General features: G+C 37.9%; 2 protein-coding genes, 2 non-coding genes and 3 pseudogenes across 7 annotated transcripts in view; 3 read left to right on the top strand and 4 right to left on the bottom strand.

Annotated features, from left to right (window-relative positions):
- Positions 1-14238: 14238 nt before the first annotated feature.
- LOC141414298 (U6 spliceosomal RNA) lies at positions 14239-14346 on the bottom strand. The gene has a single exon (XR_012439359.1). It is a non-coding gene; the product is annotated as a U6 spliceosomal RNA (small nuclear RNA).
- A 6631-nt stretch (positions 14347-20977) lies between these two features.
- Usp32 (ubiquitin specific peptidase 32) lies at positions 20978-192571 on the top strand. 2 transcript variants are annotated; one of them, XM_074046329.1, is made up of 34 exons: positions 20978-21165; positions 63708-63835; positions 78358-78463; positions 83683-83801; positions 98172-98331; positions 112321-112452; positions 113958-114065; positions 115887-116002; positions 116354-116416; positions 120353-120436; positions 125186-125247; positions 134309-134411; positions 139918-140110; positions 141635-141810; positions 142586-142726; positions 144428-144587; positions 148285-148439; positions 150796-150877; positions 151676-151750; positions 152686-152824; positions 153298-153403; positions 154838-155011; positions 156285-156459; positions 156909-157060; positions 158283-158394; positions 159899-160110; positions 166082-166266; positions 175719-175805; positions 177152-177272; positions 182891-183082; positions 184255-184540; positions 188427-188851; positions 189467-189559; positions 190375-192571. In XM_074046329.1, the coding sequence occupies exons 1-34, from the start codon at positions 21108-21110 to the stop codon at positions 190546-190548; spliced, it is 4854 nt and encodes a 1617-aa protein (XP_073902430.1). In that variant the 5' UTR covers positions 20978-21107; the 3' UTR covers positions 190549-192571. The 2 variants fall into 2 exon arrangements, with proteins under 2 accessions (XP_073902430.1, XP_073902431.1); XM_074046330.1 differs by having other exon boundaries at positions 20979-21165; positions 144428-144545.
- Positions 39634-39768, bottom strand: LOC141414491 (small nucleolar RNA SNORA51). Its single transcript, XR_012439518.1, has one exon. It is a non-coding gene; the product is annotated as a small nucleolar RNA SNORA51 (small nucleolar RNA).
- Positions 69766-69863, bottom strand: LOC141414219 (U2 spliceosomal RNA; annotated as a pseudogene).
- Positions 86753-90075, top strand: LOC141410477 (BRISC complex subunit Abraxas 2 pseudogene; annotated as a pseudogene).
- On the top strand, positions 127746-134289 carry LOC141414006 (heterogeneous nuclear ribonucleoprotein H3 pseudogene; annotated as a pseudogene).
- Positions 192572-209601: 17030 nt separating the features above from the next.
- Positions 209602-211347, bottom strand: part of Ca4 (carbonic anhydrase 4) — an 8608-nt gene continuing 6862 nt past the window's right edge. For all 3 annotated transcript variants that reach the window (XM_020161569.2, XM_020161568.2, XM_020161567.2), the window contains 4 exons: positions 211339-211347; positions 211057-211123; positions 210784-210947; positions 209602-209917 (listed from right to left, as the gene is read on the bottom strand). The exon at positions 211339-211347 is cut by the window's right edge and continues 87 nt beyond it. In XM_020161569.2, the coding sequence (XP_020017158.2) occupies positions 209723-209917; positions 210784-210947; positions 211057-211123; positions 211339-211347 (435 nt within the window). In that variant the 3' untranslated portion in view covers positions 209602-209722. The remainder of the gene's footprint in view (positions 209918-210783; positions 210948-211056; positions 211124-211338) is intronic.

Raw genomic sequence — 211347 nt, 5'->3', positions numbered from 1 at the left:
AGTCAAGGCCGGGGCCACCTCGCCCCCAACGCCGCTCCAGCGCCCCCTGGCGTCCTTCTGCAGCGCGCACGGCGGGTCACGGGCGGCGCTTAGTCCGTTGCGACCACTTTTCTCTGAAGCGCTGGGCTCCATCGCCCGGACCTTCTTCGGGGTCCTCTAGGGCTGGGGAGCACAGTTTCCCCTACCCAGTTTGATCCTGTTCTCCCCCTACCTGGGCAGCCAAATGATCCGTTAGGGACCGACGTCCCAGGCCTCTCTCGCGCCATCTAGCGGCGGTACCGGCACAGGACAGGGACATGGTGGCTAGACAGCAATATGACCCGAGGCCAGAAGGGGGTGTCGGGGCGGGGGGGGGGGGGTGTTGGACGAGTTCCCTTTCTGTCTTTTTTAAAACCTGTTCTCTGTGCTGTCATGCTTAGCAAATGTCTTAAGAGTATTTTTTTTCGGGGGTGGAGCAATCAAAGTTCCCACTTCTCTGTGGTCAAACTGGAAGGTTTGTTCTCTGAGCACATGCAGGATTATTCTAAAGATAATTCTGTAAGCCCTCCTGTACACTTTTATTGGAAGTGATAGTTGGTAAACAATGTTTCAAAACGTTAGACGTGTTTCTCTTTAGTTCACCCATCCTACTTCTAGGAATTAGTCCTAGGGAGAAAAGACCATGATGAGGACTCTTAAAACAGTGACATTTAGGAAACACTGAAATGTCAGCGACAGGATAAATTAAATATGTCATATCTATACAAGTGTTAAAAAATGTCACTCCAGGGCTGGAGGTGAGGTTCAAGTGGTAGAGCACCTGCCTACCAGGCACAGTTCAAACCCCAGTATTAACAAAAAAGAAAAAAAAAAAAGAGAAAAGCTGTTCTATATTTATTGACATGGAAAAACAGGAACTAAATCAGCATGAACCCATTTTTGGATATGCACTGAAAAAAAGACTTGAAAAAAGTACACTTTAAAAGATCAAGATTCTTTTCACTTTCTTGGTATAGTATCTTCATTTAAATATGGCTTATTTTTAGTTATAAAATAATCTGATTGTTGTTTTTGTCTTTGTTTCTTTGAGATAGGGTCTCACTATGTAGCCCAGGCTGACCTTGAACTCAAGATCTCCTGACTCCAATTCCCAAGATTACACCTGAGATTATAGGTGTGTCCCACCATGACAAGCTAAAAGTGTTTTGTTTAACTACTCAGAAGGACTAAATACTAAATAACATCATTCTGTTTTAAAACAGAACACAAAATGACTTGTACATTACAATTCATAAGTGGGCATGAATATGGACCAAGACTGAAAGAAAACAGTTCAAAAAGAAGCAAGGAATTGATAGACACAAACACACACACACACACACACACACACACACACACACACACACAAATATTTGCAGTTCAAAAGAAGGAAATAACTCTTAGAACTTCCAAGCTTAGCCATCCCTGCCTATTTCCTCACCCCATTCTACCCCTCCTTTTCACTCCCAGAGCCTCCAGCAAGCCCTAGGCTCTGAATGGCTGCAAAATTCCCATAACAGTTTTTGGGTTTTTTTTACATAACAGTTTTTGTTATCAACCATGAGGAGTAGTCCTGAAGAGGCAGTTGAACGAACATAACAGCAGCCAGGAATCATGACTTGAACACAACCTTAGCTAAAAACAAACACAAATCTGTTGAATTTGGGAGAAATACTTCAAAATTCAATTGGTCAACATAAGATGACTAAAGCAAGTCAACTCCTTCAACAAAGTTATTCTCTGCAACATTTACTAAAAAACAAAAACAACAAAAAATACATGTGGTGTATGCTAGTCATCCGGGAGGTGAGTGTTGGGGGTAAGAGCTGTTCATCTGTCTGTCTTCCATTATGCAGGCTGGCATCTCCTTGATGGCACAGGTCTTCACAGCCCCCTAGGACCACATGATAGAGGTCCTGAAGTTCCCATATGCTCTGAATTAGGAGGACATGGAAGATGGCTCTCAGCACCTACTGCTTATATTTCTCCTTGCAGAGCTGAAGATCTGGCCCCCATCTCACTCTGGGCTAAACAGTAACACAGAAACTTTATTCTCTCAAAGAACGCTCTTCTATTCCTTTCTTGACAGAAAACTCAAGGGTACCTTAGAATGGTGAAAAGAGGCCTCTTGATCTTGTTGTAAATTATTAAATTATCCAATTAAAATTGTATCAAGAGCCAGGCACAGTAGTTCGTACCTGTAATACCAGCATTTGGGAGGCTGACATAGGAGGGTTACCAGTTTGAGGCCAGCCTGAACTATATATCAATAAAACAAAAAATTGTATCAAGACCTCAGAAAAAGAAGGCGACTCAATGTCCTGTCATTCTTGTATTGCTGGGTCTCCAGAGAATACCAACAGCTCCCAGCTGAGGGCCAAGGCATCTCTGTCCCCAAGCCACCAGGGTCTCTATCACTACTCAAGACAGAGTCCCAGTGGGATTCACTGATGGGCTTGAGGGAGTCAACAAACCTGTGAAATTCTATCCAGCAAATTGTAGGTGAGGCCTCATCAGAGAGGACTGTAGCCCCAAAGATGTGAGGAGATAAGGACTAACAGGTTGTGCACCTTCTCAGTGGTGTTTTGGGGATTAGACTCTGAGTCATGGATACCCTCAAATAGAGGCTCTGAGAAACACTAGCAACAGGATAGTCTTGAGAGGAAAGAGGCAAAAGAAGGCAAGGAGATTGCAGCCTGGCTAACCATATTTCAGGCCCAATCCAATACTTCAGGACTACACAGAAGGCCAAGGGAATCCTTGACCACAGACAATGAAGAACGGCATCCTGGTCAGCAGCCTCCATCCTGCCCTGAGCAGTGACAGGAAGCTCCTCTTGCACTAATCAAGGCACCAGGGTCTGTCAAGACAGGCTGCAAGGCCTTTCCCTCCTGGGCTGGCTGGGCATACACACATCCTGGCTCACAGGCCATAAGCTTCGCTTCATCTCCTGCTACTCTCAAAATAGTTCCCAGAAAATGTTTGGTACATAAACAGAAAAAATCTTATCTGATATTTACTGTAGTTTTCCATTTAATGGAGCCCTGATTTAATTTCCCTTTTTTTTTTTTTTTTGTCACAATGTTTTAATTTGGGCTTCATGTGCTCTAAAAATACCTTGTCAGGGTATCAAAATAACACTGCAAAATGGCAACCTCAGAGCTTCAGAGCATGTCTCTAAATCGTCTAATGATATGCAAGTGTCTGCGATCATGTCAAACTACTGGGCCTAATGATTTCCACTTGGCTCTTTCTAGAAGGTTTTCTTCCCCAAGTGGGATTCAGAGAGATGAAAGAATTTCAGTCAATAAACATTTGAGCTGAGAATGATTTTGGAGAGAAAAAAAATTCACCCCAAATTTTGCAACAATATCTTCCCAAAAGACTCATTCTTGACTCCTGTCTTCCAGGGTACTATATTTTAACTACTTCCTTTCAGGCCCAGATTTGGTAATATTGAAAGTGGAGCTAATATCAGAGTTTTCCAGACTCTGAAAAATCACCTTGCCTCAAATGTCATAATCAGAATCTCCATAGAGAGTGTGGGAATCTGTTTTTTCTTTTTAAAAGATGTTCTAGACAACTTATTATCAGGCAAATTTGGGGAATGCTGGGGTGGTAAATTTGAGTCCCCAATAGTCTCTTGTTTGGATCCAGCTGAGTCAATTATAGATTCTCCAGTATTTTGTAAGAGCTGGTTCTAAAAGATACACCAGAACTGATCATTAAATTTTCTGCAATTTTACCAGATATCTGCCAAATGCAATCATTATTAAATATTAAAATATTGAAAGGCATGGAATATTCTTCAGCCATAAAAAGGAATGGAGGTTTGATCCTCAGCACTGCAAAAACATGGAATGAAATTCCGATATATTCTACAACATGGATGAATCTTAAGTGAAATAAACAAGACACCAAAGAAAAATATTGTATGATTCCACTCACATGAATAGGCAAACTTACAGTAAAATGAAAGTTACCAGGGTCTGTGGAAAGAGAGGAGTGGGTACAAAGTTTTTGGGGTGATGAAAAAAATTCTGGAAACAGGTAGTGATGAGGATTACACAACTTTGTAATGCCACAGAATTAAAAATGGTTACATGGGTAAATTTTTGGTGATGATGGGGTTTGAACTCAGGGCCTGGTGCTTGCTAGGCAGGTGCTCTACCACTTGAGCCACTCTGTCAGCCCTCTTTGTGTTGTTTTTTTCCTAAGATAGGGTCTTGCTTTATCCCCAGTCACACTGGACCACTACCCTCCTATTTACACTTCCAGTGTAGCTAGGATGACAAGCATGTGTCACCAGCTTTTTATAGGTTGAGATGGGGGGGGTCTCACTAACTTTGTCCAGGCTGGCCTTGAACCATGATCTCCCAATCTCTGCCTCTCGAGTAGCTAGTGTTATAGGCTTGAGCCACCATGTCTGGTGTTAAATTTGTTTTGTGTATTTTACCACAATTAGTAAATTGAATTCTATTTTAAAATGAACTATAAACTTACAATTAAATAAAATATATTTAAAACAAAACAAAAAATACTCAAAACTCATCAATTCCTAAATATTTTTTCTCTGTTTCATAATTATCTTTGCTCTTGAGGTTGTGCCTATTGTGTCTCTACTCTCCCCATCTTATCACCTTGGTAGCTGGAGATGGGCTGCTGTGATAGTATTTACACAACAGAAACTCCAAACTCTACAAATCAGGGTCCCTTCCTCCCCATCAAGCTGGTGGTTAAGCATTTAACCTCATACTACTGGCTCTGAGCCACAATTTTTCAATTGTGAAAAGGAAGTAACAAAACCTACCTCACAGAGTTTCTCTAAGGATTAAATAAGGATAATTCAGGTAAAAGGACCCATCAATGTGTTCCCCACATGGTAAGTGTTTGGTTAGCATTTGTTCCCCTTCACTAGCCAAAGTGAAAAAATTAGCAACCTATGTTCCAAGTAACTATTACAGGGCTCAATAAATATTTGTTGAATTGAGTAAGTGATTGAATGGATAGATGTTCCTGGTACCAGTATATAAAAACGTTATTATCTTAACAGCTGGCGCTAGAATTGCTTTTATGAAAGGAAACAACTTCAAAAGCTGCTGGGGCACAAGGTGAGAACTGAGGGCATGGTAGGAGTCTTATCACCAAGGAGAGAGAGCTGAGCTGCTCTGAAAGGGAAAATGAGATTTTGGCCTCTGTTTTTCTTTTTTTCTTTTCTTGGTGGGACTGGGGTTTAACCTCAGGGCTTCATGCCTGGAAAGCAGGCACTCTACTGCTCGAGCCCCACCCCAAGTCCTTTTCACTTTGGTTATTTTGGAGATGGGGGTCTCACAACTATTTGCTGACCTGGCCTCAAACTGCAATCCTCCCGATCTTAGCCTCCAAAGGAGGTAGGTAGGATTACAGGTGTGAGTCACTGGTTCCTGACTTTTTGTTTTTGATCTAGAAAAGGATGCCAGAAAGTAGAGAAGGATAGAGGGGCACTGCAGAGATAGATGCCAACAGGTAGACATGGTGAGAGCTGTAAGTTAGGGGTTGGGTAGGATAGAAACTACACTTTGAACAAAACATTTCTGGGGGCAGGGTGGTCAGAGCGTTAGTCTGAATTAAATTTGTTTGCCTTGCTGTAGGATACAAAATTCAATCATTCATTGTAACACACAAATTGTAACATTCTAGTCTACTGAAGAACCTTGAATATGTATTTTTTTTGGAATGAGATGAATTAAAAATAAGATAGTCTATTGGATTTTGAGCCCAGGCTGCCAGTCAATAGACAGACAGTGACAAGATATGGTGTTACAGAGTAAAAATTGTGGCAGAGGCAGGAAATGTTACCGGAAGGGACCGTCATGATGAGATTAAATCCCTAGAAATCTGGAGATGCACTATGGGCTTCCATGGCCTATGGACTGAGATCTGAATCAGTTTCTCCAGGTTTTAAGGAATTGGAGGATGCCAGATACCAATAGTGACATTTGATCACCTTGAAATTTTTATAGCCATGTAATGTTCCATTGCTTAACCAGTGAGTATTAATAAATTCTGGTTTTTTGGGCTCCAGTGAGACTTAGGAATGTCCTGGGTAAATCCATTAAAAAAAATAATAAGGCCACTATTGTGGCAAATTACCTTGCTCTCTTTTGAAATGGCATTTTGCTGCCCATTGAAATCTGAGCTAATCAGTGGCTAAGAGCATAGCTCGGTAACGGAGCACTTGCCTAGTGTGCGTGAAGCCCTGGGTTTGAGCCCTTAGTACAAAAAGGAAAAAGAACAACAACAAAAACAAAGCTATCCAAAGAACAGAGTAGGAAAACAGAAAGATGGTAATTTTTCAATGGAGGAGCCTGGTAACTACATTAGCCAAGTAATAAAGGTTAATATTTCCAATGATGTCTTGGATATTGTGTATTCTCAGATGCAATGTGACTAGGCAACTTAACCTCTGTAGTAATTCTCTTGGAAAAAAATTACTCCAGTGTTATGAGGAAAACATCAGATATTCCACAGGATATCTGACTGGCACTACATGAAACTGTAAAGGTTATGAAAAATAAGGAATGACCAAAAACTGCCACAAAGGAGAGAAGACTGGGGAGACATAACTAAATTGCAAGGTAATGCCCAGAATTGGATTCTGTGCAGGTGGGATGGCAAGCACATATTACCACCCCTAGCTTTTCATTGATTGAGATGGGGTCCTACGAACTTATTGCCAAGGCAGGCCTCAAACTGTGATCCTCTCAATTTCTGCCTCCTGAGTAGGTAGGATTAAAGGTATGAGCTACTCCATCCAGCTAGTGAGAACTTTTCTCAAAAAAAAAAAAAGAATTATTTCAAAATAAAAAATTTTTGGACTGGGGGTATAGCACAGTGATAGAACTACTTGCCTAGCATAAGGAAGGCCCTGGGCTTAATCCCTAATACCACAAATACTACTACTACTACTAGTATTTATTTAATGGTAATAAATAAATAATTTAAATGAGTTACATGGCCTTTGATCTGATCCAGAGAAACCATAAATCCTTTAGCTCTGAGTTTTTCTGCTTAAGAGAATATAATTATATGATTTGTTTATGTTACCCATAAACAAATCAGCAGGTTTTAAGGAATCCCCATTGGCAAAGAAGCAATAACACCTTGTTTCTAGAATCTTGTAGCCTGCAAAAGAAGAGATGCAGAGTTCAGGTTGCGGTTTAGTAGCAGAATACTTGCCTAGCATGTGTGAGGCCTTGAGTTTGATCCTGAGCACACCCCTGCTCTCCTACCATGCCAAAAAAAAAAAAAAAGAAAGAGAGAGAGGTGCATTTGGGAACTCGGTCCCAGAAAAGACATTCTTATTATTTAAACTCCTCTGTAATGTCAACGCTGGCATTGACATTTCAGTGCACTCTTGGATGAATTACTCAAAGATGTTTCATTTGTGCAACAGTCTCATGTTGAGATTTATTGCAACTCTGCGCAGAACTCTGTCCTGAGTAGTGTAAGAAAGAAAAAGATGCTGGGCACCAGTGGCTCATGCCTATAATCCTAGTTACCCAGGAGGCAGAGATCAGGAGGATCTTGGTTCAAATCCAGCCCTAGGCAAATAGTTCTCAAGACCCTATCTCGAAAATACTTAACACAAAAAAGGGCTGGTGGAATGGCTCAAACCTGCCTAGCAAGTGTAAAACCCTGAGTTCAAATCCTAGTGCCACCCCACCCTGCCAAACAAGAAGGGACAGAGGCAAGGAAGCGGGAAAGTACCATGATCACATGTAAATCTATTATGATGACCCAAGTAAGTGACATCTTCATAAGTGCAAAGTCTCCCTGCTTCAGGTTGACTCCAAAGGGCTGGGAAGCAGAGCAGAGGTTGACAGGTGTTAAGCAGGAATGTAAAACATTTATAGGCCAAATCTGGTGGATCAGCAAGGGGGGATTAGCATTTCTCTTGATGGAATGGATGTCATAGACCAAGGGGAGCTGGTATAGTGAGAAAGAATTGTGGGGGAAAGGGAACTCAATACTCTTCATTAAAGTTAGAGAAGCACACAACTGGCCATATTAACATTAATATTCAGCAAAAACTCAAGACCCTATGCTGATTTTTGGAGCTCTTTATTTGCATACCTTCTTCCTTTTTGGAATTCTGTGTAGCAACTTCCAGCTGCCTTAGGTTCCATGAACTCCACCCTCTGAGTTTTCAAATCAATGGGACTGCTGTGGTTTGATTTTATAATCTGGAATGTACCTGTAGACAGGAATCCAGCCAGTTGTAGAACTCATTACATTTGTTGTCCTTCTCACAATGATGTCAGTTCTGCCCTTCCTATTGCTCCATGTCTAAAAGCAGTTGTTTTGTGTTGTGTATTTTGTCTAGTTTCCTAGTTGTGTATCTCAGGAACATAAATATGGCCTTTTTAATTCCATCATGGTCAGAAACAAAAGGCCTCATTTTATTGGAATTTGATTAGTATAAGCCAGTCTTTGAGAAAGTGAACAATTTGACAAATGGGGTTTGGGAAGCTAAATGTTCCTCAGCTTAAGTGATTACCAGGAATAGTTTTCACTTAAGAGACCTTTGTCGGGCAGCTGACAGGTGTGTTTAGGTTATATCTCACACCCAAATTCCTTACACAAAATATTTACTTAGCAAATGTGTGTGGAGTAAGTGAATTATTAAATGAACTTACTAATTTTAAGCATGGTCTTTTTAAGGCTCAAAAGAAAGGCCTGGCTGATTTGTTTTTCCTAAGAGTTTACCAACTCCTTGATTTGAGTCTAAGAAGTTATCTAATTATCCTCATCATGAGAAATAAGATGAATTTATTAGCGATCCGGTGGTCAAAGTTTGTTAATTTTTCAGTAAGGAAAAATACCTCACAAAGCAGTAACAGGTTCAGTTCACATTTTCTTTCCTAATAGTGTAAGTGGCATCAGAGTTGGGTCACTGCATCTGGAAGCCAGAAAATCCTTGGTCTTGTTGGAGAAAGAGATCAATGACAAACACTGTGTGTGTGTGTGTGTGTGTGTGTGTGTGTGTGTGTGTGTGTGTGTGTGTGTGTGTGTGTGTGTGTGTAGTACTGGAATTTGAACTCAGGGCCTTCACCTTGAGTCACTCCACCAGACTTTTTTTTTTTTTTTGTGAGGGGTTTTTCCGAGATAGGGTCTGGCAGAACTATTTGCCTCAGCTGGCTTCAGTGATCCTTCTGATCTCTTCCTCCTGAATAGCTAGGATTATAGATGTGAGCCACCAGTGCCCGAGGAGCAGGTTTCTTAATGCAAAGCAAAGTAAAAGAGCAAAAGTGCTCAGGTGAGGGAGTGGGAGTGCTGCGGAGGTTCCAAGACCTCAAGCTTTTGTTGGAGTCTGTGAACCTGGGGTAGTCAGTCCTGGAAAACTGGGCTAATTGTCATTGACTTCCAGAGACTGGGTTACGAATCATCAACTCCTTTCACATATTGAGAAGGCAGCTCTTGACCTTGGATGGTCAGACCCAGGCTGTCATTTTTCACAGGCTATAGGGGCTGCAGGTCAGCAAGACCCAGCTGTATGTCACAGTTATTCCATTCACATTAGCAGTCCTTATCAACATCCAAGCCATTGTTCTAAGTCATCAGTTTTCCTAATTCCCTGCCTAACTCCTAGAAGTTCTAAGCATGATTTTAGATACAGATTGCCTGGGTTCAGATGTCAGTTCCATCATTAACTAATTGTATTATTTTAGCAAGTTACTTAAATTTGTTGCATATCACAGGATGCCAGTGGCTCACACCTGTAATCCTAGCTATTCAGGAGGCAGAGACCAGGAGGATCACGGGTGAAAGTCAGCCCCAGGAAATTAGTTCGTGAGACCCTATCTTGAAAAAACCCATCACAGAAAGGGCAGGTAGAGTGGCTCACAGTGTAGGCCCTGAGTTCAAACTCCAGTACCACAAACAGCAACAACAAAAACTTGTTGCATATCAATTTTCTTTCTTTTTTTTTTTTTGGTGGGACTGGGGTTTGAACTCAGGGCTTTTCACTTGCAAAGAAGGCACTATACTGTTTAAGCCACACCTCCAGTCCTGAATTTTCTTTAAAAAAATTTTTTTTGCTTAAAATTTTATGTATGTATGTATGCATTTTGCAATATTGAGGATTGAACTCAGAGCCTTTCACTTGTTAGACAAATGCTCTACCACTTGGGCTATGCCCCTACTCCCTCAATTTTCTTCATTTGTAAAAGAGGGGATAGTAATAATGCATACCTCATAGGGCTGTTGTGAGGACTCGAAAATAGTATAGAAAATTACTAAACCAGTGTTGACATACATAAAAGTTTAATAAGTGCTAGCAATTATTTATTAAATTGAGTATTTGCCTTAAGTATGTATCACTTATAAAATGAACTATTTGTCTTTGGTAGTGCTAATTACTTTTTTAGGTGCTACATTAGACCTCTAATGTAGGTCTAAGGATTTCAGAATAATCAACTTTGAAAGAATAAAATTCTATACATGAATACATTTATTAAATGACTGTTATTTTTGGGGGGGTTGTTTTTGTTTTTGTTTTTGGTGGGACTGGGGTTTGAACTCAGGACTTCAAGCTTGCAAAGCGGGCACTCTTACCATTTGAACCATGCCTGTTACCACAGTCTCCTCCACTTGACTTTCCTGTTCACCTGCACCAGCCTGGCAATTATGTGCTGATCAAAACCTGGAAAGAAAATAAGCTTGAGCCAGCTTGGGAAGGACCCTTCCTGGTCCTGCTGACCACAGAAACAGCCTTCCAGACCACAGAGAGGGGGTGGATTCATCACATATGGGTAAAGAAGGCACCCCACACCTGACCAGAAGGAACAATGGACCATGCTCTCACATCCAGGAGACATCAGAGTAACCTTAAAAAGACTATAGTGAATGAAAGCAAATAAACAGAGTAGTAGCTTCAAATACTCAAAAAAAAAAAAGACTATAGTGAAATTATTCTTTCTCTTTCATCTAGGGAATGGTATGTGTATTGTTAAGGTAACTCAGAGTACTTTTCCCTTAACTGTTGAATTTGATGCATGCCAGATCCTTCCATTTATATGTGTCCCATCCGAGGACTCACAGGGAAGTCTGATATCTGTCCAGAGTGGATGTATGTGGGGTGAAACACTGAGTAAAAGGATACACTTCTCCCTTTTATGACAATCTCAAGGGCTGGACCAGACCCCAAGGCATTGGTGAGACTCCAATTTCTGCCATCCAGAACAATCGACAGTCTTTTAACAGACTACAGTCACAATTACAGCTATTTCAGACACACCCCTCTCCTTCTTGCAAAGATAAACAGTGTGACCCACTTAGATTGGTCTTAGAAAGCTCCTGGAGTATGACATAAGAACCATCCATATTTCGTAGATATGGGTTGGGGGCAGTTGTCTCAGGAACAGACACTTTAGGTGCCTTGAGCTCTATCAAGCTCCCAAACTCTCTCAAGAGACACCCAGTTCTACCTCTGCTTCAACGTTACCTCCATGTTTATATAACAGTTGAACTCAGGTAACTGTAGTAGAAGTCAAGGACCTAAGACAAACTGACTATTGAAATCGGGTACGGGAATACAAATGCTTGGATTGAATGGATAAAATATTCTGTCCCCACGTTAAAATAAGAACGATTGTTACTACTGGGAGGCCAGAGTCTCAGGTGGCTCTTTCAGGATGCCATGGCTTAGGGTAACAAATTCTGCCAGACGCTATCACTACTGTTGCCAGAGGTCAGAGGTCCTGCAGGTCAGCCCCCGAGGACTATTAAACTACCTGCTCCAGATGTCAATTACACCTCGTGTCTCACCAGGCAAGGGGGGATGACTGACAAATGTGGAAAACCTGATGGGATACAGTGAAAGCTGATCCTTCAACAGTCTCACAAACCAATCTACACTCTCTGTGGGCAGAGCCAATGTCTGGTGATACTGTAGAGGACCTTAACTTGAGACTCTCCCAAGTACTGAGCAGGCACCTGTGCTTTGGTGCAATTGGCAAGCCCTTTCACCCTAGCATTTATATCCGCAGCCCATGTCACAACACCTAGGAAAAGGAGAGACACAGGCATAGACGTTGCAGCCAGCCACAGAGGCTCCTTGATCCCCATGCTTACATTGATGCCACTGGGGTTCTTAGAGGGGTGCCAAATGAATTTAAAGCCAGAAATCAAATTGCAGCAGGATTTGAATCAGTACTCTTTTGGTGGTCCACCATAAATAAAAATGTCAATTGGATTAGTTATATTAACTATAACCAACAAAGGTTTGTTAACTATACCTGGGATGCTATCAAAGGAATAGGAGAGCAATTGGGACCAATTAGTCAGATGGCTTGGGAGAACAGGCTAGCATTAGACATGATGTTGGCTGAAAAGGGAGGGGTTTGCATAATGATTGGAGTTTCGTGTTGCAATATATATCAAATAATACAGCCCCTGATGGAACTATTAGTAAGGCCCTTCAGGGATTAACTACACTATCCAATGAGCTAGCTGAAAATTCAGGTATAAATGATCCCTTCACAAACTTAATGGAGAAATTGTTTGGGAGATGGAAGGGCTGGATTACCTCAATCTTAACTCCTTGGTCATAGTGGCCAGAGTTTTAATTTTAGTAGGATGCTACATAATTCCTTGTGTCCGAGGACTAACACAGCTGTTAACTGAGATAGCCCTCACCAAACAATCACCCCCGCCCTACCCAAATAATTTGTTCCTATTAGAAACACAGAAACATGAGAGCCAACGGCTCCTAAATGAGTTTGAAGAAAAGAATTTAAATTGAAAAGGGGGGAAATTGTAAGAGAAACAGTATTTTCTATCAAAGTATATGTTACCCTTAGGTTACTTAAAATTCCTCAGGTCACCATCTTAGGTGACTTGCATTGTTTAAAGTGTTCCTATTTCTTCTTCCACATTCTTGCCCCATTATCACCAGACAGAAGGGCATGGGGGGGAAACATTTCGCACTTAATAAAGGGTGGGAGGGTCCCTTTCACGCTCTGCCAAAGCACAAGGTAGCCTGCTTTTCTCCCCCGGAAGGGATGGCACCCCATTTTAGCCTGTAAAGAGGGGCGAACCCCAGGACAAGGTGGGGAGGGGACGGGGAAGCAGATTTCTCTTCCCTGTAAGGCAGTGAAACCAAACCTCACCACCCCCTAAAAAAATAAGATTGAAGACACTCTCCCATGTCACCTACCTACGAAAATCGAGGACCCCTTTCTCTAAGAAAAAACCTGGGAGTCTTCTCCCCCGCCCCAAAAAAAGACAAGGGGTCTCATCGAAAGTCTTCTTCCACATTCTTGTACAGCTCCATTGCCCACGAAAATTGCCCACCAAATTATGTGCCCTAACCCATCCCCCTAAGCCTTTTAGCCAATCAAGAAAGATTTGACTTGCACAAATTCCAGGTTAGGGGCAGGTATAACTGCGTCAGGGATATAAGGAGAGCCACTGTAGCCATTTTGTGCTCGAGTGTCTGCTCAGCTGGAGTGAATACATACTTGCACCACTTTGATCAAAAGAAATTGCCTTGTCAAGATTTTCTGTCTCTCCTGTGTCTGTTTTTTGGCACCAGCGGGTCTTTAATTCCAACAAGAAGACCATCCTTTTTGTTCTTAGCTCCAATTTTATTGTGATTTTCCTCAAAAATCATACATATTTCAAGCTGGGTGCCTGGCTCACACCTGTAATCCTAACTACTCAGGAGGCAGAGATCAGGAGGATCAAGGTTCCAAGCCACCCCCTGGCAAATAGTTCTCAAGACCCTTTCTCAAAAAAACCCATTACAAAAAGGGTTTTTGGAGTGGCTCAAGTAGTGAGAGCACTTGCTTAGCAAGCGTGAAGCTCTGAGTTTAAACTCCAGTACTGAAAAATTTAAAAATACAGGAATTGAACCTATTGCTGCTTGAGATGGTATTTATTTCAGAATGTAAAAATGTGGGATCTGTCCTGGAATATTCAGACCTGGGATTCAAGGAGTGGACCTCATTTTTTCCCCCCAGTGCTGGGGAACAAACCCAGGGCCTTGCACATGCTAGCCAAGCGTTCTACTACTGAGCTACATCTGAAACCCTTTAGATGGTCCTTTTATTATTATTATTTTTTTTGTGGTACCAGGGCTTGAACTCAGGGCCTGATGCTTGCTAGGTAGGTGCTCTACCACTTGAACCACTCCACCAGCCCTTTGCAACCTTTTAGAGAACCTCTCATTCTTTTTTTTTTTTTATGGAATGCTTCACGAATTTGCATGTCATCCTTGATGCAAGGGCCATGCTAATCATCTCTGAATTGTTTCAATTTTAGTATATGTGCTGCCGAAGCAAGCACAATCTCTCATTCTTTTAGAACAAAATTTAGGGTGCCTATTGACCCCAGAACCCCCTATCAAGTCTTGCTGATTTGCAGCCCAGAGATCACAGCAAAATGGCCCCCCAAAAAAATTCCAAAAAAACAAAACTCCAATGACCCTCTTAAAATCTACCTCAGCGCGCATGCATGCGCCCCCCCCCAAGTATGACATATCTCTTTCCCATTCAAAAATCTACAACAGCATCCTATTTTCCAGAGTAAGAGCCAAAGTCTTTAAGGAGGTTTCTGCAGTCACAACGCTTTGTTGAACTTCACACCGGCAGGAATGAGTTTGCCTCAGTATCTAGAACAATCTTTCCTTGGCTATCCAGGATTGCTCCATAATCTCCCTCATATTTTTGGCTAAATATCACTTTTTTTGCTTCCTTCTGAACAGTGTATTTATTTTTTAAATTTTAGCTTATTTCGAATTGGCATACATTAATAATATAAGGGGAATACAAGGAGATTTTGTTGTGATAATTCCATACATTTTTACCGTGTACCTTGAACATGCTTGCTTTATTAAATTTCACTACCCACTCCCACTTTTTCAAACTGAAAAAGTATTTCATGGGTTTCATTGTGTTCTCTCTGACCATTCTATTTTAAATTGTATCTTTTATCTTAGCACTTCCTGTCTCCCTCCTCTGCAATTTTTCTCCATGAAATTTATGAGCAACTGAATTACCATTATTATTACGGCTTTGTCCCTTTTTCCCGAATGGAGTGTAAAGTCAATCAGAGTGTGTAATTTTTACTTTGCTCAATACTGTACATACTAGCCACTTTGGATCTGATGGCATGAAGGAATGGCTCATGTTTTGTTTAATTCTTGAAGACTCATATCCCCCAGGTTTCCTTCCCTCATCCCACGCCTTCATTTTTAGCTAATATTTCTCTCTACTGTGGGTTCCCATAATGTCCTGTATTTATCTTGGTCATAGCACTTCCTAAGTTTTAAAGTATAACTCTTCTTTGTATTTCCTATAGTTTAGCACATAAAAAGTGCTTTAAAAATATTAACATGAGCTATTTCTAACATTCATACTAAATGTTGGGGCAGTGGGAAAATGTTAGCTAGGCACAAGTGAGGGATATACCAACTTCTTCTTTTTACATGAATTTCCTTCCTCTTTCTAGAAGCCCACATTTGATTTTCTCCCCTCACCCACCAGAGTACTTGATTGAACAGAGTTGACAAAAATGTTGTTCAAATGCTATTTTGTAGCTTTCAAATCCATGTGGATGAAAATACTGGGATTTTCTATGATACCAATTGTTAGCTCACTACTAACAAGCAAAAACTTTCAGGTAGTGCTTGCTTTGGCAGCCATGTACTAGAAAGTTTCATGTACACCTGGAATACAAATCACATGCTGTATATATAGATTCATTTCCTAACTTCTTTAAAAATGCTAATGATTTATCCCCATTCTCATTTCTATTGTAAATCCCTGATTTCAAAGCATGATACGATTACTGGTTATTAAGTCTATATGTACGCAGGTAAGGGCTGTGTCTCAGATTTTTTTTTTTTATCTTGAGGATGAGAATAGTTATTGATAAAAAAGAGAACCAGCGTTTAGAAAGGGAGGACAATTAGAAAAGCAGCAGGGCTGGTGGAGTAGCTCAAGTAGTAAAGTGGCTGCCTAGCAAGTATAAGACCCTGAGTTCAAACTGCCAAAAAAAAATAAAAAAGGAAAAGGAAAACAGCAGAGAGAAGTAGTTCAGTAAAAGGTGGGAAATAGAAATATCATATTAAGCTGCAATGATGGCATACTCCTGTAATCGTAGCACTAGGCACACTGAGGCAGGAGGATCTCAAGTTTGTTGACAGCCTGGATTACACAGAGTTCCAGGCACAGCCTGAACCACATAGTGAAACCCTGTCTCAAAAAAATATATATAGATAGTAATAAACAAGAACAACTGAGCCTGAATTAAAAATAAAAACAGATTTGATATGCCTATAGTCCCAGCTACTGGGGAGGCTGAGGTGGGAGGATCACTTGAGCCTACTCATGAATAGGAGAGCAGCTGGGTGAAACCCCTATCTCAAAAATAAACCAACACGGAGTGGTACAGTGCTTGTTTAGCAATCTTAAGGCCCTGGGTTCAGTCCTCAGCACTGCCAAAAATAAATAAATAAAAATGAAAAAAACCAGATTTGAATAGGCAAGACATTGTATAATTCAAGAAATAACGACAGAATTTAAGAACTGGAAAATACCTGATTGAGTTAAATCTCTTGTCTCTAAGATGAAAAAATCAGTGTCAAAGGTACACAGCTGGAGCTGGCATTTCTCAAATGTCTAAGCATATTAGAAAGGTAAGCTGGACTATAGGTGACTTGACAAAGCTTTGTATGACCTCAAAACCAAAATAAGGTATAGCCTTAGGTATTCAGAACTAGATACCATATTATTTTATGTGTTTTAATTTCTGGTTAGAATGCAATTCATATATTTATTCTTGGCTTTTTGTTTGCATTTTGCTGGAAAAGATTGGTCAAAGAGTACAATCTAGCAGTCACATGGGAAGGAATGAGAGCAGAGGAGAACTAAAAGAAGCTACTTAACTTTTAGGCGCTAACAGAAAAAAGCAGCTACTGATGGTCCTAACCATAAGACCCATTCCTTAACCCTGTAAACTACTAATTTGAAAGAGACAAAAATATAATTTCATTGCATTTGGGGAAGAGAAGGGCAATATAGGAGTATAAAAGAGTAAACATTTACTCACAGATTCAGTGGGCAGTGTAAACTGTTTTCCAAGCATGGAAAAAAAAAAAAAAGAGCCTCTATAGTAGGTGTAAGTTAGAAGTTCTTATTCTGAATATTTACTTCTTTCCCATTCATAGTTTTAGCTTAGTTATCTTAGGGAATAGCCCCTATTGAAATCTTGCTAATTTTAGGTGTTTTTTTTTTTTTTTTTTCAGTACTGGGGCTTGAACTCAGAGCCTACACCTTGAGCCACTTCACCAGCCCTTTTTGGTAAGGGGTTTTTTGAGATACGGTCTTGCTATGTAGCTGAGGCTGGCCTCAAACTTGAAATCCTCTTGCCTCAGACTCCCAAATGCTGGGATTACAGCCATGCACCACTGTACCTGGATTGTGCAGAGTACTTATTAAAGACACTATTTGTTTACAATGCTTATTGCAACAATGCAATACATAAAGACTTGAAACAATCTAATGTTCATCAATAGGTAATTATATAAATACATGCAATCGGCATATTACATATTTGTTAAAATAATAGATCTACCTAAAAACAATCTGAGATACATAGATGAGGAAAATTAAAAACTGCAGTTCAGTATGTATGCTATGAAAAATGTATGAAAAAGGGACAACAGTACACCTGTATATTTTATATGCATGGATATAATTACTTCTAGGGACTGTGTGAAGCAGGAAGTAATTTCTATATTATAGACTTAAGTACTGATGGCAATATTTTTTTAAATGAGCATGTATTATTTGCATAAAATAGCTTAAAGTGCAAATAAAATGATACAAGTGACTCTATCCTCATTTAACAAGTCCATACTAGAAAATCAGTTCTTTTATTGGAGAGCCACACTTCATGGAGCACTGACTGCTTGTTGAGTCAATCATGTTATAGATAGATCAGGTGCTATTCCATCCTGCTTTATTGTACTGGCCTCCCTGTCTGTAGCTTAGCTAAACGACTTTGGCAAGTGCTATAGTGACTCTCTTCTATTCTTATGTCATTTTCTGGGAGTACAAACTCAGGAACACTTCATTTAGATTGCCCAGCTGGAAGTAGAAATTACATACCAACCTACCATGCTTTAAATTTTTGTATTGGACAACTCTCTCACAGGCATGTAATTACAGCAATGGTTTCTTAGGCACAAGCTAATGCTTAAAGTGAGATGGCTGGTGAACTCTTTGATGGACTAAGTGAAACTGAACCAACTAAATGATTAATAGAATTCCCTTTAGCATGACAAGTAGACTTTAGATTTTCTACATCATCAAACTTAAGTACTGTATCAATTTTTAAGTTAAAGAGGGTTGTTTAAAATATGTCTGCCTGGTGATATGTAACACAAACCAAAAGGCAGGATTTGGTCCCAGCTTAACATTTAAAACTCTCATCAGACATAACTTACCACCCTCACTGCCTTCAATATATTTAGTTTAACTTAAAGGAGAAATAGTTTTTGTTTGCTATCTCAACTCACAATTATAAATGTTTAATCTATGATAAACTCTGATGGAGAGAAAATTAGTTCCTGCATGTTAGTACTGCTCTAAATGTTACATTATGGTTTTTATTCTATTCTTTCCCGAAGATTTTGTAATAATTTAAATAAATAATTTACTATCTCATGAAATAAATTCCAGCACTTAGTCCCAACTTTCAAGAGGGGAAAGGTGCCACAGAGAGAAAATAGTTTGCTTCCAACTCCACTATAAATCTGGTCACCACACTCAAGCCTGTATGTGCGGGAAGGTCATTTTAGGTACTGACTAGGACAGTAATAATCTCTGCAGTTTGTTGCAGTGTAACTAAGAGTCGTCCCTCACAGCTGAGCTCTTTCTTTAGATCCACTTCCCATCACGATAATCTAACTCTGAACCCATACTGTGCAGGCTGAATATGACCAAGTTGTTTTGTCTGAAGAAGCTGGCTATTACATAGATTTAATGACCTGGAAATTAAAGGCTTAACATACATTCCCAACCCCCTGATTCAGGCCTTTTAGTAATGCAGTTAATCTGAGGTCTAAAAATTAACTGCTTCACAGTGAACTGGAAAGGGCAACACTGTGACTAATGCCACGCTGCTGATCTGGTCTGCCAGGAAAGGTGAGTAGGAATTTTATCTTCTCTGTTGGCTTTAGGGACTAAAATCCTTTTGCTAGCCCTAAATTACCTAATTGCCACCTTGAGTCTAATCTAATCCAAATGGTTATTTTTCATGTTGTTTTCTTGTCCAGAAGCTTTAATGTTGTTGACTTTCAGGGTGAAGACTTAACAAAAGCAAATGAGTTAAAGTGCAGAGAAAAAAAAAATTCCATTGTATAATTATTTATTTACCCATCCAGGACACTTGACTTTGACATAATGTTGCTATAAATATGGGTGTACAGATAGCTGCTTGCATCCCTTCATTAAACAAAATTTTTTACATTCTCCCTTAAAAAAAAATTCTTTGGGGTATATGCTCAGAAGTGAAATTGATAGATCACAAGGCAGACGTGGGGAAGTCTGACACTGGCTAGAAGACGATGAGCCTGGAAGGCACATGGAGTGAAATAAACTAGTCACACGAGGAGAAATACAGGTCCAGAGGGTCGCCATCAACTGGTGTAGGAGTGCGGTTCTGTAAGATGAAATAGGTTCTGGAGACGAATGGTAATGCTTGTACTCAATGACTCTTAAGTCACTTAAAAATGGTTTAAATGGTATTATTATTATTATGTGTTATACTGGGGTTTGAACACAGGGCCTCACGCTTGCTAGGCAGGTGCTCTTACCATTTGAGGCACTCCTCCAGCCCTTTTCCTGTGTTGGGTATTTTCGAGATACGGTCTATTTTTGCCTGGGCTGGCCTCGAACCGTGATCCTCCCCATCTCTGCCTCCTGGGTGGCGCCTGGTTCTAAAATTGTATATTTTGATACATACATTTTACCACAATTAAATGTTTTTTTTTTTTTAACAACTAAATGTTTTTAAAGGAAATTTCTCCGCCTTGAAACTGCCCAATTTCTTGAAGGCAACTCTTGGGGTCAAACAAGAAAAGCCTTTTGCAGAGCTGTTCCCAAAGAAGACGCTCAAGAAAGAGGCCGAGGACGGCCGGGCCAGCGGAGGCCACTGGAAAGCTAGGGGCGACGGGGGACAGGGATACCACGTTCGACTTTGACACCGGGCTCACTTTCCTTAGGGATCTCCCTGATGAGTAAGAGCTCTTTCATCACAGCAAAGCCTCGAGAGTCCCCTTTCCTTTCACAACCTCCTCGCAGCCCCAAATCCCCTCTACATTAGGAGCTCCCCGCCTGCCCTGCCCGCTCCTTTCTGTCACGAACCGCACTCCTTAGACCCCATTCCTTAACATTCCACTTGTCTTCCAAAGTGGATGCCTTCCGCGGCCCCACCAACGGCTAATGCTCGGGACCCCCCTCCCACCCCAGCCCTGAACCAGCACCAGAAGCCTGAAGCGGGAAGCCCAGTCCTTGAGCGCCCCGGAAGTCACCGCCCTCCTTACCGGCAGAGGCGAAAGGGCGGAGCTCACGGCCTCGGATTGGCAGGAAAGGAGGGATGACGCATGACGTAGGCAACGTGGCCCCTCCCCTGCGATCCTGCGCGCAGCTAGCGTGGGGCGGGGCGGAGTGTGGCCCCGGGCGGCCATTACCCGGAATAGTCCCTGGCCTCGGGTCAGGTGACCCTTGGCGGGGCTGGAGGGAGGGGGCCCGAGGAGAGGAAAGAGGGCGTGAGGAGTGTAGGGAAGGGAGGAGAGAGGAGAAGGGCGGAGTAAGAGGGAGGAGAAGGGGGCGGGGTGGGAGCGGGTCACGTGATTCGGCATGGAGGTGGTGGCGGCCGCCGGGAGGAGCCGCCGGGGCAGAAACCGCACTTGTTAGTGTTGGGGGAGGAGGGGGCCAGGGACGCCGACACCGTCAGCTAGGGACGCCGCGGAGAAGGCGGGAAGGAGGGGGTAGGGGCGAGACCAGGCTCCGACCCCCGGCTGAGGGGATGAGGGGAGTATGGGCGCCAAGGAGTCACGGATCGGATTCCTCAGCTACGAGGAGGCGCTGAGGAGAGGTGAGGGGGAGGGGTCTGGGCGAGCTGCAGGGGAGGCCAGCGACGGGCTGACCGAGGTGGGGGTGGGGGGTGGGTGACCGGGAAGGGAGGGGAGGTTGAGGGCGTGGGTTGCCTGTGGCGGAAGGGAAAGGAGGCCAGCCGTGGGGAGCCTTCTGGGGAGAGAGGTCGGTGGGAAGCAGTGCTTGGGAATTGGGACCGGATGGAAGGGAGCGAAGCTTTTCCAGGCAGAGGGGTGTTCTGGCGCTGACAGGGCAATGCCGGTGCCCTCCGGTGGTGTTGTCCGGGGAAGTCCTTCTCTCCACCTTTTTAGGGTGGCTCCAGCTCTTCTAGCCCCCCTCATCCTTCACTGCCATTTTCCCCTATCACTCCTTCATGAAAACGTCCAGCGATATCTTAAGCTCATCCCTACTAGCCTTGGATGAAAGAGAGCGAGGAGGCGGCCGCAAAGCGCTCGTCCCTCTGCTTTCTGAAACCCAGTCCTATTGGGGAGCCTCCGCTTTTCTGAGGGCCTTCGCTCGCCTCTTGAGAGCTCTAGCCATCCATCCACTCCTGCCACCCCTCACCCTTTGAGCGGCTGACTTTGATCAGAACGACCTGAAATGAAGTTACGTGTTTGAGACTGGACAGCTGGGGTTGCCACCACACCTTGTCTTAGGTTTCACCTCTTCAACGTTCCCTTGATTCCAGTTCTTACTCCGCTCCCTTCATAAAATGGCATTCGGAAATCCAGCATTGTGATACTGTGTTACAGCTCCCTTTAGAGACTGGCCTGCTGCTGCTGTTGGCTTGGATGCACAGAATGTTCACAGCCCTAACCCCCTACCACTCAGCCTGATACTGTTGTCCATGATCACCAGAGCACAGGCTAACTGCAAGTGTCTATTGCACAGTTTATGGCCGGAATGTGACTTAATTTTTCATGACTGGGATTTGAGTGTGTGTATCTGTGTGGTGCTTGTATTTCTTTTCGACATTTAATGGACTTCTTTGGTTAGAAGTGCAAAGCATTAAGCAGATTAGGTGCTAGGCATTACTGTTAACAGGTTTCTAAGTCATACCAGCCATGCTCCAAGCGGTTTTAGTAGCTAAGGATATAAAACGACAATTAGATTTAACGACAGGCATTCAAAATGAGAATTTAAGATCGAACTCTTGTTCATATATAGGAAGAAGAATAAGTTCAGTGTACCATCACCTGATAATGAGATACAGAATTTGGGGTTTTGCTTGTGCACTTACCTGAATAACAAAAATACGCCTTTTATGTTGTATCGTTCCCCCCACCCTTGGTGGGGAGGGGGGAAGCAGCATAATTAATGATTGTTTTTAAGCACAATTTCATCTGAACTTTTTTTTTTCCCCCTGCCTCACTATGAGAAATACTCCAAATTCTTGATGTGTTTCCAGCTCTAGTAGGCTAGTCATTTCCGGGATGCTGTCGAGCCTGACAGGTCTGGCCTCAATTAGGCAATGGCTTACAAGGCGTGAAAAGAGGACATCAGTCAAACTGATTTACAGCTTCAAGTTTCAGAAGTGTTTAAGTATCACTGATGTACATGACATTAAGAAATTCTAAAGTTAAGCTTTTATTCCCACTCGAGCCTGCTTCATTTCATACCAAAGATTGTATTTAAATATAAATGAAGTTGATGTGTTTTACGTTTATCTGATGAAAAGTTTTTGTTTAATTTGTTATGAAATACTGCCTGTTGAATTAAAAAACATGTATTTCAAGAGGTAGCAAAATATTTGTTAAAACCTTAGTAAAGATTATTTGCACTTTTTTTTAAAATCAGTTTTGCTGAAGAAGAAAATTAAAGCAAAAAGAGGAGCAAGCTGATAAAATAGCATTTCTAAATGTAAATCAGGTGCCTTTTAAAAAAAGTGGGTAACTCTTAAACATGATACTGTTTACTCAGGTAAATGTTGAACTTCAGTAAGGCTGTACAGAGTTTCAGTAAGGCTATAGAGAGTTTTTATAGAGCTTCTGCTGGAGCTAAACAAATGGTTTGAGAACCTCTTTTGGGCACTCAAATAATCTACAGAAATACTAACGCCTGCATCAATTAGTTTTATTTACTTATTTAAATTGTAAAAGTGAATGGAGGAGATAGGATTTGACAAACACAGTACTTCAATGTGTGTTATATGAAACTTGATAAAACTACTGAACTATTTGCCCCCTTGGCTTCAATTAAAATTATTGAACACTATCTACTGAATATCTGTAGTTAAGTAGCATTAAAAATAGTACAGTATATTACCACAAACCAACATGAAATTGCAGTTTATCTTGCAAAGTGGTACATAGAAATGAAGTGTTATGTTAATGACAGATAACACCTACTGGACCTGAAATGAAATGGCTTTTTAGTGACTCACATTTTAGAAGTTCTAGAAATTAGGATGATTGGGTTTGCATCTTATTTTGGCTAGACAATGTGTCAGTTATATAAATCTTAACAGTTTTCTAAAAGTGTACCTTTAAACATTTTTATGAGATATGTTAGTAGTAGTTTATCTTAAACATCTTCAGTAGAACATGAGAGAGTTTAACTTGTTATAGAGTGCGTTATCTAGGGAAGTGTACTAATGTAGTTAATGATATAATTTTAGCAGCTGTGTTCTGAATCTCTTTATTTCACCTTATTGCATCTGTTTGTAGCTTGTGTAGTCTTAAAAATATATTCTAAATCCTTAGACCAAGCATTCAGAAAACATTGAAAGATTACTTGGAATTTAACATTTCAGAACTCAAACCTTAAGAGTCTTTTTTTCCCTAATTCTCTCTCCTTCTGTTCGTCTTTCTGGAAATTGAAGATTATAAACCTCTTCCTTCTTCCCTCCCTTTCTTTTGAAAGAATTGGCTGGATTAAAATGCTCTTTTTTTTTTTTTCTTAATGCCCATAATCCCAGTACTCAGGACACTGATGCATTAGAGTCACAAGTTCGAGGCCAGCCTGGGTTACGTAGATCCTCTTTCAAAAAACAAAAAAGAAACAAACTTTTAAAAGAATTATATGTATAGTGGGTGAATTTCTTCTAGTCCCGTACCCCCCTTTTTGTGGTGCTTAGGATCCAACCTAGTAGAGTCTTGTGCATGCTAGGCAAGTATGCCACAACTGAGCTACAGCTTTTGTTTTTTCTAGATATGGTCTCGATAATGTATAGTTCAGGTTGCCCTTGAATTCACTATGTATCCCAGACTGATGTTGAATTTTTGATCCTCCTGCGTCAGCTTCCCAAGTGCTGGGATTATAGGCATGGTTCTTATTTTTGAGTGTTCCTTTGCTCATTCAGTGATTTTTTTTTTTTTTTAAACTAACTCTGGCTTATAAATATGGCACAGAGGAAACAGATAGTCAAGACCTTCTAGGATCATATGGCCTGGGTCACTGCTATCTACTGAAATGTATATACATCAATGTGTATACAAGACTACCTATAAGGAATGGGAATAAAATATTAGAACTTCAATTTATAGTTTTAATTTGATTATAATTTAATAATTACATAATATATTCAAAAGGTAGTATGTATCATTTCTAGATTATTAACCTATAGTATATTAAGTGCTACAGTGCTTTAGAGGGAAGTGCTGTAGGAATGCAGAGTATGTGGGGTGTCTGTGATTGTTTGAAAGCGTCCCAATACTGTATGCATTTTATAGTATGTGCTTAATAGTATGTTAAATAATTTAATTTTCTGCTGGGCGCTGGTGGCTCAGGCCTGTAATCCTTAGGAGGCAGAGATCAGGAGGATTGCAGTTTGAAGCCAGCCCGAGGCAGATAATTTGAGAGACCTTAGTTTGAAAAAACCCATCACAAAAAAGGGCTGGTGGAGTAGCTCAAGAGGCCTTAAGTTCAAGCCCCAGTACTACAAAAATAAATAAATAAAAATAATAATTTTCTAGTCTCTTATAATTGTTATGTTTGCTGGTGGTATAATTGTGAATGAAACAATCAAAATTTCAAGTACTTTTCATTTTACTTATCTACCTATTTAAGATACTCTTTTTTTTTTTTTGTGATACTGGGGTTTGAACACATGGCTTCACACTTGCTAGGCAGGTGCTCTACCACTTGAGCCACTCTGCCAGCCCTTTCTTGTATTGGATATTTTCAAGATAGGGCCCCACAAACTATTTGCCCCAGGGCTGGCTTTGACCCCCAATTCTCTTGATCTCTGTCTTCTGAGCAGCTTCGATTATAGACTTGAGCCACCAGCACCTCGCACTTAAAATACTCTAAAACATTAATCCTCAACCAAGATTTTTGTTCACCAAGTTTCTCAGTATTAACATTATTATTAGTAATTAAGAATTTTATTAGATATGATGTAGATAGTTTAGCATATTATATCATTCTATAAATAAAAACTGAATTTCACAGTTGGTACCTTCTATAAGGCACTGTTTATTCTTATTAAAGCACTTATTTTTCTTCATCTGAGTTTGTTAAATTCAGTAGTAAACTCTCTAGTATTAGTATGGATAGCTAGCCTGGACTAAGTACTTGTAAATGAGAAAAATGGGGCAGTTTTAAATTAGTCTGCTTATATGTAGTACGTAAGTAGTCACAGAGGTGATGTTTCTTTGTAATCTCGGTTTTATATGTTTGGAGTGTTAGTGGCAAACAGGAGATAAATGCACCGATGAATTCTGGATTTGGGAGGATGAGCAGAATGAGGTGACATCACTTTTTGGTTAATAACCAAACTTGCTGGTTAATTTACCAAACTGTACAGTGATTGTTTTTTGTTTTCAATGTGTCTTTGTGCTTAGTGATAGCACTCAGGGTTGTCTTCCAAAAGATGGGCAATTTAGAGTTGAGATTGTGATGCCTAACCAACAACCAGATATTTTCTCAGGAGGAGAAAGGGAAGAATTGTGTCACTTGATTATACACCAGGTTAGAGGAAAACTTAGGGAATTGATTATTATTCTTTCTTTGAGTGCAGAAAAATTTGTTTCTTGAGCAGTACAGAGTAAGGCTGACAGTTTGGATTAGAAGCTTTAATGTTAAATAGTTGTGATGGTGAAGGAATTTTTTTATTTATGAATTAAAAGTTGGTGATTTGGGCTAGAGATGCAGCTCAGTGATAGAGTGCTTGCCTAGCATGCACATGGCCCTGGGTTTGATCCATAGTACTGCCCAAAAAACCCCAAAAAACAACCCCCTCCAAAACCAAAACATTGGTTGGTTGAATAGTAGTATAGTAGTATTGAAAAGACAAAATGGGTCTGATGGTTTTTCATACTATATCATAGGGCTTTAAGGTTTTATTTGTGCTTCTGTTTTTGACTTTTGGGCTTTCTATTTGTGTTTAATGAGCTATTCCACTCTTTTCTGCCTGCCAGTAAGTTTTCTTTTCTTCTCAGTAGTAAGGAACTCTTGGAAGTTAGTGGTAGATAGTTAATTATTGACACAAAAGACTGATAAAACTAGCTTTTTTGAGAATGTAGTATTATAGTTAGAAACCTATCTATTCTAATACCTATCTATTCAAAAATGAGTGTATTCAGGGTCTTCCCTACTACCATTCTTTATTAGGGATTTAATAATTATTAGCATAAGACTTTGGGAATTCTCAAGTTCATCAATATCTTGTGAATGAGATTCAGGAAAGTTGTTACTTTGAAGCTTTACTATAATGTGTTTCTTTGGGTTCTTGATACTAGACTGCATTTAAAGCAAAATTATGCTAAAATGAGGTTTTACAGAAGAAGTTCTCCAGCTTCTGTTCCATGGAGATTGAACCTAGGTCCTTGCACACGGTAGGCAAGTACTCTACCCCTGAGCTACATCCCCTAGCCCTCAGTTTAAAAATTTTTTTTGGCAGTACTGGGATTTGAACTTGGGGCCTCGTGCTTGCTAGGCAGGCACTGTACCACTTGAGTGACTCTGCAAGCCCTTTTTTGTGTTGGGTATTTTCAGATAGGGCCTCCCGTGAATTATTTGCCATTGTTGGCTTCTAACTGAAGTCCTCCTGAGTAGCTAGTATTACAGGAGTGAGGCACCAGTGCCTGCCATAGCCTGTTTTTTTTTTTTGGAACAGGATCTTGTTGTGTATCTCAGGCTGTTCTTGAACTCACAGTGTAGTCCAGACTGGCCACTATCCCAGTTACTTCAGCCAAAAATCTAGAGACATCCTTAGTTCCTCCCTTTCTATCTGACCTATCTCTTTATTTCCAGTTTGAATCTCACCAAATCTTGTTAGTTTTCTGTCAGTCTGTTAGCATCTGCTCATTTTCCCTGCCTTGAATTCTGGTCGCACCATCTCTCTCTCTTTCTCCTTTTTTTTTTTTTTTTTTTTTTTTGTGGTGGGGGGCAGCACTGGGATTTGGATTTAGGGCTTCATGCTTGCTAGGCAGATACTTTTAATGCTTGAGCCGCTCCACCAGTCTCTCTGTCTCTTTTTTCCTGAGACAAGAGCTTGCTTTATAGCCCAGCTAGCCTTGAAATGACTTTGTGCCTTGACTAGCCTTAAACTCATGATCCTCTGCCTCCCAAGTGCTGGGCTAGTTCCATCATCTCTTGCTAACACACTGTGCAATGGGTTCCTAGTTTCACATAGCAGCCGTTGTATCCTAAAAATGCAAGTCAGATTTTGTAATGCCATTCTTTAAAGCTTATTATTACTTCAGGGAAAAGATGTAGTCTTTATAATTGTTTACAGGGTCTTAAATTATTTGGTTTCTGCTTAAAACTCAAACCACAATCATAGTAATTTTCCTCTTGCCTTATATACATTAGCCACACTAGATTTCTTTTTTGTTCTTGGAACATTATTCTGGCTTGCTAGCTTTTCATTTGCTACTCTCAGGGTGGAAAGGCTTATTTACAAATTTTTGCATGTCTAGCTTTAGTCTCATACCTGTTGCCTTAGCTCAAATGCCTCAGGAGGCCTTTCTTTGTCATCTTATTTAAAGTGGTATTCTTCTGTCACTATTGGATTACTCTGTTTATTTATAGCCTTTAACATAATATGTGATTTTTATGTTTATTGTCAAGTGTGTTGCTGAATCTCTAGTGCTAGGTTAGTTGTAGTGCCTGGTGTGTTTTACATGCTCAGTAAATACTGGCTGGCTGTATGAATGTATAAATACAGAGAAATGTGGAGAAGTTGCATGATGTTTGTAAGGTCGGGGGTAAAAATGGAGTACAGGCAAGGGTTTATAGACTAAGTGATGTATCCATATCAAAAAAATTTTTGTTAGCAGAAACTTTGTAAAAGTTTGTTTTTCATATAGAATTTCCTAATAACTTTGCCCAGGGTGTCTCTGGACTGAAGTCCTACTGGCCTGTGCTGTCATACCTGGCTTGATGTTGAGATAGGTTCTCTCTAACTTTTTGCCTGGGCTGGCCATCAGCGTCCAGCCTCTTGTTCTTCCTCCTGAATAGCTGAGATTATAGGCATGTGCCACTGTGCCTAGCTCTATAAATTGTATTTTTTACAGAATAAATTGCTTGTTTCATGACATTTATGCAAATAGTTAAATGTTCAAAGTATATGAACATTTAAGATTTGGGAGGTAAGGACTGGTAGAGTGGCTCAAGTGGTGGAGCTCTTGCCTAGCAAGTATGAAGCAAGTGTGGGGTCCTGAGTTCAAACTCCAGTGCTGCCAAAAAAAAAAAAAAAAAAAAGCCTCTTTGCCAGGCACCAGTATCTCAGACTACTGAGACAGTGTCTGAGCTACTTAGAAGGTAGAGATCAGGAGGATTGCAGTTTAAAGCCAGCCTGGGCAAATAGTTCACTAGACCTTACCTCAAAAAAACCCCATCATGAAACCGGCCTGGTGGAAGCCCTGAGTTCAAACCCCAGACCTACAAAAAAAAAAAAAAAAAAGGTACAAGGCTTTGAATTCAAGTCTTAGTACTGCAACAAACAAACCACCACCAACAAATTGGAGTTTGAATAATGCCTCCTACTTTGAAATTAAAATGATCTGAATCCAAGCCAGGGGCTCATGACTTAGTCTGTAATCCTGGCCACTTGGGAGGCTGAGATCAGGAGGATCTCAGCTCAAGACCAGCCTGGGCAAAATGTTCACAGGATCCCATCTCACCAATAAGCTGTGAACAGTGTCATGTACCCGGAACAAAAAGGACTGGGGTGTGGCTCAAATGGTAGAGTGCCTTCTTAGCAAGGGCAAAGCCTTGAATTCAAACCCTAGTACCACCAAAAAAAAAAAAAAATTCTGGATCCAGGAAGTGCTCAGTAGTAAACATGAAGGAAATAGGAAACACAACTACTGAGCACATTCATAAGCGTGGACTAATAGATTTCTAATTTGTGTTAAAATTAGCACCTTTGAGGGGGGAGAAATGAACCAAGCCTTGTATGCACATATGAATAATAAAAGAAAAATGAAAAAAAAAATTAGCACCTTTGATTAAATTTGGGCACCCACTTTTTGTCAGGCAAGACTTGGTTTTATTGGTTCTTGGACATTTCTCCTAAATAGTGAATATTTAGCAGTGTGAATAGGGGACATGGGAAAGTCATGTCACGATTCCATGCATTTTTGCCGACTTTTCTCCATGTAATTTAACTTGATATATATTCCTACTTAAATTTTTTTTCTTTTTGAGGATGGGGTCTCACTATACTGGCCAGTGTATTAATCGAATTCACAGTCTTGTTTCAGCCTTCTAAGTAGCTGGGAATATAGGCATTTGCCATTGTAGTAGACCCTACTTTAAAAAATTTTAACCTCTATTGTCTGTCTGCCTGCCAGCCTACCTGCCTGCCTTCCTTCCTTCCTTCCGCACTCCCTTCCTCCCTCCTTCCCTCTTTCCCCCTTTCCCTCAGTACTGGGGTTTGAACTTAAAACAAAACACTGTACCTTTTTAAGCATGCATGGGTGTTCAGCATATGCTTGATGATTGAAAGAGCCATACAGTTATAGTCATTGGTGTTCTTATGTAATTGTGATGTTGCATTTAAAAAAAAAATCAGTAATTCTTTCTTTCTTAGTTTTATTTTAAGATACACCTTTTTGGGGTTTGAGGGTGCAGCTCAGTGTTAGAGCAATATACTTAGTGTGTACAAGGCCCCGGGTTCAAGTTCCGGCCTCACACCTCCCCCACCCCTGTCAGAAATGAAAGATACACCTTTTTACTTTCATTTCTATGTCTTCTGAATGTTAAATAACATGTGATTCATATCTTCAGCTTATTTTTTTTTTTTTTTTGCATACTGGGGCTTGAACTCAGGGCCTTTACCGTGAGGCACTCCACTATCCCAATTTTTTGTGATAGGGTTTTTTTTGAGATAGGGTCACGTGAACTATTTGCCTGGGCTGGGATCCTCCTGATCTCTGCCTCCTCAGTAGCTAGGATTACAGGTGTGAGCTACCGGTGCCTGGCCCAAAAGAATTTCTTAGCAGATAGGTCAGGGCAGTGGCTCATGCCTATATTCACAGCTGTTCAGGGGGCAGATTGGAAGGATTGTAGTTTGAGGCCAACCTGGGCAAAAAGGTTATTAAGATCCTAGCTCAACAAATATGTCAGGTGTTGTGCTTCATGTCTCATACCAGCTATGCGAGAAAGCTCAGGTAGGAAGATTGCTGTTGGAGGTCAGCCCAGGCAAAAACATAAGACCCTTTCTAATTAAAGCAAAACAGGGCTGGGGTGTGGTTCAAGTAATAGACTACTTGCCTAGTAAGTGTGAGGCCCTGAGTTCAAACCCTAGCTATGTAAAAAAAAAAATAAATAAATAAATACATAAAGTTTATTAGAAGATAGACAATTGTAGGTTAAACTGGAATTTAGAAGACTTTTGCTTATCTCATGTATTTGAGTTAGTTTGAGTGTTTAAAATTTACCTAAAATGTCTGTTCTTCATCAGTAGCTCTTGTCTTGGGATAAATGAAGCTGAAAAGGGTAGATTTTTCTTGTTTAATATCTTGAGTTCCTGTATTTGTAATATAACAGATATTTATGTATGCCCTATGGAAATGAAAATACCTGTGAGTAGATTTTTAAGCTGTTCAAAGTTTTAGTATTTACTAAGTTCTTCACAGTTATCTCCTAAGAGTTAAAAAAAAGCACCTATTGTTTCCTTCATTTGTGCTGGAGCTGATTTGACATTTGCATTGTTACAAAACTTTCTAAAAGACACACACACACATGTGTGCGCACACACATAAGAACATAGAGTTTTTTCATACATCTCTGAGATGGAAAGCACTATTGTATTTTCAAATATGTCTTTTTTTGAGACTGCTGCCCAGTCTGTTCTCAAACTCCTGCTCTTAAGTGATGCTCCTGCCTAAGCCTCCTGAGTACCTAGGACTGCAGGTATGTACTGTCATGTCTGGCTTAACCATGTCTTTTGAAAAGTGGTTATTATTTTTTTTCATTGTACATATTTAGGGGTATAGTGATAATTACATACTTGTTTACAATGTATAATGGTCAAGTCAGGGTGCTCATAAGTGGAATCATACAATATTTATCCTTTCATGTCTTGCTTGCTAGGCAAGAGCTCTACCACTTGAGCCACCCTGCCATATCCTTTCATGTCTTATTTTACTTAGGTTAATGTTTTCAAGGTTCATACATGATGTAGTGTGCAGGAGAATTTCCTTTTTATGGCTGAATAATATGTATATAGTACATTTTGTTTACCTCTTCATGCATTGATAATGTTTGGGTGGCTTCTGCCTTTTGACTGTTGTGAACATTGCTATGAACATTGGTGTACAAATACTTGTTGAGTCCTTGCTTTCGGTTCTTTTGACATTGGAATTGCTGTGTTATGTGGTAGTTCTATGTTAAACTTTTTGAGGAACTGCTAAATTGGTTTTCACAGTGACTGTACCATTTTACATTACTGCCATCAATGTACAGAGTTCCATTTTCTCCAGATCTTATCCAATGCTTTTTATCATTTATTAAATTAGTAGACATCCTATTGGGTATGAAGTGGTGTTATGGTTTCTGTTTGTAGTTCCCTTAATGGCTTCGTGATGTTGAACATCATTTCATGTGCATATTGTCTTTTTTATGTGTTGACCTTTACTCATTTTTGAATTGGGTTTGCTTTTTTTTTTTTTTTTAAGTAAGCACTTATTATTATTTTTTTTTTGGTGGTGCTGGGGTTTTATTTATTTTTTGGTTTTGGGCCTTACACTTGCTAGGCAGGCACTCTACCACTTGACTCACTCCCATCGGCTGCTTTTTTTTTATTGTTGAGTTTTAGTAGTTCTTTCAAAAGTTTATCCTTTGTTAACCCAGTTGCTGTCCCTACAGCTTAAAGCTTATTTGTTATGTATATTACTGCTTTAGACACAATTTAAGAGAGTAGTAGGGCATGGTGGTGTGTTCCTGTAATCCCAGTACTTGGGAAACTGTGGCAGGAGGATTTTGAGTTTGAGGCCAGTGTGTGCTACATAGTGAGACATTATCTCAAAAACAAGAACAAAATTCCAAATCAAAACAAAACAAACAAACAAAAAAACCAGAGAATTGAGAAGGTACTTAGTGATTGACACTTAGTTTTTCCCTTGTAATGAACTTGTATTTTAAAATTGTTGTTTGGAAGCAGGTTTGCAGAAAATCTATCTTTTTCTTTTGGTGGTGGTTGTATTGGGGTTTGAACTCAGGGCCTCATACTTGTTGGGCAAATGTTCTACCATTTGAGTTCCCACCTTCTGCAAAAAATTTGCTTTTAGTTATTGTTCAGATTGGGTCTTTGCATGTTTTTCACTCGGGTTTGCCTCAAATCATGATCTTTCCTATCCCCAGCCTCCTGAAACTGGGATTATAGGCATGAGTCACCTTGTTCCTCAAGATACGCTATCTTAATGGGTGTGTTTGTGTGTGTGTGTGTGTGTGTGTATATATGTATATATATGTGTGTATATATATATATATATATATACATATATATACATGTGTATATGTGTGTGTGTATAAAAATAGGTGCACTTAAGGGGGGGTGGTAAATACTGACTGTAAGAGGTTTATTTTGGGTATGTAACCTCTCAAATGTAGCCCTTTGTGTATCAAAGTTTTGTCATAGTGATGTTCTTTGTGCATTTTTATTAGAGGTTGTCATCCATTCATGTAACTCTTCCAGAAGTTGGAATCTTGGCAGTGTTGCTTTGCAACTTCAGATATTAGAGACAACTTTTATTCTGATATTGAAGGTGGATATTCCAGTGTGTTAGTATGAAAACATTTTGTCAGAATTTGAACATTGTTTAATTGAATGGTATTATTTGATGATTAAATCTTTTAATACTGTATTAAACAGTACTTTTAATATTGCACTATTGAAATTTAGGACAATTATAGTAAAGTATTCCAAGGAAGAAATTAGTATTTTTTCCTCTTTAGAAAATGTTACTTTTCATAAAATTAAAAAAACAGATATAAGTGACTGGGATGTAGCTCAGTGGTTGAGTGTTTGCCTATCATACATGATGTCCTCAGTTGAATCCTAGTACCACAAAACAAAACAAGATAAAACAAAAAACCCCAGATTTAGTTGCCAAAAAAATTGTGTGTGAGGGAAAATACAGTACATACTCTGATTTACTAGTTTTTGATGACATATATTCAGGTTAGCCGAGAAAGTAAAGATTTTTTTGGAAAAATTTAAATAGGTCAAAATTCATTTTTCTTTTTTTTCTTTTTTTGCACAGTGCCGGTCATTAAACCCAGGGCATTGTGCATTCTAGGCAAGAACTCTACCATTGAGCTACATCCCTAATCCTTGCATTTGCTTTTCTTACTTTTCTGCTGTCATCATTTTATGTTTATAGTTCATACCAGTTCTAATTGATATATCAAATTTAATTCAGATGTCTACCAGATTGCCTCTATCAAAGTTGATGAGGATACAAATAATCATAACTTTAACCTTACCTGTAGAATCTGCTTGGCTTTTCTACATTTAAAATAGGAAAAAGTAAAGCAGTGTGAACCAAAGAGATAATTTTAGTATGTATACTTTTTGAGTGTGCATGTTTGTATTAATCCTATAATACATATTCTAACGTTGTACTGTATAGTTTATGGTGCATTATAGATATTCCTTTAAATGTTCCTTTAAATGTTCAAAATAATAAAAAGATTAAAGTTATTAAGATGGAGAGTAAGTCTCATATAGACAGTTCTTGATTTGCACAGTAGTGTTCAGCTGTATAAAGGACTGTCTGTCTAATCTGAGACTGTTCAAAATGGTTGTAAAAATCAATGGGAAAAGTTCCTGTTAGTCTATGTTGACCTTTAAGAACTTTAGTTGAAACAAAAAATGTTTTTACAGTTGATTATAAGAAAAAAATTAAAAACAATAAAATTGGCTGGGAGCAGTGGCTCAGGCCCGTAGTCCCTGCTACTTCGGAGGTGGAGATTGGGAAAATTGCAGTTTGAGGCCAGCCAGGGCAAATAGTTCAGGAAACCCCATCTCAACAAATAAAACAGGAGGGCATAATGGTGCCCACTCAACATCCCAGGTACTCAGGAAGTGTAAACAGGAGAAGTGTGATCTAGGCTGAATGAGGCAAAAAACTTGAGACCTGTTTGAAAAATAACTAAAAGCAAAAAAGGACTGGGGTCATGGCTCAAATGGTAGAGTACCTGCCTGGCAAGATCAAGGTCCTGAGCTTTTTTTTTTTTTTTTTGCTGTATTACCATGCCCAGCTTTTTTCCATTGAGATGGGGGTCTCATAAACTTTTGCCCTGAGTGGTCTGGAACCAATTGTGACCCTCCCTTTCTGAGCCTCCTGCATAGCTTGGGCTGATAGGCTCACAGACATGGTTGAGATGGGGTCTTGCAGAATTTTTGCTGTGGCTGGTCTTGAACTTATCCATGTAGATAAAATACAAAAGGGTCCTGGAGGAGAGAGTAGTCAGAGGTGAAAGGAAAAAGGAGGTAACATTTAACCAGGATTAATAAAGTATTATGTGTTGTTCAGATTGTCTTGTAAGAAGTAGGGTGGTATCCACAGAGAGGGAAGGAACATTGTAAGGTAAGACAAACAGGAATATGAAGTACCAACCAACAGCACTTGCGTAAAATTTACTTAAAAATTGTTGGGCTGGCAGAGTGGCTCAAGCAGTAAGCACCTGCCTAGTAAGTGTGAGACCCTGAGTTCAAACCCCAGTGCTGCCAAAAAAAAAAAAGTTGTAAGAGTGATATGACAGTACTATCGCGAGACTGGGAAATAATGGAGGAAATTCCATGAAGAATACTATCATCTAACACAGCTGATGATTTAATTTTACTCTTTTCAAGTTATTTCATACTATATTAATCATAATGTACACCTAACTTTGTAGCTTGTTTTTTCTGAGATGTGTATTTTTAATTAGCATTAAGACTTGCATATAAGGTGTTAAGTAGATTGAACAGGATTTGTTAAATGAGAAGCAATCTAATCTTCCTTGGCATTTTCCCCTTCTCCGAGGAGATTATTTAATATTCTTTTAGTTATCTTTGGTGTTTGGTATTGATTTTTCAGGTTTAAGTTATCTGCTGACTTTGCACTTCTGAGCATGAGGATGTAGCTTTTGTTTTTGTCTTTCCCCCTCAACAACTTTCCCTTCCCTGTTACTGCATTATAACAATAGTTGTATGATAATTTTAGTTAAATATTCAGCGTTTACTTTATAGTGACCGTAAGTATATATATGACAGTTGAAGTTATGTATTAATCTGTGATTACTTTTCTAGTACAACTTTTCTTTTCCCTGGTGCTAATAATTGTTGTGTAATTTGTTTTTGCTTAGTATTGTAAATCTGTATCACTAATTCTCGATTATCATTTGTTGGTCATTTCTTCTCTTGTCTTAATGTCACTTTCTCACTGGCTTCAAACTGATTCTGAACCTGGCCCATAATTATGGTCCTGGGACCTTCCTTCTTCACTGTCACTCTGGGGAATTCTCCTGTACTGGATCTTTTTTTTTTTAAACTGTATTCCATTATCTTTTGCTTCCTGGATTTTGTTGTCATTTTGATTGATGACTTCCTCTAGGAACTTTCTGACAAGGAGGTGATTATGAGGTAATTTATTTGAGATTCATAAACTTTAAAATATGTTAAATCTCTCCTCATATTTGACTAAAAGTTTAAGTTAAAGTTAGAGTTTTTTTCAGAATTTTAACTTATTTTTGTGGTACTGGGGATTGAACTCAGATCAGGGCAGAATTTTATTTATTTATTTATTTATTAAAATGTTAATTTTATTATTCAAATGTGCATACAGTGCTTGGGTCATTTCTCCCCCTTGCCCCTACCCTCTCCCTTACCACCCACTCCACCCCCTCCCTCTCCCCCCCACCCCCTTGATAGAGGGCAGAATTTTAAAAAGGTATTGCTTTGTGTTTAGCTTAGCTTCTCATATTGCTGTCGATATACAATGCCATTTTGATTTTTGGACTTTTGTGATTATTTGTTTCTTTCTCCAAAAGTGATGGGGTCTTTATGCACAATTTTCTGAAATTTCAATATTATGCTCTTTAATATGGCTGTTTTCACCTATTTGCTTATAAAAATAGGTTTTTAGACTAGGGGTATGACTCAAGTGGTAGAGTGGTTGCTAAAACCCTTTTTCAATCCCTTGTACACACAAAAACCCCCAAAACACCTAAGAAAAACAAAAACAGAGTCAGTGCCCTTCATTCTAGGAAATTTCATTTAATTATTGCATATATCATTTTTTTTTTCGGAAATTTTTGTAGTTGAATGTGGGAACTCTGGGATGTAATTTTCTTACTTTTCCCCATCTTTGTCATTTTATCACTCTTTGGAAAGTTCTTCAACCTTATCTTCCAGTCTTTCTATTAACCCTTATTTTTCTACTTTCATTTAAAAATTTTTCTGCCAGGCACCGGTGCCTCATGCCTGTACTCCTAGCTACTCAGGAGGATTGTGGTTCGAAGCCAGTCTGGGCAAATAGTTTGTGAGAGGCCCTATCTCGAAAAAAACCCACCACAAAAAGACAAGAGCTGGTGGAGTGGCTCAAGGTGTAGGTCCTGAGTTCAAATTCTAGTACAGTAAAAAAAATTTTTTTTTGGTTGGTGCAAGACATTGAACCCAGGACCTCATGCATGCCTGCATGCTAGGCATGTGCTCTTGCCACTGAGCTCACATGCCCAGCTCTTACAAAAAAAAATTTTTTTTGGCAGTAATGGGGTTTGAACACACTTGAGCCATTCTGCCAGTCCTTTTGTGGTTGGATATTTTTCAAGATAGGATCTCTTGAACTGTTTGTTGGGGCTGGCTTCAAAACTGTGATTCTTTTGATCTCTGTCTCCTGAGTAGCTAGGATTACAGGTGTGAGCCACTGGCACCTGGCCCTAGCCCTTAAAATTTATTTATTTATTGGTGGTACTGCAAGCTCTCTACCACTTGAGCCACTCCGCCAGCCCTAAATTTTTAAAAAAATTAAAAAATACATAATAATTGCTGTTCTGTTTCATAAATCCTTTTTAAATTATTCCTGTATGTATGTATTCTTATCAGAAACTTGTGCATTTTCTCAGAGAAACTATATTACATCATATGAAGTCCAGACTTCCTTATTTTAATTATTTTGTTCTGCTTCGGTTGCTTGTGAAGTATTTGTACACCTGTTTTTATGTAATAAAACTTAAGAATGTTGCCATCTTGAGGTTGTGTGTAGATCCATATATGGTTATGAGGAAATTACAGACAAGTTTGAAGTACTATATGTAGTTAAAAAAGAAAAATCTAGACTTATTATCTTGGCCAGCTTTAATTCTTGGTTTTTAATAGTTTTTAGTTTTTTTCCCTTGTGTGTGGTTGTAGTTTTGTTGTTTGTTTTTTAACTGGGACCTCCGTTTAAAATAACATTTTTCTTGTCAGTGGTTTTTTTTTTTTTCCTTTGGTTGGTGTTTTTGTTTGTCTTCCCCTTAGTAACCTTGTTTTTTATTTGACTCCCAGAACCTTTTGGTGAAGAGATTTTCTTCTAGTAGAAAAATTCATTTAGATTTTTATATCAGGATTTTTTATTAGCTATAAGCAATTGAATTCCCCTCCCCCTTGATGCCTATATAATGAAAAAAATATTTACTCCACATTGGATTAAAAACTAATGTTCATATAACTGTTATTTTAAAATTTTACATAAACAGCATGTGACACACTATCCAGTACTAGAATACAGAGTGAAATGCTTCATTATATTCTAAATACGGTCTTTGTTTTGCAACAGGAAGGATGTAATTTTGTTTTATAAAATATGGTAAAAGGACTGGTTGTAGTGCAGGTGCCTGAGGACTTGAGTTTGATTCCTAGCACCACCAACAGAAAGAAGAAAAGAAAAATAAATAAAAAGGATGGTTAGTGAATTTTCTTTCTCTTTCTTTCTTTCTTTTTTTTTTTTTTTTGCAGGAAGAGGCAGAATTCAGGGCCTCATGATTAATTACATAAGTTAATTTGAAGCTAACACTTTGCAGAATGTTGAAGTCAAGTCCAAACTGTGTTTCATGGCTTTGTTTTAGTTTTTCTGGCATTTTTGGTATTTTCATAAAGTTATGTATAAACTTTTATTTATTAAAACATTTTCTCTGAATGAATCCTTCCAGTAAATACTTTGTTTTCTAAGGACTTCCTAACCATTACCATGAATTCAGTGTAGAGCAATGGAAAAAGTAATGCAATTTTTGTACTCAATTAGGACAAGAAATCCTTGGGGATATAGTCAGAGGATGATTATAAAGAATGTAATTCTTTAATTACAGGTTAATTGCCTTGAAAGTTAAAATTAACTGTAATACAGTTAGTTAAAAAAAATGTATTTTGGTGATACTCAGGCTTGAACTCAGGTCCTGGAGCTCACTAGAAAGCACTCTACCACTTGAGCCACACCTTCTGCCCTAAAACACAGTCATTTTGAAAGAAATAACTCATTTATCAAAATTAAGAGTGCAGAGTTTCTTTTTTCTTTTTTTGGCAGAATCTCTTCATCTTCCTGCCTTAGCCTCTGGAGTGCTAGAATTATAGGCTTGTAAAATTGTACCTGGTTTGGTGCTTAGTTTTTGATAAGGAAAACTGGAAAACAGCAAATATTTTCTTCATTTTAGCAAAGCTTTTATTTGTTCAAGTAACTTTCACTTTTTTTGGATTGTTTGTTTTTGGTATTGGGGTTTGACCTCAGGGCCTATATCTTGAGCTACTCCACCAGCTCTTGTCTTTTTGTGATGGTTTTTTTCGAGATAGGGTCTCATGAACTGTTTGCCCAGGCTGTCTTTGAACTGTGATCCTCTTGATCTCTGCCTCCTGAGTAGCTAGTATTATAGGCATGAGCCAATGGCGCCCTACAATTTTCAGTGTTTGTGCAGCCATAAATAATAATGGTAATACTGTTGTCCCTTTACATGAATTTTGGGCAATACTGGGTTTTGAACGTAGGGTCTCACACTTGCTAGGCTGATGATGTACCACTTGAGCTGCTCCAGCAGCCTTTCTGTATGAATTTTTTTCCCCCCATGTCTCCCCATTCATAATACAGACCAGCACATCGCCTGCACTGAGGTGTATATGGAATAGGTTTACTTTGCCTCCTCTGTCTGCACAGTCAGGGTAAGGTCACACACAGCCTGTGGTAAGCACCAGGAGGCTCTGCATGAATTTTTAATAGTAAAGTATTGCTCTTTCAGTGCTCATGAGTGAACTGTTAATGTGTTGCAATTGATGCCAATAATTTTATAGTCAGTCACTTAAGAATTATGATTGAGAATTTAGGATAGAATGAATATACAGTTATCCCTCTGTATCTCTGGGGTATTGGGTCCCAAACACGCCTGATATACGAAAACCTTAAGTCATTCTCAAGTCCCTTTTATAAAGTGACTTAATATTTGTATATAATATGCACATATCCGCCCATATACTTTAAATCATCTCTAGATTTCTTGTAATACCTAAATATAATGTGAATACTATGTAAATTATTATTCTGACAGGGAGAAATTCATCCATGTTTAGTCCATATCCAGTTTTATTTCTCAAATATTTTCAATATGTGGTTGGTCAAGACTGCTTATGCACAACCCAGATCTAGAGGGTCCATTGTATGTCATTGCTATTAGAAAATATGGGATTGGGAGCTAGGAAGCAGCACTGTCTAAAATAGTCATGAAAAGTAAATGTGTAGGGCACATGAAACTTTTCTATAAAAATTTGAAGCTGTGATTTTATTATAATTTTAATTTAAAACTTTTAAGTTGAGACATTTGTTATCACTAAGGTTGGTGTGAACATTCTAATCTTAAACTGTTGGCTCAACACTCTTGAGAAAATAGAAAGCCAGAACTCAGTTTGATGGTGTATGACTCCCATCCATTTAATTCTTTCAGAATTGCTTTTGGTATGAAAAGGAATAACATGGGTTATTAAATGGTTTGTTACATGTTTTATGTTGATTCTATTAATAGTGGTGAATCAATGTTTTTCCTGTCATTTCTAAGATGCAGTGGTTGCCATCAGTTTCTGTTTGGCAAGGAAAAGTTTAAAAATTCCAGTTATTTCCATTCTGCATAGAACAATTCCAAATTTGTCAGTATGTTTTTTTCTAGTAGATTGGTTTTTGTTTGTTTCTAAATTTTATGGATTTGTTCTCATCTAAGGTGTTTTCATTGTTTTAGTGACTTCCAACAAGTATCTTGGGGTGAATTCTCATAGAGTTACAGGAAAAGTTTCATGGAAAATAGGATAAATTGTGTTGGTGTTTATTACGTTGTAAAAGACTTCTCTTAATAGTAAAATAGAATGGAGGTAATAAATGATTATAAATTCATAGGTATTAAGTGTGGTTGGATTAGCAGAGACAGTGGTCTGAATGTTTGTATCTGCCTTGAAATTCATGTGTTAAAACCTAGTTCCTTGTGTGATGACATTAAGAGGTGTTGTCTTTGGGAGGTAATTAGGTCATGGAGATGGAGCGTTCATGAGTAGCACTAGTGTCCTTATAAAGGAGGTCTGAGGGATATTGCTTTGCTCTTTTTGTTAAGAGAGGACACACAAAAGGTGAAATCTATGAGGGACAGGCTCTCACTAGACACCATATATACTGGCACCTAGATTTTGAACTTTCCAGCTTCCAGAATTATGAGCCATAATTTTTTGTGTTTTATAAATTACCCACTTTAAGGTATTTTGTTATAGCAGCCCAAATGGGCAGTAATCTTTGTGATTGGTAGTGAAAAAGAAAGTAGTTCCTTTCGGGAACCTGAAAACTTGCAACCTTGTATGTGAGGCAGCTTCCCTCCCTTTCCCCTTCTTTCTTGCCCCTTTCCTTTCTTTCCCTTTCCCAAAACAGAAGAACCAACACAGAACTTACAGAACTATGGTAAGAATCTTATTCAGTAGTGTCTGTGAAAATGCTTTTTAAAGACTTAAATGCAAGGTTAGGTGCAAAATTTATTATTAATCATACTTAATAGACTAAAGATGCTGCAGTCAACCTTATAGCTCTAACCAGCATTTTGGTTAGATTTATAAAGGAGTTTGGGCTACTAGATGTCTTATGAATAAGGGTCCCCACCCTTCTGGAATGTGGTTGAACTGATAAATGCCATGTTGCTTATAGCTTCAGAAATTTATGAACCAAGAGAATGATAAATTGTGTTTGATTTTAGAAACTGCTGAAAGCAAATGAATAAACTAGAAAACTTGTCACCTACATATGTTAGTCATTTTGCTATATTACAGGAAATAAAAAGCTAATGACTACTCCTAAGGGCATCTTCTCTGTATTTCTAAGACTCTAGTATTAAAGTATATAATAGATTTCCTCTGATCATAAACTAATTGATGTCTTTTTTGATTTATGCTCTGCTCTTACAGTTTCCAAAGATACATTGCTCCCCAGGAATCATTTGAAATTAACTTTATTGTGGCATATTTGACATGCTTCAGAATGGAAACTGTCACTCTTTGTAGAAGAAAAATTGTACAACTTGGATGTTTTTCCATTTGTGCTATAAAGTTTATAAGTTGGTAGTGGTTCATTCATTGACAAAGTGGCATTGTTATCCAACACAAAGACTTCATTATATATTTTCTAAACATTTGGATGTATGTTAATTAGAACTTTCTCATAGGAAGGAAGGAAACAGAATTAGTCTCTTAGACTAGTCAGTTTTTTATGTAGTACAGTCTAGTTCAGGGATGCTGGGGAACAGAATTAGTGGCAGATGGGTCAACCTGATGCTCTGTAAAGATGGCATGTCTCGTTTTGATTATCGACACTGGCAGTCTGTGAAGTGAAGATATGGAGTCACAATTCATTCTATGGGCTGCATTAACCATGTTGTGTTGTGGTAAAGCCAAGAACAGTTTGGTATGGACATTGTAGAAGAAATGGCTGGAGCCACTTTTAGTTTCCACACAGACCCACACTTAGTAATACTGTCAGCATTGTATCTTCGAGTATTGAGGCCAAATGGTATAGATATTTTGACACTGTTTTCTACTTTGAATTACAGATGATCTGCTGTGAATGTAAAGTAGGATATAACAGCAAAAACTGAAGATTTATTTTCTTTTTTTATTAAAATAACTACACTCAAACTATATGGGATAGATTAAAAAAATTTAGTGGTACTAGGATTTAGACTTAGGGCCTTGTGCTTACTAGGCAGACACTCTACCATTTAAGCCACAACTCCAGCCCTTTTCTGCTTTTAGTTTTTTTCAGGTAGGGTCTTGCTTTTTGCCCATGCCCACCTGTATCTTGATCCTCTTACCTATGGCTTCCCTCATAGCTGGGACCACAGGTGTATGCCACCATGCCCACCTTATTGGTTGAGATGGGATCTCACTAACTTTTTGTCTGGGCTGGCCTCAAAGCTTGAACCTCTGTTCTTTGCCTCCCTAGTAGCTGGGATTACAGATGTGAGCCACTGTGCCACAATGCCAAAATTCTATAATCAACAGTGAATAAAAAGCTATGATAAGCACAATTGTGTGAATATAAATTACCAGACTCACTTAAAAGGAAGTTTGACAGTATTTATTAAACCAGAAAATGTGCCTGACCTTAGTTACTAGAAAAGCATTCTATAAATAGATCCAAAATGGTATGTACTTGATTTTTCATAACAAGTGAAAAATTGGGAAACAGCCTGAATATCTAGTCATGAATAAGTAGATAGTTAATCTGTAATATTGTTCTATAATGGAGTCCTAGGCAGCACATAAAGAAGAGAGCTAGATTTATATATAATAGGAATAAGTTACATTGTAATATGTATGATGTCAGGGAAGAAGCATTTTGTTAATTGTGAGTGCTGGAAATTGAACCTGGGGCCTTATGCACACCAGGCAAGTACTCTGCCACTGAGCTGCATCCCCCAGCCCAATGTATAAAATGTATAATTTGATACCATAGGAAGCCTCTATGAGTAAGTTACATTGTAATATGTATGATGTCAAGGAAGAAGCATTTTGTTTACTTGTGAGTGCTGGGAATTGAACATGGGGCCTTATGCACACCAGGCAAGTACTCTGTCACTGAACTGCATCCCCACCTCAGTGTATAAAATGTATAATTTGATACCATAGGAAGCCTCTATGGGTACATCTTAAAAAGCAGGAAAAAGAGCTCAGTCAAATATTATCTTTTGGAGAAGAGTGAGTAGGGGTTAGGAGGGATTAGGAATGGTGGGAGGAAGTGACTAGGGCTTAGTTTGTGTTAATGTCTTTAGCTTTATTTGTATTTACTTTTTTGAACTTAAAAGAATAATACACAATAAAAAATTAATCACAACTACTGCCCAGTATAAACAACTTTTTCATCCTCTGTGTGTGTGCTTTGTGTAGTTTTAATACTCTTTGGTTATTATCTTACAAATGTGTTTTCTTGTTTCTATGAGATTTTTATTACCACCCTTAATAATACTTTTATTAAATTATTTCCTTAAATTTCCAGGAATTAATCACAAGATCCAAGGCTAGGAACATTTTTGGTTCTTCTTATATATGGCCATATTACTCCAATGTATGTTTCTCCCAGCAGTGATGAAATACAGCAACATCATCACAACCTCACCATAGAAAGCATTAGAAGATTAAGCATAGAAGATTAAGAGTATGAGGTCCAGGAGCCTGAGTGTTTGGGTGCCAATTCTGGTTCTGCCACTTATTAACACTATTGGGCAAATGACTTTTGTTCTTTAGTTTCCTTATCTGTAAAATGGCAGTTATATCAGTTTCTATTCTGTAGGGTAGTTACAAGTATTAAATGAGTTAACATTTGAGGATACATAGAATAGTGCTGACATAGAATAAACATTTGATAGTTTTTTTCATAAAATTTGGAAGAGCTTTGGAACAAAACTGCTCTAATACTGTTTATATCTTATTTGCCTCATTTAATTGATGTGTGATTTTTTTCTGTAAATTTTACCTTTTATCTTTTAAAGTGAAGCCATACTTTATAAATGTATAAATACATGGATTTTGAGGACAAGCTTTTCTGTTTGTTATTAGTGATAAGGAAAGATTCATTTATCAAAGGTGAGAGCTTTTGAGAAAATCATTTATTTTTCTGTGTTTGGGTAGGTAAATGTCTAAATTGCACTTATTAATGCACACACACTTTTTTTTTTTTTTTTTTTTTTGCAGTACTGGAGTTTGAATTCAGGGCCTCACATTTGCTAGGCCTGTGCTCAACCACTTGAGCCACTCTACCAGCCCTTATTTTGCATTGAATATTTTCGAGATAGGGTTTCAAGAACTATTTGCCCAAACTGGCTTTCAACCTTACTCCTCCTGATCTCTGCCTCCTGAATAGCTAGGATTATAGGCATGGGCCACTGCGCCCTGCTAGAACTTTTTTTTATTCTTTGTGTATGTGTTCAGCTCCCTATTTATAGAATTTTTTGAAATGGAGTCTCCCTGTGTAGCTGGCCTTAAACTTGAGATGTTTCTTCCTCTTCTTCCAAGTACTGGCATTATAGATTTGATCACCATGCCTGGCCTCAGCTTTTACAATTAGTATATTTCTCACCTGTGTTTCATTTAGTAGATTACTGAATGAATCAGATTCCAAATTAAGACTCAGGTTCAAGAAGAATGTGAGGGAGAAGATACATTTTAGAGATGACAAATATTAGGAGCAAGGAAATGAGAAACATTTTTATTGAACTCTTATTATGAGTCAGATATTGTAGATGCTAGGGTTCAGTGATAAGTCTGAGGTTGTGAGCAGAGACCATTTAAGAAAATTCTGTCTTTGGACTGGGAGTATAGTTTATTGTAGAGTGCTTACCTAGTACTGGATTCAATTCTCAGCACTGCAGAAAAAAAAAAATCCTATCTTTATCTAAAAATTTATCATCAGTAATATATATATATATATATATATTTTTAATTTATATTGGTAAATCTAAAGCACCTGGTATCCCCAGGTGATCTCCCATCCAAGTACTAACCAGGCCAAATCCTGCTTAGCTTCCAAGATTGGGCACTTTCAGGCTGTTGACTGATACTCTTGAAGTATAGAGAAACATTAGCCTCTATTAAAACTTACCTTTCTTTACTGGAATTCTACTTCTTTGAATGTTACAGTATCCTTTCTAGTATTATTTCTCAGATGTGAGGTCCTTACAACTTTTCTGATTATTTCCTATACTTTTTTTTTTTTGGCAGTGCTGGGGTTTGAACTCAGGGCTTTGTGCTTGCTAGGCAGTTACTCTACTGCTTGAGCCACACCCCCAGCTATTTTTGCTTTAGTTATTCTACAATAGGACATCACATTTTTGCCCAAGCCAGCCTGGACTTTGATCCTTCTATTTAAGCCTCCTGTGCAGTTGGAATTACAGGTTTTCACCACCAAGCCCAGCTTGTTTGTTGAGATGGGGTCTCACTAACTTTTTGCACAGGTTGGCTTTGGATGCTATCCTCCCAGTCTGTACTTCCTGAGTAGCTGTGATAACAGGTGTGAGCCACTGCACCAGGATTAGTATCTATTTATTATTTTTGGTGATACTGGGGTTTGAACTCAGGGCCTTGTGCTTGCTAGGCAGGCTCTCTGCCACTTGAGCCACACCCGCTCAGCCCTTTTTTGCTTTGCTATTTTTTAAAGAGGGTCTAGCATTTATGCCAGGGCTTGCCTGAATGGTGATTCTACTATTTACTTCCCATGTAGTATGAATGATAGACATACGCCATTACACCAGCTTTTATTGGTTGAGATAGGGTCTTGTGAACTTCTTGCCCAGAATGGCCTCGAACCATCCCGATCTTAAGTAACTAGGATTATGAGCATAAGCTACCACACCTGCCTGTTTATTTTTGTGGCACTGGGGATTTGAACCCAAGGCCTTGCATACAGTAGGCGAGTGCTAGACATACTGAGCTATTTCCCCATCTCCCCCCGCCCTTTATTTTGAGACAGGGTCTCACTAAATTGCCCAGGCTTGCCTTGTACTTGAAATCCTCCTGCCTCAGTCTCCTGAGTAGCTGGAGTTATAAGCCTTTACTAGCATGCCTGGTTCCAGCTCTAGTGCTGCCAGTTTAATCATCACTAGTTTAGTTTTTTGCAGTCTTCCCGTTTGTGTCATGTTTGTAGGAATTTCTGTTGTAGTATTTTTTCTATATTTTATTTGTATGTTTAGTTAACTGTTTACATTTTATTCTTTGTGGAGGAATGATTATTTTTGACTTACTTTCAAATTGGTACACTTCTGAAGTTTAGAGTAAAAACAGCATACTCCTTTCTTTTTTCTTCGGTACTGGGGTTTATACTCAGGCCTCATGCTTGCTTGGGAAGCATTCTACTGCTTGAATCATGCCTCCAGCTCTTTCTGCTTTTTAGTTATTTTTAAAATAAGGACTCACACTTTTGTCTTTAGCTGGCAGATGTCTTATCTGTGCCTCCCACAGAGATGGGATTACCACCATACAGTGGGTCACCATGCCATGCATGACTTGTTCTTTGAGGTGAAGGACTCTCTTAACTTTTGCCCTGGCTGGCCTTGAGCCTTGATCCTCCCATCTCTCTCTACCTTCCAAGTAGCTGGGTTTGCAGGTGTGAACCTTGCCAAAACAAAATATTATGAATGTTGAAATGGACTTGTGAAAATGTTTCCTTGGTAGATTTGTACTAGTAACTTAATGAAGTTAGAGAAACATCTAGTTAACTAAACTTGTAACACATTGTCATTTGAGAGTAAGCCTAGTTTCAAAGTGCCCCATAGATTGTGTTCAAAGAGTTATCTAGAATTTAAAACTTATTTCTCTATAGAAAGAAGCAATGCTAAAAATGTTTATTAGGTTCATAGGGTGGTGGCTTACAGAAAATTAAATAATAATTTAGTTGAAATACTGTGTATTTGAAATAAAAAGGCCATAGAAACAATAATGTTGGAGTGTTAGGTAAAGCAGAATAACAATAATAGGAAAAATGGCATTTAAAAATATATCTAAATGGTAATACTTGAAGATAAGGAATACTGGTCCCTGCTAGGTCAGCCAACTCTTTATAGAGATTAATTCAGCTATAGCCTCAGCTTTTATTTGCTGTTATGTACCACTAATCACTTAGAAGGGTAAAGATGGTATTAGAGAATTTTAATACATTTGTTAGGAGCTGGGGAGTTGTCAGTACTTTAGTTGTTTTGTACCCTAGGAGTAGCTAGGATTACAGGCACGAGCCAAGGGTGTCCGGCCATCATTACTCGTGATTTTGTGTCCCAGATCTCTGGAGGCTCTGTTCAATTTCTTCAGTCATTATTCTTTGTTATTGAGAATTCTTAGTTGACCTGTTTTCAAGTTCTGTGATTCTTTCTTAAGTTCATATCTGTGTTGAGCTCTTTGGGGTTGCGAGTGTATGCCACTATACTCTTTTTTTTTCTTTTTTTGCTAGTAGTTGGGGAGCAGTACTGGGGTTTGAAAAAGGGTTTCTTATTTTTGCATGGGGCTGACTTTGAACCACAGTCATCCTACCTGTACTTCCCACGTAGCTGGGGTCATAGGTGTGTACCATCATGCCTGGCTTGTTTGTTGAGGTGAAGTCTCTCTCATTGATTTTGCCCTGGCCTCTGACTGTGATCCTCCTGATTCTGCCTCCTGAGTAGCTGGAGTTATAGGCATAAGCCATTGTACCCAGCCTCTTTCTTTTCTTTTTTTGTGATGCTGGGCATTGAAGGCAGGGCCTTGCATATTCTAGGCAAGCCCTCTACCGTTGAGCTACGTACCCAGCCTATCTTGTTGGTTTCTTTTTGTAAGTTCTGTTTCTCTACTAATATTCTTTATTTGGTGAGGCAGTGATTTCATACTTTCCTTTAATTCTCTTTTGATGTAGTACTGGCCTTTGAACTCCAGACCTTGTGCTTGGTAGGCAAATCTTGTACCTCTTGAGCCATGCTTTCACACGTACCCCTTTTAATTTTTTTGCTTTACTTTGTTTCTCAGATAGGGTCTTACACTTTTGCCTAGACTGGCCTTGGACTGTGATTCTCCTACTTCTGCCTACCAAGTAGCAAGGATTATAGGTGTGTATCACCACATTCAACTTGTTTTTTCATATAGGGTCTCACTAACTTTCTACCTGGGCTGGCTCAAACTGAAATCCCCCTATCTCTACCTCCTTAGTAGCTGGGATTATAGGCATGTACTGCCATGTCCAGTCTATCTAATTTTTCTTGTACTGGATTGGAACTCAACTTTGAGCTTACTAGGCATGTGCTCTACTGCTTGAGCCACTTTGTCAGCCCAACTTTGCTATCTTTTGAATGTGCTTTGCCTTAACTCTTAGTTTACACCTTCATCTCTTGTCTGTACTAGTGCAATAGCCTCTCAAGTGTTCTGGATTATATCAGTTAGGATTGAGTTTGGCTATATATTAAACAAAGTAATAGTTTATTTATTTATATCTTTTTTCATTTTTAGGAGACTTTCTATGTTGTCCAGGCTAACCTTGAACTCCTGGGTTTAAGTGATCCTTCTGTCTCAGTCTCAGCCTCCCAAGTAGCTGAGACTATAGGCATGTACCACTGTGTCCTGCTAAAAAAATATTTTGTATTTTATTACTTTTTTTATGGTGCTAGGGATCAAACCCAGGGATTTGCATAGTCCAGGCACACTTTCTGCCACTGAGCTACATATTCAACCATTTTGAGACAGGGTCTTGCTGTGTAGTTCATGCTGGCCTCAAACTCTTGATCCTCTTGCCTGTGTCCTGAGTGCTGTTATTACAGGTGTGCACCACCATGTTTGGCTTAAAATGTTTAAATAAGACATGGCATTTTTCTCACATATATCTGGGTGTAGGATATACAGGGGTTGTACAGCAGTTCTGTGGTCTTCTAGGTTTTTTTTTTTTTAATGTATTTTCAACATCAACCTTAGTGTATAGCTTATAACTTTGAAGTTTACTTATGGTGTAAAGTGGCTGCTAAATAGACAGTCATTGCTTCTGAGTCTCGGGTGGGAAGAACAGACAAGGGCAAAGTACATCTTACAGTTGCTACTTTTTAAGGAACCTTCTGAGAGACCCCCTTCTAGCAATTTCTTTCTTTCCTTTCTTTTTCCTTTCCTTTCTCCTCTCTTCCTTTCTCCTCCTCACTTCTTTCTTCTTCCCTCCCTTGTTCTCCCCTTCCCTTTCTTGTCCTTTTCCCTTTTTGTTCCTTTCTTTTTCCATGGGTTTGAATGCAGGGCCTTGTGCTTTCCAGGTAGGCACTGAGGTCCCTGAGCCATGCCCCCAGCTCTTTTTGCCTTAGTTAGTTTTCGAATAGGGTCTAGTGTTTATACCCTGGCTAGCCTGGACCACAGTCCTCCTAGTTATGTATGATTCCCTCCTAGCTGGGAATAGGTTCATGCCACCATGCACAGCTTTTTCTTTCTTTCTTTCTTTCTTTTTTTTTTTTTTAATTGGTTGAGATGAGGTTAGTGAAGTTTTTGCAAGGGCTCTCCTCAAACTGTCATCTTCCCATTTTTGCCTCCTAAATAGCTATAGGATTACAGGTACTAGTCCCTCTTAACAATTTCTATTATTTTATTGGACATTTCTAGATGCAAGGGAAACTGAAAAGTATTAGTCTTTTTTGCTGGGAGTGTTGTCCTCTTGAATAAGGTCCATGTTCTATTATGTCTGCCATTATCATTCCAGTCTCATTTCCTCAGTCTCTGATTCTTGTAAGCTGCACTCCATTTATATCATACTAACTGCAATCCCCACATTATCCAGTGCTGCTTCATTCTTTAAGGTGTGTTTTCCTGCGGAGAGTTCCCTTCTGCCTTTTGCCAGATGAATCCTGCTGTTCAAGGATTACTTCCTCTTGGAAGCCTTTGGTGGAATTTATGTCTTCCTATTTTGGGACTTCATTATAATATCTTCACTTTTATATCCTGTCTGATACTGCAGTTGTTTTTGTTACATCTCTTCTTCCTTACTAAATTTTGAAGCATTAGAATAGGGGATCTGTGGTCTTGTCTCAATTTTGCTTGACATACTAGATATTTGGTAATGCTTATTGAAAAAAAATTCAATTGAAAGTACAGTTTAAAAATTGGAGGAAAGTTGGGCATGGTGGTAAACACTTGGGTAGTCCCAACACTGGGAAGACTTAGGCAGGAAGATCGTGAGTTTGAGGCCAGCCTGGGCAATATAGCAAGATTCAAGACAGTCTGAACTACAAAAAAACCAAAATAAATAAAATACAAAAAGGAATGTTAATCTTGTTAGTCTTATGTAATTAGGAATTACCTGTAAGCACTATAGATAGTGAATATATATGGTATGCAGATTACAGCATTAAAATAGTAAAATTAGAGAAAGTTCTCAAATATAAGACTGAATGCTTTGAAGGTATTTTTTGCTTGAAACAAAGTTAGAATTAGTTTTGACAGCTCTGCCTTAGAAATGAATGTTTTCAGATTATGCTTTCTCTTTGTCTTCTAAAAAAACTGTTGCTATACAATTCTAGTTCTGTTTTATCTTTGAGTTTCCTTCCCAGTGGTAGCTTATCTGTTCCATTGCAGAGTTGTGTTTCATTACAGGAGCTAAGTTGACTATGGGAAAAGATACATTTTTAAAAACATTTTTATTAGTATATAATAATTGCACAGGGGGTTTACTTGTGACATTTCTGTATATACATTTCCGTATATGTTGTGCCTCAGTTTGGTTCATCCCCTCCATTATTCTCCCTCTTTCCCCTCCCTCTTCTTAAAAATGACTTTGACAGCTTTCAGTGTTCCATATTCATACATATGTAGAAAATACATCTACCATATTTGACCTTCTTTACCCCCTTCATTTACCCTCCCTTCCCACTATTATCCTCCTCTTAACATAACCTGTTTTACATTCCTGTCCTTCATTAAGTGTCTGTTCATTGCTCTGTGGGGTTTTGCCTTGATATTTTACCTGTAAATATTTTGGTATTTTACCTGTAAATATATTGTACTTTAGTCAGTCTAACCTCCTCTATTACTCTTCTACCTTCTTTCCCACCCCACCACAACCAAGATATACCCTAGAGAATCAAATCAAGGAGCCACTCAAAGCTGGCCTAATTTTTTTTCATTATTTTGCTTGAAGTAACATTTGTCTCCCTATACCCTTTTCCTGTTCTTTTATAAATCTTAGACACTAAGTTCCTTGTGAAGAGCAAACCCCAGCTTTTCCCTTTCTTTCCTCTACGGATAGGTTTGTCCCAGTTTCTGAACTGTACCCTTCGTTGTAGTCCAGATGGGATTTTTGGTCTCTCCTAATGAAACAGTAGTTTGCATAGCTTTGCTCAACATCTCTTCCCAGTTGTTCTGTACCTTTCACTTTTCTAAAAAAATTGAAATTCTTTTTTCTTCGTTTTTGGTGGTACTGGGAGTTGAACTCAGGACTTTGTGCTCACAAAGCAGGTTCTCTGCTACTTAAACCCTGCCTCCAGCCCTTTTTTGCTCTGGTTATTTGGAGCTAGAGTCTCTTATTTTTGTTCAGGCCCACCAATCTTCCTATTTTATACTTCCCATCACAGCTGAGATAACAGGTGCACACCACCGTGCCCAGCTTTTTTCCCTTGAGATGGAGTCTCACAAGCTTTTTTGCCCAGGCTGGCCTGGGAACACAATCCTCCTGAACTCAGCTCCCATGTAACTGGGATGATAGGCACATGCTACTGTGGCCAGCTATTGTTTGAGATGGGGGACTCAAGAACTTTTTGTGTAGGCTGGTCTTGATCTGTGATCCTCCCTATCTCAGCCTTCCTAGTAGCTAGGATTACAGGAGTGAGCCACGGATGCCTGGCTCCTCTGTCTCTTTTGCTTAATATTTTCTAATTTTTATTTTTTAAAGATTCATTAACTTGATTTTTTTTGGTGGTGGTACTGGGATTTGAACTGAGGGCCTCATATTTCCTAGGCAAGTGCTCCCTCCCACCCCATTTTGCTTTAGTTATTTTTCGAGTAAGGTCGTCCATTTTTGCCCTGCCTGCCTACACTGTGATCCTCCTATTAACCCCTCCTGCATAGCTGGGAACTGGGACTCATAGGCATGGACCATCATACTTGGCTTATTGTATGAGATGAGGTCTCACTAGCTTTTTGCCTGGTATGGCCTTCAATTGCCATCCTCCCAGTCTCTACCTCCTGAGTAACTGGGATTATAGGTGTTGGCCACTATTCCCAGCCTTAAAACTTTGCTAACTTTCTTAACTCTGCTTTTCTCAATCCTACTCTCCACTTCTCTTTCTTACATTATTTCTTTCTTTGGTCTGTAGCAGCTGGTAGACTTTTGGTAAAAGAGTTCTCAAACAGAAGCCCCAGTGAACCTTCTTCCTTCTCTTCTTTTATCGGAAAATGAAATAAAATTGGAAGTGGTGGGTTGTGTATCTCTCTAGGTTTTTTAAAAATGTCAGCTTTTTCATTATGGAATATATTGTGTCTCTATGAACACTGAACAACTTTAATAGATCTTTTAAAATCAGATTTAGTTTTCTAGTAGCTCAAAGCTTTGAATCAAGTAAAATTTTTTACATCTTACCACATTTCCTTCATAACAATAATTCTAAGAATATCTCCTTGAAAAATCAAAACTAATCACTAGTATATTTTTCATCCCTTTCAAATATTCCTTCTAAGGATTGGGCACTATGGTTCACTAATCCCAGCTACTTGGGAGGCAGAGATTGACAAGATCATAGTTCAAGTGCCAGCTCTGGCAAAATGTTAGTGTGACCCCATCTCAATTAATGAGCCAGGTGTGGTGGCTCATGTCTGTGATCACAGCTCTCAAGCCATGCAGGAAGTGTAGGTAGGAGTATTCCTGTTTGAGGCCAGCCTTGGGTGAAAATGTAAGACCCTACCTGAAAAAATAAAAGCAAGAAAGGACTGGGGCGTGAGTCAAGTGGTACAATGCCTGCCTAGCAAGCATAAGTGAGGTCCTAAATTCAATCCTCAGTACCACCACCAAAAAAAAAAAGAAAAAAAAAATTCTTTTTCTTCCTGTTTCTAATGTCCCATTGCTTCTTCCTTTCCTCCCACTGAACATGTTCTTCCTGTCCCTCTTGTCTTGATTCCTGACTTTCTAACATAAGAACTGCCACTTTTTGATGAAACTTTTCCTAGATTCCTTCCTCATAATCTGTTCTTCAGTATTTCCATAGCACTTGTTTATACCATTTTCGCTATTTATTATTTGTATTATTACTGTACCAATATGCATTTGAAGCCCTGTGCCCTTCCTCTAGAGATTCTGATGTATTCGTTTGGAGCTGTACCTGGGCATAAGAACTCTAAATGCTCATCAGGTATTTCTATTTGTATAGCAGGATTAAGAGCTATTGGGATACTGAGGATCATCTTACGATATATGCGTACTTCAAAACAAAAAGAGCGACTGGAATAAAGATACATCAAAGTGCCTGGCTTATAATAAACACAAATATTAGTCACAGATTTTCATCTTTGAAAAGCAAGGACCGTGCTTTATTTATCTTTGTATCCTCCATAGCACCCAACATGCTATTACCGGTTATTACACTTGATAAAATGTATTGGTCTGTTCATTTTTTGAGGTGTTTCATGTAGTTGTATGAACTATTGAGAATATGCTTGGATTATTTTTGGATTATTTTTTGGATTACTTTTACTAGACAAAACTGATTTTTTTTTTCCTGCTCTTGTTTGTCTTTTAAGAAGAAACAAAATATTTTCTTGGAAAGTCTTGGGTTTAGTGAACACTGAGCTAGTCTTGTGTAATCAATGGATTAAATATAAGAAGTTCCATTCTTCAATCTTCTATTACAAGATAGTCTTAATAAGACATGTATATATTGAGTTCTAGGTGACTGTAGTCCAACTACGATTAAGTAGAAGCCTTTGTAGATAAGTATAATAAACATAGGAAGTGAGTGTACTTATGCTGTGAGTAAATACTAGATCCAGATCAACCTGTAGCCAGTGAATGCAGCAAAATTACCAGATTGAACCTTTGATCTTTTTTCCTCCCCTGGTGGCTAGAGATTGAACCTGGAGCTGGTGCATAGCACATGCTCTACCATTGAGTTAAACCCTCAGCCAGAACCTTTGATCTCAGACGATCAAGTGATCCCTGGCTGCTTTTATGTAGTGCTGATGGTTGTTGGCAATCCACCCCTCCCCCTCCTTGATGGAGACTGAACCCAGGACCTTGTGTTTGCTAGATAGTCATTCTACTACTGAGCCACACCCTCTAGCCTACAAAATTTATTTTATGAAGGAATGTTTCACTTTATGATTTCATAGAATGTTTTGGGCTTTTAAAGTGTTTGTGAATATTTTAGTAATCTGATTTAACTGTCTTTAAGGCAGAGCTCATGCTCAAATGTAATCCTTGTCTCCCCTTTATTTCAATGTTAAATGGAAGACGATCAGCTGGGTTGGAAATATTAGTCTCTTGGTAAGGAGGAAAGAAGATGAGGACAGAAAAATCACTTGGGTTAGTTTGGTTTGGTTTTCTGTGTACCTTCTTCCTCTAGACTTCATTTCCACAGCTTTCCACCAGAGTTAGAATAAAAAAGACCAGGGTGAACCCTTATTACGGCTGAAAATCCCTTTCGTACACACTATAGTTTATTAGGCATCCATTATTTTTCAGTATTTGTTAAATCCTTTATTATATTTATATTATCTCATTAAATCCTCATAACAGTGCTAGGAAGTAGGTTGTATTTTGTCTGTTCTATGATTTTTTTCAACTTCACAGATGAATAAGGCAAAGCACAGAGATAATTAGTAGCTTACCCATGTTCTCATAGCTAGTAAGTGACAGTGTCTGGATTTGGGTGTATGTATATTTTACTTGTGCCTTTAAACATTTGTCCACTGCTTGCTGTCTGCAGCTGGTATGCCATATTATGACTTCATGTTATTTAAAATTTATAAAACAGTTGCCAACACTTTTAAAAATAAGGAAATTATACAAAAAATTCATATCCCTGATTTCCTCATTCCTTCAATTGCAGCAAATTCTTAGAACTTAGTAGCATCTAAACAGTGTAGAAAGGATACATATTTTTTTAAATTTCCTCTTTTGGGAGGAGGTATTTCTTAAAAGTGGCTTTGAAAGAGCAGAAAAGTTAATTTTGATGAAGTCTACTTTCTGAATTTTTCTTCTATGGTTTATGTTTTTTTGTGACTTAAGAAATGGCAGTTTAACCCAAGGTCACAAAGATTTTATCCAATTGTTTTATTGTAGAAAACAGTTTTGGCTCATGTATTGGTCTGTGATTCATTCTGAAGTAATTTTTTTATTATGTGATGTGAGATTATATTAGGGTTATTGGCATATGGTCATTTATTTTTTCTTTACCATTTATTGAAAAGACTATCTTTTCCCCTACTGAATTATCTTGACATACTTGATTAAGTCAATAACAAATATAACATTTTTCATTCCTAATCATAGAGGTATAATTACTTTTTCATCTTTTTCCTCCCTGGAGGTAATAATTACCTCACTTTTAAAGATTTGCCTAGTTTTCCATATACTCACTAGTAGTATTTTTTAAACTCTTCAATGGAACTGTTAAGTGCTCTTTTTTGTATGTACGAAAATTATGTTGAAATTCGTTTTGTTTTTCAGGTCTGGGGGTTGAATGCAGGGCCCTGCACTTGCTAGGCAGGTGCTCTACCATTTGTATCACACCACCAGCCCTTTTTGCCTTGGTTATTTCTGAGATAGGTTCTTGCTTTATGCCTAGGCTGTCCCAAACAGGAATCCTTCCATTTGTGCTTCTCTGTGTAGCTGAGATGACAGGCATGTATCACTGTGCCTAGCTATTGGTTGAGATGGGATATCATGAACTTTTTGCCCAGGTTGGCCTCTAACCTCAGTCCCCCATCTCTGTCTCCTGAGTAGCTAGGATTACAGGAGTGATCTTCTGCACCTGGCCTTATTTGTTTTTTGATACAGGGTCTCAATATATAGCCCCAGACTAGCCTTGAACACTGACTGTATTGTCCAGTCTGGCCACCAACTTGTGATCCTCATAAGGAGCCTCTGCCTCCAAGTGCTGGGATTATATGTGTATGCCACCATGCCTGGCTGGAATGTAATTTTCTAAAACTGCTTATTGTGGAAAATTTCAGACTTACAGAAAGAACAGTATAATGAGTCTTACATATTTATCTTCTAGTTTCAATAGCTATCAGCTCATTTATTTTACTACCAAATCTGATATATCATTTAATCAGAAATATTTCATTATGTATCTAAATGCTAAGATTCTTTACAAACATAATCACAAATATTATTACTACTGTAAAAAGTTAACATTAATGTAAAATATTATTAAATATGTAGTCAGAGTTCAGATTTCCCCTAGTGTCTTAGAAATACTATTTTCATCTTGATCCCAATTCAAATTTATACAATGTAATTAGTTACCTTTCTTTCTTTCTTTTCTTTTCTTTCTTCTTTTTTTGGTGGTACTGGGGCTTGAACTCAGGGCCCTTCACCTTAAGCCATTCCACCAGCCCTATTTTTGTGAAGGGTTTTTTGAGATAGGGTCTTGCGGAATTGTCCAGGCTGGCTTCAAACTGTGATACTCCGCATCTCTGCCTCCTGAGTAGCTAGGATTATAGGCATGAGCCAGTGGCCCCCAACTTAGTTATGTTTCTTAAATCTTTCCTTCCCTCCCACCTTCTTTCCCTCCCCCCTCTCTCTCTGCCTTCTCTCTTTCTCTCTTGTTAACATAACAAAATACCTGAAATGGGTTACTTTATAAGAAGAAGAGGTTTATTTTGTTTCAAGTTTCTGGAGGTGCACAATTAGGGGGCACATCTGGTGTTGGCCTTATTGCTGGCAGAGTCCCAAGATGGCATGGGGCATCATATATAAAGAGAGTGCACATGTGTTTGTGTGTATCTTCTGATCTTTTTCTCTCACCAATGATTCAGTCATGGAGGCACTACCCTGATTATCTTATCTAATTTTTTTTTTTTTTTTTGTGGTACTGGGGTTTAAATTCTTCCTTGTACTTGCTAGGTGGGTCTGCTACTACTTGAGCCACACCTGCAAATTATTTTATCTAGTTTTAATTACCTCCCAAGGGACCTACCTTTAAATACTATGGTCAGATTAAGTTTCTGCTCACAGTGCCTCACAATGGGGATTACATTTAACACATTAAATTTTAACACACGTACCCTTGGGGACAGACTTAAACCATATCCAGATGATAGCAGCCATCAGCCTAATACCAGTTCTTTCCTTTTGTGTATTATTTTCAAATAAATCCCAGTCATAATTTCATCCATGAGGATTTCAGTATATGTCTCTAAACTATAAAGACTTTTGTTTAATCATTTATACCATTTATTATACCTAAAAATGTACAATAATTCCATAATATTAGTATCCAGTGTTGATTGTGTTTGTCTCATTATGTGCTATGTTTTTAGTTTGTTTTATTCAATATAACTATATTCACAAAATCAATACACATTTTAGGATTGGTTGATGCATATTTTATGTCTCCTAATTTGTGCATTCCTGATCTCTTTTTTTCCCTTGAGATAGATTCCTTCCTTCCTTCCCTCCCTCCCTCCCTCCCTCCCTTCTTCCTTCCTTTTTTTTTTTTTTTTTTGCGGTACTGGCGTTTGAACTCAGGGCCTACACGTTGCCCTTCGACCAGCCCTTTCTTACGGAGGTTTTTCTCAAGATAGTGTCTCGGGAACTAATTGCCCAGGTTGGCTTTGAACTGTGATCCTCCTGATCCCCGCTTCCTGAGTAGCTAGAATTATAGGTGTGAACCACTGGCGCCCTGCTGAGATTTATTTTTTGAAGATGAAATACCTCTTAGAGATTTTCATTGTGTTCAGATGTATCATTGGGTTTACTGATGCACTCTCATTTTTTATTCTGGAGTCTCTCATAATATGGCCTTGTTTTTTAGGCCTACTATCCAGCTGACATCCGGGATATAACATCATAATCATCCTGTGATTTCCCTCCGTTTCTCTCTTGCACTATTTGGTAGATATTCCCTCCACCCTTGGTTTACTCCCCATATTTTCTTGTAGCTTGCTGGGAAATAGCACAAGTGAGATTGTTTTTACTTTCTTAGTGTATTACTTTCATTGCACCCTATTTATTATTTGGGTGTGATTTTTCTAAGAATGTTTTCAGATTTTAATATTTTTTTGTTTGCTTCACTTTGTTTGTTTGTTTTGTGTTAGACAGGAAGTCACTGTGTAGCCCAGACTGACCTCAACCTTTTTTTTTTTAAGTGCTGGGGCTAAGTGCTCTACGACTGAGGTATGTCCCCAGCCTTGATCTTCTTGCCTCAACCTCTGGGTACTAGGATTACAGGTGTTCACTACCATGCTCAACTTTCTTTACTATTTGTGTTTATTACTTCTCTCCATCTCTCCACCATGTGTTCCTTTTGGTACCTTTCTTGTTGGAATCTTTCCTCAACATTTGGTCTTCCTAGACTTTTTTGGTAGCATTGGAGTTTGAACTTAGGACCTCATGCTTACTAGGTAGGTGCTCTACCTCTTGAGCCACTTTGCCAGCTCTCCTAGACTGTTTTTTGAGATAGGGTCTTGCTGTGTTGCTCAGGCTGATCTCAAACTCTTAGACTTAAGTGATCCTCCTGTCTCATCTTCCTGAGTGTTGTGACTACAGGTGTGCTCCACTGTGCCTGGCTTGCTCATTCATTTACAAAGTCTATACTCTATTGATAATAATTTATATGCCATAAAATGTACAGATTTTAATGAATTTGACAAATGTACTCACCTCAACCAAACATATAAAGCATTTCTTTCACTTTACAAAAGTTCCCTCCTGCCTCTTCACAGTCTTTGTTCCATATATTCTCACCGACCCAAATAAACATCATATTAGGGCAGAAGATAAGATGTAAATAGTTCACTTAATCTTCACCCTTTTTCACATACAGCTCCCCATTATCCTGTCAGTAGCTCTCATTTATATCTATGGAGCCTTTCTATCTCAGTTTCTCCAGAGGATGTTTCTCTGACCTTTTGATATTACATCTAAAAGGTTGGTTTGAAAGTGGTGGGGTATGGGTAGGTGGTAGTTTGGTGCCTGATTGTGCCTTCTGCTGCAAGGTACCAGGGTGTCTAACCACTCCTTCATATACTTTAAACTAGTCTTTTTTTCCCCAGCCATATCTATAAGTGGTACAGTTCCTGAGCCTTTTTGGAGTTGTGGACTGGGTAAATTATTTGCTTCTTGTTAGTGCCATTTCTTCAGCTATTAATGTGCACTAGAAGAATTTAACTGTCTCTTAAGTCTTCAGTTTTCTCTTCTGTTCTTTTGAATAAATACCCTTTTACAATTCTCACAATAGTTTTAATGAAGTCCAGAGAGAAATTACATTATTATGCTTTCCTCCTTTAAAAACTTAGCTTGATTCAATCAGATTTTCTGTCTTCCTTAGTAAATTTTATTTAAGTTATACAATGCACTTTTTCTTTTTTTGAGGTGCTGGGGATCCAACCCATAGCCTTGTGAATGCTAGGCAAGGCCGCTACCACTGAGCTGTATTCTGAATTCCTAGCCCTATAATGAATATTTTCATGCGCTCTTTACCTATAGTTTACCCAAAGGTTGTTCTGTTTGTTTTCTATGGCAATATTTTATTGTCAGAATTTTAAAATTTAATTGTTTTTATTAGCATATTATACTTAAGGGTACATTGTATCGTTTACCAGAATTTTTTATATTATTACTTTATTTATTTATCTATTTATTTATTTGTACGGTACTGGGACTTGAACTCAGGGCCTACACCTTGAACCACTCTACCAGCCCTTTTCGTGTTGTTGAGATAGGGTCTCGCAAACTATTTGCCTGGACTGGCTTCCAACCACAATCCTCCTGATCTCTGCCTCCTGAGTAGCTAGGATTAGAGGCGTGAGCAACTGGAGCCCAGCTATTTTTTATTTTTGAGACAGAATCTTGCTATATAGCCCATGCTCGCCTCAAACTCGTGATCCTCTTGACTGACTCCCAAGTACTGCGATTATAGGTGTGTACCACCACGCCTAGCTAGATATTTTGAGTGTGCACAATTACTTATTCTTTCTCTTCTGCTGATGGGTATTGTTTGCTTCTTATAACTGTGATTATAGGTGTGTACCACCATGCCTAGCTAGATATTTTGAGTGTGCACAATTACTTATTCTTTCTCTTCTGCTGATGGGTATTGTTTGCTTCTTATAAATGCTTTAGAAAGTGTCTGTGCTGGGGGCCGGTGGCTCATGCCTGTAATCCTAGCTACTCAGGAGGCAGAGATCACTGTTCAAAGCCAGCCTGGGCAAATAGTTCCATGGGACCGTATCTTGAAAAACCCTTCACAAAAATAGGGCTGGTGGAGTGGGTTAAGGTGAAGGCCCTAAGTTTAAGCCCCAGTACCTAAAAAAAAAAAAAAAGCTTCTGTGTATGTGTATATATATATATTTCCCTCTATTATAAATGAAGACAGTGAAGAAATTTATTGGTCATCACTGTGTTATCACCTCCTCCAACCCCCTCCCATTCCCCACTCCTCTCCACAGAATCTTCAGCATGCTAGGCAACCCCTGTATAATAGAATTACACCCACAGCTCTAATGTGCTAGTTTTCAAAAAAACAAAAAACAAAAAAGTTACAGTGTTTTCAGGTTATGTGTAATCCAACAGTGGAGGAGATTACCGTATTCTAGTGGTTGATTTTTCTGGCTTCCACTAGATCAGAAACAACTTTCTTAGTAAAGGCTGGGTGTCTTAAAGAAATAGATATCCCAATAGTTATAGTTATCTTTCATTATTATAATTTATGAGATAACCTTTGTTCCATTTTTTATTTTCACATTCTGCAAAAGTATCAAATTACTGTGTTGGAGGTGTTAACATCATAGATTCAATTTTAATCAGTTAAGCAACTAATAATTATACTTTTCTCGTTACTTACTAGTTTTTTTGAATCATTACCCTATATATTGTTGAACCATGAACCCTCCCTTCATTTGATACACATTTATTAAATGATAAGTTATGTGGCAGGCACTCTTCAGTCTTTATCTTGCTGGTCCTTTCTGCCTTACTTGAGACTTGATCAGTGCTTTCTTCCTGGCCTTTGGAGATCACAGTTTTTGTTTCTCCTCTGTCCTTCTGACTATCAGTTTTCTGTTTTATTTTTTCCTCTTTATGTTCCGTCTCTTTAGATACTGTGAACAATGGTTTCTCCCAGTTTCATGCTTTTTTTTAAACTCATGATTTTATTTGCCCGTTTATTTTTTTTAGCGCAAATTAACTATAGAAAGGGTTTCATTGTAATATTGCCATACATGTAGACAATATAGTATGATCAAGTGCGACCCCTCTATTACTCTTTCTTAACCCCCCTTCCCTCTTAAAAAATGTCTTTTGGTTTTGTTATATCTATTATGGTTTTAATTGCCACCTATTTACTGATAACTGCCAAACTTTCTAAGCTTTACGCTCAAAAATTTAAAATCCCTATGTATCTCTCCAAGGTTCCTGTATTCAATAGGTCCTTAACAAGAGTTTATTATTTTTTCTTTTGATTTACTTTTTTTGTTGTTTTTGTATTCCCCTGTGTACTTGAAAACACCATCCTTCAAATTTCCCAGGATTGAAACTTGGATATTATTCTAGACTGCTTCTATTTTCAGTCAGGCATCAATTTCCAGAGACTTTTCCTTCTAGATATTTGCCAGATTTAGTTCTTTTTCTTCTTATAGTAGCAGTTTGCCTTTTGCTTCCAGGTTTGTTCTCTTCTCTTTAGGATCAGCTTTCCAATTTTTGTTTAAAAAATGGGTCGGGGGCAGGGGGAGGCTGGATTTTGATAGGGAATGTGTTGAATATGTGGATTCATTTGGAGTATTATCATTTTAACAATTATGTCTTCTGATGGGTGAAATTAGACTTTCTCTTCATTTATGTATGTTTTCAGTTTCTTTCAATGATATTTTATAATTTTCAGTATACAACAAATACCTATCAACCAGACAAAGTGTAGCATGTCTATACAATGGAATACTAAAGAATGAAGTTTTCTAATATTTGTTACCTAGATGAACATTCAGAAAATGCTGAGTCAAACACAAAAGACCAAATATTGTATGATTCCATTTATATGAAGTGGCTAGACCAGCCAAATCAGTAGGGACAGAAAGCAGATTAGCGGCCCTTTTGAATTTTTCGCCTCTTTTTTTTGCTCACTTGTTTGGATGGCAGCTAAATCTTCTGTTGCTTGCTGTTGGGGAGGAAATAAGTGCATGCATTGTCTCACCATGGAGGGATGTTTCTTTATTGGGACCTCAGGCTACTAGTTTGCCCAGTAACTTCAACTCTGATGGGCTCAAGAAATGTTGTGCTGTGATAGTTTATCCAGCTTTTCTTCATCTTAAGTTACCAGTGACATTCTTTCAGGTATGCTTTTATTTTTATTATTTTATTATTTTTTTGTAGTGTTGGAGTTTGAATTCAGGGCCTTGGGCTTGCTAGGCAGGCACTCTACCATTTGAGCCATACTTCAAGTATAGCCCTTTGTACTTTTAGGTTATTTTTCAGTAGGCTTTTACTTTTCCCTGACACCAGTCTCTGACCACTGTCCTCCCAGCTGTGCCAGAGATACACATTTCAGGTGTGTTCCAGCATACCAGCTTGTTGGTTAAGATGTGGTCTCACTAACCTTTTTCCTGGGCTGGCCTCAAACCGTTATCCTTCCAATCTCTACCTCTCAAGCTGGGGTTGTATGCATGAGCCATCACACCCACCTTCTTTGGTTTTCTATATATAAAATGAATTGAAACTGCCTGAGGTACCACTTTCATGTGAATATTTTATAAACTTGTTTTAACCAAACTATTTTCAAGAGTCTTGCAGATACTCCTTTTTTGTTTGTTTGTTTGTTTCTTTTTTTTTTTTTCCTCTACTGGCCTGTAACTTGCATTCTTCTACCTCAGCCTCCTGAGTACTGGGTTTACAGATGTGCCCAACCACACTTCACCATACCTTGCTGTTTAGGAATTGAATTTTGAGAGACTTACTTTCCTTTCTGATTTCTTACTCATCTTCTATTTCTGAATTGTAGTTACAGATGTAGAACTGAAACGACTTAAAGATGCCTTCAAGAGGACCTGTGGACTCTCCTATTACATGGGCCAGAACTGCTTCATCAGGGAAGTACTTGGGGATGGCGTACCCCCAAAAGTTGCTGAGGTAATCTTCATCTCCTGGATTTTCCTTTCAGATAGCTATTCACCAGCCTAAATATATTTTCAAAGTTATTTTTGTTACATTTTAAAATTATTTAAAAGTCTAGTAGAAAAATAAGTTTATAGAAGCTACCAATTAACTACTTTCTTTAACTGGAAACCCTTAAATCTCTATCCCAGAATTTTTAATGACTCTACCCTCCTCCATACAGCTGCTCTGACAATTGTAGTTCAAATTGTTTCTCTGCCATCCCTAAACTCTTAGAGGAATCAAATTGTAAGTCTATAGAATGTAGCAAACAGCTTCGTACATAATGGCTTGTTAACTAATTATTCATGTAATTTTTGTCTGAATAGCTTATGAAGTTTTTTGTAGTAGGGCTTTGAGCATGCTATACTTAAGTGCTCTACCACTTGGGCCATGCCCCTAGCCCTAAATTATAACTGTTTTTGTCAGTACTTGTGTTTGAACTCAGGGCCTTGTGTTTGCTAGGCAAGTGCTCTACCACTTGAGCCATATCTCCAGCCCAAAATTATGATTCTTGATGGATAGACAATATGACTTTTTAAAAATGTCCCAGACTTCTGTGCATGTAGTATGAACTTGCCATGTATTTAGTCTATTAATACTTTCTTTTTAGTGACCCTATTACTGTGTAAAATACTGTTTAAAGAATGATCAGTCACATGTGGTGGTGCATACTTGTAATCCCAGCATGTGGGAGACAGAGGCAGGAGGAGGATCCAGAGTTAGAGGCCAGCTTTGGTGACATAGTGAAACTGTCTCATAAAACCAAGCGGGTGAGGTAGGGCGTATAAGCGCAGTGATGAAGTACTCTGGGTTTGTTCCCCAGGACCTCAAAAAAAAAAAAAAAAAACCTCCAGAACAATGACTAGGAAACCATACTCCTAAAGTTAATTAGCTTGCTAACATTGTAATCTTCAACACTTAACCATTTTCCAAGTTAGAAGAAACAGACATTTTAAGCAAAAGCCATCTTAAGACCAGGTATTTTCAGACATAGTAACCAACACGTGAAAACAAATAGCCAACTAAATAGTTTTCCATTAATGTTGGTGAGTTTATGCTGATGAGTTTATGTTACATGTGCATATTTCTGGGGATTACGGGCTCTATAATAGAATAGTAATTTGTATTCCCTCCCTCCCTCCCTTCCCTTTCTCTTTTTCTTTCTTTTTCCCTCTCTCTTTCTTTCTGTCAATATATATTGTTTAAATCCTTGTATGTTGGACTTAATTGCATTATGGGTTAACACCTTTTTTGACAACTCTACTTATTGTTAGCTCTTGATGCTATTGATCACTGACTGTTATAATTTACTAAAATAACTGACATGTTTGTGTCAACCAGAGGAAGGCAGCTAACATTTTTGTTACAATAAATCCTTTTTTAATTAGTATACATTTCAATGTAATTTTCCATTACAGTACATACATAGACTATACCTTGATCAAATTCTCCCCTCTGCTGTTACTCTTTCTTATCTGATCTTGACATTATAGCTGACAGAACATCTAACAGTTTGTTTGAAATCTTTCTCTGTAACTAGAATCTGTAACATACAGTTCAGTTTTATGTTGATTGCTTCTGATATTGCTCACAGTGTAATATTAATACTAGTCCTTAAAAATATGAACTACTAAAAATTGTTTATTATTGTCTAGGTAATTCTTAACTACCAAGTTTTTTTTTTTTTTTTTGGTGGCACTGAGGTTTGCACTCAGGGCCTTATGCTTGCTAGGTAGGTGCTCAACCACTTGAGTCATACCTCCAGCCTAAGGTTTTAACATAGAGCAAATCTTAAAACAGTTTCTTAAACTGTTGAAAAAGTTTATAGAAGAGCTGACATGTCATTAAATGTCATGGGACTAAGAAATTTGTCCCTATATAAAACATTATACTAAGTAAATTACATGTTTTATGAATGTTCTAATTGGTATACTAAATATCAAGAAAGATATTAACATATTATACTTAAAATTTTGTTTATGTAGATGAACATGTATCAGGCCCCAGTGACTCATGTCTGTTATCTTAGCTACTTGGGAGGCAGAGATCAGGAGGATCTTGGTTTGAAGACAGCCTGGGCAAATAGCTTGTGAGACACTGTCTTGAAAATACCCAATACAAAAAAGGACTGTCAGAGTAGCTCATGTGGTAGAGCACCTGCCTATCAAGCATGAGGCCCTGAGTTCAAACCATAGTACCACCAAAAAAAAAAAAAAAAAAAAAATATATATATATATATATATATATATACACACACACACATATATAATAAATACACACATGTATTATTTAATCATTTATATTGAATCCTTTGTATATTAATTGAGCTACAAACAAAACTGGTGTAGTAGATGCTAAAATATATTTAGAGTTCTGTTCAAGTCAGTCTTTGTGCAATCCTTTTTTATTTTGGTGGTACAGGGGCTTGAACTTAGGGCCTCATGCTTGCTAGGCAGGCACTCTCAAGTCAGTCTTAATGAGACAGTTGTATCCAATAGTATGTTCCACAGTTTGCATTTTAAAGTAAAATAAGATTGATTTAACTCATAAAAGGCATTGTTAACTATGTAACTCGGGCTACATAGTAAGACCTTGTCTCAGAAAACAAAGACAAAGCAAAATAACTTCTTGTAAAGATTTGCTAGTAGGGAACCAAGATAAAGTGCATATAGATTTTAAGTTACACAACATCCATTTTCTTGGTATTAGATATAATTCTCATTAAATTCATACATCTAAGAACACACCTAAGTTTATTATCTCACTTCAGGGAAACAGCATTTTGAATATTAAGATATATTAAACACATCTTGCAAAGCAGTGGATGTGTTTTATACCTAGTAGTCAACATTTTGATTTTTTTCTCTTTCTTATAAAGACTTACATTTAATAGCAGTTTTTTTGTGTTCACTAACTTTATTCAGTAACTCTTGAGTGCCATCTATGGGCACTTTATAAAAAAGAGTTGATTAAAGTGGTAGTAAAGTTTTTTTCTAGTTCATATTGGTAGATCTATGAAGAAAGCCATCTGGTTATAGTAATTAAAACTGATGTGTTAATGATTAGCTGAGTTTATCACAAAGACTGGTCATTATTAAAAGAGGAGTTTGTTTTCCCAGGTTTGCTAATAGTTGATGTAAATCTAAATTGGATTTTGTTATCATATTTTTTTATTGTAAAATTTCCATTTGTTTCTTTTTATCTGTTATTTCTATGGTGAGATTTTCCATCTACTCATTTATTTCAAGGGTATTTGTCTTCATTTCTTTGGGTATTTTTATAATAGAGTCTTTGTGTAATATAAGTACAATATCTGTCTCATCATTTTGTTGTTACCTGTTGATTGTTGTTTCCTAATTGAGTAGAGAGTTTCCTGGTGTTAAATTTGTTAAATATGTTAAATTTTAGATCATATTGTAGGCATTTGGAATACTATGAGATTCTCAGTATTCTTTTAATTTTATGAGGATGTTAATGTATTTATTTTATCAGATCATGATGGTGATGGGCTCATAATACAAATTTCTACTAGTTTTCTGTTTGGTTGGGTTTCCGATGTTAAGTTTCCAAAGCCGCTGTAGTGCTGTTTGATTCTGTCCACACATGTGCACACCATTGGCCAGTCTTGGACCTGGGCAGTAATCTGTTCTGGATTTTAATTTGGACTTTGGTTTAATATGAGTCATATTCATGTGCAGCTAAGAGGCAAATCTAGGAGTTAAAAAATAACTTTCCAGAGCTCATTCCTCAGTATTCATATTATTTTCCCTGAAGCTCCTATCTTCAGTTCTGTCAGGGTGGAGCTTACATCACCTGCTATGCTACACACTTCCTAAGGTTGCCTGTATCCAGAGACAAGGTGTAGGAGAAAGGAGAATTGAGGTGGCGGGGAGGAGAAGCAGTGGGAGTTTGTCCCATCCTCTGGAACCCATAGCTTCTCTAATCGGAGAGTATGCTAGGTTAAATAATGGCCCCCAATTGACCTCCAGGTCCTAATTCCTGGAAACTGCATGTGGCATGTGTCTTAAATTCTAGTAATTGTGCATGTTCGAAAATACCAAGTTTATTACTTATACCCTATGTGAAAATGTTTATTTATTTAGGGGAACACTTCCTTGACTACTAAAAATGGGTTTATATAACTATGTATTCTTGGTCATTAGTTTAAATGTCAGCTGGAAATTTTCATCAGATTATGCTGAAATTTTATTGTGCAGGTGAATTGTTGTAATGCTAATACTGAAAATATTTATTTCTTAACCTCTTGTTTTGTAATGAGTACTGTATTCTAGTTGCCCCTGTGATTTATTCAAATAAAATTCAGATGGTAATGTAGTCTTTAGCAGCACTCTGTCATATAAGTTGTTGAGCTAAGTTTTGATTTTCCTGTTTCTCATATTTCCTTAATAGTTCAGTGATATAGCTGGATGCTGGTGGCTCATGCCTATAATCCTAGCTACCTACTTAAGAGGCTGAGATTGGGAGGATCATGCTGGTTTGAGGCCAGCCTGAGCAGATAATTTTTCTTTAATACCCCCATCTCCAAAAAAGCCACAGCAAAATGGAGGGAGGTGTGGCTCAAGTGGTAGAGCACCTGCTTTGCAAGCACAAAGCCGCAGGTTCAAATCCCAGTCCTACCAAAAAAAAGTAGAACTAGTTTAGTGATACAGTATCAAGGTCATTCTAATCTACTGTAGATTGTAGGTTAGGTCACGAGCTGGCATGCATTTAGGAAGGTCTTGCCATAAGCTAGCCTGATTGTTAGGTTAGAAAGGCAGGTCAAGCTAATGACTATAGTTCACTGTAGTTTACTCATTCCTTGTCTGGATAAGACAGTTTTTGACTGTGAAGAAAGTTCTTAGAAAAACCTTTCTTTCTACAAATTTTACATTTAAGAAAGTAGGTAGCCTGGCATGATGGTTCAGGCTGTAATCTCAGCCAGTGGGGAGGTAGAGATAGGGAGGATGGAGGTTCAAGGCCAGTCCCCATCTTGATCAAAAAAGCTGGGCAGAGTGGTATACGACTATGCGCTAGCTATGTGAGAGGCATAAATAGGAGGATCACCCTTCAGGGTGATCTCGAGACAGTATTTGAAAAATAACAAGCAAAAAGGTGGCTGGAGCATGGCTGAAGTGGTAGAAAACTTACTTAGTAAGTGGGAAGCCTGGAGTTCATACCTCAGTCACACACACACTCTCTTTCTCTCATACACACGAAAGATCATTTAAGTTTTTTCTCTTCCTCACTACTTTTTCCATTAACCTGTTTGATGCCTGGCACATAGATGTGCAATTAATATTTCTTATGTGAAGTATAATTTTTAATTTTTATTTGGTTTTCTGAATAGTTTGTTTTCTTTTTAGTTGGAAGAGTGTGTTAGTTTTTGTTTTGTTCTGTATTGTGGGGACTTGGATGGAACTCCACTTGAGCCGCACTTCCCAGTCCTTTTGCTTTTACTTTGATTTTTCAGATAGGGTTTCACACTTACGCTGGGTCAGCCTTGGATTTTGATCCTACTACCTCCACCTCTTTAGCTGGGATTGCAAGCATGTACTACTGCTACCAGCTTATTTTTAAGATGGAGTCTTGCTGACTTTGCTCAGACAAGCCTTGAACTTCAATCCTCCTATCTTTGCCTCCTGGGTAGCTGGGATTACAGGCATATGCCACCACACCTGGCCCTGTTATTTCTTTTCAAATAAGTTCAAATTCTAGATGTATAGAGCTTTGTGGATTTCCCCCTCACACACTTTGGTCTTTGTACCCTTAGACAAAGCAGCTGTTCAAGCTAGTAATAGGGAGGAAATAATATTTTTAAAACACCTTATATAAATTTAATAATTCCTAAAAATTCTTCTTTATAGTGCATTTACTCAAATATTCTGATAAGCTATTTGCTTTTAATTTGTTTTTTATTGAAATTTTATTAAGGTGTAAGATTCATGCAATTGAAAGAATATAGATACTACACTTGATCTTAGCCAAAAGGCCGAGAAGCGATTGAAAGAATATAGAGAACTCTTTTTTATGCTTTGCCCAGTTTGTCCCTAAGATATCATTTTGCAAATGCCTAACAATATGACCAGGATTTTAGCATTGATAGTCTTCTGATCTCATCAGTTTAATTATACTCATTTGTGTGTTTGTGTATATTTGTGTGTTGTATATGTATATATTACATTTAGTACAGTTTGGAGACTGAGTGGATTTGTATGTCCATCTCCATCGTTTGATAACTTTTGTATTTCCTGATGTTATAGGTCTGTTGGTAGAAGTTACAGAATAGATTCCATGCGCAGTATGGTTTGCTGCTGTTCATTCATCACTTTTTTTCTGGCTCTGATTGGGTTTGGTTTGGAAGTTATGGTACCCTTTTGTTTCTGGGAATTGGAGTCCCTCATCAAGGTATTTGAGGATCCTTTTGCTTATCTAGATAGCCCTGAAAAAGGATCAGCAGCTTAATTGTACTTTTACTTTGAAAACTATGTATTGAAAGTTGTTTTTGTTTTTTCTGGATTGAAAAATAGTCCATAGTACTGATTTTCATTGTCTTTGGTTTTTTCTCTCTCTTTCTCTCTCTCTCTCTGAGAGTGAAGATTATTTTTTGCAGCAGTCCCTTGGAACTATACGAATCCCTTATTAACCTATATATTTGAATGATAATAAGATATTTATATAATATCTTTGAACTCCAAAGACTTACTATCTGAACTGTTTAATTATCATTAGTGTATTTCTCATTAGGTCTTTTGAGCACATCATGCTATGATGGCAAAGGTTGTTAGTTTTATCTTTTTATGGATAATTCCAATCAAACCCCAAATTGGCAATAAAATAGTTAGTAAATGTTATAGGAGGTTCATATAAAAATAGTTTGTTTATCTGAAAATGAATCTTGAGCCCAGCATGGTGGGGCACATCTATAATCCCAATGCCTGGAAGGAAGTAGAAAGATCTTGAATTCAAGGCCAAGTGTAAGCAACATAGCAAGACACTGTCTCAAAACAAAGAAAATAAAGTAAAAGTTGCCACTGTAGGAGTTCTATTACATTTCTAAAGCACCCTTTTTTACCCCTGAATTTCAGTATCTAACTCTGGGGAGTTTCACTTTAAAATGAATGTAATATTGAGTTGGCGTGTAGTTTTTAAATTTGCTTGACAGTAAGATATCCCAGGGGTGCTTTTATTTGCTAAGTGTGTACTTTTGGTTACTTAAGGAAATAATGAAGAGTGTTTTGGCACAAAGTTATCACATCTTTTCAAGATACCATTTTAGAATTCACATCCTTTAACGATGGTCTGCAGGGATGAGGATGTTGCTCAGTGGTAGAGTGCCTAGCATATTCTGTGGAGGCCTTAGGGTAGAGGGACCCAAACAGAAACAAAGCAACACTAAATAAAAAGCCAATTGCAGTGGTACATACCTGTAATTCCAGCACTGGGGAGGCTGAGGCAGGAGGATTTAGAGTTTGATCTGACTCATGTTTTTTTTTATTACCTTTTTACTAGTGTGGATTTTTTTTTGGAAACTGTAAGTTTTGTAAGTAGTAACTGTATTCTTGTGCTTGCCCGCAGACTTATTTAATTAATAATACAGATGACAACAAATACATACATACATGCCCAGTAGTAAACTTTAAAAAAAATTTTCTTATAATTATTTTTGTTTATTACTTAGTTTTTTTGCCATGTTATAATTTAAGTACATTCTTTGGGTTAACCAGGGGAAATCTGATTTTTGATTATGAAAAATGTATTCTGTATTTTAAATAGTCATGACTATTTAGTATATTTGTAAATTGGGCAGTATTCCCTTGTTTCTTAATAACTAGAAAGACTTGTGAGTCATTTTATAGGCTGCTTTTGCGTTAGGGTTTGCTTGATTTTGCTGTGTAATCATTCCAATTATTTGGGTAGTTCCATGAGGCCATAGATCTGGACAGGATAAGTGAGTTCACAGGACAGATCATGCCTTGAGTAATTCACTTTGTTTGCAGAGTCTTACTGGCCTTCAAAGAACAGAGAAATGTATTGTGCATTGCCTCCAATTTTTGTGTTTGAAAACTTAGAAAATGCATTTTTTTCTTTCCTAAGCAAAGTATACACTCAGAAAAATTTGAAATTCATTCCTAAACAGTATTTAATAGACTTAGATATAGAAATTATTGACTAAATTCTTCCCTCCTCCCAAAAGTGATTCAACAAATTAACTACCATATCCATGTAGCCAGTTCTCTGCTATTTGTGTAATTTTTTCTCTATATACAGTTTTAAAGTGTAACTATCAAAATCAGATCAACCATTATGTGCATATTTCTACTTCTCCCTCAAATTAGCACACTGTTCTTCAAGTTTGAACTGTGAAAATATTTTGCTATTAAGTAATGTGGTTGTCATCATGATATAAAAGTATATTATGAGACACTGATTGCCTAAATTATAGCCTCTGTATGTAACCTAGCTTAGTCTGAAAATATTACCTATTCCAATAGCCAATGAAGGGCTGCAGAAGAAGCACTGTCATTTTTTTTTTTATTCATATATGCATATATTGCTTGGGTCATTTCTCCCCCTCCCCCACCCCCTTCCTTACCACCCACTCCACCCCCTCCCTCTACCCCCCACCCCTTCGATACCCGGCAGAAACTATTTTGCCCTTATCTCTAATTTTGTTGAAGAGAGAGTATAAGCAATAATAGGAAGGAACAAGGGTTTTTGCTAGTTGAGATAAGGATAGCTATACAGGGAGTTGACTCACATTAATTTCCTGTGCATGTGCGTTACCTTCTAGGTTAATTCTTCTTGATCTAACCTTTTCTCTAGTTCCTAGTACCCTTCTCCTGTTGGCCTCAGTTGCTTTTAAGGTATCTGCTTTAGTTTCTCTGCATTGAGGGCAACAAATGCTATCTAATTTTTTAGGTGTCTTACCTATCCTCATATCTCCCTTGTGTGCTCTCGCTTTTATCTTGTGATCAAAGTCCAATCACCTTGTTGAAGCACTGTCATTTTGTTTTGAGACAGTCTCTCAATCTTGTCCAGACTGGCAAGTATGTGGTACATACTTGTAACCACATTACTCAGGAGGCTGAGGCAGGAGGATTCCCCATATGCTGGAATTACAGACATGAGCCACCAGGTGTGGCTTCATTTTGTATTTTCTGTTTTTGTTTGTGGTATTTGGGGTTGAACTTAGGGTCCCAGTCTTGCTAGGCAGGTGCTCTACCACTTGAGCTTCTCTGCCAGCCCTTTGTATTGTTTTTGAGATAGAGCCTCACTAATTTTGCCTGGGTTGACCTTGAACTTGAGATCCTCCTGCCTCTGCCTCCCTAGTAGGTAGGATTACAAACATGTGCCACCAAACCCAGTTTTGTTTCATTTTTTAAATTGGATTGTTTATCTCTCCTTGAACATAGACTTCTAGGCTGAGGTCTTTTTTTCTTCTTTTTTCTTTTTACTACTAACTTGAAGAGTATTTCTTCCATTGTCTTTTAGCTTGTTTTCTTTCTAAAAAGAAGTTTTGTTATATAATGTGTCCTTTTTGTCTCAGAGCTTTCAAGATTTTTTTTTAAGGAAATAGATAATGAACTTTCATTTTTTTCTCTTTGTCTTTTTTGAGCTATTTTGAGCATCTTGACCTGTTGTATTAGTGATCACATTTGGTAGTTGTCCCATCTTTATTCCTCAAATATGTTCTGAGTCCCATTCTTCTTTATTTGGCCTCCAAAAATTGTTGATGATTTTCTACTGGTTACTGGGACTGATTGTTTTCTGTTTTTATTTTCTTCCCTTAAACCCCATTTTTTCTTCACTGTGTTTCAGACTGATAATTCCCATATACTCTTCCAGCAAGTTCACTGATCTTTTATTTGCCAGTGTTGAATATTCCTTTAAGGTTTAATTTCAAATATTGAATTTTTTATTCTAACATTCCATTTATTTTTAAAATACAATTTCTATTACCAGGTTTGTAATTTTCAGTTAAATCTTTCAGTTAGGAAAATTTGCTCTTTAGAGAATTATTGCATCCAACGAATAACAGAATAGTAGAATTTTATTTATTTATTTGTTCGTTTGTTTGTTTGTAGGAAGATTGTAGTATAAGGTCAGTCCTGGCAAAAATTTGAGACCCAATCTGAAAAATATCTGAAGCAAAAAGGGGCTGAGGGCATAACCCAAGTAGTAGAGTACCTGACTAGCAGTACAAGGTCCCAAGTTCCAAACTCCCATACTGCCAAAAAAGAAAAAGGAAGAGAAAAAGAAAATTAAGAGACTATCAGACAATAATAATGTATTAGATCTTGATTTGAATATACAAGCCAAAAAAAATGACTGTTGTGGTAACTTGAAAATTAACAAATAAGAGTAAGGAAGTTTTGTTGGGTTTTTGTTTTTTGTTTTTTTTGCAGTACTGGGGATTCAGCCCAGGCCTTGTGCATGCTAGGCAAACACTCAACCACTGAGCTACATCCTCAGCCCAAGTTTTGTTAGTTTTGAGTGTGATGATGATATTATGATTATATTCGCAAAGTAGTGTATAGAGATACATAATAAAATATTTACATGCCAAATTAAGAATAATCTGTATAGTGGACTGGGGCTTGGCCAAGTAGTAAAGCCCTGAGTTCAACACCGCAGTACTGCAAAAAAAAAAAAAATTCTTTTTCTTTTGAGGTAGGGTTTTGCTATGTAGTTCTGACTGGCCTGGAACTTGAGATCTCTTCCTGCTTCAGCCTTCTGAATGTCAGGATTATAAGTGTGGGCCATCAAGCACAGCTGTAAAAGTTTTTTAAAAAGCATAGTGTGGAGCTGGGGATGTGGCTCACGGTGTGGAGTATTGGTGTGGCCCTAAGTTTGATTCTCCAACTGGGAAACAAAACAAAATATAACACAGAATTAAAGTTTATCATTGGCTAGCCATTTACAGAAAAGTAATTTCTTCATTAAGATATTTAGTTCTGCTATGTTTGCTGTGAGAAAAATGGATTTAATAGAATAGTACCTATAAAAGATAGCACAGAAAAATGTATGCATGTACATTCACATTCAGTAAAATTTTAAATGAAAAGGTATTGATCCTCATGAAAACAATAGAAAATAAAAATTTTGAGGCATTTATTTGATCTTGGTAACTATTAATCAGGTAGTATAAGGTATAATAGAGTTTACTCAGGAAAAATGAAGTAAAACTCTTGAGCTCATCAGTACTGAATGAGTTCTTCCTAATAAAGTAGAGACAAGATCTGGCTTCTAAAGAGTAATATAGACAGGGTGAATTTGATTAAAAGTACATTATATGCATGTTGTAAATAACACAATGAGACCTCTTTGTATAATTAATTTATACTAATAAATTTTTTTAAAGGCTGGGCATGGTGGCTCACACCTGTAAACCTAGCTGCTTTGGAGGATCACAGTTCAAGGCCAACCCAGGCAAAAAGTTCAACAGACACTCCCCCATCCCATTTCAATCAATAAATGCTGGGTATGGTGATGGAGGCCTGTCATCCCAGCTATGCAGGTAGCATAAATAGCAGGATCATGGTCCAAGCCCTTTTCAAAGAATACTTGAAGTAAAATGGGCTGGGTGTGTGGCCAGCTTCTGCTGGCTTCCCTAAGGCAGCATTTCCCCTACAGGGGCCACTCTTCAATCTAGATCCTGCAGTGGGAAGACATCACATGTTGCTTCAAGGTAACGTGCCATAAAATGAAACTAAGGCTCAGAAAATTAAGTGATATGCTTAAGACCACATAAGCTGGCATTTTAACAAAGCCTGGCTTCAAATAAGTCTGTCTGACTAAAAAGTATGATATGAAACAGTATGCCTTACTTACTGCTTCTCCCAAAGAATAGTGGAATAACCTTAGTTAGACCCTGTATCCAAAGGGCAGTGGAAGGATAAGAGCCAGCAGCAGTTGAAATATGACAATGCTTTTCTAACTCTGGAGATCTATACATACCTACCTTAAAAAAAATACCTAAACAAAAATAAAACAAAGCAAAACAAACCCTCTTAATTATAAAGTCAGAGGAAAGATTTTGGCATATCATAGGCTAAGTTTTCTCTTTGAGGTATTATTATCATTAATTTATTTTTGCAGGACTGGGATTTAAACTCAGGGCCCTGAGCTTGCTTTGTAGGCATTGTACCTCTTGAGCCATGCTCCTAGCCCTAAGTTTTTCTCTTTGAAAATGTAGACTTATTTCCTTCTCTTCTGAGCTAATCATATTATTTACTGGGATGACATAATTGTCTAAAAGGAAGCTAGTGAGATTATTACCACCAGCATCAATACATCTTACACATTTGTATAAGAGTGTGCCATATCTCCATTTGGATATTCATGGATACCAAATGTTTAAGAAAATAAGCCAGGAATGGTAGGATATGACTGTAATCCCAGCACTCAGGAGAGGAAGTGGAGGCAGAAGGATCATAAATTTGACAGGGACTGGCAAATATAGTAGTGAGACCCTGTCTCAGTCTCTTAAGCAAAAGAAAAATGGAAAAAGAAAAGAAGCCTGGGGGAATAGCTCAAGTGGTAGAACATTTGCTTAGCACGTGTAGGCCCTGGGTTCAGTTCCACACTGGCAAAAATAGATAAATATTTTCTTTCTCTTTTTTTTGGTTGGAGGTGGGGGATGCTTTTTTAGATGGGGTCTTGCACTGTAGCCCTGACTGGCCATCCTCCAGACTCTCCCTCCTGAGTTCTGGGATTGTAGGCATGTACCATTATGCCTGACTATTTTTTCCTTCTTTAATTTTTAATAATTAAACAAAATTATTAGAAGGATTTTTAAACATAACCACTTATATTAATAGTTAGCATTTATTAAGTACTTTAAAAAACAAAAAAGGAATATCAAAATATCCTTGCTAATCTGTGTATGCACCATCTCCTCAATCCTGAAAAAAAAAAAAAACAGTATAGTAATGAACATAGCTCTTAATATCCTTTAAGAGCAACAGCACTGTGAGTTTTAAGGTGAACTTTGATTTTAAGATAGTTTTTTGAGGGAGGGGAAGATATTGTACATTAGATGTATTGGATGCATACTGACTTCTGGAATATTAATAGAAGGAGGAAAATATGTACATCTTACAATTCACCAAATATGGTTATTTTCTTGGGCCTTCGTTCCTCATCTGTCAAATAAACTAGGTAATTTTAGAAGATTATTGCCAGTGTGGCTCAACTTTCTAATCAAATTTATTTCAAACAAAATCTTTTACATTCTATAAGTACTTGCAAAACTGAAAGTCATACCTTACCTAAAATTTCATTTTACCCTCACTTGCTTTACTCTTTGTGTTGCCTAGGACAGTCGAGACTGAGCTAAATAATATTTATTTCTTTACTTGGGAGGCTGAGATTGGGAGGATCATGGTTTGAAGCCAGCATGGGCAAATAATTGTAGTTGAGAGACCCCCATCTCCAAAAGTAGCCGAAGCAAAATGGACTGGAGATGTGGCTCAAGTGGTAGAGCGCTTGCTTTGCAAGCATAAAACCCTGAGTTCAAACTCCAGTCCCACCAATACGGGAAAAAAAAAAAAGAATTTTTCTAATGTTTGCTCTGCGCTTAACTGTTGATCATCTTACTGGTATTGTACCTCTTTTTCCACAATCTTCCCTCTACCACATATATTCTGTAACCCAGGCTGTCTGAATTCTTGATCTTGCTATATTTATAAGGCAAGCATGGTGGTATACAATTGTAATCTCAGTGCTTGGGAAGCTGAGGCCTCATTAGTTTGAGGCCAGCCTGGATTATGTAGCAAGACCCAGTTTGAAACAAACAAAATTTCTGCATGGCAGATACTTGCAGCTCAGCAAAGAATTATTGAATGAGTAAATGAAATTACAGTGATTGCTGATACTCTTTTTTGCATGTAGTTTTTCTTTATATCTGATTGCTTCCATACTCATTCTGAGAATGTAAAAGAAATGTATTTCATGGTTTTATTTCTATTTATGGTGGTTTATTTTTATTTTAATTTTTGGCAATACTGGGGTTTAAACTCAGGGCCTCATGCTTACTGTACCACTTGAGCCACTCCACCAGCCCATGGTTCTATTTCTGAATATTCAATTAAAGAATGTCTTTCTTTCCAATCAAAGTAATATATTTAAGTTTTACCAAGGTTGAAGGAAGTTCTGTAATTGTACAACATCCTTATCACATTACTGCAGCTATTGAAGGAAGACCTTTATCCTTTATTCTTTTGGACCTTTGGATAAGTACCCCAAAGGGGAGAATAAATATTCATTTGTTTCAACTGTATATGTACTGTAGAGTAGTAATGTATGTATCATAGAGTAGATGAGTATATTCATGGCCAAGTGCATCCACAAGGTGCAAAAGAGGAGGAAGATACAGAAACACAACATTATTTTACTAAAATTGTCTGGTGATGGAGACAAGATTTGTTAAAGGTGATAACCATCTCAAACTCAACTGAAACATCACTTAAGATTCACTTTATCATTTTTTCTAGGTGATTTACTGTTCTTTTGGTGGAACAGCCAAAGGGCTACACTTCAATAACTTAATAGTTGGACTGGTCCTCCTTACAAGAGGCAGAGATGAGGAGAAAGCAAAATGTAAGTATTTTCATTATCTCAAAAAGGTAATAGTATCACATGTGTGTGCAGAAAATTTTACCTCAAAATTCAAATTGGTATTTCTCCAAAGATGTGCAAGTGAAGCGCTGCGCATGGTGGCATATTTCTGTAATTTCTGCAACTCAGGAGGTAGAGATTGGAAGGATCTCAGTTTGAGGCCAGACCAAGAAAAAAATTAGCAAGACTTCATCACAACAAACAATCTGGGTGTGGTGGAGCAGCATGTCTATAGTGCCAGCTACGTGGGAGGCATAGGTAGGAAGATCTCAGTCCCTAGGCAAAAAGTGTGAGACCCTATCTGAAAATTAACTGAAAGCACCAAAGGGCTAGGGGTATGGCCCAAGTGGTAGAGAAAGAAAAGAAGAGGAAGATATACAAGTGTCCAGTAAGCTCTTGAAAAAAGATCAACATGACCAGTCATTAGAGAAATAAACCAAAACTCATGAGATACTACATCATACCCACTATGGTGACTACAATTAAAAAGGTAATAAATATTGACAAACAAGTATAAAAAGAGGGAAAGAGATGACAGAGTGAATAATATCGAAATACATTGCATCTGTGTATGAAGATGGCAAAATGAAACCCACAGAAAGTTGTTGAATATTAGGGAGTAGGGGGAAAAGTACGAGAAAGTAATAGAGGGCATTAATCTGATAAAGTATAATATATTCATGCATGAAATACCATAGTAAAACCCCTTTGAGAAATGAATATGCATTTAAAAAATGAAGGATAGGAATGTGTACCTACTGTATGAAAATAGAAGAAGGAAACCTGTTGAAATTGTTTTAAGTAGCGGGGGAGGAGGATGAAGGAGAATCATCCTTCATGGGGGTGAATCTGAGCAAGGTACATTATAAGCATATACGGAAGTGTCACAATTAAAAGAAAGTTCCATGGATAACTAATATATGCTAATGAAAATGTTTTTAAAAACCACAACCTTCATATGAAAGAATGGGAATTATTAAATCGCAAGAAAAGAGCAGATAAGCAATTATAATTGAGTAGCTTAGAATCATTGTACACAGTCAAACCCTTATAAGTCAAAAACAACAAAATGGCAGGAATCACCACATACCTCTCAATATTAACACTGAATGTTAATGGTCTCATCTACCCCATCAAAAGGTGTAAATTGGCAAGCTGGATTAAAAAGAAAGACCTGACTTTGTTGTTTGCAAGAAGCCCGTCTCATAGACAGAAACAATCATTGGCTTAGGGTGAAAGGGTAGAAAAAGATTTATCATGTAAATGGCCCCCCAAAACAGACAGGAGTAGCTATACTAGATAAAGTAGACTTCAAACCTAAATTAGTCAGAAGAGACAAAGAAGGTCACTTCATAATAATAAAAGGAAATAACAATTGTTAACTTATATGCCCCAATGTTGGTGCACTCAACTTCAATACACTACTGGACTTAAAAACACAGATAGACCCAAAACAGTGATAGTGGGAGACTTCAATAGACAGGTCATCCAGACAAAAAAATCAAAAGAATCCTCAGAGTTGAATAACACCGTAGACCAAATGGACCTGATGGACAAGAGTATTTCATCCAGCAACAGCACACTATACATTTTTCTCAGCAGCCCATGGAACTTCTCCAAAATAGATCATGTTTTAGGACACAAAACAAGTCTTAACAAATATAAAAAACTTGAAATAACCCCCCCACACACTGTTGACCACAAAGGAATAAAACTATAATTCAACAACAAAAGAAACAGTAGAAAATACTCAGACAACCTGCAGACTGATAATACGTTGCTCCATAACCACTGGGTCATTGAAAAAATAAGGGAGGAAATCATAAAGTTCCTGAAATTTAATGAAAATGAAAGCACAACCTCCCAGAACCTATAGGATATAGCAGACACAATGCTAAGGGGAAAATTTGTAGTCATGAATGCATATGTTAAAAATACAGAAAAATCTCAGTCAACCTGCTATCTTTCAAGCTCCTAGAAAAACAAGGAGAAGCTAAATTCAAAACCAGCAGAAGAGAGGTAGTAAAAATAAGGGCTGAAATCAACTCAGTAGTAACAAACAAAGAAACAAACAAAAAATACAAAGAATCAATGAAGCAATAATTTGGTTCTTTGAAAATACAAATAAGATTGATAAACTTTGCAAGCCTGACCAAAATGAAGAGGGAAAAGATAACAAATTAATAAAATTAGAAAAGAAAAGGGAATATCACAACAAACACCAAGGAATTCCAGAGGCTCATTAGGGAATACTTACAAAATCTATATTGAAATAAGTTGAAAAATCTAGAAGAAGTGAATAAATTTATAGAAACACCTGACCAACCAAAATTGAACCACCTAAATAGATTTATAGTAAGTAATGAAATTGAAGCACCAATAAAGATTTTCTCACGAAAGAAAAGTTCAGGATCTGATGGATTGACTCACTGCTGAATTCTACCAGACCTTTAAAAAAAGAACTAATACCAACACTCCTCAAACTTTTCTATGAAATAGAAAGGGAAGGAATGCTGCCACAGTCATTCTGAAGTTACTATTATATTCATTCCAAAACCAGACAAGGATGCAACAAAAAAAGAGAATTATAGGCCAATTTTTTAGAATTTACAGGTAAAAGTTCTCAATAGAATACTGGCAAAACAAATTCAACAACATATCAAAAATCATATATCATGATCAAGTCAGTTTTCATTCTAGGGATGGTTCAACATATGCAGATCATTAAATGTAATACAGCTTATTAACAGAAATAATGAGAAAAACCACATGATCATTGCAATAGATACAGAAAAAGCCTTCTATAAAGTTCAATATCCTTTCATGATAAAAGTTCTAGTAAAACTATGAATAGAAGGAATGTACCTCAACATAATAAAGGCTATATACAATAAACTTATAGCCAACATCATACTAAATGGGAAAAAATTGCAATCATTTCTTCTAAAGTCAGGAACGAGACAAGGTTGTCCACTCTCTCCACTGTTATTCAATGTAATCTTGGAATTCTTAGAGCAATAAGACAGGAAGAAAAAACTGCAAGGAATTCAGATAGGAAAGGAATTTGCAGATGATATGCTCTTGTATCTCAGTGACCCAGAAAACCCCACCAAAAAACTCCTAGAGATCATAAACACCTTAAAAATACCAGATACAAAAATCGATTTACCAAACTTTCTGTATACCAACAGTGCACATATAGAGAAAGAATTTAGGAAAAGAATTCCATTTTCAATAGCCTCAAAAAAAATAGGATTAAATTTAACAAAGGAAGTGAAAGACCTCTACAATGAAAAGTATAAACTATTGAAGAAAGAAATTGAAGACTTCAGATCTCCCATGCTTACGGATTGACAGAGCAATATTGTGAAAACGGCAAAAGCAATCTACATGTTCAGTGCAATTCCCATTAAAATTCCAGCGAAATTCATCACAGAGATTGAAAAATCAACACTAATGTTCATATGGAAGCATAAAAGACTGTAGATAGCCAAAGGAACGCTGAGCAAAAACTAGCACCTGGAGGCATCACAGTATCCAACTTCAAACTATATTACAGAGCCATAGCAATAAAAAAATAGCATGGTAGTGACACAAAAAAAGACATGAAGACGGGACAGAATTAAAAAACCATATATGAATTCATGCAGCTAAACCCATCTGATTTTTGACAAAGGCACCCAAAGCATATGATGGTAAAATGACAGCCTTTTCAACCACTGTTCCTGGGAAAATGATATCTGCATGCAGAAGACTGAAACTAGATCTGTCTTTTTCACCTGTACAAATATCAACTCAAAGTAGATTAAGGAACTTAATTTAAGACCAGAAACTTTTTTGTGTGTGTGGGTGGTACAGGATTTGAACTCAGGGCTTACATCTTGAGCCATTCCACCAGCTCTATTTTTGTAATGGGGTTTTTCAAGATAGGGTGTCGGAAACCATTTGCCTGGGCTGGCTTGGAACCATAATCCTCCTGATCCCTGCCTCCTGAGTAGCTAGGGCATGAGCCATTATGCTCAGACCTGAAACTTTGAAACTAGTGCAGGAAAGAGTAAGGAATACACTGAAACATATAGGCAAAGGCAGTAACATCCTTTTAAATAGCACTCCAATGGCTCAGCAATTAAGAGAAGAATTGACAAGTATAGGACTACATGGATATGAAAAGCTTCTGCACAGCAAAAGAAATGGTCATCAGATTGAAGAGGTAGCCCACAGAAGGGTAGAAAACCTTTGCCAGCTGTACATCTGAGTAGGGATTGATAATCAGAATATATAGAGAGCTCAAAAACTAAACTCCCAAAGAATCAATGATCCAATAAAGAAATGGACAAATGAAATGAAAAGAGCAGAACGTTTTCAAAGTACAAATGGCCAAAAAACACATGAAAAAAATGTTCAATATCCCTGGCTTTAAAGGAAATGCAGATCTAAAGCGTATTAAGATTTTACCTCACCCCTGTCAGAATGGCTATCCTCAAGAAACACAACAACAAATGTTGGCAAGGATGTGCAGAAAAAGGAACCCTCATACACTGTTGGTGAGAATGTAAACCCACCAACCACTATGGCTAATATAACCACTGTGGCCTTGTGCTTGTTTGGCAGGCTATTACTTCAGCTGTGGCGCACTCTTTTTTTCTTGGTTATTTATTTATTTATTTATTATTTTTGGTAGGACTCAGGGCCTTATACTTACAAAGCAAGTGCTTTACTGCTTGAACCACTTTTCCAGTTCCTTTTGCTCATTTTGAGATGGCCAAAACATTTGTCCAAGCTGGCCTCAAAACCTTGATCCTCCAGATCTCAGCCTCCTGTTAGCTAGGGTTACAGATGTTAGCCACTTGTGCCTAACTTGCTTTGGTTATTTTTGAAATAGGGTTTTGCTTTATGCGCAGGCTAGCCTGGACCATGATCCTCCTATTAATGTTTACTGCTATAGTTAGGATGACAGGCGCACACCACAGCACCCAACTTTCTATTGGTTGAGATGGGGTATCACAAACATTTTTCCTGGGCTCCTGATCTCTGCCCCTCCCAATCTCTGCCTCCCAATTAGGTAGAATTATAGATGTGAGCCACTGCACCCAGCCAATTCCTTTATTATTAGTTATTAGTACCTTTCTGTTCTTTCCCTACTTTCACTAAAGTAAATTTGATCTATGTTAAGAGTAATTTATTCTCTTTCTTTCTTTTAGACATTTTTAGTCTTTTTTCAAGTGAATCCGGGAGCTATGTTGTACGGGAAGAAATGGAAAGAATGCTCCATGTTGTGGATGGTAAAGTTCCAGATACACTCAGGAAGTGTTTCTCAGAGGTATATTTAAAGATTTATATTTTATCCCTTCCTGTTGACAAAGTATTAAATGTTTTTTGTTTGTTTGATTTGAAACAGGGTCTCACTTAAGTTACGTATTCTAGGTTGGCCACAAATTCTAAGACCCTTCTTCAGCTTCTTGAGTGCTAGAATTATAGATGTGCACCATCAGACCTGGCTAAAGTATTAACTCTCAGTTGTATAATAAGTTTAGCCATAAGTAAATGTTCATGTGTGTGGAATATTCTTGGCACTTTTTTATTTCATCATTACTGTTTGAACTCTTTATACGCTATGCTCAAAGGTCCATGATACTCATTATTGCTATATTTTTGAATCTCAAAATTCTCAATTCTATTTTAAAGGCAAATGTTTATACTTACATTTTAATGAAACACACTCCTACACTTACACATTGACACACTCACACACATGCAACAAGTGCTTATGTTGTAGTGCCATTGCTTTTATCATGGAATATAGGTATATCACTCATTGGCCTTGAGCCATTTTGTGACCTATTTTAGGAAGGCCTATTTTATTTTACTTATTTGATTTGCATAGTGAAATATTTGAGTTAAATTTGTTTTTTGTGGTTTTTTTTGAATTTTTATTTTATTCATATGTGCATACAATGGGTCATTTCACCCCCCTTCCTCCCACCCCTTCCCCTCACCCCTTCCCCCCTCTTTACCCCCCCTTACCCCTCACTACTAGGCAGAAACTATTCTGCCCTTATCTCTAATTTTGTTGTAGAGAGAGTATAAGCAATAATAGGAAGGACCAAGGGTTTTTGCAAGTTGAGATAAGACTAGCTATACAGGGAGTTGACATGCATTGATTTCCTGTACATGTGTGTTACCTTCTAAGTTAATTCTTCTCGAACCTTTTCTCTAGTTCCTACTCCCCTTCTCCTATTGGCCTCAGTTGCTTTAAAGTATCTGCTTTAGTTTCTCTGCGTTGAGGGCAAAAAATGCTATCTAGTTTTTTGGGTGTCTTACCTATCCTCATACCTCCCTTGTGTGTTCTCTCTTTATCATGTGATCAAAGTCCAATCCCCTTGTTGTGTTTGCCCTTGATCTAATGTCCGAATATGAGGAAGAACATAGGATTTTTGGTCTTTTGGGCCAGGCTAACCTCACTCAGAATGATGTTCTCCAATTCCATCCATTTACCAGCGAACGATAACATATCATTCTTCTTCATGCTGCATAAAATTCCATTGTGTATAGATACCACATTTTCTTGTTCCATTTGTCAGTAGTGGGGCATCTTGGCTGTTTCCATACTTGGCTATTGTGAGTAGTGCTGCAGTAAACATGGGTGTGCAGGTGCCTCTGGAGTAACCTGTGTCACAGTCTTTTGGGTATATCCCCAAGAGTGGTATTGCTGGATCAAATGGTAGATCAATATCTAGCTTTTTAAGTAGCCTTCAAATTTTTTTCCAGAGTGGTTGTACTAGTTTACATTCCCACCAACAGTGTAAGAGGGTTCCTTTTTGCCCGCATCCTCACCAACACCTGTTTTTGGTGGTGTTGCTAATGATGGCTATTCTAACAGGGGTGAGGTGGAATCTTAGTGTGGTTTTAATTTGCATTTCCTTTATTGCTAGAGATGGTGAGCATTTTTTCATGTGTGTTTTGGCCATTTGAATTTCTTCTTTTGAGAAAGTTCTGTTTAGTTCACGTGCCCATTTCTCTATTGGTTCATTAGTTTTGGGAGAATTTAGTATTTTAAGTTCCCTATATATTCTGGTTATCAGTCCTTTGCCTGATGTGTAGCTGGCAAATATTTTCTCCCACTCTGTGGGTGTTCTTTTCAGTTTAGAGACCATTTCTTTTGATGAGCAGAAGCTTTTTAGTTTTATGAAGTCCCATTTATCTATGCTATCTCTTAGTTGCTGTGATGCTGGGGTTCCATTGAGAAAGTTCTTACCTACTAACTCCAGAGTATTTCCTACTCTTTCCTGTACCAACTTTAGCGTTTGTGGTCTGTTACTAAGATCCTTGATCCATTTTGAGTTAATATTGCTATAGGGTGATATACATGGATCTAGTTTCAGTTTTTTGCAGACTGCTAACCAGTTTTCCCAGCAGTTTTTGTTGAAGAGGCTGCTTTTTCTCCATTGTATATTTTTAGCGCCTTTGTCAAAGACAAGTTGGTTATAGTTGTGTGGCTTCATATCTGAGTCCTCTATTCTGTTCCACTGGTCTTCATGTCTGTTTTTGTGCCAATACCATGCTGTTTTTATTGTTAGTGGTTTGTAATATAGTTTGAAGTTGGGTATCGTGATACCTCCAGCGTTGTTCTTTTTACTGAGTATTGCCTTGGTTATTCATGGCCTCTTGTGTTTCCATATAAATTTAACGGTAGATATTTCAGTCTCTTTGATGAATGTCATTGGGATTTTGATGTTAAATTTGTGTTTTGTTCTCAAAAACAATTTGTTTTCATTGTATCTTTAACAATAGGAAACTAAAGAATAGAAACAAAAATAGAATGTGTATCTTTAACAGAGAAGAGTCTTTTATTTTTCTTTTCTGGGGTCTGCTGATAGGTGAAAATCTGTAGAGATTGTAGAATAAGAGTCTATTTGATGTTTCTGATCCTTTCATGGAGCTCTCATTGCTACCTAATTTCTTATGAGTAGACTACTTCCATTTCACTGATATGAGAGTCCTTCACTATTCTTGGTTTTAGTCAAGGAGTTTAGCTTCCCCTTCCTTACTATATAAGCATTAATTGTCCATACTTCAGTCATATGTGTGTATCTGGTTCTAATATCTTGACTCTCTTTTAGCTTCTCACAATTCTGGCTTTCTTTTATGTTGGTAGTACCTGATGATATTTCCCTTCCTTTCTTCTTAGTTTGTGAGTTTTTAGTGGTTGTTACGGTGTTACATGTCATCCAACATTTCTGGGGGTTTTTTTGTTTTGATTTTTTTTGAGACATGGTCTTGCTAGGTATCCCAGATTTGCCTGAAACTTGGTATGTAGCCTGTTGGCTTCAAACTGTCTATTCTCTGCCTCAGCCTCCCAAGTTCTGGAATTGCAGGTATTTGCCAGCTAATAGGTTTGGATTTGTAGATAGAAAGGGCTAAGAAAAGCAGAAACACATTCTCATTGTGGCAACTTCTTTTGGTCTATTACCAACAGTAATGAGGACCATCAGGGTTTTTTTTAACAGGGAAATAAATTGTATACTGTTTCAAGAAAACAGCCTTGTGATATTTCTGCTTCCTGATCTCTCTCACCTTTTTTTTTTTTTTCAGCACTGGGGTTTAAACTCAGGGCCTCACATTTGCTAGGCAGGCACTCTTTCTGCTTGAGCCACTGTGCCTGTCATTTTTTTGTGCTGGGTTTTTTGAGATAGGGTCTCGTGAACTATTTGCCTGGGGCTGGCTTTGAACTGCAATCCTCCTGAGTAGCTAGGATTACATGTGTTAACCACCAGTGCCCAGCTTTCTGAGTTTTTCTGACATTGCTTATGAAACTTAGTAGGATTTAGAAAGGATTTTTCCTTTCTAAAAGGAAACTTAGCATCATTGACTCACACATCAGCAATACAGAATTTCTGCAAGTCATCGAAATTCTTAACCATCATCCTTGTTCCAAAATTTTTTAGTTTTTATGACTATGCAGGCAAAGTTCATGAAGAGGTTTTGGACAGGATTCTTAAAGATTGGAGAAAGGAAGTTATCAGGTGGTACAGACTTGGTGAAACACAGCAGCAGATGTCATACAGAGAGCAGGTTATCTATAAACAACTCACCTCCTGCCTCCTTGGCTTGCTAGAACTCATCTACTTCTCTTCAGTTTCATTTCCACTGCCAACAATTCTACTTATACTTTAGCCCAAGTCATAGACATAGTCAAAGAATATTGTTTGCTATCCCAAATAGGCAATACTTGCCAGCAAAATTACAAAGTATCATGATAAATACTTCTCATAATTATGTTGATGTTATTATAGTATAACTTTCTTTTTTTTTTTTTTTTTTTTTGGTGATACTGGGGTTTGTTCTCAGGGCCTTGTGCGTTCTAGGAAGGTGCTCGATCACTTTAGCTATACCTCCAGCCCTTTTTTGCTTTTAGGTTATTTTTTAGGTAGGGTCTAACATTTCTGCCCTGATTGGTCTCTAACTCTAATCCAATCTCTGCCTCCTTAGTAATTGGGATCATAGATGTGAGCCATCTTGCCTGGCCATAGTGACTTTAAGGACAAGGTAATGAAAGATATTAGGGCAACTTATCAGATCTGTAGTACACTTCAGGAGAAATTGCAGTGTGTACAGACGTAGAAAAGAGTGAACGAGTGTTAAATTTGTCAGGAAGAAGTGACCAAATTAAGATAAATAACTCAAAGGAAAAATGAAAAGGAACAAGCAAGAAGATTGCAACTGGCAATGTTAAGCAGACTAGTACCACCTGAAAGTTTGGAACTAGTGTTGAGTTCTTGGATGCCCTATTGTTGGTTTGCAGCTGAAGGTAGAAGTACACTTGCAGATGCTGAGCCCTTGGATCCTTCTCCCCATTATTCTGATTTTTACCCAATCAAGAAATTGCTCTATGAGACATTCTTGAATGGAACAATGTCTTCATGCCTCTATCTTACACCATGGGCTCTTCCAGTTGCGCTTCCACCAGTGCCAGACTAAAGTATCTTGGAAGTGGAGTAGATCTTCTTCCCAAAGAGCAGGTGGAGCCAGTGGGGAGGAGTCAGATGACTGTGATTATGAAAATTTGACTCCATAGGCCCCTCTAATAGTGTAATACTTACTTTCAAAGGATTCTCATTCCCTGACACACCTCAATGAGGACCCCAGGAACACTCAGATCTCCCAGAATTAACTGAACAAAAGAAGCCCTCCACTGGTTTACCCAGAGAGTTTGTTATAGGACGTAATCTGGAAAAAGAACTGCTTTATCAGCTACCATGGCTCCTGAGAGGAGACTCCTTGTAAACAAAGCTTTGTCATTGGTATTATAATTAAAGTGTCCTAATTCTGGTATGATACATGGATACACTGGTAAATTTGGGCAAAGTAAAAAGAATTAAAAAGCAGAAACAAAGAATAAACAGTAGATTAGTCATTTCAAAGTTGCTTCCCTTGTAAGGCAGGATAGGAATTACTGAACAATAAAAAAAAAAAGTCAGTGAGCATCAGGTTGCTTCAGGTTACCTTTTTGTAAGGATTAAAACAAAAAATTTCACTATCAGTTGAAGCAGACCATTTTGAGACATTTGGTTATATCTTTCCTGATTTCTCTAAAGCTCATATTTTGGTTTAGTGACTTAGACTTTTACTTGGACTTTATAGTGAATGACTCCCTTTTGATAATTAGTCCAAACTGTTGGAGCTTAGTGCAGGAGCTTATTCCAAAACAATGGATCCTTATAATTTTTTATTTAACCCTGGGGTCTTGTTTTAAATGACAAGATCTTTGAAAGAGTAGACTAAAGAATTATAAAGCCACATTTTGGAAGGGTCATGTAAATTGTTATTGGAATTATTAGAATTACTACATACGGTTGGTTAAAAAAGAAATCATAAACCAGTGCTATAATGGGTATGGGTGTAGCTCAGTGGTAGAGTAATTGTCTAGTGTGTATCAAGCCCTGGGTTAAATCCCTACCACCACAGCAAAACGAAATAAAAAATCTAACACTGTAAATGGGCAGATGTTTTACAATTCAATTTTGGTATATTTGCATGCTCTGATTTCTGAGAAATGTGTCTGATAATTGCATCCAGACCCCTGATATGCAAGTTACCGTATTTTAATCAGTTCCTTTATATTAGAATAATTTTATTCATGCCTTCCAAAACAATACTTTGTGTTGTTTTTTTCATTCTTTAATAAACGAAGCCAGGCACCAGTGGCTCATACCTGGAATCCCAGGAGGATCACAGTTCTAAGCTAGTTGGGCAAATAGTTCATGAGACCCTATCTTGAAAAAAATCAATCACATAAAAGGGCAGGTGGGTGGAGTGGCTCAGGTGGTAAGAGTGCCTGCCTAGCAAGTATGAAGCCCTTAGTTCAAACACATTCAAAAAAACAGCTATGTAAGTCTTTACTCCCATTTCCTACATGGGAAGCAGTAAATGTTTCTTCCTTTTTTCCCCTCATTTCTCCCAATTTTTATGCTGTTATGCTAAATTTCTTTCCTAATAAACTTAGCTATTATTTTCACTAAGGGCCTTCACCTTGAGCCACTCCACCAGCCCAATTTTTTTTTTTTTTTTTTTTTTTTTGCAATAGGGTTTTTCAAGATAGGGTTTCACAAACTGTTTGCCTGGGCTGGCTTCAGACTGTAATTCTCCTGATCTCTGCCTCCTGAGTAGCTAGGATTATAGGCATGAGCCAGTGGCACCTGGCTAAAACAGTAAATTTTTAAAAATAGTATGAACTATAAAGAGAAGTGCTTTAGCTAAAAGATAGGGACCTAGCACCTAGACTTCAGTGTCATGGGTCTCAGCTTTTCCTGTATTGTGTTTTACTATTAGCCTTGACAGTTGAAGTATTGATCCAGAAGTTGTATTAAGCTTTTTTCTCACTGAAGTTTTTTTGTTTGCTTTGATTGGTTATTGATTCTTAAAGTGGAAATTTCCTACACTGTACTTCAAAGATGTATTGGTTTCAGTTCTTCTATTTTTATTTGAATTTTTTGTTTTTTTGCAATAGGGTTTTGCTGTGTAGCTCAGGCTCGCCTTGAATTTGAGATCTTCCTGCTTCAGCTGCCCCCAGTGCTGTAATTACAGGCATGTGCCACCAGACCCAACTGAAGTTTTATTTGTATCCACCTTTTCTGATATGGAAATTAATTTTTACCTAGACTGTTATTGCAACAGCTTATAAAAGGAGGCTTTCCTTTTGTTTCCCTTTTAACAAGAGATTAATGACTCAAAATCATAAAAAAAATCAGCAACTAAGGATAGAGCTGAGTGATAGAGCACTTGCCTCGCATTCTTGAGGCCCTGTATTTGATCCTCAGAACTGAAAAAAATCCCCAAAACAGCAACAAGAACAGAAAATGAGTTAGATTTGAAAGATAGAATGTTGGTGCTACTAGTTATATGGAATGATTCCCAATGGGCAAGAGAATGCTTTGAAGGTCAAATTAATGTAAAATATTGAGACTGTGGCTTTGGAAATTATAAACACTCAAAAAGTGGAAGAATTGCCCATTGTATACTGGCAGCTTTATTCTTAGTGTTACATAACAATGCATCTTATAATTGATGACATATTAGATTCACTTTGGAATCTTTTATAACCTTTGGAACTATCATAGTTCATTGAATCAAAGATGCCATTGATTATAAAAAGCACATTTAAACACCGCTCTGAAAGGTAAAAGCAGACTTTTTTTTTTTTTTCCTACTCTACTCTTAACAATACAGATCACTTATGAGACCTCTGGTTACCACAATGTATGGGGTTCCTTATCAGCAACCACTTCTCTGACTGATTATTGTCAGCTGAGTATCTTCAAATTCTATTCAATTCTGACACTATTTTTATTTAATTTAATTTTATTTTATTTTATTTTTTCATTTTTCTTTTATTATTCATATGTATGTGCATACAAGGCTTGGTTCATTTCTCCCCCCTGCCCCCACCCCCTCCCTTACCACCCACTCTGCCCCCTCCCTCTACCCCCCCCCCGCCAAATACCCAGCAAAAACTATTTTGCCCTTATTTCTAATTTTGTTGTAGAGAGAGTATAAGCAATAATAGGAAGGAACAAGGGGTTTTGCTGGTTCAGATAAGGATCGCTATACAGGGCATTGACTCACATTGATTTCCTGTGCGTGGGTGTTACCTTCTAGGTTAATTCTTTTTGATCTAACCTTTTCTCTAGTTCCTGGTCCCCTTTTCCTATTGGCCTCAGTTGTTTTAAGGTATCTGCTTTAGTTTCTCTGCGTTAAGGGCAACAAATGCTAGCTAGTTTTTTAGGTGTCTTACCTATCCTCACCCCTTCCTTGTGTGCTCTCGCTTTTATCATGTGCTCATAGTCCAATCCCCTTGTTGTGTTTGCCCTTGATCTAATGTCCACATATGAGGGAGAACATCCGATTTTTGGTCTTTTGGGCCAGGCTAACCTCACTCAGAATGATCTTCAATTCCATCCATTTACCAGCGAATGATAACATTTCGTTCTTCTTCATGGCTGCCTAGAATTGCATTGTGTGTAGATACCACATTTTCTTAATCCATTCATCAATGGTGGGGCATCTTGGCTGTTTCCATAACTTGGCTATTGTGAATAGTGCCGCAATAAACATGGATGTGTAGGTACCTCTGGAGTAACCTGTGTCACAGTCTTTGGGATATATCCCCAAGAGTGATATTGCTGGATCAAATGGTAGATCGATGTTTAGCTTTTTAAGTAGCCTCCAAATTTTTTTCCAGAGTGGTTGTACTAGTCTACATTCCCACCAACAGTGTAAGAGGGTTCCTTTTTGCCCGCATCCTCACCAACACCTGTTGTTGGTGGTGTTGCTGATGATGGCTATTCTAAGAGGGGTGAGGTGGAATCTTAGTGTGGTTTTAATTTGCATTTCCTTTATTGCTAGAGATGGTGAGCATTTTTTCATGTGTTTTCTGGCCATTTGAATTTCTTCTTTTGAGAATTCTGTTTAGTTCACATGCCCATTTCTTTATTGGTTCATTAGTTTTGGGAGAATTTAGTTTTTTAAGTTCCCTATATATTCTGGTTATCAGTCCTTCGTCTGATGTATAGTTGGCAAATATTTTCTCCCACTCTTTGGGTGTTCTCTTCAGTTTAGAGACCATTTCTTTTGATGAACAGAAGCTTTTTAGTTTTATGAGGTCCCATTTATCTATGCTATCTCTTAGTTGCTGTGCTGCTGGGGTTTCATTGAGAAAGTTCTTACCTATACCTACTAGCTCCAGAGTATTTCCTACTCTTTCTTGTATCAACTTAAGAGTTTGGGGTCTGATATTAAGATCCTTGATCCATTTTGAGTTAATCTTGGTATAGGGTGATATACATGGATCTAGTTTCAGTTTTTTGCAGACTGCTAACCAGTTTTCCCAGCAGTTTTTGTTGAAGAGGCTGCTATTTCTCCATCATATATTTTTAGCTCCTTTGTCAAATATAAGTTGGTTATAGTTGTGTGGCTTCATATCTGGGTCCTCTGTTCTGTTCCACTGGTCTTCATGTCTGTTTTTGTGCCAGTACCATGCTGTTTTTATTGTTATTGCTTTGTAATATAGTTTGAAGTCAGGTATTGTGATACCTCCTGCATTGTTCTTTTGACTGAGTATTGCCTTGGCTATTTGTGGCCTCTTGTGTTTCCATATAAATTTAACGGTAGATTTTTCAATCTCTTTAATGAATGTCATTGGAATTTTGATGGGAATTGAATTAAACATGTAGATTACTTTTGGGAGTATCGACATTTTTACAATGTTGATTCTACCAATCCATGAGCATGGGAGATCTCTCCACTTTCTATAGTCTTCCTCAGTCTCTTTCTTCAGAAGTTTATAGTTTTCCTTGTAGAGGTCTTTCACATCTTTTGTTAGGTGTACACTTAAGTATTTGATTTTTTTTGAGGCTATTGTAAATGGAATTGTTTTCATACATTCTTTTTCCGTTTGCTCATTGTTAGTGTATAGAAATGCTAATGATTTTTCTATGTTGATTTTATATCCTGCTACCTTGCTATAGCTATTGATGATGTCTGGAAGCTTCTGAGTAGAGTTTTTTGGGTCTTTAAGGTATAGGATCATGTCATCTGCAAATAGGGATATTTTGACAGTTTCTTTACCTATTTGTATTCCTTTTATTCCTTCTTCTTGCCTAATTGCTCTGGCTAGGGATTCCAGTACTATGTTGAATAGAAGTGGAGATAGTGGGCATCCTTGTCTGGTTCCTGATTTTAGAGGGAATGGTTTTAGTTTTTCTCCGTTAAGTATAATGCTGGCTGTAGGTTTGTCATATATAGCTTTTATAATGTTAAGGAACTTTCCTTCTATTCCTAGTTTTCTTAGAGCTTTTATCATGAAATGATGTTGGATCTTATCAAAGGCTTTTTCTGCATCTATTGAGATGATCAAGTGGTTTTTGTCTTTGCTTCTGTTAATGTGGTTTATTACGTTTATTGATTTTCATATGTTGAACCACCCTTGCATCCCTGGGATGAAGCCTACTTGGTTGTGGTGAATAATCTTTTTGATGTGTTGCTGAATTCGGTTTGCCATTATTTTGTTGAGGATTTTTGCATCAATGTTCATTAAGGAGATTGGCCTATAGTTCTCCTTCTTGGAGGTGTCTTTGCCTGGTTTTGGGATAAGTGTAATACTGGCTTCATAAAATGTTTTTGGCAGTTTTCCTCCCCTTTCTATTTCGTGGAACAGTTTAAGGAGGGTTGGTATCAGTTCTTCTTTAAAGGTCTGATAGAATTCAGCAGAGAATCCATCAGGTCCTGGACTTTTCTTTTTGGGGAGACTCTTGATTGCTACTTCAATTTCATTTTGTGTTATAGGTCTATTCAGGTGATTAATTTCCTCTTGGTTCAGTTTTGGATGATCATATGTATCTAGAAATCTGTCCATTTCTTTAAGATTTTCAAATTTATTTGAATATAAGTTCTCAAAGTAGTCTCTGATGATTTCCTGCACTTCCATGGTGTTTGTTGTTATCTCCCCTTTTGCATTCCTAATTCTACTAATTTGGGTTTTTTCTTTCCTCATTTTAGTCAGGTTTGCCAGGGGTCTATCAATCTTGTTTATTTTTTCACAGAACCAACTTTTTGTTTCATTAATTCTTTGTATGGTTTTTTTGGTCTCTATTTTGTTGATTTCAGCTCTTATTTTTATTATTTCTCTCTTTCTATTTGTTTTGGGATTTGCTTGTTCTTGTTTTTCTAGGAGTTTGAGATGTATCATTAGGTCATTGATTTGGGATCTTTCAATCTTTTTAATATATGCACTCATGGCTATAAACTTTCCTCTCAGGACTGCCTTAGCTGTGTCCCATAGGTTCCGGTAGGTTGTGTTTTCATTTTCATTGACTTCCAGGAACTTTTTAATTTCCTCTTTTATTGCATCGATGATCCATTCTTCATTAAGTAATGAGTTATTTAGTTTCCAGCTGTTTGCATGTTTTTTGTCTTTACTTTTGTTGTTGAGTTCTACTTTTACTGCATTGTGGTCATATAGTATGCACGGTATTATTTCTATTTTCTTATATTTGCTGAGGCTTGCTTTGTGCCCTAGGATATGATCTGTTTTGGAGAAGGTTCCATGGGCTGCTGAGAAGAATGTATATTGTGTAGGAGTTGGATGAAATGTTCTGTAGACGTCAAGTAGGTCCATTTGACCTATTGTATATTTTAGATCTTGAATTTCTTAGAACAAAACTATACACTCACACACACACTCACACACGCACACACACACAAAAAAAAAAAAAGCCCCACCAAGTGTCCCAAGTTCAAATGCAATACCGTTTCAGTAAGTTTTTCGGCTTGCAGGTGTAATTCGGTTGTTCTCTCATCAAAGATAGGGAGAAAAAGAAAAAAAAGCATCTGGAGACCGTTCTGAGAGTGGTATCTGCAACTGTGGCTTGCCTGCCTGCTGCTCTCAGCCTGTAGCTGGCGGCATTATTTATGCAGATCTCAGGGGTGAGCTTAGCACTCACCTGGTCCCACAGGCTTTGTTTGCTCAGAGTTCTCCTGTGTGGGAGCCTCTGCTACAGGCTTTCCCCTTTCCAAGCACTGGGAAAGGTGACACTGCCCCCGAGTTTTCAGGCCTGTGTGTTTATTTACAGTTCATGTGGGAGGTGGGTCTTCCCCCGTCTCCTGTGCAGTTTTCCTCCCACTGCCACTTTCAGAAGCTTTCCTGCTCCTGCTTACTGGGCGGTGCTGCTGCTCCTGCCGGCTGCCATGTTTGTTTACAGTTCAGCGGGAAGTGGGTCTTCCCTCCTCTCACAAGCGTCCCCGCTCCTGGTTGCTGGCGCGCCCCGCTCCCGCCAGAGGCTCTCCGGCCTGCCCGGCTCGTTTATTTACAGTCCCGGGAAGGATTCCCTTCCCCCAATCTTCAGTGCTCAGGGCGCCCCACCCTTTTTCCAGCGTGTCTTAACTGTTCTTATTGCTTAGTACTCAGTTTCTCTTTCTTTCCCCTGGTGGAGGTCAGTCTGTCCAGGGGGCTATGGTGCTCTGGCCCAGGCTTGTCTGTGGGGGTATCGCGGTACCGCGAAGCTCGCCTGGTCCGTTTCCCAAGCTGTATGGGCCCCGGCCACTGGCAGCCCGGGAGCTCTCCTCCTTTCTCCGTTTAACGTGAGGTGGAGATTCTCTGCACCGGCTAGAGATGTGGAGGGGTCAAAGTTATGCCTTTTTTCAGTGATTATTCCTGCAAAGTGTGTCTCCAGCGTCTCTCCACGATTTCACTATAGGAGGGTCGCTTTCTGCTTACTACCTCTAGCCGCCATCTTGGAATCTTTTCCTGACACTATTTTTAGATAGTACTATAGAATTGCCTTCCCACTTAAGATACCTTTCTCAAGTACTTCTGAAAAATTGACTATAAATTGGAGTTCCCACAACCCTTCCTCAGGTTTGATTAATTTGCTAGCTTACAGAACTCTGGTGAACACTTATATTTCCAGTTTATTATAAAGACAATGTAGGATACAGGTGAATAGTTAAATAGAAGAGATGCATAGCCCCAGATATTTGTAAATGGGCACAAAACTTCTACTCTTTCTCTATATGTGCCACCCTCCAGAAACCTTCATGTCTGTAGCTGTGCTATTTTGTTTTGAGATGGGAGTCTCCCTATGTTTCCCAGGCTAGTCTCCAACTCATAGGCTGAATTAATCTTCCTGATTCAGCCTCCCAAATAACTAGGACCATAGGTATGTGCCATCACACCCACTTACTTTTTGAGTTTTTATGGAAGTTTCATTATGTAGCTATGGTTGATTAAGTGATTTGCCATTGGTAATTAACACAGTCTTCTCCTCCTCATTTGTTGAGGGATAGGGCTGAAAGTCCCAACCTGTAAACTCATTTCTTGCTCTTTGAGGTGACCAATCAGCCACCATCCTGAAGCAACCTAGAAGCTGTCAGCCATTTTCAACTTTTTAGCATATAAAGAGATGTTCATTTTGGAGATTCCAAGGATTTTAGGATTTATATGTCAGAAAAAAGGGAAGATGACCAAATATATAGTCACAAAATCATAACCATTATGAAAAAAGCTAATAATTACAATTGAAGGATGCTGTTAATTTTAAGACTTATCCCAATGACAGAGAGTTAACTTTTTTAAAATGTGCATCAGGTTCTAGGAGTTAGACTTATACTGCTAAGCATGTTTGTAGACAAATACAGGGTAGAGTAAAAATATGGATACAATTCCTGATCTCTAAACATATTGGTAGTATCTTCTTGTATCTGTGCAGCCAATCTGAATACCATCGACTTCCATTTAGAAAAATAAGACTTGGATTGTTTGGATTGCACTTATGGTTAACTATTCTAAAACTGTAGCTAAGCATATTGTTGTAACTTAATAGGATGCTGCTAAACAATGTGGAAGTAGTTTCTTCTGTATCTTATTTAGGTTGTTAGATATTTCTGTCTTTTAATATCAGTACTGAATGTCATTCTTTGTTGCATTTCCATGTGAATTTTTTCCCTTTTCCTCATAGAAATATCTAGTATTCACTAAATGTAAGAGCTCTTGTCCAAGCAAAGGTTTTGACTTGAACAGCTATGTCATGCACTCTTTTTCAGCCTGAATTGATTTTTTTTTTCTCCAGAGATTTAGCAAAACAGATAGTGGAAAGAAATCAAAGAAATGGAAATCAACTTGCTTCTTTTTGTACTCTGACTTCTGGGAATGCATGATTCTGGGATACTGATTGTCCAGTCTAGAAGGACTCCTAGATAGTTGTTTTTAATTTGCATAGGTAACTTAAAAGAATGTTTTAATTTCATTCAGATTTAATTAAAATATGCTAATTTAGATAGATTGCGAAGTGCTAAAGAGGCAGGATAAGATAAGGTAAGTGAAAAATTGGATTTATTAAATACTAAAAGAAATAAAGGAAGTGTAGTCTATTGATTTCAGTCTATATGTTCACAAATAAAATGTAGCTTATTATTGGCAGTGGACTGTTTCAATGAATTGAGGAAATAATTTTCACCTAGCACATAGATTTTATGCAGATGAAAGTTCTGAAGTAAAGTTATTTTTATATACCTTGTAGTTTTAGTTAGATAATCCTTTTTTAGATAGTAGAAAGGTAAATGTCAATATTAAAGTTCAAGTTCCAAATAAGATATCCTAAAATTTGACTAAAATTATATTTTCTTGTTTTAATTTTAGGGTGAAAAGGTAAACTATGAAAAATTTAGAAATTGGCTTCTTCTAAACAAAGATGCCTTTACCTTCTCTCGTTGGCTGTTGTCTGGAGGTGTATATGTTACCCTCACAGATGACAGTGATACTCCTACTTTCTATCAAACTCTGGCTGGAGTCACACATTGTAAGTAATGACATTTCATTATTTTCTGTTTACCTTTTAATATAATTGCTAATAATCTTGTAATATCAGAATATAATTACAAAGATGGAATTTTTTTTAATTTTAATTTTTTTTTATTCATATGTGCATACAATGCTTGGGTCATTTCTTCCCCCTGTCCCTACCCCCTCTCTTACCACCCTCTCAGCCCCCTCCTTCTCCCCCCACCCCCTCGATACCCGGCAGAAACTATTTTGCCCTTATCTCGAATTTTGTTGTAGAGAGAGTATAAGCAATAATAGGTTATTTAGCTGAATGATGTGAGACACAGAAAATTGATGAAGTTAAGGCATATAAAGAATCAGTTTGCTACCAGGCATCAGTGGCTCACACCTTTAATCCTAACTACTCAGCAGGTAGAAATCAGGAGGATCGAAGTTCAAAGCCAGCCCAGATGAATAGTTCGTGAGATCCTATCTCAAAAAACCCTATCACAAAAAATTGGGCTGGTGGAGTAGCTCAAGCTGAAGGCCCTGAGTTCAAACCCCAGTACTGCAATAAGAAAAACAAAGAATCAGTTCATTTTAAATACAAGGGGATTGTCTACCCAAGTTAATGCTTTGATATGGTCATGTAATATTATATTAGCTATGAAAATAAGTCAGTTATATATAATAAAAGCCTGGGAAAATGTTATGCCGTTTTTTAGTTACAACATTTTTATTTTCTGGCATCTTAATTGATACTTATTTAATTAAGTAATTATTTATTTCATTTTAGGCAAGGCATGCACCAGTCTACATCTGCAGCCCTTTACCTGAATTTTTCTTTTCTTTTTTTTTTTTTTTTGAGACAAGATTTTGCTATGTTGCTCAGGCTGGCCTCAAATTTAAGATTTTCTTGTCTCAGCCTCCTGAGTGCTGGGATTACCGGCATGGACCACCACACCCACCTTTAAATAAATTTTTTTAAATCCCCAAATAAAAAGTGAATCAACTAAAACTCTATGATAGTATATTGGTAGTTACCATCCTTGATAGAGCATTGGAATTATTTGGAAAAAAAAGTATTAAAAATGCAGATTACCATCTCTGTCAACAAGGAATTTTATTCACTGGGACATAGGACTCTGTACTGTAAGCTATCCAGAATAATTTTGTTGTAGGTGGACCATGAAGTATATTTTAAGAGGCATTGATAAAAATGCTTAGCAGTTTTTCAGGTTCTGAGTCAGATAGACTGCTTCTGCCACTTAACTGTTGGTGCAGCTGTGGGATATGGAAGGTGGGGATAATGATACAACTTGCTTCATATTGGTATGGTGGAGCATAAATGAAAAAACACCAATTTTAAATTACACAGCCCTCTGCCTGATAGGCTTGCGATTGTCAGAGGGCTGTTATCCCAGTCACAAGAGAATAATTGTTTGGGGTTCAAGCAATTTTCTAACAGAGGGCTTTGATCAGTATAAAAGTTAACTTTCCTAGATTTGTAGAAATAAAGTGTTTTTCTTAACAGTTTCTTGGGTTTTATTCTACTATCTATAAACAAAGAACCACCAATAAACTACTGTAACATAAAACTGAATTGCTCCTACCTTCAGGCAAGTAGCTAAGTTCTTAGTGGGCATTACCTTGAAACCATTATCACAAAGTCAATTACTGTTAAGTTTCTTATGTAAATTCTGACATGGGCAGATTTATATTCCCTATAAATTCTTTGTTTCTGGCTACACAGTTTACTGTTGGTGTCTTTGCAGACTTGTCTACTCAAATAATATTTGATACATTAAGCTTTTCAAATAATGTATTAGAAACGTAGAAACTTGTGATACAAATAAGGACTGTTATATGATTTATAAGTAGACAAAATATTTTTAAAACATTTAGTAACACCATTTAAATTAGTGTAATGAGTTAAAGTATCTAGGAAACAAAGAAGAATTAAAATTTTCACTTGTAAATATCATTCATGTTAGAATGCAGTCACCTTTATAATTACTTCTTCACACACAATTATTATGTAACATTTAAAGTCACAGTAAGTTGAATATACAAATTTTGTTTTCCAGTATGTAAGTCAATGAAACTGGGAGCTGTTTGTATTCAATGCAGAGTTAGAATAACAACTTTGATTTACACAGAAATGTTTTGTTTTCGTGATGGTATGACTATCATAGCCCAGGCTGACCTGGAACTCAGTGTAATCTTGCCTGTGTCTCCCAAGTGTTGAGATTATATGTACACATGTACTGCCTCACCTGGGAGGAATTAATTAATTAGTTTACTTATTTATTTTTGCAGAGCTAGGGATGTAACCCAGGGCTTCAAGCACAGTAGGCAAATGCTCTACCACTGAGCTACATCCCCAGTCCCATACAAAATTACAGATTTTGTCATGGCAAGTACATTTTTCAGAATTGCAAATTCCAAGCTATTGTTATATTACCTTTGTTTAAAATAAAATGAATTAGAACTTAAGCTCAAAGTTCTAGTTTTTTATGGCTTAATCGAAATTAACCAATTTTTTAAAAAATCAGATTATATTTTTCTACCATAATTTCGTATTTAAATACTTAAGATTAGATTTTATTTTTTTTTAAGTTGTCAAAATAATAACAACCAAACAAAAACAGTTTGTTCAGGGGCCAGGTGCCTGTGGTTCATGCCTGTAATCCTAGCTACTTTGGAGGCTGAGATTGTGAAGATTGGTTTGAGGCCAGCCTAGGTAAATAGTTCATGAGACTCCATCTCCAAAATAACCAGAGCAAAATGGACTGAAGGCATGGTTCAAGCAGTAGAGCATTTGCTTTGCAAGCACAAAGCCCTGAGTACAAACACAGCCCCACTACAAAAAAAAGTTTGTTCAGGGCTTGGGATGTACCTCAGTAGTAGAGTACTTGCCTAACATGCTTGAGACCCTGAGTTTAATCCCCAGCACTGCCTCCTCTCTCAAAAAAGTTTTTTGGTCTTGCTTGGTAGTGCACATCTATAATCCCTGCACTCATATGCTGAGGCAGGAGGATTTTGAGTTTGAGCCAGCCTGGGCTACATAGTGAGACCCTGTCTCAAAAACAAAACAAAAAATAAGTTTGTCAAGTAAAAACAGGATTTAAAAAAATTTACCCAGTATCATTATTTTTAAGCACAAACATCATTAGCAACTCCCATACTGCTTGGTTTACTTCTTAGGTTTATACATATTATATGAGAATTCTGGCAAAGTGTAGCACCAGGTGTCAATATGTACATCTAGATTGCCCTTAAAAAGAAAAAATAAATAACAGTGCTATGTTTGCAAATTAGCACCTGGCAGGAGCTTAATTAGGGTTCATGCATTCTTTGCTCTGAGTGATATAGTCACACAAAAACAGAACTGATTCTGGAATTACGGGAGAGGTGAAGGTGATGGGATTTACTGTCATGATCCTGAGGCTTTGAATTCAAACCAAAGTGACAATAATAGAAACCCTGACATCAAAAAAGATGCGTACCTTGTGATGATTTGAGAACTATGCTATGAAGGCGTGCTGCAAAGTATATTTTCCAAGCCTTGCAGAGATTTAGATACCTGGGTCTTCTCACATGCTGCTGAGAAAGAACCCACAATGCTGTGGGGAAGAAGTTGGGAATCTCCTTTGATGGTTTTTTGTTTTTGTTTTTGTTTTTCTGGCAGTACTGGTGTTTGAACTCTGGGCCTCATGCTTGCTAGGCAGGTACTCTGTCACTTGAGCTATGGTCCTATTTTTTTGCTTTAGTTATTTTCACATAGTATCTAGTGTTTTGCCTGGGACCTGTCTCAGACAGTGATCTTTCTACCTATGTTTCCCTCATTGCTGGTATTAAAGGCATATACTCCATGCTTGGTTTATTTGTTGAAATGGAGGTCTTGCTAACTTTTTGCCCCAGCTGGCCTCAAATGGCTGATCCTCCTAATTTCCTCCTCCTGAGTGCTTGGATTGCAGGTGTATGTTACTATTCCCGGCTTAGGCAGGATTCTTAATAACAAGTTAATCTTTAAAGCTATTTGTACCAACGATAATCAGAGTTTGAAATAGGTTAGTAAAAATAGTTTTTCTGTCTCTCCTTTCTTACTTTTTTTTTAGCATTTGAGGAATGATTCTGCTTCCAAAAACCAAATCTTAGTCATTTTTGCTTTTTCTTATATTTAACATTTCCTTATCCATAGTCACTTAGTGCACATTGTTTTAGAGTTTTCACAGACAGACCAAAACTCAAAATGTATGTAGTTTTAATGAACTTTTCACAATTTTAAGTCTGTGTATCCCAACTTCTACTATAGTATATGAATATAGCCCTAGCCAAGCGCTGACTGGAACAGCTGAGTGTTCTTTTCTCAGTCTGAAGGCTCTTGCTAAACCTTTGAAATGTCCATCTTGTGATCGAATTACTCACTAGTTCTATGTTAAACTATCATCTTTAACATAGTTTGTCATTAGAAAGTAAAATTCTTTTCTATTTCTTGCCTGGTATCTTGATTCCATGGCATAAATCTTCTGTAAAGTTAACCTTTTCTTTGTTTCTGAATTAAAAAATAGTATTTTTCTTTCTGTCTACTCACTATCTGTCTTGCTTTCAGATTTTAAGCATCATGATTTATCCTTATGTCACACTCCCTTTCTTTTCCTTGGCTAACCCTTTAGATGTTCTTCATGTACCTCTTTATATGTCAAGACCACCAGGGCCTACTTTTGTTTGTGCTCCCAAAAAACTCTTTTTATTCCTTCATGCACTAGGTTAAAATGACTTAATTTTCACTACTGTTAGGCTCTAAACATATTGTTTATTCACAGCCATGTTTGTAGGTTTTAGTACAATCTCAGCATATGACACTATTTTTGCTAAATGTTTACAAGATATGATATAGTTATTTTACTGTTTAAAATTTATTTTCAGTTTACAGAAAACAATTATGTATATTATATGATTTTTGACAATTGCTTCTATACTTTTTCCCCCCAAATACTGTGATGGTAGAAGGTGCCAATTTACCACAAGTAGATTATGTACTTACTATAGGAAGCACTGTACTGTGTATACATCATCTCATTTAATTCTTACGCCATTCTTGAGGATAATTTATATTTTTTATCCATTGATATCCAAAAGAGGAAACCAAGTTTAAAAGAAGTTAAAGAAATTTTCTCATCATCAAATGGCTAATAAGAAACAAAATTGAAATGTTCAAACCACAAAATGCATACTTATTATATCAAGACTAGAGATAATTTATTGATACAAACTGATTTTATTCTTTAATCTTTTCGTGAGTAGCTTGTAAAAGTCTATAGATAAAAGATAAAAGTCATTGTTGTGTGGTAGTTGTTATTGTGGTAAGCCATCACCTTTGGACTTGCTTCAGACTTCTTGCAGATTTACTTTTCTGATTTCCTTTTTATCTTTTGGGGGACTTACGGATGGTTATTTTTTTCATTTCTTTTCAATAAAGGATTTCATTTGATCCAAGCAAGATAGTTGAATGATTATCCATTTGTCTACAGTAAAATAAGTAATAGAAGGCTTGAAATTTTCATTTTAAGAACTGTTGTTGCTATTTTCCTTAATGCTGAACATACTATTCTATAGAATTAGGTTGTATTTTGAAGAAAATGTGTGCCTAGAGCATCTTTCTTATATATATATTTTCAAATAAATTAAGAGTTTTTGGAGTTTCCCTAAAATGTATAAGAATAAATAAGCCTACCAACTCAGTTATTTCTTTGAGTGATAGAATCTGGATTCGGAAGTAATTAATGTTAAATTTTGAAGACATCATATACTTCATTACAAATATCTTCTAGCACCTTCCTAGCAAGTATGAGGCCCTGAGTTCAATGCCAGTAATGCCCCCCCCAAAAAACAAAAAAGAATGTTTTCTTTTCGTATCTAATTTGAAATTTATATTGTCCCTGTGTATTTTGTCATTTATCTCAACTGAAAATATGTGTATTATTATGTTTCCTTATCACATTTTACTTTATAATATTAAATACCTCTTTCAATAAGGGAAAAATGTGTTTTACAGTAATTCTTAGGGCATAAACTGCCTAGTAAAATTGTGTCTCCCCTGCATTATCCTCTTAAGTGTTAGTTGTGGTGTAAGACTTAATGCCATATTTTTTATTATTCATATGTGCATACAATGCTTGGGTCATTTCTCCCCCCTGCCCCTACCCCCTCCCTTACCACCCTCTCCGCCCCCTCCCTCTCCCCGCTACGCCCTCGATACCCGGCAGAAACTATTTTGCCTTTATCTCTAATTTTGTTGAAGAGAGAGTATAAGCAATAATAGGAAGGAACAAGGGTTTTTGCTGGTTGAGATAAGGATGGCTATACAGGGCATTGACTCACATTGATTTCCTGTGCGTGGGTGTTACCTTCTAGGTTAATTCTTTTTGATCTAACCTTTTCTCTAGTACCTGTTCCCCTTTTCCTATTGGCCTCAGTTGCTTTTAAGGTATCTGCTTTAGTTTCTCTGCGTTGAGGGCAACAAATGCTAGCTAATTTTTTAGGTGTCTTACCTATCCTCATATCTCCCTTGTATGCTCTCGCTTTTATCTTGTGATCAAAGTTTAATCCACTTGTTGTGTTTGCCCTTGACCTAATGTCCGCATATGAGGAAGAACATAGGATTTTTGGTCTTTTGGGCCAGGCTAACCTCACTCAGAATTCCATCCATTTACCAGTGAATGATAACATTTCATTCTTCTTCATGGCTGCATAAAATTCCATTGTGTATAGATACCACATTTTCTTGTTCCATTTGTCAGTAGTAGGGCATCTTGGCTTTTTCCATAACTTGGCTATTGTGAATAGTGCTGCAGTAAACATGGGTGTGCAGGTGCCTCTGGAGTAACCTGTGTCACAGTCCTTTGGGTATATCCCCAAGAGTGGTATTGCTGGATCATATGGTAGATCAATGTTTAGCTTTTTAAGTAGCCTCCAAATTTTTTTCCAGAGTGGTTATACTAGTTTACATTCCCAACAGCAGTGTAAGAGGGTTCCTTACACCACCTGTTTTTGGTGGTGTTGCTAATGATGGCTATTCTAACAGGGGTGAGGTGGAATCTTAGTGTGGTTTTAATTTGCATTTCCTTTATTGCTAGAGATGATGAGCATTTTTTCATGTGTGTTTTGGCCATTTGAATTTCTTCTTTTGAGAAAGTTCTGTTTAGTTCACGTGCCCATTTCTCTATTGGTTCATTAGTTTTGGGAGAATTTAGTATTTTAAGTTCCCTATATATTCTGGTTATCAGTCCTTTGCCTGATGTGTAGCTGGCAAATATTTTCTCCCACTCTGTGGGTGTTCTTTTCAGTTTAGAGACCATTTCTTTTGATGAGCAGAAGCTTTTTAGTTTTATGAAGTCCCATTTATCTATGCTATCTCTTAGTTGCTGTGATGCTGGGGTTCCATTGAGAAAGTTCTTACCTTACTAACTCCAGAGTATTTCCTACTCTTTCCTGTACCAACTTTAGCGTTTGTGGTCTGTTACTAAGATCCTTGATCCATTTTGAGTTAATATTGCTATAGGGTGATATACATGGATCTAGTTTCAGTTTTTTGCAGACTGCTAACCAGTTTTCCCAGCAGTTTTTGTTGAAGAGGCTGCTTTTTCTCCATTGTATATTTTTAGCGCCTTTGTCAAAGACAAGTTGGTTATAGTTGTGTGGCTTCATATCTGAGTCCTCTATTCTGTTCCACTGGTCTTCATGTCTGTTTTTGTGCCAGTACCATGCTGTTTTTATTGTTAGTGGTTTGTAATATAGTTTGAAGTTGGGTATCGTGATACCTCCAGCGTTGTTCTTTTTACTGAGTATTGCCTTGGATATTCATGGCCTCTTGTGTTTCCATATAAATTTAACAGTAGATTTTTCAATCTCTTTGATGAATGTCATTGGGATTTTGATGGGAAATGCACTAAACATGCAGATTACTTTTGGGAGTATAGACATTTTTACTATGTTGATTCTGCCAATCCATGAGCATGGGAGAGCTCTCCACTTTCTATAGTCTTCCTCAGTCTCTTTCTTCAGAAGTTTATAGTTTTCCTTGTAGAGGTCATTCACATCTTTTGTTAGGTTTACACCTAGGTATTTGATTTTTTTTGAGGCTATTGTAAATGGAATTGTTTTCATATATTCTTTTTCAGTTTGTTCATTATTAGTGTATAGAAATGCTAATGATTTTTCTATGTTGATTTTATATCCTGCTACCTTGCTGTAGCTATTGATGATGTCTAGAAGCTTCTGAGTAGAGTTTTTTTGGTCTATGAGGTATAGGATCATGTCGTCTGCAAATAGGGATATTTTGACAGTTTCTTTACCTATTTGTATTCCTTTTATTCCTTCTTCTTGCCTAATTGCTCTGGCTAGGAATTCCAGTACTATGTTGAATAGGAGTGGAGATAGTGGGCATCCTGGTCTAGTTCCTGATTTTAGAGGGAATGGTTTCAGTTTTTCTCCATTAAGTATAATGTTGGCTGTAGGTTTGTCATATATCGCTTTTATAATGTTGAGGAACTTTCCTTCTATTCCTAGTTTTCTTAAGAGCTTTTATCATGAAATGGTGTTGAATATTATCAGAGACTTTTTCTGCATCTATTGAGATGATCAAGTGGTTTTTGTCTTTGCTTCTGTAAATGTGGTTTATTACTACGTTTATTGGTTTTCATGTGTTGAACCACCCCTGCATTCCAGGGATGAAGCCTACTTGGTTGTGGTGAATAATCTTTTTGATGTGTTGTTGAATTCAGTTTGCCTTTTTTTTTATTGAGGATTTTTGCATCAATGTTCATTAAGGAGATTGGCCTATAGTTCTCCTTTTTGGAGGTGTCTTTGCCTGGTTTTGGGATAAGTGTAATACTGGCTTCATAAAATGTTTTTGGCAGTTTTCCTCCCCTTTCTATTTCGTGGAACAGTTTAAGGAGGGTTGGTATCAGTTCTTCTTTAAAGGTCTGATAGAATTCAGCAGAGAATCCATCAGGTCCTGGACTTTTCTTTTCGGGGAGACTCTTGATTGCTGCTTCAATTTCATTTTGTGTTATAGATCTATTCAGGTGACTAATATCCTCTTGGTTCAGTTTTGGATGATCATATGTATCTAGAAATCTGTCCATTTCTTTTAGATTTTCAAATTTATTTGAATACAGTTTCTCAAAGTAGTCTCTGATGATTTCCTGCACTTCCATGGTGTTTGTTGTTATCTCCCCTTTTGCATTCTTGATTCTAATAGTTTGGGTTTTTTCTCTCCTCATCTTAGTCACATTTGCCAGGGGTCTGCCGATCTTTTTTATTTTTTCACAGAACCAACTTTTTGTTTCATTAATTCTTTGTATGGTTTTTTTGGTTTCTATTTCGTTGATTTCAGCTCTTATTTTTATTATTTCTCTCCTTCTATTTGTTTTGGAATTGTTCTTGTTTTTCTAGGAGTTTGAGATGTATCATTAGGTCATTGATTTGGGATCTTTCAGTCTTTTTAATATATGCACTCATGGCTATAAACTTTCCTCTCAGAACTGCCTTTCCTGTGTCCCGTAGGTTCCGGTAGGTTGTATTTTCATTTTCATTGTCTTCCAGGAACTTTTTAATTTCTTCTTTTATTTCATCAATTACCCATTGTTCATTAATCAATGAGTAATTCAGTTTCCAGCTGTTTGCATGTTTTTTGTCTTTACTTTTGATGTTGAGTTCTAGTTTTACTCCATTGTGATCAGATAGAATGCACGGTATAATTTCTGTTTTCTTATATTTGCTGAGGCTTGCTTTGTGCCCTAGGATATGATCTGTGTTGGAGAAGGTTCCATGGGCTGCTGAGAAGAATGTATATTGTGTAGGAGTTGGATGAAATGTTCTGTAGACATCAAGTAGGTCCATTTGACCTATTGTGTATTTTAGGTCTTGAATTTCTTTATAGATTTTTGTTTGGATGACCTATCTATTGATGATAATGGGGTGTTAAAGTCTCCCACAACCACTGTGTTGGAGTTAATATATGCTTTTAGGTCTTTCAGGGTATGTTTGATGAAATTGGGTGCATTGACATTGGGTGCATATAGGTTGATAATTATATTTCCTTTTAGTCTATTTCCCCTTTTATTAATATGGAATGTCCTTCTTTATCTCGTTTGATCAATGTACGTTTGAATTCTACTTTGTCAGAGATAAGCATTGCTACTTCTGCCTGTTTTCAGGCGCCATTGGCATGGTAAATCTTCTTCCAGCCTTTCATCCTATGCCTATGCTTATTTCTGTTGGTGAGATGGGTGTCCTGTAAGCAACAAATTGTTGGATCTTCCTTTTTAATCCATTTCGTCAAGTGGTGCCTTTTGATGGGTGAATTAAGTCCGTTAACATTAAGTGTTAGTACTGATAGGAATGTGGTGATTCCTGTCAATTAGTTGTCTTAGTTGTTTGAAGGTTTGATTGTGTGTACCTAAGTTGAGGTTACTCTCTACTTTCTTGCTTTTTCTTTTCCTGTGGTTTGGTGCTGCCTGTCCTTTCTCGGTTATGTTGGGTTTCACTTTCTGTGTGCAGAATCCCTTGAAGAATCTTTTGTATTGGTGGCTTTGTGTTCATATATTGTTTTAGTTTCTGCTTATCATGGAAGACCTTTATTGCTCTATCTATTTTGAATGATAGTTTTGCTGGTCTTTTGATGGAGTTGGTGAGTTCTTGAATTTTCTTTTCACAGGTCTTGAGTTGTTTAATTAATAGTTCTTCAGTTTTTCCTTTAATTACCATTTCATCTTCGAGTTCTGAGATTCTGTCTTCTTTTTCTCTATTTTGCTGGATTGGCCTTCCGTTTTGTCTTGCAATTCTGTTTCGTTCTTTTTTCTACGGTTTTCCATATCCTGTGTCGTTTCCTCTTTAATGTTGTCTATTATTTTCCTGAGTTCATTTATCTCTTTATTAATCGTGTTCTGTTTCACTTTGGTGTTTATACAGTGCTTCTATGGTTTCCTTTATTTCTTCTTTTGCTTTTTCAAATTCTCTATTTTTGTTGCCTTGGAATTCCTTGAGTGTCTCCTGTACATTTTAATTGCCCATATCCAGTATCATGTCTATAAAATTCTCATTGATTACCTGTAGTATTTCTTCTTTTAGATTATTCTTATGAGCCTCATTGGGTTCTTTGGCATAGTTTATCTTCATTTTGTTGGAGTCTGGATCTGAGTATCTGTTTTCTTCATTTCCCTTTGGTTCCTGTACTAACTTTTTGCTGTGGGGAAACTGGTTTCCCTGTTTTTTCTGTCTTCCCGTCATTGCTCTTGTTGTTATTGTCTCTGGACTGTGTGCAGTTAAGTATTTTCTGGCTTGTAATAATAGCACTAGTGATATTTAGAATGGAAGGGTGAGAGGGGATGGAAAACAAAGAAGTTAAAGGAAAGGGAAAAACAAATAAACAAGTAGAAAAACAAAACAAACAAAAAAGTTTCAAGGGTATAAACAGGGAGAAACAGTGTACTAATCAGTCGTAAACTGAAAAGGCATTAGAGAGGCAGAGGATTGAAAATAAAAAATAAAAAGAATAAAGATAAGAATAAAAATAAAATATAAGTAAATGAAAGAAAAAATATATATATATATAAAATGAAAATTTTATATATTCTGGATATCCTGGATATGGTGCTTCACATGTTGTTCTGTAGGTGTCTTATCAAAGGGGAAAAATAAAATAGAACAGAACTGCACAAAACAAAGCAACAACAACAAAAAAAACCCACAAAGTGTCCCAAGTTCAAATGCAATACAGTTTCAATAAGTTTTTCAGCATGCAGGTGTAGTTCGGTTGTTTTCTCATCAAAAGTAAGGAGAGAGGAAAAAAAAGTGTGGAGACAGGTCTGTGAATGGCTATCTGCAGCTGTGGCTCGCCTGCCTGCTTCTGTCAGCCTGATGTTGCTGGAGGCTTTATTTATGCAGATCTCTGGCCCTGCAGTCTTTATTTACTTAGAGTTCTGTGCGTGAGCGTGAGCCGCTGCTACAAGCTTTCCCCTTTCTAAGCACACTGGGGGAGGTGACACTGCACCCGCTTTCTCCGGCCATGTGTTTATTTACAGGAAAATGGGTGGAACTGGAGATCATCATATTGAGTGAGAATATGCCAAGCTATAAAGCCAAATATCTCCTGTTTTTGCTCATATGCCACAACAATAATAATAATATTGGGACATGAGTATAAAAGGGAGACTGTCTGGGAGTATAGGGTTCTGCGGGTGAAGAGAGTTAAATCTGTCTGTCTATGAAGATAGCATAATGAAACCTACCAAATACTGTTTGAAGAAGGGGGGAGGAGAGCGGAGAATTAAGGGAAGGGAATATAATAGAGGAGGTTAATTTGTTCAAAGTACAATGTATGCGTCTGTGGATTTATCTTGTACTATTAATGTATGCTAATAAAAACAAAGATATTCTCATTCATTCACTCCCTCTCTCCTCTCTTTCTCCTCCTCCCCTTTCCTTCTCTTCTTCCTCTCCCTTGCCTTTCCCTTCACTCCCTCCCCAGTGTTTCCACTCAAACCAGGGCCTTACTCATGCTGGGCAAATAAGTTATCTTTCAGCAACATCCCCAGTCTCTGAGATTTTTTTCTTTATCAGCAACCAGATTATGGTTGGATCTGGGGGATTATTTTTCACCAAATTTCGGACAATTTCTGCTATTATTATTTCAGATATTTTATTTCAAATATTTCACTCTCCATCTTTAGTCATCCCAGTTCATAATTATTTATAGTTGCCATTTCTTTCCTTGATATATTTAATTCTTAAAATATTTGTAACAGATATTTTGAAGTCCTGTCTGCTAATTCCATTATCTGTCATTTCTAAGTCTTTCTCTATTGGTTTTGTGACATATTTTTCTACTTTTATGTTTTCTTTCAATGCTAGACATTATGAAGGTTATATGGGATCTCCCAGCCCTACATGAGCTCTGGGATTTTTCAATATACAGTTCCTCAGTATTTGTTCCTAGCCCAGCATTAATGAGTTTCACTCTGCATATACCGCTTAGTTTTCTGCTAAAACTCAGCAGGACACCCACATAGATTTTTGGAGCTCTTTATTTGCCTAATTCTTTCCTCTCCAATAGTTTCTCTCCAAATTTCACCTCATCCTCTCTATACTAGCCTCTGTTCTTAACTCAGTGAAATTTCTGTAAAGTGAAGTTCCTTATGCCTTGTTAAGGTTTGGAAAGTGAATGCAATCAGAAAGCCAAGAAATGAAAGTGGTCACCTTATTAGTTTCCTTGATCTTGTGAAATCGCAATCCTGCACTGCCTGTTCTGTAATTTCTAGAAATACTTTATGTTTTGTATGTGTCTCTAGTCATTTATGGCACAAGGGCAAATGTGATACTAGTTACACATTATGGCCCGAAGTTCACATTCCCAGATTTACACTTAAAATAGAAGCTCTTTGGTTTCTGTGTCTAGTTGAAAATAAATATCTTGTATATGCTTTTTTATTTTTTTTAAATTCCTTGGAAGGAAAAAACACATTAAATTTAGCCATGATTGAAATTTACCTTAATTTTTGATACACCATTTATTCAATAAGTATTGAACGTGTAAGTCAGCATAATGGCAGAATGTACGAGACCTGGGTCCTGCTATTATGTTTACAGTGTAGCCAGGAGAGAAATTGTACACAGAAAATAAAGGTTAAAAATTTAAAAAATTAAAGCAAATATAAAAGTTATTTGAAAAGACTAAAAGAAATGGATCAGTTGTATATTTTATATGTTGTATTTAAGCAGCCTACTTAATGATAAATTGTAACTTTCTTTTTTCTGATTGCTTTTTTCACTTGTTTTTTGGTATTTTAATTTAATTTTCCTACCATTTAATTATGATATGTTTATCTTTCAGTGTTTTGGTTTGTCATAATTATTTTTAGAAACTTCATTGATAAAATGTATTCATGGAAGGTATAAGGATTAATTAACTGCCCAGAACACTCTGAGGTTTTTTAATCTTACTTGATTTGACTCTTAGTGGAGGAATCAGACATCATTGATCTCGAAAAACGGTATTGGTTGCTGAAGGCTCAATCTCGGACTGGACGATTTGATTTAGAGACCTTTGGCCCTTTGGTTTCACCACCTCTTCGTCCTTCTCTAAGTGAAGGTAAGAATCATTCCATTTTCTACAAATGTTCATTGGTAAATAAATATACCTGAATCCATCTCTTATTTTTAATTCCTTTAACTCTGAAAGACCATAGTTTGCAAGTTTCTTGCCAATGGTGTACTATAGTGTACAAAAACTAAGGTGGAAATTAAGATTGCAGTCTCAAGCTTCATATTCTAACTGTGTGACCTTGCATAAATCAGTTTCACTCTCTGCACCTTAATATTCTCATAGATAAAATGAGTTTGACCAAGTCAGTGGTTATAAAATTGTGTTCTAATAAGACGTGTTAGCAGAAAACACATGGATTGGAGTGGTGGTCACTGAATAGGCAGAGCTCCAAGTTTACTTACATGACTCTACATCTTTCTCAGCTAAAGTGCCTCCACTTTTTTGTTGTTCATATAAGATTTTACTGCTGTATCCCTGTTGCCAACCCCTCCAAAAAAAAAAAGAGAATGCAGACTGCTAGATAAGAACATCTCTGAGGTCCACTATTGCTCCAGACTTATGGTTACTGTCATGTAAAAAAAAAAGAAAGAAAGAACTAAAGATGATACCATAAATACCATATTTGGAATCTGATTACTAGAGTTCTGCTTCTGGTTGTGAAGGTTTTTTGTTTTGGGCATTATATAGTGCTGGCAATCAAACTCAGAGCCTTGTTCATGTTAGGCAAGTAATCTACCAACTGAGCTACACCCTCAGTCTGGTTCTGAAGTTTTTAAACCTACTTCCTGTTGAGCTTTAGTTTTCTAATTTTTAAACTGGGACACTGAATTAGATTCCTGGAATATATGATCTGCATTTTTTTCAGATACTTTTTCAAAAGTACTCATTAAGGAAGCCAGAGCAGATAACACTCTGAGTTTCCACTGCCTTCAACAGTAAAGTTGTATTTTTACCTCTTTAGAACAGGAGACCAATATTTCACTTAAAATAAAAAATACTCCATTTATTTTATAAAAAATAAAAACAGTTTGGAAAACATAGGATTAGGACTGGAGGCGTGGCACACTTTGTAGTAATAAAAGATACTGTAGTAAATAATATCTTCTTATAGTATATTTCCTTTTGCTTCATGAGAGAGTTTTTTTGAATATTTATTTAATAAGCAACTCAACTTTTTGCTGTCCTTTTTCTTCTCAATCTTTGTAAGTTAGGATAATGGTTGTAATTTCTGACCTTTCTTGATCCTTAAGTTTTTACTTGTCAACTAAAAAAGATATCATAGGCATCTTTAATCTATTAGAATTTATATGAGAGTTAGAGACAGACATAATCATATGAAAGGATTATAATATGTTTCTTCTGGGAACATAAGTTTCAGTTACAATTATGCTAAGAGAAAAAGAAATTCCTGAGACATTGGGATCTACTAATAAACTTTTTTTTCAATTCAGACAGTTTATGGGACATAGTCATTCCTCCTTTCATAAGCATGTCAATATTAACATTAGGAAGTTTGTTTATGCTGTCTTTTTTTTTAAATTTTATTAAAGGTTTATTTAATGCTTTTGATGAAAATCGTGACAATCACATAGACTTTAAGGAGATATCCTGTGGGTTATCAGCCTGTTGCAGGGGACCCCTGGCTGAAAGACAAAAATGTAAGTGGGATAAGCAGTGTCCAAAAATTACAAATTATGTACAGAAAACAATTAGCTGCATCCATGTAAGATCATTTGTGATAAGTGTTAATCTCATGTTGGTGTTTTACTGAGGTCATTCTTAAAGTTGTAATCATCTGTTCTTTTTTTACTGGGGAGCAGTTTGGAATACTTGCTGTCAATAATAGGGTTTATTTTCCAGAAAAATCTGTAATTCATAGTAAGTGAAAATTTTAAATATTTAGGAAGTGTTTTCTTTTACTCTGTGGAGAATTTTGTGTTTTGTATAATCTGAAGTATAACTTATTTTCTGTCATTTGTGCACATTTATATTTTATTGACAAAATGAAATTTGTAAGAACATAATTTTATTTAATACTAAGTGGTCTTTATAACCTAGCTAAAGTGATATAGCATGATTTATAAGGATAAATATGTTACATTATTAAATCTTAACCATGCTTGATAAAATGAAACACTTTACATGTAATTGGAATCTAAAGCAAATATGTTCACAAGGGTAATTATTTCTGACTTCCTAAAATAGAGCTTCACAAATGTTACGGTGTTGTGTTTGGTATTTTTATCTTATTTAGTAATGTCGTTCAATGATTCACTCACTTGATTTAATAACATAATCTATGGGAGTGTCTGAATAGATATTTTATCTTAAAAATTCAGGTTGTTTTTTTAAATTCCTTGTGAATATATAATTATCTCAAGCTGGCTTTATGACAAGTGACTTGTTTTAATTAAAATTTAGTGTTAAATAAGGAGACAATGACCTCTGCTTCTCATTTGAGGTTATTTATTGTCTTTAAAAGTTTAAAAATTTTTTCTTTGCTGATGGGTTAGTAGAAGTTAAAAATTAGAGTCATTCTATTGGAGTTAATTAACAAATTGCTGATTTTCTGATTCTTAGTATATTATATGTGAAATTCTTTGAAGAGTTGAAATTGTTCTTGACAAAAAGAAAATGAATGTGTCTTAGTTACTTGAGAGAGGTAAAGTGGAAACAGGCTGTCTTTACATCATCTTGTTACTGATTCTCAATATAGATGTCATATTGTAAGCATATAAGAAACAACTCTGCAATGGTCAGTTTTGAGCATTAGAAATTAAGATATTTGGGCTTGGCATGGCAGTGCCCAGTTTAATTTCAACACTCTGGATGTTGAGGCAGGGGAATTGTGGGTTGAGACCATCCTAGGGTGCATAGTGAGATCCTGTCTGGAAAGGAGTGGTGGGATGTGGGAAAGGAAATTAAGTGGGTTGGAGATTTAGCTCACTAGTAGAGTACTTGCCTGGTATACTGAGAAAAGAAAAAAATGTAAAGAAAGGAAAGAAAGAAATTAACTTATGGACTTGTGTAACCTCTTTAAAATCTGTAAGGTAATAGTTACTGTATTAAAAATAGTATTTAAATAAATACTACTTATTTATAATTATAAGGACTTAGTTCTTTCTGCTTTGTAAAGAGATTAGCTCTGGGCTGGTGGAGTGACTGAAGCAGTAAGAGCGCCTGCCTAGCAAGCATGAGGCCCTGAGTTCAAACCCCAATGCTGCCCAAAATTAAAAAGTTAGCTCTACCTGATAGCCCCCCAATCTGAGTAATGATTTAGACGTAGATTCATGAAGTCTGTTTGGGAACTTCTGTAAGTTCCAAAAAATACAATGATATACTATAGTCTGTTCCCTGATAAGATCTGCCGAATGTACTTGCTTGAAAAACTAATAATAAAAAAGAGCACCTTCTAATAAAATGTGTTATATTTCAGAATCTATAATACATTTCCCTTCTTAAGAGTTTCTTTTTATTAGTTTGCTTCAAGGTGTTTGATGTCGACCGTGATGGTGTTCTCTCCCGGGTTGAACTCAGAGACATGGTGGTTGCACTTTTAGAGGTCTGGAAGGACAACCGCACTGATGATATCCCTGTAAGTCCTGATTATTAAATCTTGTTGCATGTAAACCTTGAATAGGAAAATGGAGTGAATGATTTAAAAGAGAGAGAAAAAAGAATTTATTATTGCCTTTAGTTGCTATATTATGCTACTCAATATTCATAGCTAAAAATGCAAAATTGCAGAGTTTGCATTAGAAAAATTTAATAAACTTATTGTGTAAAGTAAGAATGAAACAATAGGAAAATTATGTTTGAAATAACATCAGAATCTATTTATACTAATCCAAAAATATTTAGCCAACATGCAGTACGGAGTAATAAAATAAAAATTTATATTCACTTAGTGTTTTCTTATTATTCTTTTGGGTTGCTTCTTTTAAAGGAATTGCATATGGATCTCTCTGACATTGTAGAAAGCATATTGAATGCACATGATACCACAAAGGTGAGTCTGGCTATTACTAATTTATCTTTTTCTAAAAATACTGTGTATGCTTAAGTCAAGATGTATAGTTTATACATGTAAGCAAATAACTTCTGCATCATCCCTAGCAAGTCTTTATCTGGCTCTGTGGTTACAGTACCTACACATTATCTCTGAAGATAACCCATTGCATCTTTAAAAAACTCTTATTAAATCTAATATAAGAAGTAAGTAAACACAGCCGTTGACATCTATAGTTTATAATTTGATTTCTTCATTTCAGTATTTTTGGTAAGGCTAACTATGTTGAATAAAAGAATACAAACATAAAACAGTATATATTATATAGCTCCATTTCTGTTAGGGCCTGAACTCAAGGCCTTCATCTTGAGTCACTCCAGCAACCATTTTTTGTGATGGGTTTTTTCGAGATAGAGTCTCTTGAACTAGTTCCCTGGGCTGGCTTTGAACCTCAGTCCTTCTGATCTCTGCCTCCTGAGTAGCTAGGATTACAGGCGTGAGCCAGCAGTGCCAGGCTCCATTTATATTAAGTTTAATAACAGTGCAAATCTAACATTTGATGGAAGTTAGAACAGTGATTTCACGAGTGGGTAGATTAACTGGAAAAGACCCTAAGGATATCTTAGGTAACGGAGATGTTTTCTTATCTTAAATCTGGATGGTACTTCTCCCTCCCCACCAAGTCCCCACCTTTGTTTGAACTCAAGGCCTCGTGCTTGCTAGGCAAGTGCTCCACCACTTAAGCTATGCCCCCAACCCTTTATTCATTTAGTTATTTTTCAGATAGGGTCTGAAGTTTTTGCCTGGCCCTGCCTCAAACCAAGGTCTTCCTACCTATGCCTCCCTCATATCTGGGATTACAGTATACCAAACTTAGTTTATTTGTTGAGATGGGGGTCTCACCAACTTTTTTGCCCAGGCTGGCCTTGAACTGAAGTCTTCCTGATTTCTGCCTCATGAATAGCTGGAATTACAGGCTACCATTTCTGGCCTGGTACCTGTATATGTGTGCATGTGTTTCATTTATTCATTTGTTTATTGTGGTTCTGGGGTATTGTGGTGTTGGGGTTTGAAATAATGGCCCTGCGTGTGCAAGGCAGTTCCTCTACCACTTGAGCAACTCCACCAGACAGCATATATTCTTTAAGAAGACATTTTTTTCAGTTATGGAAGAGCTTCTTTTGAGTTTTCTGACAACAGCTAGAATAACTATTCTGGCAATACAGTCTTCCCCCTTTCTTTCACCTCCCTTTGTCAAAAACTAAAGTATCTACTTTCATTTGATACGTATAAGAACAGAAACCTGAAGTTTTCTGTTAGAAATTGCTTTGTGGGCTGAGCATGGTGGTACATGTCTGTAATCCCAGCACTCTGGGTAGTAAGACAGGAGAGCATCAAGAATTTGAGGCCAACTTGAGCTACATAGCAAGACCCTGTCATTAAAAAAAAAAAAAAAAAAAAAAAAAAGCAAAAGAAGCCAGACACAATGACTCATGCCCATAATCCTAGCTACTCAGGATGTAGAGATCAGGAGGATCATAGTTGAGGCCAGCCTAGGCAAGAAGTTAGCAAGACTCCATCTCAGCTATTAAATACTGGGCATGTTGGCACACACCTGTTACCCCATTTATGGGGAAAGCATAAATAGGAAGATCGAGGTCCAAGCCAGCCCAGCCATACATAAAGCAAAGCCCTATGGGAAAAATACCTAAAGCAAAAAAGACTAGAGGCATAGTTCAAGTATAGAGTGCATGCCTCACAAGCACAAAGCCCCGAATTTGAACCCTAGTACCCAAAAAACTTATTGCTAGAATTGGAGCCATAACTCAAGTGAGGCCCTGGGTTCAAACCCTATTACCACCAAAAAATAAAATCATAAGGCTATAGTTACAAAGTTATTCTCAAAGGCAAGAGGAATTACTAATAATTGGTGACTAGAGGAATAATTTAGAGTTCTGATTGCGTGTACAACAATACATAGGCTTCTCAGTCAAAGATCCCTGAGGGCATTATGTATTATGTAATAGATCCAGATGTTTTCAGCTTCTTGTACTAGATTGGGGGAGTGGAAAACCTAACAAAATTCTTCAAAACACTTCCTCTTTCTTATGCGTAAATAGGATAATTTAAGAAGGTGATCATGATAAGAAAGATTCTGTGATTCAATGCTAGGCATAATCTAGTGGTTTGCCTGCCCCTTTTCAAGCTACCTTTATTTTTATTTGTTTATTTATTTTGGTGGTGCTTGGGTTTGAACTCAGGGCCTCATGGTGGCTAGGCAGGCACTCTGCCATTTAAGCCACTCCTCAAGCCAGTTTACCTTTTAAATTTTTTAATAGGAACTTGTTTTAAAAAAAAAAAGAGTGGAGTAAGGGGTTTGTTTTATTGCTCTTTATTTTTTATTTTTCTGGCTCTTTAGCTGATTTCTCTACCTGAATTTAGAAGCTTTTCTTAACCATTAAAATCCTCACATGTCTGTTGATGTCTGTTGCTTGGTTATAAAAGTTGACATATACCTACACTTCAGTGGTTCCACAAGTCAGCTTTTTTTTTTTTCTGTTAAAAATGATGTGATTCTTGGCAGAATGGCTCAAGTGGTAGAGGCCTGCGAAGTAAGCATGAGGCCTTGAGTTCAAACCACAGTACTGCCAAAAAAAAAAGAAAGAGAGAGATTCAAATCCCAGTACTACCAAAAAAGAAAAGGAAATCATGTGTGTGTTTTCCTTATTAATTGATTGCCACGAGTAAATTTGAGGCAGAAAAGAAAGTGATGGTAAATGTTACTAGAACATCTTTTGTGTATTTAGTTGTCTAAAGTTTTTAAAGAAAATGGGCAGTATTTCCTATTGTATATGTGAAATTCACTAAATTGCTACATCCTCCACCTTACCTAGTTAAGCCTTATATGTTTGCATTACCACAAACTAAAATTTTGTGATTAAATGCACCTTGGCAAACAAACAAAAATGAGTTTACACTAATTTACCCTCTGAATTGTAGAAGACTTAGGAATGTGAAGAGGAAAAACTGCTTTTCTATTTTTAGCCAACATTTAGATTGGTATTGACAAGTTAAATAGAAATTATCTCATGAAAGCCACTAATTATAATAAGGGCAATTGAAAATCTTATGTATCATGATATTATATGATAAAAAGACAATATATCAGTATTATTAAAGAGCAAAAACTAAAAACATTCATCTAGGATTATTAGGCAGTTGTTGAACATGTGAAATAAACATTTGATGATATGATATATTAGCCTCAATATGTATATGTAGTTTTTATATGTATTGACATAACAAAAATGTTCCTTTACTTAAGCCAGGTTCCAGTGGCTAACGCCTGTAATCCTAGCTACTCAGAAGGCAGAGATCAGGAGGATCACAGTTTGAAACCAGCATGGGCAAATAGTTTATGAGACTCTATCTCAAAAAAGACTCTTCACAAAAAAGGGCTGGTGGAGTGTCTCAGGGTGTAGGCCCTGAGTTCAAGCCCCAGTATCATAACAAAAAAATAAAAAGTTGCATTACTTAATTTAGAAAAATAATATTAAATTGTATTTTGGTAAAATGTAATGTACATATTCATTAAAAGGTCTTAAAAATTTTTTGAATGAAAGAGCATAATCCAGAAAGTCTGCTTTTTGATTCCCTTTTGTTCACCTAGAGCCTATTGGGGTTTTTCATAGATAACCCTTGAAATAAAAATATTTTAAGCTATTTCCCAGGTTTTATTGGAGAAAGATTATCAATGATAAGTGTTTTGTTTCTATTCATTGCTTGAGTAAAATTACAAATAGAATTTGCATAGGATTTGTCACTTGTAAGCTTATACTAGTTGACTTATTTTCAGATGAGCACATTACATCTATAGATTAAGGGTTTGCTTTCAGAAGTCTTAACATGAGATCTTTATCAATGTCTCACTTTCAGATTGGACACCTTACTCTGGAGGACTATCAGATCTGGAGTGTGAAAAATGTTCTTGCCAATGAATTTTTGAATCTCCTCTTCCAGGTAAATGACAAATAAAGAAGGTAATAGTACCAGAGGTTCTGCATCTTTTCAATCATATAATAGTTAGAGCTGTCGCCTCTAGGCTTCAAAACCATATATTTTATAAAGACAGAATTACATTATATTGTGTACCTCCAGATGTTGGTAATCTAGAGTGTGAATGCCCACTGAAGCTTCTCAAAATCATGATGTGGGAAATAAGAAAATGAATGGAAATCATTACATTTGTTTTTCTTACTATAACTCATGATAGAGAAGCATGTAGATATATATAAAATCTTCTTAATTGTGAGAGACATCATAATTTGTTATTTTTCTTCATTATTGTCTGCCTCCCCACTCACTCCATCCTGGTACTGGGGATCAAACCCAAGCCCTTGTGCATGTTGTGCAAGTGTTCTACCACTAAGCTACATCCCCCTACCTATTGTTATCTTTTGGGGGTTCTTCCTAATAGGTAAGGCAATGTGATCAGAAAGATGGGAAATAAATAACTAAATTTTTCAAAGAACACATCCCTTCTAGCTGCAAGATGTCAGCTACAAGGTTATTTCCTAAGTTTTATTCTTTAGAAAATCCAAGTAAGAAAAAAAAAGAACAGATAAGATTAAGAGGGAAGGAAGGAAACCTATCAGAAGTGAACATTAAGCCACTGGGCTTGCCAGATTTTGATAACAATTCCAATTAAATTGGTTCTCTCACATTGATTTTTTTTAAAGATAACTCACACTTTCTAATTTTTCATAGTGGTTATTTTGAACTCTTTCTTTTTTTCCCCTTAAAAAGCACCCTTGTGAAGGTTAGCATGGTTTGATATGTTTATATTATATCATGATCTTTCATTTTAAATAAAGAATTACTAGTTTGTAACACAGCTATGTTGGAACAGAGGGAAATTTGTCTCATCTTGACATCTAATGACTCATTGTCATGTATTTAAATAATACATGATCCAATAAACCTATGATACTCATTTATATCAGTCAGTTATAATTTTCAGCTAGGATTCAAGGTGATGCCTTTATTATATTATATGTTATTAGAATATTGTATATTATAGAATATTACATATATTCTATTTATATTTATAAATAATATAGATGACTGCTATAAATAGAACTGACTTGCTTGGTAACTTGAAAATTGGTCAACCATTTTTGCTCTCATTTAAAATAATATCCTTAATAGTAAGCTCTTTTATTATTACTTTTTTTCCCTCCATACTGGAAATTGAACCCACTGCCTCATGCTTCCTAGACAAGCACTCTACTGTGTGAGACATACCCTCAGCCCTTCTGTTTTTATTTTGTTTCTAAGACAGTCTCCTCTGTTACCTTTGCCTGGGCTAATCTAGAACTCATGATTCTCCTAGTTCTTCCTCCCAAGTAGCTGGAATTATGGAAGTGTCCCACTGTGTCTGGATTACTATTGTTACTTTTAAAACCACTTTATCTCATATTTAATATATAAACATTTTGATCACTTAAGTTTATGTCTGAGTCATCATGTAGTTCTCATGTAGTATAACATTTTGACTTTGGGTATTGCCTTCCCTATTTTCCCATTCTTATGAAAGACCTGGAGTGGCACTATTTTTCTATGACTCTCTAACTTATAAACAAACCAGTACTTGAGATTTACTTATATGTGTATGTGTTTCTAATATTTTATTATGAAAAACGAAGATTTTTGTCAAAGAGCAGCCATAATTGATTTACTACCTAAATTTATTATTAAATTTTACTACACTTGATTTGGCCTGTATGCCAATGTTCTTATAAAATTATACATGCAATTAAAATATAAGTAAGCAGGCAGTTATACTAAGTTTTATTTTCTATCTGTATCTTAAAATTGCTAGAATTAGCTGATAAATTTAGTGATACAATATTGAATTAAGGTTTTCTTTTTTTTTTCTTTGACAGGATCACTTTTAACTTGGTGTTTTAGGTTTCTGAAAAATATTTCTTAGATGGTATCTTTATTTTCTTTCTACAGGGAGCATACCAGACATAATCAGGGTCTTTTTTGTACATTTGTCAAAAAAAAATTACATGTTAAAAAGTATGATAGACTTAGGAGCACCCTCTCTTGGAATCCCTCCCAGATCTTGGAGCTATACTTTTGTTTTGGCTACTTTTCTTAATAATCTCTCCTGCTTTAAAAAAAAAAAAAGTATGATAGACTAGCCAGGTGTAGAGGCACACTGTGGTAGTATAAATTGCTTGGGAGATTGAGGCAGGAAGATCACTTGAACCTAGGAGTTAAGGGCCAGCCTAGGTAACACATGGAGACCATGTGTTTGTGTCTCTCTTTTTTTTGTGCACTGGGGCTTGAACTCAGGGTGCTTTTACCTCTTGAGCCACTCCACCAGCCTGAGACCTTGTCTCTTAAAAAAAAAGAGAGAGAGAGATGGTACAATAATGCCTTCTGCCAATATATTTAGGCCCCAGTCCCCAGAAGTTGTGAGTATGTTACCTTACATGTGAAAGTAGACTTTACAGATGTATCAGATTGAAGACTTAGAAATGGGAAGATTAGCTTGGATTTCCAGATGGACCCAAAATGTAATCTCATGTATCTTTATAAGTAGAGAACTTTTCTCATCTGTGGTGAGGACCTTTGGAAGAAGGGTCCTAAAGATGCTGAATATAAAGTTAAAGAAAGGAAACATGAGCAAAAAAGTGTGGGTGGCCCCCAGAAGCTAAAAAAGGCAAGGACACATGTTTATCTTTAGAGTGTACATCTTGATTTTAGCCTCATGAGGCTTGGTGCCTGACTTCTAATATACAGAACTATAAAATAACAAGTGGATGTTGTTTTAAGCTACTAAATTTGTTATAGCAGCAATAGAAAGCAATACAGAGAAGATAATGTTTTCAAATTGAAAGACTGAATATTATAAAAATGGCAATTCCCTTTAAATTGATTATAGATTTGTTACACTCATAGTCATAATCCCAAAAAGGTTATTGTCCTTGTTTTTATGGAACTTGACAAGCTGATGTTAAATATATAGAATCCAGAGGACCAAGAATTACCAAGTTAATATTAAGTGTCAGAGTTAGAGGACTTATATTACCAGGTACTAGGGAGTTTTATAAAAAAACAATATCTAAGAAAATGAGGTATTTACATAAAATTTCACAGATAGATCAGTGGGATAGCCTTGAGTCCTGAAATAGAAAATAGACCTAGCAATCATATGTGGTTACTTGGTTGTGTGGTACTTGATGCTATTCTTATAGCAACATTCCAGTGCAGAAAGAAAGGGATTTTTTTAAGTAAACACGTGGAAAAGTACATCATTATTCTTACCTCAAACCATACATACAAATTAATTTCATGTAGGTTATAAGTCTAAATGTAATTGGCAAAAATAAAGTTTCTTGAAAAAAATGTGTATTTTGGTGATTTGGATGTGGCAAAGAGTTCTTAAACAGGATTAACTAGAAAGGAAAAGGTTTTTAAGTTGAATGTCAATAAAATGAAGAGCTTTTTTATCAAGAGATGCCATTAGGAGAATGAAAGGATAAGCCACAGAGTGATAGAAGATATTTGCAACATGTATAATCTTAAAAAAGGTCTTGTATCAAATCAAAGAACAAAAATCAATAAGAAATTACAGAATCCAAATATAAAAATGTGCAACAAACCTGAACAATTATTACAAAAGAAAATATCCAAGTACCTTATAAATTTATGAAAAGAGACTCTTTAGTTATCATGCAAATGTATGTTAAAATCATACTTGGAATACTATTAAATAGCTAACAGAATGGTTAGTTTTTAAGTGATTTGAAATATTATTGATAACAAGCAGGTAGAATTCTCACACATTACTAATGGCAGTATAAAGTGGTATGATCACTGGAAATTGACAGTATTTGTGAAGCTTAGACATAAGCATTCCCTATAGAAACTTGACGTATGTTTTTATATGCACTCTGTTATTGCCTAAAACAAAAAAATGATTTAAATACTTACAAACAATAATTGGATAAATAAATTGTGACACATTTCACCCAATGAATACTTTGTAACAATGAAAATGTACCTTGTGAAAGCATTGTTAAAATAATAGCATTGCCAAGCTGGGAATAAATTGTTTTTCCATTTGTGAATGAATGAGTGAATTAAAAATACAGTATTAATGAAATAGTCTAGGAAGTATTTCTTTTTTTCTTCTATTCCCCCTCCTTTTTCCTTTTCCCTTTTTCTTCCCTCTCTTCCATTCTTTACCTTTTCTCTCCCTTCGCCTTCCTCTTCCTTTTCCTCTTTCCCTTTCCTTTTCTCTTTTCTTAGAGATTAGGAAGTTAACCTCCATCTTAAAAAAATAAATAGAAGCTGGACACTGCTGACTACTGGCTCACCTTTAATCCTAGCTACTCAGGAGGCAGAGATCAGGAGGATCACAGTTCGAGCCAGCCTGGGCAAATAGTTCAAGAAACCTTATCTCAAAAAAAACCAACACAAAATGGGCTGTTGGAGTGTCTCAAGTGGTAGAGCGCCTGCCTAGCAAGCATGAAGCCCTGCATTCAAACTCCACCAAATTAAATATATACAGATGAAAGCACACCTAAAGTTTTTTGCTCAGATAGATTATTGATCATTTGATAATCACCAGTAAAACTATTGCTGATTCAGATATCTATCTAAAAAGTGGATCTCTTATATTTCATAGTGTGAAATATTCTAGTCATTGGCACCAGTAAATAAAGTTTGATTGATCTTTTTGCTTTTCCCTAGGTGTGTCACATAGTTCTAGGATTAAGACCAGCTACTCCAGAAGAAGAAGGACAAATTATTAGGTAAATGTGTAGCTTCCATGTGTTTATTTTTTTATTATATAGTTGAAATTTCTAACAACTGAAATATATTGGTCACTAAGTAACAATGTGTCCCACTTTAATGTGATCATTACTGTAAAACTCTCAAAATAGTTGCATGTAGAAATATTTTTATTAAAGGACCTTCCTAGCTAAGGACTAGATTAATTTAGAAGTCAAATTCTGTTTAACATTAAAATTGCACTGGGGCTAGAGAGTAGCTCACAGCACTTCCCTAGCAGGCGGGAGACCCTAGGTTCAATTTGAGCACCACAAAAAAGTAAAATAAAAACGTTTACATTAAAATTCCAGAGACTACTAAATTTTTTTAATTAAAAAAGGCATTTTAAAAAGGTAGCCATGGGGAGAGGGGCAAAATGATTTGTGTTTCTTATGGAATAATTAGCAAAAGGAAGCAAAAAAAATGCCCATAACTTCTATATTTACAGATAATTGGTGTTGACATTTTTAATAATTTATATACCTATTTACATGCATGCCTACAGTTATTTGTACAGTTTTCACAAAAAAGGACTGTTTTGAATTACTGTTTTATTTTCTGTTACTATTTAAGCTCAAGATTACATAAAATGATTTCCTTATATATTAGTAAAATCTTTAATGCAGTCTTAAATAATTTCATAGTAGCCCTGTTCATCCTTCATGAGCTCTGTTTTTCTTTAGTATATTGAAATAATTTAGTGATAAAGTTTGCATGCCTTTTCTTAAGGATTTACATAGAATAAATTACAGCAAAATGCCTGGGTTATATTTAAAATGTCTGCACATTTTATTTCTGTGGTTTGGTTTTTAACACCTTGAGTATTTTTCATTGTTTTTCTGGTATTGCCATTATACTACACATTTGAATAGAAAGTTTCAGAAATAGGATGGAATCTATATTAAACTTTGCTTTTAGAATAAACTCAGATATATACATTGTCACTTTGCCTCTTCTTTCTGTTTTTTTTTTTGGTGGGGAGTGTTGTTTTCTTTTGCCAGTGCTAGCATTTGAATACACTGCACATGCCTAGCTCTGCACATGCTAGGCAGGTGCTCTACCACTGACTTATACCCAGCCCACCATTTCTTAAAAGTATTATGCATACAAATGTTTCAGTAGTTTCTTCTGGGGAATTTCTGGAGGTTTACTGAAATAGGATTGCATTTTTTTTGAAATACTTAAGAACAAGTCTATATAGTCATCATTTAAAGAGGCCATGCTATATAAAGTTGAGATTAGTTGAGGTGGTGGGAAGTTTTTAAATGGAGTTATTAACTTGTTACTCTTTTTGTTTGTTTGTTTGGTGGTATGGGGGTTTGAACTCAGGACCTCATGTTTGCTAGGCTTGCTAAGCCTATCTATCACTTGAGCCACTCTGCTAGCCCTAACTTGTTATTCTTAAAGTAGATTAAACAAAAACAAAATCTATTTACTTTTTTGTACTCAGAAGACTCAGCCCTATATAGAGATTTCAGATGTGCTTGACAAAGTTATCTTTATTTTTAACTATCACAAATAAAATGTTTAAACATACTTATGTGTACAAATGAGATATTGTTAGGAAATATTTAAAGGCTTCTGTGTAACTACAGTAACCGTTTTTTTTAACCTGTTAAAATACTATAATACAATTTCATATTATAACAATATATTCTGAAGTCAGTATGACAGCATATAGAGAAAGATTGCTATGGTAGCTTTCATTTATATTTCTTGGCTTATTTGGCAACTACTAATAGTATCCCTATTTTTTTAAATGGTAATAAACTCTTGTATTTTTCTAGAAGTTTGTTCTTTGCCAAATACTTCTACTTATATTATCTTGTGGAGTTCTCAGAATAACTGGATGAAATTATAGTGTTATCTCATTTTGCAAAATAGGAAACCGAGGCTCATGCATGTAATCCTTGCTACTTGGGAGGTGAAGATTGGGGGATTTCCAGCCAGCCAGCCCAGGCAAATTAGTTGAGACCCCCAACTCAACTAATAAAAAGCTGAGCCGTGTGGGTGCATCTGTCATTCCAGATACAGGGGAAGCATAAATAGGAAGATTGTACACCAGGCGCTCCTAGTCATAAACAGAAGACCCTATCTCAAAAATAACTACAGCAACTGTTGAAGTGGCTCAAGCAGTAGAACTCATGCTTAGCAAGCTCAAGGTCCTGAGTTCAAACCCCAGTACAACCAAAGAAAGAAAAAAACTGAGATTCAAAAAAGTTGATGACCTTACCTAAATTATCTGTAAGTGTCAGAATCAAGTCTAGGACCCCTTTCATGAATGCAGTCATAATGTACTGCTTTTCATATTCTTTCCTCCATTTTTTAGTCAATCTGAACTTAAAATCATTAGTTCCAAAAGGATTCATTTCATTTGTGCGATTTTGTGCTTTCTTTTGTTTTGCTTCCATTTTTTACTTATAAAAATTTATTTGACTGTGATGATTTTTTAACAAAGGAGCCAAGTATGTCATATGCAATGAGGTGATACAAATATTTGGCTCTAACTTAAAATACTTTGTTTAAAACTCAATATTATGATTTCTGGAATGGCTGAGAGAAGAGCTCAGCAATTTTTTCCTGAAAAAGCAAAAGTAAAAATACAGCTGAACAAAATTATCAAACAGTGCCACTTATGGTAGTGCACACCTGTAATCTTAGCTATTCAGTAGGTGGAGATATGAGGATCATAAGTTTGAGGCCAGCACTAGCAAAGGTAATGGTGAGACCCTGCCTCAAAAACAAAATGAAATTAAAAAGGTGTGGGGAGAGATCCTGGGAGACTTGCACAGGACCTGGTTCAATCCCCAGTGCCACAATAAATAAATTAAGTAAGTAAGTAAAGTGGGTAACCAGATAGCTATTTTAGATTCTGGAAATTGACCAAAGAAATGCAGCAAATTGAGAAGAATTTAGTCAAGAAAAATTAAACCTTGGTAAGAGCAATGGAATTCTGTGATCCTTAAACCTCAAGCTACTTCAATCAAGCAAGTCTGCATGATAGTTATATGTGGCCAGGCTAGATTTGGAATGGTACACCAATAAATACCTGTGCAAGGTTATCATAAAAGAAAAGAAAATAAGCCAGGTGTGATGGCATACACCTATAATCCCAACTACTCAAGTAGGAAGTTGGAGGATCATAGTGGGAGACCAGTTTATGTAAAAACTAAAAGCAAAAAGAGCTCAGGGTGTGACTCAAGTGGTAAAGGGCTTGCCCAGCAAGTGTGACACCTTGAGTTCAATCCCTAGTACCATCACAAAAAAATGGTGACAGTAAGGAAAGATTTATATCACTAACTTGGGGGTTGAGATAACAGCAAACCAGTGAAGATTTTAACAAAGAGACCCAGAGAACAAGAAAACCATAATGAATCTTAATAAACTCCCCCATATTCCAATGATCTGCAGTGCTGCTTTCATCTTCAAGTTTATATATAAGCTTAAGAGAAACCAAAGAGGACCTTTGCTTCCTAGTTGATTATGAAGCCTTGCAAATGCAGAAAGTAAAAGCCAAGAAAAACTTGTAACCTTCCAGAACTTTGAATGGATTCTCCAAACCACACACAGATCCATTGGACAAAGGGTGCAAGTGGACCTGGTCTAAGGTGTTTCTGTACAACCTTTTGCCAATAATTAGTTGACCAGTACAAAAGGCTTACTCCAAGAAAGCCAGGCTTCAAAGCAGAACAAAAGTTAATTAAAAAAGAAAGCCAGGAAGAAACTGAGCAGGGTCACACTGCTAAACACTGTTGGAAGATACAACTCTAGAGAAAACTCAACAAAACAAATGATTATTAGTACCCACAGTTGCTAAAATATATTGTCAAATGTATCCAGTTTTTAACAGGAAAAAAAAGAGATAAGGAGTAAAACAGGAAATTGTGACTCACATTGGAGATTAAAAAGCAATTAATGGAAATTACGTCAGACCAGGTATCGGTGGTGCATGCCTGTAATCTCAGTACTCAGGAGGTTGAGGCAAGAGGATGTCAAGGTTGAGGCCAGCCTAGCCTACATAGCAAGACCCTGTCTCAGAAAAACAAAAAAATAAAAGAAGAAAAAAAATGATCTCAGAAGTAGTTCTAGATGATGGACTTAACATACAAAGACTTCAGTGTACATAAGAATCTCAGAAGGAGAAGAAAGAAAGGGGCATAATATTTGAAGAAATAAATGTGAAGAACTCCCCAAATTCATTCAAGACATCAACCTCCACATTAAAAAAATCTCATTGAACTTCAAAGATGATAAACTCAAAGAGATCCACACCCACACACATAATAAAATTGTTCAAAAACAGAATTTTGAAAGGAAGATAGAAGCTACTTGTCACCTATGAAAGATTCTTAGATTAAGATTAGTGGCATTTTTATCAAAAAAAAACCCCAAAAAGCATGGAATCTAGAATTGAGAGGAATATTTTTAAAGTGCTGCAAAAATTAAAACAAACTAAGACAAAACAAACCTGTAACAAAGAATCCTGTATCCAGCTAGAGGTGTCGTTCAATTGATAGAGTGCCTGCCTAGCAAGCATGTGGCCCTGAGTTCAAACCAAATGATAATAGTGATGGGATAGTACAGTTTTGTGGATTGCCATTTGGTTATAGTAAAGAAGAAGTAGTTCATTTCTTTTAAGTTATATTGAGAACTTCAAAAATAGCTGGAGTAAAACCAGATTTTATAATCACCAAGAAGATTTCTGGGACAGCAACCAGAACTATATGACAGACTGACAGGAGGGAGAAGAATTTATTTTAGAACTGGATATGGAAGCTGTGGAGATTTTGATGACTATGGTAGCTATAATGATAATAATGACTATGGAAATGAAGGCTTTGGTAACAGAATGAAGATAGAAAAAGTATGGAAGAACATGGGTGTGGTGGAGCTGGGGGTGCAAGTTTAGATTTTGATAGAGGTCATTTTGTACTTATGAGAGGGTTGCATTTTCATGCAATTGAACCTAACATTGCTAATTTCTTCCCACCACTAAATCCAGTATGAGTTCATATTGATATTGGAGCTGATAGCAGAGCAACAGGAGAAGCAGATTCAGTAGCTGTCATGTCTAATGATGAAATTAACATGCAACATCAATATATTGAACTCTTCTTGAATTCTGTTCCTGGAGGCAGCTTTGGAATGGGATGTTCTGGAATGGAGGTTATCACAGAGATGGAATGGATAGTTAGCAGGATATGGATCTATTGAAAGAGTAGAACTGGGGAGCAGTTATTTTAGAGGAAGATATGATATGCCTGATGGCTTGGGTGGTTATGGCTATAGGTGTTGGAGGCAGTGGAGGTTACTGTGGGCAAGGTAGTTAAGAAAAGATGGATTATATAGGATGTACTGAAACCAACACGAGGAACATACAAGCCTGATAACGTTAACAATCAGATGGCTGGGGTCCTTTTGCTCTGCCTGGAATGTAGGCAAGGAGTAGATGTTCTGGGCCGTTGAGTGCCCAAGGCCTAGAGACTAGACTAGCAGACTCAGAAACTTCATAGCTTCAAACCCGGAGAGGTAGGGGTCTAATTGATCTATAACTACCAGTGACTATAGCACTTGTGTAACTTTTTTCTTTAATTTCTCCTGGATAATACTGTAAATATAAAGCCTAAACATAAGTCTGGGTGGCTTCAGGAATATAAACTCAGCTAATTCTGATTATTCTTTTTCATATGTCATTTATCAGGCATAGTTCTGAAATGATAATTTAAGTGATATCTAGAATTCTGAATATTCATAATTCTGTTACCTAGGTATGGAAGTGTTAGAAGTTTAAATTCTAACTTTAAAATTTTAGAATAGAATCCTGTCAGTATCTGTCAAAGTACTAAGACTGTTTTTAAACAGTGAGAATTGTACCTGGCATGGTGGCAGAAACATATAATACCAAGCATGAGAGGCTGAGGTGGGAGGATCCCAAGTTCAAGTCTAGGCTGAACTACACAGTAAGTTCCAGACCAGCCTGAGTTACATGATGAGAACCTATCTCAGCAACAAAAAGTGAAAGCTGTAAGTTACCTCAAAATGTCTTATAGTAGCTTAAGTTTCTTGATGATGACACAAGAATTCAGTGTGAGTATTTAGGTATTTACTGTGGGATATAATTCTCACAGATAAATTTTCAGTTTCTTATCCAAGAGAGCAAATAAATCAATAATTTAAAATTTAATATATTTAAATATATTTATTTATATTTAATTATATTTAAATATAATGTAATTTAAAATGTAAGATAGAGTCATGTGAGAGTCAGTTGAAACAAGAGTCCTGTAGCTGGATTTTGCAGCTGATAGCTTGGAGTTTAGTTAAAATACTATATATAGTAAAGAAAAGTGTTTTTTAATTTTATTCCTTTGATGAATATGGCCTTTTTTTTCCAAATTGGATAAGGGATCAGAGTGAAACCTATCTGTGTGAATTAAGTTGTTGAGCTTGTTACTTGTTTTTGCTACAAATGTTATTCATGTAATAAGTGAAAATATGGGCGATAGCAAAAAATAGAGAACTAAAAATGGACTTGAATTCTCATTTCTCTACAGCATGGTCATCAAGCATGTGAAAGATATATAATTAGTTACTATGGAAATGCAGATTAAAACTGCATTGAAATTCCAATTCTTACCTAGTAGGATAGTTATAATTTTGCAAATAGAAATGTAAAATTGTATAGCCACTGTGGAATACAATTTTGTGGTTCCTCAACATAGACTTTCCATGTAACCCAGCAATTCCATTTCTAGGTATATACCCAATGAAATTGAAAATAATTACTCAAATACTGGCATACAGTGTTCATAGCCACTATTCACAGTTGCCAAAAAAAATGAAATATCTATATGCCCTAGATGAATAGATAAAACAAGAAATAGTAGATGCATACTATGAAATATTTTTTGGGCCATAAGAAGGAATGCAGTATTCATCAGCACTGGTGGCTCACAGTTGTAATCCTAGCCACTTGGGAGGCAGAGATCAGGAAAATCACAGTGTAAGGCCAGCTCCAGGCAAATAATTTGCAAGACCCCCCATCTCTAAAAATGATCACAGCAAAAAGAGGAAGTGCGGCTCAAGCAGTAGAGCACCTGCTTTACAAGTGGGAAGCCTTGATTTCAAACACCTATCCCACCAAATTAAAAAAAGGAACGAAGTACTGATACATGCTACAACATGGATGGATAAACCTCACAAACGTGCTAAATGAAAGAAGACAGATAAAAGAGGCTGTATGTTATTCCATTTGTGTGAAATATCCAAAATAGGTGAATCCATAGGTACAGAAAGTAGACTGATACATGTCAAGGCCTGGGGGAAGTAGGTAATAGGGAATTGTATGACTGTTTGATTGGAGTGCATAAAAATGTTTGGAATTTAGTAAGTGTTATGGTTGTACAACATTTTCATTGTACTAAATACCACTATGTACTTTAAGATATATTTTAAAATAATTTCATGTCATAGGGTTTTCATCTTAAAAACAAATACTACTTTTTTTAAAAAAGCACAATTTGAGCCAGGTGTGGCAGCATACAGCTATAATCTTAGCACTTGGAAGGGGCAGGATGATCAAAAATTCAAAGTCAGCCTGAGCTACAAAACAAGACTGTCTCCAAAATATTGTTTTGGTTTGTTGGGGATGGGGAGGTGCAGTGCTAGGGTGTTTTTCTAATATGGTCTCACATTTTTGCCCAGGGCTGGCCTTGGACTGTGATCCTTCTATCTATGCCTCCTGCATAACTTGGATCACAATTTAATGCCACCATGCCTGGCTTTTTTGTTGAGATGGAGTCTCACATTTTTGCCCAGGCTTGGCTTCAAACCGCTAGCCTCCCAATTTCTGTCTACCAACTAGCTGCGATTACAGGCATGCATCACCTCGTCAGCAGCCAGCCAGAAATCACAGTTTGATACCACTTTGCACCCATTAGAATGATTATAATAGAAAAGACTGTCAGTAACAAATGTTGGCAACAATTTGGAGAAACTAGAATACTCATAACATTGCTGACTTAAATGTCAAATTGGAGTTGGCTTTCCAGTTTCAAATGCTCATCAGCTGTTAGATGTGGTGGTACTTTTGTTTTTTTTTTTCTTCTGAGAGGTAGAATATTGCTGTATTGCCAAGATTGTCTTTGAATTCTTGTGCGCAAATGATCCTCCTGCCTCAGCTGCCCAAGTAGCCAGGACTATAGGTGCATACTACCATACCATCTCTAAATGTGGAGTACAATGGAATACTATTCAGTAATGAAGCACAAACTACTTATGTCTGTTACAGAGTAGATGAACATCAAAAACATGTTAAGGAAAAGGCCAAATGTAAAAGACCATATGTTGTATCATTCCATTTATATGAATAGTTCAAATAGAATATGTCAAATCTATAAATTACAGAAAATAGTGGTTCCTTGGGATTAAGGGTAGTAACAGGAATTAACTAAAAATGGGCATAGGGGATCTTCTGGGGATGACTGAAATGTTCTCAATGTTCTAAAACTGGATTATGGCAATGGCTGCACACATCTATAAACAGATTTACTTATGTCATTGAATTGTATACTTACGACAGGTAAATTTCATATTATGTAAACTATTCCTCAATAATATTTTTAAAATAATTTTTATTAGAATATATTTATTATATATGGGGGATTCATAGTGACAATTCAATTAGATTTATATTGTACATTAGTTGCATCGGCCTTTCGTCTCCCCCCAACCCTTCCCTACCCCACTTAAAGCAATTGCAAGATTTTTTTTTTAAATAATTTTTACATTTGCTTACATGTGTATACATTGTTTGGGCCACCTCTCCTCCCCCCCCCACAAGATTTGTTTTTAACTGGTATTTATTAGTGGCCTATGACTATTAAAGTTGCTTATCAATTGAAACAATTTTGACATTCCCTCCTGAGTATATGTGTTTGTTTCATGATTTTCCTTTTTACAACTTCTAATGATAAGTTGCAGGTGTTGTCCTCAGTTTTACACAGCTTCATTTGATGTATTGAATTTCATTTATATGTACAGAGGATGGTTAGAACGAGAAAGCAGGTATGGTCTGCAGCCAGGACACAATTGGTTTATCATCTCCATGCAATGGTGGCAGCAGTGGAAAGAATATGTCAAATACGTGAGTTTGATTCTTGCTTATCTACATTTTTCATGAGCTTTTTCAACTCCAACAGACTTTGTGTGACTACTAGTCAGTAATAAAATGTGCCAACTTAAAGCTTTGAGGAGAAAGGAAATTAATACTTATATGATACTTGCCCTGGACTAGGCCTGCATACCCTTTCACATAAATTTCTTCCCTTGCAACAACCTGTGAGAAAGGTAATACTGGGCATAGGGAGTGCCTGTATAGATTATGCTCCTCACATCTCATTTAATGCTCACTCCATCCCTGTGAGAAGGGTCATATTACACCCATATTTCCTATGAGGAACTTAGTGTTGATAGAAAAGCAAACCTGAATATCTTGTTCGGAGTAGAAGATTTGAGATCCAACCTAAGGACTAATGTTAAAGTCTGTGTTCTCTCAACTGCATTTACATTGATCTTCATTAGTTTACATTTCCCATTAAAAATCTGAAGACGAGCCAGGCGCCAGTGGCTCACACCTGTAATCCTAGCTATCCAGGAGAGAGAGATCAGGAGGATTGCCGTTTGAAGCCAGCCCAGGCAAATAGTTCCATGAGACCCTATCAAAAAACCCTTCACAAAAAAAATAGGGCTGGTGGAATGGCTCAAGGTGAAGGCCCTGAGTTCAAGCCCCAGTACCACAAAAAAAAAGAAAAAAGAAATCTGAAGACTTATTGGGTAAGAAGTGTCAATTTCTTTCGAAAACATAGAGTAAGAAGGCAAAGCAGGTCTTGTCTGGGGGGCTGATCCAGTGGGTGGGAGGAGGATATAAGGAAAGGGTGTAGGAGGGTCAGTATGGTGGAAATATCATGTACACATGTATGTAAATAGAGAAATGAGACCTTTTGAAACTATTCCAGGAATGGAGGAGGAGGGAAAAGGAGAATGATGGAGGGGGTAAATTCAACTATGATATATCGTAAGAACTTTTGTAAATGTCACAGTACAACAGTACAACAATAATAAAAAATATTTAAAAATTAAAAAAATACATCACAGAAAATAGGCAATAAAAAAAGAAGTGTTAATTTCCCATTCCAAAAAATTTCATTTCAGAAAGAACGTTAAAACTCAGAGTCCTTATAACTGTCACTGCTCCCAATAGTTAAAGAAGAAATTCTCTCATTCCTAACTATTTTAGAGTCCAGTTTGAAACTTTTTTTTGTTTTTTTCAGAATTAGAAAACTGGAAAGAATCAGGACAGAAATCAAAAATGTCTCTATTCATGGAGAGCTAGTTGTATATAGATTTACTTTCATTTACCAAATTATTCCTAATAAAAATTCTAATAATTAATATTTTACCTCTATTCTGTCATTGCTTACTATCAGAATAATGACAAGTAGATAGATTTTTTTTTTTTTACATTATCTACTTTATCTTTCTTCCTCAGTGTGTTCTCAAATGTGTATAGGTTTGTTTGTGGGTTTTTTTTTTTTTTCCTTAGGGGGAAGGGTGTTTTGTTTTGTTTTTGTTTCTGCAAACAAAACTCAGCTGTACCCCTAGTCCATGTGTTTTCAAACGAAAAACATGTTAATTGACAATCATGGAGTTTGGTATCTGAAGGAACAAAAGTAGGCAGATGACTTTGGAGATCTTTTAGGTAGATAATGTTTAGTGTGGTAGAAAATGGGAATGTTGGTAAAGTATGTCTTTATTTTGAAACAGTGTGGACATTATATTCTTAGTATTGCCTTAGAATGGGTGGTTATTAATGACATACCAAGTACAGACTCAAAGAATAATCTGATTTTTTTCTTTGGTTTTTTATTTTCTGTAAGAGCATAATAGAGGTCCTTAGTTGTAGAGCATGTCCTTTATAAACAAATAGAAGTGTCCTAGGGATTCAGGGAGTATAATAAGGGAAAAATTTATCAGGGGGAATCTACATATTCTCAGTTTCCATATATGCATAGTAGAATTAATAATATCTATGTCAATAGGGCCATTCTGACAATTATATGAGTTAGTATATGGAAAGCACCTAGCTTTATGCCTGGCAAATAGAAACCAAAAAAAAAAAAAACAGTAATGATACTGGAAGCAGTGATTAGTTAGTGATTGAATTTCTTAACAGTACATGTTTTTTAAAAAATTAGTGTTTTTAATGTGTTGGATATTTTATTCATAGCTTCATCTGCCTACCTAAGGCATCACTTATCTTTAGTATTTTCACAAAACAACATATTTGCTTATGTGCACTATTAATTGTCTTGTGAGGGTGCTGTACATTTCAGATGCCTAAATACCTAAGTAAAAAAAAATCAGAAACCAAGGGAACAGGAAAGTCAGCCATCCTTTCTTGGATTGGTTTACCCCAAATTTACTATGATTCACTTGAACCCGAATATTTGATTATTTCTTTGCTCATAAGGATCTTTCCAATCTTTTCCCTTCTTATTGAGCCAAACTTTTTTTCTTTTAATGAGGACTCATTTAAATGACAAAGAATGGTGAAATCTTTTTTATTATCATCACATCCTACATGTGTCTTCCTGTTTGAGAACTATAAGGGAACAGCCATTTCTCATGTACAGATTTTACTGTTTAGTTGTCATGTAATGTATCTTTAAAGCTAGAAAGTAGTTTAAAGCACCTCTCTAAGTTTACCAGTGAAGCCTATGAGATTACTTTAGGTTTTATAATTGCCTACAGTTTGTATTAGTCAGTTATATTATTACCCTATCCAGAACTCTGGAGCTAAGAACCAGTACTTGCCTTAGTTCTTATTCCATTACCTCATGTGCCTTCCATTTTTCTAAAATCAGCATTTCAGACTACTGAAATATAAAATCTTACATAGCTGTTGTTTAAGACTTCTTGCATACATGTGAAAGAGTATCATTGATAAAGAAACAGGCAAATCCTGACTTGTATTGTGGAACACATAAATTTATTCATACTACTCAAAGGGAATCATAAATTTCTCAAAGCAGAATTCTCTTATTAAAGTACCCTATAGCCCATTTAAGAATCGATGACTCAGAAAGTAAAGAAAATTTCTCACTATGGGCAAAACTTTAAATGTCTAGAAACCTGTCTTCCTGAAAATGCTGGCTGCTAAGATAGTTAAGGATAGTTCAGGTTCAGATTCAGGTTCAGGTTCAGAAGTCAATAAAAACAAAACAAGAGCTCTTGATGTTCAGGGCAAAAAAAAATTTTCCACAGAAGTCAGAAACAGACAACACAATCAAAAAGAGTCTTCCTCTAAGATTCTGTAGTAACATTGGTTTGCTAAACATATAAAAGGAAAATTGTGCTAAGATTAGTTGAATGAAAAGGTTACCTGTAGTCAGGCATAGTGATGTATGCCTGTAATAGTGCACTTGATAGGCTCAGGCAGAGGGATCATAAGTTCAAGGCCAGCCTGGGCTACATAGTGAGTTTGTCTTAGAAAAGAAAAGGTTAGGTATTTCACTGAAAGTCAAAAAGGTTAGAAGGAGTAATAAAAATTATGGTAGAGGTGAGAGAAGAAGTTTCAAATAGTAGAGGACACTGAGAGTAGGGCTGGAGGCGTGGCTCAAGCGGTAGAGTGCCTACCTAGGACACTGAGAGAAACAGTTTCCTATAATAGAAAAAAGAAACCGAAGATAATGACAAGACAGTTGCTCTAGTTTGAAGCATCAGGAAAGCAGAAGTGCCTATATTGTCCAGGTCTAAAAGGTATTACTCACTGTGCCTTGTTAAAAACTTACTGCATAGTATGTAATCTCTGGAGGCAAAGACTACAGCCTCCAAAAATCTATGACAATCGTTCATCGTTGAATTATTAGATTCAACCTAACACCTAGTTTCCTTTCACATACCAACCAGCTAGCAATTTCTGCTTTTGAAACATTACAATATCCTGATTTGTCTTTGCTTCTTTGATAATGGGTGAAACTTTCCCTATTTAGAAATTCATCTTTCTGAAAACAGACCCAGAAGTCAATAAAAGCAAAACAAGTTCCTCTGATGCTTAACAGAGAAAAAATAAAACTTGAGGAGAAAGAGAGGGGCAGGTGCCATGAGAATATAGATCGTTAGTGTTGTAAAGAAAGAGAAAGACTAAAAAGATTAACCAGTGCAACAGGATCCCACCTGAGATGATGGACAGTTGCATGGGTAAAAGAACTCAGTGGGGTTCAACAAACTCTGACATGAATTGTCATAGATAAAACTGAGCAAATGAATGTGGGTCACAGTTTGCAAAATAACTAACTGAAACCTAAGGAAACATCTAATATCAATAGCCTAGTTAATGCCCTTGTTTCTTTTAGAGCAATTATAACTTCCCTAATGTTAGCCAATATAGACAAACTGATCAACATTTTATTAGCTATTTTCTCCTCTTTGATCTGCAACCCAGATAAATATTATTAATCTGGATCTTTTAGCAATCAATTTTAAAGCAGTTCTAGTGCCTGTTATTAGAAGAGTGCCTTAACTCTTTGTACTACTCTATCTTTTACATATACATGTATTTTTTAAGCCATACGAAATTAAGAGGAGCCAGGCATGCTAGCACTTGCTTATAATTTTAGCTCTTGGGAGGCTGAGGCAGATGGATCGCCAGTTCAAGGCCAGCCTGGACTACATAGCAAGACCCTGTCTCAAAAAATTAAGAGGGCAGAGCCAGGTATGGTGGTATACACCTGTAATCTCAGCGCTTGGGAGGCTGAGGCAGGAGTAGGTTGAGGCTAGCCTAGGCTACATAATGTGACCCTGTCTCAAAATAAAAATGAAAACAGAAATTAAAAGACCATGCATAGTCGCAGATGCATGTAATCCCAGCACTCAGGAAGCTAAGGCAGAAGGATCTTGAGGACAGCCTGGACTACATAGTAAGACCTTGTCTCATAAAAAAAGAAAGACATAACCAGGTACCTGTGACTCATGCCTATAATTCTAGCTACTGAAGAGGCAGAGATCCAGAGGATTGTGGTTCAAAGCCAGTCTGAGCAAATACTGTGCAAGATCCTATCTCTAAAATACCCATCACAAAACAGGACTGGCAGAGTGGCTCAAGTGATAAGAGTGCCTGCCTAGCAAATATAAGGCCCTAAGTTCAAACCCCAGTACTACCAGAAAACAATAACAACAAAAAATTAAGAAAACACATCCAAATATCAACTACAGTTATTGTTAAATGATGAAATCTGAGTACACAGAATATTTGTTTTCTTCATATTTTGTATTTTCATAGTGACCTTTTAATCTTTAATAATAATACTATTCTTCAGTATAAAAAAGTCATCCAACAAAATACAGTCATTAATGAATTATGTGGTAGTCCTTTATAGTCTTTCCCAATCTATTTTACCAAGTTTATATATACACATACTCCTTTTTCCTCCTTAAAGAGATTAAAATTTGGCTACATATTAAAATGTTTCAAAATGACTGTAGCTAGCCCTAGGGAGATGAAATAATAGATCATTGTGATATCCATTTTTTGAAAGCTAATCTTTGTCAGATTATTAAATTTTGCTGCTTATCTGACTTGGTGATTTTAGGATGCCAACCCTGTTGTAATTGAGCCATCATCTGTTTTGAATGGAGGAAAATTTTCATTTGGAACAGCAGTACATCCTATGGAACAGAGTGAAGACAGAATTGGAGGTAACCTCAGTTATGTGAATACCTCAGAAGAGAAATTTTCAGACAACATTTCTACTGCATCAGAAGCCTCAGAGTCCGCAGGCAGCGGTAAATATGACTTAATTCCCATGTTTAGTCATGGTTAGTTCTTAGCTTATTCTGGCAAATAGTGTGGTGTAGGGTATTGGGCATTAGGCTTCCATTCACAAAAATAAGTTTTGAATGAAATGGTTAATTATAAAATTCTTGAATATATTAATGACTTTCCAAATGAAAACTCTTTTCTGTATTATACTTTATTAATCTCTCCTGAAAATATTTTACTGTTTCTATTAATTGAGCCATATATCTCCAAGTCTATTAAATATATTCTGTCAATAAATTTATAGATTTGTAAAGGCAGATTTTAAGAAAATAAAATTTTCCATCTCCAGAACTCTCTTGGATTGAATGAACCCTCATATCTGATTTTGTGGACACATCAGGCCAAAATTTGGGGAATTATTTGTTGATATACTGTAAACTTATATTGCTTTCCATAATTGCATTCAGTCCTTCATACTTACCTAAAACTTAGTGGTTATATACTTCTGAGGAAGATGCTTTGGGATTGCTGTGATTCAACCGAATTGAGGTGATCCCTATTATTCTGCTAATAAAGTAGCAGCACCCTCATTGTTACGTTATTTTCTTTCCACTTGAACATTTCTCTCCTTTTATATGGAGGGTATAGCAAATTGATAGAGGTGTCATTTTCCCTTCGAAGCTTTTTGTAGAATCCACTGTTTCTCTTATTACAAAGATCACTTAGCAGTCCTAGAAGTACTCTGATCAGTTTGACAGCAAGATTCTTTTCTTTAGATGCTGGGAATTAAACGCAGGGTGTCATATATGTGAATTCTACCACTGAGCAGTACCCTTAGCCCCAAACAAGATTATTTCTTAATCCTGTCTAAAATTCTGTTTGGTGTATGCTCTCCATAGAATTCTATTGCCCACAGGCTGAGCAGTACTACAAGTAGAAGATTATGAAGTGATTGATAGCTAGAACATTTACCTGAGATTAATTTATAATCAAAAGAGTTGAAATATTTTTAAATATCATGAGGTTTATAATTTTAAGCCATCATGAATCTTTTTTTCTGTGCATATTTTCCTATTTTCAAGAATCATATTTTCTTTTTAAGTGGATGTATTAAGCAACAGCATTTTTTTGTTAGAATTGTTTTATCTCCTTCCTTTTAGTTTAGTACTTCCTACTGTTATTGTTCACCAACATATTTGGAATATGTTTACAGGTAGAAGAATTTTAGGGAGGCTACGTGAAAGCCCACCTACTTAGCAAAACTTCTTTCTTCCTGTCAGGGAACATGTTAATTCTCATCCTAGGAGTGGCCAAATAATCATTAGGTAAAATTTTGAAAACTATTATTCTACTTAATGCTATCCTACCTATTGTCCAGAGGAGAATATATCTGTCCTTCCTATCTTCTACAGATTTATCAGAACCTAAAACTGTACTGATATGCCAATGACAGCATTAACCCAATACACAGACATTTGAATTTATGTCTTCAAGAATATTTATGTATAATAAAAAAATAAGAGATTCCATCCTCTTCTTCCTTATAGGCTTCCTGTATTCAGCCACACCAGGGGCAGACATGTGCTTTGCTCGACAACATAACAGTTCTGACAATAACAACCAGTGTTTGCTGGGAGCAAATGGGAATATTTTGTTGCACTTTAATCCTCAGAAACCAGGAGCTATTGATAACCAGCCACTAGTAACTCACGAACCAGTAAAGGTAAGTAATTTGACAGCTAACCTTAAATTATTCTCTTTCATGTTGCCAATAAATTTCACCTTAAAGGTTATTAGCACATAGCAAAATGTCTTGGTTCTTTTTTTTTGTGAGGGAATGGGGTTTGAACTCAGGGCTTCACACTTGGAAAGCAGATGGTCCTCCACTTGAGCCACACTTCCAATCCATTTTGCTCAGGTTGTCTTGAGGATGGGGTCTCAAAAATGATTTCCACAGGCTGCCCTTTTACTCTGATTCTCCTATTCTCAGCCTCCCAAGTAGCTAGGATTACAGGCATGAGCCACCCATGCCTGGCTTTTGTGGTTTGTTTAAATTAACCTGTTGTAGATGGAAGTCTCTTTGTGTAGTACGTTTCTGTGAACGTATTATTTCATACTTGTATTTGAAGTAGTATAATGATCCTTGGAAATACTATTCTTAGGACAGCTATTGTGAAATGTTGTTTCACAGGTACATGGAAGTTTTTTTTCCCAGAATCTTGTAGAAAATTCAGTTTTCCCAAGTGCAAGGCCCTGAGTTCAGTCTGCGGTAAAGTAAAAAAATTCAGGCTGAGATGTACTTCAGTGGTAGAGCACAAGACCCTGGATTCAGTCCTCAGCACCACCAAATAAGGAAGGGAGAAAGAAAAGAAAATTCAGTTTTCAGCAACATGCAGCTGTTGGGTAGTGATATATAAGATTATTCTTTTATATCTAGGTTTGTTAGCATACAAGAGATTTTGTAGTATTAAAAATCTATACTTGCATTTCATTCTAAGGCTACATCATTAACATTAGAAGGAGGACGATTAAAACGAACTCCCCAGCTGATCCATGGAAGAGATTATGAAATGGTCCCAGAACCTGTATGGAGAGCACTTTATCATTGGTATGGAGCAAACTTGGCCCTTCCTAGACCTGTAAGTATAGCTTATAGTGCCTTCTATAAGGAACAGTTATAGAAGAGAGTCTTTTGTTACTTCTCTGTATGAATTTCCCTGTCCACAAATTAGTTCTCACCCAATGGTAGCAAAATCTATTCAGAGTAACTAAACAAATAATTACAGGTTTGTTCACATTCGTTCATCTAATATTTATTGCGTACTATATTTGATATATTAATATGCCTAAGGAATTGAGTGGCTTATGTGAAGCAGAAAGAACAGTCATTGGACTAAATTTAAGGAATTAGCTGGGCATGATAGTACACACTTGTAATCCCAGAACTCAGATGGTTAAAGCAAAACTGGGCAATGTGGTTCATGCCTGTAATGCAAGCTACTTGGCAGAGATCTCAATGATCGCAATTCAAGGCCATCCTGAGCAAAAAGTTAGTGAGACCTTATCTCAACAAACAAGTGGTAGTGGTAGTGTATATCTGTAATCGCAGCTACACGAGAGGTGTAGTTTAGGAGGATCACAGTCCAGGCTGACCCAATCCAGGCAAAAAAGGGCTGGGCATGTGGCTCAAGTGGTAAAGCACTTGCCTAACAATTATGAGGCTTTTGAGTTCAAACCCCAGTACTGCAGGAGGTTAAAAAAAGAAGGATAAGGCAGGAGTACCTCAAGTTGGAGGCCAGCCTGGGCTACATAGTGAGACCCTGTCTTGGAGAAAAAAAAGGAAAGAAACATTCTTTTTTAGTATCTAAACTAGAACTTTCTTATACCAGGAAAGTCTACAGATGAGACATGGTAAGTTAACTTCTACAGAGCGTAAAAGTCTGCTATAAAGCTTTTGATTTTGATTTTGAGTTAAAGTCATTATATGTATTTAGTATTTAAATAGGACTTAAGGATTTAAAGTTTCTGCTTGTTGGCCACAAGAGTTTATCACATCAAGAATATCCATGGATGGATGGATATTCTTTTTTACCTCTTTGCAGAGTGACTGTGGAACAGTTCTTGAGTTAGTCACTTAATTTCTAGGACCTTGCTGATCTATTTTAATCTTCCATAACTGCAGAGGAAATAATGTGATATGTTATTTTCTAGATTTCTAAATCTTATTTTTCTCCTTTGTAAAATGGGACTATTTTATCTGCCACATTAGAGTTCTGTTTTGGGTTTTTTTGGTGGTACCAGGAATTGAACTCAGGGCCTTGTGCTTGCTAGACAAGCACTCTACTACTTGAGCCATGCCCCTTTTTGCTTTAGTTTGTTTTGATAGGGTCTCACACTTTTTCCCAGGCCTCACATTAAAATATTCCTTCCTCTTCCTCTGAAGTGGCTGGGATGACACATGCGCACTACCACACCAGGCCTTTATGGGTGGAGATGGGGTCTCATGAACTTTCTCCCTGGGCAAACCTTGAACTTCTATCCTCCCAATCGGTGCCTAGGATCTCTAGGATTAAAGGTGTGAGCTACCGCACCAGGCCTGTTATATGCTTTTAAATAAAAGGGGAGAAAATCTGCTCAAGGAGTTCTAATCTTGGAAGAAGAGTTTAGGATTAGGAACCTGAGAGTCTTCAATCTATGGAATTTAACTTTATCAGTTTCAGTAGTCTGCTGAAATGTAGGTAATGAGTTTGTTGAACATTTTAGTTTAAAAATCTCAGAAATTAAAGCATCAAGACTTGTTTCATCTTTTAGCATGATCATCTTTTTGTCTTTCACAACAGGTTATCAAGAATAGCAAGACAGACATCCCAGAGCTGGAATTATTTCCTCGCTATCTTCTCTTCCTGAGACAGCAGCCTGCCACTCGGACACAACAGTCTAACATCTGGGTGAATATGGGTATGATGAGCCTGAGAATGTTTCCTCAACATTTACCGAGAGGTAACTTAAGAATGCAGCAAGAATACCACACATTTTCTAAAAAATAAAGAAAAAGTGAAAACCATGTTGCTCGAAGTATGGTGCCACTGTACTAACTCACATGCCCATCTGCTTTTGTATAGAATCAATAAATCATTTGTGGGGCTCAGATCTATGGTCATGCGCAAGACCGGATGAGAATAGAGGCAAAAATTCCTGTAGCTAACTGAGAAGAGTTATTTTTCTTTTCTAGTTTGTAAGCTTATGATGAAAACAGTAAATAGAAATAGATTTTCTGTACTTCTTTTCATTGAAGTAAGCTATTGTAAATTGTCCTTAGACCTGAGCTGTGGTCTACTAGTCATTAACTGGTCCTTTCAACTCCACTCAAATTTGTAAAAGTAATCCCTTCAGTGCTGTCTTTTTTTTGGCAAAGCATGACACATTTTTTGTGTTAGCTAAGAATGCTTTATAAGAGACAGATAATGCAGAGAAAATGTATATTTCTCAAAATGAAAGTGATATGTTTACTTTGAAAAATGCTAAGCCCCCACACAAAAATGAACAAAGAAAAACACCAAGCCTATAAAAATGACATATAAGTAAGTTCCCATTTTAATACATACAAAAAGTTTCCCTTTGTTTTCTCACTGGGATTAAATTTTACCAATGAATGATACTTTCTGTATTTTTCCCTTACAAATATTTGAAATTATTCTTCAGCAGTAAATAATAAATTCATCCATTTAAACAAGGTCTCAGACTTTGTGTTAACAATATTGGAATGTTATAACAACTAATATTCCTTAGTGGGAAATAACTACCTTTTAACCCATCAACCCTGTATGAGTACTAGTCCTTCTTTAAACGTAAACAGGGTTAGTTTTATGTCTTTATACTGCGTAATGTATGACGATTTCACATATTGTTTAGAAAGAATTATAGCAAAACAGCGGTCTCTGCCTAACCAAACTTTGTCTTTGGGGATTCATCAAAAATAAGGAACAGTGAAGTACATTCTCTGTGAAACATTCTTGATTTAATTTTCCATTGAATAGAGGTATACAGCCTTGCTTCATGGCACCCATAGCATATTTTTTTATTCTCTTCAAAAGATAACATGAGAGGGAAGATGCATTGTTGCGCTTTTAGTAAGTATTTGTAACTCTTGTGCTGATCCTAGATTTTTTTGCTGCATCTATAAATTCTGTAGATTTGCATGTGTTACTCAAAAGCACAAAATTATGTATAAGTGGCTGCCTGCTTAATGATCTATGCTGTAAAAACCTCCTAGAACTCAAATATTCTTATTATGGCTTAGGACAGATTGATATGGACACTGTACTTGCATATGCTTCTGAATTCTAGAACTGCATAGTTCTGATGCTCCAAATTTGTTCTTAATTTCAAATTTTATACTTATAATTAGTGGTGAAATCAATCATTAATCACTTTGAATTTTATAAAAAATATGCTTTCTTGCTGTAATCTTATGACTAATCCTCTGATGTATAATTGGAGAAATTTGTTCTTTTATTTTCTTTTAGGGATTATCTTTGCTTGCTGATAGTAGAAGATTTGCTTTGCTATGTGTTTAAAATTTGATCATGGTTGAATTTTGTTCTACCATAACATAATGTTAATCTTTCTCAAATACACAATTCATTTCAGCTGTTTAGTAGTCAGTTATTAGGCCTTTTAAAGTAAGAGGTATACCGACCTTGCCACAGTTAACATAACTCCAGTGTTCCTGTAGTTAAGGTTATAGCAGTCATTATTCCTCAGATCTTAAGTGAGTGGATTCTAAAAAAGTAGATGATGCTAATATTTTTCTCAGCTACATTAGTAGGCAAGGACTCACTAAAAACATACTGAAAGGTAGAAAACTACCTGGACTGTACACTTGTTCCCTCAAGTGATTATAATAATGATATGTCAAGTTTGAGGTTGCTCAATAAAATATAACCTCACATAGACATAGGCAAAGATCACTTTTTTTTTATTTTTGCTTTTTAGCCTTTTTTTTTTTGGAATTGGGTCTTGCATTTATAGCTGGATCAACCTAGACCTCAATCCTTCTATTTATGCTTCCAGTGTGCACCAACATACCTAGATTTTTGTTGGTTGAGATGGGCAGGCTCTAGGACTTTCTTTTTTTTTTTTTAAAATCCTTTCTGAAAACTATAGTAGTCGGTATCCTTCTTCTGGGTGCTTTTGTGTGTGTGGGGGGGGGGGTGTATGTGTAGGGTTTTTTCGAGATAGGGTCTCATGAACTATTTGCCCTGGCTGGCTTTGAACTGAGAGCCTCCTGATCTCTGCCTCCTGAGGCACTAGAATTACAGGCATCAGCCACCAGTGCCCGACTACTTTTTATTTTTTTGGCAGTACTGGGATTTGAACTCAGGGCCTCATGCTTGATCCCCATGTCCACCTTTGACATGAACTTTTTGCCTGAGCTGACCTGGAACCTCCTGAGCTCTGCCTCCCAAGTAGATAGGATTGCAGGTGTGAGCCACAGCGCCATAATTTGAATCTTATGTAAAATTTTCTTTTCTATATAATTGCCATGAGGTAACTGGATCACTTGATGACTGAAAGTGATGGAATTAGTAATTCAAAAGAATTTGTTTGTTCTGTTTTGATTTAAACTGAGGGCTTCATGCTTGGTAGGCTGGCACTCTACCACTTGAGCCATACTCCAGCCTTTTTTGGTTGGTTATTTTTGAGATAGGATCCCATGTTTTGCCAGGGCTGGCCTGGACTCTGATCCTCCTACTTAAGCCTCTTGTGTACCTAGGATGGCAGTTGTGTGCCACCACGCCAAGCTTTTTGTTGAGATAGAGTCCTGCTAACTTTTTGCCTGGGCTGACCTTAAACCTCCATCTTACTGATCTCTACCTCCCAAGAATTTAAGATTACAAACGTGAGCCACTTTGTCCAGCCAATTTTTTGTTTGTTTTGATGGGACTGGGGTTTGAACTCAGGATTTCACACTTGCAAAGTAGGCACTCTACCACTTGAGCCACATCTTCAGTCCATTTTTGGTCTGATTATTTTGGAGTTGGGGCAGGGGGGTGGCTCACCATGGTTTGCCTGGGCTGGCCTCAAACTCAATCTCAGTCTCTCAAGTAGCTAATCAGGCATGAGCCACTGGCATCAAGCCAGAATTTAAGAACATAGATTAGAGCCGGGTGTTGGTGGCTCACACCTATAATCATGGTTTGAAGCCAGCCCGGGTAAATAGTATCTGTGAAATTCAAATTCAAATCCAGTCCTATTTTATCTCCCTACTTTTTACCCCCCTCCCCCATATTTGAACTTTAAACTCAGGTCCTTGCATGTGATGGGCAAGCACTCTTATCACTGAGCTGCATTCTTCTCCTTTTTTATACTGAATCTTATTTCACCTTGCTATTGAGTGTGACCCTACTAAGAACAGTTACATATCAATGCCAATTGTTTATCAGCATGTTCCCACTCTTCTTGGGTTACAAATATGGCTATTATTTGAGCCCCTGTGCTTTTGTTGCTCTTCTTTTCAAAATTGAGACTTTAAGACACTTGGGTCTCCTGACTTGCTTTTAAAGGTTTTATAGTACTCTTCATTTATAAAATTATTATGTCTGTAATTCTCATTTCTCATCATTATTCCCTGTTACTAAAAAGGTAATTTTTTAAAATATCTGCTTTTTTCCTTACTGTGATTACTGAACCATAGGAAATGTACCGTCTCCAAATGCGCCTCTGAAGCGGGTGTTAGCCTATACAGGCTGTTTTAGTAGAATGCAGACCATCAAGGAAATTCATGAGTACCTATCTCAAAGACTGCGCATCAAAGAAGAAGATATGCGCCTGTGGCTATACAATAGTGAGGTAAGAGGCATCTCAGTCATGAAGAGTCTGATTAAATGTTAAATCACATTTCACAAGGATGAGATTTTTACCTACATAATTATGCTAAAAACCATATCTAGGATCTCAGTAAAATCTTTTGAGTTTTAAATTATTGTGTGCATACAAGAAGATATTTTGTCACCTGAGATAATAATAACAGTTGATCTTATGAGTAGTGCCATCTTGTGAAGATTACTATTGTATTATAGAGTAAGAGCAAATATAAATATACACAATTTTTTTTTTTTTATGGTGGTACCCAGGGCCTCACACTTGCTAGGCAAGTGTTCTATCTACCTCTTGAGTTACTCCATCAGCCCTGTTTTTGTGTTGGGTATCTTTGAGATAGAGTCTTTCGAACTATTTGCCTGAGCTGGCTTCCAACCTCAATCTTCCTGATACCTGCTTCCTGAATATCTAGGATTATAGGTGTGAGCCACAGGTGCGCAGCCAAATACACTTTTTAACTAAATATATTCTGTATTGGATCCATTTTAAAGTAGCTTAAACACATGTTAAAAAAAATACATAGTGACCCCTATCTTCCACTCTCCTGAGAAGCAATTACTGTTAAATGCTTATATATTCCTCCCAATATATTCAATATAGATTATACTCTGAAATTGGATCATAATAGTGTTCTTAACCGGATGTCTTTTATTATTTTTATTGTTGTGCTGGGTGGGGGTACATTGTAGCATTTATAAAAATTATTACAATGTATCAAATATATCATACTTGAATTCATCCCCTCTACTGCTCTCCTTTATCCTCCTCCCTGCCCCCCATGCATTCTTTTTTTTTTTTCTCTTCAGACTTAATGCTCTTTTTATTTTTTTTTCTTTAGTTTTTTGGGCCTCGTTTTTTAAATTTTTTTTTTTATTCATATGTGCATACAATGTTTGGGTCATTTCTCCCCCCTGCCCCCACCCCCTCCCTCATCCCCCCACAACCTCCCTCTCTCCCCCATCCCCTCACTACCCTGCAGAAACTATTTTGCCCTTATCTCTAATTTTGTTGAAGAGAGAGTATAAGCAATAATAGGAAGGAACAAGGGGTTTTGCTGGTTGAGATAAGGATAGCTATACAGGGCATTGACTCACATTGATTTCCTGTGCGTGGGTGTTACCTTCTAGGTTAATTCTTTTTGATCTAACCTTTTCTCTAGTACCAGTTCCCCTTTTCCTATTGGCCTCTTGCTTTTAAGGTATCTGCTTTAGTTTCTCTGCATTGAAGGCAACAAATGCTAGCTAGTTTTTTAGGTGTCTTACCTATCGTCACCCCTCCCTTGTGTGCTCTCGCTTTTATCATGTGCTCAAAGTCCAATCCCCTTGTTGTGTTTGCCCTTGATCTAATGTCCACATATGAGGGAGAACATCCGATTTTTGGTCTTTTGGGCCAGGCTAACCTCACTCAGAATGATCTTCAATTCCATCCATTTACCAGCGAATGATAACATTTCGTTCTTCTTCATGGCTGCCTAGAATTGCATTGTGTGTAGATACCACATTTTCTTAATCCATTCATCAATGGTGGGGCATCTTGGCTGTTTCCATAACTTGGCTATTGTGAATAGTGCCGCAATAAACATGGATGTGTAGGTACCTCTGGAGTAACCTGTGTCACAGTCTTTGGGATATATCCCCAAGAGTGATATTGCTGGATCAAATGGTAGATCGATGTTTAGCTTTTTAAGTAGCCTCCAAATTTTTTTCCAGAGTGGTTGTACTAGTCTACATTCCCACCAACAGTGTAAGAGGGTTCCTTTTTGCCCGCATCCTCACCAACACCTGTTGTTGTGTAGTGAAGGAGAAGTCACTTAACTGTGCCTCAGATTTTACATCGGTGAAATGAACAAATAATAGTATGTCCTTCGGGGTAGTTGTGAGAATTAATTTTGGAAGCACTTTAAACAGTGTGAGCAGAAACACAAAATGCATGACATTTTGCATCTTGAGTTCTTAATGATCAGGTTCCATTCAATATATTTACTGAGTTTCATACTAGGTGCTAAAGAAATTTTTTTTTCTGAAAACACTTTAGAAAGCCTAAGTCTCAGTAAACTTTTGTTTGATATGTGATGGATGTTCTCCTGGTCCCCCCCAGGTTATATGTACTTTTATTTTAGGGACATAGAGAATGTTTATTAAAAAGACAACATTTTCCCATTTTAATTATGAATATTTCTATAATATTTCAACTATTATATGCCAGACTTCTGTGACATGAATTATGTAAATGCAAGGAAGTTTTTAATTGTCATTCATTTTTATTATTGAATTTGTTTCAAGTTTACTGGCCAAATTAGCCAAAACATTTCCTCCTTATTACACAGAATTACCTTACTCTTCTGGATGATGAGGATCACAGATTGGAATATTTGAAAATCCAGGATGAACAACACCTGGTAATTGAAGGTACAAAATGGATGTGTGTATCTGCATTAGATTTTTAGGAAGAGATTTTAAAGAATTACTAATAATCCATTTTATAATTTTTCTCAAGCCAACTGTTATTTGTTATGTTCTTTTCTGTTACATTCTTTATGATAAAGCAAATACATCGAGCTCTTCTATAATCTACTATGCTATTTTTCTTCTTTTAAAAGATGTAATTGAATAGAAGCAGGTAAATTCAGTTATAAGTTTAAAAAGTTCCTTAAAATTTTCAGGATACCTCCCTGAGTTTAAGTAAGGACACCAGCTTTCTCATACAGTGAGTGGCATAGGTTTTTGTTAGTCATCAATACTGACATCTCATACATTCACACACATATATTCACATTCTGGCAAATACATGTCATTGAAAACTTAGTGTGTTTTTTCCCATGAAGATTCATTAAAACATTGCTGGTTAATAGATGACTCTAACAGTTGTCATAAGTTAAGAAAAATTGTCATATTTCTGATGTTTTAAGGTTAAGAAATTTCACTGTGTCTGATCTTTAATTACTTCTGTAGATAGTTAAGTATAATTTTGCTTCAAATAGGTAATTAAAGTAGTAGTTTATTAATTCCATTAAGTGATTCTAAAGTCCCCAATAAAAAGAGGAGAAATGGTTTCAGAACCAGTTTCTAAAATTTACTTGATTTTTTTTTTAAGTTTTTGACTTAAAAATAAGTCTTCAAAAAAAAAAAGAAAAAGAAAATTCAGGTAATTGAGTAGGTATGAATTGTATGGATAAGAAATTAACACATTCCTATCTGTCTTTTCAGTTCGCAACAAAGATATGAGTTGGCCTGAGGAGATGTCTTTTATAGCAAACAGTAGTAAAATAGATAGACACAAAGGTAATTCTCCAGTATATTATTTTAAAGATGATTTTTTTTTTTTTTCCTTTTTGGAGACAGAGTGTCATTATGTTGTCCAGGCTATCCTTGAACTTGAGATCTTCCTGCCTCAGCCTTGTGAGTGCTGGGATTATAGGCGTATACCACTACACCTGGCTTCTCAGTGCAGTGATTTAATTATCTCTTTTAATCAGCTAAATGACACTAATCTTTCCTCAGTATGTCTTTCAAATGCTAAAGTTAAGAAGGTTTTTTTGTTGTTGTTTTGGGTTTTTGGGCAGTACTAGGGCTTGAATTGAGAAGTGTTTTCATGGAGTATCTTTGGCAATCATGATGATCCATGCTAAATTGTAATCCATAGGTAGCAATTATTCTTCTTAATTGTTTTCAAAGTGTTCAATTATCCCACTGTGTCTTTAAATATATATAAATTATTCACTTACTAGCTGTGTGGAATAAAGAAATGAAAAATATATAAATTATTACAATTTTTATTTTATTTATTTATTTATTTTGAAACTAGGTCCCTCTGTGAGCCGAGGCTGGTCTGGAACTTGCTGTGTAATCCAGGCTGCCTGTAACTCATGATCCTCCTCCCTCTGTGATACCAGTATTATAGATGTGCACTGCCATGCCTGGTATATAAATTATATAAACATATATATAATAGTATAAATTATAAAATAATTTTTCTTATTATTTTAATGTTTTTGACAGTCCTGGAGTTTGAACTAAGATCCTCACACTTGCTAGGCAGATGCTCTACCACTTGAGCCACTCCAGCAGCTCAACAAAATAATTTTTCTAAGCCAGCTTAGACTACATAATTAGACCCTGTCTCAAAAAAAAAAAAAATCACCGTATTGCATACAAGTCAATTTGTTCTACAGCACATTGCTGCAGCTAGGCTTTGGTTTTCATATTGTTTGTTCTAGTACCTACAGAAAAGGGAGCCACGGGTCTGAGTAACCTGGGAAACACGTGCTTCATGAACTCAAGCATCCAGTGTGTTAGTAACACACAGCCACTGACACAGTATTTTATCTCAGGGAGACATCTTTATGAACTCAACAGGTAATCTTTTTTTTGAGCCACTGGCAACTTAACCTTCTATGACGTTGATCTGAATCCAGTATCATCTCAATCTACTCTTCTTTTGCCCTAGGGATGAAAATTTTTCTTTTCCTATTTAATATGAAATAAAGTACAAGGGATCCTTCTCTTGGTTTTGTTTGTTGTTTTTTTCAGGGAATATGGTGCCACAGGGCAATTTTTTTTTTTTTATTCTTTCATTCACATGTGCATGCATTGTTTGGGTCATTTATCTCCCTAGCCCCCTCCCCCACCCGCTCCCAGTTTTTGTGGGACTGGGGTTTGAACTAAGGATATCGTGCTTGCAAGGCAGATGCTCTACCATCCAAGCCATACCTCCAGTCCTTGTTTTGTTTTTAAAGATACTTTTAATGCTATATTTTAGGCATTTCTGTGCCCATGTGGTTGTAACTTTTGAGAATCTTTGGCAACAAATTTTTCTCTTAAATTTCTAGGACAAATCCCATTGGTATGAAGGGGCATATGGCTAAATGCTATGGTGATTTAATGCAGGAGCTTTGGAGTGGAACTCAGAAGAATGTTGCCCCACTAAAGCTTCGGGTAAGCAGGTTAAAATGATATAAAAGTATTTAATTCCTAAGTAGTCACTTAAGCAATCATTTTTTACTCTGTGTTTAGCTTTTTAGTTTTAAGTTTAATCAGTGGTTTTGGATCCTTCACTAGGCATAAACCAAATGTCCAATACTTGTACTTGTTCAAATATATTTAAATTACTGCTATATAGGTAGTGGATAAAAAAAAGACCACAGGTCCAATCAGTTTGGAATGTGGTTTATTTTGCTAATTTATCAGATATCTTACTTGTGTGAAGAGTAAACTTTTTCTGGTAATTCTTCAGTCTTAGCAGTATTCTAACTACAATGGACCTCAGAGATTAATTAATTACATCTACACATTTTTGCCATTATTAAGATTAGTTCTAGCTATAGAATAGTTGCAGGATAAAAGAATATAATTAATGAATACAAGAGGTTTTTTTTGATGGTATTAGGGTTTGAACTCAGGGCCTCATGCTTGATAGTCAGGCACTCTACCACTTGAGCCACTCCTCTAGCCCTTTTTTGTGTTAGGTATTTTCAAGATAATGTCTCCTGAATTTTTTGTCCAGGCTGGTTTTGAACTGTGATCCTCCTGATCTCTGCCTTCTGAGTAACTAGGATTACAGGCGTGAGCCACTAGTGTGCTTGGCTATGAACACAAGTTTTATATTAATAACATGTGGATTTTAATGGTAGAATTATCTTATTTAAAAACAAGACATAGGGCTTTTTAAATTAAAATCAGTAATCATAATAGCTAAAACTTTGTTTATCACTTGTTACACATTATTCTATTTTCTTTGTCTGTATTAAAACATTTATTTCTCCAAATAACCCTGTATTGTAATGAAGTGTTTTTAATCCTCATTTTATGGCCCAGGAAACTAAGGCTCACAGTGATTAGTTTGCCCAAGTTTACAAGTTTGTAAGTTCTCGTAGTTAAACACTACGCTGTTTGCCTCTAACAATAAAAGTTAGAATACAGCAACACCAGAAAAAGTAAGTATGGAAGAAAACATTTACATAGACTAGGAAGTCTTTCAGTGTGAACAAATGCTGTTTTGCTAATTTTTAATCATATTTTTACCGTACCTAGAGTACATTGTGACATTTACAAAAGTTCTTACAATATAGCATAGTTAAATTTACCCCATTTTACTATTTGTCTTAAATAACATTTATATGCCTAAAGAACTTGGTTTGCTTATATGATAGTGAACTAGACACAGTATTAGTCAAAGTTCTTCTCTTTTTTTTTGTCATTTGAGATTAAGATTAGAAAGATTAAATGATTATCCAAAATACATTTGCTGAAATAGAGGCAGACTAAATACTGTGGTATTTATTTTTTTATGGTCTGTAATTGAATTATGGAGCATTTACATTCCAAATTTTATGGTGTAGGAAATAATGACTATTATCCTCATACTTATAGTGGACCATAGCAAAATATGCTCCCAGGTTTAACGGATTCCAACAGCAAGATTCACAGGAACTTCTGGCTTTCCTCTTGGATGGTCTTCATGAAGATCTCAACCGAGTCCATGAGAAGCCATATGTGGAACTGAAGGACAGTGATGGCCGACCAGACTGGGAAGTAGCTGCAGAGGTTTGTCGGTTTTGTGTTTCTGGTATGAGCAATAGATAAAATGCTGTGGTCACAAAGATACGAGGTACAATGTCAATGCAAACTAAACAGTTCTGTGATCAGAATTTTACTGTGAAAGCAAAAGAATTTTTTTTTTTTCTGGTGGTACTGGGGTTTCAACTCAAGGTTTTACACTTGCTAGGTAGGTGCTCTTATCACTTGAACCATGACTCCAGCCTAAGAATTTATATTTCTATGTCTTAATCTTTTTTATTTTCTTTTTGGTGGTACTGGGCTTTGAACTCAAGGCCTTATGCTTGCTAGTCAGGCATTCTACCACTTGAGACATGCCTCCAGCCCTATGTTTAATTCTTATACAGTCATACCAAAGCAAAAGCTCCTTTAGTGAAAATAGAAAATGTTGCATTTTTCACATTATAAGCTTTATGACACAGGATTTAGAAATAATTATCTAGCAGAATTTAAAGAGACTGATGGGCATGATTTATCTGCTTTTTTATGGGCAAAGAACTCTAATTCTTACCACTGCCACCATTGTAAGAACAAATAAAAGATAGAATTTTTCCATCTGAATTTGTTTATTACTTACATATTTTCACTGGAGCTGGTGAGAAACTCAGGAACTCATGTATGCTAGGCAAGTTCACTACCTAGTCCCTGAACCTAATATTTTATAGACTACTCAAAAGAAACACATTCTATTCAATATCTTCTTTTCTACTGTCTTAGTAGGCAGTACATTTTAAATTACACAGGTGGATTATAACCTTTTAGGTGCAAAGTTTTTTGTTTGTTTTTCTTTTTGGGGTTTGAACTTAGGTTTCACGCTTGCTGTGCAAGCACTCTTACCTCTTGAGCCACTCCACCATCCCCTAAGGTTCTTATATTTTAAATGAATATTAAGGATTATATATTCTTGACATGTAAACCTAATATGCTTGACCAACGTTTCTGGATTTGTATAGAAATGCTTATCTTAGCCGGGCATTGGTGGCTCATACCTGTAATCCTAGCTACTCAGGAGGCAGAGATCAGAGCCAGCCTGAGCAAATAATTCGCGAGACCCTATCTTGAAAAACCCATCACAAAAATTGGACTGGTGGAGTGGCTCAAGGTAAAAGCCCTGAGTTCAAGCCCCAGTACTGCAAAAAAAGAAAAAGAAAGAAAGAAATGCTCATCTTTTTGGTGGGGCATGGGAGGTAGGGTGGGAACTAGAGTTTGAACTCTAGGCAGAAATGCTTTTCTTTTTTAAAAGTAATCTTTTCCTTGCTAGGCATGGGACAACCATCTGAGGAGAAATAGATCAATAGTTGTGGATTTGTTCCATGGACAGCTAAGATCCCAAGTCAAGTGCAAGACATGTGGGCATATAAGTGTCCGATTTGACCCTTTCAATTTTCTGTCTTTGCCACTACCAATGGACAGTTACATGCACTTAGAAATAACAGGTGGGTCAGAAAAACTTGAAAAATTATTTTACTCCATTTCTTTTACCTTATTCAGCCCTCCTGAATTTGTAATTCAAATTTGTATCAAATTTGTTATTTGTATACAATAAGCTCTCTTAAAAATTAGTAGTCAGCATGTTAAAATCTAGCAATTCAGGTTTCGGGTTTGAAATATTTGGAATGTTGGACCTATTTTTGTGGTTGTCACTGCTTCTTTTAGTAACAGACATGCTAAACCTTGAAAGGCCACTTACTTCCATATCAGATAATGTGAAAATATCTTGATTTCAGTCAGTTATTATCCCTAAGTTCTGTTTTAACACTTACATGAAAAATAAAATGCTAGGCTGAAATGTTTGCTATTTGAAAGTTAGCTATTTCTGTTTATATGTATAAGACTTTCAGTGAAACCTGCATTTTACTGATAAAAGATGTTTTCTCTTTATTAGTAATTAAATTAGATGGTACTACCCCTGTAAGATACGGACTAAGACTGAATATGGACGAAAAGTACACAGGTTTAAAAAAACAGCTGAGCGATCTCTGTGGACTTAAATCAGAACAAATCCTTCTTGCAGAAGTACATGGTTCCAACATAAAGGTAATAACTGTTTCTAAGAAGCCTTTGAGTCAATTCTCAGTTATTATCAATTAATTTTTAGGGTAAATAACCAAGGAGATAGTAAAACATAACAAAACCCAAACAAATAAGTGTATCATTTTCCAACCCAGAGAATTAAAAGGATTATCTACCAGAATAAAGGAGTAATAATGAAAGTGGCACTTCTATTGAAGAAGGGAAATAATGTAAGGCTGTCCATATGGAATGATCTAGTGTGTCTCTTTAGTATAGGTTTTCCCCAACAACTGTCACTGGAATTCTTCTAGTTAGTTTATGTATTTATGATTATGTGATCATGACCCCTCCATATCAGAGGGTTCTGCATATTCAGATTCAACCAACCACAGGTGGAAAGTATTTTACATAGCATTTACATGATACTATTATAAATAATCTAAAGATGATTTAGAGTATATTGGAAGTTATGCATAGATTATATGCAAGTACTATTCCATTTTATGTGAAAGGCTTGCATCTGCAGATTTTGGTGTGTACAGAGTATCCTAGAACTAATCCTCTGAAGATACTAAGAGATGACTATTTGTTATACCTTTTATGTGCTAAGAAATTAAAGGATAAAGACAAATTGACACAAATTAAGTCTGTCTGCATACCAGTTGGGAAATAATCTAATAAATATATTGCCTACCCTATATTGAGCTTCTACTATAAGTAATATATATTCATTGTTGGGGTTTGTGTTTTGTTTTATCAGGGTTGGTTTTGTTTGGTGTAGGGGGTGTCTCACTGTGTTGACCACACTGGCCATTAACTTGCCATCATCCTACCTCTGCCTCCCAAGTAACTGGCATTTGCAAGTTCACACCATCTTGGGATTTCTGTTTTCTTGTTGTGCTGGATGGACATCAAACCCAATCTTTGGGGTTTCTGACCTCATTGACATTTTCTTACGTAATTTGATCTCTGAGCATTTAGGGTTCAGATGCTTGAAACATGACAGAGCACAAGTGAATCATGCACAACACACTTCTTCCTATGGAAAAGTATTACTGTTTTCTTTGGCAGTGAGGTGAATTTTCAGTTATTTTATCCAGCATTCATCTTTTACTTAGTTAAGGAAAATTATTCATCATTTTACCTGTGAAAGTTCCTAAGACATTCTCTTCAAATACATCAACTAGATAATTTTTCCATTTTAGCTAAAACATTACCCCTTTGCATCTTGCTTTTTTTTCTATAGAACTTCCCTCAGGACAACCAAAAAGTTCGACTCTCTGTGAGTGGATTTTTGTGTGCATTTGAAATTCCTATCCCTGCATCTCCAATTTCAACTTGTAGTCCAATACAGACAGGTATGCTAAAAATGAGAGCTCCTTCTCATAATCTCAGCTTTACTTGCTCATTTATGTATTTATTTACTTATATTGGCAATACTGGGGCTTGAACTCAGGGCCTCACACCTGTTAGGCAGTCCCTGTACTACTAGAGTCTTGCCCCATGAACTCAGTTTTTTTTGTTTTTTTTTGTTTTTTTTTTGTGGTACTAGGGTTTAAACTCAGAATTTTGCACTTGACCTCTGTCCTCCTATTTATGTCTCTCACTTTATCTGAGATGACAGATGTATGCCACCATGCCCAGCTTTTTATTGGTTGAAATTGGGTCTCACTAACTTATTGCTCAGAATGTGATTCTTTTGATCTCTGCCTCCCAAATAGTTGGGATTATAGGCATGAGCCACTATACTGATCTTTGATATTTATTGAGCTGAGGATATTAGAGCAAAAGAATTTTTGAACCCAGAGAAACCTTTAATTTTATTCATAGAGATTTTTACAAGAGTTCTATAATTATTTGGCTCAAATTCTTTCTGAAGATGAGCCTAAAATTCAGCAAACCTAAGTGAGTAAGTAAGTAGGTAGTTATTAGCTCATATACTATTGGTATTCAGATATCTTTTAACTCTTTTTTCTTTTGTTTTGTTTTTTAATACCAGAATTTGGAACTCAGGGCCTCATGCTTTCTATGCAGGTGCTCTCCTACTTGAGCCACTCTGCCAGCCCTAACTTTGTTTTTCTTTCTTGTAATATGGTAACAAGTAGTACATACTACCAGAAAACAAACAATAAATTTAGCTTAATAGGAATGTTTATCCAATTATTGCATATGATTTAATATGGTTACTCAGTGAGTCCTTTTAGCCATTCATACACTTTGTCTTTTCTATCACTGCTTTTAATTGTGTTAATTGTTTAGCTGTAAAGGGTTTCATAGGGAATGAGACTCTTGTCATTAGCATGTAGTAGGTAGTACTAATGGTGAGTTAGTAGGGGATTTAGTGTTGAAATAATGGAAACATTCTATGGTCTTTGCCCCCCATAATACAGTATCCATCAGTCATGTGGGTTGTAAGCACTTGGAATGTTGCTAGTGAGACTACAGATACGCATTTTTATTTAAATTTAAAAGGTAACATCTAGCTGGAGGCTGAAATGAACAGAGCATTTTTAGAGGAATGGAGAATTTTAGAGGAAAGGAAAAGAGAAATTCTGCAAGTAGTAGAACTGTTTGTGTGCTACAACATGATATTCATACAGATTTCTTCAAAAATTCTACATAATAATTTCCAACAGTTCTCTTGTTTTGCCATTTAGTCATAAGTGTGCATTATGAAAGTAAAATATAAATTTTAAATCTCCCAATAAAATCTAGAATCATTATTTGAACTACAAATTTATGCCAGTCCTTTGTTAAAAGAAACTACACTGTCAGTGGTCCAGGTCCTCCAAATACTTAAGAAAAGAACAAAGATGAAGGTATCCCAAGCTTATGATGATGAACATATCTTTGAATTTATAGATTTCTCCTCTTCCCCATCTATAAATGGAATGTTCAGCCTAACTACCAATGGGGACGTGCCTCGACCAATATTCATCCCCAATGGAATGCCAAACACTGTTGTGCCATGTGGAACTGAGAAGAATTTCACAAATGGAATTGTGAACAGTCATATGCCATCTCTTCCTGACAACCCCTTTATAGGATACATCATTGCAGTCCATCGAAAAATGGTTAGTTAAATGTTGAACAACTTACTATTGGTCTTGTCACTGTCATTTGTAAAACAGCCGTTTTCTGTTTTTGCAACGTCTTCATTGAACACATGTTTAGTGTGTTATATGTCCTAATGTAAGTGACCAGAGCCAGGATTTAATATCATATGTTGTGGCCAGTGTTTGGAGTGACATTCCTCACTTGTGTATTAAGAGGCAGCAGGATAGCTGGTGCATCTGAGTACTACTTTGTTTTAAAATTATGTCTCCTACATGTTGATGTGCTCACAGGCCTGTACATCATCATCTTTGCCATACAAATGTGAATGCCTTTGGAAAAGGTTTGATAGCAGTTGTCATTATTTCATGTGTGGTTTTTGGAGGGCACAAGAATGTTTTTTGACAAGTTTTTAATAATTCTTCCCTTGATAAACTGACTTCTTTCATTAAAGACTGACCCTTTAACTTAAAAAAAATATTCAAAAACTGATGAGCTGATAATTGTTAAAGTGATAGTCATAGGGTATAGTGGCAACTCAGTACAGTAGAAAAGACACTGGACTGGAAATTGAGTAACCTGTGTTTTGGTTATAATTCGAAGCTGTTGGGGCTTCAGTATCCTCATTTTATAAAACAAAGGAGTGGGGCTGCTTTCTATCCCCCTACCTCTAGTCAAAAATTCATTCTAGGAGTGTGGGTGTAGCAAGTAGAGTGCTTGCTTTAAAAAAAGTTTTTAAAAAAATCACTCCAGGGCTGGTGGAGTAGCTTAATTGGTAGAATAGAGCACCTGCCTAGCAAGCATCAGGTCCTCAGTTCAAACCCCAGTGCCACTAAAAAATATATAATATAAAAAAAACTTTACTCCAATTTTTATTCCCATCTCACTTATTATATTTATTAGATAAAATGTACTATTCCCTTCCCATTTAAACAGAAAAACAAGGTCAGTGTACAAAAGTCAAGTACAATGTGTGCTTAGCATGCCCTAGATTTGATTCCCTGCACTACCACCAAAAAAAAAAAAAATTAGTTAACATAATAAGAGAAAATGAAATTAGAAAAAGGTTTTGTGTTAATTTCCTATAACAAATCATGACAAATTTGTTGGCTTAATACAACAAATTCTTTCACAGTATAGAGGCCAGAAGTCCAAAATCAAGGTATCAGCAGGGCTGTGCTCCCTCCAAAGGTTATAGGAGAGAATGCTTCCTTGCCTCTTCTACCTACTGACTACAGGGATTCCTTATCTTATATCTGCATAACTACAAAGCCCACCTCTTTGTATAGCCTTTTTCCTTCTCTGCTTTTCTCTTATAACAATACTTGCCATTAGATTTAGGACCTACTCACATAATATGATCTTGTCTTAAGATCCTCAACTTAGTTATATCTATAAACACCCTTTGCCAAATAAGGTTGAATTCTCCATTTTGGGGGTTTAGAACATGAACATATCTTTGGAGGAAGGGAGGACTTTTTACTGTCTGCAGATTTTTGTTGTTGTTAATGAAAGTGATGGTAAAGTTTATTAGGAAAAGAAAATACTTTCAGTAGACTAAAGTGAGTCATCTCTAGGGTGAGAACAATCTCTAGAAATGTACCTAGACATAAACTTTAGAAATGATATACAAGGCATCTATATAGAAAACAATAAAATAGTGATACAAATCAAATTAAAGAACTTAAATGTTTGAAGTAGTAGGCTATGTTCAGGGATTAGAAGATAATACTCTTTTTTTTTTTCTTAATCTATGTTGGAAGACTGTCTAAAGATACCAGTTATTCACAAACTTATCCAGAGATTCAGTACACAATCCCAATAAAATTGCTAACTATATGTTTGTATTCTTGTGTGTGATTGATAAACTGATGCTAATACGTAGAAATACAAAGTACAAAAAAATAACTGAGACAGTCTTATATAAGAGAAAAGCATGGGAAATTGAGCTACCAGATATCAAGACTTATTTTATAAAGCTGATATTTAAAACAATGTGATATTGGAGTGAGAAAAAAAACAAATAATGAAATGGAATAGAGAGCTCAAAAACAGATTCGTGTGTGTATGAAACAAAGATACCATTGCAGAGCAATGAGACAGTTTTCTCAGTAAGTGGTGCTGAAACAATTGGATATCTGTATGAAAGTTAGCCCTCACTTCTCACCACAGTTCTGGTTGGACTACCCAATTAAATCTGAAAGCAAAACAGCACAACAGTCCTTGAAACATGATAAACATCACAAATTTGGTATAAGGAAAAACTGCTAAAATAGGACACAGAAAATAAAGGAAAAGATTCATAAACTGGACTTTGTTAAAGAACTTTAGTTTTATCAAAAGACACCATTAAGAGATTGAAAAAAGCAAGTCTTGAAGTAGAAGATGTTTACAACTCATATAAACCAACAAAGGGCTCAATCTGAAAATATAAAGAACTCTATATAAGTCAATAAGAAAAAAGAAAAGAAAAAGGACCTGCTAGCAAGCACAGGACCCTGAGCTCAAACCCCAGTACCACCAAAAAAGAAAAAGAAATACAATTTGATTTTAAAAAAAAGTTTGCCACTTCACAAAAAAGATATCCAGGTAGTTAATAACTATAGTAATCAAGGAATATAAACTAAAACTATAATATGATATCACCACCTATCCACCAGAATAACTGAAATTAAAGATGGTGTTGGTAAGAAGAATGAGGCAACAGGAACGCTCATACACTGCTGATGAGAAAGTAAATTAATACGGCTACTTTGAAAATAGTTTTGTAGGAGCTCCAGTGGTACAATCGGTTTACACATGATACTTACATGAAAATAGTTTTCTAGTTAAAACTAAGCAGTTCTTCCCATAGGTATCCATCCAATAGATACATATATACCAAGAAATATGTACAAGAATATTCGTAGTAGCACTATCAGCAATGTCCCAAACTGAAAATGGACATTGAATGTCCATTAGTGGTAGAAAGGGTCAGAAAGTTGAGAGATATATATTCATATAATAGGATATTATACAGCAAGGAAAATTAATGAATTTTTAGTTATGTCAACGTAAATGAATCTCAGAAACATAATTTTGATGGAAAGTTAGACAACATAAATTATGATTTTTTTATAAATAAAAATTTTAAAAATAAAATGGTGCTTTCAGTTTGTTTATGCATAGGATATAAGAAACTGAAGATAAGTAAGGACATTATTAGTATAACATTCAGAATAACAGTTACTTTTGTGAGAAAGGGAGAATTTCTAGCTTGGAGAGAGCAAGAGGGAGGCCTTTGGAGTGCTGGCAGTGTTCTGTTTGTTGAGCTCAATGGTAATGGATATAGGTATCTGTTTTGTGATAATTCTTTGAAATGTTCTCCTCCCCCTGCCTCCCTGCTCTGAATTAGTATCCTTGGGTTGAAGTAAGTTTCTGAACATGTGGATGCTCTTCTGTGAACCATGTTCTACATAGGTGTTATGAGTAGACATTCTAGAGAATTGAGGATACACTTGTGACTTAGAGTTGTTAGCACAGCTCTACCTAGTCCCAGCACCTAAAAATTGGGGTTTCTGTGTTTCCCCATCTCTATGTTTTACCAAACATCATTTGATTATATATCTATATATAGATAAAACACTCTGTACTTTTTTTGTCTTTTTTAGAAAATAGCTTCCTTCAATTATGACCATGTATGTGTAATATTAAATAGTATGCTTGATAAGTGCTAAAGCATTATGCACACAATTTTATAATTATTGAATCAGAAACTCATACTGTTGCCTCTAAAAATTTCACATTTTGGCTAATCCCATATTTCCAGTTTCACTCACAATTTAGCCATTTGCTTTTGGGAATGTTAACATTGATTTTACTGTCTGTCCCAAATCATCTTTCTTTCCCATTATTTCTGTTGGAGACTACACCATTCTTTCATTTCAGGTTAAAATCTGAAAGTGTTCTTAGATTATTTTTCCCTTCTAAAAAACTTTATATTCAGTATATCACTGTGCCCTTTAATTTCTTCTTTTAAGATACTGCTTGGATTTGCCATTTCTTCTTTATTTTCATTGCCACCTTTCAAGCCCTTTTGATGTTATGGTGGCATTACTTTGAAAGCCATTTATTTTTCTTGTACTCTTTTTGACGAGGTAGTAACAGAAGAATAGACAAGACAGCATAGGCAAAAATACTGATAGAGGCAAATGGAGAAACAGGAAAACAATATTTTGACACAACTAAATGAGTCATTTTTTTAAGTGGTTGGAGAACTCAGAAAGAATGAAAACTAAAAATAGTTTGGCAGTATAATCAGAGAAATAGGGTAGGAACTTGGCACAGTTTGATTAAGTTGAATTTGATAGGAAAGGACAAAAGAAAATTCCTGTGCAGTAAAACTGAGAGTAGAGCGAGCTTCTGGGAAGAACTGAGAAAATATGATGAGCTCTAGGACAGTGGAAGAAGTTACCTATAAGAAGATGAAAATTGTTTGGGTTTTGAAATTAAAAACTATTTTGTACTGAACTCTGTTTAGGTTGTGGTTTTTTGGGTTTTTTTTTTTTTTTAATTTTTGGTGGTGTTTTTGGTTTTGGGGTTTTTTTTTTTTTTTGGTTTTTTTTGTAGCACCAGGGATGGAATCCAGGGCCTTTTGCATAACAGGCACTTAACCACTGAGCTACATCCCCAGCTGATTCTGTTTAGGTTTTTGAGGGTCTTGTATAATAATACTGACACATGAAGTAAGGTTTTAAGTTCAAATCATGTGCTTGAACTGAGTTTAACTTGATAATGACAAAATAAAATTAGAATATAAAATAAAGAAGGGACTTTTTACTTAAAAGCTGACTAACCCCTAGTGTAATTATAAATGTTGATTTAGCTTTTCTAACTACTACACTAAGGCAAAACTTCTTAGAGAATTAAATATCCAAGTGTTCAGCAGCTTTCTGAATAATCTTGAACTCCCACCAACTATTATGTGATTCTAAACTTTCATTTTATTAAGCACCCATTTTCAATCCTGTTGTGGTGGTTGTTGTTTCATTGAGATAGGGTCACATGGATATGATCTCTTGTTTGTGCTTCCCAATACCTACTACCACTCCCAGTTATTGGTTGAGATAGGGTCTTGTGAACTTTTTGCCCAGGCTGGCCTTGAGCCTCTACTCTATCCAGCTTTCCACTCCGCTTCAGGAATGGCTAGGATTTCAGGCATGAGCCACTGTGTCCAGCTCTACTCTAGTACTTTGTGGTAGGTGTCTCTATATATCAGTTTGAGTATCCCTAATCTGAAGATTTGCTGAATAAGACTGAGTACCCAATAACACTTACGCAAATATTCCAAAGTCTGGAATTTAAAAAAAAAAAGGAAATCTGAAAGATTTATGGTCCCACACATTTTGGATAAGGGATATTCAGTGTGTATATAGGAATATTTCTTTAATCTACAGAAAGCAGATTTTTAAAAATTTGAACATTCTATTTAAAAAACAAAAAAAATTAAAGTCACTTAGTTGTTTTTAGGAAAGTAGATAAGTTGTTGTGAAATTAAATAACTGGGTTTCACAAGTTGCCAAAAATTTGAAGGCACCACACTAACAATCACTTAGAAACTGACTTAGAAAATTGTATTTTGAGGGAATTTTTTTTGCTGGCATGCTTTTAGAGAAAGAATGTGTTTTAATTATTTAAAAATCTTGAACTATGAAACTGTTGTTAGGTTTTACTCACTGTGTATGAGAAGTGTTTGCCAGAGAAAACTATAACTTGTAAATATTAATTACTGAGATCCAAGTTTGATAGGTAACTCTGAAGTTAATACCTAAACCTTTGAATGGCTCCACTTTAAATAGCCATGCTCTTCATGTTAATAAAGATGAGTCCATAAATAAAGAGAAGAGTGTGGTAATAACTAATTTGGAAATCGATGGTTAATGCATGTCATTTGCAGCTTTGGGAGAATCAGAGACCTATCTTTTCAGCTCTCTCTCTTATTTGTACATATAGATGAGGACAGAACTATATTTCCTGTCATCTCAGAAGAATCGACCCAGCCTCTTTGGAATGCCACTAATTGTTCCATGCACTGTGCATACCCGAAAGAAAGATCTATATGATGCAGTTTGGATTCAAGTATCTCGATTAGCCAGCCCACTCCCACCTCAGGAAGCTAGTAATCATGCTCAGGATTGGTAAGTTCATGGGATTTGCCTCAACTTGTGCTTTCCAAACTCTTGAAGAATAATTTATATGATTTACTTATGATATATAGAACCCATTCTATGTCAAGTTAATCACTCTTTTAAAAGAGTCATTCAGCCGGGTGCCGTGGCATGGTCCTGTAATCCTAGGTACTCAGGAGGCAAAGATCAGGAGGATCATGGTTTGAAGTCAGCCCTGGGCAAATAGTTCACAAGACCCTATCTCAAAAAAACCCATCACAAAAAGGGCTGGTGGAGTGACTTACACGGTAAGAGCATGAGACCTTGAGTTCAAAACCCAGTGCTGGGGAAAGAAAAAAAAACATTCAGAGAGAACATATAACTGTTTAGTTTAGTATTTTGAGTAGGAGAGACCATACAGCTACCTTTTCTTCGTCTACATGTCCAGTGTCTGATACTTCTTTCATTCTCTGATCTCTTGCTAACTATGGAAAAGTCTCATGCCTTAACGTATTATTCAGCTGGATTATTTTCATACTGTTATTTCAACATGGAATAATTTCACAAATCTAGGTAAAGATAAACATTTTCTGTTTTCTTTCCTCCTGCCACTATTGGATTAGTAAAGGGATTCACTTTGAATAATCATTGGGATTGTGGTGTCTCATTGATACCTGAATTGAACCAAAAATCATTTTCTTACTATCATGGTATCAGTTCTGCTTCTGTAATAACTGAGTAAAAAGTTATGTTTGTTACAGTTACTGTCTTTTGATGATTAGGATAAGAGCTTGCGGTAAATTAAACTTAAAGAAAAACTGCAGATAAGTGATGAGCAATCTAATTCATGAATGTGTTTTAACAGAAGTGACATTTGGGTAAGATTAAATTTAAGGTAAATTTAAATTAAAAGACTTTTAAGTGAGGACTTCGATGAGTTTTTCTCACAAATTGGATGTGGATTATGAGAGAAAGAGAAGTCCAGGGTAGGTTTTCAGCCTGAGAAGTTGTTTAAGAATTGGGGTACCATTTTATGAAAAGATAAAAATAGGCCAAGCGCTGGCGGCTCGCACCTGTAATTCTGACTACTCAGGAGGCAGAGATCTGGAGGATCTCGGTTCGAGCCAGCCCAGGCAAATAATTCAAGAGACCCTTTCTCGAAAAATACCCAACATAAAAAAAGGGCTGGCGGAGTGGCTTAGATGGTAGAGTGCCTGTGTAGCAAGTGTGAGATCCTGAGTTCAAACCTTGTACCACCAAAAAAAAGCAAATGAAAGAAGGAACAGTCTTGACAACAAAGAACAAAAATGAAGTTAAGTTCAGGATATCTGTTACTACATTTTAGTGGGAAATTCACTTGAATATCCTTTGCTGGAAATATAAATATAGGTGTTACCAACAAATAATTGGTATTTAAAGCCCTGAGATGAGATGGTCTCACTTAAGAGAATGAGAGTTAGATAGAGAAAATGTAAAAGATCTAATTCCTGTTGCATTTCAAACTTTAAAGGTTGAAAAGAGGAAGGAGCAGCCAGTAATGTAAAGGTAATCAGGAATGACTGGTCAACCAAAGGTTAAGTGAAGAAAGTGCTTCTAGGAAGAAGTTGTTTCAAGTCAGAGAAATTGATTGAGAAGAGGAATGAATATTGCCCACTGCCTTTCATAAAATGGAAGTCTTTGATGACATTTGTCATATCTGTTTTAGTGAAGTAGTATAGATGACAACATGGAATTGGAGTGGGTTAAAGAGAGAATGTTTTAATCCTACAGCCATTGAAACTTGATCCAGGCATGATGTTCTCACCTGTAATCCTAGTTACTTAGTAAGCAGAGATTAGGACGATTGTGGTTCGAGGCCAGCCCATGCAAAAAGTCTGCAAGATCCCATCTCAACCAATATAAAAGCTGGGTATGGTGGTATGTGCCTGTCATCCTAGCTACACAGGAAGTATATAGGAGAATTGATATCCAGGCCAGCCTGAGCATAAATACAAGACCCTAGTTGAAAAATAACTAAAACAAAAAGGACTGGGGGGTCCTACATAGCAAGCTTGAAGCCCTGAGTTCAAACCCTAGAACATATAAAAGAGAAGAAAATCCCAAAAATAAAAAGAATGAATGTGTCTTTTAGAAAAACTCACTGAAATATTTGTAGATGAAATAATAAAAATGCCTTTGATTTCCATCATACAAATCTAGTGGTTTCATAGTAGCCAAAAATTAGAAACAATTCAAATGTCTATCAACAGATGAATGTATAAAGAAAATGCAGTATAATAGAACATTATTCAGCCATCAAAAGGAATGAGAGCCCCACTCTAGTGGCTCAGGTCACACCTATAATCCCAGCTACTCAGGAGGAAGAGCTAAGGCTCAGGAAGGAAGTTGATAAGACCCCATCTCAACAAAAATCTTGGTGTGGAAATGTGAGTCTGTAATCACAGCTGTGTGAGAGATATAAGTGTAGGATTGCTATCCAGGTGGACCTGATTTAAAAAAAAAAAAAAAAAAGCAAGACCATATCTGAAAAATAACCAAAAACAAAAAGGGATAGGGACATGACTCAAGTAGTAGAGCACCTGTCCAGCAAGCACAAGGTCCTGAGTTCAAACCACACTATTAAAAAAAAGCGAGGGCAGAAGGGGCAAAGGGCTGATACATTTCACGTGGGTGAAATTTGATTTATCACGTCTGCTAATGAAATAAGTCAAACACAGAGTGACAAATATTGTAAGATTTTACTTTTATGAAGTAGCTATAATAAATTCATAGAAAATAGATCAGAGAGCCAGGGTTCAGGAATTAGAAGGGGGTAGGTCATCTTTCCATTATCATAATCAAAACCTACAAAAACCAAGTTAAAAAAGGCAAGATTTAGCTAGGTGTGGTGACTGTAATTCCAGCACTCAGGAGGCAAAAACAAGAGGATCATTAGTTTTAGGCAAGCCTTCGCTACATAGCAAGACCCTGTCTCAAAAAAAAACAAGGGCTAGACGTATGGCACTTGTGTAGCAGGCACAAGGCCCTGGATTGGCCCTCTAGCACTGAAAAACAAAAGAGGGGATTGTTAAAAAAATTTATTGTGGCTCATAATTCTGGAGGTTTCGATCCATGGTCAGTGGTCTCATTTTGAGGGGCCCATGGTAAAGTGGTATACATCATGGTGAGAAAATGCAGTAAACAAGCTGCTGACCTCATGGTAGTCAGGAAGCAGAGGAAGAAGAAAGGGCCAGGGTCCCAAAATCCGATTCAAGACATGCTCCCAGGGACTTAACTGCTTCTACTATATCCCACCTCTTTTTATTTATTTGTTTATTTATTTATTTATTTATTTTATTCATATGTGGATACAATGTTTGGGTCATTACTCCCCCCTTCCCCCCACCCCCTCGCTTCCAAGCAGAAACTGTTTTGCACTTACCACTAATTTTGTTGAAGAGAGAGTGTAAACATTAATAAGGAAGACCAAGGGTTTTTGCTACTTGAGGTAAGGATAGCTATACAGGGAGATTCCTAGCATTCCTTCCATGTACATGTGTTATATTGTAAATTGATTCTTGTTGAACTAACCTTTTCTCTAGTTCCTGGTCCCCTTCTCCTATTGGCCTCTGTTGCTTTAAAGTATCTGCTTTAGTTTCTCTGTGTTGAGGGCAACAAATGCTATCTAGTTTTTTAGGTGTCTTACCTGTCCTCATATCTCACTTGTGTGTTCTTGCTTTATCATGTGCTCAAAGTCCAATACCCTTGTTGTGTTTGCCCTTGATCTAATGTCCGCATATGAGGGAGAACATAAGATTTTTGGTCTTTTGGGCCAGGCTAACCTCACTCAGGATGATGTTCTCCATTTCCATCCATTTACTTGCAAATGATAAGATTTCGTTCTTCTTCGTGGCTGCATAAAATTCCATTGTGTATAAATACCACATTTTCTTAATCCATTCATCAGTAGTGGGGCATCTTGGCTGTTTCTATAACTTGGCTATTGTGAATAGTGCTGCAATAAACATGGGTGTGCAAGTACCTCTGGAGTAACCTGTGTCACATTCCTTTGGGTATATCCCCAAAAGTGGTATTGCTGGATCATATGGCAGGTCTATGTTTAGATTTTTAAGAAATCTCCAAATTTTTTTCCACAGTAGTTGTACTAGTTTGCGTTCCCACCAGCCATGTATAAGGGTTCCTTTTTCCCCACATCCTCGCCAACACCTGTTGTTGGTGGTGTTTCTAATGATGGCTGTTCTAACAGGGGTGAGGTGGAATCTTAATGTGGTTTTAATTTGCATTTCCTTTATAGCTAGAGATGCTGAGCATTTTTTCATGTGTTTTTTGGCCATTTGAATTTCTTTTGAGAAAGTTCTGTTTAGTTCACTTGCCCATTCTTTATTGGTTCATTAATTTTGGGAGAGTTTAGTTTTTTGAGCTTCCTCTATATTCTGGTTATCAGTCCTTTGTCTGATATGTAGCTGACGAATATTTTCTCCCACTTTGTGGGTGGTCTCTTCAGTTTAGAGACCATTTCTTTTGTTGAGCAGAAGCTTTTTAGTTTTATAAGGTCTCATTTGTCTATACCTTCTCCTGGTTGCTGAACTGCTGGGGTTCCATTGAGGAAGTCCTTGCCTATACCTATTAATTCCAAAGTGTTTCCTTCTCTGTCCTGTACCAACTTTAGAGTTCGGGGTCTGATAGTAAGGTCCTTGATCCATTTTGAGTTAATACTAGTACAAAGTGATAAACATAGATCTAGTTTCGGTTTTTTGCAGACTGCTAACCAGTTTTCCCAGCAGTTTTTGTTGAAAAGGCTGTCTTTTCTCCATCATATATTTTAGCACCTTTGTCAAAAATAAGTTGGGTATAGTTGTGTGGATTTATACCCGGGTCTTCTATTCTGTTCCATTGGTCTTCATGTCTGTTTTTGTGCCAGTACCATGCTGTTTTTATTGCTGTTGCTTTGTAATATAGTTTGAAGTCGGGTATTGTGATACCTCCAGCATTGTTCTTTTTGCTGAGTATTGCCTTGGCTATTCGTGGTCTCTTGTGTTTCCAAATGAATTTTTGGGTAGATTTTTCAATCTCTTTGATGAATGTCATTGGGATTTTGATGGGAATTGCATTAAACATGTAGATTGCTTTTGATAGTATAGCCATTTTTACTATGTTGATTCTACCTATCCATGAACATGGGAGATCTCTCCACTTTCTCTTTCTTCAGAGTTGTATAGTTTTCCTTGTAGAGGTCATTCACATCCTTTGTTAAGTTTACTCCTAGATATTTTATTTTTTTGAGGCTATTGTAAATGGAATTGTTTTCATATATTCTTTCTCAGTTTGTTCATTATTAGTGTATAAAAAAGCTAATGATTTTTCTATGTTGAGTTTATATCCTGCTACCTTGCTATAGCTGTTGATGGTGTCTAGGAGTTTTTGGGTAGAGTTTTTTGGGTCTTTAAAGTATAGGATCATATCATCTGCAGATAGGGATAGTTTGACAGTTTCTTTACCTATTTGTATTCCTTTTATTCCTTCTTCTTGCTTTATTGCTCTGGCTAGGAATTCCAGTACTATGTTGAATAGGAGTGGAAATAGTGGGCATCCTTGTCTTGTTCCTGATTTTAGAGGGAATGGTTTCAGTTTTTCCCCATTAAGTATAATGTTGGCTGTAGGTTTGTCATATATAGCTTTTATAATGTTGAGGTACTTTCCTTCTATTCCTAGTTTTCTTAGAGCTTTTATCATGCAATGGTGTTGGATCTTATCAAAGGCTTTTTCTGCATCTCTTGAGACGGTCAAGTGGTTTTTGTCTTTGCTTCTGTTAATGTGCTGTATTACATTTATTGATTTTCATATGTTGAACCACCCCTGCATTTCTGGGATGAAGCTAACTTGGTTGTGACGAATGATCTTTTTGATGTGTTGTTGAATTCAGTTTGCCATTATTTTATTGAGTATTTTTGCATCAATGTTCATTAAGGAGATTGGCCTATAGTTCTCCTTTTTGAGGGTGTCTTTGCCTGGCTTTCAGATGAGTGTAATACTGGCTTCATAAAATGTATTAGGCAGTGTTCCTTCACTTTCTGTTTTGTGGAACAGTTTAAGGAGGGTTGGTATTAGTTCTTCTTTAAATGTCTGATAGAATTCTGCAGAGAATCCATCAGGTCCTGGACTTTTCTTTTTTGGGAGACGCTTGATTGCTGCTTCAGTTTCATTTTGTGTTATTGATCTATTCAGGTGATTAATGTCCTCTTGGTTCAGTTTTCGATGATCTTAAGTATCTAGAAATCTATCTATTTCTTCAAAATTTTCATATTTATTAGAATATAGCTTCTCAAAGTAGTCTGATGATATCCTGGACTTCCATAGTATTTGTTGTTATCTCCCCTTTTGCATTCCTGATTTTACTGATTTGAGTTTTTTCTCTCCTCATTTTAGTCAGGTTTGCCAGGGGTCTGTCAATCTTGTTTATTTTTTCAAAGAATCAACTTTTTGTTTCATTAATTCTTTGTATTTTTTTTTGTTTCTATTTCATTGATTTCAGCTCTTATTTTTATTATTTCTCTCCTATTTGTTTTGGGATTTGCTTGTTCTTGTTTTTCTAGGAGTTGGAGATATATCATTAGGTCATTGATTAGAGATCTTTCTGTCTTTTTAATATATGCACTCATGGCTATAAACTTTCCTCTCAGGACTGCCTTTGCTGTGTCCCATAGGTTCCAGTAGGTTGTGTTTTCATTTTCATTAACTTCCAGGAACCTTTTAATTTCCTCTTTTATTTCATCGATGACCCATTGGTCACTGAGCAATGTGTTGTTCAGTTTCCAGATGCTTGCATGTTTTTTGTTATTATTTTTGTTGTTGAGTTCTGGTTTTAATGCATTATGATCAGATAGAATGCATGGTATTATTTCTATTTTCTTATATTTGCTGAGGCTTGCTTTGTGCCCTAGAACATGATCAGTTTTGGAGAAGCTTCCATGGGCTGCTGAGAAAAATGTATATTGTGTAGAAGTTGGATGAAATGTTCAGTAGACATCAACTAGTTCCATTTGCTCTATGGTATGTTTTAGATCTTGGATTTCTTTATTGATTTTTTGTTTGGATGGCCTATCTTTTGGTGATAGGGGGGTATTAAAGTCTCCCACTACCACTGTGTTGGAGTTTATATATGTTTGTAGGTCCTTCGGGGTATGTTTGATGAAATTGGGTGCATTGATGTTGGGTGCATATAGGTTGATAATTGTTATTTATTTCCTTTTGGTGTATTTCCCCTTTTATCAGTATGGAATGTCCTTCTTTGTCTCATTTGATCCATGTGAGTTTGAAGTCTACTTCGTCCAAGATAAGTATTGCTACTCCTGCCTGTTTTTGGGGACCAGTGGCTTGGTAAATCTTCCAGCCATTCACCCTTAGCCTGTGCTTATTTCTATCAATGAGATGCGTAAGCAACCGTTTAATCTAGTTTGTGAAACGGTGCCTTTTGGTGGGGGAATTAAGGCCACTAACATTGAGTGTTAGTATTGATAGGTATGTGGTGATTCCCGTCATTTAGATTAACCCACCTCTTAAAGGTTCCTCCAACCCTTTCCTCCCCATAACACCATGGGCTGGGGATCAAGCCTTCAACACATGAGCCTTTGTGGGAGATAGTCAAGATCCCAGCTATAGCAAGGAGTGGAGGGAGTTATTCTTACTTAATGGCTGCACAGCTCCCCGTGATCAAAAGATCATTTTGTCCCCTGATCTTTCTTTTAATTCCTCAGTTACTGTTGACTTGATTTGGACATAATACTGGACAGCAAGGGCTATCACTTATCATTTATTAGAGGAGTCATGCAAAAAGATGGGCATGTCTTACGCCTGAAACAAAACTCACTTTTACTTTTACAGTGAGTCTTTTGTTTGTTTGGGGGGCATTTTTGTTGTTATTGTTGTTGTTTTGAGACAGGATCTTACTATGTATACTAGGCTGACCTCAATCTTATTATCCTCCTGCCTCAGTCTCCTGAGTGCTGGGATTCCAGGTGTTGTACCACCTCACCCAGATTATGAAGTTTTAATTTATGGTGTTTTAACTACTTTTAACAGCAATATGATAGCTACTCCTAATTGCCAAATGAGCTGTAAAGTATACAGCTTTTACATTATATCCCTTGCATTGGTTCTCCCCCACCCCCCAGATTTATAAACTGTGGAAAATAATAATTGGAGGTTGGGCCAGGTACAGTGACTTACGCCTGTAATCCTAACTATTAGGGAGCCAAAGATCAGGAAGATCAGTTTTGAGGCCAGCCTGGTCCAAAAAGTTTTCAAGACCCATCTCAATCAATAAAAGCTGGGTGTGGTGCCACAAGCTTATCATCCTAGCTATGTGGGAAGTATAAATAGGAGGATTGAGGTCTAGGCAAGCCCAGGCATAAATGTGACACCTTACTCAAAAGAAATAGCAAGAGAGAGAGAGAGAGAAAGAGAGAAGAGAGAGAGAGAAAGAAAGACAGGAGGGGAGTAGAATGATGAGGGGGAAGAGAGAGTATGGATGCTAGAGATTGAACCCAGAGTCTTGAACTTGCTAAATATGTACTGTACCACTGAGCTATACTCCTAGCCCAGGAATTGTATATATTTAACTTGTACAACTTGATTATTTGGATATATGATGCATGAATTGTACTGATTCTTGTTGAGGCAAGAATTAACAAATTTTGTTCAAATTTGGAGAACTGTTAAGGCTATGTTGACATAATTGACAGTATTTGAAAGATATGCCAAGGAAAGTGTATACATTATACCTTTGAGTAATTAAAAAAAGGAAAAGTAGGTACCTGACATGTACTACAAAGAGGGAATCTAATCAAAGAAGGCTCTAAATATACAGCCTTATAGTATGTCAGTGTTATTGTCATGGTAAGATCTAGTTATTTTACTATAATGTGAATTAAATTCTCTGATAAAACTAGAGCTGAAAAATAATCAGTGTTTAATTTCATGATTAGTTTATCTTGTAAATTTTTCATGGACTATGTGGACTCTCTTAGAGGCATCTGGCAATCCAGTATATGCAGCCTCCTTTAAGCAGGTTTACAGCCTAATATGGATAGTACTGGACTTCAGCAATGGATTAGAATAAGCAGCACCTGGCTGTCAACATGAGCACACTGTCATGGCATGTGCCTTTTCCTAAGATCACTTTAAGAAAAGATGAAACTGGGCACTGGTGGCTCATGCCTGTAATCCTAGCTACTCACAAGGCAGAGATCATGGTTCAAGGCCAGCCTGGGCAATTAGTTTGCAGGACCCTATCTTGAAGATACTTAATACACATACACACACAAAAGGTCTGGTAGAGTGGTTCAAGCAAGTGGTAGAGTGCCTGCCTAGCAAGTGTGAGGCCCTGAGTTCAAACCCTAAGAAAAAAAAGAGAAAATGAAAGGAGTTGGATCTCATACTAGAAAATGCTTCTTAGACTTGGTTTATGTTTTCTTCTCTTTCAGTGATGACAGTATGGGCTATCAATACCCATTCACTCTACGAGTTGTTCAGAAAGATGGAAACTCCTGTGCTTGGTGCCCATGGTATAGGTAAAGTGACCTGCAAAAAATAAAAATTTTAATAGAATTACTTCGAAAACAATAGAATTTAGTTACTACTTTAAAAATAGAATTTACATGTACCTTTTTCATATGATTTTCAATTTTGAGACATAATAGTGAATAATGAGAAGCTTAAAATAAACTTAGGAATCGTTCATTCATCTCTTCTCTTGAGATCAACAGCTAAATTTTGCTTTTGAGTCTTAGCTGGTTTTACAAACTCAAACTCTACCTGAAATTCATTAACATTTATTATTCTAAACTTTTTTTTTAATTAAGAGGCTTTATTATATCTGATGCCTGGAGAATTCCACCATTGAAAGGTGAAATTGTATAAATATCTAATTTTCTTTTCTTTTTTTTTTTGGTGGTATAACTCATGAGTTTTTGGAGTAAAACTCATGGCCTCACACTTGCTAGGCTAGTGCTCTACCACTTGAACCAAACCTCCAGCCCTAATTTTTTTTTTTTTAAAGATAAAGTCTCACTATATTACCCAGGCTGGTCTCAAACCCCTGAGCTCAAGTGATCCTCTGACCTCAGCCTCTCGAGTGTTGTGACCGTAGGCATTAACTACCATGCCCGGCTATTATTAGTCTAAACTTTCTACTCCTTAAACATAAATCAGTTTGGCAACTTTGAACTAGTAGAACATACTCTACTTATTAGGCCTTATTGGAAGTCTGCTTTTGTTTTCTTTTTTCAAACTGATTCTGAAATAGACATTGAAACCATGACTTTGTCATGTTCTTTCTCCTGAAACTCCAGACATTTATATGTATATTTAGTTAACATACCATTTTACAAACAAGGAGATAGGTGTTGTTATACCAGATAAGTTATCTTAACCTCAGAGCATTATATAACTGAATTTAGAATGTCTTCTGAGCTATATTATCTCAAATAGCCAAGTCTCGTATCATTTATTTCCCATTAAGTTTATATCTTTCGGTATGTTAACAAATGTTTATCAAGTAGTATATAACAAAGACTGAAAAGTGATAAGCATGATTTCTTAAAATCATAATTATTAATAAATATAATCAGCTTGGCATGGTAGTACACATCTATAATCCCAGCACTGGGGAGACTGAAGGAGGAGGACCTTGAGTTCAAGGCCAGCCTGGGCTACATAGAAGAACTTGTTTCAAAAAAGGTAAGGAAAAAATAAATAAATATTACTGCATTTGTCAGAGTCTGAAATGAGAATCCCATCCCAAATTTTGAAACTAAGCAGAAAGTAGAAAAGAAGGAAGAAGAATATTTCTGATTAAGAAAATTTATATTCCTTTATAATTATTTCTTCTTTTGTGGATTTTCCCTCTCCCCTTTAGATTTTGCAGAGGCTGTAAAATTGATTGTGGGGAAGACAGAGCTTTCATTGGAAATGCCTATATTGCTGTTGATTGGGACCCCACAGCTCTTCACCTGCGCTATCAAACATCACAGGAAAGAGTAAGTACTTAGTGCCACCATAAGTGGGGGAGATACGGGGTTTCAGGTTTAGGTTTTTGTTTTTGGGTTTGTTTTTTGTTTTTTTCGCTATTAGGGATTGAACTCAGGGCCTTAAGCTTCCTAGGCAAGCACTCTATAAAATGGCAAGTGTTACATGGGAAAATTTTCCCATTTTAACTGTGTCATGAATATTTAAATACAACCAGGAAAATAATCATTGTATTCTCTATGGTACTCAATCTACTGACATGGTTTCTTGGCCATTTTTTTTTTGTGGTACCGGGGCTTGAACACGGGACCTTCACCTTGAGCCATTCCACCAGCCCTATTTTTATGAAGGTTTTTTCAAGATAGGGTCTCAAGAACTATTTGCCTGGGCTGACTTCAAATTGTGATCCTCCTGATCTCTGCCTCCTGAGTAGAGGCATGAGCCACCAGCACCCAGCTTTTGTTTTGTTTTTGTTTTCTAACTTAAGAAATTAATTATATTGGGGCATTAAATTTGAAAAATATTAACAAATAAATCTTGGAGCAAAGTTGAATGTAAGAAGTTATATTCTTCTGGGTGCCAGTGGTTCACACCTACAATCCTAGCTACTTGGGAGGCTGAGATCTGGAAAATAGAAGTTCAAAGCCAGCCTAGGCAAACAGTTTGCAGGACCTTGTCTCCAAAATAATGACAGCAAAATGGACTGGAAGTGTGGCTCTAGCAGTAGAGCACCTGCTTTGGAAGCACAAAGCCCTGAGTTCAAATCCCAGTTCCACCAAAAAAAAAAGTATTCTCTGGCCGTGACATACCAATGAACACCTCTCTGCCCATTTGTTAAACATCATTGAAGCTATAGCATTTGATAACCAGTTACTTAATGCACATGAATCCCAAGGCTATAACTGCTTCCTTTAATGCATAGTGAATAGAAAAATTAGAAAAGGGCTTGAAATGTTTCAAGTCTGTAATATCCAAACATGTTCATTTCAGTGGCTGTCCTTCACACTGTGCATTCCTCTACTGCCACTCTCTGGCCAGAGCAATTTTTTTTATTTTGAAAAATCTACTGAAGAACATTTAAAAAAAAAAAATAGGACTAGGGGTTAGCTCAGTGGTAGAGTACTTGGCAGGAGGCCATGGGTTGGATTCCCACCAAACAGACTGAGGATTTAGTTCAGTGGTAGAGAGCTTGCCTGGCATGCACAAAGCCTTGAGCTTGATCACCAACATTGCCAAAGGAAAACAGAAGAATCTGATAGAGAAGTAGAAGCAACTGAATCATAGGAGTTTCTTAAATCACATAAAGAATTGTAACGGGTTTTGCATTGATACGGCTCTTGATTATTACAAATTTCTAAAAAAAGAAAAAACATTATTTCTAAAAAACACTTTTTTTTTTTTTGCAGAACTGGGGTTTAAACTCAAGGCCTCACACTTGGTAGGCAGCCACTCTGCCACCTGAGCCACTCAAGTCAGCCCTGAAAAACATTTCCATTTATATAAGTTAATAATCCTAATTGAGTTTCAGTACTGAGGGGTGGTTCAAGTGGTAAAGTGCTTGTCTACCAAGTTCAAGGCATTGAGTTCAAACCCCAGTATGACCAAAACATAATCACTTTATGCTATTGAGGAAGGGAAAGCTACCAGTTCTAGACCTATTTCTCTGTTTGGATCCTTAATTGTGCCCCTGTATACCCTAAGAGTCCTAGCAGCTCATTCTAGCTAAGAATAATCTGTGGATTCTTTCCAAATGAAAGATCACTAGACTAAAAGCCAAAGAAAAACTGAAGAGATACCAATAATCTAGATCATGAAGGCAATTCAGAAACCTCAGAAATGTTTCCCCTGAAGAGGTAAAATTTTGGCAATTGATAGACTCCTAAGTCTTTGTCAGCATAAAATCTGACAGGACATTAGTTTGATAAGACATTCCTATCAAAAAAAATTATTTACTCTGTAAATTTCTTGCCCTTTTTAAAAAGCCCAGTGTGCAATCTGAAAATCTCTGGAGAACATCCCACTTACAGGAAAAAGGACCAATGTGACCTGTTAAATCTAGGATACCATGGAAATTAGGAACTATTGAGATGCCCTGCCTTGCTGGGGCATGATTAATCTGAACTGTTCCTACATGTGGTTTCTGCATGTTCTTAGAGAATCATGTGGACAAAAGAGAAAATAGGGTTCAAAATTGAGATTATTGCCCATATGCTTTATATTTTTTATTTCAGTAATATCCTTCAGAGAAATTTATCCTGGGGAAATAGGACACTCTGTCCATCAGAGTATCCTATTTTGTTTTTAGGAAGGTGCTCTACCACTTAAGTCTCTGCCAGCCTTAGCAGTTTTTTTAAATAGTAAAAAATTAGAAACAATTTGTGTTTGTCCCATATTGGAGGAATAGTTAAATAAATACAATGTGGTATATTCATTAGAAGAAAATCTGTCAGTATTTTAACAGTAGTTGCCTTTGTATTAAGAATATAAAAGGTGGGCTGGCAGAGTTTCTCAGGTAGTACATCGCCTGCCTAGCAAACTTGAGACTTGAATTCAAATCCCAGTACCACCCAAAAAAAAAAAGAGAGAGAGAGAGAATGCTAAAGATTTCCCCGCCTTTTTACAGTTTTGAAGAGGGTATCTATAAGAAATAAATAATTTAGAATAATTGAACAACAGTAGAGGATCTGAGCATGAATCCCAAGAAGTAAGTGAAACCTTTATCATTTAGGAAAATTTTGTTGATAAGTATAAATTATTGTCAGTTTAAAAATATGTTTTTATCAATCTTCCTTTTTCCCGGTCCCCACCTTCCTCTATAACCTATGGTCCAAAGAAAATATAGTCAATAAAAATCAACATTCTTTTACTAGCCTACTGTAATTTGTGGTTGGTGATAAAGCATCTCTGTTAGGGAGAATAGAGATAATATTTAACTGGCTATGAAAGACACTGCTGCATTTGATATACCTGTGTTTCTGCTCATGCTCACAACCCTGATATAGAACGTTTCCTTTTAAGCCTGTCCATTTTTCCCTTAAGTGACCAGCTCAAAAGATACTAAGAGAGCCAGGCATGGTGGCTTACACCTATAATCCCAATACTCAGAGGGCATAGGCAAGGAGGATCATGAGATTGAGGCTAGCCTGGACTACATAGCAATACCCTATCTCAAAAACAAAACAAAAACCAACAACAACAAAAAAAACATACTGAGAGTAAGTGTCTTACTGCTCAGAAGTTAGTGACCCAAGGTCATGCCAGATTTCCTTTTTGAAAAACAGAATTTTCCCCTAAGTTCCTCTTTTTAAGTGAGTTCTTTAGACCAGATGGTGATGCAATTCTAACACCTTAATTGTATAGATTAGTTCTAACTTTGATAGTTTATTGGGGCACTTGACAGCCTTGTGACTCAGCCATCTTCTCCCATATGGAAAAAGTCTCACCTGAAAATCTATTTTAAACAAAATGAACTAGGCTGTGCCAGTTTGTAACCCAAGCAGGCCAATGTTCCCATGAGTTTCAGTAAGAGAAACATACAGGAAATTGCCTCAGGTGAAGATAAGCAGTTCACCACAGAGTCAGCGGCAGGGTGGGGGGGAGGGGAGTGGTGGGGGAGGGGAAGGGGGTAGCGGGGGGAGCAATAAATGGATTGATGGACATATGTGTGACCTTTGCCAGAAAGAGAAGCAGTCATTGTTGGGCTTGGAGTCTAGCCTCTGCCTTGAAGAAAAATATCAGTATCCCTGGGTGAAGTCTCAAGTAACCTTCATATTCCTGATGCTAGGCCTCTCCCACCTCCTCATACATAGTAGAAACAAACAGAGGGATCTCAGTTCCATGATTCTGGATTGCTTATCAGGTGGTAGTAGCCAGGAATGGGAGAGCAGAAAAAAAAATCAGGTTTGTTTGACAGTATTGGGGTTTGAACTCCAGACCTTGTACTTGCTCAGCATGCACTCTACCACTTGAGCCATGCCCCCATCCCTTTTTACTTAGTTATTTTTGGAATAGGGCCTCCTGCAATCCTCCTGTTTATACCTCCTGTGTAGCTGGGATGACAGGCACATACCACACCACTCAGCTTTTTCTTAATTTGAGATGGGGTCTTTAAATTAGGTACTCATGAACTTTAATGCCCAGTCTGTTTTTTTTTCTTTTCTTTGGTTTTTTTTTTTTTTTTTGCAACACTGGGGCTTGAACTCAGGGTCTTCACCTTGAGCCACTCCACCAGCCCTATTTTTGTGAAGGGTTTTTCAAGATAGGGTCTTGAGAACTATTTGTCAAACCACAAACCTGATCTTTGCCTCCTGAGTATCTAGGATTACAGGCATGAGCCACCAGTGCCCAACTCTGTCTGGTCTTGTACCACTAAAAATTATCTCTTACTGTTACATTCTAGGTCTATCCTTGATCTACTCCACCACACCTCACCCCCCTCTACTCCCAATACACCCCCCCTTTCTCCTCTCCTTTTTTGTTGTGTTTTGTTGTTGTTGCTTTTCTTTTATTTGTTTTCCTTGTAGTGCTGGTAATTGAACTCAGGACCTCAGGCGTGTTAGGCAAGTACCCTCCTGTCACTAAGCCAAACCTCCAGTCATGGCTTGCTTGTGTTTTTTTGTGGGACTAGAGTTTGAACTCAGGTCTTTGCACTTGCAAAGCAGGTAGCTGGTGCTCTTACTGCTTGAGCCACACTTCAAGTCCATTTTACTGTGTTTATTTTGGAGATGGGGTCTCAAGACATATTTGCCCAGGCTGGCCTTGAACCTCAATCCTCCCACGTAGTTAGGATTACAGGCATGAGCCACCAGTCCCATGCGCCTGCTCCTTTCTTATAATTACCTCCTTCTTGCTCCAAAGTGTAGCATGCTGATTACCAGAATTCCAAGTTTGGCCATGTATTTGGGGGTCTTCTTTTAAAAGCTTGTTCTTCCTCTTGTTCCATCTTAGAGGTCCCATAGAACTAGAACTGCAGCTCAGTGGTAGAGAGCCTGCCTCGCATGCTTGAGGCCCTGGGTTCAATCCCCAGTATTCACCCCAAAAAGGTACCCCAGAAAGAGGCAGGAGACAGATAATGATACACCCAGTGTTGTGATCAGTCTGTGATATATGTGCCAATATGCAAATGAGTTATATATTAATAGGGTTTAATATCTGGTTATTGTTTTCTCAGTGTGTGCTTTTATGTATCCTTTCTTATTTCATCCAGGTCTGACATCTGTGTTTCAGTGATATTATTTCTCCTAGCCTCTGTAAAAGCCTGCAGCATACTAATAATGCTGTCTTTCTGATTAAAAAAATAGCTTATTCATTCTTAGTGCCCCTAGCTTAAGGGCTAATTCACATATAAACTGTTTTAGGATTCTGAAATTATTAAATAAACAGGCAATTCCTTGATTGCTTTCGTTTTTATCATTTCAAAAGATTCAAAAATATTTTAGGAAGAACTATGGTCACATAAATGGAAATTTTATCCAGGACATAATAGAACTGATAATTGTGAATAAATGATAGGCACTGTCCTTACTAAAAGACTCTAGTTTGGGTCATACTTCTTTTTCCTGTAAGAGTGAGTGAGAAGATAATGCATACCTAGGTGACCATTTTAAATGCCTTCCACATCTCCCTGCAGGTTGTAGACGAGCATGAGAGTGTGGAGCAGAGTCGGCGAGCACAAGCTGAGCCCATCAACCTGGATAGCTGTCTCCGAGCTTTCACCAGTGAGGAGGAGCTAGGGGAAAATGAGATGTACTACTGTTCCAAGTGTAAGATCCACTGCTTGGCAACCAAGAAGCTGGATCTCTGGAGGCTTCCCCCCATCCTGGTATGTTATAGTCCTGCCTCTTAGAAAGCAAGAATGTAGTGTAACTGAAAGAAGCCATAAACAGGAGTTTTTGTTATTTTTGAGAATAAGATGATTTCTATAGTAGTGTTTAAAACACTTTTTTATAAACTGTGCAAGGCTTTTATGTTGGGCACAGAGAGAGATAAATCTAAAAATATTTGGTATTTCCTTTCCTGAAGCGCTTACAGCCTGGAAGGAAAGAGAAGTCATACAGGCCAATAACCCCAATCCATCACAACATGAGAAGTGCCACAAGTGGTATAACCTAGTGAATTTGAACTTCAGAAGAGGATGAAAGCACTTCTGGGTGAAAGGACAGAGGAAGCTTTAGGATAATCCTTATATTATGGGAGAGCAACCGAGCCTGGAGCTTCTCATGCCCATTGAGCATGGTCATATAGCCAGGCACACTGCTGAGATGAGTGTGTATGTACAAGCACACCAATGCACAAGAATTTATATATTCTTTTATTTTAGATTTGGTTTACTTCTTCCTTCATGGATTAGGAGTCTTTCCTGTTGCCTATCAGGAGAGTTTGAAGTGATCATTTCAGAAAGAATTTTCCTTATAGGTGAAATTACCTTTTTTTTGGTGGTGGGGTGTCATACTGGGAATTGAACCCAGGCCCTCATGCAAACACTCTGCTATGGAGCTACATACGCAGCAATACTAGGATATTTTTGTTGTTACTTTTTGGCAGTACTGGGGTTTGAACTCTAGGCCTCGCACTTTCTAAGCAGGCACTCTACCACTTGAGCCATGCTGCCAGCCCTGTACTAGGATATTTTGCTTCCCAAGCATTGTTTTATCTAGCCCCAGAAATGTAAGAAGGGAAAGGGAAGAAGACTGGGGCTGACTTGGGACCATTAGGTCCAGAGACTTTTTAAATTAAGGTATAATTAATATGCAGCTAAATGCATAGATTTTAAATGTCCAGTTTGATGAAATTTGACAATTGTACATTCTTATATAACCATCACATGAATGCATTTATGAAAAACGTATTTTGAAATCTTTAAAGAATAATGGAGGCTAAATGTTATATGTTGTTGACCATTCATATGTATTAGACCTATTTGTTTTTCTTGAGTGGAAATTCTGTATCTTCAGAATCCTTCAATGCAGATGTTTTCTACATTTTCTTCTCCAGATTATTCACCTTAAACGATTTCAGTTTGTAAATGGTCGGTGGATAAAATCACAGAAAATTGTTAAATTTCCTCGTGAAAGTTTTGACCCTAGTGCGTTTTTGGTACCAAGAGACCCAGCTCTCTGCCAGCATAAACCACTCACATCCCAGGGGGATGACCTCTCTGAGCCAAGCGTTCCAGCAGAAGTGAAGAAAGTGGATGCCCAGAACTCAGCAGGAGAAGAGGATATGTTCCTGAGCAAGAGCCCATCTTCTCTCAGTGCAAATATCACCAGTAGCCCAAAAGGTGAGGAGGCCTGGAGACTTGATAGAGAATTTTTTTTAAAAAAAAAAACAAAAAAACTTCTTTTTGATACAGGGTCTCACTGTGTAGTCCAAGCTGGCCTTAAACTCTGCCTCCCTTGTGCTCAGTTTTGCAGGGGTTTTCTTAGGCTCCCTGTGAGCTGCATATTTCCCCTCTGTCTTCTGTTCTGGAACAACAGCTTGGTAAGATACAAGGAAGTTTCCTGGGATCAGACCTATATGTATTTTACATATGTAACTTTTAGCAAGAGATACAAAGCTTCCTTAAATCTAGTGACTTCATCAGTAAAATGGAAATGATACCAAGTTAGAGTCAGGATTTGAAATATGAAGAGTGATACACTTTATATAATGCCTGCCATATGATTAACATGAATGGTAGTTGTCATCCTTGTTCCCTTACAGCATAGGTTATCAAAGTATAGTCTGGGAACCCCTAGGGGTCCCCCTTTCAGGAGGTCTTGAGGATCAAAACTATTTTCATAAAAATACTAAGCTAATACAGTCATTCCTTTGTATCTGAATTATTTTTTAAAAATCAAGACTTGAGGTTGATGTGTTGGTACATGACTGTAGTACCAACATTTGGGAGGCTGAGGCAGGAAGACTGAGAGTTCAAGGCCAACCTTGAGTACATAGTAATTTCCAGGCCAACCAGAAAGACCATGCCCCAAAAAACAAGAGTTGATTTATGCATGGTAGTGCACCCCTATAATTCCAGCACTCAGGTTGAGGCAGAAGAATCATAAGTTATGTCCAGTCTGGACTCCATAGTAATTTCCAGGCCAGCCTAGGTCTCAGAACAAAACAAAAAAACAGGTATGTAACTCCCAGGTAGAACACTTGCCTAGCATGTGCAAGGCCCTAGGTTCAATCCCCAGCACCACCAAAAAAAATTTTTTTTAAATAAAAATAAAGATCTGGAACAGGCCAGGTGCCAGTGGCTCACCCTGTAATCTTAGCCACTCAGGAGGCTCACGGTTCAAAGCCATCCCTGGGCATATACCTCTCGAGACCCTATCTTGAAAATACCAATCATGAAAAAGGGCTGGTGAAGTGGCTCAAGCAGTAAGAGTGCTGCCTAGCAAGCATGAGGTACTGAATTCAAACTTCAGTGCCATCAAAAAAAAAAAAAATCTGAGACAGATACAACACAATGTTAACAATAAAGCTAAGTAGAAGTGTATATTATATGTCATATACATTATTGTTAACCTTATACACTAATGGTGGGATTGTAAATTAGTGGGGCCACTATGGTAATCAGTATAGAAATTCCTCAGAAACTAAAATTAGAACTACCATATGATCCTGAAATATCACTCCTGAGGGAATATAAGTCTGCATGTAATAGGGATATCTGCATACCATGTTTATAGCAGTACTATTCACAATACCTGCACTATGTCAATCAACTGAGGAATAGATAAAGAAAATGTGTTACATATATACAGTAGAGTATTATTTAGCCATGAAGAATAATGAGCTCAGCTGGTAGAGTGGCTCAAGTGAGCCTAGCAATCATGAGGCCCTGGAGTTCATACCCTAGTACAAAAAAAAAAAAAAAACCATAAAGAATGGGCGTTGGTGGCTCATGCCTATAATCCTAGCCACTCAGGAGGCTGATATTGAGAGGATAATTTTTAGACCACATCTCTAAAAATAACCAGAGTAAAATGAACTGAAGGTGTAACTCAAGCAGTAAAATGGCTGCTTTGCAAATGCGAAGCCCTGAGTTCAAACCCCTTTTCTACAAAAAAAAAAAAAGAATAATGAAATTAGGTTGTAGGAAAAAGCATGAGGCTACAAATCATCATGTTAAGTGAAATAAGCCAGACTGAGAAAGACAAGTATTGCATATTCTCTCTCATATACAGTGTCTAGACTTTAAATGAAAAAAAGCGAAAGTATCACTGACATAAAACAGGGGGACTGTTTGGGGGTAGGAATCAATTAGTGAGGGGAGGGGTGAAAGAGGGTAAAGGAGGTGGTAAATATGACTGGAGTATTTCATACACATGTATGAAAATAGAATAATGAAAGCCAGTAAAAAATTGTTTAAAGGGAAGAGGGCAGGGGTTGGAGGCATGGTAGAGTACCTGCCTAGCAAGTACTAAGTCCTGAGTTCAAACTCCAGTACCACCAAAAAAAAAAAAATGTTTAAAGGGGGGTAAAGTGTAATCTTAGCTACTCAGGAGGCAGAGATCAGGAGGCTTGCAGTTCGAAGCCAGCCTGGACAAATAATTCTGTAAGACCTTACCTTGAAAAACCCTTCACAAAAATAGGGCTGGTGGAGTGGCTCAAGGTGAAGGCCCTGAGTTCAAGCCCCAGTACCTCAAAAAAAAGGGCGGGGGGGGGAGGAAGGATGATGACAAAGAGTAATAGTGGAGGTAAATTTAATCTAAGTACATTATATGCATGTATGAAAATACCATATCGAAACCCCTTTGTGCAGTTAATATATGCTAAGAAAAAGAAAAAAATGACAAGATACATTTTTTAAATTTCCAAAATATATGTTGTTGTTTAGGTTGGACTATGTCTTCAAAAAGACATGATAACGTCTTAACCATCACATACAGTCCTCCTTTGGTATCCATGGGGGTTTGGTTCCAGGACCTCCCATGGACACCAAAATTCACAATGCTGAAGTACTTGATATAAAATGGTGCAAAAATATTTACATATAACCTACACACATCCTTTCTTTATATTTTAAATCATCTCTAGGTCTCTTACAGTACCTAAAAGAAATTTTTTTTCAAGTTTTGATCTGTGGTTGAGTCTGTCAATGTGGAATCCGCAAATAAGGAGGGCTGAGTGTATATGACTTTTTTGTGTATATGTGATGGATATCAAATCCAGGGCCTTGTGCATGCTAGGCAAGTACTCTACCAGTCAGCTGCTTCCCCAGCTCTATGACATTTTACTTTCATTCTCTTAAAAATATACAGTGTAGTCAGAGACAACATGTCATACGATTATATTATCACTTTACTATATGCCAGTATCACTTTGGTTTTGGCAGTACTGGGATTTGAACTCAGGGCCTCACACTTGCTATGCAGATGCTATATCACTTGAGCCACTTCACCAGCCCTGTATCATCACTTTAAATGTGAAATGCTCTTCAGTTTTGATTTCTAATATGGGAAATACTGATGTATGAAATGCACATAAACATAAGTTCTAGGGATCCTCAGTAATTTTTTTTGGCAGTACTGGGGCTTGAACTTAAGGCCTTCACCTTGAGCCACTCCACCAGCCTCATTTTTGTGAAGGGTTTTTCGAGATAGAGTCTCACGAACTTTTTTTTTTCCCCGGGCTAGCTTTGAACCACAGTCCTTCTGATCTCTGCCTCCTGAGTAGGATTACAGGCATGAGCCACCAGCGCCCGGCAATGCTCAGTAATTATTAATGGTATAAAATTTTTAATGATTGGAATGGGAGATGATGATCACAAAGTTTACAATCCCCCTTTCATACAGGATTTTTGTGTAAGGTAGAGATAATAATCCATTCCTAATACCATGCTTAGTAATATAAATGGTGGTCTTATTTTTTTGTCCAGTTTTACATAGAAGAATGTGTATGTATAAAACTGCCTAGTCTAATGATTACATTGTTTTGGACTGAATGTGACATAAAGCACTTTCCTGCTACTTCAGAACTTCTACAACATACTTTACATTTTTAGGACATTGCTGCTTAACTTACTGGCTCTATACTAGTAACTAAAGAGGAGCCATTCAAGACTCCCCTATCTTTACCTTTATGTGTACATTTGTGAAGCTAGTGTTAAAGTTATCTTTGGTGTTTCACTTGCGGCATTTGGACTTAACAAATCTTTTCCTGTTTCCCTTTTACAGGCTCACCTTCTTCATCAAGAAAAAGTGGAACCAGCTGTCCCTCTAGCAAAACTAGCAGCCCTACCAGCAGCCCACGAACTTTGGGGAGGAGCAAAGGGAGGCTCCGACTGCCTCAGATTGGCAGCAAAAATAAATTGTCCAATAGTAAGGAGAACTTGGATGCCAGTAAAGAGAATGGGGCTGGGCATATCTGTGAGCTGACTGATACCTTGAGCCAAGGGCACTTGCTAGAAGGTAGCCAACCTGAGTTGGTTACCCCTCAGGACCATGAAGTCACTTTGGCCAATGGGTTCCTTTATGAGCATGAGGCATGTGGCAACAGCTACACCAATGGTCAACTTGGAAATCACAGTGAAGAAGACAGCACTGATGACCAAAGAGAAGACACTCATATTAAACCTATTTATAACCTATATGCAATTTCGGTAAGTGGTAGTGTGTAGTTTTCAAGAAATTGTCTATTCTTTTCAGCAGTTTGTTTACTTGTCTTCATTCATTCATCAACAAGCATTTTTTCAGGGTCTGTTTATTTGCTAGGCATTAAGCTTGGTGATAGGCAAAGTTAACGAAATCTTTGCCTTCCCGATAAAATTCTAAGTGCTAACAGTGTAATATGGAGGTGGTTATGTAATTAGGATAAGTGTAGTCAGAGGTTCAAATTATTCTTTATTACATGTTTCTAAGGAATTTTTGCTTTCTAAAAAATGACTGCAGGGTCAGGCATGGTAGCTCATGTCTGTAATGCCAGCACTCAGGAGACTGAGGCAGGAGAATTTAAAGTTCAAAGCCACCTGGACTACATAATAAGACCCTGTCTCAAAAAAATTTTTTTTTTAAATTGCAACTATGGTCATCAATACAAGATTTGGACTTAGATATTTGGATTTTTGCCTTTTGTTTATCAGATTTTAAGGGGAAAAATTCATGGCATTTTTTTCATACCAACCTAAGTGATTGATGTTCTTGCTCAGATCCTAGTGCTATGCCCTGGCCATAATACTGTTAACTACTAACATTCCACCACTCTCTTCTCTCTCTAGTGCCATTCAGGAATTCTGGGTGGGGGCCATTACGTCACTTATGCCAAAAACCCAAACTGCAAGTGGTACTGTTACAATGACAGCAGCTGTAAGGTAAATATTCTCCATCTTTGAATGAAAGTTAGAAACAAAGTGTCAGGAAATCTGGGGAACATTCTCCTGAAATAGATGTTTCTACTAGGATGGGTATATAGATGCTGTCAGTATTCAGGGGACAAAAGTGATATATAGAGAAGGGAATGAAAATGTGAACAGTGAGAAAAAGAAGGTAGGTATTAGTGAGAAAAAGTTCCAATCTTTAGGGTTTTAAGGTGGGGGAATTATTTTTTTGTTTTTATTTTTGTCTGTTTTTTGCAGTGCTGAGTATTAAACCTAGGGCTTCACATATGTTAGGCAAGCACTCAACAATTAACTAGACTCTCCAGCCCATCTTTTGAACTATTAGAATTTGATAGGGTTTAGGGCATTCATTTGCCTAGGGTTAGAATATTTTCCCCAAAACATAGATTGAAAATAATGGGGCTAGCCCGGCACTGGTAACTCACTGGTAACTGGTGTAATCCTAGCTACTCAGGAAGCAAAGATCAGGAGGGTCGCAGTTTAAAACCAGCCTGGACAAATAGTTTGTGAGACCCTATCTTATAAAAAAACAAAATCACAAAAAAAGATTGGTGAAGTGGCTCAAGATGTAGGCCTTGAGTTCAAGCCCCAGTACCACAAAAAAATAATAATAATAAATAATAATAATGGAGCTCATTTTCAGGGCATTGTCACTTGCGAGACACCTGACATACTAAGTTAATTGGAAGCAATCAGGTTTACTAATTAGAGAGTCTTCTCTTCCCTGGCAAGATTAAGAGGCAACATAGTGATGGCTTTTTAATTTAAGGCTTTTCTTACCCTTTTAGGAACTTCACCCTGAGGAAATTGACACCGACTCTGCCTACATTCTTTTCTATGAGCAGCAGGGGATAGACTATGCACAATTTCTGCCAAAAATCGATGGCAAAAAGATGGCAGACACGAGCAGCATGGATGAAGACTTTGAGTCTGATTATAAAAAGTACTGTGTGTTACAGTAAAGCTGCTGCTGTGGCTGTTAGGCTGGTGGTAAGGGAGATGACTCCTTGTAGCTGGCATTTGGCAAAAGCGTCACTGAAAAGCAAGCTAAATGTAGTTATTTTATCCTGTGACCCTGAAGCACAAAATAAAAGTCCTAACTAAAATAGCTGTCAAATTTAAGAGTAGTAATAAATTTGTTTTGAAGTCTCTCTCAAGCTCATTGGTAGAGAAGTTTCAGGCAGATCCCACCATTAGCCTGTAAACAAAAGGGTTTGGCAACAACCACCTGGGACCAAATAAGAATTAAATTGTGCTTGTCCATATATGAACAAAATATATGGACAAAATCATAACAAAATACTAAGGATTTCCTTGGAGTCAAAGTAAAACAAAAATTGTAGTGTTGTCTGGGGACGACATGATATGCTACCTCCTTTTTCCTGAAGTTTTATTCCATTATTGACAAGGTGGAGAAAGCAAGATCATGAAGGTGTGCAAATGACTCTTTCGGCATGGACACAGATTTCTCATTTTTTTAGGCCATTTCCCCACTCTTTCTGTGTCTTTCTTTTCATTCTAGTTGTTGTGTTTGTGTTTTAGACACAACTAGTTATTGGTGGCAGAGGCATATAGTGGCCAATCTGAAAGGGATAATCTCTTGAAAACTATGTGCCTTCTACCTGGAGTCTTAGTTGGTAGACCCAAGAGAAAGAAAAAACATCCTGTGGAATCCAACTACAATGGCCCTCCTGATAGAGGAATCTTTCTTTTAGGATACTTTAAGTGTCCTCAAAAACCTGTCCTCCCACACACACATATACACTGCTGAGTGTGGCAGGGTGGTTGCCAATATTTGCACCATCTTCCCATGCATATGTTGCACAAAGAGCTTCTGGGAGGTAAAAGACGTCAGTTAGATGGTGTTTCACATTAGTGGTTGTTTTTCTCTTTGTTTCTTTTGCACTTTAAAAAAGAGAATACATGCAAATAAACTTACCTGTATTTTGATGGCTCTAAAGGGCTATAAATTAACTTGATTGGGGTATTTTCCTCTATCATATTAAATTTAAAAACAAAATGCATCCTGAAACATTGGTAATTAAGTATTTTTAATGAAATTGGTGGGTTTAAGAAGTAAACTTCTGTTTTGTTTGCATGTCCTTTTTTTTTTATTTTAGTATCTGTCATTTTTCCCTTTTTATTTTTTGCACTGGTCTTCAAAAGTTGTTTCTTTGCATATATAATTTTTCCTATGATTATTCAAGACTGGAACAAAAGTATAAATGTTATTTATTTCAGACAGCATTTTTTTCCTGTTGTTTTAATATATAGTCAAAGGAAATATTTCTCCTTATTTTTAGGCCCTGGAAGTTGATTCTCATTTAATGTCAGTTTCTTTTGCCCTTTCTTCCTCATAGGTATTAAATACCAATGTGATTAATCAAGCATTTGTGTTCTGATATTTGAGGCTAGTAACTACATAGTTCTTCTCAGAGCATTTAGAAAGGTTATCTCAAATGGCTACTTAAGATGAAATCCTTTTCAGAAGAAGAATATAATTACAAGCAGGAAGGAATGCGTTAACTGGCATAATTTAAGGAAGTCAGACAAAATGCATACATTATAGTCTCAAGATTTTCCGTATGTAAAATCTGTCCATTTCTACCTGTACAAATCCCATAAGAAAGTGGAAAGTTTTAAATAATTTCCTTACAGATGTTTTATTTAAGCAGGTAGCACAATCTACTAATGTTGTTTGATCTGTGTTTGTTACATTGGTTGTAATTAATTTTTTAAATTCATGAACTAGCAGAAAATTTATTAAATTAACTATTAACTACATTCACCTTGTAAATTGCTGTATAAAACTTGTTGACAATGCACTGACTTTAGAAAGATGTTAATGTACATAAGTAGAGTGTAAATAAAATAGTGTTAATGTACTGAAATATGAACTGTATAAAAAAAGTATCGGTAATTGTATATGGAGTGTACCTGTTTATCTGTATCTATTATCCAAACAAATTAAATACTGTGGATGCACATGTGTTGTTTTCCTCATACAAGTAAACAAGAAAGTCAGCCTCTTCAACCTTTTGCTCTATGATCCTGTCTTAATTCTCCTAATGAATAATGCCTATTGGACTACAGCTCTAGGGAATGGAAACCTGTTGAGGATAGAACAGATACATGCCTTGACCAGGTGAATTTGGTTTTGCAAAGCCAAGGTTCCTGAGTGCTGTGATTCTAGGTGATCACCACCGTACCCAGCTGCTCTCATCCCTTTTAGAAAATTATTCAGAAGGTATTGAAGAGAGTAGGGAGGATAGAGAGCTGAGAATTGATAGTGAACTGAGAATTGGGGCAGGGGGGTGGGGAAAGTCCTAAAATAGTTTTCCATGCTGATTAGGTGATAAGGTGACAAAGAAGTGTACTTCTTATTTTTATACCTTGAAATGGCTCTAGGTTTCTAGGGAGCACTGAGAAACTAGGGATATACCTAATTGTCTTTCTGAGAGGTCTCCAAGGAGCCTTTGGCAATGTTGAGAACAAATGAAAAATTAGAGCTATATGTCCCTCACCGTATAGTAATTTTATTTACGTGTAAAATTAGAAAACTCAACAAACAAGCTTATAGGAAATATATAAACGCCCAGCACAGTTTCTTGGTAAGTGCTCAATGAATGTGAAACCCTACCCACTCTTTGTTTTGCAAAGAGGTTTTTGGTTTGTTTAGAGGGGCATTGTTTTTTTAAACCCGGCTGGTATACTGACACTAAAGGAATTTAATAGCCCAGCACCAGTGACTGATGCCTAAAATCCTAGCTAGTTGGGAAGATTGTGATTCAAGGCCAGTCCAGGCAAATAGTTCTCTAAACCTCATCTCCAGAATAACCAAAGCAAAAATGGGCTGGAGCACCTGCTTTGCAAGCACAGGACCCTCAGTTCAAATCCCAGTCACACACACACACACACACACACACAAAACAGTTCTCTGCTCATGCTCTTCAAAAAACAGGAATACATAAAATGAAATGTGTTCACCTAGCAGCAATGGCTACTTGTTTTTGGAAATGAACAAAAACAATCCAAAAAGCCATAAAAATGAAGCACACCTCCTAATGTAACCAGTCCATGTTACTAGCTTTTAAACAGCCTTGGAAAGACCAGCTTACGTTTCTAGGTTCTGAATGGCCCTGTAAATAGACAGGTCTTTAACCTCTCTGCCTCTCCAGTTGAGGGTGATGATTCCACATTGAGTCTCTCTACCACTTGGTGGCATTGCTTACTGTGGCTTCTTTCTTACTTGCAGACAATCTTGAATTGGAGCAAGTAGATTTGCCATATTTTCCTTGGGTATTTTAAAAGGCTGAATGTAGAATTTTCCTGGGTCTAGTCAGAATGTGTCACTTGAGCGGGGATCCCAGTTTTCCTTTATAATGTACCAGTAGGTTCCTCAGTATTGAAGTCATAAAATCAGAAAGACACATGCTTCTGTGACCAGAAACCCATTAAGGTCACAGCAACAAAAGGTTTGCCAAATGTCCTGATCATGGGGAGCAAGATAGCAGATAAAACTGCAGGGGATGCAAAGCCAGGCCTGTTAGGACCAGGTTGGGAATAAAGTGTAAGAGCTGGTCTTGCCATGAATGAAAGTGAGGAATGGTGATTATTCAATTCCAACAACATCCATCTGATTGTTGGGGAAGAGTGTGAGCCCCAGCACTCATCAATTCCCCTCCCCTCCAACTTAAAAATGTTGCTAATTCATGAGAAGAGAGGGTACTGGGGGTGAACCCAGGGCCCCTCGTGCATGATAAGCACTCATTCTACAACTGAGTTACACCTCCTGCCCTGGTAATTAGTTTTTAATAATTTTAAATATTGTACTGTCAAAACTTAACTTGCAAACTGGTGTGGTGGTGTGTTCTTGTAGTCCCAGCACTTGGAAGGTTGATGTGGGACGATCGCTTGAACACCAGGAGTTCAAGACCACCTGAGCAATACAGCAAGGCCCAGTATCAAAAAAAAAAAAAAAAGTGCAAATGTGCAAGCCAGGTATAAGCCACCAGTTTGTATGCCCTCTAGTAATTAGGAAGGTCATGGACTTTAAGCTGTTAATTGAGAGGTCAGATTCCAGCTCTGCTATTAAAACAGCTGTAAACTAAAACAAGTTCCTTAGACTCTCAGATTTCTCCAGCCCAATAAGACTACTAGTTTATTTCCAAAGGTTATTAGAAAGACTAGATCATGCATGTATATGGGCACAGAGCTTAGTACCTATTAGGTAGTGAAACAAAAATAGTCCTACCCCATTTAGGGAAACAGGACAGGTATAATACAAGCTCATTACCAGTCCAGAGGCATACAGCTAAGCAACATGTAAGTACTGCTTTGTACAGAGCCTTATGCTAGGTTCATTGGGTACAGCGCTTTCCAACATGGCAGTTCATCATCATTAGAATCAGTTAGGAGCTTGGTAAAATATGCTGATTCCAGAGCCCCATCTATGCTCTGTTTGTACCCAGACTTACAAGATCATCCTCTCCTGCACAGTTTAAGAGCTGCATTTTAATAAGCTCAGGGGAGATTCTTTTACACTGGTCTGCACCTTGGCCAGTTTTAAAAATATTGCTCCAGAGAGTGAGTCATTTCCAGTCTAATTTGGGAAAGATGACAAGCAAGTACATATATGTAAGGTGGAGTGATAGCAATCAACCAAAGGTTCCTTAGACATGATTGTCTCTGATGAAGTGCTATTCTTAGGAAATAGTGCTAGGGACATCAGACTTTTGACAAGTCAGGCTGTTGGCAAAGCACTTAAGGAAAACTAAGTGGAATACGAAAGCTGTGCCATGAGGCGAGGTCAGAACTATGTAGTCAGAAGCAAAGAGAACAGTCTAGCAGTCTAGACAGACAAGGAAACATACACAGGATTCAGATGGTGCATTCTAGAAGCGGTGTAAGCCTGTTGGTGCTGAGGTAAAGGCACACGAGAAGCACAGAAGTAACTAGAAAGCAGAAACTGTGTTCTGAAGACCTTTGAAGGTCACACCAATTGTGTTTCACATTGCCAAGTATTTTGGTATGATATGAAACATTTTCACATGGTTTGCCTAAGAACATACTACTCTGTTTCGGACCATTTTATAAATTTTCTGAAATTTAACTTCATATGCACAATCCACTTTTGCTGGCATTTCTCTTGCTAATGAATTTAAGACCTTGTAGATAGATAGTAGGGTTTAAATGTCAAGAGCCAAGCACAGGTGACTCACACCTATAATCCTAGCTACTTGAGGGACTGACATGGGCAGAATTATAGTATGGGGCCAGCCCAGGCTAAAAGAATATTCGTGAACCTCTTCTCAACCAATAGTTGGTCATGGTATGATAGCATGTGCCTGTCATCCCAGAGACAGAATTTGATCCAAGCTAGCCTGGGCAAAAAGCGACACCCTATCCCCAAAACAAACAGCAAAAAGACCTGGAGGAGTGGTTCAAGTGGTAGAGCTTCTGTCTACCAAGCACAAAGCCCTAAGTTTAAACTCAGTATCACCAAAAACAAAAACTCCAAAAGGGTTGAAGTAAGTAAAGGCAGAAGAAAAGTGAGATCAGGCAGGAGAGGGAAGAAAAGCTAGAAGAGAGCCAGGCTCTCCTAGGTACTCAGAAGGCAGAGATCAGGAGGATCAAGGTTTGAAGCCAGCTTGGGCAAATAGTTCCCAAGACCCTATCTCAAAAAAACCCATCACAAAAAAGTGGCTAGCAGAGTGACTCAAGGTGTAGGCCCTGAATACAAACCCCAGTACCACAAAAAAAAAAAAAAAGAAAGAAAGAAAAGCTAGAAGAGGTCTGGAAGGGAGAAGGCAGGTCAGGGAAAGGACCCCAGTCATAGCTAAGTGAGACCCAGAAAGAAGTGTGCCTAGTTGGTAGAGGTGTCCGAGGCCCCTGAGGGGGTGGGGCTTTTCTGTCATGATCCTTTGCTGCTATCTAAACCCCTGTGTGCACTGAGATTACAAATTCGGCAGAAGGAGCAACAGGGAGCTTCCCTGAATAGAGTGGGACATGCCTACAGTTGTTAGTAGAGGCTGCTGAAGCCCCAGGTTCAGTGTATGGAAAGCAATGGGTCTAGAAGTCCAGTCAGCATTGCTTTGCCCACATTGCACCTGGCAGAATTTGTCTAACTGTGGCAGGTCACTTGCCTCTGCATCTCAGTTCCCCTTGTGAATAATAATGAAGTTGCATTAAATGAATGGTCTCCATCTTTTTATTTTGAAACAACATTAGGACAGGACCCTTTCTTCCAATCACATCTGCTAAACCAGCTGAGGTGGTTGTTGCTCAGGTTGAAATGAAGGTGGGGAGTAGAGTGGGTGCTGCTTGAGAAATGACTGTGGGCCCCAGATCAGATGTCCAGTAAAGCCCTGTTCACCTGTAAGCATTCAGGTCAGTCACACAGTGCTCCAGCAGCACCTTAGAACCTCCAGCTTCTTGCTGGAAGAAGACATGGTAGCTCTTCCAGGCCAGTTCTTTTGATCGACTGGAAATCACAATGCTTAATGGCCTTTCCAGGGGCCATTTTGCTACTCAGTATTTCTGGGAAGAGTGGACAAAAAGCCAGCCAACTAGGATAAAGGCCAGGCAACCTCTCTCCCTACAGAGACCACAGGTAGTGCCTAAAGCAACCAGTCTGCTGCCTGGCAGCTGTCCCAGGGTCTGGCACCTGTAGAGCCAGCCCCAGGGCCTGTGGCTTTTAATTGTTGTGCCAGCTGGAGAAAGTTCCCACTGCCACTCCTTGTTTACAGAGCTCCCTGTGACTTGGAGTTGCAAATAAACATCCTCTCATTTGGGGAGAGATGGTAAAGGGAAAGGGCTGAGTTTATCACTCATTTATCAAATGTCTATATTTTTTTTCTTTTTGGTGATACTGGGGTTTGAACTCAGGGCCTACACCTTGAGCCACTCCACCAGCCCTTTTTTGTGAAGGGTTTTTTCTAGATAGAGTCTCCCAAACTATTTCCCCAGGCTGGCTTCGAGCCAGTGTCCCTCCTGATCTCTGCCTCCTGTTAAATGTCTATTGAGTACCTACTATGTGACTTTCAAGACAATCCCGTGCTTGGAACTGGAAGAAAAGCTAGAGAAGGCTAGTTAATGAACTTCTGTTTGCCAGCCCCCATGCTCTGTGTGTTTTGTCTGTTATTTACTGCTCCCTATAGCTCTATGAGGAATGCATTATCATTCCTTTTTACAGATGAGGAATCTAAGACTCACTGAGGTAAAGTCACTTGCCCAAGGTGTCCCACAAATGAAATGTTTCTAGGCTGGAGTCAAACCCAGCTGCTGCTTTACCATCCCTCTGCCCCCTGCACTGGAGTCTGTGATCCACCACTAGGCAACTCCTGAACAAGATCATCAATCACCCTGGGCCTTGGTGGCCTCATCTTTGACAAGGTCCTCTTCCTGGCTGCCTTACAGTGTTGTGATAAGCACAATCAGAAAATGAATGTGATATCCTTCACAATCAGTTACACTTGTGTATAATACACAGTATTATTGCATAAGGAGAGGAAGTAGGTGTCCTGACAGCAGCTCCTCTTGTCCCTGGAAAATGGGAAACTGTCAGGCACAAATAGAGACCAGGGCAGTGACTCTTTTTTTTTTTTTTTTTTTTTTTTTTTTTTTTTTTTTGTGGCCAAATCTTTTGTTTTATTTTTTTTTTTAGCTTTATTTTTTTTTTCATTTTTCTTTTATTATTCATATGTGCATACAAGGCTTGGTTTATTTCTCCCCCCTGCCCCCACCCCCTCCCTTACCACCCACTCCACCCCCTCCCGCTCCCCCCCTCAATACCCAGCAGAAACTATTTTGCCCTTATCTCTAATTTTGTTGTAGAGAGAGTATAACCAATAATAGGAAGGAACAAGGGGTTTTGCTGGTTGAGATAAGGATAGCTATACAGGGCATTGACTCACATTGATTTCCTGTGCGTGGGTGTTACCTTCTAGGTTAATTTTTTTTAATCTAACCTTTTCTCTAGTTCCTGGTCCCCTTTTCCTATTGGCCTCAGTCGCTTTTAAGGTATCTGCTTTAGTTTCTCTGCGTTAAGGGCAACAAATGCTAGCTAGTTTTTTAGGTGTCTTACCTATCCTCACCCCTCCCTTGTGTGCTCTCGCTTTTATCATGTGCTCATAGTCCAATCCCCTTGTTGTGTTTGCCCTTGATCTAATGTCCACATATGAGGGAGAACATACGATTTTTGGTCTTTTGAGCCAGGCTAACCTCACTCAGAATGATGTTCTCCAATTCCATCCATTTACCAGCGAATGATAACATTTCGTTCTTCTTCATGGCTGCATAAAATTCCATTGTGTATAGATACCACATTTTCTTAATCCATTCGTCAGTGCTGGGGCATCTTGGCTGTTTCCATAACTTGGCTATTGTGAATAGTGCCGCAATAAACATGGATGTGCAGGTGCCTCTGGAGTAACAGTCTTTTGGGTATATCCCCAAGAGTGGTATTGCTGGATCAAATGGTAGATCGATGTCCAGCTTTTTAAGTAGCCTCCAAATTTTTTTCCAGAGTGGTTGTACTAGTCTACATTCCCACCAACAGTGTAAGAGGGTTCCTTTTTCCCCGCATCCTCGCCAACACCTGTTGGTGGTGTTGCTGATGATGGCTATTCTAACAGGGGTGAGGTGGAATCTTAGTGTGGTTTTAATTTGCATTTCCTTTATTGCTAGAGATGGTGAGCATTTTTTCATGTGTTTTCTGGCCATTTGAATTTCTTCTTTTGAGAAAGTTCTGTTTAGTTCACCTGCCCATTTCTTTATTGGTTCATTAGTTTTGGGAGAATTTAGTTTTTTAAGTTCAGGGCAGTGACTCTTAATGGAGATACACACCCTAAGCTTGTTCTCTTCCCCTTTGGTGGCCCAGAGACCATAGGAGTTGAACAGAAGAAAGAAGGGGGGATTAGATGGGGAGGTGGAACCAGGGAGGGGGAAAGAAAAGACTCTGGGTTGAGTAAAGGTCTCTTGCTCCAAACTGGACTGGTAGCATCGTATCAGATGATTTCAGAGGCAACATGCCAAAGACAGTTTGAACAAGCTCTTCTGTGAAAGGCAGCCTCCTGCTACTACCGTGAGAATCCTGTGCTTGCACAGGCCCCCTGCCTGACTAGGCTACCTGGTTGATGCTTAACCCACTGAGGACAATGCCTCTCCTTAAACTGAGGCCCTTTCCTTCCTTGCCTTTCCTGAGAAGGGACAGAGAACAATTGAGCCTGACCATTTATCTCCAAGTGTTTGCATTCTGGCAGCCTGGGCTCTAAACTAAATACCACATGTCCATCTGGCCATGGTGGCAGGCCCTTCACACAGCAAGTCAGCTCCCCAGCTGCCTGTGTCCATTCAATCCCGACTATGCTCAGTTCCAACCTTGGTCTCTTCCCCAGAATTTCTGAGACCACCTGGTTTGCTCATCCCTCTTAACGGTGATAGAAATGGTAAACCTCAACCCAAAAGTGATAAATATGGGGGGAGGGGAGGGAGTAGGGGGGAGAGAGAGAGAGAAAGAGAAAGAAAACAATCACCTAATTTGGACTTTGGAGAAGTAATCAGTGTTAATTTGTAGGAAAACTCAAACTCTTGGAAAAAATATTGGAGTCCAGAGTGTCCTGTTACACTGCCCAGATAATAACTCCCTCTGGAAGTGGCAGCATGGGCACCATGCTTGGAGGCTTGAGTGACACATTTCATCTGTAATTGTGTTTACTTTGATCCTTTGTGCTCAGCTAGCACACAGGCCAGATTCAGTCCCACTCCTGAGGCATCTCCAAATCCCAAGTTGTGGCATCGCCATGGATTTGCTTCTATACTAGCTGTGTTGCTCCAGCCACAGTGAAAGGTCACTCGCTGTAATGACACATTTCACTGAATCCTACCCTTACCCCCTGCAAAGTCCCACTCTCCCTCCAAATATTTATGGCAGGCTCCAGAGGCTATTTCAAGTGTGCCCTTAAACTAGAACTTTCTAGCTAAGTGGTGTCTGCTGGCAAGACTGCCTGAGTCTGTGGATACGTCACTCAATGCCGGACCACAGCCTCCTCCAGGCATCACCTCACAGACTGGGCAGCTGTACGTCACTAGTGTTCCCAAAGCAGAGATGCTTGTCCTCCACGTTAGTATTTTGGTGAAATCACACTCCCCATTTTCATGTATATTAATCTGTTTTTCATTACTGACACAAAATAACTGAAATAAGCTATTTTATCAAGAAGAGGCTTATTTTGGCTGATGGTTCTGGAGGTGCAAAGTTGAAAATGCATCTGGTGATGGTTTTCTTGCTGGCAGAGTCCCAAGGCGGTCCAGAGACAGAGGAGAGAGAGAGAAAGAAAGAAATCTGTTCTCTCTCCCTCCTCTTATAAATCTACCACCATTCAGTTATGGGGGGCTTCACCCTGATAACTTTATCAAATCCTAATCACTTTCCAAAAGCTCCACTTCCAAACACCATAGCTGAATTAAGTACCTACCCTCTTCATACCTCAAAATGGTGATTAAATTTGAGCATGTGAACACTTGCAGAACACACTCAAACCATATCCAAACCATAGCACCAGTATACTGTCATTCTCCTTAGACCACAATGTGAATCCCAGAGGCTGCCCAGTGGACACCACACAAACTCCAAGATGCTTCTCCCCTACAGCTCTGAAGCTTGCCTTGGATTCCACTTGTCTCACCCTACCCTATTCTCTCAAGAGACATGTCTCCCAGGAGGCCACTAAGGAAGCAGATCCAGGCAAATCTGTCCTGTCACCATACAAGGAGTTCCTGATATGGCTTATCCCCAGGACTAAACATGGATCATCAGCTTAAATTAAGCTAGAGCAAAGCCCCAATTTGACCTGTAGCCTCATGGAGACTTTATCCAGGCTAGGCCTATAGAATTGAGGGTAAAGCCTCTTGGGGCTCAAGGATTGGAAGTGGACTCCCTAAAGAGGACACAGGGATCTGAGGAAGAGTAGAAGCCGAGGATCAAGCACCTGATACACCCAGCTGCTCAAACTCAACAAAACCAGATCAATTGTGTCAGCCACTGAAGGAAAGCTTAGAAAAGCTCTCACATAAAGAGAGCTTAGAAAACCAGGTTTTTCTCTCAGGATTGCCCAGTGAGCAAGGTAAATATTTAGTCCCAACCCAAGAAAGTTAATTCCATTCCATTCTTTGCTATCATTTTTTCCTTGTATCTATTAATCCTGCAAACATTTGCTGCCTGACCCCCTGAGTGTGGCCACATTGTCATGGGTACTCTGATATTCTGATGGCTAAGAGAGCTGATCCTCCAGCCCTTCCCACAAAGTCCTGATAGGGAAAAGGTAGGCTGAGATCAGAGAAGTATCACAGAAAAGCCAACCTTTTCTTTTTTATTTTTTTGTCAAGGAGACAACTTTTTGGCTGGGGATTGGCCGATGTGCAGCCCTTATGATTGGAACCGTGAAAGGGGTGGGGCAGGGGAGAGCGTTCTGTTCTAGGAAATAGCATGTGTCCTAACCTCTGACTCTGACGGGTTTAGTGATTTCTACACTGAAGCTTCTCTACAAGTGGGGACGTCTAAGAGGAACTTTCAGGCCAGCAGCAGTCAGTTTAAGGGAAGCAGCAAGATCTGATCTGGGTTCAACTCCCACATTAGCTGACAAGGAGCATGGTTCTCTGCCTCTGAGCCTCAGCTTCCTCAGAAAAGTGACAAAGCCTAGTGACTCTGAGGGAGTTGGCTTGAGTGTCATACTACTGCGATTCATGTCTTGGCCCGCTACTTGGGAGCCCTGTGCCCTATACATCTCATTTCCCTCATCTGAAAATGGAGAAAACAGAAATACTCATTTCAGAAGAAACTACTATATCTAGATTGGCACATAAATCACATCGAATAACTTCACCTGAGTAAATAGTAGCTGTTATTCCTCTTCTGTTCTTGTGTAGCATAGACAACAGCAACGTCTACCTGAGTTTCTTCCAGCACACGGTATTGCTGGGAGCCTGCTATGTGTTCCATACAGGGCTGGGCATCCATGAGCCATAGGGCTGCAGGTTGGGCTCCTCAGGAAGCCAGGGGAGTGTTTAAGGAGGGCTTCTAGGGCCCACACCTGTGGAAGATGGGCCAGAAGCAGCGCTGGGAAGAGGGAGACATGAAACTGCCACAGAGGGTAGGAGATAACCTTGATTGGTCCCATGGAGACCTCTGAAGCTGGAATGGGCTTTGGGAGACACTCTGAGTTGAACCAGCCTCCTGTATCCCCCACACCCACCAGACACTGGCCAGAGGGAGGCAACCTGGAAAAAGGAAGATGACAACGGAAGGCATCCAGCCCCCCCACCCCCTCCCCCGCCCGTTCGGCTTACTGTGAGGCTGGGACAAACTTTCTTTAAAGGGGTGGGGCTTTGGGCTGCACATCACAGCACAAGCAATAAACAGGACATGTGACAATCCCTGCTGTCCTGCATAGGCTGTTTAGGGGGATTTTCAATTCTAAAGTTTGCTATCAGGACTAGTGAGATAACAGGAGTAAACTATCTTGCAAAGGGCCTGGCCTAAGATACACATGCAACTAATGATAAAGAAAAGGTAAGGGGGTGGGGGTAAGGAGGTAGAAATGACCCAAACATTGTATGTACATATAAATAAAAGAAAAAAATAACAAATAAAAATTTGATCCTAAATAGTTCCATTCCTTCTCTCCTGCTTCATGCTATTATTGTCATGGAAATTACATCTTTATATGTTATAAGCCCACAGTTTAATAATTATATTCAGTTTTATAATTGTGATTTTATAATTATATAATTTTATAATTATTATACAATTTTACAATTATCATCTTATGTTGTATTTTAAATCAAATAGAAAAAGTGTTATAAGCAAAATTGCTTTTGTACTGTCTTTCATATTTACCTGTTTTACCTTTCCCAGTGCTCACAATTTCTTTATGTGCCATTTAATTTAATCATAAAGGTATGTTTTTAGTATTTCATGTAAGCTATGTCTGCTAGTGACAATCCTCTGTTTTCAAAATAAATCTGACCATGTCAGCTTCTCAAAAAAAGAAAAAGTAAAATGCATCAAGAGATTACAAAGTAAGAGGAATTGGGAGAAGAACTTGGAATTTAGACAGAGCTGAGGGGACTCAGCTTCCTCCTGGTGTCTGGACCCCACTCTTCTTGTATTTCAGGCTATGATGTGAACAGGGTGCTCTAACCCCCAAGGTCCCGCACAATTGAGTCTCTCCAAAGTTTATACATAAAACCCTGGCACTGGGTCCCTCTTTACCCTATCCAAGATAGCAGTTGAGGTTTCCTTTCCATAAGAGGTGGCTGGAATGAAAGGGAAGTTGGGTTACAAGAAAGGAGCCCTGGGACCTCCAGCCCAGCAGGGTGGAGTCAGGCAGAAACCAAGGAAGAAGGAAAGAGATTTCCCTGGCACTGGCCTCTCCCAAGTCATTTGAAAACCATGGAGAGGAAATCCACAGGCAGCTGGGCCTGCTCCAATGCCCTCTCTGCAGCATGGCCAGCTGCCCTCCCAAGGGAGCACAGTACCAGAACCATTCAGGAGTGAAAGCCACTCAGCCATCTGCTATCAGTCAGTTCCTGAAAGATGTGGCCGACTGGAGGGGCACAAGGAGGCAGAGGTGGCGGTTGCCACTCTTCTCTCTTGGCCTCAATTTCCCTGAAGTAGGATTGGGGTAGGATCATCAGACCTTGTAAAAAAAATTTCTACGACAATCAGTTAAAGGTTTTTTTTTTTATGGGACTGGGATTTGAACTTAGGACTTCAGAGCTTGCAAACCAGGCACTCTACTACTTGAGCCACACCTCCAGTCCATTTTGCTCTGGTTATTTTGGAGATGGGGTCTCACGAACTATTTGCCCCTGCTTGGCCTCAAACTGTGATCTTCCCAAGTAGCTAGGGAGTACAAATGTGAGGGACTGGCACTTAGCTTAAAGTTAGAGTTCAGATAAACATCAAATAATGCTTTAGTCTAAGTACATCCCGGGCAATCTGGGGGATACACTAAAATAATTATTGGCTGTGAATTTAAAATTCAAAGGTAACTGCCAACCTGTATTTTATCTGGCTAGGCACAGGCCATGTGTTAGAAGGAGGCTGCTGCAAATCTGGACAGGATCGGCTTACTGGTGACAGCTCTAGGGACAGCACCAGAATGGAAAGCTGGACATGGCAGAGGGCTGACTTGGTGACCCTGTGGCTAATTGGCAAGGGAGATAGGAAGGCTTAGAGGAGAGTGGTCCCAGCCTCGTCAAGTCCCACAGCAAGAAAGCAAGAGGGGTGAAGGTGACTTTCCTTCTAGCGATGTGGTCTCAGCTGAACTCTGACTCCCATCCAATAAGGAAGAGACACCCTGGGTCTCAACCAGGCCCCATCTCTCCCCTGATGTTCTGGGTGAAGCCTGGGCAAAGCTTGCTTCAGTACACACCTCTGTGTGGTTGGGACGGAGTGCTGGGGGATGTCCCTCAGAATCTGAGCAGAGTAGGGGTCCCACAGGGCTTTTGTGGTCTCTGCCCTGGATGGGAGAGGATTACCACCCACTTCGCGTGTGCTCGCCACAGAGGTGAACCTTGTGACTACAGAAGCCCGGCCTCCACCTGTGGCTCCATCTGCAGGTCCTGCCTAGTCTTCAGTGCCCTAACAAGAATTGCAATTGCTTCGAAATACTACGTCCTCTTGTCCTGATGTCTTGTTTTATCTTTACCTCATACGATAAATGCCATCACCACCCCCATGTTATCCATGAGAAAAGTGAGGTTCAGGTGAATTAAATCACCAAAGGCACCTAGTCAGCAGTGAAAGGGGATCAACCCCAGGTCTGTGTGACTCTGGAGTCTGTGCTCCAGGAGTCTGCACCCTTCTCTTCGCCTCTTTCTCATAGACCTGGAATTACTGTGCCCAGTGTATCTGTCCAGAATCTTGCAGGAAGGACCCAGACTGGGCCTTTCCTCCCTGAATCCTTAGTCTCCAGCACAAAGGAAATAGTATTTGTTGAAAGATTAAATATTTTATTTTTTCTTTTTTTGGCACTGGCATTGATCCTAAGGCCTCACTTAAGCCACACCCAAGTCCTTTTGCGTTTAGTTTGTTTTTTAGATAGTGTCTCCCTAACTTTGCCCAGACTGGCCATCCATCCATCTGACTCTGCCTCCTGAGTAGCTGGAATCACAGGCTTACACCACTATGCCGGGACAAAGGTTTAAATCTTGTTGAAAGTAAAATCTTGTTCCAAAATTTACTCAATCTCCTTTCCTTGTGTCCTGCTCCCTGTCCTCCCAGACTCTGCAGCAGGACACTTGGAACAACCTGAAGAACCTCCCAGGTCTCCAATCTCAGCGGAAGGAACTAGCTTGCGCCTTGTCTGTCCTACAGCTCTCACCAGAGGAAGCCCCTCCCTGAGCCTGCCTGGGCCCCAGGACATGTCCTTCATCCGTACAGGAGGTCATGCCTTTGTCCCCACTCAGATAAACAAACAGAGCTACTGAGACGTGTGTAATGAGAGGTTCAGGAGCACTGCCCCACCCACAGACAGGCCTGGCCTTCCTCCCAAGGTCATCAGCAGGAGTACAGGGATAGTGAGGTCAGTTACGATGGAAGGACCACACTCAGTCTCTTTTGCAGATGAATAACCCATGGCTAAGAGCTAGGAGCCATGCCAGCAGGGCCACAGGCTTCCCTACCTCTTCCCACCCAGCACACTGACGCTCAGAGCCTGCGGGTTGCCTCACACCTGGCACACCACAGTGTGGTCTCTGTACAGGCGTTCCCTGAAGTATTGTGACACAACAGCCTATATAGTCCATGTGCACACACAGGAACACTGCCTCCCCCATTCCTCTGGGCTCCTTGCAGACCCATCCACACCCCTCTTCCTCTCCTCTCCCTCCCACTGTTAGATCAGAACCACAGGAAGCTGGGCCAGCAAGTGTGCAAACCGAGAGCCAAGATGGGGAAGTTTATTTTCCAAGAATCATCTAAACACATGGAGAGTATTTTTAGCCCTACTCCCTCCCACCCAGATGGCAAACCTAAACAGGGGATCAGAGAGGTGGCCCATTGGAGATAGGAAGCAGCCAGTGGAGATCTTGAGGGTGGGAGAGGGGACTGCAGACTGTACCTGGTCCTGTCACAGACATCTGTCTTCCCCAACAACTCTGCTAAAGGAGAAAGCTGGCCATGGGAGCTAAAGAGGTACAGGGTGACCCTAGGCTCTGACCCCAGGGTCCCTGATCCCTCTCCATAATACCTCATAAACAGGACTGGGGTGAGTCCTGTGCTCAGCACATAGTAGGCATTCAACAAATGTGCCTCATATTCTGTGCTGGGAACCTTCTAGAAAAGGGCTGGTGGTCCTCACAGAAGTTGGGTTGTGGCCAAAATTATCAGTCCTTGTTCCTTCCCCAGGCCTGGCATCTGTAGTGCACAAGTGTATGTAAATCCAATGCAGTCACTCAAGGGTGAATAAAAGTGACAAAAAGTAGGCTCAAAGGGGCCTTTGATTGCCCCTATCACCACTGAGAGAATTGTCCCAGGAACCAGGCAAACGGGGATCAAGAAGCTAAGAGCCACCTTCTCTAGGGTGGTGTCTGGTGAGGGTGGCACAGAGGGAGTGGGTTTACTCAAAAGAGGAAGCTCTTTGTGTATGTAGTACGGGGGGGCTTGAACTCAGGGCCTTGTGCTTGCTAGGCAGGCGTTCTATCACTTGAGTCACTCGGCCAGCCCTTTTTTGTGATGGGTTTTTTTTTAAGACAGGTTCTCATGAACTATTTTTGCCCAGGCTGACTTTGAACTATGGTCCTCCTGAGCACTGCCTCCTGAGTAGCTAGGATTAAAGGCGTAAGCCACCGGCGCCTGGCTAAGAGGAAGCTCTTGAGGAATACTCATTTGCAGGAAAGGACACTATCAGTTCCTGTCTAGAGCGAGAGAGCCAAGGTCAGAGGAATAAGCTGCCCATTCCCAGGGTGACTGATCCAGTGACTTTGTTAGGGCAACTGTACTGGAAGCACCTGCCCAGCCTTCAGGCCACAGGGAGGGAAGGGGGACATGGGGAGGAGGCCTGAGCCCTGGGCCTTGGACAAGCTGTGCTCATTCTGACTTCATCTGGCCAGTTGGGCAAGGGAGGGTCATGAGAGAAGCCCTCCAAGGCTCCCCTAGTGTCTTGCAAAAAGCTGTGACTTCCTGGTTCAGCTTTAAGTCATCCATGAAGGCACTTTGAAGGCAGGGACCAAGGTGTGTGTGTGGGGGGTCAATGGGGAGCAGGAGAGGCAGCCCCGACCTTAGAGTCCTGAGCCTGGGGAGGAGGCAGCTTTGGTCCCTTCGGGCAGGAGAGAGAGAGAGAGAGAGAGAGAGAGAGTGAGTCAGAGAGAGAGAGATGATTCATGGGAACCAAAGGAAAACTGGCTCCCCTGCTGACATGGGCTGCCTGCTGTTGTCAAGGCAACAGCAATGCCAACCTCGTGGTCACTGGTGAAGCGGGGAGGGAGCACTTATTCTTGGTCACAAATGGTAAGAGGGGGAGGGTGGTAAAGAGAGGGAATAGGGAACAGTCCTTTCCTTCTCCCCAGGCTTCGCTGGGAGGTGGCCAGGGGCTGGTGGTGCCATAGTGGGAGAAGGCTTAGAAGTCATGCCCTACAACTACCTCCCTTCCCTAGGCCACCAGCAGTGAGGCCTTTTAAGACTCACTTGCCCCCCGCACCTTATGTAGCCCCCACCTTCCTGTGGTGACACACACTGGTGACGGTCCTCAACCCCAGCTGCAGCTGCGGGCCCTGGCCTGGCTCCTGGTTCCTGGACTGTTTTCCACCCCTTCCCTGATGCTCAAGCTCAAGCTACTCTGAAATTCAGTCCTGCCCTGAATGGTGGCCTCTGAGAGCTTTGAGCCGCTCATGTCCGATGGTGCTGGGCCTAACATATCTTGGGGGTTGCCTGTGGGTCCCTTCTTTCCTTCCCCGTTTTTCTGGACCCTCCCTGCCCCACCTCCTTCCACTAGGCTGGGTCCTCCTCTCCTTCCTTGGACCCCAGGAGAGAAAAACCCACTAGAGACACATGGGGGATGGAGCCCTTCCCTCACAATTCCTCTCACATCCATTGCTGACCCATCAGTGGGCAAATTCTGCCTCTGAACTCCAGCAGCAGCCTGGGAACCATCCCCCTGCTCTGCCTTCACTTCTGCAGCCCCTGCTCCACAGCACAGCCACATCATGTCCTTGAGTGCAAATCTCTGGGGGCTCCAGAATCTTCACGGGCCCTACAGCACCTGTAGATGATCTGCCCCACCCTCCCCCACCATCACTTAGTTCTGCTGCTCTGCTTCCTCCCTCATTGTTCTCCCTGTTGTTTCCTGGCAGCTCTTCACACCCCCTCTTCTCTCCCTGCTCTCCACCCTCCTACCCCCCACCCCCCACCCCAGACCAACACTGAAGTCTCCAGATGGCCTCCTTCCCTGGCCACCCATGTAAACTGCAACTGCCCTTCTTGGGTCTGTCCCCCACAGCACTCAGTGCCATCTGATGTCTCAGGCACTGTGTCTCATTTACCTCCACCTCTTCACAGATGGAGCTCCAGTGCTGAAAACACAGAAGCTCAAGGGACACTGGAGGGCTGGGGCTGAGGCTCAAGTGGTACCCCAGTACCCTCAAGAAAAAAGATATTTGAGAAACAAATGAGCAACCTGTTCCCTGCCCAGTCTAGGCTGCACCCCACACAAACACACTCTCCACCTGGGCCAGAGAAGGCACCCACCCCAAGGTGGCTTCCAACCAGTATCTCCATCCTGGGCCCACTGGATAATGAAGATACTGGGTCCAACGTGGCCTTTGGCACCTCTCTGAGGTCAGGGTAGCAGATGGTGGAATGTAAACAGAGAACTCACAAAGGCAGAGGGTGGTAGCACCTGGTGGTACCTGTTTGCAAGAAATCTCCAGTCCTTAAGGCCTCTGCCTTGGAACAGGAGAGGGATGAGGGAAGCAGGTAGTTGTGGGTGCTACAAATAGACTTGTAAAATGGCTTCTTCAAAAATATATCCATATTTTAATCATCTCCAAAGTCCAAACTGGGAAGCAAATAAGGAATGGAAGTCAAGTCCTCTAAAGGCTGAGGTCAAAGGTCACGTGTCCGGCAGTAAGCCCTCATAGGAGGAAGCCAACCTTCAGGCAGGTGAGCATGGACACCCACAGGGTAGGCAAGGGCAAGGGCAGCAGCTGTCCTGGGGCCCGGGATCTGAACACCTCGCGGTTTCCCAGACGCTGCAGGGGTCTGACATTGTCCGTCATATTCAGTTTCTGCTCCTCGTCATAGAACAGCTTCTGGGAGAATGCCAGGATCTGTGGAAGGGACAGGGCTCAGCAGGTTGGAGCAGGTGAAACCACACTCTCTGCTGTGTGACCTCAGGCCAGGTACATCTCTCTGAGACACATCGGGAGTGAGAGGTTGAGAATCACTACCTCTCAAGGTTGTTACCAAGACAAGAACAGGGAATGTAAAGTACACAGCACTGTGGGGGTTAAGGTCCCACAAGCCTTCCTTAACTCAGAGTTTTGAGGGGCTGCAAGTTACTCTGACTGGTACTGTCAGGACTGTTACTACAGTAACTTGAGTATGGTTAGCATCAGCCGGGGACTTTTGGGCTCCAGACACCTGGGCCCCTCAGACTTTCTGATTCAGAAGGTCTGGGGTGAGGGTTGAGAATTAGCATCTCCGGTACATTCCCACTGGTGACAACACCCAGCCACTGGTCCAGGGACCACACTTTGAGAATCACAGCTATGAAATGAAAATACAAGGACAGGGATTTGTGCCTTTTGGCTTATTGCTGTCTCCTCAGAAGCTAGTGTCTTGTAGACTGGAATACCATTTGTTGAATGAATGAAGTACTTCCTACAGCCAGTAAGCCACTGGCCAGTCCCAGGACCTCCCGTAAGTTGACACTTCTCCCTAGGATACTGGCTCCCTGTCCTAACCTGGTCAAATCCCACCTACTTTTCTGGAAGCCTTTTGAGACTACACCGTCCACAACCTCCTGCCCAGCCCTCAATCCAGGCAGGAAAAAACCGGATCTGTTTGTCCTGTCTCCACAGTAAAAGTCTGAGGATTAAACCAATGAATTTTAGTCCCTGGGGTCCCTCACCCTAGGGACCTCAGGGGACAAACAGGCAAGGGAGCCAGGTTCCTTGGCCCAGGCCCTGTGTACCTGGTCTCTGTGGAGCTGGATGGGCTCCTTGAACAAAGTCCAGATGACCGTCTCATCACAGGTTGGTGTGGTGAGCGAGCCCAGGTAGCGGAAGTAGTCCTTTAGTTTCTCCTCCTCGGGGAGCAGATCCAGCAGGCTGCTGCTCTCCATCACAGTGCTCATGTCTGCGGCCAGAGCAGAACCCTCACACACCTCCCTCTGAGAGCAGCTGCCCCACCCCCCTCACCCCTTCATTTGTGGGAAGAAGCCCTCTCCTCCCCCATCCAGACTTACCAGGTTTGGGGATACTGGACAGTGCCTCCACCAGGGGCTGGAAGCCCTTGTTCATCTTGTCTCCCCTCTGGAATGGAGGGAAGGGGGCTTGAGAGGGATCCTGGGGAAGCCAGTGTTGACCAACAGCTCATTTCGAGCTGAGGGGACATATCTTCTAGGATGAGAGCTGTGGGCTCCTCACTGGCTCTGGGCACAGAAGGGAGGTTGCCCCAGGCCCCTGGACCCTAAGGAGAAGCCGCTTTTCACACCTGGTTGCCCAGGAAGTGAGAAATGGAGTCCTACCTCCACCAG

The sequence above is a fragment of the Castor canadensis genome, chromosome 11 (genome assembly GCF_047511655.1).
Source record: "Castor canadensis chromosome 11, mCasCan1.hap1v2, whole genome shotgun sequence".
NCBI classification, from domain to species: Eukaryota; Metazoa; Chordata; class Mammalia; order Rodentia; family Castoridae; genus Castor; species Castor canadensis.
The sequence above is the reverse complement of the archived record's forward strand: the minus strand, read 5'-3'. Positions and strand labels throughout refer to the sequence as shown.

What these genes read in the sequence shown, in the direction of transcription:
- Usp32 (XM_074046329.1), top strand. Translation starts at nt 21,108, where the DNA reads ATGGGCGCCAAGGAGTCACGGATCGGATTCCTCAGCTACGAGGAGGCG. An exon ending in ATGCACATGATACCACAAAG is followed by an intron (nt 116,417 to 120,352) that starts GTGAGTCTGGCT and finishes TCTCACTTTCAG; the next exon opens with ATTGGACACCTTACTCTGGA. An exon ending in GGAAAGAATATGTCAAATAC is followed by an intron (nt 134,412 to 139,917) that starts GTGAGTTTGATT and finishes TGGTGATTTTAG; the next exon opens with GATGCCAACCCTGTTGTAAT.